Source organism: Artemia sp. Qi Xiang Cuo, chromosome 14, assembly GCF_049724085.1.
Source record: "Artemia sp. Qi Xiang Cuo chromosome 14, ASM4972408v1, whole genome shotgun sequence".
In the NCBI taxonomy this organism is placed as follows: domain Eukaryota; kingdom Metazoa; phylum Arthropoda; class Branchiopoda; order Anostraca; family Artemiidae; genus Artemia; species Artemia sp. Qi Xiang Cuo.
In genome coordinates this window covers 33,554,466-33,842,823 of record NC_142807.1, presented here as the reverse complement: position 1 = coordinate 33,842,823, position 288,358 = coordinate 33,554,466, and the positions used below count along the sequence as shown (strand labels likewise).

Genomic DNA, 288,358 nt, shown 5'->3' with positions numbered 1-288,358 from the left:
GGACATTAAGAATGGAACTTGCTCTGAAATGCCTTTGAAAGGTGTTTATTGTTTTTGGGGTATCCAAAAAGTTGTAAAGTGAAGTAGTGAGTGAAAAGGATGGGATACTTCAACTTGTAAAATGGATTTAGAAGGGACATTAAGAAAGGAACTTGCTCTGAAATGTCTTTGAAAGGTATTTCTTGGTGTTGAGGTATCCAAAAAGCTGTAAAGTATAGTTTTGGTGAAAAGGATGGGTGCTTCAAGTTGGAAAATGGGTTTAGAATGGACATTAAGAAAGGAACTTGTTCTGAAATGCCCTTTGAAAAGTATTGCTTGGTGTTGGAGCATTCAAAAAGCAGTATAGTAAAGTTGTGGGTGAAAAGGATTGGTACTTCAACTTGTAAAATGGGTTAAGGAAGGACATTATGAAAGGAACTTGTTCTGAAAAGATATAATAAAGTGCATAAAAAGTATTAACAAAATGGGGTGGGGACTCTTTGGGGGCCCGGGGAGGGCCTTTGGGGGTCTGGGGGGCCCTTGAGGGCCGGGTGGTCCTTTGGGAGCCTGGTGGACCTTTGGGACCGGGGGAGGGCCTATGGGGGTCTAGAGGGCCCTTGAAGGCCGATTGGTCTTTTGAGTGCCCGACGGACCTTTGGGGACCGGGGGAGGGCCTTTGGGGATCCGGGGGCCCTTTGGGAGCCTGGGGGACCTTTGAGGCCCGGGGGCTTCCTTCGGGGTTGGGGTGGGGTATGAGGACCCTTTGGGGTTGGGGTAGAGGACCTCACAACACTGTTCAAATGGAACTTGTGTAGTATAACGACCACAGAGTTTCACCATCAAATCCTCTTCTAAAATCTTCTTTTAAAATCATCTTTTAAAATGTTTCTAACTGTTCTCGCCGAAACAATTCCCTAAAATGTCTAAAACGGTTTCGCCCAAATAACCCCTAATCGTAATTTCATCGTGTTCCTTTTGTTTTTTGGCATCTCTTTGCTGTCACATTTGAAATTACTAAGAAACCTGATTCCCGTGTTAATCTATTCATCGCTAAGATGTTTCTTGGAGAATTGTTTCCATGGTAATGTTTATTAATATCTTTTGGAGTTCGACCAGTAGAATTGTTTCCGAGGCAAAAACATTAATGACTTGGATCTATTCCTAGAGAATTGTTTCTAGGCGAAAATTTTTAATGTCTGACAGATGATGTTATTGGTTGATTGATCTGTCAAGAAAGGGGAATTAATTTGTTGTTTCTAAGGGGAATTAATGATTCACGAAAGGGGAATTGAGGTTGACAGCACAGGTGTTCCAAATTCCCAATCGATTACGCAATCAAGTTCTCGGAAACTGTCAGCATTCGACTAATTGGGACTGACAGCACAGGTGTTCTCCCTAGGGAGGCTATGGCCATATATGGTGTGGGCGTGGGACTATAAGATAGCTTTCTACTTCTTTACGCTAAAGCTTTTACTTTTTGTCCTAATTCTTCAAGAACGATTCCTGAACCACAATTTTCGTTTAATAGAATAATAAAATTTGTTTTTAGTTTCTAAAAAAAAAACTTTAGCGTAAAGAGCGAGGTCCTGAAGTGGAGGCAACCCCTTTCATATACGTATTAATTTTATTTTGTTTTAAGTTTTGATGTTGCTCCTTACTTTCAGTTGAATTTGTTTTTTAAATTTAATTCCTGATCGTTTTTAAATAATACCGAGCAATCTGGCTCTCTTTCTCCATGAAAAATTCCGGTACTTATGTATTACGCACAACTCACTCAAGTTTACGATGTGTAAAACTCGAGAACAAACCGGTTTCTTCGTTACTTTAGAAACAATTTGGACTGTATATTTGCACATTAGGAGGGGAGGGGTGGGGGGTTCGTTAAATTATAGCGGGTCTGCATGCAAAACTTGTTTTCTGTTTTCTGACTTCAAACTGTCCAAACACTACCCCCCACCCCTTTATATGAAAATATATACGCCTAAAACCATAAGGGTTCTCCGATACGGGCTCCAATCCCGTATTTTGGCTTTAAAACCTACTCTGTGTAAAAGCTTTGATTCAATACGCGGATCCAAGCCCTACTGCAGCCTGAAAACGAAGCTAAAACGAATTTTCGCTCCCACGTTCTCTCAACGAAATTCAATTTTGTTTTTCCCCGAAATTTCCCCGAATCTTGAAGAATTGAAGGCACGTCCGCCTATGGTCTTAAGAAGGTTGACCAAGAATTTAGAATTGACATAGGACCATAAATTTGCTTGAAATAACAGGCAAACGTTTAAACTTTTCCCCACCCCCCTAATGTACAAATATATACCCTGAATTGGTATATATAGGGGTGGGGGTAAATTCATTCCCAACAAAAATTATTAATATATTTGGAAAGAGCATAAAAAAGGCATGGGGTGGTATGTTTGCTTTATTCATAAGTCAATAATATGAATAATGAAAAATTTACCTAGGTTTCAAGCAATTGATTCATTCTCTTGGATTAATCAAGAAACATTTTGTGGTAACTTTTTGCAGTTTATATTATTGACTTACAAATAAAGTAAACATACTGCTTGATGCCTTTTTTTATCCTCTTTCCATATATAAAAATCATTTTTGTCAGAAATGAATTTTACCCCCACCCCTATATACACCAATTCAAGGTATATATTTGCTTATTAGGTGGGGGGGGGGTGAGGGTAGATTTTATTTCTGATGTAAATGAGAGGTAAGTTTAAACTTAACCCCCCCCCCCCAATCTGCAAATATATAGCCTACCCTGAATTGGTACTGTATATATAGGGGTGGGGGTAAAATTCATTTCCAACAAAAATGACTAGTATATTTGGAAAAAAGCATAAAATAAAGATATCAAGTGGTATGTTTACTGCATTTGTAAGTCAATAATATGAACTGCAAAAATTTACCAATTTTCCAAGTTTCAGTATACAATGGGTGCTGTTGAAAAAGAAACACTTTAAAATTCTGAAAAATCCTAAAAAAAATACACTTCACTCTATTTTACCCCTCTGTAATGTGCATATATATAGCCCTAATTATAAATTTCCCATTCATTTTCTGTTTCTGGATTTTTTCAGTATTAAATCAGTTTACAGGTATTAAGTTGAAAGAACAGAGTGACATATGTCAAAATCCAAAGGAAATATATACTTTAGGCTACATATTTGCACATTAGAGGGGTTGAAGTAAATTGAAGTGCTTTTAAGAATAATACAAGTGTATGATTTAGCATTTTTTAGATTTTTCAAGAATTTTATAGTGTTCTCTTTGCAACAGCCACACCTTTTCCTAAATTTTTTGAACCTTGTAAGTCAGGATTCAGCCAAATTGTAAGGATCAAGACAGACTACTTCCTCTGGGCATTGTTTTTGATGCAGGTCTATTTCTAGAGTCCCCAGACATCCTCCTTTCAGAGGACATGTCCTTCTTTTTAACCTGTGTCTTCCTGTCCTCTCCTTTCACAAAATTTTTGAATTTGTCCTTCTTTTTGTGTCTAACTAATACAAAACACTTTTACATTCATGACTTCCCAATAAAACACTAAATATTAGGAAAATTATACACTTTTAAATAAGATACATAATAGCCTAACATTTGACTCATTAGAACAGGGAATTTTTGCTCTGAAAAATTCAGAATGGGTATCTTTGGTCACACTATTGCTCATTGTCATCATAAGTAACTAGTCTGTATATCATTAAGCATTTTTTTACTCATCAAAATGCTAAGATCTTGCTGCTCATTGCCAAATAGAACATTTAAGAGAGAACTATGATGACAACCTCATCAACGTCTGAAATGAATTCAGTTATCCAGGGGTTTTCTTGTAATTGTCCAGTTCTCAATTTGTCTACGACAGATTTTATGGTTTTGGGAGATCTAAGCAAGGAGTTGCCAAAGTTGGGATTGATGAGTTAGTTGTTTCTGGGTGTAAAATTAGGCAGGTTAAGACATGTAGATATTTGGGGATTATTCTTGATAAGCTTTTATGTTTCTGTAGTCATTCTGATAATCTCTGTATAAAATTAGCCCAAAATTTAGGATGTTTACATCGATTAAAGGATGTTTTTCCTTTTTCAATTATTAAAATTCTTTATCATTCTTTAATAGAATCATACCTAAGATATTGTCCCATTATTTACCTAAATTCATTTCTTAATCATTTTAAACCCCTCCAGACATTGCAAAATAAAGCTGTAAGAATCCTTGGTACTTTCTTTCATTGTCTTGCATGACTTAAAAATCTTTCTGAAACAAAAACTTTATTTTTATTTCTTCATATATTAAACCTTAATCAACTTAGGGATTTGCAATTACTGCTCTGGCATTATGATATTCAGTCTCCAGCAAGTTATTTTTATGAATCACCAATTCTTGTTACCCCTATTTGCTCACTTGCTTCTTTGTTGGCTTGTTTTGGAGCATATAGAATCCCTTTGGTTAATTGTGAAAGAGATAAATTTTGAATGAGATACCAAATCCCTTTTATAGCAAATAGGCTAAAATTAAATAGTAAATTTAAAAATCTTAATAGCCAATCACTTTTAAAGACTAAATTAGTAGAATATATTATTAACATTTGATGACAGGGTGATTCTTTTTGATAATTTGTTTCTTAATATTATTTTAGATTTTGCCGTGCTGGGGTAGCCTCCTTTGTCCTTCCCCTTCTATATGTTAGGATATTTTTTGGTTTATCTTCTTTATCTTTATTTTTGGTGTACTTGAACTCATTGTAATAGTTGTTAGCCTTCCTTTTTGAGCTTAGCTCCCTGTTGGCTTTATTTGATTATTTGTGTTGTTTATATTTGTTTTGAAATAAAATCTATCTATCTATCTATCAATGTCCTTAAGATAATATAAGATATTTATTTTAAAAAAATTTCTATCACAAGCCCACAAAGGGCTGAATTCGGGCTTTGGAGTCGAGAATGGTTGCACTAAAACTGGCAAAAATGCAAAAAAAATGACAAGAAAAAAGAAAAATCATGAACAACCATTTAAAAGTCAATAATTACACTGTAAGAAGTCAATTAAAAAAGTTTAAAAGATAAAAACCTGTCAAACTAAACTTGCACAAATACAAATTAGAAAAAGAATTAAAAGGGAAATAAAAAAGGGGGGGTGGCAAAATAAGAAAGTAAATACAAACAAGAACAGGACATAAATACATATAAATTAAAAGGGGCACTAAAAAGTGTCAATAATTCAACTACACAAAGTCAATAAAAGAGTTGAAAAGATAAAAACTGGTCAAGAAAGAGGGGGAGGGAGGGGACAAAAATAAATGAATAAGCAACAAAAAAAGAGAACAAAATATAAAATATATAAGAATTACAGGGGGAACTAAAACAAAAAAAAAAAGAGAAGGGACAGGCAAATGATTGCAAGAACCTGGGCGGCACCAAAAAAGAAACTAGTGGGACATTTTATTCATTTTTTTCTGTAATGGGGGGGGGGGACAAAATTTCTTTCGCATCTGGTAGTAATGCAGCAAATGGGGGACAAAACAGGGATGGGCTCAGAAACAGCTCAAGGTGGCCGTAATCTAGATGGGGAGTGACGTTCGGGGAAAATACTTGCCGTCCAAGGGTTTGTTATGGCATTTTTTGCTAAACAGAGGCACAATGAAACCCTCCTTTGCTCCAGGGTTTCCATACTAGCTCTTTTTAGGAGCAGAGAGTATGGCACCTTGCCTTATTTGAAAATTATTTGCAAGGCTCTCTTTTGAATTGATTCGATTTTTTCTGATTCTTTGCAAGAGATACCAGGGTGCCAAACTGGACAAGCATATTCTAGATGTAGGTGGGCAAAAGATGTGTAAATCCTTAAGTAGTGGGAAGGGGGGGGGGCGCTTAATTTATTTAGGAGCTTAAGGAGGGCAATATACACATTAGTTCTATGGATGATGTCTTTAACGTGGATATCCCACTTTGAATTTGAAGAAATGGTGATGGCAAGTAGTTTAAATGAGGACACAGAAATTTCAGGAGGGATAGGATTAAGAAAACAGGGCAAGGATTTGAGGAAACAAATCGGCATTATCATAGACTTAGAGGGGTTTGCTGTTATGTCTAAGTCCAAAGCCTTGTCTCCAATTTCATTGAGGATACTCATAGGGTTGCTTATTAAATTTCTGAAGCAAGTTTCAACAACCATTAGGTCATCAACAAATTTCCATCAATCAGGCAATTCCATTGCAAGGCTGTTGATCATGACTGAAAAACGTAGGGGACCTAGGAGATTACCTTGGGGTATGACATTTTGGAAAGGGAGAGGATTTGAATAATGATTCTGGTATTTGACAACCTGCAATCTATATGTTAAGAAGGAGGCAACCAATTTCACCAGTAAGGGATCAATATTGAACTTGCTGACAAGTTTCTCATTTAAAATATTATGGTTAACAAGGTCAAATGCTTTCTGAAGGTCGATGGAAACTAAATTTAGCCAGGAATTAGGCTTTTCAAGGATTTTCCCGGTATGGTCAATAAGAGAAACGAGGTAGTGGGAAGTAGAGGTGGATTTTAGGTTCCCAAATTGCTTCAAGTCAGAAAGAGGTAGAATTTTTTCCTTTAGCCAATCTGCAAGGAATTCTTCATAAAGTTTAGAGAAAATAGGAGTAAGAGTAATAGGACTAACGCCTTCAAAACCAAGCTTTCCTTTTTTCTTTTTGAAAGAGGTTATGAAACCCTGTTTCCAAATTTTGGAATTCGTTCAGACTCGGTAATCTCGTTAAACAGGAAAGACAAGGGATTAGAAAGGAAATCACCAAAGGCACTAATAAGAGGAAAGGAGATATCCAAAGGACATACTTGTCTTTCTTAGTTTTTGAATTCTTCTTTCTATTTCAGGCAGGGAAAAAGTGGGTAAAGAAGTGGAAAGGGCTCCTGTTGGTAATTGGTTGGATAACGCTGGAAGGTTCTGGACAATGGAAGCAAGGAATTTATTTAGATTATTGGCAGTATTATCAGGGGACTCAGTTAGATTGAAGTTAAGCTGTTCAAGCCTCCTGCCACATAGCTTTTTAACCTCAGAATACCAGTTTTTTGGTTTATTAGTGAACAATTCTTCGACCTTGTTTTTGTAGTATGATTGTGCCAATTTACAAATGTCTCTTTTAATTGATTTTCTTAGTTTATTGATTTTCTTAGTACCATGTTTGAAAAGCTTCAATTTGGTTCTAATTAGCGTTTTTATAGATTGGTTAATAAAGGGTTTGTCACTGGATCATTTTCTAAATTTTTTTTTTCAGGGAAATAAATTTGATATTTATCAATTAGCTTTTTGTGGAACATAGCCATTTTCTGATCAAGATTTTTTAAACTATAAACATCTGACCAATCTTCAGTACTCAGCCACATACCAAAAGAAAGAAGAACAGAATTTTGAAGAGGGGGATAAGTGCCATAAGTTATTGAGAAAGAATGCTTAAAATTTGAGGAGGGGGATAAAATAATCGAAAGATGATAACTCCCACGTAATGGAGGCAAAGCTGAGGGAGGGCTGCAAAATTTATACATATGAGTTAAAATTACATCAAGAGAGGTATTTCCCCGAGTCGTTGGTATTTTAAAAAATTGCTTTAATTTAAGTGATGAGCAAAAATAATACAATTTAAGGTCGTTGGCATCGCCAACTAAAAAAAAGACCAGCATTGGGGTACTTAGAAATAACAAAATCAGCACATGTCTGCAATTGCTTCATGAATTTACGTTTTGACTCGATATTTTGATTTGGGGAATAATAGAAAACAGCTATTGCAATAATATTAAATGGACAAGGGAGAAATTTTGGTCTAATACTTAGCCAGAGAATTTCATCATACACAGATAAACTAGGGACTCAAATAACTTTTGGGTAAAGGTTACTCTTAGTAAAGAACAAAACACCGCCGCCTTTTTTTCCAAGTGGGTGGTCTAAAGGACAGAGTTTAATAAACTCTGAATAATTTGTCAGGCGCAGGGACCGTGGGTCACGGGACTGTACTTCAGTAATAGCTATAATATCTATTAGATTTGATTCTGAAAGCACCTCAAGTTCAGTAAGCTTTTCAAAATTAAGACTTTCCGCATTAGTAACTAAAAGTTTAGGAAAAACAAACCAATTGGGGAATCTTGACAGGGAGACTTGATGAGTTTGAGAATTTCCTGGGTGGGGTTCTAAATTTATATTACGATGCTGTGGAGAAGAAGGGTAATTGAAGGATTTACCTTGGGGATTTGGAGGAAGGGGAACAGGCAAGGATTCAGACGAAGCATGATGATGAAGGTGCGACTTGTTTCCATTTGGTGGGAAGTAAGAACAATTAGGATTTATTACAAGACCATTATTAAATACAAAAGGTCTCAGGCCTGAGTCACGTTGACGGGGTGGGCATGAGGGATAAAACAAATGGGTTGGAGGTGGGGTTTCGTGGAGATAGGGTAAGAAGGAGGAAAATTGGGGGGACTTTTGATAGGGAGGAAACGGGTAGATGGGAAGGTAAGATGGGAGGTAGGAGAAGGAGGGATGGGTACTGACGTTTCTAAGAGGCTGGGTATGATATTGGAACGAGGATTTTTCTTGTTCAAGAGTTTGGAACGTGAGCTGGTTAAAAGAGGAGGGGGAGTAGGTAATTGAAAGCGGTTTGTTAATTGTTGAGCTGTGTTTGACGAACTTTGGTGGGAGATTTTTGCTTGGGTGCGGTGTACTAAAAAGGATGGCCAAAGGGGGATGAGTGACTCTTACAAATTATATCTTTTACAGATTGGTGCAATTTTCTTCCTGGGGGTAGATAAAAAGAAGGAGGAACCTTAACGTGAGCTTTAGTGCAACCAAAGCGATGACCACTAGAAAAAACGGTACAGATATTAGTTAGATACTTGACGGTGGCATGGGACCGATGGGGCGATGAGGACGTAGCCTGGCCCACGGCCAGGGTAGCTTTTCTGTTTTATGACAAATTTAAATTCTTAAGTGTGATTGATGACCTAGAAGCATGGGCCAAATTACAAGCACTGTCGACACATGATAAGAGATCACTTAGATCACTTAGATCGCTAGTGAGAAGAGATTGAAGAAACAGTTAGCAAAAAAAGTTAAAGAGGTAAGATCAGAGTCCCCAGACTTTTGTTAAAATTATTTTCCATTGAAAGACATTAGATGTTAGCACATTGATTCAGGGGTGCAGCTTGGGTTTTAGGTTTGGGAGGGGGGAGATATAAATAATGTGCTGACAAAATTGTCCAGTGTGCTAACAAATGCTGACACATAAGCTTAATTAAACTAAAAACATAAGCTAAATTCCAAAGAGCCCCCCTCCTTTCCCAAAAACATTTAACTTGAACTTTGTTTTCAGTAAAGTGCAAATTATGTTTTGGGCTTTAAAAAGCATAGGGTGTGTTGGCCCTACTCCTGCTTAGGGTTGTTAATGTTTCTTTTAAGGTTAGCTTGATCATTTGTTGTATATTAAATCTATTTTATATATTGATAGTGAAAAGTGGATATGAAAACAAATTTATGGGTATTTCGGGAAATAGCCTTAAACCCCTCATAAATAGTATTGGCTCAAAATAACAAGTTCAGCATTAGATTTGCCATTGCTGAAAACCATTTACAGAAAACTTACAGTTCCCAGGCTTTAACAGCAAGGATAATCTCTTTTTTGCATTGGTAGGACTGATGTGTCTTCTTTATACCCCCTTTTCCTTTTCAATTCTAGCAGGGCACTAGAACATCCTTGAAAACTGTTTAAGAAGAGCTCATTTAAATGAAAATTACTATATCTACATGCTTTTGTAAGTACCAAGTACAATGTTAAAAACATAACACATTTTTGTAAAAAAAGAACTGCATTTCCATGTACAAGATGACAAATGACATCATAATTGTAGCTTGCAACCATAAATGATGCTATAGTAAAACTATATAATGATGTCAGTTGCGATGACAACATGTACCAATATAAAAGGATGACAGGTTAAGTTTCCTTAACTGTTAAAGTTGGTAATTAGTAAAAGCAATCATTATGATTTCAGTGGTAGCCTCATTGTGGTTGCTGCAATAGCTGTAACTAGTAAAGAACCACCAACAGCCCATAATAACGAAAATTAAAAACACATTTTAAAACAAAATTGCTAGTGAGAAAGAACTGTTATTTGGTGCTAATTCAGGAATTTAAACTATTATCTAGTCTTAATAGTAAAAGTTTACTTCAATAACAAATTTATGGGAATTTCAGAAACTGGCCTGAAACCCCTCAAAGATTGTGGTGGATCTAAAAAAAAGGTACACCATTAGAATAGCTATTGCCAAAACCCTATACAGGAAACATACAACCCCCTGGCTTTAAAAATAAGCAAAATCACCTTTTGCATGTGTAGCACTAATGTGTACTCTATTTAATTTCCTTCCTCATTGCTAGCAGGGCACTAGAACATTGTAGAAAACTATTTAAGGGAAAGAACTGTTATTTGGTGCTAATTCATGAAATTAAACTATTATCTAGTCTTAATAGTAAAAGTTTACTTCAAAAACAAATTTATGGGAATTTCAGAAGCTGGCCTGAAACTCCTCAAAGATTGTGTTGGATCTAAACGAAGTACACCATTAGAATAGCTATTGCCAAAACCCAATACAGGAAACTTACAGCCCCCTGGCTTTAAAAATAAGCAAAATTACCTTTTCCATGTATAGCACTAATGTGTACTCTTTTTAATCTCCTTCCTCATTGCTAGCAGGGCACTAGAACATTGTAGAAAGCTATTTAAGGGAAAACTTGTCTGTCTGGACTGCAAATCATTAGATGAAATAGTCAGGATTTATTAAAATCCTTTAAGGATACATCCAACAGATCATGATGTTGATAGATTAAATTTGTATTCAAACCAATAAAATGATAGAAAATGGCCTTAATGTTTTGAAGTCAGAAAAAGAATGCTTGAGTCAATAGTTCAATGTGATCAGAAATCCCATGATTGAAACTGTATATGATTGAACAGAAATTATGACCATCTAAGCTAAAATAAACATTTTATCAGCTATATATAATGTATCAAAGTGCCCAAAAACAAAAAGGAAAGTGACTTGGTGATAGTTGAATAATAAACTAATTGAAGTTTTGGAAAGAAAAACTGAAAAAATTCTTAGAACTTGATTACTATTTAAGGAATGGCTAATCAACTAGCCAAATATAAATTGTGTCTGAGATCAAATTTGGTCCAGAAATAAGAAAAAATAAGCAAAATAAGTAATTTATGGCAAGAAAAGGGGGCCAAGATTAAGCTATGATACAGTTACTAAAAATTTGCCAATACTGCATACCATTTTTTTCTTCAACAACTTATAAATAAGGGATCTTGGGCCTAACACTTTTCAATATTTACATTAATGATGCTCCACGGGCTGTAAGAAATAAGATGAGCTTCTATGCTGATGATGCAAAGCTTATTGGGCCCTCGGAGTCGTCAGCGACTAGAGCCACCATACAGGAAGACCTGGATGCACTTTCCCTTTGGGCCTGCCAATGGAAGCTTGAGTTTAACATCCAGAAGTGCAAGGTGGTATATTTCGGGAAAAAGAATGAGAAGTGGCAGTACCATATGAGTGGGGGGGGATGGCTCTAGACAATTAATTGGGTTCTTAGTAGCTGAAAGAGATTTGGGAATAGTCATCGATGAAGAAATATAATTCAACAAACACACACAAACAGTGGTTGCCAAAGCATCTCAGACCCTCAGACTAATTAAGCATACAGTAAATAGCAGATCATCTAAAGTTATGACGAAGCTGCACAAGGGTCTCGTACAACCATTACTGGAGTTTGGGATATGTGTTGCCACGCCTCTGAATAAGAGTGACCAACAGAAAATAGAGTCTGTTCAAAGGCGTACAACCAAAGCTATTGATGGATGCAAGAACCTTGACTATCCATCCCGCCTGAACAAACTACAGCTCCCAACACTCGTCTACAGACGGCGGAGGGGCGATGTTATTATGGCTTACAAGCTACTGCATGCTGATTCCTCTTCTCAGAGTCCTTTACAACTTGACGAATCATTCAGGACAAGAGGGCATAGTAAGAAGCTGCCCAGGAAGAGAGCTCACAGCAGACTCCGCAACCACTACTTCTTGAATAGAGTGGTGGGCCCCTGGAACAGTCTTCCCAATGCAGCTGTCACTGCTCCCTCTGTCACTACACTCAAGAGCGCCATTGATAATATATGGTTCACCAAACCATGGAAAACAGAGTGGGACGCCGCCTAATCAGTGACTCCTCATTATCACTGATCAGTGACTTTCCAGGATCTTTCCTTATTTCGCTGGACAGTGTGATTTAAGGTAATTTAAGGTATGTTGTCTTTGCCTATTATTGTATTTATGCCTTCTTTTATTGACGGAAGCAATTAGAATTAGCACAAATAGAATTGAACCAAACACACTAAAATTAGACACTAATTTCTTAAACACTGAAGTTGGACATAATTACTCAAGTCTGAATTATATCTGGACTAAATTTCAATTCTAATTAATAAGATTGGATACCATTAGTTTGAAATAATATGTTGCATGCTGAGCTTTAGTGACAATTTTGTCCAAAAATAAATTATTGAGGACATCTGTGGCCCTTTTATGCTTTTAAATTCAAGTCATAATAGTCCTATTGGCTTGCACTATTAATAATAATTTAGCCCTAGTACAGCTATGTAAAATTGCTAAAAATCAGGCTCTGCACTATTTCCCATTTCTTTTGATCCACTTAAATCTGTTAAGCTTAAATCTATTAAGCTTAGAAGGATATGCGTAAAAAACAAAATTTTTTAATTCCTTGGAGTGACAAAGTGGTACTTGAAGAACCAAATCTTCAGGAATATTGAAGAAATGCCCCTATCCATTACCAGCCTGAAATATAAGGGACAAAATATCTAACAAGTATCAGCTTTATCCAGAAAAATCTGTGAAAATATTAGAAATTAATAAACATTGCTACTGAAAGTGAACAGAAACTATTCCGTATATGAGGCGGCTGCCCCTTCCTTATCCCTTGCCCTTTATGCTAAAGTTGGACTTTTTGATGCAATTCTTTAAGAAAGACTGCTCAAACACCAGGGCCTTTCAATTTGAATGATAAGTATTTTTAAAGAACATTAAGACTTTAGTGTAAAGAGTGAGAAATAAGGAAGGGGCAGCCCCGCTCCTATATGTAATACTTTCTGTTTGTTCTAAGTTTCAATGTTGCTGCTTACTTTCAGTTTAAAAACCTTGTCCTATTTTTATTTAATCACACAAATATACAACCAATCTTTGAAACATTTTTATTTTTTCTCATATCGATCTGTACCTGTCTAACACGGTTTTCCCAGTCGCTTCTCAGGTATTAAAGATACCCTATTTTGATAGCTTGGTTGTCTTGGTTGAATATACTGTCTTTTGATTTTCCCCACTTGTTTACCATGAATAGATTCAAAGTTCGACCTAGGCCAAAAGTTTCAAAATTGGAAAATTTTTGTAAATTTTCAAGGATATGGGTGATAAAATACCCCTTGAGTTCTTTAGTGAAACAGTTCATGGTAAAATGTAAGTAAGGAGCAACTCGGCCCAATAGCAAGCGAAACTACAAAAAGGAATCCTGATAACAATTAATACATCAGACGAATTGACTTTTTATGGATATTCCAATTATGTAAAATTCATTAATTTTAATTTTACCCATCAGGAGCTGTGAACCTGAGGAAATTTGCCTGATTTTTTAAAAACAGGGAAACACCCCCAAACAGTTGTGATCTTAATGAAAAGCCCATAATCAGATTCATCATATCAGCGAGCCCTACTATGGAGATTTCAACAAGCTCCTATCTAAAAAAATGTGTAATTTTGCATTTTTTGCCAGAAGAAAAATCTTGGATGCATATTTGTTTGTTTTCGTTTTTTCCCCCAGGGGCGGTCATATCGAAACAATGGTCCTAGAAGATCGGGAATCGGCTTATTAAAACAGAAATTAAAAGATCTAGTAAAGTTTTTAAGTGACCAAAAAGATTGTGCCACGGGAAAGTGGTGTTTTCTGCCATTTTATGGCACCAACTATGATTTTACCCCAAAGAGGAACAAGATGCTATCAATTGAAATTCTGATAGCCAATTGATTCAAAAGTATCAAAAAACTATACATTGAGTTTCCCAGTTGCAGAGGAAGTAATGCCATATGAAAACACTTTTTTTCCTGAAAAGTCATGTAGTCTGTACAAGATAAATGGTTAATATAAACATTTGTCTAAATGCTTAATTTAACTAAGTTGGTTCTATTGATTTTTCATGTATATGTTTAGTGACGTTAAACTGTGCATCAGATATTAAGAAGGTGGTTCATTGTGCAGGGGGGGGGGGGTGTTGTCAGTTGCATAAAAGAGCACATTTCAATACCAAAATTGTCTAACTCTCCATGAGCCTTCAGATAAATATAGAAATGGGCGTGGGGGTGTTGGAATTAATCTCTCATCTCCTTTCATTTACATTAAGCCTGAATAAGGGTGCTGCGGGGTGATACCTTCTTGGTGAAAACAAATTCTGACATTTATATAAAGAAAGAAAAACGAGCAAAAATGGGGTTTTTATAGGCCAAATGAAGATACTGAAAAAACAAAGCGAATATTTCGAGAGGACAAACGCCTCTCTTCTTCAGCGCGAAACGAAACGATGTATCAATAAAAGCCATCGTTTCGTTTTGTACTGAAGAAGAGAGGCGTCTGTCCTTTCGAAATATTCGCTTTGTTTTTTTTCAGTATTGTCATTTGGCCTATAAAAACCCCATTTTTGCTCGTTTTTCTTTATTTACGTGATGTCAGGCCTATGTGGTTTAAGAAGTTATCTTTTGACATTTATTTTCAAGTTTTATTTAACTAAACTGATTTGCTTCATGTTTCATAATTAAAATTATACACAGTGATCAATAAGTGTGCATCAGCTATTATGAACGAGGGGCAGTGAGTCACTGTGTAGGCGGAGGGGGACAGATGCTTCATAGAGTGCAGTTTCAGAACCTTCAGAACCTTCAACCTTCAGATAATTATAGAATGAGTTTTGTGAAGGGGGGAGGGGTTTAGAAAATTGATATCTAATATCCCTTGAATCTCGAAACAATTTTGGCATATGCCTTTGTTGTTGGTGTTAGTGGGGGTAAGGGTAATAGTGCCTCTCCCATTGCGATAATTTTTATCTATGTAGCATAACATAATATTTGCATACATAACAGCACAAAGGTGGAAAAGGTGAGGTGGGGCATCATGAGCCTCGCCAAGAAATATCTTGGGGAGGGGCAGACTAGTGCTACCAGGAGCTTTGTTCTCAGAGATTTGAAATGGTAACATTTCTCTTTTCCTATATATTAATTAAAACAACTTTCCACAAAATAAGTTTTTTCAAAGAAAAGTAAAGACCTCCATTTAATAAAAAATTGAGACAAAATAAAATCAAATAATCTACCAAGAGTGAAACTACCACAAATCAGCATCGATAAATAAATGAAACCCAAAACGAACAGAAATTACAATAAATAACCGAGTCAAATTCAAAACGAGCAGAAATTAACATAAGTTGGGCTCAAAACCCCCTATGCCTTCCCAAGGCCAGAACATATTTTGCATTTATTTTTTGGAAAAAGTTTTTTTTAATTAATTTCTGCTCGTTTTATATTGACATAGTCTTTTCAGAGAAAAAGAAATAATACTTTAAGTCTTTTCGTTTTTTTAAGAATTTATAGTTTGGCCTGCTATTTGTATGCTGGAGAAAAATTTTCAGCAATTTTTAACAGCATACACCCTCTTAAAAATCTGGACACAACTAGTACTGTTTATTTTAGTTTCACACCTCCTATAGTTGACCTGAAATGAAAAACTTGATACCATTCGCAAAAAAATCTGTTTACTTTCTTTGATAGCTTGGATACACTTACGCTATTTTGATTTGGTTAAATTTTAAGAGCAGAAGCAGCCCCAAAAGTTTGAACATAATACCCTCAGTCGTTCTTGGGATACTGCTGATATGCCTTATTGGGAATTAGCATTAACACAGTGCATTTTGATTTAATCTTATGGCAACATTTAGTTTTTAAACATAAACTCAAATGGGAGGGTGGGCGTGGGAGGGGGATTAGTTTCCCTCCAGTCACTTTCGACTTACTCCTTCGATAAAAAGTGGCCTGGTCTAAACAACAACAACAACAACAAAATAATACATTATACCACGTCGATCTTTACTATAAAAATGTCAAGCCTTCCAATTACTTTTGACTATTAAAAAGGGCACTAGGCCTTTCGATTTCCAATCGAATGAGCCCTTTTTGAGTTTCTACGACAACACTTTCTATAAATACCTTATATGCCCCCAGGGCATAAATAAAACTCACCCTAAGGGCTGTGAGGGTGGTTGTCATTCTCCAAAATCTAATTTCCAGAACTTTCAACTACGTTACACAAAATGGCTATCTCAAAATTTTGATTGGATGTGTCTGGGAAAATGGTGGGCGTGAAAGGGGCGTTAGTCTTTCTCCAATCGCTTTCCACTGTTAAAAAAGGCACTAGCCCTTTCAATTTCCAATCAAATGAGCCCATTTGAAGTTTCTACGACAGCGCTTTACAATAAAAACTTTATATGCACCCAGGGGATAACTTACAACCCTCGCCCTGAGGGCTGGGGGGGGGGGTGTCATCCTCACAGACCTAGTTTCCAGAACTTTCTACTACGTTGAACAAAATGGCTATTTGAAAATTTTGATTGGATGTGTATGGGGGAATGGTGGGCGTGAGAGAGGGGTTAGTTACCGTCCAATAACTTTCAACTATTAAAAAGGGCACTATCCCTCTCAATTTCCAATCGAATGAGCCCCTTTTGAAGTTTCTACGACAACTCTATCATTAAAACCTTATATACCCCAGGGCATAACTTACAACCTTTGCCCTGGGGACTCTGGGGGTTTGTCATCCTTAAATACATAGTTTCCAGAACTTTCAACTACGCTGAACAAAATGGCTATCTCTAAACTTTTATTGAATGTGTTTTTTGGAAATGGAGGGCGTGAGAGGGGGGTTAATTACTCTCCACTCACTTTCGACTATTAAAAAGGGCAATTTCAATTTCCAATCAAGCGAGCCCCTTTTGAAATTTTTACAACAACTTTCTATATAAACCTTATATGCCCCCAGGACATAACTTACAACCCTTGCACTGAAAGTTCTGATTGGGCTATTATTCTAAAATACGCAATTTCCAGAACTTTCGACTACGTTAAACAAAATGGATATCTCAAAATTTTGATTGGATGTGTTTGAGGAAATGGTGGGCGTGACAGGGGGTTAGTTGCTCTTCAATTACTTTCGACTATTAAAAGGGCACTAGCCCTTTCAATTTTCAATTGAATGAGCCCTTTTGGATGTTTTTACAACATCGTTTCAATAAAAAGCTTACATGGCATGGCTCCCAGGGCATAACTTAAAACCCTTGCCCTGAGGGTTGTCGGGGGGGGGATGGTTTGTCATCCTTAAAGACCTAATTTCCAAAACTTTCAACTGCGTTGAATAAAATGACTATCTAAAAATTTTTATTGGATGTGTCTGGGAAAAGGTGGGCGAGAGAGGGGGGTTAGTTGCCCCCAAATCATTTTCGACTATCAAAAGGGCACTAGCCGTTTGAATTTCCAATCGAATGAGCCCTTTTTCAAGTTTATACGACAAACATTTCAATACAAACCTTATATCCCCCCAGGGTATAACATACTTTCCTTGCCCTGAAGACTCTGGGGGGAGTGTCCTGCTCAAAGGTATAATTTCCTGAACTTTAAACTTCGTGGAACAATATGGCTATCAACAAATTTTGATTGGATATGTTTGGGGAAATGGTGGGCGTGGAAGAGGTCTTAGTTGCCTTTCAATCACTTTCGACTATTTAAAAGGACACTAGCCATTTCAATTTCTAATCGAATGAGCCCCTTTTTAAGTTTCTACGACGACGCGTTCAGTAAAAACCTACAACCAACCTAATAACTTACAACCCTTGCCCTGAGGGCTGTGGGGGAGTGTCCTCCTCAAAAACATAATTTCTATCTGGAAATCCGAAACACTGAACAAAATAGCTATCTAAAAATTTTGATTGGATGTCTTTGGGGAAAAGGTGGGCGAGACAGGGGGGCTAGTTGCCCTCAAATCACTTTCGACTATTAAAAAGGGCACTAGACCTTTGAATTTCCAATCGAATAAGCCCTTTTTCAACTTTCTACGACAGATTTCAATAAGAACTTATATGCCCCCAGGGCATAACTTATAACCCTTGCTCTGAAGACTGGGGGGGGAGTGTCCTACTCAAAGGTATAATTTCCTAAACTTTAACTGCGTGGAACAAAATGGCTGTCTCAAAATTTTGATTGGATGTGTTTGGGGAAATGGTGGGTGTGGAAGGGGTGTTAGTTGGCTTCCAATTACTTTCGACTATTAAAAAGGACACAAGCCATTTCAGTTTCTAATCGAATGAGCCCTTTTTGAAGTTTCTACGACAACGCGTTCTATAAAAACCTTATATGTCCCAGGGCATAACTTAAAACCCTTGCCCCGAGGGTTGTAGGGGAAAACCTTATATGACCCCAGGGCATAACTTACAACCCTTGCCCCGAGGGTTGTGGGGGAGTGTCCTCCTCAAAAACATATTTTCTATCTGGAAATCAACTACCCTGAACAAAATGGCTCTCAAAATTTTGACTGGATGTGTTTGGGGTAATGATGGGCGTGGGGGGGCTAGTTGCCCTCCAATCACTTTCGATTATTAAAAAGGGCACTAGCCCTTTGAATTTCCAATCGAATGAGTCTGTCTTGAAGTTTCTACGACAACGCGTTCTATAAAAACCTTATATGCCCCCAGGGCATAGCTTAAAACCCTTGCCCTGAGGGTTGTAGGGGAGAGTCCTCCTCATAAATATTTTTTCTATCTGGAAATCAACTACGCTGAACAAAATGGCTCTCAAAATTTTGACTGGATGTGTTTGGGGTAATGATGGGCGTGGGGGGGCTAGTTGCCCTCCAATCACTTTCGATTATTAAAAAGGGCACTAGCCCTTTGAATTTCCAATCGAATGAGTCTGTCTTGCAGTTTCTACGACAACGCCTTCTATAAAAACCTTATATGCCCCCAGGGCATAACTTAAAACCCTTGGCCTGAGGGTTGTAGGGGAGTGTCCTCCTCATAAATATTTTTTCTATCTGGAAATCAACTACGCTGAAAAAAATGGCTATCTCAAAATTTTGATTGGATGTGTTTGGGGAAATGATGGGCGTTGGGGGGGAGGCTAATTGCCCTCCAATCACTTTCAACTATTGAAAAGTGCACTAGCCCTTTGAATTTCCAATCGAAAGAGCCTTTTTTGAAGTTTCTACTACAACGCCTTCTATACAAACCTTATATGTCCCCAGGGCATATCTGAAAACCCTTGCCCTGAGGGTTGTGGGGGAGTTTCCTCCTCAAAAAGATATTTTCTATCTGGAAATCAACTACGCTGAACAAAATGAAAATCTCAAAATTTTGATTGGATTGATTTGGGGATTGATTGATTGGATGTGTTTGGGGAAATGATGGGCGTGGGGGGAGGTAGTTGCCCTCCAATCACGTTCGACTATTGAAAAGGTCACTAGTCCTTTGAGATTCAAATTGAATGGGCTTTTCTTGAAGTTTCTGCGACAATGCATTCTATAAAAACCTTATATGCACCTAGGGCATAACTAACAACCCTTGTCCTGAGAGTGGTGGGGGAGGTTCCTCCTCAAAAAGATATTTTTTGACTGGAAATCAACTACGCTGAACAAAATGACTATCTCAAAATTTTGATTGGATGTGTTTGGAGGAATGATGGGCTTGGCGGGAGGAGCTAGTTGCCCTCCAATCACTTTCGACTATTAAAAAGGGTTCTAGCTCTTTCAATTTCCAATCGACTGAGCCCTTTTTGAAATTATTACGACGACTCTTTCTATAAAAAACTTCATATGCCCCCAGGGCATAAATTACAACCCTTGCCCTGAGGGCTGTGGAGGAGGGTCCTCCTCAAAACCATATTTTCTATCTGGAAATCAACTACGCTGAACAAAATGGCTCACAAAATTTTGATTGGATGTTTGGAGGAATGATGGGTTGGGAGGGGGGGGGGCTAGTTGCCGTCCAATCACTTTCGACTATTAAAAAGGGCACTAGCCCTTTGAATTTCCAATCGAATGAGTCTTTCTTGAAGTTTTTACTACAAAGCCTTCTATAAAAACCTAATATGCCCCCAGGGCATAACTTAAAACCCTTGCCCCGAGGGTTGTGAGGGAATGTCCTCAACAAAAACATATTTTCTATGGTGAAATAACACATACTTAGCCAATAGCCTGTCGAAAAATTTTGATGGCATGCGATTTGAGGAATGATGAGCGTGGAGGGGGGCTAGTTGCACTCCGATCACTGATGACCATTGAAAAGAGCACTAGTTCTTTGAATTTTGAATCGAGTGAGCCTGTTTTGAGGTTCATATGACAATTCTTTCTATAAAAAAAAACCTTATTTGACTCGAGGGCATAACTTAAAACCCTCGCCCCGAGTGTTGTGGGGGAGTGTCCTCCTCAAAAAGATATTTTCTATCTGGAAATCAACTACGCTGAACAAAATGGCTATCTCAAAATTTTGATTGGATGTGTTTGGGGGAAATTATGTTCGTTGTGGGGGCTTAGTATCCCTCCAATCTCTTTCGACAATTAAAAAGGGCACTAGCCACTCCAATATTCAATCGAATGAGCCCTTTTCGAAGTTTCTACGACAACTCCTTCGATACGAAGCGCCCAGGTATGGAAAAAAAAAAAAAACATTGTGCCAACATCGTTCTTTGCTTAGGCAGCGCTAGCGCGCTGCCTATGATAATATTTCAGTATATCTAAACACATGAATACAGGGTATTTAAACATCAGAGAACCCCATTTTAGTGGTGGTGATTTCTTCAGCCGTGTAAGAGATTATAAGTCCCGCAGAATTTCCATCCATATGAACATTAAAACCCCTTTCTGTCCAACTGAGATTCTGGAGTGGCAATATTATCAAGGACTTTTTCAATAAATTTATTTTCATCGAAAATTTTGACTAACTATTCAAAATTTATATTATAATTCTTAAGCAGAAAACTGAAGAAAAAAAAAACAGAACACCACCAATAAATGTACAATTTACGATACATACGATTTAACAGCAAGAAGTGGGGATGGGGTCTGTGGGGCCTGTGTGGCCGATAGCCCACTTCATATCTTGGTTTGACCTGGGCAGGATTTAAAAAACGATCAGGAATTAAGTAAAAAAAAGTAAGTTTTTCTTACTGAAAGTAAGGAGCAAAATTGAAACTTAAAACGAAAAGAAATTATTCAGTATATGAGAGGCTACCTGTCCTCAATCTCTCGCTCCTTACGCTAAATTTGACTTTTTTATCTCCATTCTTTAAGAACGACAATAAGAAGCTCAAGACAGTAAAAAACTTAGGCTCTCGTTAGCTTTTAAACTAAAGAGAGTGAGGGATAGAGGAGGGCGAGAACCCCCTTAATTGTGTGACCAAGTTTCACAGATCTTGTGAAAAATTTTAAGGGGAGTTGGAAGTGAAACCTAGATTCAATGCAGTGTGAAAACAAAAGGAATATAAAGAAAGTGGACAAAGCATTAAAATATGACCTAAGGAGGTGTGAAGCGGAGGCCATGGATAAAATTGCTGAAGATCTGGAAGATGAAGCCAGACGGCAAAACAGTAAAATATTGTTATGGCATGTTAATAAATTGAGGGGGAATAGTCAATTCGGACTTTGCCCAGTTAAAGACAGGAATGGGGCCGCAATTAGCGATAAGGAAAGAACTAAAGAGAGATTGGCCGAACATTTTGAGAATTTGCTTAACCGAGATAGAGTTGAAGGAAGAGATATAGAGGAAAATTAAAAAGTTTGTGACACATTGGATGGGGAGGAAGATTTGTTTTGTGAGGAGGAATTAGCGACAGTACTAAAAGGACTAAAAAATAATAAGGCTCCAGGTGCTGATAGGGTGGTAAATGAGTTTGACCAAAGGTAACACCTTTGGTCCTCAGATTTATCCATTATAAGCAAGTGTTCGATTACGTTGATAGAAGAGCATTAGCGAAGGTTTTATCCTTGTATGGTACACCAGATAAATACATAAAAGTGATTAGTGCTATGTGCGAGAATAACACTGCTGTGGTTAAAGTAGGACATGAGGTAAGTTGCTGGTTTTTTATTAAATCAGGAGTTAAGAAGGGTTGTGTTCTATCCCCCTTTATATTGATTATTTTGATGGACTTTTTCTTAAGGAGCACAGGAAAGGCAATGGGAGACCACGGAATCAAATTGGGAGGAAAATGTCTCCTTGACTTAGATTATGCTGATGATTTAAGCATCCTAGATGAAAGTGTGAGCAAAATGAATGAAGTTTTAGAGGTTTTGCGAGTTCAGGGTGCTAGAATAGGTTTGAAAATTAATGTTAAAAAGACTAAGTCACCAAGGCTAGGAATAAGTGAAGATGAAAAGGTGAAGTTGGGTAATGAAAAGATTGATCAGGGCGACAGCTTCACTTACCTTGGTAGTATTATTAGTAAAGAAGGTGGGAGCAGGGAAGATGTTAAAAGTAGAATAGCCAAGGCTCAGGGTGATTTTTTTTCACAGCTAAAAGAAGTTTTAAAGAGTAGGAAGATAAGTGCAAACCAAGATTAGGTTGTTGTAAGCTAAAGAGGTGACAGTGGTCAATTATGGCTCGGAAGCATGGGCGCTCTATAAAGTAGATGAAAATTTGCAAGATATTTTTAAGAGAAATTGCTTAAGAATTGTTCTGGGTACCCGGCTGACTGACCGTATTTCAAACAATAGGCTATAAGAAAAATATGGTTCAATATCGCTCTCTAGGGGTGTAATGAAAGAAAGGTTGAGGTGGCTAGGGCACATTGTGCGGATGGAGGATGACAGATTGCCGAAGATTGTTCTTTTCGGCCAACCGTCTATGGCTAAACGGAAACCAGGTCGTCCTCGTCTGGGGTGGGAAGACGTCATAAAGAAAGATTTAAAGGAAATGTGAACTTCATGGGCGGGTGTAAAAAGGGAGGCTTTGAATAGATTGGGACGGAGGAGGAACGTGCGTAGCTGTGTGGCCTCAAGCGGCTTGGTGCTGCGGTGAGTTGTTAGTAGTAGTAGTATTGACTCGTTTAGTTTCGTTGCCTAAACTAAAAGAAGATCTTTTTCTAAGCTTTATTGTGTACGTTTAAAACAAAAAAAAATATGACAACGAACAAATATTGACTTTTTCTTGTGGAAGTAAAGAGCGAAGTTGAAATTCCAACGAACAAAAATGTTTGCTTCACAGATTACGCAAGATATATTTACAAAATTAGCTTAATTAAATTGATTTATGACATTATTCTATATGTAAAATTCTAAAAACTCGTGCTTTTCTGAAAACTGAGCTGGCTTGAATTTTTTTAGAGAATTAGAATTGCACACGAAAATTTATCGGTATTACGTGTCACGGCTGGGGAAAAACCTTTGGGAGACTTCTATTTTCTGCAAACTACTCGTGCAATTTTCACTCTTTCGCGGTGCTTCACTCTTTACCAAGAAATTGCAATTGGGCTAATTGTTTCCACCAAAATTATCCTCTTACGTATGTTATTGAAAATATGGAATCTGAATCTTTTATTGCATTAGATCAGAGAAATATTGAGCGCGATTCCTTTTAATAGTTAAGAAGGCCCATACATCCTTAATAATACGAATAATTCATTTCCGGTCACGAAATTATTTTGTTTCTAAGTTTTGTTGCTATGGTTTTATTGAAAGATTTAAAGACTGTAGTTTAGAATCATGCGAGGGGTTGCCCAATTAAAAAAAAATCATGTGAACCAGGTTGCACGTTCCATGTATGGCGGAAATGTCCAAAGCGTGGCGGAAGTATGCCACACGTGGTGGAACTGTGCCACTTGTGCTGGAACTACCAGACGTATTGGAACTGTTCCATGTTTGCTGGCATAGGTCGCGCTCTGAGATATACAACAGGTTGTGGGATGTTGGCAACCCCAAGGTTAAGTCCACTTTAAAAATCATGTACGTCAGGTGGTGCGTTCCACGCATGGTAGAAGCATGCCATGCGGAGTGGAAGTGGGCCATGCGTTGCAAATGTGCGATGCGAAGAGGTAGAACGTGGCTCAAGTTTGCAATGCATGTCAGAGGAGTGTGATGTGGTGCTGAGAAGGGTGTGCTAACGGAAGTGTGCCAAGCATGAGGCGAAAAGGTCCAGTTAATTATCATAGCGAGTTATCCATGCATATTTCGGTGGCTGGCGTTTACTCCTCCCCCCTGGTGATTACCCCCGGGAAATACTATTAAAAAAAAACTGAAAAACACTTAATTGAAACATTACATTTCCCTATACTGGATTTTTTTTTTATTATTTTTTTTTATTTTTTTTTATTTTTAGTTCACAAAATTTCCAGATACCTCATTATTCTTCTGTAATTTTGTGTTGCCATACCTAGAAAGGATTGTTTCCCGACTTCAAACTGTCCAAATACTTTACCACCCCCCCCCCCCCCCTATAAAATCCTAGCCCAAATTATATATTTCCCATATATTCTGTCACTTGTCTTTGCCTTGTCTCGCGCTAAGCGGAAAAAAATTAACGAAGAAACCCGGTTTGTTCTCGTGTTTTACACAGCGTAAACTTGAGTGAATTGCCCATAATGCACAAGTACCAAAACTCCTTTCCCCTATGGAAATTAAAAAAATAAAACTCAAATAAAATTCTCAAATTTGGAGTGTTCTTTTTCACGAGGGAGGGAGGTGATATTTTCCGGGGGGGGGGGGGGTATTTATCGGAGGAGTAAAGTATCCGGACAGTTTGAAGTCAGAAGTAAATTTTGCTAGTTTGAAAAAGAAAATCCCAGCATAAAGTAAATGTAATGTTTCATTTCAGTGTCTTTTCCAAGTGTTAAGTGTTTTTTTTTCAATGACTGTTTTTCCAAATATTAAGTAGCCTACTATTATAATGTTAATGTAATGTTTCATTTGAGTGTTTTATGATAATTGCTGATCAAAGTTTATGTTATTTGTTCCTTTCATTTATGTTATTTTACTATATTCATGGATCATGGCTGTATATTTGGCTTTAAAATACACTTCTCTGTGTATGTATCTATGTAATATGCAGAATATTTGTACCAAACACATTTTGTATGCAGACCTTCTATACTTTACCCCCCTCTTAATATGAAGATCTATAGCCCAAATTTATTTCTAAAGTAACGAAGAAACTGGTGTGTTTTCTAATTTTACACAGAGTAAACTTAAGTGAGCTGCGCATAATACGCAAGAACCAACATTCCTTCCCCCCAACGGAAAAAAACTCAAATAAAATTCTAAAATTTGGAAAGCTTTATTTTCCACGGGGGGGGGGGTATTTTCCGCGGGGGGTATTTTCTGCGGGGGTATGGTCCGAGGAGGGGGGGGGGGTAAACGCCTAGAACCGCATATTGCACAGTTATTGCGTCAAATAATATTAATACTGTTAAAGACAGGAACAAATTCATTATTTTGTCAAATGTCACAATAGCAATTGGCGAACCAGCTCCCTCTCGTGCGCTCTTTTTCTGAAAAAAAAAACTCTTTGCTTCAAACGACTTGAAAATTAAATACATAAGTTCTTGGGTCAAAAGAACCCTCATCCACAAAAATATTTTATTTTGGGAATAGGTCTAAAAAACTGAGGCTAGGAATTTTTTTGGTGCTTGTTTAGGTTCCGGGCCACACGCGAGAAGTGAAGTTTAGCTAATGCTAATGAAATAAAACAAAGTATGATAAAAATATAATAGTTCAGAAACAAATTTGGGCTATATGTTTGCACATTATGGGGGCGGTGGTAAAGCTTAGCATATATTAAATACGTAACCTAACCTAGGTACCTTTTCTTGGCCCCTTAACCCCAAAAAACTGAAGTTTAAATCTTTGTCACCGAGGGAGCAATACCTCACTAGGCATTGCAAACCTGTTTTTCATATAGCATCCTTGAGATATCGATGCGGTCTTTCTCGCTTGTTGCCCGGATTCTAAACAAGTACCATTTTTTTAATAGACTTAAAACTTATATTTGAAAGCCCATGGGCAAGGGGACCCCAATTTACAAACTCAAATTTTTTGATTTTGATTGACAAAAAGGAAAAAATTTTCTTTTGGGATAATTTAGACTCAGGTCCTACTTCCAACTCAGATCCGATCCAATTGAACCTTAATATGAAAAGGACGTTTTGAGGTACAAATCCTGAAGGAATGGTACCCCTGAATTAGCTTCAAATGGCGATTCTTCCTCACTCCACAGTTTTCTTTCAAAACACGTTTTTAAATTTTTGGTTGCTAAGGGTCAGAGTTTAGTCTAGCCCATGCCCTAATCAGGACAAAAGAGATCATGTCACAGCAAATTACGTGTTCTACCATAGCACATTTTTGGTTCAAAGAGGGTCAAATGCCAGGAAGTGCAAATATTCTGGGATTACCTGTCGGTTTTTCAGGCCTATTAAACCCGAAAAAGGAGGTTTCCCCCTAACTAATCGCTCTGAACCAGGCTGTCCCAACCTCATGGGTGCAGGTGGAGCCCACCCCAGGGTCTCTCATTGCCCAGGATTTCCCTAGTGTCAATCAGAACCCAGGCCTAGGGACGGTTGGGCTTGCGACACTCCTCTTGAAAACAATTCCAATGAAAAGAAACGTTACTCAAGCCTCGGATCCTATTCGTTTTAACTCCTTACGACCTCGGCACGTCCCCAGACATCTATTGAACCTTGCTGACCAAGGTGGGTTTAGAAGAGCCACCTGGAATGTTTTAACCATGAATAACCCCGGATCCAAAGACCTTCTAGGGCTTGAGATGTTGCGATGTGGGATTGACATACTTGGAATGACAGAAACCCACTTGATAGGATCAGGTGATGAAGAAATTACCAGTTCTGATCGCAGGATGATATGGTCAGGCCAAACTTCTAGTAGAAGTAGTGGCGTAAGCCTGCTTCTAAACAAGAAGGAGAAGAAATACCTCATATCCCACAACCCAATATCAGATAGACTACTCACTTCCCGCTTCCACCACGAACATGGGAAAATGACGATTGTTGTGTGCTACGCACCAGCGAACGTCTCTCCAATGGATGAGAAAGACAAATTCTACTTGGTTCTGACAGCTGCTCTCTCTCTCGGATTTCCCCTCATGATGTTTTGGTCGTGGTACGCAACATCAATGCAACTGTATATGACCCCAGCGGAGCTTTTAAATATGCAATTGTTCCAGTTACCCCTGATTCTTTGAACGAAAATGGGACCCGACTCCTCCAGCTGTGCGCCATGCACGAACTGGTCATTACAAACACCCTGTTTAACAGGAAAGACATTCATAAGTCAACATGGTATAGCAATGACGGGCGCACGCGAAAGATGATCGACTATGGGCTGAAAAACCTCTTCCTAGCTAATTTATCTATTATGGGTTGCCTCCCCGTAATAGCATAATATTTTTAGGCATGAATATATAATGAGTCGGAGGTAAGAGGCTTGAGACTGTCTTTGCAGGATTTTCGACTCTTGTTGATAGAAGAGCATCGCCAAGGGCTGAAAACCATGTTGTGACCAAGATGGGCCCAGGATTGCACAAAGCCTCCATTCATGGAAGTCCAGGGACTTCTTGCTGTCCGGTTCTAAGCCGGCTTAAGCACTTCGGTGTAGACTTGAGAAGATATGTGATCCCCGACCTGCACTGGTATCCGGGATCATTGCTTTTCCTGAGGCGAAAATAATTTCAATGATTTAGAGAATATGAAAATTGGAACTTGGAATGTTACGACGTTAAAAAATAGCAATCGTATCGACATTTTGACTGACAAGTTCAGACGCTTCAAACTGGACTTGTTAGGAATTTCAGAAACTCATCCCAGGGGTAGGAAACATGAAATTAGGTGATATAGAATATGTTTACTCAGGCAGGAAGGATGGGGTACATAGATAGGGAGTAGGGCTCATGATGAATAAGGAAGCTGCTAAGTCTTGTTTAGGCTGGGAAGCTATTTATAATAAAATACGAGTTACTCATTTTATGACTAGAAAGATCGGGGTATCAGCTTTAGTAGCATACGCCCCTGTAGAACCGACTGACGGAGTTACTAATGACTCAGAAGAATTTTACATACAGTTACAGGAGCAAATAAACAGGGTCCCAGGTAGAAATATGATGTTATTGCTGGGAGATTTTAACGCCCAGGTCGGTAGAAATAGGGATAGATGGTATCCTAGCCTATGTAAATATGGTGTAGGAAAAGATACCAGTAATGGCTACAGACTTTTGCTATTTTGTAGGTATAACAATTTAATTATAACCAATACGGTGTTTGGTCATAAAATGACCCATAAGTTAACATGGTATTCACGTGATGGTAAGACAGCTGTTATTGATGTTAAAAGTAAAGATCACCATCTAGTAGTGTCAAGGGTTAATTTAAAGTGAAATATCGGAAGGGTAACTACCTCCCGGGAAGTTATGATGTTGGTAGACTCCAGGATGAGAATTTGAGAGAAACTTTCCAGGAACAGTTGAATACTAAACTTCAGAGTTTAAAATTTGATAATAAGGAAGATGGTTGGAATAATTTTAGAAAAATAATTTGTGAAGTTGCTGAATGTGTATTAGTGAAGAAAGCTATTACTGTAACTAAGAATATTAGTGGATAAGGTTTATGTTTAATAAAAAGGAGAACGGACTTGTGCAAGAATTACCTGAATGATAGATTGTATGAAAGTAAAATAAATGTAAAGAAAGTGGAGAAAGCATTAAAATATGAACTAAGGAGGTGTGAAGTGGAGGCCATGGATAAAATTGCCGAGGATCTGGAAGATGCAGCTAGACGGCATAATAGTAAAATATTGTACTGGCACGTTAACAAATTGAGAAGGAGTAGTCAACCCGGAATTGGCCCAAGTAAAGATAGGAATGGGGTCCCAATTAGCGATAAGGAAAAAACTAAAGAGAGATGGGCCGAACATTTTGAGAATTTTCTTAACCGAGATAGAGTTGTAGGAAAAAAACCTAGAGGAAAATGAAAAAGTTTGTGATACCTTGGATGTGAAGGAAGATTTGTTTTGTGAGGAGGAATTAGCAACAGTACTAAAAGGATTAAAGAATAATAAGGCTCCAAGTGCTGATAGGACGGTAAATGAGTTTCTTAAATATGGTGGCTCGGAGGTTAGAAATAAGTTACTGAAGATTATGAATATGGTTTTTGAAAAAGGGGAAGTATTAAGCCACTTTATAAGAAAGGTGATAAGTGAGTGTGGTAATTATCGAGGCATTAGTCTGGTCTCTGTAGGTAGTAAATTATTTAGTAATATGATACTTTTTAGACTGAGAGATGCCGTAGACAAAGTTTTAAGAGAAGAGCAGTGCGGTTTTAGAAAAGGTAGAGAATGTGTCGACCAAATTTTCACTCTTAGGCTAATAATTGAGAAGTGCCTGAGTTTTCAAACACCTTTGGTCCTCAGATTTATAGATTATGAGCAAGCGTTCGATTCCGTTGATAGAAGAGCTTTAGTAAAGGTTTTATCCTTGTATGGTGTACCAGACAAATACATTAAAGTGATTAGTGCTATGTACGAGAATAACACTGCTGCGGTTCAGGTAGGAAATAAGGTTTAGTTGCTGGTTTTGTAATAAATCAGGAGTTAAGCAGGGTTGTGTTCTATCCCGCTTTATATTGATTATTTTGATGGACTTTTTCTTAAGGAGCACAGGAAAGGCAATGGGAGACCACGGAATCAAATGGGGAGGAAAATGTCTCCTTGACTTAGATTATGCTGATGATTTAACCATCCTAGATGAAAGTGTGAGCAAAATGAATGAATTTTTAGAGGTTATTCGAGTTCAGGGTGCTAGAATAGGTCTGAAAATTAATGTTAAGAAGACTAAGTCCCTAAGGTTAGGAGTAAGTGAGGATGAAAAGGTGACGTTGGGTGACGAAAACATTGATCAAGTGGGCAGCTTCACTTACCTTGGTAGTATTATTAGTAAAGATGGTGGGAGCAGTGAAGATGTTAAAAATAGAATAGCCAAGACTCAGGGTATTTTTTCACAGTTAAAAAAAAGTCTGGAAGAATTGGAAGATAAGTCTGCAAACCAAGATTAGAATATTAGAAGCTACAGTGATTACAATGGTCAAATATGGCTCTGAAGCATGGACGCTCCGAAAAGCGGATGAAGATTTGCTACTTGTTTTCCAGAGAAATTGCTTAAGGATTGTTCTGGGTACCCGGCTGACTTACCGTACTTCAAACAATAGGTTATTCGAAAAATGTGGTTCAATGCTGCTCTCTAGGGCTATAATGAAAGAAAGGTTGAGGTGGCTAGGGCACGTTGTGCGGATGAAGGATGACAGATTGCCGAAGATTGTTCTTTTCGGTCAACCATCTAGGGCTAAACGGAAAGCAGGTCGTCCCCGTCTGGGGTGGGAGGACGTCATAAAGAAAGATTTAAAGGAAATGGGAACTTCGTGGACGGTGTAAAAAGGGAGGCTTTGAATAGATTAGGGTGGAGGAAGAGCTTGCGTAGCTGTGTTGGCGGCTTGGCCTCAGGCTCTGTGTAGCTGGGCCTCAGGCGGCTTGGTGCTGCGGTGAGTTGTTAGCAGTAGTTGTAGTAGTAGTAAAACATCCTCTAAACGTTCCTTAAAAGTTTCACTTGAATACTCTTAGCGTTATTAGTTACAGTAATCGTAGTAGTAATATTAGTAGCATGTACACGGAGCCTTCTGGCTAGTTTGAAGTCCCCGACCCACAACTTATCCTGAAAGGTCTAACTTGTTAATGGAAGCCGTTCTTGAGATATTTCTATGTAATCCTTTTGAGAATGTGCATAATCATAGTCAATTTGATTCAGTTCAATATCCGCCGAAATATTCCTTGACAGCTTCACCTTAATACCCTTAGCATGCGTATTAGCAGTAGTAGAATTAGTAGCAGTATGCACATAGCACCTATTATTTTCTTCAATACACCAAACTGTCCCTAGGGTATTGCTTATGCGCCCTTTGGCAACCTGTATACAGATGGCCCGATATGATTCAGTTCACCTTCCGCCTTCAATATTCCCTGAAAATTTCACCTTTGCACCGTTCATTACCGTTAGGTACAGCTGTAATGGTAGTCCCAGTAATAGTATTAGTAGTAGTATTAATAGTAAAAGCACTAGTGCTAGTAGCAGCAGTAGTATTAACATATTCTCTTTTGGTCAGTTGAACATCCCTCTTAACAAGTTCTTGAAGTTTCAACTTAATACAATTAGCTGTTGCTATCCCATTGCCGATATATCCTTTTGATAACCTATATGTTCATGTAGTTGCTTAATTTTCATCTTAATACTTTTAGCTTACAAGTGGTTGCAACAGAAGTAGCAGTTGAACTAGTAGTAGTAGTAGTTGTCTTAGCAGCAGTAGTAGTAAATGTAATTGAAATAGTAATAGCATTAGCAGTAGCATGCACAGGGCCGGATTTAAAGCTTTGACCTTAAGAACCAAGCGTTTTTGCCGCTCCGTTTTTGCAAGATTTTCGGAGTTATTCCCAAAATTTTGGGGCTCATAGAAGCAATTAACAGAACACAACTGATGGGCGAAAAGTGATGAAAGAGAGGGGTAATACTGAACTCTCAGCTACCATTCTTGGGAGACATCTGACAGTTTATAACTGACCATGGAATTCCTGTGTTGTTTTAAAGTCACTTTTCTGTGAATAGGCAGCGTGGCGGCAGAGTGCACCTGGCGACGCTAAATCACACCTGTCCAGTTTTTGTCAGGAAAAAATTACTCAGTGATAATTTATTGCTCCCACTGACATTATTTGCCCCTAAGTCCGGACCTAGGGATCTAGTGGTAAATCTAGGCCTGAGCGTGCACATATTTCCTTTTGGTGAATTGACTTTCCCTTTAAGCACTCTCTAAAAGCTCCAACTTAATACACAAATCCCTTTTTGAGCTACGCCATTTTAAAAATCTGCATGCACATAGTGTCGTTTGATTTAGTTCAAGTTCCACCTCAAATACCCCATTCTGTCAAATTTTAAACTTGATTAGCGTATCCTTAATAGTGCTAGTTTAATAGTATCAGAGGTCGTAGTAGGAGCAGTAGTAGTAATAATAGTGTTGAATTAGTATTAGTAGCAACAGTAGTAGCAGCAGTATTAATAGCAGTAGTAGCAGGTAAATGCCCCAGAAGTTACATCTTGATACGCTAAGCTGTTCAAAAAAAAATTGCTGATACACCTGTATCAGCAATCTGTATGTTATTGCAAGTTACCAATTGTTAAAATTTAAGGTTTTTATAGAAGGGATGGTCATAAAAACTTTGAAAGAGGCTCATTCGATTGGAAATTTAAAGTTCAATTTCGAAGAACCAAAGGTAATCACAGGACAATCAGCCTTTCCCTCTTAACCGACATACCCCCCCCCCCCCCCAAATACCTCCGATCAAAATAAAAATAAACATTTTGTTCAAAATAGTCTGAAGATCAGATAACCATGCCTTTTGGGTTAACAACCCCACCAGCAGCAACTGGGGCAAGACCCGTAAGTTAAGCTAGTTGCTCATTACTAACACATAAGGTTTTTGTAGAAAAAATTTTGTATGAACTTTGGGGGGGGGGCCATTCGATTGAAAATCAAAATTTCCAGTGCACTTTTTCAGAGTTAAAAAAGACCGGAGGGTTTCCACCCCACTCTATTTTCCCCCCAAATACATCCGATCTAAATTTTGGGACGGCCCTTTTATTTAAAATAGTTTGAAGTTTAAATAACAATACCATAGTTAAATAACTATGGTTCATAACCCTATTGTATTTTACCCGATGTAAGTACGGTGGCCCAGTTCCACGAGGGTTCAATTATGCGAGGGCTCGGTTGCACGGTGGTTCAGATACACGGGAGTTCAGTCGCACGGTAGTTCAGTTGCACGGTGGTTCAGTTGCACGGGGGTTCAGTTACACGGGGGTTCTGTTACAGGGGGGTTTAGTTACATGGGGGTTGAGTTGCACGGGGGTTTAGTTACACGAGGGTTTAGTTAAATGGGGTTCAGTTGCCCGGTGGTTTAGTTACACGAGGGTTCAGTTGCACGGGGGTTCAGTTGCACGGCGGTTCAGTTACACGGTGGTAGTTACACGGTGATTTAGTTACAGGGGTTCAGTAGGTTGGGGTTCAGTTACACGGTGGTTCAGTTACACGCACACCGTTTGTTTAATTGGAACAATGAGAAGCTTTTTTCAAAAGTGCTAAAAAAAAAACTCTAGCGTAAAGAGCGAGGTTTTGAGGTGGAGACAACCCTCTTCATATACGGAATAACTTCTGTTCGTTTTAAGTTTTAATGCCGCTCCTTACTTTCTGTTTAAAAAAAACTTGTTTTTTATATTTATTCACGTCAGAATCGGCAACAAAAAACGCAATTTTGGGTGCCATATGCGTTCTCCGATGAAGTTATTAAGATATTTTTTTTTAAGATGCTCGTTGAGAGATACGGTAACTTTTAAATGAGCTAATCGGAGGTTAAAATGCTATTATTTTTTCCTTTTAATTATTTTGTTACTGCTCTAATTCTTAGGGCTATTGTTCGAATTGTTAATGAAAAAATCTCAGTATGTATTTGTGCAGTTTTTTGGTAGTAGCGTGTGGGAAATTTAAAAGGAAGAAACTTGGTTGAAAAGTCAGAAAAAAAACAGCTAAAAACATTTGGCACCAAAAGACTAAAGGGGTACCTTCATGGGCGTAGGCAGCATCTTGTGTAGAGGGAGGCAGCCGCTTCTGTGATGGAGGGGGGAGGGGTCTTACTGATACTTCCCGAGGTCCTTTGAATATAGGTCTTTAGAAACTAGTCATTCTATATTTCGCTAAAACTCGGCCTTTAATATTTTCCATGTTCTACTTTTCCTGCAACAGTATAATATAAGAGACCCACTATCCTACTTCCAATTTCCAGATAACATAAACACCACAAAAGCGATTTGATACAAATCACATTATGGTTAGATAACAGCTTCTTCTAAGAGTTCAATTCAAAAGTTTACAGTTGGGCAAAATTAAATATCAAAATTGGTATAGGGGAGACCGGCCCACATTTAGCCAAAGCAAACAGTTTCAATATAAAAACCTATGGGGCTTCTGGTGGATTATAAAAGCTCTGACAGATGGCAGTGTATGTTTTTAAAATGTCTGACCTTAATTAATACTTTCACCACAAATGTCAGATTGGATCAGGTTTTATGGTGATTAACTCTGGAATTTTGTTCAATTTTGTCTAAAAGCCTAAACCTAATTACGCTTACTAGAAAACTCGCGTTGTAAACTCACATTGTATTCTCTTATTATTTGCCTGTTTTTGGAAGCTTCCGAGACGTGCCATCTTCACCAGTTTGCTGTTAGTATTTTTTCATCCTGTGGGATAGTGAACTCCCATGTTCGGCCACAATACCCAGGGTAAATTTGGCATGTCTTACCAAGGTGTCCAAAAGTGGGCTATGCTTGTAAAAGCTGTGTAAACAGCATATTTTAAGGTTGAAGGTAAGCTTAAAACCCAAAACTGTGTTAATTCTGGCATTGATTAATCCTGTCAGAACAGTAGGTAAACTGAAGTTCTATTCTTTCCTGTTAAATTTCATTCAAGATAAAAGTAAAACAGAAGAGAAAAGAAAGAAAGGTGGCTGGGATCCAGAAGAAAATAAAATATCAGTTTTTTCTGTCTTATTCTACAAGAAGTCAGTTGGGTTCTCTGGAAATACCATGGGTGCTCCAATAGTAATGCTGAAATACTACATAAAAAAAAAGTTGAGGAGCTGAATATCTCTCTTAAAGGTTTTGACGTAAGATTCCCTATAACTTATTACAAAATATGTCAAATATTTACACAGGAACAAGAAAAAAGACTAAAAACCTACTTGAAAATAATAGCTGATATGATTTCGACTGTATTCCCCTAGAAGCGTGTAAATTTGCTTACACTTATGCCATTATTAAGAGCATAAAAGTACCAGATAACGGAACTGCAAAGGCAGTGGAGACAGTGGAGGAATTACAGGTAAAGATTGGTACCGTGGTTTTATGGATTGCCTTAAAACTCTATCAGTAAGAACGCCAAAAAGTACAAGCCTATGACGGACAACTGCTTTCAACTGTCAGTGTAGGAGCTTTCTTTAATGACCTGGAGCGAGGCCTATATAAACACATGTTCAGACCACAAAACATTTGAAATTTTGACGAATCAGGTCTGAAAAAATCCACAGGCCTGGTAAAATCATTGCACAGCAAGGCCAGAAGTAAGTAGGGAAGGTCACGTCAGCAGAAACAGGTCAGTTGACCACGATTTGTGCTGGTGTTAATGTGTTGTGAACACAGTCCCTCCTCTACTTATTTCCCCACAAAAATAAGTGTCTGGAAATTTTACTCAGGGGAGCTTTACTAGGAACCATCACGATCAGCTCAGAAAATACTTCTGGCTGGATGACTGCCTCTCACTCTTTGCTTTACTTGCAGCATTTTATCAATCAAGTCAAACCCAAAAAATCAACAGGAAAAAAATATGAAAAATTCAGAAGTGCTCACTGACACCCCCACGAAAGAATGTATTACTGCTAGGATAAAAGCTGTATCTGCCAAAAAGCCTTAGTCCTGGAACGGAAGAAAGTCAGACAAGTGAAAAGACTAAAAAGCAAAAGGCGTGTCTCTCGCAACAAGAGTTACAGTTAGAGTGACGATTTTGAAGTAGACGATCCTGTATACAACAACTCTTCAGACCCCAGCATAGACATTGAAGACAAGCCTCCTACCAGCAACTTCTAATTTGACACTGAGAAAGTCAAGGCTGGTGATAGCATTCTGATTGAGCTGAAGAGCAAGAAAGGGAATTCTGTTCACAATATTATCGTTATGAAAAAGTAGCAACTGAAGAACTTAAGGTCCAAATTTGGAAAACCAAGATTAGCGGAGCGGCTTACTTTTGGTGTTGATCAGTCAATGTATAATTTGAAATTAATACTCTTTAGTTTTTTTTAAACCTTAATGAAATTCATTTTGTAATTTTTTATGCTGACCATATTCTTTCTTAATTTTATAGCTGAAAAACAAGCTTTAATGTTCCCCTGGTCACTTTTCTTTTTCTTTTGTCCGGTGGCCAAACGTAAGCCACAGACGGCCGAACCAGTGCCGAGGTGGCCCAGGTTTGGCACTCTTGACCACTTGGATAGAGAGGCATCCAGGTCGAAAAATGGTGGAGTGTTTCTAATTGTCTTTTTCAAGGATGGTATTGAATGAGTTACTTTTGCTTTGGCATGCTCAGCAAATTCTTATCGTTTGAATCAATTCATGGAGAATTAAACAAGTCAAAATCAGCCGATCGTGGGCCAGTCTCCTATCTATATATCGGACCAAAAATCAATATTGAAGATCGAAACGTAAATGTTGATATCGCAAACGATATGTGGAAATTTCTGTATGTCCAGCTTTTTTAACCATCTACCAGGTAACATCCAACAAAAAATTCCAACAAACAAAGAGTTCTCCCTAATATCTATCGTAAATTTGAAGTTCTAGGGGGGGCAGCGGCCCTCCCCTGCCCCCCCCCCCTTCCCTACGCCCATGGGTACCTTTCCTTTGAAGGTTTAAATGTCTTTCAAAATCAAAACATTATTAATGTTAGGGTTTTTTTTTGGAGGAATAAAAGCGTTGTCAGATTCAACTAATTTGCTTTGCATTTTTGTTTTCACGGTTCAACTCAGCAACACTGTAAAAAAAGAGGTACTGCCCTAAAAACTTCTTTATTTAGGATTAAACCAATTTTTTTTTTTAGAAAGTTGCGGTTTTCAGGTATGAACAGACCTAAGATGGGTCTAGGGGCTAAAAATGTTTTTATTTGATGTCTTTGGTACTTTAAGTAAAGAATTTAATCATCAAGGTCTTATATTTCTTTTGCAGATATTATGATCCTTGTTTTAGCCAATGTTTATTACATTTTGCTTTAAAATTTCACCAATTTAATCGTAAATTTGCTTATAGAATTTGCACATTTAGACGTTTTAGCTTACTGAAACATTATTATAATTATTATACTACTTTTTCTAATTTCAAAGCCATATCAAGGTTAGAAATAATGTAATTCCGCACGTGTTTCTTATGTTGCTAAGTTGTCTGAGGTGCTTCCTAGTAGTACGGTTTCACGTTCAAGGTCTTAAACTTTTAAATAAAGAAGTTTTTTAATCGTATTATAGATTAACAAAAAATTGAAGCCATATTCAACAGTCCAATGTTCCCAAATTTTAAAATTATGCACAAGCTTTTTTGTACTGAGATTCGGCTATCAAAAGGTTATGCTGTATAAAAAAAATCCTATTAATCGTAACTTTTTACCTCTAGGAATAATCCTGTTGAGAAACCACAAAACTCGAAAAAAAAAGAAAGAACATTTAATACGGTCCGTGAAGTCAAAGCAAACAGTTGGCATAAAAGACTACAACTAAGATTTTCATAAAAACAACAACAGCTAAAGCAACGGAGAATGTCAAGAAGACAGTAAAATTTTTTAAACCTTAAAAGAATATTTAGGTTTTCTCAGTAAAGCACATGTATAAATAGAATAAGATTTTTTTTTATAAGATAAGATTTATTCTTCATTAGATACACATACAATATTACATGTTATTTTATTCCCCCAAAGGCTCTTTGGCCTGTACAAAGGGGGACGACAAATGAGTTGCTTACTCAGAGATGAAAAACAAAAGAAAATTTAAAAAGATCACTTACTCACATACGAAGGAGAAGAAAAGAAAATATAGATTAAATGAAAACTGTAGAAAAAATAGAATAAATAAACTAAATTAATTAATTAGATAAAATAGACTAAAAAAAATTAATAAAATAAAATAAAAACATAAATAAAAATAACTTCTACGAAGCCAAAGAATTTTTAACAATTTTTTTGAACAAACCGAAGGAGTGGCACCCTCGAGCTGATTCAGGCAACTTATTCCAAACAATATGACTCGCCATTAGAGGATTAAAATCTGACCTTAGCAAGGAGTAAATGGAACTTGAACATGTTTATAATTTTTTGATCAGAGGTAAAAGATAGTGGAACACTTAGGGGCCGGGGGAGGTCACCATGAAGCTGAGCAAAAGTAAAACATGCACGTGAAAGAATGTATAGTGACTCAAGATCAAGTAATGGTATAACTAATGAACGATTAGTTTCCTGAATGAGGTTTCTAGCTTTATTGTAAACCTTAGAAAGTGGTTTTAACTGTGAAGGAAAAGTTGACATCCACACAATTGGACAGTAAGAAAGGTAAGATTGGGTCAAGCAGTAAAAAAGGATTTTCAAAATTGATCCAGGAAATGTATGTTTAAGCTTCCTTAAAATACCGAGACTCCTGCATGTCTTCATTTTAATCAAATAAATGTGACGCTTGAAAGATAGGTTTTTGTCAATAAGAATGCCCAGACAACGAACATATCGATCTTTAGATCTATGAATTATCTTATTTGGCGGGTGAATTTCAGGTAAATGGGGGTAAACCTGAGAAACAAGCGAAAAAATCTAAAAACTGGACTTAGAAAAATTTAGGGTAAGATAATTAGCATCAAGCCACAAAATCGCCCTCTCAAACAAATTTTACAAATTCAATCGAAGCTCAGATTCGCAGTTTCCCAAAGTGCCAAGTGTGTTATCATCAGCAAAACAAACAAGGGCATCAGAAGAAGGCGAACTATAGTTGCCACTATGGGCAAGGGAAGGCTTAGGATGACAAAGTCTACAGCAATTAATAAGTTTTTGTATTTTTACTACATAATGAATGTCATATACATAAATCAAAAATAATACAGGCCCTAAAACTGATCCCTGGGGGACACCAAAATTCACTTGCGAGGGTGACTGGAAAAGTGGATCAACAGAAATTAACCTATCCTTCAAATAAGACTGGAACCAAAAAAAATCATTTTCCCTTATGCCAAAATGAGACATCTTTGATAAAAGAATTGCATGGGTTAAGGAATCAAAAGCCTTACGAATATCCAGGAATACAGCAGCCGGAATCAATTCCGAATCTAACGCAGAATGAATAAAATTCAAAAGGGTCATACAGGCATGTTCAGTGGAGTGCTTCATTCGGAAACCAAATTGAAAATCATTAAGAAAATTTTTAGATTTTAGGAAAGTAAGGAGACGAGAAAGCATAGCCTTTTCAAAAATTTTAGTAAATATTGATAAAATGGAAATTGGTCGATAATTTGCCGGATCATTTCTTGGTCCACCATACAAAACATTAATCCGAGCACGCTTGAGAGCATCCGGAAAAACATCACATTCAAATGAAAGATTAACAAGTTTTGTTAGAGGCAATACTATTGAAGGAAGAATAGATTTAACTACCTTAGTAGGGATAGAATCTGGCCCAGATGAGGACGAGTTTTTCAAGCCATTAACAATTTTAGTAATTTCACTTACTGTCAATGTCTCTTGAAATATAGACTTACAAGATGGCCCGAGGTAAGATCTAAAGTCCGGCTTAGGCCGAGACAAAGTAACTGTAGAAGTAATATTCTTACCAATATTAGCGAAAAATGAGGTGAATGCCTCTTGGACATTAATTTCACCCTCCACAGCTCCATCACCAATGACCAGACTCATAGGTAAAGAGCTAGATTGAGAACCGGGTTTAAGTACAAAATTTATTACCTTCCAGGTTTTACGAATATCATTGCCACAAGCAGTAAAATTATTTAGATAATACAGAGACTTGGCTTTCCTACACAAAGAATTATATATATTCCGGTAGATCTTGAATTGACAAAGACGAATAGCATCTGCTGAATGTGTAGCGCATTTATAAGCTCTCCAGAGATTATTCTTCCTTCTCCAGCTTTTGAGAAGTCCGGATGTCATCCATGGGTTTAGAGGAACAATCCTTTTAGACCTATGATTAGAAGGTGGTACTTTACAAATGCTAAGAATAGCCTCTTTTATGGTTCCATAAAAGGACTCAAATAAACAAGAAAAATCCCTATCATTACCAAACAAGCTCCACTAGTTTTCCGCTAATTTGGACCCAAGAAGAAATAACTCTTTCTCACCAAACCTAACAGAATGGGAATCAAACACATTAGCCCGGTTACACTTCCCCTGTTTAAAGCAGAATCGAGAATATATTTGAAAATGATCGGAGATATCACTAACTAAAATTGTGTTTTCCTTCAAACTAAGCGTTGAAAAGATATTGTCAATAAAAGAAGCTGTAACATTAGTTACTAGTGTGCGGATGAATGTAGATGGTAGAGTTCCTGGGGCAAGTATGGTTGAAATAAAATCAGTTAAAGCCGAAGAGTTTGAATTAATCAAATTTACATTAAAGTCACCCATTATGATTAACTGACCCGGCCGTTTCAGTATTATGTCAAGTATTTCCTCAATATTCCGAAGAAACAACGGAACAGCACCACTAGGAGAATGATAAATATTGCCTATGATTAGATCTATACCATTAGATCTAATTTCTATAAATTTTTACTCGAAAATACCTTCAAAATTCCTTGATAAGTCATCACGCAAGCAATAAGGCAAATTGCAAGATATATACATGGCAAGACCTCCTTTAGCCATCTTGCAGCTGTTTATACGTTCCATTTTATAACCATGGATATCCAATAGCACTTCATTGCCAGAATCCAAAAACGTCTCACATAAACCCACAACCTCAGGCTGTCCATCCGAAACAATTTGTCTCAAATTATCTATTGACGAAGAGAGACCCTGAATATTAAGCTGAAATGCTGTCAGAGAATAATTTCCTTTGGTAACCTCCTCCCCCCCCCAAATCCAAAACATATTTACTATTACAAATAGGGTTTATATTAATCGGATTTTGATTAGCCTGACCCACTGAACTATTTACTATACTAATTAGATCAAACGGATTATTTCAAGCTCGCAAAGGCGACTCTCATGGCTTAAAATATTCAAAAAAGCAGGTTTTACTTGGAGTCCATTTTAGTCACCAGAGGAGCCAAAAAGAAATCTTTACTTAAATTAATTACAGAAGAAAAACCTGTCAAAGGATTAGAAACATATAAATAACTAATAGCACAGCAGGTATTATTGGAAGGAACTATTAGCACGGAAGGAGAAACAAAAATGGAAAAATAAACAAAATAAATATAAAGTGCGATCACTAAAACTAAAATTAAAAAATTAAAACAGTCTCAGAATCCTTACTTCAAGGAAGTTCAGCCAGGAATGTATTTTGTTTTTTGTCTTCGTTGTTTTTTTTACAAACATTTTTTTGTCACCAAATCTCCTTTGACGCGTTTCTATCCCGAAAGAAGTCTCGAAAAAAAAATGATGACAGCAAAGAATTTAGAAATTTATAAGGAAAATCTAGCAAGGGAGCACATACAGGTTCTCAAGTGACAATAACGAGTTAACTTCTTTGATTGGATCTAATGCTTCCTTGCTCAGTTTATCAACATTGGCTCTATTAGTTTTAAACGTTGAAACCCAAACCATCGAACGGCGCCGTATGTGCAATTGAACAAGTGGGAAATGCCAAAGTCGATGAATTTTGATAGGAAACTAATGCTTTAGCTTTTTCAACATTCCAAGGTTTCCTCAAATTTTTAGGCCAATGGTTGCTGCATGATGTTTAAACGATAAATTTCATCAGCATGAACATCCAAGTACATGCACTGACCCGTTTTCTGGTCTCAATATAGTTCCTCTCGGATTCCCAATTCTAAAAAAAATTCTACCTAATTATCCAGTTCTAGAAAATACTAAAAAACATAAAATTTTTGTTTTACGTCAATTGATAGTTTTTTAACATCTATACAATCATAAATTCGCTCCATTGTCATTTGAGGGCGCTCTACTAAGTAATCCATTCTACCATCTGCTTGAGCAATTGGTGCATCATCTACAAATCCTTGAACTAGTCCATCATCACTTATCAAACAGTTCGTGGTAACGAACTGTAAGTAAAGAGTGACCCGGCTCAATAGTTACCGAAAATTTAAAAAACGGAATTTTGATACCAATAGATATATCAAAAGAATTGGCTTTTCATGCTGATTTCAAATGTACAAATTTCATTAACTTTAATCCTACCCATCAAAGGTTACGTGCTTGAGAAAATTTTCCTGAATTTCGAAAAAAGGGGGGAACAACCCTTAAAAGTCAAGTGATCTCAATGAAAATCACACCATCAGATTCAGCGTATCAGAGAACCCTATTAAATAGGTTTCTAGCTCCTATCTGCAAAAATGTGGAATGTCGTATTTTTTGCCAGAAGAAAGATCACGGATGCGTGTTTATTTTTTTTTTTTTCAGGGGTGATCGTATCGATTCAGTGGGCCTAGAATATCAGGAGAGGTCTCATTTGAACGAAAATTAAAAGTTCTAGAGCCCTTTTTAAGTGACCAAAAAAATTGGATGGCAACCAGGCCCCCTCCCCTGCCCTTTTTCTCAAAATCGTCCGATCAAAATTTTGAGATAGCCATTTAGTTCACATAGTTAAAGACCTAATAACTATGCCCCTGGATATAACGTGACCCCCCCCCCCCCACAGCCCCCGGGGAAAGGTCTTTTAGTTATAAAATTTGCCCATTGTTTGCGCATAGTATTTGTTATTGGGATGTAGTCATACATTTTCGGGTGGGGGGGGGCAAATTTTCTGCTGTTTTTTTCCACGGAAGAATTTTCCATGGGAAGGGAAGTTAACAGGGAGTGAACTTGTCAGGGGAAATTATACACTGGGGGAATATGCCAGAATTCTTATACAAATTTTTTTTATATGTCTTGCTTTCTCTTTTCCGTCTCAATTTTACGCGCAGAGTGGTTAAGAGTAATTGTCCACGGTAAATTTTCACCGGGATTGAATTGTCTAGAGGATATATCCTTGAAGAGGGGGGTTTCTCCATGGAGGGGGTGCCAGATTTCCTGGCATTATTTAAAAAACGATCAGAAATTAAATAAAAAAACAAGTTTTTCAACTTAAAGTAAGGGGCAACTTAAAACAAACAGAAATTGTTGCTTATATAAGGGGGATTGCTCCATCCTCAACACCTCGCTCTTTACGCCGAAGTTTGAATTTTGTCCTAATTCTTTAAGAACGGCTCCTGAAAGACAAAGCCAGTTTAATTAGAACAATAAGACGCTTTTTTAAAAGTACTAATAAACTTTAGCGTGATGAGCGAGGTGTTGAGGAGGGGAAATCCCCTTTATATACGTAATAATTTCTGTTCGTTTTAAGTTTTAATCTTGATCGTTACTTTCAATTGAAAAAACTTGTTTTATTTGTTTAATTACCAAATCAGACTCTGTCAGTAGATGTCCAGATCATAGATTGCAGCATCTCCACAATGGTTCTTTAGGATAAACTGGATATCATTAACGTGTATGTGGTTGTCTAATGCTGTGATTAGGAATCAAAGTGATTCCAGAATAGAACTCTGCAGGACATCACATTTCGTCTTTGTAGCATTTGAATCATCTTCCCTAACTACTAATTGTATTACAACAAGATAGCTTTTAAAGCATGAAGAAACATTATTTCTTATACCAATTAAATAAAAAGAACAAGTTTTTTTTTAACTGAAAGTAAGGAGCGACATTAAAACTTAAAACGAGCAGAAATTATTCCGTATATGAAAGGGGTTGTCCCCTCCTAAACGCCTCCCTCTTTACGCTAAAGTTTTTTATTGTTTTAAAAAATAAAGTTGTGAGACAGAGTCAAACTTTAGCGGAAGACTATGATGAGTAAGACTAAGCGTGATGAATCTTATATATTTGAAATCAGCATAAAAATCTGATTCTTTTGACGTATCTATTGGTATCAAAATTTTGTTTTTTAGAGTTTCGATTGCTATTGAGCTGGGTCGCTCCTTACTTACAGTTCGTTGCCACGAACTGTTTGATAGGATCAGATTTACCAAACAAAATATCATGGGCCCTGCAATCGAATGCTTCTTAATTTTCAAAAGAATTACCAAAGGACATTTTCCTTGATTTTCCATGCTCTCTTTTCAAAATATTTTTGTTCGTTTTAAGCTGGATTTTCACATTCAATTTAAACTTTACTCGTTTTAAGATTTGTTTATTCACTTATATTAGTGCCTGTTGTATGTTTTTTTTTGCTATGATTGTTTATTTAACTTATGTTCGTTTTAGGCTTTAGTTATTCTTTAATAGTAATTTCTGGCCGTTTTGAGTTTTAGTAATTATATGTTTCTGTTTCTTCTGATCTTAAGTTTACTATTAAGTTATATTAAGTTAAACTCAAAACGGCCAGAAATTACTATTAAAAAATAAATGAAGCCTAAAACGAACATAAGTTAAATAAACAATCAAAGCAAAAAAACATACAACAGGTACTAATATAAATGAATATATACACCTTAAAACGAGTAAAGTTTAAATTCAATGTGTAAATCAAGCTTAGAACGAACAAAAATATTTGCTATTGAAGTATAAATGAAACCCAAAACGAACAGAAATTAAATAAACATTCATAGCAAACAAATATACAATAGGTACTAACATAAATGAATAAACAAGTCCTAAAATGAGTGAAACTCAAATTGAATATGCAAATCAAGCTTGAAACGAATAAAAATCATGACAAACAGGAGTTTGGGTTTTGCCCCCTTCTGTCATTGTAAAAATCTAAAACCTGCTGCGTCATTGGCGCTCCACTGAAAACTATGTGTTTTGAATAGTCTGGGAAATAACTACAAACTGAATGTTTGATATAATGCTAATATTTGTTGAAATATCATCAGTTCAAGATTTTATTTCGCTTTAACTTTATTTCCAATTTCAATGCTGTAATATCTGGAAAAGAAAAATTTGTATTTTGTAAGAACCGTTTGTCATAGGATATATTTTCGTTTTGTAAGAATTATTTTTGCTTCATAAGGAAAATTTGTGATTTCTCAGGATGTATTTTTGTTTTGCAAGAATTATTTTTATTTTGTAAGAAGTATTTTGTAAGAAGGATTGTGATATTTGGGGTGTATTTTTGTTTTGTAAGAAGAATTGTGGTATTTTTGGGGAGTATTTTTGTTTTGCAAGTTTTTTTTTAAGAAGTATTTTGTAGGATACAAGAAGAATTTGTGATTTCTTTGGATGCATTTTTGTTTTATATGAATTATATTTGCTTTGTACTTTCTAAGAAGTATTTTGTATAATGTAAGAAGAATTTTTGATTTCTTAGGAAATATTTTCGTTTTCTATGAGTTATTTTTGCTTCTTGAGAAGATTTTGTGATTTCGTTGGATGTATTTTTGTTTTGTAAGAAGTATTTGTATTTTGTAAGAAAAATTTGTGATCTTTTGGGATGTATTTTTGCTTTGTAAGAAGTATTTTTTTTGTTTTGTAATTAGTGCTTTGTATGTTCTAAGAACACTGTCTGATTTTTTAGGATGTCTTTGTATTTCGTAAGAACTGCTTGTGATTGTTTTGTATGTATTTCGTTTTGTGAGAATTTTTTTGCCTTCGTAAGAAAAATTTGTGATTTCTTAGGATATATTTTGTTTTGTAATAATTATTTTTATTTTGTTAGAAGTATTTACGTATTTTTGTTTTGTAAGATATGAGAGGGGTATATTGTCACTGAGGGGTTAGTCAATGGGGTTAATTTTGGCTTCTGTAGTTCAATGGTTGGTTTCCAGGTCCATTTTTCAGAAATTATCTTGTAACATTTATGGGATAACAGAAATATGAACTTTTCACATAGAGGGGCTAGGATGAATTCTGAGAGATGGTCGAAAGGGATTCGACGTGTGAATCTGCGTCATATTAATAATTTTTGGGGTCATCAAATATCATAACTAAACAGTCAAATGGTTCATGGGTCCATAAGGATTATCATGGGTGATATTTAGGTACTTATATCTTATACTGGTCGATGGGGCTCTCAGGATTTATGAGATTATATAGTTCGATAATGTACTGGATACTGAGATTCAAATAAAGTGTTACCTGATACGTAATATGGTTCGTGTCGAGGAAACAACGATCAAAGGTAACAATTGTTATCGTAGACAAAGCTTGGATGAAAATTGCCAGGAATTTATGGTGAGTACTCTTCGTTGGTTGAGATATGATGAAAATAGATGCTACTAGGCTGTTTCTGCACTGGACTGAGCATTGTAATAATCGATTTCCAATATGTCGATCCACTTCCTGTAATAAAAACAACGAGGCAGAATCACACGCTCTTTAAAACAAATAGTCATAATATATAATAAACAATACGATTAGGTGCATTTTAGAATGAAGATTACCCTACAAGACAATATAAATAGACGCACTGATATTGCTACTTAACATTGGTTTTAATTAAACGACATTATTATTATGTTGGTTTCAGATACATATAATTCCCACTGGGAAATCTAAAACAGAGATGTCTTCAAATTTCTTTTGAGAAAGGAAATAACGATACAAGGCTTATTTATTTCTTCAACACTTATTTAATTCTCCCTTAGGTTTAAAACAATTCTTTAAATATAATTCACGCTACATCATTATGTTTGAGGTCTAATTTTACAACATATTTCATGCCTTCATTGTTCACGCACGTCCGTGCTGTTTAAGAAATGCATGTTGCAGCGTCATAGCCACACGGTTTTACGTAAACAACCTTACCATGAGGGAACAAGACATAGCAAGGACGAGTTGAGACCTCTATACCAAGTCGTTTTCTAATGTCTTCCATTTTTCTTGGCTTAGATGTTCTCATGGCGTTCCGGGTTTAACTCCTGCATTTCAGCCGTTTCCCCCTGTTCTTCTCTTGGTTTTCGCCTTCGTGGTCTCAGTATCTTTCCGTAATTAAAAGTCAATTAGGTTCTGATGGTCAGGGAAGTCGGGAATGCGAAACATACGGTCAGTAGTATGTTCCACTAGCAATTGGTTGAGAATAATCCGTATCTATAGTCCACGTACGTTAGTCTTTGGTCTTCACTTGTAAATGGGGGAATCTGTGAGTCTATGCCTTTCTTATTTTTGTAAGCTTTAATCTCCCTTTATTTTTTTCTATTTTGGACCTTATTGTGGTTTTAACTTACTCATTTTATAAGTTGGGAACAGTGTACGACAGGTTAATTGCCATGACGTTTATTATTTTAGGACTTATTATCTTTGTGTTCGTGGTAATTAACGGCGTTCGAACAGTTGACTCTAGTTACAAGTCGACATCCTTGTTTTATGGTTATCGTACCCACATCTTGTAACAGTAATTCTGTTTTGTAACTCAGGTCTATTCTTTCTGTATTATTGTAACAAGACAAAGTTCCAACAGTTTATCTTGGAACAGAAAATAACCAAAGATCATTTCTAAGGTGTATGAATATTTCTCGCTTAGTACTTCCTATCACGACTTCTTTCAGCTGGACTGGATACATCGTACTGGAATGGTACGGGTAGACTTTTTATATTAAAGGAAATTATTCGAATGAATTATATGCAATGTGACTTTTTAATTAGGATTTGTTTTCGGGAACTGATATATGTTGAACAGACGGTATCAGACGATTTTGATTCATGCGAAGCCTTGAAATATGTTGAACAAGATTTTTCTACAGCATTTTTATAGTTGTATGATTTTTACTTGCGAGTTAAAAGTTTTTTTTAATTATTATTCCTTTATGACGCCTATCCATTAAAATCTTTTAATCCTATACTGATTAAGTGCAATTCCATCTATCGGGTTTTTTAACCGTTCTACCCGATTGTGTCGTTACTTTCTCCTCGACTTCTTGCGGTTCTTTCTTTTTCGGTTTTTCTAGCGAAATAAGATCAAACTTTTTGTATTTTTTTTCAAAAATTCCTCCCCTTTTGATTCTGTCTCTTGTGCGTGGGCGGCTACTAAAGTTGGTCTTTATTTCCCTATTTCTTTACCTACTATATGGTCTGATTCGCCGTCAGACTCTTTGGAACTGGTTTCCGACGAATCCACAATAGAATTTTTAGAGGTGGCAATTTTTGAGTTATCACCTGCCTTTCCTTCGTAAATTTCTACTAATCTGGAAGTAGAAGGTTTATTCTCTAAGTCCTCGGTTTGAGTTTTCAACTCGGGAGATTGGAAAGATTCTTGAGAGCTTTGAGAGGAATCAAGAGTTTTTTCGGGGTTCCTCCATTGTTTAAATGCCATGTCTTCAGGGGGGTGGGGCATTCTTTGCACTAGTGTTTCCCTCCATGAAGTCCATTGTTTAGGTTTGACCTTGGATAAAGTTATATCATGATATTGTCCTTGCTGGTCTTCCTTGGGAGTTTTATCTTAGACAATGTACTTTGACTCGTTTTTATTTGGAAATTTATTAAATCCATAGCTTCTCGCAGATTTGTTTTAGTTGAATCTTTGGGAGGAGTTTTCTTTACAGTAATACCCGGAGTTTCTACGGCTCTGTTCAATTCTTCCTGCAATGACAGGGGCCTTTCTATTGGTGTTGCAGGGGAAACCATATCGTCTGGAAATCTTTTGGGGGGACAAGGGGTGAAAATTCTATCAGGGAAAAATTGGGTTTTTGGAGATATCGTATAATCTAATTTTCCTGCACTTTCCGATGATGAACTTTTTGGATCTTTTATCGTTTTTATTCTTACTGGTATTAGGGATATTTTCTTGGGAATAACTAGATTTTTCATAGCTAAAAATTCTTCAAATTTTTCCTCATCGCTCTCATCCTCGAAATAGTCTTGCTTGAAATTAAAGGGTTTTAGCTCTGCCAATCTTGATTTAGGGGGTTCATTTTCTGCATATGACGCATCGGTTGAGGAGGAACGCGATACCCATCTCTCTTGAAATTTTGCTCTTTTTATTTGACTAGCATGTGCCTTGTAAGTCCTTCCATTATCGGGGTTCACCGTTTTATAAGTTTAATCGTTATCGTACTTTTTGACTATTCTGTAGGGTCCACAATAATTACTGGAAAGTTTCTTGCCTTCCGTCTTTGCCTCGTTCTTTAGGTAGACGCAATCTCCTATTGTGAAATCTATGCTTCCCTTGACTTTGGGTTGGTTTCTTAGCTCTTGGTTTATTTTACAATTTTCCAACTCTTGCTTAACTATTCTATAAGTTTTCCTCATCCTATTTATGAATTTTTGTTTGTAATCCTCACAATTATTTTAATACTGCCGAGATTCAATAATCTCGTCATAGGGAATTCTAAAATCACAACCAAAAAGTAAATAAAACGGATTGTCTTTAGTTGTTTCTGGATGAACAGTATTGATTACGTTGGTTAAATAGGGTAAGAATTGATCCCAATCGTTCCTGCTGTCTTTTGTATAAATGCTTAACACATTCGAAAATATTTTATGCCTATTTTCTATTTTACCATTAGCTTGTGGGTGATATGGGGATGTCACCATTTCCTTATGTTAAGAAAAGTCATTATGTCTTTTGTTGCTTTTGAAACAAAATTGCTTCCGTTGTCACATAAAACCTTATTTGGAATGCCAAATTTTAAAAATAATTTCGCTAACGCTTTACTTGTGGCGTAAGCGCCTTGACTTTTTAATGCTTTTGCAAAGGTAAATCCAGAAAAATGGTCTATAAAGGAAAGAATACAAGTATGACCTCTGTTGGAAACAGCCAAGCCTCCACTTGTTCCATATAAATCAAATGAGACTATATCGAAGGGGAATCTCGCAACCGGAACTCTTCCCATTGGACGATTAGGATAAACTTGGGGTTTTTTCTTAAGTTACACGCTTCGCATTTACTTACAAATCCCTTGAGTTTTGTTACTCACGACGGCACGTAAAAATATTGTTTTAATTTATGGAACGTTTTCGTTACTTCTAAATGTCCACCTATATCTGAATGAAAATATTCGAATGCAGGTGTTAGTAAGTTTTGCAGTAACACAGGTATTATTGATGTTTGGTTTCTATTTGCCTCAGTGTTCACGATTCTACATAGTATTTCTTCATCAAGATCATAATAAAAATTATCTATTTCTTATCTAATAGTTTTGAATTTATCCGGTAACGCATCGTCATTAAAAAAAATAATTAATAAGTGCTACACACATTTAGTCCTTTTTTTTGCTTTCTTTTTATATTTTCTAAAGACAGGGGACAATAGTTAACCTTATATTCTTTTACTGTGTCTTTGACTTTGTTTTTCTTACATTCAACTTGGCTCTTAGTATTGATAGCGTTAACTTCATTTTCCTCATTCTCCGACGGAATATTTTCTGGGTATCTACTCAAAAAGTCGCAAGCTGCATTTTGTTTACCTTTTAAATATTCAAATTCGTAATCTAGGTCTTGGATTTTCATAATCCATCTAGCTAGAATTCCCGTGGGGTTTTTAAATGTGCACAGGTACTGCAAGCTTTTATGGTCTGATCGTAGTATAAATTTTCTACCAATTAAATAGTGTCTAAATTTGTCCAAGGGGTGGATTATAGATAATAATTCTAAGTTTGTGGCGGAATAATTACTTTTGCCTTTTGATAAAGTTTTACTCGAATAGCATATAACTTTTTCTATCTTTTTTGTTTAGGCGTTCCCTCTGGAGGATTAGGGTTTTCTACCGGGAGTACTTGCGGAAGAATAACGCCTATGCCCTTTGAACTAGCATCGGTTGTGACCACAAATTGTCCGTTTTCAAAATCAGGAAGTGATAGTATTGGTTCAGAAGTGAGTGCCTTTTTGAGACGGTCTAGGGAAGTTTGAGCTTCCTGGGATCAGGTAACATTTTGGGAGTTCCCTTTAGTTAACTCTGTGAGGGGTTTCGCAATTTGGGCATAATTGCACATGAATTCTCTAAAGTAGCCAGTAAGACCTAAAATTCCTCTTAATTCTTTCATAGTTCTTGGAGGTTTGAGGTTTTCAACACATTTTATTTTATCTGGGTCTGGGGATATCTCTCCTTGTGTTACTACTACTCATAAAAATTTAATTTTAGGTTTAAATAATTTACTTTTTCAGGCCGGCATTTTAAATTACCCTGTCTGAATTTCTCGAACACCTTAGCTAATGGTGCTAAGTGTTGTTCAGTGTTTTCTCCCACACATATGACATCAGCAACAAAATGAATTATATTTTTTAATCCTCTTAATAGATGTAATCAGGGTCTACATAGCGCGCTTGAACTTGTTTTAAGTCCAAAAGGTACTCTTAAGTATTCATATAAACCACATTTAGCCGTTGAAAATGCAGTTTTATGGACATCTTTTTTGGCTATTTTCACTTGGTGGTGGCCTTGGGTAAGATCCAAAGAAGTAAAAATTTAGTTTTTGCTTGAAATGGGGTCAAGAAATTCATCTACTCTTGGTAAAGGAAATTTATCGCTAACTACTTGTTTGTTAAGGGCTCTATAATCTACTACAAGTCTAAGATCACCATTCTTTTTTGGTACCAAGATCACTGGTGCACTATACGGACTTATACTTGGACGTATAATTTCATTTTTTCTAATTCATGGATCTTGTTTTTTAACCATTCTTTGTGATTATACGGCACACGATATGGTTGTTTCGCTACAGGATTCCCAGTCGTAAAAAATTGAATGTTCATACAATGGTATCAGTCCGATGTCATCTTCAGATGCGGAAAATACATCTTCAAAATTCCATAGTAATTCGCATAATTTTTTCTTAAGATCTAAGTCCGTAATATGATCCATATTTAATTTGTTTAAGAATTCCGATTTAGTTAGAGAGTATTTGTTAATTGAGGTTTTAATGCCATTAACAAGGTTTCTTTTGGAATTCTCCCATCTATTTAAATCATTCACGATAAAACTTGGATTTGAACTAAACACGTCCCCTTTTTATTGTAATTGTATCATTTTCGTGGTTATTAGTTACCCAAATAAAACCTTCTCCTTTGTCGTAAGATATAATCTGTTCTTCGCATAGCAGATTTTTGGGAATTTCATTTGATGGGGTCGCAAACCATATTTCAGATTTGCTATCCACTGGTTCCGTGATATTTGAATTCTTTTCATCGTTTGGAGAGGGATTTTCGTTTTCCTTATCGCGAATCCGTAATATTTCTCTTTATTTTCATTGTTTATTAGATTCATACTGGCGCTATGTTGCACCATTGCGGAATCTTGCGGCGTAACGTTGGGTTTTACTATGTTTTTCCATAATTCCACTATTTTCTTAATTTCGTTTGATCTATACAGTCACATATCTCCTATTTTTATTTTTGCGTATTCAATAAACTTATTATTTAAATTTACTTTGTGTCTGCGATGTCTCTCATAATAATTGAAAAAATTTGTGACTATTCCTTGTCCTACTTGAGAAACATGAGGGTCCTAAGACTATGACATTAAACCATAAGAAATTTTTTTTTCTGTTACGTTGTCTTCTTAACTTCTGTTAAAATTTATTAAGGTAAAAATTCATTTCCCTAACTTAGCCAGGTCGACAAGCCTTTCTTTAGCCACATCTAATAGTACTCTATTAGGCCTAAAGAAAATTGTGCCGATAATGGCTTCGTACGGGAGCTTATCGCATATTATAAAATTTGTCGGAAAAATTCTATTATCCCTTTTTACCTCTAGGTGGATTGAATCTCTTGCATCCAATTTATGCCCTGTCACGCTAGTTAAATTGGGATTATTAAAAATTTCTTTGTTGCCTAATATGCGGAGGCAACATATTAAATACGCATGAGCTTATTATATTAAGCGTGGCACCACTGTCAATTAAAGCCTTAAAGTAAACGTTTGCTACACAAAAATCATTAAATATAGGTAACTTGTTAATACTATCACTACAAGACGGTACTACTATCAGTTTGGACCTATAAGATGTTTTAGGCGCCCTCTGGGTCCAATTTATTCTTCTGAGGGGCCTGAAACGTTTCCCTGAGGGTATACTTCTTGCATCGTTATCTGCAATGTAGATTCAATAATTTGAAAGTTTTAGGGGGTATGTGACTGATTTAAGTTTGCCTGCCCTTACTATTTATTATCATAGACCTGTATGCCTTGTGCTAATGCCACTTGCTGGCGCTGACTGCCAATGCCGTTGGCTTGCAAAATTTTCATTTCCCGTCTGCAAATTTTCGTGATTTCTATATACCATTCTCGCATTATATTGGCTTTGGCGATTATTTGGATTTTCAAATCGGTAATTAATTTGTCTATTGGGGGAAGGATTGTACAAATTTGGTTGGTACTCGTTGTAAGGTACTGATTGCCGCAATCTTCTCTGGCTATAGCCTAGTGCACCGCTGGCGCTAAAATTTGCTCTGCCGAACAAACGGTTGCCATAAATTTGCATACTGCTGACAGCAATTCTTGGTGTGTTGTTGGGGACATAACGGCACTCTCTCACAGTATGTCCAGGTTGATTGAAAGTAAGGCATCTTCTTATTAAATGATTCTTTTCATGATTAAATTTTTTGACGGGGTAAAAACGTTCTATTTTCTGCGTGGTGGGATCTAGTATTGCATAACATTGTGACACTAGGGAGTTATCCCTTGAAAAGAAATTGGGATACGCCTGATTGCCCTTGAAGGTTAGGCTTACGTTTGAATCGCCTAGGCTATTTATTTTTGCTTTACTGTGATTAGCCACCATCGTATCAACTTCGATCAATCGATCTACCTCCTGAACTGCAAGATTCAACGTCTGCATATTTTTGGATATTACCATTCTATATAGTTTGGGGGGTAGCCCCTGCAAAAAGGTATTTAGTATGACTTTTTCATACAGTTCTCCTGAACCTTTTCCGTATTTAGCTTCTACTGAAATTCGTATATTATCAAGATATTCTCTTATATTTTGTGAATTTGTAGAACTGGTTTCGATAAATCTATCTTTAAATGCCGTTAACAATTTGTCCACCGTGTTTACTGGCAATTTGGCGTCGTCACCTATAGGAAGTTCAATCTTTTTTAGAAAGATTAAGGCCTGATCTTTTAATCTTAACATAATCATGCCGACTAATGTTTCTAGCTCTGTTTTTGGTATTTCTTCAAATTGGGCCATTTTGATATTAAATTCTTCAATATCTGATTTTCCATTGTAGTGTGGGATAGACTTTGCTATTTCTATATTTTTCGCAACCAACTTTTGCGCCTTTAATTGTTCCTTTAATTCTTCTGGCATTTTTTTTGCGTTTGAATAATTCAAAGTAAATTTATTTTTTCACTTAACCTATTTTGGGGGAGGCTAATATCTCCTATGAGATATTTTAAAGGGTTTTCCTGTAATAGCTTAGCGGTTATAGGCCTAATCACTTTTCATATATGTCTGTATCTCTCCAATAATTAAATTTAAATTACAAAGTTTATAGCCTAATTAGTTCGCATGATTTTCTCCAATTTCCGACCGTGCCATTTGCAGCGATAAAAAAAAATTATTGTAGTAATAAATATTGACCGTGTCAAATGTAATTTTATGCTTTAAAGTTGTGAACTTACACCTTATAAGTTCTCCGATAGCGCCACTTCTAGCGCTAAAGAAAGCGCCATATGTAATATTATGATTAAAAGCGGTGTACCGATCGCGCCACTCGCAGAAAGTGAGAAAATAAAATATGTAATTATAAATGTAACCTCCTTTCCTTGGGTTATCTCGAAATCAATTACTTGTTATAGTATGTAGAAATCAGATCCCTGGGAGCGCTACCTTGGAAGTATGCGAACTATTTATCTGTCGTGCGACTAGATACAGACATATAAAATAAAATAAACACGAATAGAAAGGCAATAGATTTATTGTGACTTACATTTTAGTTGTGCAACAATGCTCACTTCAATTAATGACTAACACGAGCAGAGATAATAATAATGACTGAATCACCATGCCTGAATGCTGCAATAATTCTGCTCTTAATAATCTTGAATCTGATTTATGAATCCTCCAAAAAAACACTTTTACAACACTATACAACATAGTTTTTGTTCTGTGCTCTAAGAGCTGACTCAAAATTGGCCCAAGTCCTGAGGCGGGCCAAACTCCTCGTCCAATAGTTTGTTCTAAATATTTCTGATGATTCAAACGTTCACACCGCTCTTATAATTTAAACTTCCTGCGAAACATTGTATCTATCATTTTTCTTATTAGCAAAGATCTTAGCGAAATTCAAAACCGTCTAGCGTCATTGTTTCACTGAAGCTTAATTGCAATTTCTCTTTTTGCTGATGAATGGTATTTGAACTCAATTAGGGGACGTTTAATTTCTGTCAGAATTATCTTTAGAAAAAGGAATTTTATTTTTTGTATTGCAAATATATCACATTTTACTCACGGTTCACAATGGTGCTCCAATCATTCCGATTGAAAATCTTTGCGTGACTCTGGCTCAAACAAAGTACAGCATGCCTACCACCCTGCTAAAAAGATTATGTTGTGATGAGAATTTTATGCTCAGAAATCTCAACTTGTGAAATAGAAAATATAAATAAATAATGATAATAAATAAATGAAATCGGGAAACTATAATGAGATTGGAAGTCATCTTATCTCCTCACAAAATCAAAGACTTGGTAGGTCAGGCCAGTGCGCAATTGACCCGGCTACAAAGAACTAGTGAGCTAGTTTGAATTAATTTGTTTGAAGTCTCAACATAGATATTCATTGGCAACGCAATAGTGCTGCCTAATTAAAGAGTTTTATGGCTTCAATCTATTAACTTTTTTTCACCAGGCCTTGTTCTATGGAAGGATCTGTCGTACAAACTTCGGAGAGGGCCCATACGATTGGAAACTAAAAGTTCTAGTGCTCTTTTTAAGAGTCAAAAGAGATTGGAGGGCATCCAGTCCTCCTTTAGGCCCATTTTAGATTCTCTCCCCCCAAAGACGTCCGACCAAAATTTTGAATTACCTATCTCGTCCAAAATGGCCGAAAGATCTAAGAACGATCCCTCCAGGGCTGATACACCACCCAATTGACCCCGGGACATGGGCTGCAAGTTATACAAGTTGCCTATTGTTTACACATATGTTTTGTTTTAGGAAAGATGGGTATATTTCATCTTGGATATCCAAAAAGGGTCAGGGTATTAAGATGAAATTTTCAGGACATGTTGATGGAGACACTGAACTAACCAGAAGACACTATGTGTATCCAGGTTATAAAAAGGCATATGTGCAATATCTCAGGAATGGCTAAGGATTTTAAGCTGAAATTTTAAGGGCAGATTGAGGGGGATTTATAACTAATTCAAAAGATACTAGACACCTACATAGCTTAATATAAGACACCTTATCCCCCTCAACATATCTTAGGAACGGCTGAGGGTATTAAGTCGAAGGTATAACTCAATATGACACACCTGCAATATCTCAGGAATTGCTAGGGAAATGAAGTAGGGACTTTCAGAGTATGTTAAAGAGGATGTAAAACAAGATGACAAGATATTTTGTTCACCCAAGTTGTCAAAGGGTGTATCTGCAATATCTTAGGAAAGGCTAAGGGTATTAAGTTGAAGCTTTCAGGGGATGTTGACGGCGATGTTGAACTAAATCAAAAGGTACAAATCCAGGTTCTCAAAAGGATCTAACTCTAATATTCAACGAATGGATAAGGGCATTAAGTTGAAACTTCCATTTCTTGTTGGGGGGGGGAATGTTGAATTATATAATAAGACGCTATATGCATCCATACTCTCAAAACGCATTATCTGTAATATCGCCGAAACATCTAAAGGATTAAGAGAATTTAAGAGATAAAGAGTGGGAATTGAGCAGCCAAAGGGGAAAGGTAAGATGAGCAATAAAGGTAAAGGAAATGAATTGAAGGGATAATGAGACATTCTACCTATTAGTATTTTTTTTGTAAAGGTAGAGTTTTTCATTTTTATCTCTTTTTTTTTTTTTTTTCTTTTTTTTTATTGTTATTTTGGGGGATGGGGGTAAAAGTAAATTATATATCGGGGGAAATAAAGGTTGATTAAAAAGGATTTGAAAAGTGTAATTTAAGGTCACGATGGAAGGGGTGCCCTAAGGGGGAAGGGCAGCCTGAGATATCGGATGAACCTAAAAGGTATATGAAAATTGAAATGTAGTATACCTCTATTTTTATAACCTGATATATTTTGGAATGCTCAATGTTATATAAACTTAATATATAGATTTTTTTTGAAGATGTTTTTTTTTTAAGAAAAGAGTAGGTGACATTAAATAAATTATGAGATATTGTTAAAGAAAATTTGAAAGTCACCGAGAGGAGAGGAGGTGGGAATTAAAAAAAAAAACAAAAAAAAAAAAAAAAAAAGAGTGGGTATAATTTAAAAAAAACAGTGGAAGCAATGCTTTTCCACTGTTTATTTAAATTATGCCTGTTTTTGGCAGCCTGTTCTAAGGAATCATTCCAGGTATTAAGTGGAAACTTTTAGGTGAATATTCCTTTTTCAGCGGAAATTTTGAACTTCAGGGGAAATTTCAAATTTTAATCATAAGATACAATGCGCATCCATGTTGACAAAAGGGTGTATATCCAGTATCTAAGAAATTGCTAGGGGTATTAAATTGAAACTATCAGTGCATGTTGGGGAAGGAGGGTGGTAAGCTAAATCAAAAGACATTATATGCATCAATGATTTTAAAAAAATCGTGTCTGCAATATCAGATACGCCTACGATTTGCATTCATACTTTCAAATAGACGTATCTGCAATATCGCAGTAACAGGTACGGATACGAAGTAGACAATAAAGCAGAAACTTTCAGAGTATGGTGAACTATATCAAAGGACACTATATGCATCTAAGTTACCAAAAGGGCATATCTGCAATATCTTCGGAACGGCTAAAGGTATTAAGTTGGAACTTTCAGTGAATGTTGAGGGGATGTAAAACTAAATCAAAAGAGGTTATGCGGATTCAGTTTGTCAAACGGGTGCCTGTACAATATCTCAGGATCAGCAAAGGGTAACTCGATTTGAAATACGGTAGTGCCCGTTGGGCACTTCCTTCACACCACCCTCACGTACATAGACTGTCTGATATGGTTTTCATTTTGTTTTCTCTACTCTAACTCTGTAGTTCTTAAATTGTAAAGAGCGAATCGTCATGACTTTCGCTTTTGGTACTAATTAAACTACTTTCCACACTGTTTCTATAAACACTCATATTGAAATTATTTTTTACATATTGTATAGACACTCCCTTGCAGACTTGTTTGATATCCTTATTGTGCGTTTCCACACAGTACACCTTCGGACCTGGAAACCCATCATTAAATATCAAGTCGCTCCTCGTCTCCGACTTTAACATTAGCAACTTATTTCGGGCTTGGTGCTTCACTCTACCCCGGATAAATGAACTCGTGCCAATTGGTAAAATCCATTACAGAGCTATGTGCTTATAATCATTTAGTAAATTGTCAGTTTTAACTTTTAACAGGAGTGAATCAGTGTCTCCATAGTACACTTGAACTTCTCCCGTCCCCGGCCATTACGCCTTACATAAATTGTAATAGAAAGACAACATGAGTTTTTTGGAGATTTCCGCAATTGAATTGCCACCAGCAATATTTTTATTTATTATGACCCTTAATTTTTTCTATGTAGGAGGACCATATCGGAGTCTTTGATAGTGAATGATGTGAAGTTGGGGTCGGCAATGATATATATATATATATATATATATATATATATATATATATATATATATATATATATATATATATATATATATATATATATATATATATATATATATATATATATATATATATATATATATATATGCTACTGAGTGACTTTTCATCGACTAGCAACCCTGCACTGTATAAACAGTTAATATTTTTTATCCTCTTAATGTAATATACCTGTATATAACTTATTAAAAGAAAGAAAACAATTATAATTCCATAACTGTATATAACTTATTAAAAGAAAGAAAAAAATTCTGTTATATAAATAATCTAGTGATCTAGTGATTTTTCATCGACTTTTTAGTGGAAAAGCTTGGAAGTATCAAACGGTACCGTTGTAATAGCTATGGTTCAAAACCCTTAACTGGAGATTTACAAGAACCCCGCCCGTATACTCCCGCTCCCAGCCCCTTAGTCAGTCTCATTAGTCCGTTGGGAGAATCTACTATGTACTCTTTAACACGGTCAGCTGGCATTGAGGCTCGTAAAATGATTTTTAAAATATCGAATGTTTTTAAGAAGAAATTCTAAACTACTATTCCTTGACGTACCCCTCCCTTCCTCCTGTTCGCAAAAGTTCACCTTCACCAAATATAGTTTACTCTCACTCTTTACAATAGACACTTTTATTAACTCAATGTTTTATAATAGCCAATTACAAATGTATTTGCTGGATAAGGTCCAATAACTATGCTTTTGGTGATGACAGAACTTCCCATTGTCCTTGGGAAAAGGGCTGTAAGTTACAAAACTTGGTCCTACAAGAACAAATAGATTGAATTCGATCATCAGCCGCCGTATTTCAGTTACTAGCGCGTTAGACTTTGAATAGCGCGTTAGACTTTGGTAAGGGTTCAGTTCCTTAATCAGACATTTTTATTTCAATCATGGTTTTGTACCTTATATATGATTATTTTTCAGCTAATTCACTATTTTGTTAATTTTTTATTGAATTGTGAAATGTTTCATTCACTAATTTTGGAACAAATTACGTCCCGAACCCCAACCCCTTGCCACCTAGTGGTCGGTAAAGTGTAGGTATATAGTTCTGGAACCACTCAAAGTTGTATCTTCAAAGAAGGATTACTTATTGTTATATTAATTTATTCACATTATTTCCTTTTTTACTATTTTAATTCCTTCCTTTATTTCCTTTTTTACTATTTAATACACAGATTAAAACTATTTGTAATGTATATAAAAAAAAGTCATAGCACTATGAACCTATTGGCATTTTTTTCTGTGATATTTTTCTAGTTGTCAGGTTAATTTCCAACTTTTTCTTGTTTATTGCTATTCCACAACTGTATGTCTAGTGTTTTTTTGGCGTTTATCAGGGGGGAGATGTGTGTAGCATGGATTTATCTGCACTATTTGAAAAACAGTCAGAAATAAAACAATTTTGTAACTGAAAGTAAGGAGCGACATTAAAACTTAAAACGAATAGAAATTATTCCGTATGTGAGGATGCTGCCCCTTGAAAAAAAAAATTAAAAGATCATTGCAGTGTTGCTTCTGCATTGATTTTAAAAAATAAAGTTTTTTGAGGGAAGTAAAGAGCGAAATTGAAACTTATAACGAACAAAAATTATTGCTTCACAGTCTATCTAACATATCAATAAAACTAGTACAAATAAACCAACTAATTATATTTCCCTAACTTTGTAGGATAGAAAACTAGCACTTTACTGAAAACAGAAAATAGTATAGGAGTTTTGGTACAGATAAAAGTAAATCGACCATGGCCACTTTTTACAGTACAATAAGTAAGACGACATACAGTACCATTGGAATTACCTTTTGCAGTAGACGACAAGCTTGATAAAGCTTGCCGTATTTAGGTATTAATAAATACATAAATAAAAATAAAGGACTTTTTGGAGTAATACTAAAGTGTATTTCTTACAACTTAAGATTGTTTATTACTCACTATTGGTATTATAGCTGCTGAGACCAAAATATTACCTCATAAATCAGTCCAATATTTCTGTATGCTGTTCAGTGACTTGGCGGTTATTGAAAAAACTATTTATTTTTATGATTATGTTTTTAAGATAATTTTAATTGTATACTGAAAGTTACTGATATCACAGCTGGTGTAAAACTATCAAAAGCTATATAGATTAGTTTGTTGTTGTCAGGCTACGTACTCATGTTTCACTAATAAATCAACATTCTTGTTTTTTATACTTGGTTTCTGTGTTTTCAGTAAAGCGCTAGTTTTCTATAATAATACAAACTTGTATGATTATAATGATTATATGAATATAATGTTCATTAATCCAAAATTGCTGAGATTCTCTTGAATGAATATCCATATTAAACTGTTAGTTTGAATTCATTAGTACTTTTCTGTAATCTAGGCTTTTATGGTGAATTTGTTCTTTTTTTGTTTTATTATTTGAAAAAACTACGTTTTCTAAAGAGTTAAAGAGGCTGAGTTACAAGATAGAACCTTAAAACGTACCGGGATTAGGAGGCACAGTTGAGGGGCTGCCGCCCCCAAACCCCGCTTTCGCAGCCTTTAAATAAAAAAAGTTTTTTAAACTGAAAGTAAGGAGCGACATTACATCTTAAAACGAACAGAAATTATTCCGTATATGAAAGGGGCTGTGCCCTCCTCAACGCCTCGCTCTTTACGCTAAAGTTTTTATTGTTTAAAAAAGAGTTGTGAGAAAGTCAAACTTTAGCGTAAAGAGTGGGGCGTTGAGGAGGGCACAGCCCCTTTCATATACGGAATAATTTCTGTTCGTTTTAAGATTTAATGTCGCTCCTTACTTTCAGTTTAAAAAACTTTTCTTTTTATTTAAAGGCTGCGAAAGCGGGGGGTTTGGGGGGCGGCAGCCCACAACTGTGCCTCCTAATCCCTGTACGTTTTAAGGTTCTACCTTGTAACTCAGCCTCTTTAACCCTTTAGAAAACGTAGTTTTTTTCAAATAATTTCTGCTCGTTTTTTTACAGTTTATTACGCTGATCGTGTCAGGGGTTAAAGTTGGGGGGCTGCCGCCCCCCAAACCCCCGCTCTTGAACATTCTTGTGTTAAGGCTTTTAATTCCTGAATACTCAAATCACGTCGTACAGGGTGCCTCCTAATCCCTAAACGTTTTAAGGGTCGACCTTGTAACTCAGCCTCTTTAACTCTTTAGAAAACGTAATTTTTTTCAAATAATTTAAAAAAGAAACTGAGTTTCTTTTTTAAACTTTAAATTCAGTATATAAAAAATTTCCTCTGACAGTGAATCGAACCCAGGTTTTCCGCCTGACAGTCAGGAGTCTCGACCGCTGCACTAAAGAGACACAATTGTAATTTTTTTTAGTAAGGGGAATCCATTTTTGACGCAAGCAAATCCCCAAAAAACTTGATATTTGGTTTTTGGAAAACAGGTAAGGAGTGATCAGATTGAGCTGAAATTTCGAGGATAAGCTCCCAGGCCTCAGGAAAGCTTTTCCTCTAATTTTCAGCCCGATCAGACAACGTTAAAGGGGGGTTGTGGTGGGAAAAATTAAAATGGGCTATTATAGGAAAACGAGGTTTTTCGTAAATGTAAATTCGGGAGATAATTTTTTCGGTCTTAAAATATCAAAAGCCCCTAACAGGTCATATTCTACTTCGAATGAGTTCTTATTCATCCGGATCAATTGCAAACTGTAGCCTCTAGGCGTGGCTAAGAAAAAAAAGAGAAATGAATGTTAAGTGGATATATTTGGTTTTTTCAAAACAGGGAAGAACTAATCCGATTGAGCTAAAATTTTGAGTACAAGCTCCCGGGCCCTGGGAAAGCTTAGCCTCTAAATTTAAGCCGAATCGAACAACGTTAACAGGAGAATTTGGTGGCAGGGTCCAAACTTCCGGCCCAGTTTACCCCATGAAAGTTGGAGGAGGATGAAATTTCGCACGTTTCTTAGTTTGAGCTTGGGCTACAAAATGCGATCACCGCCGTCTCTCTGCGACCTCTAGGACCTGAAATCGCTTAACATTGTGGTGGGTCGCCTCTTTATAGAGGCACAAGTGTGCCTCCTTGATGTTATGACAAAATCATACGGGTTGAAATAAGACAAATTTCTGTAAAGTGGAAGTTCCGTTCTGGTCATTTGGGGGGCGTTGGGGGCATTACCCCTACTCCTGTTTGTGCTAGTTTCTGTTCGTTATAAGTTTGAATTGATTGTTTATTGTAATTTCTGTTCCTTCTGAGTTCATTATGATTTATGTTCATTTTAAGCTTGAATTAATATTTGGCTTTATTTCTGCTAGTGTTTGGTTTATTGTAGATCTTTATTTTTCTTTGAAAAACTTCTCTGTGATGAGAAAAGTTTCTTAAATTAATTAGGATAATAAAATGAAAGACGATTTTTCAGATAATCTATCTTTCGACGCTATCGAATTTCAGATCCTCCATTTGAGAAAGGTGGTCGAAGCCAAGTTTTTTTTAGACTGATTTAAAAATCCAGGTGCAACATGCCCAAAAATAAGCTGTACCCAATCCAGAGAGATTGCAACCTCCTTAAATCGCCACTAGTGGTACTACACGGTGGTGTGGTGTTTCAAATTTCGCCACAGTTATGTATCAGAGGCAACGCTATAGCTTTGCCTATAGTAAAGGCCACACGGTTCCTATGTTTTATTATTACCATTTTTTTTTCAGAGGCACTTCATATGGAAGTAGTCGTCATATAAACTTCAAAGGCGGCTCATTTGATTGGAAATCAAGAGTTCTAGTGCCCTTTTTAAGAGTTAGAAGTGATCGAAGGGTAACTAGCCCCCTCTCCCCGCCCTTTTTTCCCAAATGCATCCGATAAAAATTTCAGATAGCCATTTTGTTAAAAATAGTTTAATGATCACATAACAAAAACTCCGGTGTCGACAAAACCCCGAAGGGCCCAGGGGCAGGCGTTGTAAGTCAAGCCCTGAAGTCATGTATAGTTCTTATGAAAAGGATGCTCATGTAGACTTCAGAGAGGGCTCATTTGACTGGAAATTTAAAGTTCTAGTTCACTTTTTAAGAGCCAAAAGATATCCGAGGGTAACTAGCCCCCCCCCCCACACACCATTTTTTCCCAAATGCATCAGATAAAAATTTTGAGATAGCCATTTCGTAAAAAAGTTCAAAGGTCAGATAAGATAAACTCCTGTGTCGACACAACCCCCCAAGCCCTTGGGCAGGCGTTGTAAGTAATGCTCTGCGGGCATATATGGTTTTTATGGAAGGGATGCTCGTACAAACCTCGGAGAGGGCTCGTTTGGTTGGAAATTGAAAGTTCTTGTTCCCTTTTTAAGATTCAAAAGGGATTGGAGGGCAAATAGTCCCCCTCCCTCCACGCCCTATTTTCCTCAAACCCATCCCATAAGAAGTTTGTGAGAGCCATTTTTTCAAAATGGTTCAAAGATCGTATAACGAAAAATTCGGGGACCAGAACAATCCTTCAGGGCTTAGGGTAGGCGTTATAAGTTATGCCCAGAGGGCGTATATAGCTGTTATGGAAGGGATGCTCGTATAAACTTCAGAGAGGGCTCATTTGATTGGAAATTGAAAGTTCTAGTTCAGTTTTTAAGAGTCCAAAGAGATCGGAGGGCAACTATCCCCCCCATGGCCCTTTTCCCCTAAATGCGTCCGATAAAAATTTTGAGATAGCCATTTTGTTGAAAATAGTTCAAAGGTCAGATAATAAAACTTTGTTGTCGACACAACACCCCAGGGCCCGAGTGGTAGGAATTGTAAGTTATTTCCTGGGCCGTATATGGTTCTTATGAAAGGGATGCTCATATAAACTTTAGAGAGGGCTTGTTCGATTGGAAATTAAAAGTTCTAGATTACTTTCTCAGAGCCAAAAAAGATCGGAGGGCTACTAGCCTCTTCCCTCTCCACGCCTTTTTCTTCTCCAAACCCATCCTATAAAAATTTTGAGGCGGTCATTTTGTTAAAAAATAGTTTCAAACATCAGACATTAAAAACTCCGGGGTCGACAGAGCCCCTCAGGGCCCGGGGACAGCCTTTGTAAGTTATGCCCTGGGCCCATATATGGCTGTTATAGAAGGGATGCTCGTATAAACTTCAGAGAGGGCTCATTTGATTTCAAATGGAAAGTTCTAGTTCACTTTTAGAGAGTCAAAAGAGATCTAAGGGCAATTAGCCCCCCCACGCCCTTTTTTCCCCACGCCCATCCGATAAAAATTTTCAGATAACCATTTTGTTAAACATAGTTCAAACATCAGATAATAAAAACTCCGAGGTGGACGCATACCCATTTTTTTACTTTGACATTGTTACTTTGATAATAGCTTTGATACTTTGATGAACATTTGATTTTGAAAAAAAAAATGTTTGATTTTGAAATAAGGTATTTTTAAAGACTTGAAACTTCTTGCATTTAACAACGACCAAAAATCAATTGAAAAAAAATTCAAAAAATAAGTTTTTCAAAGAAAAGTAAAGGTCATTTTAAACTTAAGATCAGCAGATACAAATACCTGTTAAAATTCAAACTTAAAACGACCAGAAATCACTATTGAAGAATATTTGAAACCCAAAACGAACAAAAATTAAATAAACAATCATAGCAAAAAAAACTTGCAACAAGTAGTAATATAAATGAATAAATAAATCGTGAAGCAAGCAATGCTCAAATCGAATATACAAATCAAGATTAAAACGAAAAAAAAAATGTTTTGCTCAATATTTTTTAGAATCAATTTAAAATTTTTTCAGAATCAATTCAAACAAACATACAATTTTCACTAACGTAAATGAATAAATAAATCATAAAACGAGTGAAACTTAAATTGAACATGCAAATGAATGAAACAAAAAGAAAAATCACTATAAACAAGTGTTTGGGTATCACCTCCTTCTCTCACTATAAAAGTGTAAAATTTACTGCGTCATGGCACTTTACTGAAAACTATAATGTGTCTTGAAGTCATGGAAAGCATAAACAAAATCAAATTGAATTTTTGAAATGTAATTATATTAATTGTTTAAAGATCCATCAGTTCAAGATTTTATTTCACTGCAATTTAATTTTTCTTTTTAACGCTTTAAGAACTGGAAAAGAAAACACTTGTAATATAATTCGCTTTCAGTGAGGCTCCAATGATGCAGTAGGCCTTAGGTTTTTACAGTTAAGGAAGGGGACAATTTTAGGGGTCTTGAACAATTTTAGAAAGAACTAATAACAATTTTAGAAAGAACAATTTTAGTTCACACCTTAAAATAAAAAGTACATTTCACGGATTAATTTTTTACTTGTGGATAAACCTAGGCACGGAGCCAATTGATTTTGCGTAAAAGGAAATTATCAAACAGTTCGTGGTAACGAACTGTTTGATAATACTGTTGTAAGTAAGGAGCGACCTGGCTCAATGGTAACCGAAATTCTAGAAAACGGGTTTTTGATACCAATAGATATATCAAAAGAATCAGATTTCAATGCTGATTTCAAATATATAACTTTCATCAAGTTTAGTGCTACCCATCAAAAGTTACCCATCTGAGAAAACTTGGCCGATTTTTGGAAAAAGGCGGAAAGACCCCCTAAAAGTTATAGAACCTTAATGAAAATCACGCCATCATATTCAGCGTATCAGAGAACCCTACTGTAGAGGTTTCAAGCTCCTATCTACAAAAATGTGGAATTTTCCATTTTTTGCCAGAAGAAAGATCACGGAGGCGTGTTTATTTTTTATTTTTTTTTATTTTTTTTTTTCCCCCAGGGGAGATCATATCGACCCAGTGGTCCTAGAATATCGCGGGAGGGCTCATTGGAACGGAAATTAAAAGTTCTAGTGCCCTTTTTAAGTGACCATAAAAAATGGAGGGCAACTAGGCCCCCTACCACGCTCATTTTTTTCCCAGAGTTACCCGATCAAAATTTTGAGATAACCATTTTGTTCAGCATGGTCGAAAATATTATAAAAATGTCTTTTAGGATGACTTGATCCCCCAAAGTCCCCAGGGGTAGGGCTGAAAGTTATGAACTTTACTCAATGTTAACATATAGTATTGGTTATTGGGAAGTATACAGACTTTTTCAGAGGAGATTTTTTCTGGTAGGTGGGGGAAGGAGAGGGTCGGGGGCTATATGGAAGGATCTTTCCAGGAAGGAAGTTATCATGGGGGAAGGGAAATTGCCATGAAGGGGGTGCCGGACTTGCCAGCATTATTTATTGGTTATTGGGAAGTATACAACCATTTTCAGGAAGGATTTTTTCTGGAGGGGGGGGGCTAGAGGAGGGGATTACTCTGGAGAATATTTCCATGGAGGATGTTTCTTTGGGGTAAGGGACATTTCTATGAAGGGAGCGCCGGATTTCCAAGCATTATTTAAGAAACGATCAGAAGTTAAATAAAAAAAAACAAGTTTTTTCAACTGAAATGTAAGAAGGAATATTAGAACTTAAAACGAACAGAAATTATAACGCATATGAGGGGGTTTTCCCCCAAGTCAAAACCGCGCTCTTTAAGCTACAGTTTTTTTTTTGTGCTTTCAAAAGAGCTCTCTATTCTAATTAAACGGCGTTTTTTATTCAGGGTTTTTTTAATAGAATTTTTTTTTAACTTTTATCTTAATGAGGGTGTTATTGACTAAGGGGAGAACCCCTTCATATTAGTAATAACATATACGTAATAAAAAAAAAAACAAAAAAAAAAACAAGCGATACGGCTCAATAGTAATCGAAACTTTTAAAAACGAAATTTTGATGTCAATAAATGTATCAAAAGAATGTGTTTATAATGCTGATCCTAAATATATAAATTTTATTAAGTTTAGTATTACTCATCAAAGGCTACGAGCCTGAGAAAATTTACTCGATTTTTTAAAGAGGGGGAAACATCCCCTAAAAGTGAAAGAATTTTAATGAAAATCACACCGTCAGATTCAGCGTATCAGAAAACCCTATTACATAGGTTTCAAGCTCATATCTGCAAAAATCTGCAACTTTGTATTTTTTGCCAGAAGAAAAATATACGAATATAAGTAGAAGTGACCCTATTACTCGTGACGGGGCTCCTTATATGGGCATAGAATACTGACGGGGCACCAAATATGGGCATAGAGTCATTAGGGAGACCACGTGGTTAATGGGGTCAATGACCTCTTTTTCCAAGGTCGAGTTATTTGATGTTTCTGTGTGTAATAGCTCCGGAACGAAGGTTGCACATGCGCATTGAATTCTAACAGGAACAATGTTATTGATCTAGAACTCGAGGGGGAAGTGAATTTCCGAGAACTTGAGTGCGTAATCGATCGTGAATGTCATGGCGTCCAGAACTAGTATTTGTTGTTGTTGCTCGAACCAAATGTTACGAGTTTCCCGGAAACAGTTAGATCACATGTTTCCTTTTCAGCCAATCAGAGGGCTTTGTTTACATATTACCGGTGGAGGGATTATAAGAAAAGGATTTTTGTTAGAGTTTTATTAGTCTGTGAATAGAATTCAAAGGAGTGAGAAGAAGAAGAACAGTTTGACAATACACATTTGGATATATATTTGTGACGGCGATGAGTGGAATGTTTACCCTATTAGAAGTTGATAGTGGAGTTGATGATAATGGTACAAGAGCACCAAACATTGCTGTGGAAATCACGAAAGGATCACGTCTTTGTCTGGAATGGGATGCAGTTTATGCAAGATATGTGATATCCTTGAGCAAATTTAAAATGGAGGATCAATTATGTTTCGCCGCAAAAGTTGATATAGCACATGTGAATAGACTTCAATGTGCTTTAAGTGCATTAATGAAACATATTGAAGACAATAAACAGTATCGCTAATTGTACATGCTCTATATTATTGTTGTTGTTATAATTATTCAATAAAATTGTTCAGAAATCGAAAATGTTCTCTTTCTTTTCTGGGTAGGGCTAACGAATCAGGGTCAGTCTAGAGTCAGCAGTCGGAGTGAAAGGATTGAAAAATGAATAAATTTGAGAAAGAGATAATTAGATCAAATCTAGTGTTTATGGAAAAACATTTGATTTTGGATGATAATTTTCTCAAGTTATCTCTTAAACGCAGGATATTCTCTACCTCTAAAACAATGGAGACCTTAATTGAATCCCTACCTCCCCACAATTGAATTTGATTCTCCAGAAGTGCACGAATTTTATCTACATATACATGCACAATTTCTACAGGGTCAAAAACAAATTTTCCCCCCATTAGTGAATTAAAGGGATCCCCAAACGTTGCAGTGAAAACAACTATTGCATTTAAAATTCTGTTGGTTAATTGAAAATCGGGGAGAGTTGTACCCCCTCCCCCTCTTGTATATTACCACCTCCCCCAAGTTGTTCAACAATAACTGGCGAATGTACCACTTCAGTTGTTTGAAGTGGAGTCATGTTGGTATCGAAGGCTGGAGGGTTCCCTGGTAAATCCCGGGTAGAATAATAGAAAAGCTGCAGAGTGTTCGGACTCAGCAAAAGTAAGTCCCCCAGCTCAACTGCGCTATTACCTAAATTAAAAAGAAAATCATCTAAAAACTCGTCAATATTAAAAGGTACTTCAATGCTATCGTCCCATGTTAAATTGTTCGGGGACTCCACGTGTGCCTCCTCTCCTTCTCCAACTGACGAGCAGGGGGGAGATGGCGAGTATGGAACCAAGACAACCAATAAATGAAAAATAGCTTATTTTCAAAGTGTTCAAATCATCCCCTACTGTTTAAAATTTGGATTATTATTTACGTATTTTTTAAAACGTACTTAGTAGTAGTAGTAGTAGTAGCAGTATGCACATAGTAGCATTTGGTTAATTCACTGTTCCCCACAACTATCGATATTCTGAAAGTTCCAATTTCCAACTTAATATAAGATATTTACAATATAAAACGCCGCTTTACATAGAATTGACAATTTGATTCTGTTCAAACAACTCCACCCCTTCCCAATTTCCACTATTAAACCCCCCCCCCCCCCCGAGCCAGTCATCGTGGCGCGTCCCCCAACGCTTCCCTGACTCGTGGTGCATCCCTGTGGCACTTCCCTGACCCGTGGCGCATCCCTCGGCACGTCCCTAACCATGCCACCACAGCACGTCCGGGACCCAGCGGCTCCACGGCTCCCGACCATTTACATAATGCCCCATGGGATGCGCCGCAGGGATGCGCCGCAGGGGATGCGCCGCCGGGATGCACCGCAGGAATGTGCCATAGGATGTGCCACAGGATGTGATGCAAAAAAAAAGTAAACTAAAAAGTAAAAATTTTGAAATGTTATCCCCCAAACGCACGCCTCTGCCCCCCCCCGGCCCTCCACCCGTCCCCCCAGGTCCCCCCCCGCTCTTCAACGAACACCGGCCCACCAGGGACCCACAGACCCTCAAAGGCTCTCCCCGAGCACCCGTCTTTCGTTGATGTGTGTTGTCTGAAACCTATGATTTGGGATGTGTAGTTTGCTACTTCAGGCGTTTCTGAGCTAAGGTTTCCTAGTATTTCATAGGTGAATGTTGTCTGAAACCAATAGTTTGGGATGAGTAGTTTGCTATTTCAGGCTTTTATGAGCTAGGTTTCTTAGCCTTTCGTTGGTGTGTGTTGACTGAAACCTATGATTTGGGATATGTAGTTTGCTATTTTTGACTTTTCTGAGTTGGATTTCTTAGTCTTTCATTGGTGTGTGGTGTCTGAAACCTATGATTTGGGATGTGTAGTTTGCTATTTTCGACTTTTCTGAGCTGGATTTCTTAGCCTTTCATAGGTATGCGTTGTCAGAAAATTATGATTTGGGATGTATAGTTTGCTATTTCATGCTTTTCTGAGCTAATGTTTTCTAGTATTTCGTAGGTGAATGTTGTCTGAAACCAATAGTTTGGGATGATTAGTTTGCTATTTTTGACTTTTCTGAGCTAGGTTTCTTAGTCTTTCGTTGGTGTGTGTTGACTCAAACCGATGATTTGGGATATGTAGTTTGCTATTTTTGACTTTTCTGAGCTGGATTTCTTAGTCTTTCATAGGTGTGTGTTGTCTGAAACCTATGATTTGGGATGGGTGGATTGCTACTTTTGACTTTTCTGAGCTGGATTTCTTAGCCTTTCATAGGTGTTTGTTGTCTAAAACCTATAGTTTGGGATGACTAGTTTGCTATTTTTGACTTTTCTGAGCTAGGTTTCTTAGCCGTTCATAGGTGAGTGTTGTCTGAAACCTATGATTTGGGATATGTAATTTGCTATTTCCGACTTTTCATAACCGGATTTCTTAGTCTTTCGTAGGTGTGTGGTGTCTGAAACCTATGATTTGGGATGTGTGGGATGCTATTTTTTTTACTTTTCTGAGCTGGATTTCTTAGCCATTCGTAGGTGTGTGTTGACTGAAACCTATGATTTGGGATGGTTAATTTGCACACACACACACAAAAACTTACACCCACACGCAAAAACTTACATGCACACAAAAACTTACATGCACACAAAAACTTACACACACAAAAACTTACACACACGCACAAAAACTTACACACACACACAAAAACTTACACACACACACACGAAAACTTACGCACACACACGAAAACTTACACACACACACGCCAAAACTTACATACACACAAAAACTTACACACACTTACCATATCACAGTTACATTGTCTTAATTTTTCAAATTTCATTTTGAATATCTGTCGTGAAATGCAAGAGTTGGAATATTTCAGTAGTGACTTGTTGTGCTTTACCTTCTCACAGTTACATTCTCTTGATTTTTCGAAGTTCATTTTGAATTTCTGTCATGAAATGCAAGAGTTGGAAAATTGGGGTCTTAGTCCACCAACCCGAATGGTGGAAATCCACTAGCTCAGTCTTGGGGTCCCAGTCCACCAGCCTGAACGGTGGAAATTCACTAGCTCAGAATTGGGGTCTTAGTCCACCAGCCTGAATGGTGGAAATCCACTAGCTCAATTTTGGGGTCTCAGCCCACCAGTCTTAATGATGGAAATTCTCTGTTTAAGTTAGGTTAGTTTAACTTATCTTGTGAGAGCATGTTTAGTTAAACTAAACTTTTGCGGCGAGTATGGTTAGGTTAGGCTAGATTAAGTTGGGTTAGGTTAAGTTAGGTTAGGTTAGCCCTTGTACGCTTCACTTAGGTTAGCTTAGGATCGGTGCGAGACAGGCAAAACGTTAGGTGTCTGTTGTGGGTAGGTTCGTTTATTTGAACTTAGGTGCGGTTAAGTGAGGATAGGCTAGGTTAGCCTCCGTACGCGCGCGTACGGCGGCTAACCTAGCCTAACCTAACTTAACCTTATCCTAACACACACACACACTTACACATGCACACGAAAACTTACATGCACACAAAAACTTACACACACACACAAACACACACACAAGAACTAACACATACACACGACAAAACGCACACACACAAAAGCAAACACACACACAAACTTACACACACACACACACACAAAAACTAACAGACACACTCAAAAACTTACATGCACACAAAAAATTAAATGCACACAAAAACTTACACACACAAAAACTTACAAACACTCACAAAAAATAACACACACACACAAAAACTTACAAACACTCACACTAAAACTGACGAACACACACGATAAATTTCACACACACACGCCAAAACTTACACACACACAAAAACTTACACACACTTACCATATCACAGTTACATTGTCTTAATTTTTCAAATTTCATTTTGAATTTTTGTCGTGAAATGCAAGAGTTGTAATATTTCAGTAGTGAGTTGTTGTGCTTTACCTTCTCACAGTTACATTCTCTTGATTTTTCGAAGTTCATTTTGAATTTCTGTCATGAAATGCAAGAGTTGGAAAATTGGGGTCTTAGTCCACCAACCCGAATGGTGGAAATCCACTAGCTCAATCCACTGGAAATCCACAAGATTTTGTGTGTGTGTGTAAGTTTTTGTGTGCATGTAAGTTTTTATGTGCATGTAAGTTTTCGTGTGCATGTGTAAGTTTTTTGTTTTTATGTGTGTGTGTGTGTATGTGTGCGTAAGTTTTCGTGTGTGTGTAAGTTTTTGTGTACATGTAAGTTTTTGTGTGCATGTAAGTTTTTGCGTGTGGGTGTAAGTTTTTGCGTGTGGGTGTAAGTTTTTTTGTGTGTGTGTGTGCGTAAGTTTTGTGTGTCTAAGCTTTTGTGTGTGTAAGTTTTGACGTGTGTGTGTGTAAGTTTTCGTGTGTGGAAAAATTTAGAAGTGTCCAACTCAGAAAAGCCCGAAAACATAATTTACATATCCCAAATCATAAGTTTCAGACAACACACTCCTATGAGCGGCTAAGAAATCTAGCTCAGAAAAGTGTGAAATAGCAAACTAGTCATCCCAAACTATTGGTTTCAGACAACAAACATCTATGATGGACTAAGAATCCTAGCTCTGAAAAGTTCAAATGGCAAACTACACATCCCAAATCGTAATTTTCTGACAACATACACCTATGAAAGGCTATGAAACCTAGCTAATAAAAGCCGGAAATAGCAAATTAACCATCCCAAATCATAAGTTTCAGACAGCACTCACCTATGAACGGCTATGAAATACAGTTCTGAAAAGTAAAAAAATAGCAACCCAGAAACCCCAAATCACAGGTTTCAGACACCAAATACCTATAAAAGACTAAGAAATCAAACTCAGAAGAGCCCAAAAAAGTACTTTACATATCCCAAATCATAATTTTCTGAAAGGACACACCTATGAAAGGTTAGGAAATCTAGCTCAGAAAAGTCAAAAATAGCAAACTAGTCATCCCAAACTATAGGTTTCAGACAACAAACACCTATGAAAGGCTAAGAAATCCAGCTCAGAAAAGTCAAAAGTAGCAGTCCATCCATCACAAATCATAGGTTTCAGACAACACAGACCTACGAAAGACTAAGAAATCTATCTTAGAAAAGCCCGAAATAGTAATTTACATATCCCAAATCATAGGTTTCAGACAACATTCACCTATGAACGACTAAGAAACCTAGCTCAGAAAAGTCAAAAATAGCAAACTAGTCATCCCAAACTATAGGTTTCAGATAACAAACACCTATGAAAGGCTAAGAAATTCAGCTCAGAAAAGTCAAAAGTAGCAATCCACCCATCCCAAATCATAGGTTTCAGACAACACACACCTATGAAAGACTAAGAAATCCCACTCAGAAAAGCCCGAAATAGTAATTTACATATCCCAAATCATAGGTTTCAGACATCATTCACCAATGAAAGACTAAGAAACCTTAGCTCAGAAAAGCCTGAAATATCGAAACTACTCATCCCAAACTAGAAGTTTCAGACAAAAAATGCCTATGACGGACTAAGAATCATAGCTCTGAAAAGTTCAAATAGCAAACTAGACATCCCAAATCATAAGTTTCAGACAACACACACCTATGAACGGCTAAGAAATCTAGCTCAGAAAAGACAAAAATAGCAAAACATTCATCCTAATCACAGGTTTCAGTCAACAGCTACCTATGAAGTATTAATAAATGCATCTCAAAAAATTCAAAAATAGAAAACTACATATCTTAAATCATGGTTTTCAGTCAACAAATACCAATGAAAGACTCAGAAGCATTTCTCAGAACAGTCAAAAATTGCAAACTACTCATTCCGAAATATTGGTTTCAGACAACATTCACCAACGAAATACTAGAAAATCTTAGCTCAGAAAAGCCTGAAATAGCAAACTACACATCCCAAATCATAATTTTCTGACAACACATACCTAAGAAAGGCTAAGAAACCTAGCTCAGAAAAGTCGAAAATAGCAAACTACACATCCCAAATCATAGGTTTCAGACATCACACACCTATGAAAGACTAAGAAATCCAACTCAGAAAAGCCCTAAATAGTAATTTACATATCCCATATCATAAGTTTCAGACAGCATTCACCTACGAAATACTATATCCCAAATCATAAGTTTCAGACAGCATTCACCTACGAAATACTAAGAAACCTTAGCTCAGAAAAGTCTGAAATAGCCAACTACTCATCCCAAACTCGAAGTTTCAGACAAAAAACACCTATGAGTGACTAAGAATCCTAGCTCTGAAAAGTCCAAAAAGCAAACTATACCTCCCAAATCATAATTTTCTGAAAGGACACACCTATGAAAGGCTAAGAAATCTAGCTCAGAAAAGTCAAAAATAGCAAATTAACCATCCCAAATCATAGGTTTCAGTCAACACACACCTACGAATGGCTATGAAATCCTGCTCAGAAAAGTCAAAAAATATCAACCCACACACCCCCAAATCATAGGTTTCAGACATCACACACCTACGAAAGACTAAGAAATCCGGGTCTGAAAAGTCAGAAATAGCAAAGTACAAATCCCAAATCATAGGTTTCAGACAACACTCACCTATGAACGGCTAAGAAACCTAGCTCAGAAAAGTCAAAAATAGCAAACTAGTCATCCCAAACTATAGGTTTCAGACAACAAACACCTATGAAAGGCTAAGAAATCCAGCTCAGAAAAGTCAAAAGTTGCAATCCACACATCCCAAATCATAGGTTTCAGACAACACACACCTATGAAAGGCTAAGAAATCCAGCTCAGAAAAGTCAAAAATAGCAAACTACATATCCCAAATCATAGGTTTCAGTCAACACACACCAAAGAAAGACTAATAAAACAATCTCAGAAAAGACAAAAATATCAAAATAATCATCCCAAACTATAGGTTTCAGACAACATTCAACTAAGAAATACTAGGACAACTTAGCTCAGAATAGCCTGAAATACCAAACGACACCTCCCAAATCATATTGTTTTGACAGCACATACCTATGAAAGGCTAAGAAACCTAGCTCAGAAAAGTCGAAAATAGCAAACTACAAATCCCAAATCATAGGTTTCAGACACTACACACCTATGAAAGACTAAGAAATCCAACTCAGAAAAGCCCGAAATAGTAATTTACATATCCCAAATCATAAGTTTCAGACAGCATTCACCTACGAAATACTAAGAAACCTTAGCTCAGAAAAGTCTGAAATAGCCAACTACTCATCCCAAACTCGAAGTTTCAGACAACAAACACCTATGAGTGACTAAGAATCCTAGCTCTGAAAAGTCCAAAAAGCAAACTACACCTCCCAAATCATAATTTTCTGAAAGGACACACATATGATAGGCTAAGAAATCTAGCTCAAAAAAGTCAAAAATAGCAAATTAACCACCCCAAATCAGAGGTTTCAGTCAACACACACCTACGAATGGCTAAGAAATCCAGCTCAGAAAAGTAAAAAAAATAGCAACCCACACATCCCAAATCATAGGTTTCAGACACCACACACCGACGAAAGACTAAGAAATCCGGTTATGAAAAGTCGGAAATAGTAATTTACATATCCCAAATCATAGGTTTCAGACAGCACTCACCTATGAACGGCTAAGAAACCTAGCTCAGAAAAGTCAAAAATAGCAAATTAACCATCCCAAACTATAGGTTTCAGACAACAAACACCTACGAATGGCTATGAAATCCAGCTCAGAAAAGTCAAAAGTAGCAATCCACCCACCGCAAATCATAGGTTTCAGACACCACACACCTATGAAAGACTAAGAAATCCAGCTCAGAAAAGTCAAAAATAGCAAACTATATATTCCAAATCATCGGTTTCAGTCAACACACGCCAACGAAAGACTAAGAAACCTAGCTCAGAAAAGTCAAAAATAGTAAACTACTCATCCCAAACTATTGGTTTCAGACAACATTCACCTACGAAATACTAGAAAACCTTAGCTCAGACAAGCCTGAAAGAGCAAACTCGACATCCCAAATCAAAAGTTTCTGACAACGCAGACCTATGAACGGCTCAGAAATCCAGCTCAGAAAGGGCGAAAATAGCAAACTACACCTCCCAAATCATAGGTTTCAGACACCCCACACCTATGAAAGACTCATAAATCCAACTCAGAAAAGTCAAAAATAGCAAACTACATATCCCAAATAATAAGTTTAAGTCAACACACACCAATGAAAGTCTAAGAAACATAGCTCATAAAAGACTTAAATAGCAAACTACTCATCCCAAACTATTGGTTTCAGACAACATTCACCTAGGAAATACTAGGAAACCTTAGCTCAGAAAAGACTGAAGTAGCAAACTACACATCCCAAATCATAGGTTTCAGACAACACACCTCACCGAAAGACGGGTTCTCGGGGAGAGCCTTTGTGGGTCTGTGGGCCCCTTGTGGGCGGGTGGTCCTTGGGGAGCTGGGGGGGACCTGTGGGGACCGGGGGAGGGCCTTGGGGGGTCTGAGGCGGGCGTTTGGGGGATAACATTTCGAAATTTTTACTTTTTAGTTTACTTTTTTTTTTGCGGCGCATCCCTGCGGCGCATCCTGTGGCGCTTTCCTGCGGTGCCTCCCTGCGGCGCATCCCCTGCGGCGCATCCCTGCGGCGCATCCCATGGGGCATTATGTAAATGGCCGGGAGCCGTGGAGCCGCTGGGTCCGGGAAGTGCTGTGGTGGCAAGGTTAGGGAAGCGCCGGGGGATGCGCCACGGGTCAGGGAAGTGCCACAGGGATGCGCCACGAGTCAGGGAAGCGTGGGGGGAAGCGCCGCGAGGCCTGGCGCGGGGGGGGGGTTTAAGCGGGGAATTTGGGAAGGGGTGGAGTTGTTTGAACAAAATCAAATTGTCAATTCTATGTAAAGCGGCGATTTAGATTGTAAATATCATATATTAAGTTGGAAATTGGAACTTTCAGAATATCGATAGTTGTGGGGAACAGTGAAGTAACTAAATGCTACGGGGTACATACTGCTACTACTACTACTACTACTAAGTACGTTTTTCAAAATACGTCAATAATAATCCAAATTTTAAATAGTAGGGATTATGTAAACACATTGAAAATAAGCCATTTTTTCATTTACAGATTGTCCGGGTCCCTTACTCACAATCTCCCCCCTGCTCGTCAGTTGGAGAAGGAGAGGAGGCCCAAATGGAATCCCCGAAAAATTTAACATGTGATGATAGCATTGCAGTACCTTTTAATATTGACAAGTTTTTAGATTATTTTCTTTTTAATTTATGTAATAGTACAGTTGAACTGGGGGACTTACCTGTGCTGAGTCCGAACACTCTGCTGCTTTTCTATGATTCTACCCGGGACTTAACAGGGAACCCTCCAACCGCCGATACCCTCACGACTCCACTTCGAACAACTGAAGTGGAGCATTTGCCAGATATTGTTGAACACCTGGGGGGTGGGGTTAATAACCAAGCGGGGGAGGGGGGTACAACTCTCCCCGATTTTCAATTAACCAACAGAATTTTAAATGCAATAGTTGTTTTCACTGCAATGTTTGGGGATCCCTTTAATTCACTAATGGCGGGAAAATTTGTTTTTGACCCTGTAGAAATTGTGCATGCATATGTAGAAAAAATTCGTGCACTTCTGGAGAATCAAATTCAGTTGTGGGGAGGTAGGGATTCAATTAAGGTCTCCATTGTTTTAGAGGTAGAGAATATCCTGCGTTTAAGAGATAACTCGAGAAAATCATCATCCAAAATCAAATGTTTTTCCATAAACACTAGATTTGATCTAATTCTCGCTTTCTCAAATTTATTCATTTTTCAGTCCTTTCACTCCGACTGCTGACTCTAGACTGACCCTGATTCGTTAGCCCTAACCAGAAAAGAAAGAGAACATTTTTGATTTCGAAACAATTTTATTGAATAATTACAACAACAACATCAATAATACAGAGTATGTACAATTACTAATACTGTTTATTGTCTTCAATATGTTTCAACAATGCACTTAAAGCACATTGAAGTCTATTCACATGTGCTATATCAACTTTTGCGGCGAAACATAATTGATCCTCCATTTTAAATTTGCTCAAGGATATCACATATCTTGCATAAACTGCATCCCATTCCAGACAAAGACGGGATCCTTTCGTGATTTCCACAGCAATGTTTGGTGCTCTTGTACCATTATCATCAACTCCACTATCAACTTCTAATAGGGTAAACATTCCACTCATCGTCGTCACAAATATATATCCAAATGTGTATTGTCAAACTGTTCTTCTTCTTCTCACTCCTTTGAATTCTATTCACAGACTAATAAAATTCTAAAAAAAATCCCTTCCTTATAATCCCCCCACCGCTAATATGTAAACAAAGCCCTCTGATTGGCTGAAAAGGACACACGTGATCTAACTGTTTCCGGGAAAGTCGTAACATTTGCTTAGAGCAACAACAACAAATACTATTTCTGGACGCCATAACATTCACGATCGATTACGCAATCAATCTCTCGGATATCCACTTCCCCTTCGAGTCCTAGATCAATAACATTGTTCCTGTTAGAATTCAATGCGCATGTACAACCTTCGTTCCGGAGTTATTACACATGGAAACATCAAATAAATCGACCTTGGAAAAAGAGGTCATTGACCCCATTAACCACGTGTTCTTCCTAATGACTCTATGCCCATATATGGAGCCCCGTCAGTATTCTATGCCCATATAAGGAGCCCCGTCACGAGTAATAGGGTCACTTCTACTTATATTCGTATATTTTTCTTCTGGCAAAAAATACAAAGTTGCAGATTTTTGTAGATATGAGCCTGACACCTCTTTAATAGGGTTTTCTGATACGCTGAATTTGACGGCGTGATTTTCATTAAAATTCTTTCACTTGTAGGGGATGTTTCCCCCCTCTTTAAAAGATCGAGTACATTTTCCCAGGCTTATAGCCTTTGATGAGTAATACTAAACTTAATTCGAAATTAATTTGTCTAATTCGAAATTACTTTCGGATAACCCTAGTGCTCGCAAAAGAACGGAAAAAGATGTTGGTAAAGCATTTACCGAATTAGATTCGTTTCCAGATATTTATAAATCGTCGTCACCTTCTTATCTAGCATTAAACCCAGCGAGTGTTATTGCAGGAGTCTCAATGGCACCTAAACCAATCCTGCAAAAAATAGCTTTTATTCAGGAAGAATTAACTTGCACGCAAATGAATCTTACAGATGATGTCTCCCGTCAAGTTAAAGCTTAATTAAAAGACCTTGATACAGTAAATCAAGCAATTGATCCTTTAGTAAAAAAAAATTCATGATGCTCTTTCCATTCATTACAACCCTTGGAAAGTAGGATTTTGTCATTGGAATCGAAAGTGGATGATTTTGAACAAGAAAAGATGTTGGATTGCTTAGTGATGAATGGAGTAAGGCAGAGGCCTGGAAATGATCTAAAGAAAGAAGTATCGGTTATCATTAAAGACAAGATGCTGGTCCCTGGTTTTGAAGTTAATAATATTGTAAATGTTTATCGATTTAGTTTGAATGACTCTAATGATCAATCTAAAGTGTCTCCAGTGCTAATACGCTTCAAAAATGTGGAATTAGCTCGAGTTGTTTTCAAAGAAAAGACTAAACTAGCAAAGAGTGGAATATTTTTATCAGAATCGCTAACAAAAAAGCGTCGTGAAATTTTAAATGCGGCAAGAGATTGCTTCGGTAAATTTAATGTATGGACTGACCGCGGGCAAATTTTGGCCAAACCACCTGGTCAATCAATGATACGAAAGATTCTATCATTCGCGGTTTTTGCTTATATTTTTTTTTTTTTTTTTTTTTTTTTGTGCATGTATATTTTATGTTTTAATTCCAAATGTAAAATCGATTTTGTTTTTTTTTAATGGGAAATTAGTAAAGCCCCCAGTTGTAGGACGACTTTTTGAGCTTGAAAATAACCCATTAGATGTTTTAAGCATTATCAATAATTCTATCGGACATATTAACAGTGATTTGACCACAGTGAACCACACAGTAATAAGTAAATATGTTTCTAGTCTGAGGGAGGCTGTCAAGCGGGATGGATATTTTTCAGTGCTCCAGTTGAATATCCAGGGTCTTTGTTCTTCAATTGACCATCTAAAACAGATTGTTTGTGATGGGCTACCTGACGTTGTTGGTTTATGCGAGAATTTTTTAGATTCTAAAAATGATATGCTTTTGGATTTGCAAGGTTATAAAATGGAACGACTGAATCGACAAAAGATGGCCAAGGGTGGTCTTGCTTTGTATATTTCTAATAATCTCCCCTATTCTCTTAGAATGGATTTATCCAGAAATATCGAAGGTGTCTTTGAGTCACTTTTCGTAGATATTAAATGTGGAGGTAAGGATTTAATTGTTGGTATTATTTATCGATCTCCTAGTGGCTCTATTCCACTGTTTCTACACACTCTTAATGATCAACTGGATACCATCCTAAAACAGTGGACTGAATTAATTATTATGGGAGATTTTAATATAAACTTGATGGATATAAAGTCTTCTGTATCTTTGGATTTTCTGTCGTCCATGCTTGCCGCAGGTACTTTACCTTCTGTATGTATCCCATCTCGCATAACAGAGAGTACGTCATCTCTGATTGACAATTAAATAAAAAAAACAAGTTTTTTAAACTGAAAGTAAGGAGCGACATTAAAACTTAAAACGAACAGAAATTATTCCGTATATGAAAGGGGCTGTCCCCTCCTCAACGCCTCGCTCTTTACGCTAAAGTTTGACTCTGTCTCACAACTTTATTTCTTAAAACAATAAAAAGTTTGACTTTCTCACAACTCTATTTTTTAAAACAATAAAAAACTTTAGCGTAAAGAGCGAGGCGTTGAGGAGGGGACATCCCCTTTCATATACGGAATAATTTCTGTTCTTTTAAAGTTTTAATGTCACTCCTTACTTTCAGTTTAAAAAACTTGTTTGTTTTATTTAATTTCTGATCGTTTTTTAGTTAATGCAGCTTTTATTTGTATAAAAATTTTACTTTTCTTTTGATAAATGGAGGTCTTTACAAATTAACTTACGTGACTAACTTCTATATTCGTATATTTTTCTTCTGGCAAAAAATACAAAGTTGCAGATTTTTGCAGATATGAGCTTGAAACCTATGTAATAGGGTTTTCTGATACGCGGAATCCGACGGTGTGATTTTTATTAAAATTCTTTCCCTTGTAGGGGATGTTTCCCCCCTCTTTAAAAAATCGAGTAAATTTTCTCAGGCTCGTAGCCTTTGATGAGTAATACTAAACTTAATAAAATTTATATATTTAGGATCAGCATTATAAACACATTATTTTGTTACATTTATTGACATCAAAATTTCGTTTTTAAAAGTTTAGATTACTATTGATCCGTATCGCTTGTTTTTTTATTATTTTTTTTTATTACGTATATGTTATTAATTATATGAAGGGGTTCACCCCTTAGTCAATACCACGCTCTTTACGTTAAAAGTTAAAAAAAAATTTTGATTCACAAACCCCTGAATCACAAAGGCCGTTTAATTAGAATAGATAGCTCTTTTGAAAGCACTAAAAAAAAACTGTAGCGTAAAGAGTGAGGTACTGACTTGGGGGAGAACCCCCTCACATACGTTATAATTTCTGTTCGTTTTAAGTTCTAATATTCCTTCTTACATTTCAGTTGAAAAAACTTGTTTTTTTTTATTTAGCTTCTGATCGTTTCTTAAATAATGCTTGGAAATTCGGCGCCCCCTTCATAGAAATGTCCCTTACCCCAAAGAAACATCCTCCACGGAAATATTCTCCAGAGTAATCCCCTCCTCTCGCCCCCCCCCTCCAGAAAAAATCCTTCCTGAAAATGGTTGTATACTTCCCAATAACCAATAAATAATGCTGGCAAGTCCGGCGCCCCCTTCAAGGCAATTTGCCTTCCCCCATGACAACTTCCTGCATGGAAAGATCCTTCCATATAGCCCCCGCCCCGCTCCTTCCCCCACATACCAGAAAAAAACTCCGCTGAAAAAGTCTGTATAGATCCCAATAACCAATGCTATATGTTAACATTGAGTAAAGTTCATAACTTTAAGCCCTCCCCCTGGGGACTTTGGGGGATCAAGTCATCCTAAAAGACATATTTATAATAGTTTCATCCATGTTGATCAAAATGGCTATCTAAAGATTTTGATCGGGCGACTTTGGGAAAAAAAATGAGCGTGGGTGGAGGCCTGGTTGCCCTTGATTTTTTTGGGTTACTTTAAAAGAGCACTATGACTTTTAATTTCCGTTCCAATGAGCCCTTTCACGATATTATCGGACAACTGGGTCGATACGATAACCTCTGGGGAAAAAAAAAACAAAAAAACAAATAAACACGTATCTGTGATCTTTCTTCTGGCAAAAAAAGCAAAATTCCACATTTTTGTAGATAGGAGCTTGAAACCTCTACAGTAAGGTTCTCTGATACGCTGAATATGATGGTGTGATTTTCATTAAGGTTCTATAACTTTTAGGGGATCTTTCCCCCTTTTTTCGAAAATCAGCCAAATTTTCTCAGGCGCGTAACTTTTGATGGGTAGCATTAAACTTGATGAAAGTTATATATTTGAAATCAGCATTGAAATCTGATTCTTTTGATATATCTATTGGTATCAAAAACCCGTTTTCTAGAGTTTCGGTTACCATTGAGCCGGGTCGCTCCTTACTTACAGTTCGTTACCACGAACTGTTTGATATTGTCTGTACGGCCACCTTGATCCAAAATTATGTTTTAGTGAGCGACATTTCCGATCATTTCCCTGTTTACTCTAGATACTGTTTTGATAAACTGACTATTGAGAGGACTAGTGAGTCTGGTATCTTACCAGACTCACTACCAAACCTTTTAGGTTTGGTGAAGTGGAATTGATGCTTCTTTGGTCAAGATTGGCAGAAATTTCTTGGGGTGGTTTTGAGAGTGATTCTGATTTTTGTAATTTATTTGATGCTTTTTATGAGTCTATTAAAGACGCTGTTCTTGATATTTGTTCTGTTTCACCTTCTAATCGAAAGTCTAAGAATGCTTTTACTCTAAATCCTTGGATGACCCCTGGTCTCCTTAGGAGTTGTAGGAGAAAAATAATCTCTGGAGGGCCTTTAAGTCTGCTAGCCCTTCAATGGAAGCTATTTGCTTTAAGCGATTTAAAATTTATAGGAATATTTATAATTCTGTGTGTCGAAAGGCCAAGTCCCAGTATTGTTTTTCAGATTGTGGTAAAGATGTACGAAAAACATGGCAGGTTATAAATTCTGTGCTTAGGCCCTCTTTTCAGTCTCCATCAGCCCCTTCTTTTTTGGATCTCGATGGCAAAATCATCGAAGGTGAACTGAATGTTCAAGATGCATTTCCTTCATATTTTGCGAATATTGGTAAAAGGGCCGCTTCGGCTGTTGGTTCTTCTCCTACAGGATCCAACTTCAGGTCTTATCTTGGGCCACCTTGTATGAAGTCAATGTTTTTGGAACCAGCGACGGAGAAAGAAATAGCTAAAATTGTTATGGGATTGAAAAATTGTTCGTCGTCTGGCCCAGATAATATTCTTACTAAAGTAATTAAGTTCATACTTCCTTCCATTATTTATTCCTTAACAAAACTTATTAACCTCTCCTTTCAGCATGGTATTTTCCCGAGTAGTCTCAAGCGTGCTCGAGTCATCATATTATATAAGGGGGGGGGGGGGGGACACGAAATGATCCAGCCAAAAATCGGCCAATTTCTTTGTTGTCTGTGTTTAGCAAAATATTTGAGAAGGCGATGCTTTCTCGTCTTAATAATTTTCTTACTTATAACGATTTTTTTCACAATTTTCAATTTGGTTTTCGAGCAAATCATTCGACTGAGCATGGTTGTGCAGTTTTACTGAATCATCTTCACTCTGCCATAGATTCCCATTTGATTCCTGCTGCTTTGTTTCTGGATGTTCGTAAAGCCTTTGATTCTTTAACCCACAGTGTTCTTCTATTTAAACTTTCTCATTTTGGTGTAAGAGGTAGTGCGTTTTATTGGTTCAAGTCTTTCTTGTCTGGTAGAATAATTTCTGTTGATCCACTTTTTCGCTCACCATCAAGTGTTGACCAGGGGGTCCCTCAAGGGTCAGTTTTAGGGCCGGCATTGTTTTTAATTTATATAAATGACCTAATTTTTGCAGTTAGAAATAAAATTCCTCTTTATTGCTGTCGTCTATGTCATCCAACAGTCTCCCTTACCCACAACTATAGTTTGCATACCTCGGAGTCTCTTGTTACTTTTGCCGACGATACCACCCTTATTACTTCTAGGAGAACAGAAGATGAGGTTCGTACAAAGTTAGTGGACCTCTTTGAGAGAGTTTCAATTTGGTTTGATGCTAACTCTCTTGCCTTAAATGTTTCTAAAACTAGTTTTTTAGTTTTTTCTCGTATATCTCAGGCTTGTTCTCAATTATCTGAAGTTCATATATCCAAAGGCTTTATTAGTAGACCAAAGGATGGCCATGTCCGTTTCCTAGGTATCCTCCTAGATGAAAATTTATCTTTTAAACACCATATTGATTTTATTAAAATGAAGGTATGCAGAAACCTCGGTATTCTAAAAAAACTAAAACATATCTTTCCAGGGCCAATTCTAAGAATCCTATTTCATAGCTTAATTCATTCTTATGTTTACTATTGTTCAGTCATATGGATGTCTACTTTCCCTTCTTTTCTCAAACCGCTTTCGAATACTTATGATAAAGCTATAAATCTTATCCAGGGTGTAAATAGTTCGGCAACTAAACGATTAATTGATATAGAAAAACTTTATATTCTTTCCTGTGCGTCTTTCGCTTTTCTCCAATTCCATGGTTATCCTCATAGGTTCTTTAGATTTACGTCTTTTTTTTGTATCTGACCGGTCAAATCATCAGCTCCGTATTTCTCTAAATATACAAATTCCGCACACACCAACAATAAGATCCGATTTTAATCCTCTTGTTGCGTGTCATTTGACATGGAACACCCTTCCCGATTCGGTTCGAGAATGCCACTCGTTTGGCACCTTCAAAAGACTAGTAAAAAATATTTGTTTTCATGTGATTAATTTTCTTTACTTTTGCCTGCTGCCAATAGTTTTTTTCATTTATTTCTTTTTTTTTTTATTTTTATTATTTTTTTTTTTTTTTTTTTATTTATTTTTTATTTATTTTTTTTTATAGATGTTGTGATTCACTGTAGTTTGATAAAGCTTATTTAGTGAACTCTCCTTTTTTATAGATGTTGTGATTCACTGTAGTTTGATAAAGCTTAGTTAGTGAACTCTCCTTATTTTTTTTTTTTTTTTTCGTTTTATTAAGCAAATTCTTTACATGTTAAAAGTTCAAATTATTATGTTTATATGTTTAATTATTAATGTTATGTTTATATTGTTTAAATCTTAAGTGTTTAAATGTTTAATATTTATTTGATCTTTTCATAATCCCCCTCCTTCAGGCCATGGAGCCTTTGTGGGGATTTGTAGATTGTTATGTAATTATTTTACCGGTATATGGAAAATAAATCTATCTATCTATCTATCTATCTATTTATTTTAATAAATTTAAATGAATATTTGATGTATAGAATATTACTTGCTAAAAGCTCATCAGTTCAAAATTTTAATGTTTATTTTCAATATTAAGTACAAAAGAAAATATTTGTAATATAATTCGTTTTCACGCTCCTTACTTACAATCCGTTATTACGAATTGTTAATAAAATCACTTTCATCACTTTCCCTGTAGACATCGCTATAGGTGATGATGACATTATAAATAAATAAACTTAACGCAAGATTGGCTAAAAAAAAAATGTCCATAATGAGCATTGGCGAATTGAACAATGTTCTCTAGACACAGAGGTTCGCCCCTTTAAGGTAACTCCGTAATCATTAAATGTATATAATCTTAAGAAGCTGCTTAAAAAGAGTTTAATTCTCATTGGTAACCCTTTTTTAGGAACGGATGCTAACCTAACGAGATCCTACTACCCCATCCCCCCAAAGTAGTTCGTAGATACCCATCTCTTCCAAGTCCTGACTCAGTGAAAGTTGCCAAAGAATCAAGGCTAATTCTTCTTCGGGGTGATATCCATATTGATATCTGGCTTTTGGCCAAGCCAGAACCAGTTGATGCCTGGACTATGTAATTTATTGTCTCATGTGTCTATAATGTAAAAACTATCTATAATGTGTCATCTATAATGGTTTATTGTAACTGTCGCCATTTTCAAGTGGTTTCGGACTCCTTTCGAATTTCTCCAAAAAATTTCTTATAGTTACAAACTATTATCGAGTCCAAGCTGAATAATTGCTAGGCTACTATTTGCTACCATTTATGGATCGCTAAATGGTTTCTTTTGACACATGTTTTAGCTTACTTTTTAGCTTACTAGTTTTATGGGTATCTAAGAACTACTTTGGGGGAATTACTATTTTCAGCTTACTATGGACGGAGGTTTGTTCTTTACAAGGTTCCAGCTCGACTGCTATTAACCGTTTTTGACAATTATGACGGAAATGCAATCTTTCAAATGTCAAAATATATTGTTTTGATCTTTCAAATGTCAAAATATATACCGGGCTCAAATTTTATTGAAGCGATTGATGCGTCTGAATGTTTTTTGGTGTAACTGTAATGGCAGCTCATTATAGACGATGCTTACAGTCGTTGTTATATCTCCGATTTCTTGTCAAAACAAAAATAAGTTGTTGTTGTTGGAGGCAAACTTTTTCCTGATTTATTGTGTCTTTAGTGCTGGTTTTCCGAATGAAGTTTCAATTCTTTAACGTCTGTGTTCAAGATTGTAACAGGATGGGGGTCAAGATCATTACAATTTATTCCGAGCTGTGTTTTCTCTTTTGTCATAAAATCAACAGCAACAACAAAAATTAAATCTCAAGGTTATCTCAAGGAGTCGTGCCGCCTGTCCCCTTCCCTTCCTCACAAAACCACTAAAAAGCTTGAGTGTCACTTGCATTTCATTGAAAACCATGTATATTTCGAACATCAGTTTTTATCATGGTTGCAGTGGTAGCTGCAACCTAGTATAGAGCGAACCACAGCCCATAGTAATCAAAAGTTGAAAAACGCGTTCAAAAAAACTGCCTAGTGAGAAAAAATTGTCATCTGGCACTTAACCAGAAGTGGTAATTGTTGTTTCGGTTAATCTTAAAAGTAAAAGTTTATTAAGAAAAGAAATTTATGGTGGATTTGAAAAAGAGCCTGAAACCCCTTGCAAATGGCGTCATATCGAAATAAAAAGTGCACCATTGGAATCAGCATGGTCCAAAATCTTTTGTAGGATAATTAAAATCCCCCACCTTGAACACCAAGGAAAATGGCGTTTTTGCATTGGTAGCACTTGATGTCTCCTTTTTTTCTTTTTTTTTTTCACCGGGGCTAGCGAATGACCAGAACATCATAGAGAGATGTTTTATGGCTAATTCGAATGGAAATTAAATTTGATAGTGCCCTTTTTAAGTGACCAAAAAGATTGGAGGGCAAATAGACCCCCTCCCCCAAAACTAGCCCTCTAAAAATTTTGAGAAGCCATTTTGTTTAACATAGTTCAAAGGTATCGGTATCGGGCGTATTGGTATCGCATGTATCGTATCAGGAACATCGATATCGGTACCCGGTGTTTTTTTTTTCAGCCATTTTTTATGCTCATTTTTGAAAGTATGTTCCGGCAAGGTATCATGGTTGCAGCGGTAGCTGCAACCTAGTAAAGAGCGAACTACAAACCATAGTAATCAAAAGTTACAAAATGTGATTTGAAAAAAAAACTCCTTAGTGAAAAAAATGGCCATGGGACCCTTCCTCAGGAATGTTGACTAATATTTCGGTTCGTCTTAAAAGTAAAAGTTAATTGCGAAAAGAAATTTATGGTGATTTCGAAAAAAAACCTCAAACCCCTCAGAAATGGCGCCAGATCAAAATGAAAAGTGTTACCATTGGAATCAGCAACCTTTGCTTGAGATTGAAAACTTTTGCAGGTAAATTAAAGTCCCCCTCCCTTAACAACAAGGAAAATCACTTTTCTGCATCATTAGCACTGATATGTATTTTTTTTTTTTTTTAAACAGGCCTAGCGGCTACCAGAACACCATAGAGAGATGCTTAATGGCTCATTCAAAAGCTATTTTTCATATCTACGTGATTTTTATAAATTCCACCATCTGCAAGTGTCACATGGCACTAAAATGGCACTTTTTGTGCCATTTCTCAAAGAGAGCACTAGCATCGTAGACAGATCTTATGTACCTCATATAAAAGATGTTGCTCATATCTATGTCTGTCATATAAATTCCACCATCAGAAAGTTCCAAACGGCACTAAAAGCGGCACTTTTGGTGCCGTGTCTCAAGTGGAAAAGCTGGGGCTATTGGGTTAGAAGAACTTATAAGAGTTATGTTTAATGACTCATTTGAGAGCTGATTGCTCTTATATGCGTGCTTTTTTTCAATTTTACCATTCGTAAGTGCGATATAGCACTGAAAACAATACTTTTGGTGCCACTTCTTAAATGTGAAAGCTCTGAAATACAAAACAGGAATTATTGTAATGGTTATGTTCCAGAACCCTTAACCGGAGGTTCACGAGAACCCCTCCCGTACACTCCCCCTCCCAGTGCCCTTAGTAAGTTTCTTAAGTTGTCTGCTCATCAATAAGCTACTGAAACATTAGCAGGCTACCACACCGTCGTAGAAAAATGTTTAATAGCTCAATTAAAAGCTATTGCTTATATTTAACAGGTTTTAAAAAATTCTACCATCTAGTAGATTTCACAGATTTTAATGTTAACTAAATTCTGGGAAGAATTTGCAATGAACCCTTTGTTGCAGCATTAGCTGCAACCTAGTAAATAGCGAACCACAGCGCACAGTAACTAAAAGTTCAAAATGTTAAAACTATCGTTTTTTCTTCTCTTTTTCGGACCTAGCACTCAGAACATCAGTTTACTAGAACATCATAGAGAGAGGCTTAAGAGCTCATTCAAAAGTTATTTCTCATATGTACATGGTTTGTATAAATTCCGCCGTGTGAAAGTGACCTATGGCACGAAAAGAGGCACTTTTTATGCCGTTTCTCGAGGGATTGGGCTAGCAGCTTACCAGAACATCTTAGATAGATTTTTGATAGCTCATATAAAAAATATTTCTCATAATTATGTTCTTCTTATAAATTCCACCATCTGCAAGTTTCAAATAGCACTGAAAACGGCACTTTTTGTGCCATGTCTCGAGTGGAAAAGCTGGGGCTAGTGGGCTACCAGAACTTTTTAGAGTGATGTTTAATGGCTCATTTGAAAACTTCTGCTCATATCTACGTGCTTTTTATCAATTCTACCATTCGTAAGTGAGATATAGCACTATAAACAACATTTGTGGTGCCGCTTCTTAAGTGGAAAATCTTTGAAGGATAAAACGGTATCATTGTAATAATTGTGATCCAAAACCCTTAACTGGATGTTTGCAAGAACACCTCCTGCAACTTCCCTCTCCAGACCCCCTTAATAAGCTACACAATTAAAGTCCTACAAACACCAGTATATTAAATTACATTATTAGAGGCGTGGTTCTGTCAGTACAGCGCTGGACTTATTATCATGCGTTTGATTCCATCTTGGATTTTTATTCCCAATCATGGTTTGTCCCTCTTTGTGATTACTTTTCAGATAATCCACTATTTTTGCAAACGTGACGCCCTGGTTTTTTTAGGCATATCCCGGGAAGGCTGATTTTAAACCTATTACTCATCTCTACGTGCTTTTTATCAATTTTACCATCCAAAAGTGCCGTATAGTACTAAAAACGGTACTTTTGGTACAACCTCAAGTGGAAAAGTTCGGAAGTATAAAACCGTGCCATTGCAATAATTATGGTCCAAAGCCCTTAACTGGAGGTTTATAAGAACCCCTCACATATACTCCCCCTCCAGACCTTCTTAGTAAGCTCATAAATCGCCTACTCATCTTAAAAGTAACAGATTATTGCGAAAACAAATTAGTAGGGATCTAGGTATTACTCCAGGGGGGAGTATACCCTATTACCAGATAAGAAAGGTACTATGTACCTGTCAATGTTTTGATATGCGCATACGCACTGAGAATACTAACGGGGCAATGTTATTGATCCAGGAAGGGGACAGTATTTCTGGGAAATTGATTACATAATCAACTGGGACAAGAGGGGACAGGATTTCTGGGAAATTGATTGCATACTCGACTGAGACAAGAGGGGACAGGATTTCTGGGAAATCTATTTGCATAATCGACGGAGATTTATCGATTCTAGAGGATTTCATTTTTAAATATGGCTTCTCTGGTCTTTAGGTCTGACAGATAAATATTAATACTCTATCGAAGCCATAATAGTGTAACTAGGAACACCTTAGATTTGTTCAAAAATTCATACGAGATCAAGACAGATTTAATATATTTTACGAGGGAAATGGTTTCCTGGGAATTTCAAATGTAACAGCGCAAAAGGATGCCGAAACAAAGGAACACGCAGAAATTACTTTTAGAGGATTATTTGGGCGAAAACAAATTAATCAACATTTTAGGGATTATTTGGGCGAAACAGTTTGAGATATTTTACAGGAAGATTTGGGGTGAAACTCTGTGGTAATATAATACACAATACACAAGTTCCATTTGAACAGTGTTGTAAGGTCCCCTACCCCAACCCCAAGGCCCCTCCCTCCGCACAACTTTTTGCCCCCCCCCCTCCCCCATTTTTTTAATATTTTTATGTGTGCTTGAGACACAAAAGGGCTCCCCCCAACTTTTTTGCCCCCCCCACATTTTTTCTAATACTTTTTTGCGGACTTGAGACACAGAAGGCCCCCCTCCACCCAACTTTTTGGCTCCCCCCCCCGAATATATCCTTTCAGATCAAGTTCTCTTCTTAATATTCCTCCTAAACTTATTTTATATGTTGAAGTACTCATCTTTTTCACTCCCAACGATATTTTACGACTGTTTTACATACCCCAACATCAAGCAATACTTTTTAAAAGGCTTTATTATATCTTTTCAGAACAAGTTCTTTTCTTAATACCCTCCTAAACCAATTTTACAAATTGAAGTATTCATCCTTTTCACCCACAACTTTACTTTACAGCTTTTTGAACACCCCAGCACCAAGCAATACTTTTCAAAAGGCTTTATTATATCTTTTTAGAACATTTTCCTCTCTTAATATTCTTCCTAAACCAATTTTACAAGTTGAAGTACTCATCCCAACACCAAGCAATACTTTTCAAAAGGCTTTATTATATCTTTTCAGAACAATTTCTTTACGTAATGTCCCTCCTAAACCAATTTTGAAACTTGGAATACTCATCCTTTTCACCCACAGCTTTACTTAACAGCTTTTTGAACACTCCAACACCAAGCAATACTTTTCAAAATGCTTTATTGTATCATTTGAGAACAAGTTCTTTACGTAAAGTCCCTCCGAAACCAATTTTACAACTTGAAGCACTCATCATTTTCACCCACTACCCTACTTTACTACTTTTTGAATACCCCAACACCAAGCAATACTTTTCAAAAAGATTTATTATATCTTTTCAGAACGGGTTCTTTACGTAATGTCCCTCCTAGACCAGTTTTACAACTTGAAATACTTATCCTTGTTCACCCACAGCTTTACAGTTTTTGAACACCCCAACACCAAGGACTACTTTTCAAAAGGCTGTATTATAACTTTTCAGAACAAGTTCCTTACTTAATATCCCTCCTAAACCAATTTTACAAGTTGAAGTACTCATGCTTTTTCACCCACAAATTTACTTTACTGCTTTTTGAACACCCCAACACCAAGCAATACTTTTCAAAAGGCTTTATTATAGCTTTTCAGAACAAGTTCTTTACGTAATATCCCTCTTAAACCAATTTTACAACTTGAAGTACTCATCCTTTTCACGCAAAAATTTACTTTACAACCTTTTGAACCCCCAACACCAAGCAATACTTTTCAAAAGGCTTTATTATATCTTTTCAGAACAAGTTTCTTTCTTAATATCCCTCTTAAACCAATTTTACAAGTTGAAGTACTCATGCTTTTTCACCCACAACTTTACTTTACAGCTTTTTGAACACCCCAACACCAAGCAATACTTTTCAAAAGGCTTTATTATAGCTTTTCAGAACAAGTTCTTTACGTAATGTCCCTCCTAAACCAATTATACAACTTGAAGTACTCATCCTTTTCACACACAACTGTACTTTACAGCCTTTTGGCTACCCCAACACCAAGCAATACTTTTCAAAGGCTTTATTATATCTTTTCAGAACAAGTTCTTTTCGTAATGTCCCTCTTAAACTTATTTTATGACTTAAAGTTTGTCCTTTCCACTCCCAACACTACTTTATGACTTTTTGAATACCCCACCAAGCACTACTTTTCAAAAGACTATATTATTTTTTCAGAACAATTTCTTTACGCAATGTCCCTCTTAAACCAATTTTACAACTTGAAGTACTGATCCTTTTCACCCAAAACTTTACTTTATGGCCTTTTGAACACCTCAACACCAAGCAATACTTTTCAAAGGCTTTTTTATATTTTTTCAGAACATGTTCTTTATGTAATGTCCCTCCTAAACCAATTTTACAAATTGAAGTCTTCATTCTTTTCACCCACAACTTTACTTTACAGCTTTTTGAAGACCCCAGCACCAGGCAATACTTTCAAACTGGTTTAATATATCTTTTCATAACAAGTTGTTTAGGTAATGTCCCTCCTAAACCTATTTTACAACTTTAAGTACTCATCTTTTTCACACACAACTTTACTTTACAGATTTTTGAACACCCCAACACCAAGCAATACTTTTCAAAAGGCTTTATTATATCTTTTCAGAACAGGTTCTTTACGTAATGTCCCTCCTAAACCAATTTTACAATTTAAAGTACTCATCCGTTTCACCCATAACTTTACTTTACAGCTTTTTGAACAACCAAACACCATGCAATACTTTTCAAAAGGCTTTATTATATCTTTTCAGAACAAGTTACTGTCTTAATATCCCTCCTAAACCAATTTTACAACTTGAAGTACTAATCCTTTTCACCCATAACTTACTTTACAGCTTTTTGAACGCCCCAACACAAAGCAATACTTTTCAAAAGGCTTTATTATATCTTTTCAGAACAAGTTCTTTACGTAATGTCCCTCCTAAACCAATTTTACAACTTGAAGTACTCATCCTTTTCACCCAGAACTTTACTTCACAGCTTTTTGAACACCCCAACCCCATGCAATACTTTTCAAAAGGCTTTATTATATCTTTTCAGAACAAGTTCCTTTCTTGATATCCCTCCTAAACCAATTTTACAAGTTGAAGTACTCATCCTTTTTCACCCACAACTTTACTTTACAGATTTTTGAACACCCCAACGCAAAGCAATACTTTTTATAAGTCTTTTTTATATATTTTTTTAGAACAAGTTCTTTACGTAATGTCCCTCCTAAACCAATGTTACAACTTGAAGTACTCATTTTTCACACACAATTTTACATTATGGCTTTTTGAATACCCCAACACCAAGCAATACTTTTCAAAGGATTTTTTATATTTTTTCAGAACAAGTTCTTTACGTAATGTCCATCCTAAACCAATTTTACACTTTGAAGTACTCATCCTTTTCACCCACAACTTTACTTTACAGCTTTTTGAACACCCCAACACCAAGCAATACTTTTCAAAAGGCTTTATTATATCTTTTCAGAACAAGTTCTTTACGTAATGTCCCTCCTAACCAATTTTACAACTTGAAGTACTCATCCTTTTAACCCACAACTTTACTTTACAGCTTTTTGAACACCCCAACACCATGCAATACTTTCAAAAGGCTTTATTATATCTTTTCAGAACAAGTTCTTTACGTAATGTCCCTCCTAACCAATTTTGCAACTTGAAGTACTCATCCTTTTCACCCACAACTTTACTTTACAGCTTTTTGAACACCCCAACACCAAGCAATTCTTTTCAAAAGTCTTTATTATATCTTTTCAGAACAGGTTCTTTGCGTAATGTACCTCTTAAGCCAATGCTAAAAGTTTAAATGCTGCTCATTTTCCTCCGCGGATTTATTTCACAACTTTTTGAATACCCCAGAACCAAGCAACACTTTCCCAAGGATCCACTATATCTTTTCAGACCAACTTCTTTTTTTAATGTCCTTCTTAAACTAATTTGACAGGTTGAAGTACGCATCCTTTTCACCCACAAATTTACTTTACAGCTTTTTGAACACTCCAACACCAAGCAATACTTTTCAAAAGGCTTTATTATGTCTTTTCAGAATAAGTTCTTTACGTAATGTCCCTTCTAAACCAGTTTTACAACTTGAAGTAATCATCCTTTTTCACCCAAAGGTTTACTTTACGAGTTTTTGCATACCCCAAAACCAAGCAATACTTTTCAAAAGGTTTTATTATATATTTTCAGAACATGTTCTTTACGCAATGTCCCTCCTAAAACAATTATGCAACTTGATGAACTTATCCTTTTCACTCGAAACTTTACTTTATTGATTTTTGAATACCCCACGACCAAGCAATACTTTTAAAAGGGCTTTATTATATTTTTTCAGAACAAGTTCTTTCCTAAACCAATTTTACAAGTTGAAGTGCTCACCCTTTTCACCCAAAACTTTACTTTATGGCTTTTCGCATACCCCAACACCAAGGAATACTTTTCAAAGGCTTTTTTATATTTTTCAGAACAAGTTCTTTTCTTAATGTCCCTCCTAAACTAATTTTACAACTTGAAGTACTCATCCTTTTCACCCACGACTTTACTTTACGATTTTTGCATACCCTAACACCAAGCAATACTTTTCAACAGGCTTTATTGTATTTTTTCAGAACAAGTTCTTTTCTTAATATCCCTCCTAAACCAATCTTACAAGTTGAAGTACTCATCATTTTCACCCACAACTTTACTTTAGAGCTTTTTGCACACCCCAACACAAGAAATACTTTTAAAAAGGCTTTATTATGTATTTTCGGAACAAGTTCTTTTCTTTATATCCCTCCTAAACCTACCTTACGGCTTTTTGCATACCCCAACACTAAGCAATACTTTTCAAAAGGCTTTTTTATATTATTTCAGAACAAGTTCTTTTCTTAATGTCCCTCCTAAACCAATTTTACAACTTTAAGTACTCATCCTTTTCACCCTCAACTTTACTTTATGACTTTTTGAATACCCCAACAGCAAGCAATACTTTTCAAAAGACTTTATTTTATTATTTCAGAACAAGTTCTTTCTTAATATCCCTTGTAAACCAATTTTACAAGTTGAAGTACTCATCCTTTTCACCCACAACTTTACTTTATGGCTTTTTGAATACCATAACACCAAGCAACACTTTCAAAAGGCTTTATTATATTTTTTCAGAAGAAGTTCTTTTCTTAATATCACTCTTAAACCCATTTTACAACTTGAAGTACTCATCCATTTCATCCACAACTTTACGTTACAACTTTTGCATACCCCAACACCAACAATACTTTTCAAAAGGCTTTATTATATCTTTTCAGAACAAGTTCTTTTCTTAATATCCCTCCTAACCCTATTTTACAAGTTGAAATACTCATCCTTTTCACCCACAACTTTACTTTACAGCTTTTTGAACACCTCAACACAAGCAATACTTTTCAGAAGACTTTATTATATCTTTTCGGAACAAGTTCTTTTCTTTATATCCCTCCTAAACCTATTTTACAAGTTGAAGTACTCATCCTTTTCGCCCACAACTTTACTTTATGACTTTTTGAATACCCAACACCAAGCAATAGTTTTCAAAACGCTTCACTACATCATTTCAGAACAAGCTCTTTCTTAATATACCGTTTAAACCAATTTTTACATGTTGAAGTGCTTTTCCTTTTCACCCACAGATTTACTTCACAACTTCTTGCCCACCCAAACATCTAGCAAGGTTCAACTGCAGATTTTAATTCCACAAAGACATACAAATTTAAAGTTCTATTCTAAATTTTCCCATAGAAGATAGAAAAAGTTATACCATAGTTGTGAATATTTTCCATGAAGATAAAAAGTTCCACTTTAATTTCGGACTTTCTCAATGAAAAAGAAATTAATTACAGATAAATTCTATTTTTTTTCCAAAGAATATAAAAAGGTTCAAAAAGCTGTAAAGTAAAGTTTTGGGTGAAAAGGATGAATATTTCAAGTTGTAAAATTAGTTTAGTAGGGACATTACGTAAAGAACTTGTTCTGAAAAAGTATAAAAAGCCTTTTAAAAGTATTGCTTGGTGTTGGTTATGCAAAAAGCCATAAAGTAAAGTTGTGCGTAAAAAAGATGAGTACTTCAAATTGTAAAATTGGTTTAGGACGGACATTACGCAAAGACTTGTTCTGAAAAAATATAAGAAAGCCTTTTGAAAAGTATTGCTTGGTGTTGGGGTGTTCAAAAAGCTGTAAAGTAAAGTTGTGGGTGATAAAGGATGAGTACTTCAACTTTTAAAATTGGTTTAGGAGGGACATTAAGAAAGGAATTGTTCTGAAAAGATATAATAAAGTCTTTTAAAATGTATTGCATGGTGTTGGGGTGTTCAAAAAGCTGTAAAGTAAAGCTGTGGGTGAAAAGGATGAGAACTTCAAGTTTTAAATTTAGTTTAGGAGGGACATTACGTAAAGAACTTGTTCTGAAAAGATATAAAGCCTTTTGAAAAGTATTGCTTGGTGTTGGGGTGTTCAAAAAGCTGTAAATTAAAGTTGTGGGTGAAAAAGGATGAGTACTTCAACTTGTAAAATTGGTTTAGGAGGGATATTAAGAAAGGAACTTGTTCTGAAAAGATATAATAAAGCCTTTTGAAAAGTATTGCATGGTGTTGGGGTGTTCAAAAAGCTGTAAAGTAAAGCTGTGGGTGAAAAGGATGACTACTTTAAGTTCTAAAATAGGTTTAGGAGTCACATTACGTAAAGAACTTGTTCTGAAAAGATATAATAAAGTTTTTTGAAAAGTATTGCTTGGTGTTGTGGTGTTCAAAAGGCTAAAAGGTTAAGTTTTGGTTGAAAAGGATGAGTACTTCAACTTGTAAAATAGGTTTAGGAAGGATATTAAGAAAAGAACTTGTTCTGAAAGGATATAATAAAGCCTTTTGAAAATTATTGCTTAGTGTTGGGATATGCAAAAGTCGTACAGTAAAGTTGTGGGTGAAAAGGATGAGTACTTCTAGTTGTAAAATTGGTTTAGGAGGGACATTAAGAAAAGAAATTGTTCTTAAAAATATAATAAAGTCTTTGAAAAGTATTGCTTGGTGTTAGGGTATGCAAAAAGCCAGAAAGTAAAGTTGTGGGTAAAAGGATGAGTACTTCAACTTGTAAAATTGGTTTAGGAGGGACATTAAGAAAAGAACTTGTAATGAAAAATATAATAAAGCCTTTTGAAAAGTATTGCTTGGTGTTTGGGTATTCAAAAAGCCATAAAATAAAGTTGTATGTGAAAAGGATGAGTACTTAAAGTTGTAAAATTGCTTTAGGAGGGACGTTACGTAGAGAACTTGTTCTGAAAACATATAATAAAGCCTTTTGAAAAGTATTGCTTGGTATTGGGACACGCAAAAAGTCGTGAAGTAAAGTTGTGGGTTAAAATGATGAGTGCTTCAAGTTGCATAATTGGTTTAAGAGGGACATTACGTAAAGAAATTGTTCTGAAAAGATATAATAAAGCCTTTTGAAAAGTATTGCCTGGTTTTGGAGTGTTCAAAAAACTGTAAAGTAAAGTCAGGGGTGAAAAGGGTGAGTACTTCAAGTTGTAAAATTGGTTTGGTTTAGGAGGGACATTACGTAAAGAATTTGTTCTGAAAAGATATAAAAAAGCCTTTTGAAAAGTATTGCTTGGTGTTGGGTGTTCAAAAAGCTGTAAAGTAAAGTTGTGGGTGAAAAGGATGAGTACTTCAAATTGTTAAATTGGTTTACGAGGGACATTACGTAAAGAACTTGTTCTTAAAAGATATAAGAAAGTCTTTTGAAAAGTATTGCTTCGTGTTGGGGTGTTCAAAAAGCTATAAAGTAAAGTTGTGGGTGAAAAGGATGAGTACATCAAGTTGTAAAATTGGTTTAGGAGGGACGTTACGCAAAGAACTTGTTCTAAAAAAATATAATAAAGCCCTTTGAAAAGTTTTGCTTGGTGTTGGGGTATGCAAAAAGCTGTAAAGTAAAGTTGTGGGTGAAAAGGATGAGTACTTCAACTTTTACAATTAGTTTAGTAGGGAAATTACGTAAAGAACTTGTTCTGGAAAGATATAATAAACCCTTTTGAAAAGTATTTTTTGGTGTTGGGGTGTTCAAAAAGCTGTAAAGTAAAGATGTGGGTGAAAAAGGATGACTACTTCAACTTGTAAAATTGGTTTAGGAGGGATTTTAAGAAAGGAACTTGTTTTGAAAAGATATAATAAAGCCTTTTGAAAAGTATTGCATGGTGTTGGGGTGTTCAAAAAGCTGTAAAGTAAAGCTGTGGGTGAAAAGGATGAGTACTTCAAGTTGTAAAATTGGTTTAGGAGTGACATTACGTAAAGAACTTGTTCTGAAAAGATACAATAAATGCTTTTGAAAAGTATTGCTTGGTGTTGGGGGGTTCAAAAAGCTGTAAAGTAAAGTTGTGGGTGAAAAGGATGAGCACTTCAACTTGTAAAATTGGGATAGTAGGGATATTAAAAAAAGAACTTGTTCTGGAAAGATATAATAAAGCCTTTTGAAAGTATTGATTGGTGTTGGGGTATGCAAAAGTTGTACAGTAAAGTTGTGGGTGAAACGAATGAGTACTTCAACTTGTAAAATTGGTTTAGGAGGGACATTAAGAAAAGAACTTGTTCTAAAACAATATAATAAAGCCTTTTGAAAAGTATTGCTTGGTGTTTGGGTATTCAAAAAGCCATAATATAAAGTTTTGTGTGAAAAGGATGAGTACTTCAAGTTGTAAAATTGGTTTAGGAGGGACATTACGTAAAGAACTCGTTCTGAAAAGATATAATAAAGCCATTTGAAAAGTATTGCTTGGTGTTGGGGTATGCAAAAAGTCGTAAAGTAAAGTTGTGGGTTAAAAAGATGAGTGCTTCAAGTTGTAAAATTGGTAGGAGGGACATTACGTAAACAACTTGTTCTGGAAAGATATAATCAAGCCTTTTGAAAAGTATTGCTTGGTGTTGGGCTGTTCAAAAAGCTGTAAAGTAAAGTTGTGGGTGAAAAGGATGAGTACTTCAAGTTGTAAAATTGGTTTAGGAGGGACATTAAATAAAGAACTTGTTCTGAAAAGATATAATAAAGCCTTTTGAAAAGTATTGCTTGGTGTTGGGGTGTTCAAAAAGCTGTAAAGTAAACTTGTGGGTGAAAAAGATGAGTCCTTCAAATTGTAAAATTGGTTTAGGACTGACGTTACGTAAAGAACCTGTTCTGAAAAAAATATAATAAAGCCTTTTGAAAAGTATTGCTTGGTGTTGGGGTGTTCAAAAAGCTGTGATGTAAAGCTCTGGATGAAAAGGATGAGTACTTCAAATTTTAAATTTAGTTTAGGAGGGACATTACGTAAAGAATTTGTCTTGAAAATATATAAAAACTCTTTTTGAAAGTATTGATTGGTGTTGGGGTGTTCAAAAAGCTGTAAAGTAAAATTGTGGGTGAAAAGGATGAGTACTTCAAGTTTTAAAATTTGTTTAGGAGGGACATTACGTAAAGAACTTGTTCTGAAAAAGTATAAAGAAAGCCTTTGAAAAGTATTCCTTGGTGTTGGGGTATGCAAAAAGCCATAAAGTAAAGTTGTGCGTGAAAAAGATGAGTACTTCAAGTTGTAAAATGGGTTTAGGATGGACATTAAGAAAAGAATTATTTCTGAAAAATATAACAAAGCCTTTTGAAAAGTATTGCTTGGTGTTGGGGTGTTCAAAAAGCTGTAAATTAAAGTTGTGGGTGAAAAAGGATGAGTACTTCAACTTGTAAAATTGGTTTAGGAGGGATATTAAGAAAGGAACTTGTTCTGAAAAGATATAATAAAGCCTTTTGAAAAGTATTGCATGGTGTTGGGGTGTTCAAAAAGCTCTAAAGTACAGTTGTGGGTGAAAAGGATGAGTACTTCAAGTTTTAAAATTTGTTTAGGAGGGACATTACGTAAAGAACTTGTTCTGAAAAGATCTAATAAAGCCTTTTGAAAATTATTGCATGGTGTTTGGGTGTTCAAAAATCTGTAAAGTAAAGTTATGTGTGAAAAGGATGAGTACTTCAATTTGTAAAATAGGTTTAAGAGGGACATTAAAAAAGGAACTTCTTCTGAAAAAATATAAAAAAAAGCCTTTGAAAAGTATTGCTTCAAAAAGCCATAAAGTAAAGTTGTATGTGAAAAGGATGAGTACTTCAAGTTGTAAAATTGGTTTAGGAGGGACATTACGTAAAGAACTTGTTCTGAACAAATATAAAAAAGCCTTTTGAAAAGTATTGCTTGGTGGGGTGTTCAAAAAGTCATGAAGTATTGTTGGGAGTGAAAAGGATAAACTTCAAGTTATAAAATAAGTTTAAGAGGAACATTACGTAAACAACTTATTCTGAAAAGATATAATAAAGCCTTTTGAAAAGTATTGCCTGGTGTTGGGGTGTTCAAAAAGCTGTGAAGTAAAGTTGTGTGTGAAAAGGATGAGTACTTCAAGTTGTAAAATTGGTTTAGGAGGGACATTACGTAAAGAACTTGTTCTGAAAAGATATAATAAAGCCTTTTGAAAAGTATTGCTTGGTGTTGAGATGTTCAAAAAGCTTTAAAGCTGTGGGTGAACAAGGATGAGTACTTCAAGTTGTAAAATGGGTTTAGGAGGTACATTACGTAAAGAACTTGTTCTGAAAAGATATAATAAAGCCTTTTGAAAAGTATTGCTTGGTGTTGGGGTATGCAAAAAGTCGTAAAGTAAAGTTGTGGGTTAAAAAGATGAGTGCTTCAAGTTGTAAAATTGGTTTAGGAGGGACATTATGTAAAGAACTTGTTCTGAAAAGATATAATAAAGCCTTTTGAAAAGTATTGCTTGGTGTTGGAGTTTCCAAAAAGCTTTAAAGTAAATTTGTGGGTGAAAAGGATACGCACTTCAAGTTGTAAAATTGGTTTACGAGGGACATTAGAAAAGAACTTGTTCTGGAAAGATATAACAAAGCCTTTTAAAAGTATTGCTTGGTGTTAGAGTGTTCAAAAAGCTGTTATGTAAAGCTGTGGGTGAAAAAGATGAGTATTTCAAGTTTTAAAATTGGTTTAGGAGGGACATTACGTAAAAAACTTGTTCTGAAAAGATATAATAAAGCCTTTTTAAAAGTATTTCTTGGTGTTGGGGTGTTCAAAAAGCTGTAAAGTAAAGTTGTGGGTGAAAATGGATGAGTACTTCAACTTGTAAAATAGGCATAGGAGGGATATTAAGAGAGGAACTTGTTCCGAAAAGATATAATAAAGCCTTTTGAAAAGTATTGCATGGTGTTGGGGTGTGCAAAAATCTATAAAGAAAAGTTTTGGGTGAAAAGGATGAGTACTTCAAGTTGTAAAATTGGTTTAGGAGGGATATTGAGAAAGGAACTTGTTCTGAAAAGATATAATAAAGCCTTTTGAAAAGTATTGCTTAGTGTTGGAGTGTTCAAAAAGCCATAAAGTAAAGTTGTGTGTGAAAAGGATGAGTACTTCAAGTTGTAAAATTGGTTTAGGAGGGACATTATGTAAAGAACTTGTTTTGAAAAAATATAAAAAAGTCTTGTGAAAAGTAGTGCTTGGTGGGGTATTCAAAAAGACGTAAAGTATTGTTGGGAGTGGAAAGGATGAGTACTTCAAGTTATAAAATAAGTTTAGGAGGGACATTACGTAAAGAACTTGTTCTGAAAAGATATAATAAAGCCTTTTATAAGTATTGCTTGATGTTGGATTATGCGAAAAAGTCGTAAAGTATTGTTGGGAGTGAAAAAGATGTGTACTTCAACTTATAAAATAAGTTTATGATGGATATGAAGGAGAGAACTTGATCTGAAATGATATATTCGGGGGGAGCCAAAAAGTTGGATGGGGGGAGGCTTTCTGTGTCTCAAGCCCGCAAAAAAAAGTATTAGAAAAAAACGTGGGGGGGGGCAAAAAAGTTGGGGGAGCCCTTCTGTGTCTCAAGCACACATAGAAATATTACAAAAAATGGGGGGGGGGGGAATTTGTGTGGAGGGGGGCCCTTGGGGTTGGGGTTGGAGACCTTGCAACACTATTCAAATAGATTTTGTGTATTATAACGACCACAGAGTTTCACCCCAAATTATCCTCTAAAATATCTCAAACTGTTTCGCCCAAATAATATTGATTAATTTGTTTTCGCCCAAATAATCCCCTAAAAATAATCTCTGCGTGTTCCTTTGTTTTGGCATCCTTTTGCGATGTCAAATTTGAAATTCCCAGGAAACCATTTCCCGCTTAAAATATATTCAATCTGTCTTGATCTCGTATGAAATTCTGAAAAAATATCTAAGGTGTTCCTAGTTACACTATTATGGCTTCGATAGAATATTAATATTTATCTCTCGGACCTAAAGACCAGAGAAGCCATATTTAAAAATAGAATATTAATTTATATCTCAGACCTAAAGACCAGAGAAGCCATATTTAAAAATGAAATCCCCTAGAATCGATAGTTCCCCCGTTAGTATTCAGTGCGCACGCACATTTCACAACATTCACAGATAAGAAAGGTATTTTTAAAGTACCAAATAGTACCTTTCTTATCTGGCAATAGGGTATATTTTGTCCCGCGCTGGTGCTGTCATTCCTACTCAAGTTAACTAAAAAACTAAAAACTTTTCAACTAAAAATATACCGAAAATTTAGCTTGAATGATCAACAGTTTTGAATTAAACCTTCAGACTTCACTCTGCACTGAAACTTGTGTGGTAGTTCTAATGGCGGTAATTGAGGGGAAGGGACGTCCTTGCCCCCTTAGTTTTTTGCTCTTGCTTAGGTTTTGAAAAACACCTTTTTTGGTCATTTCATTGGAAACGGCACTTGTTTCATTTAAAAAAGTGGGGGAAACAACCGAAAGTGCACTCTGTGGGAATGTGTTATCAAGTCAAATTTATAAAAAGCGATTAGGTAATAAATATAAGCTTTTAATGAGCCCTTAAACAGCTCTCTTTTGTTACAGTAGGCTTGTGGTTTCTGCTAGTCAGTAGGTGATGTATAAAGCCCTGTCTTCATTATGGCTTTTTCAGGCGAAGTCGGCCGAGTAAAAACTGCTTTTTGCTCATCGAGAAACAAACGTTCCATAAAAACATGTTTTGTGAACATGTATTGTTTTGTGAAGTATGGATAATGAACTTGGTTTTATAGACTTTCATATTGTTTTATATTGCTTTCAAGGCTTAAAACGAAAATACATTATTTCGCATAAATAAAAAAGATCCTGGCAGCGTTGTTTCTACATTAAGTTTCAATAAAAAACAAACAAAGATTAATTTAAAAAAACAAAGTTTGTCTCGAGAGAAGTAAAGAGCGAAGTTGAAACTTAAAACGGACCAAAATTATTACTTCACGGCCTATTTAATGTATATCAATAAAACTAGTACAAATTAACCAACCAATAATGTTTCCCTATGCTTTTAGGATTATACAAAACCAGCGCTTTACTGAAAACAAAAAATAATATAAGAGTTTTTGTACAATAAAAGCAAACCCATTAAGGACACTTTTTACAGAATAAGAATATCATCAATCCCTTTTAGGATCAATCCCCTTTAAGATAAAGCAACAATCTATTTTAGGATGTCGCTTTGTTTTTTTTACGTTTAATTTTATATTACTTCTGCACAATGGCTGAGTCCAATGACTGGCTGACTGGCTCTCGTTTTGGTTCTGAAAAGGATATGTCATGATTAGTTTGTACACAAGTTCGAAGTAAAGCCATCTTGATAATTATTAGTATTAGGATTAGCATTAGGACTAGGACTATAGACTAGCTTTAGAATTTGTATCATAGCTTGAAATTTTACAATTAATTATTATTAATTATATGGAATTAAACTTATTTTCTCGATAATTTACCATAAGGTATTTCTCGCTATGTATCATGTTAATGTGTGTTTCGTGATTTGTTCTGTTGTGATTTCTTTATTTTTCATAAATTTTTGTGTGTATAAGCTCTTGGGCTTTTGAAATACACGATCTATCTATCTATCTATATCTATCTATCTATAATGTTTTTTTTATTGAAAGTGTTGTCGTAAAAACTTTAAAAACGGCTCTTTTGATTGGAAATTGAGTGGGTTATTGCCCTTTTTAATAGTCGAAATCATTCCGAGGGAGACTCCCCCCCGCCCCATGCCCATCATTTCCCCAAACATGTCCAATCACAATTTTGATACGGTTATTTGTTCAACGTGGTTGAAAGGTCTGGAAAGTATGTATTTCAGGATGACAATCCTCCACCCATAGCCCTCATGACAAGCCCATAGTCCTCAGGTAGTAAGTTATGCCCTTGGGGTATATAAGGTTTTTAGAAAGTATTGTCGCAGAAGCTTCAAAAAGGGTTCATTCGATTGGAAATTGAGAAGACTAATGCCTTTTTTACTAATCGAAAGTGATCAGAGGGCAAATGCCCCCCCCATGCACATCATTTCCCCAAACATTTCCAATCAAAATTTTGATTTAGCCGTTTTGTTCAGCCTATCAGAAAGGTCTGGAAATTATGTCGTTGAGGATAACAAATTCCCCCAGCCCTCAGGGAAGGGTTGTGAGTTATGCCTACTGCTTACCCTATGCTTTCTAAAATCAAGAATATAATTTGTACTTTACTGAAAAAAATCCTTTTAAATGTTTTCACTTTTATAACTTCAAGAAATCAAACATTAATTCAGATTTTAAGGAATTATTATCAGCATATGTATATTAAACTAACAATGCACATTTTTTTTCAGTAAACTCATTTGATTTTTTTCAGTAAAGTACAAATTATATTCCGCTTTTAGAAAGCATAGGGTTTAGAAGCCTACTCGGATTAATTTCTGCTCGTTTTGGGTTTGACTTTATTAATTTCTGTTTGTTTTGGGTTTCATTTTTTTTTTGTTGATACTGACTTGTGGTATTTTTATGCTTGGCAGGGCGCGTCCCGAGGGGGGTAGGCGATATTTTTTTAGGGGGGGGGGCGAAATTTTTTGGCATTTGGTAAAATTTTCGCCGAAGGTGAAAATTTCGACAAAAATTTTGCAAAATCAGCCGAAATTTGGCAAAATTTTTTTATTTATGCAGGAAATTTGGCATAAATCAGGTAGCGATTCGGTAAAATTTACGAAGAACCCCCCCCCCCCCACAAAATGAGCCTCAGGACGCCACTGATACTTGGTGGATTATTTGATTCTATTTATGTTCATTTTTGGTTTAATGAAGTTCTTTACTTTTTTTGTAAAAATTATTTTGTGCAAAAAGTTTTTTTGATTAATTAACGTTATAAGATAATACGTTTGAAATATATTTTTGCTTTGGGATTAGATACGATTAATTCATGATGGAAAATGAATTTATACATGATATATAGATTTATATATATATATATATATATATATATATATATATATATATATATATATATATATATATATATATATATATATATATATATATATATATATATATATATATATATATATATATATATATATATATATATATATATATATATATATATATATATATATATATATATATATAATGTTTTAAAGGTAATTACTTAAAAAAAAGGAGAGAGAGAGAAGAAAGAAGAAGAAAAGGACTGTCATCCTAATCCAGTAAAGGAGATAAATGTGTACTTGAACGAGGTTTTAACCTTACTCATCTATTCAGGGGATGGGGAACAAGTCTATTTTATAGTATAGAAAGAAAAGTGAAACGTTACAATATACAGTTTCCGACTGCGGTTGTTAGTGTGGTTCATTTATACTATGTAAATTTTTACTTATGCAAGTAGTGTGTAATGTTTGTATAATGTAATTATTTACTAGTTCATGCCGTAGAATGTTAGTAGGCGAGAAGTGAATGATTTGGGAAGGGGATGTTTTGAATCTAATTGAAGTGGGGGGGTTTATTGAGAAGGGGATAAGCCAAATTTGGAAAATTTAACTAAAAACAGGGGGGAGAATCTGTAAAGTATTTAACATCAATACGAGAAGCTTTTCCGGGTATCTCATTTCGTAATTATGTAGGCATTTATGTGTCAACGATAGCGGTCCGGGGGGAGCTCTTGGGACTAAAGCTAGTCGTGGGAAAGGGGTCGTTCCCAGGCCTGGAACTTCCGTTCCAGGAAAGTTATATTCTTGGTTCATTTCTAAAGGCAGTCCATATTTCGCCTTCGTCGTAGCTAGTTGTTCTTGTGTTACCTTATTTTCTCTATGTGTATTCTCACGTTATTTAATAAAGACCATGTACCAACGTTTATCGTCTATCTTTGGAATTTAGGTAAACCATTACATCTGCCAATATAAAAGGCATACAAATAAAGAACTAAAGAGAGGCTTACAGAGTGGTGACAAAAGAGATTTACAGAGTGGTGGCAAGCGGTTAAAACTAGTGGAACATATATCACTAGTGGAAAACCTCCAAGTGACATTTGAGTGACCGTTATAAGTATTTACGACATCTTACGCTAAATACTGGCAACATATTGAAGAGTATTTCGCCCGCTACCAGACTGTGATATTGATCTGCAAATACTACAAAAGACTGATTAATAAGACATCGATACGTTACGAGCTAATGAACTCTCTTCTATTCAAAGCGCCTTCTTGAGAAATACTTTCTTTTAAATGAACATTTTGAAAAAGGCTGTTACACAATGCCTAATATGGATTTCCTCGCGATAGCTTCTACCTACTAATTCAAATTTCTACAACTGAGAGTCTCCGGTTGATTTCTATCTTCACTTAGCCATTCTACGTTTGGTGTTTGTTTTTTTTTTTGCCTGATTTTATACAGTCAAAGTGTGATCTACATTTGACAGCTTCCAACCACTGTTTAACATTTTTGAATTCGATAATCGAAAGTTAATTATCAACTGTGGCTCCATTTGATGCTTATGTTTTAATTGGGACCACCTGCAATTGGATTTGAGACATATTATCTTTCGTAAGTGATTTAATACAGCTAAACAACCCAGTAAATTTTATTAGACCCTTGTTGTTAAAAGTGAAGTTTATTGCCCAAAATCTAGCGTCCGTAAATTAAAAAAAAAAAAAAAAAAAAAAAAAAAGGTGTTTAAGACCAATATTTAAATTTTTAGAGTAATTGCTTTTTCAAATTTTGATATCAATATGTCAGTTATTATTTCTATATTTGATCCGGCGGAATCTGGATATAAACAAAAGGTTGCTTTTGATTTTGTAAAATAGTGGAGGATAAATGGCATTTTTCCATTCCCTTTATTTGACTCCCCTCGATTATAAATTTGTCAATTTTAAAACGTGGATTACTTGTAGCATATGCCCCAGTCACAAGTGTAGGAACTATTGTTGCAGTGTTTGTAGGAGTGGATCAAGTTCAGTATTAAATGGAATATCTCTTCTCTATAATGATTCGAAAATTAGGAAGGTCATGCAGGGTGTCCTCAGATTTAATGGAGGTTGGTGTCGTCCTTGGAATATTTGCTCTTATTTCATTCAAGGACTGGATCAGACCGTTCTACAAACGGTATTTTTTAGATACTAGTGCAGAATTTTTTTTTTGTTTAGGTGATTCGTATAAGGCTGCAATATAATATGAACAGATAGAAAAGATTGTGGGGAAAGAAGACACGTCTTCTTTTTCCGATGAATTTCTTTCTGCGCTGACGAGGGTGAAATTTGGACTCAATGATAATGAGAAGGCACTGCGAGATGGCACTGAGTCCTCGCAGGGCGGTTTGGCTACCCAGGACAAGGGAGCGGGGTCTGAGGTCCCGTGTGATGGTCCTGATGACTCACGGGATGGGTTTTTTGTTGCACTGCGAGATGGTACTGATTCCTCGCAGGGCGGTTTGGCTACCCAGGAAAAGGGAGCTGGTTTTAAGGTCCCGTGGGATGGTACTGATTTCTCACGGGATGGTTTTTTTTGTTGCGCTGCGAGATGATACTGATTCCTCGCAGGGCGGTTTGGCTACCCAGGAAAAGGGAGCTGGTTTTGAGGTCCCGTGGGATGGTACTGATGCCCCACGGGATGGTTTTTTTTGTTGCACTGCGAGATGGTACTGATGCCTCGCAGGGCGGTTTGGCTACCCAGGAAAAGGGAGCTGGTTTTGAGGTTCCGTGGGATGAGAAAAAAAAGGTGGAAAGGGGGCTGGTTTTGAGGTCTAGTGGGATGAGGTTGATGCCTCACGGGATGGTTTTAATACGTAGCGCTAATAGTTATGTAGAGATATCAACAGTAGTACTGCCATTTGTCGAACCACAAGTTAGTAGAAAAAAACCAAATAGGACTAAACCGAGGCGTTCCGCAGCAATAAAACCCCGAGGATTTTATTGGGAATAATATCTTAACGTCATTGCAGCATGGTATGCTTTTTAAAGTTTCTGCAATTTGATTTATTTGTCGCTGGTATTTTCAGGATTAATTAGCCTTTCCCGATCATTCCTTTTGCCCTAATTCAAAGTTTATACATAGGTCTAACCCCAACTTTCCTTGTCCTCATCAAATTCAGGGGATGGGGAACAAGTCTATTTTATAGTATAGAAAGAAGAATGAAGTGTTAAAATATCCAGTTTCCGACTACTGTTGTTAGTTTGGTTCGTTTATACTATGTAAATTTTTACTTATGCACGTATTGTGTAGTGTTTGTATTATGTAATTGTTTACTAGTTCATGCCGTAGAATGTTAGTAGGCGAGAAGTGAATAATTTGGGAAGGGAATGTTTTGAATCCAATAAAAGTTTGGGGGTTTAATGAGAAGGTGATAAGCCAAATTTGAGAAATTTAACTTAAAACAGGGGGGAGAATCTGTAAAGTATTTAACATCAATTCTAGAAGCTTTTCCGGGTCTCTCATTTCTTAGTTAGTTGGGCATTTATGTGTCAACGATAGTGGTCCAGGGGGGAGCTCTTGGGACTACAGCCAGTCGTGGGAAAGGGGTCGTTCCCAGGCCTGGAACTTCCGTTCCAGGAAAGTTATATCCTTGGTTCATTTCTAAAGGCAGTTCATATTTCGCCTTCGTCGTAGCTAGTTGTTCTTGTGTTACCTTATTTTCTCTATGTGTATTCTCACGTTATTTAATAAAGACCATGTACCAACGTTTATCGTCTATCTTTGGAATTTACGTAAACCACTACATCTGCCAATATAAAAGGCATACAAATAAAGAACTAAAGAGAGGTTTACATATATATATATATATATATATATATATATATATATATATATATATATATATATATATATATATATATATATATATATATATATATATATATATATATATATATATATATATATACAAGGCCGTATCCAGGGGGGGGTTACCCGATTTGAACCCCCCCCCCTGAAATTTTCGACCGACTCGAAAATAAGTCGAAAATTAGTAAAACCTAGGTAAAAATCAGTAAAATTAGTCGAAAACTGAGTCAAAAATTAGTAACCCCCCCCCCCCCAAAAAAGAAGTCAAAAATTAGTAAACCCCCCCCCCTGAACAAAAATACTGGATACGGCCCTGTATATATATATATATATATATATATATATATATATATATATATATATATATATATATATATATATATATATATATATATATATATATATATATATATATATATATATATATATATATACATAATATATATATGTTACTTGTTTAGAATCCGGGCAACACGCGAGAAGAAACACATATAGAATCTCAAAGATGGTATATGAAAAACAGGTTTCGCTGCCTAGTTCGATATTGCTCACTCCTTGAAAAACATTTAAACTTTGGTTTTTTGAGGTTAAAGGGGCAAAAAAAGATACATAGGTACAATATATATAACAAAGAAATGAATATAAACACGACAAATGGTTCTATGTCCAGTAAATGAAAACGAAGAGAAACAACAAATATCCGACGAATATTTCGACCGTATATAATATTAGAAACTACCAGTAATATGTAGTTTACTACCAGTAATCCAATATATATACTACCAGTAGATTACTAACCAGTAATCTAATTTATATATTAGAAACTGAAATCATCGTCTATAGGTCCACTCCGGCCGTTAAAAAGACATCTAGTACTTAAACTGAGTTGAGCAATAGTTCTTGTCAACGAAAACTATTCTAACGCTTTGAATTACGAAAGGAAATAAATCCCCATAATAAAACTACCAGTAAACCATTATGCTATAAATCATGAATAAATCATTTGTCAATGCAGTAAAGTTTGTCGCGTGTCAAATAGCTCGAGTAGAATTTCACTGACCCTTGTATTCCAATTGGGCTAAAGGTATCGTTTTACAATGTCATATTCTATTTATTTCCCAAAGGAACTATTTATTCATACTCCGAAACAATTAGAATATGATTTGAGTATATTCTCTTGGGAGATTTTCTTTTTTATGAATTCACTTTAGCAATAGTCACTCCAAATGTGTCTGCGAGGGGGAGGAGTGCTTAACCCTTATCTTTGTTTACGATTGGCCTCTTTTTTCCTATTAAATAAAAAAACAAGTTTTTTCAACTGAAAGTATGGAGCAACTAAGGAGGAACGTAAGGAGTTTCTGTTCTTTTTAAGTTTTTATGTCGCTCCTTACTTTCAATTGAAGAAAATTGTTTGTTTTTTCATTTATTTTCTGATCGTTCAGAGTTGTCGTAATGAATGTGCATTGTCAGTTTAATATACATATACTGATATTTAGTAATCAAAATGTTAATATTATTAGATTTATTAGAGTTTTAAAAGGAAAAACATTATGTTTTTTTTTCAGTAAAGTGCAAATTATGTCCTGGCCTTGGGAAGGCATAGGGGTTTTTGAGCCCAACTTATGTTAATTTCTGCTCATTTTGAGTTTGACTCGGTTATTTATTGTAATTTCTGTTTGTTTTGGGTTTCATTTATTTATTGATGCTGATTTGTGGTAGTTTCACGCTTGGTAGATTATTTGATTTTATTTTTGCTCATTTTTTGTTTAATGAAGTTCTTTAATTTTCTTTGAAAACTTATTTTGTGAAAAAGTTTTTTTAAATTAATTTTAAAGTAAGAATTATTTTCTTAACAAGTCTCCTTCACAATAGATCCTATTCTTGGCTAATACCATTGGGTCTCACTTTAAAATTAGGCCAATTCAGAAAAAAAGAAAATGTTGACATTTAGACATTACATGGATTTCCAGGGAAGTGAAAATTATATTTTAAAATAATGCTGAATCGGGAATCAAATAAAGTTACCCTTTTGTTACCACACTGCTTATTTCATATTTGTGATCTTGGTTCAAGGTCACCCTGTTATATAAGATACAGCTGCATTTTTGAACAGTAGCCTATGCCTGGCATGGGCGCCCATAAGCTGAATTCCAGGGGGGGGCAAACCTCATCTAATTGGCACATTTAATCCTATATAATAGAAATCTCAGAACAAAAATATAAAAATAAGGCAGCATCATTCAGCCAGGGGGGAGCCCCCCCCCTGTGCCCCCCCCCATATGGGCGCCCATGATGCCGTGTTATTTATAGGACATAAATTAGATACAAAATACAGAAATATACCATTTAAGTCCCTGCTTAAATTTCTTTTCAAAGATAATAGGCGTAATTACTGTCTCTAGCCTGATCTCTGTATACTTATTATTTTTTATATTGAGGGGGTCGCCCCCTCCTCAATACCTCGCTCTTGACGCTAAATTTCTTTAGTACTTTTCTTTATTTCTTTAGTACTTTAAAAGCTTCTTATTCTAATTAAACGGTCGTTGTGTTTCAGGAGCGTAAAGGGCAAGGTTTTGAGGAGGAGGCAACCTCTCTAATATACGAAACATATTTTGTTGGTTTTACGTTTTAATTCTGCTCGTTCATTTCAGTTGAATTGTTTTTCCTTTAGTTTCTTATCTTTTTTAAAATAATACCGGAAAATCAAGCTTCCATCCATGGAAAGTTCCCCCTCTCACAGAAAATTCCTCAAAGTAAAGCTGTTCTCACGAAAAATACCAAACCTGGAGAATACCCCCCGCCCTCCCAGCGGGAGAATATCCCCCGGACAGGTCCTTCCGCGCTGAAAATCTTCTAGGGAACTTTCTCTCGGGAAGATTTCAAAACATGTCGGAAATCCTCCTTCTTGGAAAAATTTTCCCAAAAATACCACCACCCCAGTGTATTATTTTATGTCAAAATTCAAGTCATAGCTCTTCATTTTTTTCCCCAAAAATAAACATGCAACTAATGGCTTTGAACTTCTAACCTCTCCAAGTTCAGGTGAACGCTACATCGCAAGACTATGAGCTATACACAGGAATAACAAATACTGTATATGGACGATATACACAAATTTCAGAACTTACGGCCCTTTCCCAGGGGTTGTAGGGCGGGGGGGTCATGTTATCCGCAAAGGCAGATTTACTGGACCAAACAGCTAGTGTGAATAAAATGGCTATCTCGAAATTTTGATCCGACGACTTGAGAGGGGGGATCGGGTGGCTAGCTGTCCTCAATCTTTTAGTCACTTGAAAGAGGCAATAGAACTTTTAATTTCCGTTGGAACAAGTCCTCTGCCGATCTTCTAGGACCATTGGTTCGATACGATTCCCCTTATATCACCATAATTGCGTAACTTAAAGCCCTTTCCCCAGGGACAATCAAGGACTATATCATCACCAAAAGCATAGTTATTAAACATTTGAACTATGCTGAAAAAATGGCTATTTCAGAATTTTGATCGGACAACAATAGGGGGTGGGGCTGGCTGCCCACAATCTTCTTGGTCACTTAAAAAGGGCACGATACGATCGTGCCCTTTTTGGTTCGATACGATCAATTGGTTCGATATGGTCAACCCTGGAAAAAAAAATAAATAAACACGCATCCGTCATCCACAAAATACAAATTCCACATTTTTGTAGATAGAAGCTTGAAACCACTACAGCCGCATTCTCTGCTACGTTGAATCTTCTGATGTGATTTTTGTTACGATTTCTTGACTTTTAGGGCGTGTTCCCCCTTTTTTCGATAATGAGATTCTCAGGCCACAATATTCTCAGGCTCGTATCTTTTGTTGGGTCACTAAACTTAATGAATTCTTAACTATTTGGAATCAGCATAAAAAGTCAATTCTTTTGATGTATCTATTGAAATAAAATTCCGTTTTTTAGAGATTCAGTTACTATTGAGCCGCGTCACTCTTTACTACAGTTCGTTACTATGAACTGTTTGATAACTGTCATATAAGTCACCTATTTAAGGGGCCGTGATAAGAAATCCCTCGCGGTACCCCTGAGAAAATTGGGAATAAATTAGGATCTAGTACTCTCGGTTGGTTTTAGAAGTTCAGTGCCGTACACAAAAATCATTTTGAATTTTCTAAAGTGTAAGGTCTTTAGTCTTAGAATATCCTTTTTTTTTTAATGGCGGTACTAGATGACTCGAGGCTTTTTACATTATATCTAGAGTTTTTCTATTCAATTTTTTCGATAGAAATACGACAGATTAGTCTGACCTGATCCTTCCAGAAGCTAAATCAATGATAGCTAAGCATGACAAAGAAGATAGACTGGGCGTTTTGAATAGAAGAGATCAACTATCAAATTCAAAATGTTCGGATTTTTTTCTGTTTCCGTTATGTGTTTTGAGTATAAAAGACAAGTTGCTGTACAGTTGTTACGAATTTGTTCAAATTGGCTTCTAAAACAATAATTAATGTTCCATTTGAATCAATTCTAATTTTGGAATTTTCTTCTTTATTTTTAAAGAATTTCATTATAAAAGCGCCAAATCGAAAGTCGGCGAAGGGACGTGATTCTTCTCTTTCATTTGTAGCCAAAAACCTCGATACAGTAGCTTATAGCTGAAACTAAAAGGCCGTGAATTTCCTTCGGGTTCCATTCACAATATGTATTGTTTGCTAAGCTTCCAATTCACAAGAAAAACTTATCTATTGATCGTTTCGAAATGCATTCAGAATTGTTCCTTTAATGTTTTTTTCTATCATTTCAAAAAAGTCCTTTAGCAATACGAAGGTCATAAATCTGTGACGGCACCGTAAAGGAATCTAAGCTATAGAATACTTAGTACCTGTTACCTGTTTTAGAAAAGAGTAGATCACTACGTCAGAAAGCGTCAACAATTCATGATGCGCGCAGGATATTTTCTAAGGTGAAAATTGCTAGCATTGGTCCAAGTTTAAGTCGTCATAAAGAACGTCACGGTTCCCAGATAAGAGATTATATTCAAGATGTTTCGGATTGTAAATTGTCAGTTCATCTGTGGGCCAGCTAGGTTTCTGTGTGCCAAGGGGTCCTAGTAGAAGAATTTACATGTTTTGGCAATGCCATGCAAATATGAAAACGTGCTAGGTAGCTGCTGGTGGCAGAATAGCGAACTTGTAGATTCAAGTCGGCATCAGTACTTTAGTGACTTTGAATTTCAATTTTATTCTGACAAAAGTGTACAACCTTACGAAGATACAATTAGAGACTTTGACTGGATTACCCTGGATTCAACGTGGACATCCTACCCTTGCCCAGGTATTAGTTTCAAGAAAAAATCTTTATATTTACAAATATGCCATTCTTGGTATGGAAGGGAATCAAGGTCTTCCTTTTGTTTATAAGGTTTGAAAGGTCTTTTTTAACAAACTTGGGGCGATATCAACCAGAACAGTCGTCCTGGGTCTTTGACCAAGCTTTAAGAAAACCACCCCTCCGCAAAATACGGCTGTTATACTTCTGGGAATGGAATGAGGCCTTCATGTGTTCTACTTCGACAGTTTACCTGGGACAAAAGAGAACAGGAGGAGTCCATAAAACTTTTTTCAGTATTGTCTCTCCTTTGAAATCCATCAGAAGATAGTAAAAGATTAATTAATATAGTCATATTATTATAATTAAAAAATGCATCTCAACTCGTGAACCATCTTAAGCGTTTCCTGGACTGCTTAAACTGGGTTCCATAGTATGCTAGCCTACAATTGGAGCTATTGAGAAAGAAAAGCATGTCAAGAAAGCAATTCTTACTTCATTTTGTTTTGAAGGCTCTTCCACCATAGCTTTACTACAAAACCCATCCCATATTTTGCAAATATATAGCCCAAATTATGTATTTCCCTAAATACACATTAATTCACTAAATTATGTATTTCCCAAATTATGTGTTGTTTTTTGATTTCATCAGAGTATATTCAATTTGCAAGTAAACGGGTTGAAACAGGAGCGAAGGGTGGCAAAATGAATGGAAAATATATAATTTGGACTACAATTCACATTGGGGGCGGGAGGAAATACAGTTGAAGCGCCTTCACAGTGTGTTAAATACAATTTTTCTGCGTGTTATGAAGTAAAAACTTTTTTTTACATATTTCCTTCTCAGTAGCCCCAATTGTAGGCTAATACCCTTATTGCAATACATTGTTTTCTTATTGTACTTGATAGTGCATTTAAACTAAACATAAAAATCAAATGAAGTTACATAGCCAAGGTCTAACTTAGAACATTATCTATACATATAAGGGTGCCCACCTCCACCCCTCCCCCATTATACGCTAAAGTTGGTGCTTTGTTTCAACGATTCGGGAACGAATTCTCCAACTTAAGACCAATTTAATGCAAATTCAAATTTTATATTACAATGCCTTGAGAATGGAATGATTCAGTTATATTTATTTGCTTTTAAAATTGTTTACTCCCTGCAGGCTTGTCTTGAATAAGTAGGGTGCTTCGAGTTGAAAGTTCACTTTAACTTTTTTTTGTCTCACTACTTCAAGAACGGATACTCCTGCCTAAAATCAATGAGATACAATTTACAATTCTCTATTACCAATGCTTTGCAAATCAAAGGCTTCCATTAGTTCTATTTTTTTTTTTTTTTTTTTTTTTTTTTTTAATACTACAAACCTTCCATGGTTCTGCTGAATATGTTGGGCGTTGCTGACCCTTCTAAAAACACCACTTTTTATACTAAGGTTTAAATTTGGGTTATGGTATACAATGCTTCGAGAATAGTGATTCAATTCGGTGCATTTGTTTTCTGCAATAAAGTAGGGTTTTTTTAAAAAATGAGGGAACCAGCCACCCGCATCAAACTTTGCTCTTCAGTCTAGAGTTTGACATGTATCACTATAGATTGGACATTTAATAACTACTTTTTTTTTAAACTGCCAACTGTTTCTGAAATAAGTGGACAGCCGTGGCTCCTCAATTTGGCGCTGTTATTTTGGGCACGATCTTCTGACTATCTTTCCAAAGAAAAGTACGATATTCTTTCTCTTTGGGGGTAGGGGGCTAAGGCTTTGATCCTAGAGATCCCGAATAAGTTGAATTTGATGTTGTGATTCTCATCAAAATAGTTTTCTTTTTTAGAGGGGGGGGGCTCTATATTTTTCTATATTTAAGCAAACGGTCATAGAGTTAAAACATTAGATGGGCAACCTTAAACTTAAGGAATTTTACATGTTAAGAATCAGCATAAATGGTTTAATAATGAGGTTTTTTGTATTATTTTTTTTTTCTGCGGAAGGTATTAAATTTTGGACAGCATTCCTTAGTCGGGTTTAAATAGTATTTTTGTTGCATTATAAGAGGAACTGCTGAAGAAGCTCCGCCTGTAATCAGCTTCATTGACGTGACAGCCTGTCTCAAGCCATGTTAATTGAGGAGGGTTGGGGGACAGGCTTACTGTCTGCCCCTGTAAAAAAGAAGCACTGTTTCAGGACGAGTGGAGTGGCTTTGTCGACGTCCTATGCGCCACCAATGGCTACGGAGGAAATATGGTTTAAGGTCTACAGAAGAAGCTATCTCTCAGTTGAGATAGATATAGGGAAGTCCCCATAAAAACAGCGTTGTGGCCTTTTAATTTTGAAACATGAAACAAAGCTGGGCATCTCAATTTTGGAGGGAATTTAACTCTTATCTAGTTTAGTATCTAAATAAGAAGCGTAAAGTACCGTTTGCTACCGTCAGTGTATCCTTTTCCATGGCGAATAAATAGACAAATTCTTGGCTGATCTCTTCATTTAAAACGTCCGACAAACTGTATTGGAAGAAAGGCTTATTCAGCTTGGAAATACGAAAGTTGTTAAGTCACATTTTCCAAAATGTTCAGGAGAAGCAAAAAAACTGTTTTGGAAAATATGCTTCCATATCTCTCTCGAGCTCCAATCATACCTTTTTGGCCATCTCATGATGGGACTTACTTGACAATCCTCGCGGCTTTAAAAGAGTCATGGTCTTGACGCTTTTTGGTCTGCATAACTGATCAATATTTGGTGATAACGCGTTTTGAATGGATTATAAAATTTAGGATATCTTGAAGACTAAATGGGATTCTGCATTCTGATTACACCAATCGATCAGGCGTTCCTGATTTTAGTAGAATCCATGTATAACCCATTTTTGACTGATATGTCACATAACGCCTTCACATTTCCACAGCCGTATTGTATTAGTGATTTTGGAATCACTGTTCGGCCTTTGGTTTACTTCCAGGAAAGCCAATGAACAAAGGGGGAGAGGGGTGAATATATCTACCCTACACAAAATGTATAGTTTCTAACGTTTCGTCCAGATTCGCCTATATTTGTTTTTGTTCATTTCACTCTTGGGGAAAGTTGGGCTAAAGATCGCAGACTATCTCCATCCCAAATATGAGCTCTCTCAAAATAAGCTGTCGCTTACGTCCCCAATTCCTTTGAATTAGGAAGCTAGCTGTCTCCATTTCACTTATTTTCGGTCACACTTATATGTTTTGGTGATCACAAAGAAAATGTTTTCTTTTTTTCTTGCTTCTGATTTAAATGCTCTTGTTGGATTATTTGTCATTCAGTTGATTAATGGTGATTTTTAAATAGGATAAATGTTTCCTATTTTTTTCTGTAACATAATAGCTGTTAATTAAAATTACTTAGAACTCTGATTTTACTTTTAATACTTACTTAGGTTTTTGAGGCCTACTCATATGTTATAGCACCTATGTTAAGTTCTTCATCTAAGTAGAACCTGTGTCTCTAACTAATTAAATATCACAAAACATGATGAAAATGTTCTACTTTAGAAACAAATTTGGGCTATATATTTGCGCATTAGGGGGGGTGGTGGTAAAGTATAGTGGGTCTGCACGCAAAATGTGTTAGGTACAATTATTCTGCATATTATGAAATAAGAATCGTTTTCTAACTTCACACTGTCAAAATACTTTACCCTCCCTCCCTAATGCGCGAATATATAGCCCAGACTGTATATTTCCCATATATTCTATCACTTGTCTTTGTTTGTCTCACGCTAAGCTGAAAGAAACTAATGAAGAAACCGGTTCTAAAGTACGTCAATGGATGAAGAAAATAACATAGGCACTATAATTAAGTGTCCTTATTGATTCTAAATGGTCGATTTATCTCTGAATAATTTAGGTTTATCAAAGTACAAAGTGGATCATTGTAATCTTATATGAACGCAATTTTCCATTCTGTCGACTGTTAAGCTGCATCTGCCTCTTCTTTCTTGGACTTTTATCATTGCTTTTTGGAGGCTCGGGTGTGGTTTCCATTAGCTAATTGACTACTTGATTATATATTCCCAATAATGAGAAACAGTAGTAGAAATAAAATTAAAGTTTTTTGCAATTGGGGCGTTGCTTGGGCTCAATCAAATCACACTTTTACAGTCGAATGTATGTTACTATCCTTATATGCATGTTCGCACATGCGTGAAAAGATGGTTTTCTTCCTAAGGAATGTCGAAAGCCCCCTCCACCCAAAAGGATGAACAGTTGGTCCGAAACTTTTCATGAATTAATGTAATAAACTCTTGCCACAAAAGAAATTTTTCAAAGAAAAGTGAAAAGCCACATAAAACCATAAGAAGTAGAAATAAAGTCAAATAATAATTTAAGTTTAAAACGAACAAAAATCACTATCGATAAACAAATAAGACCCAAGACGAACAGAAATTACAATGAATGATCAAAGCAAGCTTAAAACGAACAAAAATACAACAAACAGGAGTAGGGTTAACCCCCCCCCCCCAGCTTTCTAAAGACTAGTGTCCTTCGGGTTTTACTGAAAACAATTTTTATTCTGGACTCTGTGTTTTGTTTGTCATAGTACAAGAAAAAACAGCAAGAAAATAACCATAGCAACCACGACCACTCAATAGAACAGGTTAATGTAGATTGAAGGTAAAAAAACAAGAAGGAGACACATCGGTGCTTCACATGCACAAAGGGGATTTTCCTTGTTTTTTAAAGTGGGGGGGGAATGTATCCTGGATTAAATTTTTTACTTTGTTGAATCAAATGGTGCACTTTTCAGTATGATCTGATACCATTTTTGGGGGATTTCAGGCTCAGGAGGTTCCAGGAAATCTTCATAAATTTATTTTTGCAATAAACTTTTGCTATTAAGACTAACCGAAATAATGGTTACCCTTCTTGAGTCAGCTTTAAAAGAAAATTCATTCTCACTATCTGCTATGTTAAACCCCATATTAAATTTCAGGCTACTATTGGCCGTGGTTTGCTTTTTTACTAGGTTGCAGCTTTCGCTGCAACCATAATGCACGACTTACCAGGTATATTTTAATTTACACTTATGGTAAATATGCACGTGTTCATGAATAAATGCGTTAACGCAGGTTCAAGGCCGTACCCGGGGGTACGGGGGGTTTGAACCTCCCTTGAAATGTTTGTTTGACTCGTAAGAACGTAACAAAAATGGATATAAACACATTTTTTATGCGCTTTTTTAGTTTTTTTTTTGTAACCCCCCCCCCGGAAAAAATCCTGGGTACGGCCTTGCGCGGGTTAGTTATACCTCTGAAGCAAGGAGTCTAAATAAATATGTTTCCTAATTTCTTAAATCGATTGGCTATCTTAGAATGTTTGTTAGATTTTAGTTTGACAGCTTTCGAGCCAAATTGTTTTCTTGTGGTGCATAATTTCAGGAATTGGAGCCTTTCTGAATAATGATACCTTTTTGCTGCTTAAAAAAAACAAACAAACAAATATTTAAATTTTTGTCAGAATAATTCAGCTCGATATTCTACCACCAATAGGTCGGTATAATCATCCCTGGTTATCTGACATTGTGAATTTAGTAATGCGACTTTAATCTAGATTGCATCCTTCAGGTTGCAACTTCTACAAAGGGATGTTCTGCAATAAAATGATCATCATTAATAAAGGCAATGAGAAGGAGAAACCCTGTTCAGAGTTTTGGGCATTATCAAACTAAATGCTATTTAATGCGTCAGTTCATTAGCTCCAACTGTCAAAAATGTGATTTCTTAAGCAATGTCTGGCTACAGCCTGAGAACACGTATCCAAACCTTTGTTATATTTCATAACCACAGAAAAAAAAACTGTCACGCCGTATCTTTAACGTCATTTCATTTTTCACGAGATACAATTTGATTCAGACAAATAAACAAAAGATTCTTGGCCGTATTTCTAACTTTTCTTATGACATCTTCTCTGACATTGATTACCAAAGTTGTTTGCGTCATGGAATAGGTCAGCTGAACTATTAACCATGTGATACGAGTTTGACGTCAAAGCTTTATCACTGACTCTATCTAAGCTATTCCGTATCTAAGGAAATTAACGGAAAAAAGCCGGTGATGTAAATTTTGACGATGGTGTTTTTTTTTATCACGGTTTCATCCATGTTTGCCATTTGTGATAGGGAAAAGGGTAATATATAACTTATAACAGAGCAAAGAATCACGTGGCATGTATTAGTGGCTCCTGTGTTAAATATTTTGATTCTATTAGTATAAAGATTGAAGGAAAGAATAGACAAAGAATTAATTAGACAAGAATAGACAAAGAAAAAGTTTTCTAATCAGATTATAGAGATAGCTGCAAGTCGTTTAAGTAAAAAGTTTTTGAAACAACTGAAATATTAGGTTTACAGAGAGAAGGTTTCCCCCCAAAAATGATACCAATGTTACAAATATCTTCAAATGCAATCGTAGCTACATCTTGATTCGGCAGCAGAACAAGACGTCTTTTTCTGCCTCACCTGGTATCTCAAATTCATATGTTCAGAATTTTTTAAGCGTAAGTACTCCAGACTCACGGTAGCTCCAGGGTTGCCATCCCTAGTGATTCATCACTATTTCTAGTGATTTTTTATACTGCATAAATAAAGAATCACTAAATCAACCAAATGTCACTAAAATCTAGTGGTTTTGTTCTCACCGCGTGATAACCCTGGGTAGCTCTCCAGACGCACATTGGCATGCATAAAAAAGTATTCTAAAAGTATATAGCTTTTCGAGAGTAGAATGTTTAAAAAACATGGGGCTAAGTCTTGAAAAAAAAGACTCGTTTGAGGCATAATCACAAAGTTTTGATGCGTTCTAAAGGGTTTTTCTCTCGTTTTTTTTTTAAATGGGTTGGGAGCGGGCTCTTTTTTGGGGTGATATTCACTCTATTTACACTGCTGCACGTATCTTTTTAATCCTTTGCTCGTATAATCGCGAACTCGAGTACATTGCTGGCTTTACTGGCTTTGGTTATGATATATTAAAAAAAAGTTTTCTGATAAAAATAAAGAGGTAAATACCGGTGAAGACCACATTGTCTTTCCATCATAACCAACAATATGTTTATATAGGCTACTGCCTTATAGAAAAAAAATTCCCTATTGTTCTTCCCCTATTTTGTTGTTTATGAGAAGTAAGAAGTCAAGTTGAAACTACAAATGAACAAAAATAATTGCTTCGCAACGTTTGCAACATGTCTTCAAAACTGGTGCAAATAAACCGACCAAAGATAATTTTTTATACTTACACGATTATGCAAAATTAGCCCCTTGTTGAAAAGTTTTTCACGATGGGAATTTCAAAATTGTACTTTTTGTTTTGATTTAACATCACGCTATGTTTGAAGGGTTTCAGGCTCTTTTCAAAATTCTCAGACTTTTTTTTCCCGTATAATAATTAATATAGCCATATTAGCTTCAATTATAACGTTTTATTCATAAGACAGTTTCTTTGAAAACGTATTTTTTTGGTTTGCATGAACCGTGCATCGCACTTTACTTGGCTGCAACAATTACTCCAACCATAATGGACAGTAAGCCCAGCGATGGTTTTTCAGCGAAAGTGATTTCAATGAAGTATTTTTCATGTTTCTTTGCCTGTTTACAACGCTAGAAATGGCACCAAAAGGTGATATTTTTGGTGCCATAGGGCATTTCACTCTGGTGCTTTAAGGACAAATTTACAAGAATCACGTATATTGAACACTATCTTTCAAATGAGCCACTAAACACCTGTCTACAATCTTCAAACGAGTACTTAGACAATTTAGCTATCCTTAGATAATTCCTCCAGAGAATATCTGCCTGTTTTCTCCAACCCTTTGAAGGGCCCACGCTGCAGAACCATATTCGATCACAGTAATTACCAGTTCGCAGTCACGGTACTTGCTAAGCGAGCTCTTTAAAGGTCGACGCCAATGATGCTATGAGGCCATGGATGCAAAAACTATTATAAGATTGGGGGAGCCCCCAAAATTATGTCCTAGTGCCTGGGAAAAGTGTATAAAAACCAGGATGTGTCACAAAGTAAACACGCAATTTTAGATCTATCAAAAAATCTCCTATCCCCCCCCCCTCCTTGGGTTTTGGCTGTGTATAGTCTCTGCCACCCAAATAGCGTCACTGCAAAAAAAGAGAACTTGTGCACTCAAGGGTTTTTCTTATTTTTTAATCTCGGTTTAATATTAAGCCATATATCTCGGTTGCTAGAATTTTCTTCTATCTAGGGAAATTTAATACCTGTGGATATTAATTTTTTGAGCGTATTTTCTAACTTGGACTCTCATGGGGAAAATTCATAGCCGATGGTCTTTTAAATGTCACTGATTTCAATATTGTTCCCTTCCTTCCCATGGGAGAATTTTTGTAGCTAACAGAACTGAGGTTAGACTGATAGTTAGTTTAGAAATAGCAGAGCATGTATAAACTGATTAAATTTAGGGATGAAGAAGGAGAAACGTCGAAAAGGTAAAATTTGATGGTAATTAAAATTCAGTTCTAACCATCATTCTATTCCATCATCATGGTTTGTTAAAATCTGTTACAATGGTAAAAATAAAATAATATATAACCAAAACACACCCAGGAGGATTGAGCTATACCAAGTTCCTAATAAAAGAGAAGTGTCAGAACTGGTTTATTTCAGTTGTAAAATGAGTTGTAATTCTAAGATGTAATTCTAAATTATGTGTATCGTATATATTGTAAAACTGGTTGATTTCAGTTGTAAAATACATTAATTAATATTGATTCTAAATTTTGTGTATCATATAATACATAAGTATGCACATAATTGTATAATCAGTCAGCTATCGAAGAGGAATTTGGCAGAGAATGTGAATTCAAAATGTTTGGTATTTATTTGCATCCTAGTTCCATCCCTCTGTGCAGCTAGTATCTTGGATTTTGAAGCTAGTACATACAATTTTATTAGATGTGCCTTAATGACGTGATACAATCAGTTATGTTTTCTTAAGTCCATAATGTTTGTCATTGACTTGACCAGATCACTCATTTATCATATCACTTTGACATATTTAACAATAAGAGTAATTGTAGCACGGAAAACTAAAGGGGAAAAAAATACTAAGTATAAGGGAAACAAATTTATTTTCCTGCGGAATCAGATTGAAAAAACTTAGCTTTTAATTTTTGGAGATTAATACAGAACACAAATTAATGTCATCTGCGTTTCTATTGCGTCATTATGTTTCTATATATATATTATATTTCTGTATCTAAGTTTCTAGATTCATGAGGAAAAATTGCGAAGCAAAAAATACATGACTCTTTCTTTTTACAGCCACCAGCAACCCCATTTCAGCCACGGCGTTGAACCCCAAGGAGCAGACGGTAGAAAACGCCACCCAATCCAACCCACCGCCTGAAAGTGTCTTAGAAAGTAACTGCGCTCAATCCCTTCCGGAATTTTTTACACCTTCATGGTATGGGAGCTTTGACGACACGGCAGAATCAGGTGCAAATTCACCAGCTCAAGCTGCTTCACCATCCCTCAGATCAGTCACATCAGGTCATGCTTCCTCTCTTGGAAATCTCCAGAGCAGCTTTGATGATTCGGAAAGTAATGGATTTCAAGATTTTGGGTCTGATTTTGCGTTGGACAATGTCAACACGGAAGATTTGATTTATCAGGTAATATATTAATAATAGTTCTTATTCTTCAGCAGAACATTATCGTCACATATTATTACAATGCTTTTGCACTTTGAATCTTACGTTTTTATTTCCCAGTGCCATGAATACTGTACTTTTGTGAATCTCTCCAACATCTCTCTGGAAAGACACTTTTGTCGAACAGTTAGTGGCAAAGAGATGTTTGTGCGGCTAATATATTTCAAACTCTATTAGTGATTACAGTTTGGGCTAATAGCAACCGGAACACTAAAAAAGGAAGTTTTGATGACAATTGAAAACACAAAAAAAAATCTTTTTTTTATGCTGATTCCAAAAATATCATTTTGTTAGATTTAAAGTTACCTTTCAAAAGCTAGGAGCCTAAAAAATTTGCCTGGTTTTCGATCAAAGAGGAAAACATCCACAAAAAGGAACGCGATCTTGATGGAAATTGCACCATCAAATTCAGGATATCACTCCTACCCACAAAAATGTGGAATTTTGCATTATTTTTTTCCGAGAAGAAAGATCACAGCTGCGTGTTTATTTGTTCGTCTCTTTGTCGTTTTTTTTTCCTCAAGGGTGATCGCATCAAACCAATGGTACTATACCATTGGGTAACGCCAATTCGGGAATGCGCCTGATACCTCAAAAAACACATTTTTAAACCCAATATTTATAACTTGCCATGGTACTTGAGATAAATACAGAAAAGGGCCGGGGGGAGGGGGAGAAATTAGTCTCTAATCTCCCTTAACTTGGACTAAGCCTGAATATGGGTGCTTTAGATTATGCAACAAACATTATGAACACTAGAAAAGCCGTCCCGTTTTCTATAAAGGAGGAAACACCAAAAAAACGAGTAATTTTGATGAAAATTATACCGTCAAATTCAGCATCAGCATATAAGACCTCTATTTTAGGGGTTTTAAGCCATTATCTACAAAGGTGAAAGTCCGTATTTTTTCAGAGAAAGATGGTCAGATATGAGTGTTTTTGTTAGTCCCCCCTTCCTCCTCAGTGGTGATAGTATCCAACCAATAATCATAGAATATCGTGAAAAGGTTCACTAGAAAGAAAATTGAACGCTCCACTGACGTTTTCCATTAGTATAAAATATTGTGCTGAGACAAAGTATTAATTTATGCCCTTTTGTGCTATAAAACGACAATTTTAGCCCAAATGATGTAAAACAAACTCGAGTGAAAATTCTGAGATGGCCAATTGATTTAATTGGTTAAAAGACCATATACTGAACCATACAATTATTTTTCCATACAACTGTCCTTGCACAGAGGCCTTCGAGAAGGGGAGGACTTACATTATCTTTTCTGGTTTCAGCTTCTTCTGTATCTATAATTAATTTTGTTATCGTAGATTGTGGGTGATTTAGATGTGTGCTAGTTGTGCTTCATGTGTCTAAGTCATTAGTCACCTGATATTTATGTTGTGTTGCTCTTATCTCTTATTCTATTTTCTACTGAATGCCAAGATGCGAGCTTACATTCTAAGAGAAATATAAAAGAGCCCAGATCCTCCTCTTCTAGCCCAGCTTTGAGGCATGTATATTGTAAACAGTTTTCTTTTCTTCACCATGTTCTCTGAGATTTATCCCCCCCCCCCTCCTTGCGATGCTAATTACCCATTTAGTAGTTGAAAAAATGCATTTTTTTTTAAGTTTGAGTAAATTTTTGAATTACCGAGATTGAATAGTGTTTTTCAATAATGTTATTTTGCAGAATGCGTCGCAGTTACCCAGCTTTCAAGATACTTATTCGCCTCATTATAAAACAGGAAGAAGTTTAAGCTTCAAGTCAGAGTCGCAAACTCCTCTATGTGGCCAATCCAAATTTAGACGTCAAGCATCATTTCAATACCAACACAATCATAGTACACTTCAGCAGTTCACACCATTTACCAGTTCGGGCAGCACAAACAGCTTGCCCGGAATAAGCTGCTCTTTCAAAGTAGAAGACGGTTCTTTCGATATTCTCAAAAGAAGAACAACAGAGAGGTAAATCTTGTATTTTCAATTTCATGACAAATTGTTTCGTACAAGGCGCATTTGATCGACTCTGTATTGGCCTCCTGCACAGTTTTAAATTGGGCAATTTCGATTAGAGTTTTGTAGTCAAATTATTACAACTACAGTTGTTTTCTTAACTTTTTGTCTTAATGGTGGTCTCCCTGGCCCTGCCTACATACCTTGGAATTGTCAGCGGAGGATCAGGAAAAAATAAAAACGAATTTTTGCATTAAGGGAACCGTTAATATTCCCTTAGTCTAGTCTGCGTTCATCGAAAGTCTCATGCCAATCGGAGAAAAAATAATTTGAGAAGTCATGAATCGATTAAACGCATTCATTTTCGAAGTATTATCACCTTCTGTTTGTTTTCTTTAGCTATTTCCGGGCCCCGTAACATCCCCTCCCCTACCAACAAAAGTGTGTGGCCTTCTTACCCCAATAATAATCCTTGAAAGTTTCAAGCCAATCGTAAAAGTTGTTGCTTGACCCTATTTGGGGACTAATTTTTGAAGGGAGGTCTGTGCCCCAAAACTAAATTTAGCTTGTAAAATAAGGTTCACTTAATTCTTTTCAAAAGAAGAGTTAGAAAAAGAGTGGCCTTTTAGGACTCCATTTTCGCGAGCCAATATTTTTTTAATTTTTTTATGAATTGGTGTTTCCTTTGACCCAAAGACTTTCAAATATAAGTTTCAAGCCCCCCCCCTAAAAAAATCCAGTCCTAGTTTTACCTGCAACATATTTTTGTTTTTTGTTTTGTGCATAAAGGTTCCATTGTCCCAGGAACTTACCGGTGTAAGTGTCAAGCCATATGAAAAAGAACAGTTTCTTGGCCTTTTTTTCGGGGGAGCCAATGTTCTTTATTTTTTTGTGCACTAGGATCCTCTTGACCCAAGGTTCTTAAGATGTAAGTATTGATCCGATCAGAATAAGTTCTTTTGGCCCGTTTTAGACCTCACCTTTGGGAGGATTCTATCATAGATTAATTTTTGTTGTACATTAGGCTCCCCTTGCCCCAAAGACTGACGGAAGTAAGTTTCAAACTGATCAGGGACAACAAGTTTTTTATTCATATCAGGGCTCCCGAGCAACCCTCTTCCTCCCAAGATAAAGTTTGGTCCCCTAAGTCGTGGTTACGATTCTTGGAAGCTTAAGGACAATTGTAAATAAGGTTTATTGGATTATTTCGGGGGCCATGCCCTAACTAAAAAACATTGTTTCGGGAAGTCAAATTTTCTGTGCGATTTTTTCTTGTGGATTGGGGTCCCCACGGCCGAAAGATTTCGCCCAAGATCAAACCGGTATTTTCCCACTAGATTGCCTATATGTGCATAATCGGCAATATCCATAATATATGGCTTTTATCCCAGGGCATGTTGTTCCTAGAGGCATATTTATTCTACCTTTCAACTATATTGAGCAAAAGATCGTCATAATTTTGGTCCGAAAGCATTGGGGATGTAGAGAAAACGGTACGGGAGGGAGCTAGTTGCTCTCCAATGACTTCCAACTTTAGAAAGTACACTAGAGCTTCCAATTTCCAATTTATTAAGCCCCTCTAAGTTTGTGCAGCCAAAAAAAGAGAAAAATAAATTTACGGCACATGTCTCTTTGCTAAGGCAACGCTAGAACGTTGGCTCTGATTACTCCTTGGTGTGTTGTACCTTTTTTGACTTTTTGTGGGTCACTAAGCAAGTAAGATTAGTCAACCCTATGCTAATAATGGTGGTTGTTTTTTCAGGAAAGATTCACTTTCAATATCTGAAAATTCTTGCGGCTCTGAAACCCAATCTACTTCACAGTTATGTGCGGTTTGTGGAGACAACGCGGCTTGTCAGCATTATGGCGTTCGAACATGTGAAGGCTGTAAAGGATTTTTCAAGGTAAATAATGGAAGGAAATCAGTTACAGATTTATGATACATTTTACTTGAAGCGGTTGTGTGACTTTTATCATGGCGAAGCAGGTTGTTCTCCAATGCATGCACATCTTTTTGGCTTGTCATGGTTGCAGGAGTAGCTGCAATCTAACTCTTTGTCAGTAAACAGCCCGGATCAGTTACATGTAAAGTTGATTCGGGAATGATAACTATTTTATAGGTTTATCTTAATAAAAAAAATTTTTTGCGCGAACAAATATTGTGAAATTTATAAAATGAGCTTGAAATCCCTCAAAAATGGTGGCGAATAGAAATGAAAAATGTACTATGGAAATCGCCATGGTGGAAAACTCTTGACTAGAGTTTTTGAGCCCATCACCTTCAAAAACAATGAAAATTGCTTTAGTTTTGTTGTAGCAGTGATGCATCTCCTTTTTTTCTACCACGGCAAGGCTAACAGGCTACCGCAAGATCGTTGCGAAATGTTACGAATTCTTCTCGATAGCTCAATCTTACAGGGCCATATGATGCAACAAATACCCCTTTTCGGTGACATTTCTCGAGAAAGGTTAGGAACCATAATTAGGGTTCTGTCAGAATTTCCACCGTCAAAATCCTTAACTGAAGGATGAAAATATCCTCACTTGTATACTCGCCCTACCAGCTTCCCTAGTAAATGAAAACAAAAACATAGATTTTGACAAAAAATCTGCCCAATGAAAAAAAGGACATTTAAATTTGATCCAGGAATAACAAATGCTACTTATGTTTGTTTTAACATAAAAGTTTAATTATAAAGCCAATCTTTTAAGAATTCAAGAAACGCTGATATGCAAAAAAGATGTTTTAATATTCTATTTTTACAGCACTATTGGGGCTAGGAACCTCTGCGACATGTAAGAGTTCATTTGAAATCTAATACTTGTATCTGCGTTTTCTGTTTAAATTCGTCTTGAGAGCAAGATTTTAAACTGGAACATGGGCCCAAAAAATAGACTTTTCGTGGCATTTTGGAGTGGATAGCCATAAACGGTTTATTATTAAATATCTTTATTAGTGAATCCCTAAACATATGCTTACAATCCATCCCTTGAATACACCCTCTAAGTCCTCATTGGCAAGCGGAAATTACAAAATGAGGTTGGAAAAAACTACCTTATGATAAAGTATTTTCACTCAAATTCAAAGGTAATTCAGAAATGGTAAATGATATTGTATTTATCTTCGTAAAAGTTAGAAATTACTTTAGAATTTCGTTAAAATTATGTTAGAGAAAGAATTAGAAGACGCTTATAAATTACGAAAACACATTACAAAATAAACAGTACTAGCGAGGCACTGGAAAATCGTAGGGGCATGGAAATAGGCAACCAAGAATTTTTTTGCAATTAGGGTTTTACTTCCCTACCCCGTCAAGGCGTGCATGAATTGGTCGAAGGTTTTGATTGTCTTTTAGAATTCCCTTGTTTTAACCTTATATTCTTTATAAGAATAAAGTTTAAATGATCAATTCTCCTAAAATGTTTAGATCCGAGAAGCAAAAGTAACGAAAGTATATTTTCTTATGAGAAATTACAAATTATTTGCATCATAGGGAGAGAAAAATTGCAGTAATAGTAGTAAATGAAAGTTTAAAAGGCGTTTTGATAAACTGTCTAGTTACAAAAACTTCGTCATTTTAAGGTAATTCAGGAATGTCGGTTTAACTTAATAGTAAAATTTTATTGCGAAAATTCGTATATGAGAATTTCAAAAAAGAGTCTGAAACCCAGCATAAATTGCATTGGATCGAAATTAAAAGCGTTCTGTTATAACTACCGCGGTTGAAAACCTTTTATAGGATGATTGAAGTCCCTCGTCTTGAAAAACAAGGAAAATCCCTTTTGTAGGGATCATCACTGATGTGTTTTTTTTTCATCGGTGATTGTATCGAACCAGTTGTTTTAGAATTTTGGAAGAGGGCTCATTTGATCGAAAATCGCAATATCTAGGGTCCTTTTTAAGCAACAGAAGAGATCAGATGCAACAGATGCATACACAAAGTGGTGTTTTCTGCCATTTTGTGCCACAGAATAACTGTTTTGCACAAATAGGATCAAATGTGGCGGAAATAAAGTTTTAAAATAGCTAATCGATTTTCCTCAACTGTAGTTTTTGAATCTCACTCATTGTGAAAAACGAGGAAAACCCCAGTTTTTGCATGGTTAGCATGTATCTCCTTATCTCTTTTTTTGCCAGGACTTACAAACTACTGCAATATCACAGAGATAAATTTAAGGGTTCATTTAGAAACTACTGTCTCTGTTTACGAGCCTCTTATAAATTCTCTTAATAGCTCCATCGTAAAGTACCACATGGCACCAAAAATTAAACTAATTGGTGCCATTTCTAGAGTGGAAAGGCTGGGAAGCATAACAACTGTACTATTGTTGTCTCCATAGTCCAAACCCCTAATTGGAGATATAGAATCCCATTCTTGTAAGCTCCACCTCCAAGTGCATTAAGTAAGTGAAAACAATAAAAAACTGCGTTTGGATATAAGCTACCTACTGAAAAAATGTCATTTAGTAATCTTTATTTCCATTCAAGGAATTGAACTTTTATCTACAAACTCTTAAAGATATAGGTGATAACATACCCGTCGCACTCTTTGGTTATGTGACAAAGTTGCACCTATTTTTCGTTAAAGTTTAAGGGAAGTTGGAAGTGCAACCGAATCGGACATTTGAAAATCGTACATTTAATGTCTGATTTTTAACAAAGAAACATATTGACTTCTTTAGTTTCTTAACCTAAATTAAACAAAGATATTTCTTGAAAATTTATTGTGTATATTTAAAACAGCCTAATCGAGTGAACTACAGTCAGCTATCATTGTTCAAGGTCCGAACCCACTCAAGGTAAGCTAAAGGCATTATAGACCAAGTTTTTTGCCGAATCCTTAAAAGGTGATAGGATTCCTATAATGTCATCCTGATTGGGTGGGAGGATTTTCAAGTTGAATTTTTGGTTAATTATACTGAATTTTCTCAATTTATGTTAATTAGTTTGAATTACATTTTGAAATTAGGCAATTAATTATAAATTTAGGTATAGAATTTTGGTAATTTAGTTGAATTACAAGGTTATGATTTTTCAACTTTGTGAAAAGAATACTTTATATTCCTTGAACAATAATTAAATAAAAAAAAGTTTTTCTTACAGAAGTAAAGAGCATAACCTCTATAAGAGTGATTTTTTTTTGCATTTCTCTATGCAAGTGTAACGGTATACTGTATTCTCGCTCAATCGTAAAAAGCGAACATTGATAGACTAGTGATTAACTGGCTAATTTTCACTGAAAAGAATGAATATGTTAGCTTTCGAGAGGAAATAAATTTGTAATGATTAGTCTTGAAGGCTAAAAGTAAAATTATCATGTATTGAAATTATGGAAATCCAACTGTTTGGCAAAATCAAATCAAGCTATCACGGTGTCAGCAATAGCTGCAGCCTAGTAAAGAGCGAGTTGCGACCCATTCTAATCGAAATTCCTATAACGTGTTTTCAAGGAAACCGTCGTGAAGCAAATTCCCCAGTTGAGACAATTTTGAAATGTATTTAGCAGAACAGAGTTTTGAATCATAAAAAGACGCTTTTGGAATTTCGATAAGAGCCTGAAACCCTTCACAAATGACGCGACGTTGAATCACAAACCTTGAGAAACAGAGCCAATCAGTAGTGTGACGTGAAACAACCCCTAGCAGATAGGTCTACCTTGTATTTGGATTGTTATTAGTAAATCTTAGGGGTCCGCCTAAATGATTTTTAGTGACTAGAAATGCATCCTATTTATTGTGACGTAGTTTACTTGGAAACAGGGGGTCTAATATTTTGGCCCTCCTATATTTTAAAATAGCTTTTTCGAGGAATTTCTGTCGCAAAATATTTTTTTGGTGTTTTCATTCAAAATATGAAACAAAATTGCCCTCTTCAAGGATTTAAAAAACACATTTTGCCCTTCTCCTCTACATTTTTGTAAATTGACACCGCTGTTGGGAAGTAAACTTTTATATAGTATTAGTGTGTATTTAGTAATTTTTTGATCAAATATTTTAAGTGTTCATATTTTATTTAGAGAACAGTTCAAAAAGGAGCAAAATATGTGTGTTTAGCGGAGAAAAGCTGTCCTGTAGATAAAAGACGACGAAATCGTTGTCAGTTTTGCCGATTCCAGAAATGTTTGACAGTCGGGATGGTCAAGGAGGTCGTGAGAACTGACTCCTTAAAAGGAAGAAGAGGAAGATTACCTTCGAAGTCAAAATCCCCACAGCAGTGCCCGCCCTCCCCACCAGTTTCTCTAATTACATCATTGGTTCGTGCATATGTGGAAACTTCACCTGTTCTGAATGATGTAAGCTCATTAGTTTTTTTATTAACTATATATGATCAATAGTATAGAATACATAATGGTACTTCGTAAAATAAATGTTTGTGAACTTGGAAAGTTGTCAAAAAAAAGAGACTCTGGGACTATTTTTACACCGCACATTCCGGTAAGATTAATTAAAAAAAAAACTTTTTTCCACATAATAAGTTTTTTAAAGAAAAGTAAAGAACTCCATAAAACAAAAAATGAGCAAAAATAAAATCAAATAATCTACCAAGCGTGAAACTACCACAAATCAGCATTGATAAATAAATAAAAGCCGAAAAGAACAGAAATTACAATAAATAACCGAGTCAAACTCAAAACGAGCAGAAATTAACATAAGTTGGGCTCAAAACCCCTATGCCTTCCCAATGCCAGAACATAATTTGCACTTTAGGGAAAAAAATATAAATGTTTTTACTTTTATAACTTTAATAAATCAATTAATATTAACATTTGATTACTAAATATCAGTATATGTAAAACTGACAATGCACATTCATTTGTATTTTTTCAGTAATGTACAAATTATGTTCTGGCCTTGGGAAGGCATAATACCCTCAGTCGTTCTTGGGATACTGCTGAGATGCCTTAGATACTGCTGAGATAATGAGATACTGCTGAAGAAGACCAGCGTCCAGCCAGCGACTCGCAAAGTTTCTACCTCATGAATAGGTAGAATATCTTGTAAATAAAAATTGGATTTGAGGAAGACTTAAATCTATTCTATAAATTATATACAACAACTTTCCATATAACCTTATATGCCCCCAGGGCATAACTTACAACCCTTGCACTGAGGGCTTTGAGGGGATTATCATCCTAAAAGACCTAATTTCCAGAACTTTCAACCAAGTTGAACAAAATGGATATCTAAAATTTTTTATTGGATGTGTTTGGGAAAATGGTGGGTGTCAGAGGGGCGTTAGTTACTATCCAATCACTTTCAACTATTAAAAAAGGCACTAGCCCTTTCAATTTCCTATTGAATGAGCCCTTTTGAAGTTTCTACGAAAATGATTTCAATAAAAACTTTATATGCCCCCAGGGCATAACTTACAACCCTTGCACTGAGGGCTCTGAGGGGGTTATCATCCTAAAAGACAAAATTTCCAGAACTTTCAACTACGTTCAACAAAATGGATATCTCAAAATTTTAATTCGATGGGTTTGGGAAAATGGTGGGCATGAGGGGGGCGTCAGTCGCTATCCAATCACTTTCAACTATAAAAAAGGCACTAGCCCTTTCAATTTCCAATTGAATGGGCCGTTTTGAAGTTTCTACAACAACGCTTTCAATAAAAACTTTATATGCCCCAAGGGCATAACTTACAACCCTTGCCCTGAGGGCTTTGGTGGGAGGAGTTTTCGTCCTTAAAGACCTAATTTCCAAAACTTTCAACTTCGTTGAATAAAATAGCTATCTAAAAATTTTGATTGGATGTGTTTGGGGGAATGATGGGCGTGGGGGGGACTACTTGCCCTCCAATCACTTTCGACTATTAAAAACGACACTAGCCCTTTGAATTTCTAATCGAATGAGCCACTTTTGAAGTTTCTACGACAACGCCTTCTATAAAAACCTTATATGCCCCCAGGTCATAACTTAAAACCCTTGCCCTGAGGGTTGTGGGGGGTGTCCTCCTAAAAAATATATTTTCTATCTGGAAATCAACTACGTTTAACAAAATAGCTATCTAAAAAAAAATTTTGATGTGTTTAGGGGAATGATGGGCGTCGGGGGGGGGGGGGGCTGGTAGCCATCCAATCACTTTTGACTATTAAAAAGGGCACTAGACCTTTGCATTTCCAATCGAATGAGCCCTTTTTCAAGTTTCTACGACAAGATTTCAATAAAAACTTATATGCCCCCAGAGGCATAACTTAAAACCCTTGCTCTGAAGACTGTGGGGGGGGGGGAGTCTCCCGCTCAAACGTATAATTTCCTGATCTTTAACTGCGTGGAACAAAATGGTTATTCAAAAATTTTGATTGGATGTGATTGGGGAGATGATGGGCATGGAAGGGGTTCTAGTTGCCTCCAATTACTTTAGACTATTAAAAAGGCACAAGTCATTTCGATTTCTAATCGAATGAACTCTTTTTGAAGTTTCTACGACAACGGGCTCTTTAAAAACTTTTTATGCCCCCAGGGCATAACTTACAACCCTTGTCCTGAGGGCTCTGAGGGGGTTGTCGTCCTCAAAGACCTAATTTCCAGAACTTTAAACTACGTTGAACAAAATGGCTATCTCAAAATTTTGATTGGATGTGTTTGGGCAAAAGGTGGGCGCGAGAGGGGGGTTAGATACCGTCCAATCACTTTCAACTATTAAAAAGGGCACTAGCCCTTCGAATTTCCAATCGAATGAGCCTTTTTTTAAGTTTATACAACAATGCCTTCTATAAAAACCTTATATGCCCCCAGGGCATAACTTACAACCCTTGCCCCGATGGTTGTGGGGGAGTGTCCTCCTCAAAAACATATTTTCTATCCGGAAATCAACTACGCTGAACAAAATGGCTTTCTCAAAATTTTGATTGCATTTTTTGGGGGGAATGATGGGCGTGGGGGGGGGGCTTGTTTACCTCCAATCACTTTCGACTATTAAAAAGGGGACTAGCCCTTTGAATTTACAATCGAATGAGCCTTTCTTGAAGTTTCTATGACAAGGTCTTCTATAAAAACCTTATATGCCTCCAGGACATAACTTAAAACCCTTACCCCGAGGGTTGTAGGGGAGTGTCCTAGTCAAAAACATATTTTCTATCTGGAAATTAACTACGCTGAACAAAATGGCTATCTCAAAATTTTGATTGGATGTGTTTGGGGGAATGTTGGGCGTGGGGGGGGGGGCTAGTTGCCCACTAATCACTTTCGACTATTAAAAAGGGCACTAGCCCTTTGATTTCCAATCGAATGAGCCTTTTTTGAATTTTCTACGACAACGCCTTCTATAAAAACCTTATATGCCCCCCCAGGGCATAACTTAAAACCCTTGCCCCGAAGGTTGTGGGGGAGTGTCCTCCTCAAAAAAATATTTTCTATTCACAAATCAACTACGCTGAACAAAATGGCTATCTCAAAATTTTTATTAGATGTTTTTGGGGGAATGATGGGCGTGGGGGGGGGGGTAGTTGCCCTCCAATCACTTTCGACTATTAAAAAGGGCCCTAGCCCTTTGAATTTTCAATCGAATGAGCCTTTTTTGAAGTTTCTACGACAACGCCTTCTACAAAAACCTTATATGCCCCCAGGGCATAACTTAAATCCCTTGCCCCGAGGGTTGTGGGGGAATGTCCTCCTCAAAAACATATTTTCTATCTGAAAATCAACTATGCTGAACAAAATGGATGTCTCAAATTTTGATTGGATGTGTTTGGGGGAATGATGTTCGTGGGGGGGGGCTTAGTTGCCCTAAAATCGCTTTCGACTATTAAAAAAGACACTAGCCACTTCAGTTTTACATCGAATGAGCTATTTCCGAAGTTTCTACGACAACTCCTTCGATGCGAAGTGCCCGTCGGAGAAAAAAAAACACATTGTGACCACATCGTTCTTTACTTAGGCAGCGGTAGCGCGCTGCCTATGATCTGCACTCTTTTAACACTTTTCTGCAACCCGAGTGGGAAGGTGTACTGGCGGTAGCACGATACCAGGAAGACTATAGACTCCTTGTCGATGCCTTAGGTGCCTCTGGAGGCAGAGTTTTTAACACAAACACTAGCTCTCGAAGATTAGAGCCTTATGATGAATACTTAACACGAGTGTTCACAAATATTGGGGGGAATGAACAAACGGTTTCACTCGGTATATAGAACTTAGGCCGACGTTTCTGCAAGTAAGCATTATAATCGCTAGGCTGTGGCAGCTACATAAGTTTTCAAGTGATTAAAAAATGTATTTGACTTTATTTTGAATAATGACCACACCTAAATGAGCCATTTCTGCATTTGTTTGCACAAGTCAAACTTTATCGTAAAGAGTTGGGATCGAGAGGGAGGGGTAGCCTACCTCAAATTAGAACAGCCCTGGAGAGGGTTTTAGAATGAAAAGGAATTAAATCTGAAAAACATGTTTCTTTAGTAAAAGTAAAGAGTGGCATTAAAACAAACAGAAATCATCCTGAATATGAGGGTGGCTGTGCGTCCTTCAACGTCCTTCTTGTCTAACTATTTATATTGTTTTTTGTTTTTTTTTGTCTTTTTATTTCATTGATATTTAAAAGTCCGGAATATTTTGGAAAACTAAAAAGATATTGCTGAATGTTGCATGTTACTTTCGCCTGTTGCTTAGACTTTTCACATCCCCATTCAGTACTTAAATAAAAAAAAAAACAAAAAAAAAACATGTGTATATTTTAGTATGTAAGCGTCTAGACTGTATCTTGTAATTAGTATAAGCGACTAGACTACAACTACTCTCACTTAGAGGCGTCTTTTCTCTTTTACAACGAAATCAGGAAGAAGTTTTATTTTAAAACTGTATAGGGGATTCTTGACGCTTAGAAACGGGTGACGTCAATCTTTAATTGACGTCAGGAGAAAGTCGTTACTTGGAGGAATTTCGGTCAGTAATTTTCCTCACAGATACAATCCTCAAAGCTTGAATAGGATACGAAGGTTTTTGTTTTAACCTTGGAAGAAATAGGCATTAAGAACTCTTGATGTAAATTGGGAACAAAACGAGACATGAAAACACGTGTAAAGAATATCAGTTGATAGTTCTTTTTTTTCTGTAAACTTTCTTTGTTCATATAATTAGTGGTTAGTCCTACAATCCCATAAGTTTTTTAAAGGTAGTTCAACTAAAAGAAAAATTAACGTTCAAATGAAATTAAATAACCTGGAAGGAGAGAAGTTCTGGAAGCTTGATTCTGCATGCATGAAACTCTTTCCTTGTTTATTGAAATAAAGAAAATAAACAATCAATTCCCTTAAAAACTATAGTTCAATCCCTTTTAACTAATTTGTATCTGTATGTTACTTTTCAAGCCTGAGGTACATGGCCTAAGCTTTTGGTTGTCTAAATTGACTGAGAAAGACGTCAATTAATCTTATTCCCAAATAGAAAAGGAAAGACTTGTAGCAGAAGGGACTCGATGCCTGCTCCGCCCCATTCATGTAAAAGCTCCAGATTTTCACTATTCACACAATAATTTATTACATTTTACTAAACCAGGTGTCAATTCATGAAAATGAGGGGGCTGGGGCTAAATATATTTTTCGGAGTCTGCGGGGGGGGGGGTAATTTTGTTGTTTTTTCTTCGTTTTTCAGTGAAAATACCGAAAAAGGTATATTCAAAGAAAATAACAAAAACGTCATTATTCAAAGCCTAGGGGAGAAATCAATGGATAAATTGCCCCCCTGGCCCACTCCCTAATTTACGCGCCTGTTTATAGCTATTTTTCTTTTATCGAATTCAACCCACTCCCATCCTACATCCCAAAATAAATTTTGGCGTACGTGTCTCCCTCAGGAATGAGCTTTTCCTTTTTCTTTCAGACTTTTAACCCCACATAACCCCAGTACACTATTTTTCGGTTCTCCCTTTATCTCAAAGTCTGACGTCTTGCATTTGTTTTAAAAAAAAGACTTGTACTGTCTAAATATAGTTTTGTTACTACTCGCTTATCTGTTACATTAGCAATGTGACGTCGTTGAGACATTGCAATATGCAACGCAGTCAAAGGACAATCTCCTAAATTCAGTGACGTTAGCGAGGATTTCCCACGAATCAGGAGCCATCTTATAACTGAAGATCGATGCTTGAAATTTGACGATACATTTTATGTGTTGTAACAATTGATAAAGCGACTAAAAATAACAGGTTATTGCTTGTCAGCTAGGCTGGATTCTAGTGTATAGGTAACAAGGAAATTGATGCATGCAAGGTATAAAGAATTTTGTTCGGTAATGGTAAAATATATACCAGTATTAATTTGGGGGAAATGGCTGCTTTTTTTGCGTTTTTCCCCGCTTAATATGATTAAGTGGGAAATGCTGGGTTCTTTTCTTGTTGTTCTGGCCTTAAAAGACCTGCCATTTCTTTAGAAAAAAAAACACCCCGTGCTCAAATGGACTTTTATTCTGAATTGCTGAAATTATGATACGGAATAGATACTGGTGGTTATTTAGGCTGTATGTGGAATTCATTGATACCCTTTACCACTAAAAAGGTCACGTAAATGAGAATTTTAGAAGCTTCACCAAATCCAGTGTTTCCCCTTTGTTTTCGTCTTTAAGCGAATTTTCTCTTCTTTTCTATAGTTAATCGTTTTTTGAATGTTTAGCTATATATCAGTTTTGCTTCAGTATTTCTTTTTTTTCCTACGTTAATTTTTTTTCGAATTTGTCTCTAACTCTTTTTTCTTATTTTGTAATTTCTCAAATTTTACAATAAAACTGTTTTATCGGTCCGCTCGTCAGAAGGAGCAATCAGGCTTTTCATACATATTATGTGTTTAGGGCTTATACTAATCAGTGTTGCAGTTCTGGGCCAACACAAGAATTCTCTGGAAATATAAAAGCCATTGACTTAACCATTTCTGTTACAATCAAACAAATAAATTACTAAGTTCCTATTAATCTATTTTCCCTTAAATATTAATTCATTCTCCACCAACATTATTGTTAAAATCAGTTCAGGAGATTTTGAGCTAGGAGATTTTATGGTGGAAAATGTGACATGATTTTTATTTCCAGAAAGCACGTTGACATTAGTTCTTTTTGGGTTTCAAATGAGCTTTAACAAATTCCGGGTGTGTTTTGAGTTTATAAGGCTTTAATTTTAAAATTAATAAATTGGTATCAGTTGCTTTTTTAATAACTTTTTTTTTTTTTTTTTTTTAATTATATAGAGATGAAGCTTCAAAATACAGAAGTATGCTAGAAGCCACGCCTTTGAGAGGTTTATGTTCAAAGACCGCAAAAATAGAAGGCGTAAATCGTGGTGACATCAAAGATTTCAAATGGAATGCTAAGAATTTTATATCTAAGAATGATAGAATTTTTCGCATAATTTTATGCTTAGATGTACAATTCTTATCTTTATAGGTTTTCTGTTTACTTGTCAGTGTCATTTTTACAAAGTTGAACCTTATTAGGGCCACTGGGGTGACCTATTATTGACCTTTAGTTTGTTATTTATTTCTAGTCTGCTATAGGATGGAATCAAAATTATTACTATGAAAAGATAAACCATCAGTGACTTTATGGAAATTTGAGGAGGAAAATGTAAAATCTCGACATTCAAGGAGATAATTGGCTGAAAGGATTACCCCTTCCCCTCTAAGTAGATATGCTGGAGTCCAATAGCTAAGAGTGCTCATTGGGAGGGGAGATATACATGGGCGTAGGGAGGGGGGCAGGGAGGGGCCGCGGCCCCCCCCCTAGACCTTCAAATTGACATTAGATAAGGCTGAAAAAGCAGATGGTTTGGAAAAAGCAGTTGATAAAACTCCATCACACTATCGACGGCCCCCCCCCCTAGACAATATGCTGCCTAATGCTGCCTACGCCCATGGAGATATGCTGGAGTCCAATAGCTAAGAGTGCTCATTGGTAGGGGAGATCCTCAAAGGAGACTAGTTTTGAATTTTCCCTATTTTAGTATATAGTTTTCTTGATTTTTCAGTCTAAGATAGGTGTATATCAAGTCCCAAGTATATCAAGAAATAAAAGTAATTTTGCTGTTTAGAACGTAATTTTATAACGTGTACGACTATAGACTATAGTCTATAGTCCATATGTATAACATATAAGTAATTTTATAACGTGTCCTCTCTCTTCTGATTGATCATGACCAGAGCCCGAATCAATAGCTAATAATCAATGATCCCTTGCAGTAAAAAAAAAAAGAGAAAAAAAGAAGACAATAAATAGAAGTTCTCGGAAATTTATCTTGCTACAACTATAATATTAGCCTTGAACCTATTGGATCGAAAAAACGATACGAACCCAGAAGAGTAAATGCGAGTGTTTGTGGCTTAGTGTTAGTGTTTTCCAAAATTGTTTGACATAATTGTATAATTTGTTTTCTTTTAGAGTGAAATTTGCGACATGGAACCACATGCTTTATCCGACTCCGGAGTAATAAGTCGCTTTTTTCAACTGATTACTTTATCGATTGGTGTGATAAGGACGTGGGCTGAGCGTATACCTGGTTTTTTAGACCTCTGTCAAGAAGACCAAGAATTACTCTTTCAATCGGCATGTCTAGAACTTTTTGTCCTTAGACTCGCATACAGGTAAGGACTATAGCATAGCTATATTTCATTCTTATCCCTCGTATTCTGGCCTTACCTAATACCTCCTGTCAAGGAAAACATCAAATAAAAAAAAATATTACCATACAGAACTTAAATTTCAAGAAATATGACATTTTTAATGACTACAAAAGCTTCTTGGCTACAAAAATCCTTGTGAATGATAGTTGTGTTTTCAGTAAAAAACAAATCAAGCTCTACAATTTGCCAAGGGATTTTTGGGGCGCCAAAACCCAGTGACAATACAGGTTAGTTTCTTCTCGGTTTAAGCTTTGACGCCATTTCTGAAAAGCTAAGAAGACGATAGACACATTTGCTACTTCCTATTACTGTCCTATTACAGTTTAAACTGCTAGTTATCATGTGAGTCGTGGGTGCTTTCTGAATCTTTTCCCTTGTGGAACAGGAGGGGGAGGGGGTATTGCTTAAAATTAGGTTCTTTTTTTCATTAAAGTGTTACATTGATTTTAACGTCAGGGGTGATTATCCCCTGGTGTTCTGTTCACCGCTTTTTCCCTTGAGTGTAGCACAATCAATCCTTGGGACACATTGCAGGGATCTGAATCCTACCAACGAATATGTCTGAACGGACTGGAACTTTAAATCCTTTATTAAGAGAAAGCCTTTATTTGGGTAGGAAACAAAATTCAAAAAAAAAACTCACACTACACAATGTATAACTACAGGTTTATTTACAATAAAACCCGGATGATAAACCACTCAGTTGGAAAGTCCAAACAGTTTATTCAAATCGATATGTCAGGTCATGCCTACGACTTAAAAGGGAATTCCAGTTGAGTTCCCATAATTTATTAGTCAGTAATTATTATTATTATCTATTTTTTTATTGTTCTTTATTTGTGTTTATTTCAGTGATGATTTGGTTAGTTTTATAATTTAGTAAATGTGTACTGGTTGCGTTTTTCAAGCATATATGTGCTTTATTTGTAACCGGTCGTAAAGCCGGCATGAATCATTTTTAGTAAAGTTGTTGAATCTTGAATCTTGAAAAAAAAAGTTGTTTTAATGCATAATCGTATTGTGAGCAATTGTGTCCAAGTATAATTTTTACAGCTCTTTTTTGTTACATCTCAAATCTGTCTTATTTAATTCCCAATAAGTGGATTAGACACACTAAGTGAACAACTTAAAAAAAAAAAAATCAATTTAGAGTAAATTTTTATTCAGTTCAAAATATTGTTGCACAATTTTATGTGGCACTTTTTGTTTTTAGAACACGGGCGTTGGACGAAAGACTCATTTTCTGCAATGGGATTTCAGTTACTCGTCAAGAGGCAATTCGGGCTTTCGGTGATTGGCTTCCAAGTATTCTTGAATTCTCGAAAAATTTACGAACCTTAGATGTTGACATATCAGCAGCATCTTGCTTAGCAGCCCTTGCTCTGGTCACAGGTTAGTCCTCTTTTTGTTTTAGGGAGTCATGGAAATTTTTCTTTAGAGTTTGCCAAAGGGATACTTCAGCGTGGTATCTAAAATATTTTTAACTTCAAGTATATAGTATCATTTATGAGTATATCAGCACGGAAATTGAACTGGTTTTGTTGGGGATTGTAGTGCAAAAAGCGCTGTGTTTGTTATAGTTATTGTAGTGCAATAAAGCAAAATAGATGTTTTTGAGATTTCATCCAGATAATACTCAAATTAGTAAGATTAATGAACTACTGCAGCAATTTTCAATTTGCAAAAGAGGTTTTATTCTGCTGCTGATTACTTTCCTTTGAAAAAATGGAACAAGTTTGTAAAATAAATTTAGATATTTAAGCATAAAGTGTATATGTGTATTAAAGTGTATATGGGACGATTAAAGTGTATATGGGACGTTAGTCTCATAAACTGGAATGCTCATTAATAGTAACCGAAACTCTAAAAAACGAAGTTTTTATACAAATAAATAGATCAAAAGAATCGGATTTTTATGCTGATTTCAAATCTATAAGTTTCATCAGGTTTAGTCTTATTTTTATTTTATTTTTCGAAACTTTTTTTTACGGTTTTATAAAGCAGAGTTGTGAGAGAGAGTCAAACTTTAGCGTAAAGAGCAGGGCGTTGAGGAGGGGACAGCCCCTTTCATACACGGAATAATTTATGTTCGTTTTAAGTTTTAATGTCGCTCCTTACTTTCAGTTATCAGAGTCAAAGAAGAGTTGTGAGAGAGAGTCAAACTTTAGCGTAAAGAGCGGGGCGTTGAGGAGGGGACAGCCCCTTTCATACACGGAATAATTTATGTTCGTTTTAAGTTTTAATGTCGCTCCTTACTTTCAGTTAAGAGAACTTGATTTTTTTATTTAATTTAATGTATAAACTGAGGCGGTGCAAGCTCATTTTCTACTGTATTTGTTTCAAATAGAATCAAATTTTTGACTGTATTTGTTTCAAAGAGAATATTTGTTTCAAATAGATTTGTTTGTTTCAAACAAAGCTAACAAAAATTGACTTCTTCTGGGAACTTTCGCTATTCAGGAAATATGAAATGTATATTCATGATACTCTTTATGTTAGCCTTCGTTTCCAATAGGATTTCCATAGCATATTCAGAAGATTTAGTAAGTGCAATATTGCTATGAATTCGTATGAGCTTCACTGTTTGAAAACTAACGATAAACTAATTGAGGGGCCTTTAAATCAAATCTATTGACCAAATTCGCTGTGACAAGAGCTGGAGTTGGCTTCTTGATTTTGACTGTTTGATGTGATAAATAGATATTGTTTGTATAATGGATGTTAAATCGGTTATGCCACAAACATTAAAGTGCACATTATAAATCAGCGTCCTCTAATAAATTAGTTCTTCCTCTCTCTCTCTCTCTCCTATCAAGAAGTGAAAATGACATCATTTTTATACAGTCCTGAAAAGGCTTATGCCAGCTTTGCCTTTCACTCAGACTATCTCTCTTGGCTTTTTCTCCAATTAGCCATGGCTTGATGGTAACTTGATTTTAATTCAAAAATAAACTGACTTCTCCCCTCTCTCACGTTCTATATTTCTCTCTCTCTCTCTCTCTCTCTATCTCTCTATATATATATCTCTATCTATCTCTCTATCTCTGTTTTTCTCTCCCTCTCTCTATCTCTGTCTCTAATGATAAGAGAATCGAAACTCAAGAAAGAGCCACGTAGCAGCAAGCCACACTACTTTAAAAAATGACTTGGAGTTCAGATGAGGCTCCTTTGGGCTTAAAGTGGCAGCTGATTTTCACCATCTATTATTTTCTTCATTGCTATCTCATTCTCTTTTTAATTACATGAGGCATTTTCCTCGTCTTCATGATTTCGTTTGTCATTTAATTTGTCAAATATTGTCAGGTATGTGTACAGTGTGATATACAATCATCGGTCATGAATGAAACATATAAATTTACCAATGATAATTTTGAAAATTCAAAAGCAAAACATCCTGTGCAATTTTTCCTTGTTAAGAGCATCAATTGATAGTAATGTATTCTATTGTAAAACAGCCAAATAAGCTGGTTCATGGGTCTTAAGGCTAGTAATTATGAATGTTTTACAGTTCGGGAAAAGCGCTAATGATCGTAGCGAAAAATCACCAACTCCATATAATTCCAATCTTTAAAACTAAAGGAAATTGTACTTTTGCATTGGTAGCAGTGGCCTGTTGTTTTTTTATTTTATTTTATTTTGCTAGCATTAGTCAATCCTAGAAGATCGTATCAATGGCAGCTGGAAGGTTTTTTGTCCTTTATAGAAGATAGTGAAGAATTTGTAAAATTCAGAATAATTCAACCAAATTATAATCAAATTACCTTTCTTAAAAATGTGGCATTAAGTGTCATAAATGACGGTCCGAGGGGGAACCTCTTTCTTCCTGTTTTGGGCAAATTTATTTCATTTCCAGTTTTAACCACTGTTTTTACTTGTATTTGAAAAAAAATTGTCTAAAGAAAAATTGATAAACGAACTGTGGTGATGTTTGGCACACGTAATTTTAGAAATATTATCTTCACGTCCAAATCCCGAAATACAGTGTGTTGTGTGTTTTGTCCTGAACTTTAGCTATAGATACATGACGTTGGAGACACGAGGGACCGTGTTCTATTTTTACCAGAATAACAAAATCATAATTTACAGCCTGAAAACCTTAACACTAAAGTCGTTTTTTAAATTTTTTTAGAGCGTCATGGCTTGCGAGAACCTGCCCGAGTTGAACAGCTTCAAACACGAATCATTGGGTCCTTAAGAGACCATGCCACGTATAATCCTGAAGCTCAGAAAAAGTCTAATTATTTTTCAAGACTTCTTGTAAAACTGCCAGAGCTACGGAGTCTATCTGTCCAGGGACTTCAGCGAATTTTCTATCTCAAACTTGAAGAAATTGTGCCAACACCACCACTCCTTGAAAATATGTTTGCATCAAGTTTGCCTTTTTAACCACTTTTAATGATCAGTCACATTTTGGAGACAATTAATCTTATAATTTCTTTAGTTTTGACTCTAGTAGTTTTTTCGCTTTTTCTTTAAAACCAGTTTGGGCCTTTCCACTCACTGCTATAAAGTTTCACGCAGAAATAACAATGACCAAATTTTTATCGCATTTTCTGATGAGTGACGTATGTAATTAAAGAATAGAGATTACCCTCTATAAGAATGTATTCAACTCTATCTACATACAATTACCACCAGCGGAACACTTGTAGCAATGAGTCGTTTCTGGACGGACGTGTACCCTCTCTAGGATGTCGCTTTAAGCGCTAATATTGTATTAAATAGGGGACTTAATGGAAATGCTGCTTTTTAGATTTTAATATCTCGGGCTTGTGTAAAATTTCGTATGTTTATGCGTAGTATAATAACCCTCAGTTTAGACAGTAGGATTTCGTTCAAAACAATCCCGGTTATAACTGATTTGTATATTTTAGCCAAGTATTTAAAATGTGAAGTTTCTATCCCTAGTATATTTTTTCTGCGATATATACAAACGTAGCTGTCATGTAAATATGTAAATAAGCATAGTTACTTTGTTTTTTCAAATACGTGATTCTAGCTAGAACTTCTGATTAGTAGGTTTGTAATTTTTGTATTTAATATTTCGGTTAGATGAGTCAATAGAAATTTCTGGCCAGTATTTAAAGTTTATCCAAATATTGCTGTTTCCATCATTGTTATTTATTATTAATAGTGTTGCTCTTTTTACTGCGGCCACTGTTTTGTTCTTATTATTGCCTTGAACGCGAATGAAAATAGAAGAAGATAATTCTAATTCTTACCTTTAACATTTGTCTTATCAGAGGAAAGCGAAAAAATCGTTTCTGAAAGGAAATTTGTATCGAATTGGCAGCCAAACATGAATAAAGTAAACTAAATTAGGTTTGGATTTTATTCAATATCTGCCAATAAATATTTTCTCCGAAATTCATATCGGGGCTATGTAGGACTGTGCTATTGTTCATTAATAAAAGCGCATATTTGATAGCAAAATTCGAAGGGATAGGTTTAAGCTCAATTAGATGTTTATATGATGTAAAAAGAGATATTTTTTTACATGAATTTACCGGCATCTTGAATGCTGAAAAGAATTTTTTACTCTTGTACTCAATTTACTTTTCGGTTTATATTAAAGTAGAAATAATTCTTAATTTGATTTAGAACATTTTAAAAATTTTCCAGTCGTATTCCTTTATATCCACGTCTTTACAGTGCAGTTTGTAAATTAGTCTTAAAATTTTGATTCCATCATAGATAAAACCTTAAACATTTTTTTTTTCAATACTGGATGCTTATACTTCTGGATTGCGTATTTAGAATGACTTTTTTTTTACCAGCCTTAAGTGCTTAAATTGTGCTTGAGTTTGGTTGTGGAGACTAGACTCGCCTATTTTTGAAATTTCTGGGACTAAGGCTTTCTGATAATTGTGGACTAAATCAAAACAGTGCTTACAGCTTTCAGTATCCTGTTTGTAATTTTTCAAGGTGAAGATCAGTCAACTTCCTAGCATAAAATCTATTATTAACCAATCAAAGTAAAGACTTAAAGCATGATTTCTGAAATTAATAAAGTGGAATCCAGAAATAGCAGTTTTTCTACATTTAAGACGAATATGGCAAAATGCAAAGACGTAGTATTAGTTGGCAATAGTTAGGAACAAATTTGTGTTTATTAAAGCTTTTCAAACCGACTTCTTGCCATTTCAATGTTCGCTCAGTAGCACAACTGTGGCGTAAAACTCAAGGTAACACACATATCATTCATAATTATCGGGCAAAATTCTCACTTAAATAATTGTGCTTCGAAAAAAAACAAACTTTATAACACCCTCATCGCATTTATCATGGTTAACTGGATGTTTTTTTAATTATCTTTATACTTTTCTACGTAGTTGATGTATTACTCAATTATATACATCATTGAGTTTATATTCTACTATATTTGAAATTTAGTATGCTGTCTTTCATATAGTTTGCTGTGAAAATATTATATTGTCATAACTGGAAATCAATTAAAATATTATCTGTAATGATGTGTAAATTAGAGTTTGCATAATGTTTTATGGACTGTAACTGTCCCTTGACGTAACTAGTTCGAGTAATGACACCAGACAGGGGTGTCACGTAACTGAAATCTTTATGGGGCTTGAAAATTGACAAAACGTTCCTCATAACAAAACGTTTGGTGCTACAAAGGATAATAGAACAGTTAAAAATTTCTTACTTGATGCTGCCGGTAAATATAGCTTTGATGGAGCAAGTTGTCCAGTCCAGGTTTTATGAGGCTATCTTCCTGTGTTTGCTTATCATGTTGTCCCCTTATCATAGGCAGCGCAATCGCGCTGCCAAAGTAAAGAACGATGTTGGCACAATGTATTCTTTATTTTTATTTTATTGACCAGGGCACTTCGTATCGAACGAGTTGTCGTAGAAACTTCAAAAAAGGGTGATTCGAATAGAAATTGGAGCGGCTTGTGCCCTTTTTAATAGTCGAAAGTGATTGGAAGGCAACTGACACCCCTTCCACGCCCACCATTTCCCCAAACACATCCAATCAAAATTTTGAGATAGCCATTTTGTTCAGCGTAGTTGATTTCCAGATAGAAATTATGTTTCTGAGGAGGACACTCCCCCACAGCCCTCAGGGCAAGAGTTGTAAGTAATGCCCTGGGGGCATATAAGGTTTTTATAGAAAATGTTGTGGTAGAAACTTCAAAAAAACCTTATTCGATTGCAAATTCGAAAGGACTGGTGACCTTTTTATTGTCGAAAGTGATTGGAGGGCAACTAATCCCCCTCTCACGTCCACCATTTCCCCAAACACATACAATCAAAAAATTTTGAGATAGCCAGTTTGTTAAACGTAGTTCAAAGTTCTGGAAATTAGGTCTTTGAGGAAAACACCCTTCCCCCACAGCCTTCAGGGCAATGATTGTAAGTTATGCCCTGAGGGCATATAAGGTTTTTATAGAAAGCGTTGTCGCAGAAACTTTAGAAGGGGCTGATAAGATTGGTATTTGAAGTGGCTAGTGCCTTTTTTCATAGTCGAAAGTAATTGGAGGACAACTAACACCCCTTCCACGCCCACCGTTTATCCAAACACATCCAATCAAAATTTTGAGATAACCATTTTGTTCAAAGTAGTTGAAAGGTCCGGAAATAATATCTTTGAGGATGACACTCCCTCCACAGCCCTCAGAGTAAGTGTTGTAAGTTTTGCCATGGGGGCATATAAGGTTTTTATAGAAAATGTTGTGGTAGAAACTTCAAAAAAGCCTCATTCGATTGGAAATTCGAAGGGCTAGTGCACTTTTAATTGTCGAAAGGTATTGGAGGAGGCCTAACCCCCCTCTCACGCCCACCATTTCCCCAAACAAAACTAGTCAACATTTTAAGATAGCCATTTTGTTCAACGTAGGTGAAAATTCCGAAAATTATGTCTTTTAGGATAACAACCCTCCCCCTCACAGCCCTCGGGGAAAGGATTATAAGTTATGCCCTGGGGGCATATAAGGTTTTTATAGAAAGCGTTGTCGTAGAAACTTCAAAAAGGGCTCATTCGATTGGAAATTGAAGTGGCTAGTACCTTTTTTAATAGTTGAGAGTAATTGGAGTACATCTAACACCCCTTCCAGGCCCACCATTTATCCAGAGAAATCCAATCTAAATTTCAAGATAGCCATTTTGTTCAAAGTAGTTGAAAGGTCCAGAAATATTATTTTTGAGGATGACACTCCCCCCATAGCTCTCATGGTAAGTGTCGTAAGTTTTGCCCTAGGGGCATATAATGTTTTTATTGAAAGATTTGTTGTAGAAACTTGAAAAAGGGCTCATTCGTTTGGAAATTCGATAGGCCAGTCCATTTTTAATAGTCGAAAGTGATTGGAGAGCAACTAACCGCCCTCTCATGCCCTTTTTTCCCCCACACAAATCCAATCAAAACCTTTAGATAACCGGTTTGTTCAACGTAGTTAAAAGTTTTAGAAATTAGGTCTTTGAGAATGATAACCCCCTCAGAGCCCTCGGGGCAAGGGTTGTAAGTTATACCCGGGGGGTATATACAGTTTTTATAGATAGTGATATTGTAGAAAATTAGAAAAGCGTTTATTTGGTCCAGGACCGGAAGAGTTCGTGCTCCTTAACATAGACAAAAGTAAGCTAAGGGTAACTAACACTCCTCTCGTATCTAGCGGTTCCCCAAACACATCCGGTCAAAATTTTGAGATAGCCATTTTGTTCGACGTAGTTAAAAAGTCCGGGCATTGTGTTTTTGAGGATGACACTCCCCCCACAGCCCTCAAGACAAAAGTTGTAAGTTATGCCCCGGGGACATATCAGGTTTTTTTTATAGAAAGCGTTGTCGTAGAAAATTCAAAAACGAGTCATTCGATTGGAAATTGAAAGGGCTAGTGCCCTTTTTATTAGCCGAAAGTTATTGGAGGGCAAGTAAGCCTCCTCTCACACCCACCATTTCTCCAAACACATCCAATAAGAATTTGAGATAAAAATTTTGTTCTACGCAATTTAAAGCGTTTGAAATTATATCTTAGAGAGTGACGCCCTCCTCACAAGCCTCTGAGTAAGAATTGTAATTTATGCTTTGGGGCACTTACGGTGTTTATAGACGATGCCGTTGTAAAAGCTTCAAAAAGGGCTCATTCCATTGAAAATTGAAATGGCTAGTGCCCTTTAATAGTTGGAAGTGATTAGAGGGTAACTAACCCCCCTCTCACGCCCACCATTTCCCCAAACACATCCAACCAAAATTTGGAGATAGCAATTTTCTTCAACGTAGTTTGAATGTTCTGGAAATTAGGTCTTTGAGGATGACACCCCCCCCCCAGCCTTCAGGGCACGGGTGGTAAATGATGCCCGGGGGGCAGCTAAGGTTTTTATTGAAAGCATTGTCGCAGTAACTTCAAAAGGGCTGATTCGATTGGAAATTGAAAGAGCTAGTGCCTTTTTGAATAGTTGAAAGTGATCGGAGAGCAGCTAATGCACCTCTCACGCACGCCATTTTCCCAAACACATCCAATCAAAATTTTGAGATGGCCGTTTTATTTAACGTAGTTGAAAGTTCTGGAAATTAGGTGTTTGAGGATGACAACAGCCCTCAGGTCAAGTGTTGTGAGTTATACCCTGGGGGCATATAAAGTGTTCATAGAAAGCGTTTTCGCAGAAACTCAAAAACTGCTCAATCGATTGGAAATTGAAAGGGCTAGTAACCTTTTTAATAATCGAAAGTGATTGGACGGTTATGACTTTTTTATAGTAAGCATCGGTGTGGGTACAATGTATTTTTTTTTTTTTTTTTTTTTAGAACAGTGCACTTTTTATCGAAGGAGTTGTTGTAGGAACTTCGAAAAGGGCTCATTCGATTGAAATAGAAAGGACTAATGACCTTTTTAATAGTCGAAAGTGATTCCCATTTGCCCATTATGTTGAAAAACTAAATGTTACCTTAGGATTAAATCAAAATGCACTGTGTTAATGCTAATTTCTAATAAGGCATCTCAGAAGTATCCCAAGAATGACTGAGGGTATTATGTTCAAACTTTCGGGGCTACTTCTGCTCTTAAAATTTAACCGAATCAAAATAGCGTAAGTGTATCCAAGCTATCAAAGAAAGTAAACAGTTGTTAAAAATTGCTGAAAAGTTTCCTCCAGCATACAAATAGCAGGTCACAAACTATAAAGTCTTAAAAAAACGAAAAGATTTAAAGTCTTATTTTCTTTTTCCTCGAAAAGACAATGTCAATATAAAACGAACAGAAATTAATTAAAAAAAGCTTTTCCAGAAAATAAGTTTTTCAAAGAAAACGAAAGAACTCTATTAAACCAAAACTGAGCAAAAATAAAATCAAATAATCTACCAAGCGTGAAACTACCACAAATCAGCATCGATAAATAAATGAAACCCAAAACGAACAGAAATTACAATAAATAAGCGAGTCAAACTCAAAACGAGCAAAATTAACATGAATAGGGCTCAAAACCCCTTTGCTTTCCCAAGGCCAGAACATAATTTGCACTTTACTGAAAAAAAATACAAATGAATGTGAATTGTCAGTTTAATATACATATACTGATATTTAGATGTATTAAAGTTATAAAAGTAAAAATATTTATATTTTTTCAGTAAAGTGCAAATTATGTTCTGGCCTTGGAAAGGCATAGGGGTTTTGAGCCCTGCTCATGTTAATTTCTGGTCGTTTTGAGTTTGTCTTGGTTATTTATTTTAATTTATATTTGTTTTGGGTTTTATATATATATCAATTCTGATTTTTGGTGGCTTTACGCTTGGTAGATTATTTGATTTTATTTTGGCTCATTTTCGGTCTTATGGAGCTCTTTACTTTTCTTTGAAAAACATATCTTGTGGAAAAAGTTTTTTTTTAATTAATCTTAATAAAGAGCAAACCCTAATTCATAGCAACCAAAAATTTAATAACTTGTTTTGAAAATAACTGTTGACTGAGGCTGACCATTTGAAGTTGATCCAGGAATGGTAACTATTATTTCGATTAATCTCCATGATAAAACTTTGTTGCGAAAATATACTTCTTTTACTTTCAAAAAATAGTCTGAAACCCCCCAAAAATGGTGTCGTATCGAAATGAAAACTGTCTATTAGAGTCATCCTAGTCATAAACCCTATTAAGGAGAATTAAAGCCCCATCTTGGTCAAAAACGAAAGTCACTTTCAAATGGGATGCAGTGATGTGTCCTTTTTTCTTTCCTTTTGTTTCTTCGTCACCGCTAGTGGGGCGCTGAAACACCATGGAGCGGTATTTAATGGCGCATTTGAAAGGAAATTTCTATATCTAGTGCCTTTTGTAATTAACAATAGATAATATAAAAAGACGTGCAATTTTTGACAAAACTGCATCTTTATATACAAGATGATCCAACGCAGCTGTATTCGACAAGATAATATAACACGTGTATCTTTTGAAAGTTTCTCCTTTTGGGTATATTGTCATTTTGGAACAACTGCCTGATTCCCTTTGATTTGTTCTTTACTATTTAACATGTAAGGTTCACAAAACAGCTAATACATTGGAATGCAAAGAATATTTGTAATTTTTACCGTAAATCAAAACGGAGCTGGGGCTCTCAATAGAAATTTCGATGTGATTTGTGTAACACTCGCTCATTAGTCAAACCTTCAATGGTCAGTTGATATGGGTTTGATGGAAGAAAGAATATACGTCTCCATAAGTTCCAAAATACTTTCTGAATAGGTAGGGTATGATAAAAGCTACTAGATTTATATCCGACGTTTCCCGTATTGTCCCCTAGATTCTCCTGGATATCCATTTGAATTTAGGTGAATTTGCTTGTCTTACAGGGGAACGCCAATGGCCCTCGTCGCAGTCCAAACAACAGGCTTCTTGAACCAGCAACCCTTCACTCGTGATTTCAGCATGCTAACCCTTAGTCCAGGAAAGACTGAAGCTGAAGGGATGATAAGATGATGTAGTCGCCACAGTTGGGTTTGAAGTAGAACTTCAAACCCAAGTTTTATAATAGAAATTTTATAGTTTTATAGTTGAAGTTTTATAATAGAAAAAAGGGAACATGTTTGATATTGGGTGTCCGATTGGCTCGAAACGTACGGGGATCGTTACCTTTTTAAGGGGATATAACATTTTTGTTGGGAAAAAAAGGGGGTTTAGAAAATCCAGAAATGGGCCTGAAAATTGTTTCCTGGATCATTTTGAAACATACAGCCGTAAGTCCTGGGGCTAAGTGGAACCTAATGTAAGCAAAAGCGTGTTGAGCTAAAAAACTTCTTTTTTTTTCAAGCCCTGGTTTCAAAACCGCAGATAACTTTTCCCGTTTGGCTTTAAAGTTACGTTTAGATCAGGACTAAAGATACTTATTGGAAACGCAAATATTGGTTATAAAACGTGCAAATACGCAAATAAACGCGTATTGCTTCGTGACGTTAGAAAATAGGCGCAAAATTTTTCTGCGTCTTCCTTTTAGTCTACAATCAGACATAGGATATCGCGTAAATGTTCATCTGTGACTTGTCCTTAAATTTGCTCCAGGTTTGCTTTGCTTAAGTGAAAGCTAACAAGTGATTGCCGGCATGGGCACTCATAAGGGTCTTAGGGGGGGGGGGGGGGGGGTCAGCCATCCCCCCTTCGGGCTGAATGACTTTGCCTTATATTTTTATATTTTTGTTGAGATTTTTTTATACAGCATTGGAAGTGCCGATTAGACCAGGTAAGCCCCCCCCCCTGAAATTCAGCCTTTGGGCACCCATGATTGCCGATACCAGTGCTTCCACTATACCAAAATTTTGGGGGTATTCCCAAAATGTCTAGATTTATCCGAAAGAAAATTTGTTCCCTCAGGTTGTATGGAAAGTGATCGCATCTCCCTTTAAATTCCCGAAAATCAAACTTCTTCCTCGAAGCAAACATTCTGCAAGTACCTGCAAAACCCTTTGCAATTTTGTAACGATTTTCTTTAATTAATCCTGGTCTAAATAACCGAGAAAATCACAATTAACCAAACAGTAAACAAACACCTTTGCACATTTTTTTTTTTATCAACGCAATCACTTCCGGCTTCCCAAAGTCAGATAAAATAAAGGTTAGACAGATAAACAGAGAACTTTTGAATGAGACTACAGTAAAAATTCCAAAAGGATTCAAGAGAAAAGGCAAGCAAACAAGAAATAGTGTGAGCGGGGTTACCATGGGTAGTACGAAAGCACTACCTTTTGTTGGAAGTAGTAGATTTTGAATATTTTCTGTGAAAGTAGGGCTTTTTTTAATACTATTTCATAAAAGAAATGCTACTTTGTCCAAAAATAGCACTTTTCTAATACTTCTTCAAATCAACTCTAGAACTATTTTGTGTGGTCTTCAATTTTTTTTTCATTTTCTTTCCGCGATTAGCGACTTTAGAATCGTACAGTCTACTTTACAATGCCAGGCCTGACAGCAATTTTGAAAGTAGCGTACTTTTAGATGTGATGTGACCAACTAGGTAAATGTTTTCAAACAATTGAGTTAATGGCACATTTTGAAGCAAAGTCAAAAACCTTAGGAAATGCAGATAGCTGCGGCGAAAGAACATTGCCTTGCATTTTATATCAAGTTGTGCTAAAAAAAAAAAAAAAAGAAGAATGAACAGTGAAGGCCCAACGTTTCGGAAGTTTGACCGAACATCGCTGCAAGCTGCTTTGCCCGGTTTATTTTTCTATAATCTCTTATTTCCGCATATTCAGGGACTATTCAGTAAGATGGACGTCGAGGTCCTAAAAAAAAGTGGGGTTATCACTGTTGAAGAATGAGCTGTGCGTAGAAAAATTGTAGTTCTAGAACTCAGTGACGAATTTCAAGGAAGAGAAACTGTTTCGTGGTGTGCACAGGTTCTAAAGGGTTTAAAATCTGTTTATAAGGTGTGTCAAGGATAGTAGCATTGTGTGATATTGGTTACAGATTTAAGATAGGTTATTTTTATTTAGAACAAAATCATTCTGGTTGTGCTAGGAAAACAAAACTTGCTTATAATCAAAAATAACCAAGATGCATTACGTAACTTTAATGTCCTTGTAGATAGCACGAGTATCTTGTGGCAACACACCCAACAATCTCATGAGGTCTAATCTTTACTTGACTTGACTGTACTTGCATGCATCTAATGAGTTCCTACATGAAGCGGAAGAATTTAAAGTTTCGGTTCTTTCACAGCCCGTTTTGGCAGAATGTTCCATTCGGCCCTATGCCTGACCTTGCAATAAACAGATTTATCGAGACTGTATGTCCTTCTCCCGGATACTTCTCCATTCCTGTAAATCCATGTATAATAAAAAAATTGACAAGTTCATTAGAAAGAGTTCCGTTCCTGTTCCGATATGAACATCCTTCGCTATATATACTTACTGTCTCAGCGTTTGGGTTTGACCGTAGCAGGTGCTCTAACCTTAAATAGCACACGAAAAAAAAATTCAGATGCATTCAACTGCCCTTCAGTCTTGTGCTATACTATATTCAATGCGTCACAACTCACAAGATCTTAAGAAGTCTTAATATATTCTATTTGTAGTGGAGAGACGACACTTGTGTTCCGACGAAGCAAAGTAGAGTCGAGGTCATGAGTTGTCACCATGAAGTACTCCAGGTTGACTTGAAAATCCAATGTATTTCTCTTTCCAAAGTTGTGTAAAAAAGTCACAGTTAAGAATATCCCCTGTTCTTTACTTTTCTTCATTCGTATTGTTTCTCTTTGAATCTAACAAAATAATTTTTCAAATGGTTTTCCTTTGCTTTGATCTGCCTTTGTTCCTGTTTTTTCTAGATGATGCAGTACTGTTTATCAGTTTATATTTTAACGTCCTAAATATTTTCTGGAAAATCTCCTCGAATTATGCCGTGGATTGATAGGTTCCCACTTTCGTTGGCAGGTATATTTGGTGAGAGCACTAACATCCACCGATTCAGCCGGAGGACTTTCTCCAGAAAAATTTTTGTTTTGATCCATTTGCTATCCCTGTTCATTTTTTGAGTTCACACCAGTATATAAAACGGACTGTCAATTCATTCAGTATTTACTTACTCTGATGCATTAAAAGCTTCGTCAATTTGGTTTGGCAGCCAAGAATTTACTCAGACTTCTGTAATTGAAGCACTGTATTATATGATATCTGGAGGAACGGGTACAAGCAAGACAAAGACCAAAGATTCATATGCTTTATCCTCACTCTTACTTCCTTCTACCCTGGCGTCTGCTCATTTCTATTTGGCTTCGTCATGTGATAATCCAACTGAAAGCACGAGGGGTACAGAATCGTCATATTGTTCCTGAACTGGAAATATTTTCATTTGAGAGTTTGCAACTCATTCTGCCACTCTGCCGGACTATTCTGTAGTAATCCAACGTGACATTTGGTTAGAGCGTTCTGACCTTTTTTAAGTTCTTGCTTAAATGCTTCCTTTTTTCACTGGTCCAAAAAAAAAAAATACTGTAATAGAACACCACTTTAACCATCAAACAATCCATACATACTGAGATCCTTTCATTGATAAATGTAGCATATTAAATTCAAGGGTCTGAGCTCTTTTTCAAACGAAGCTGTCAGATTTTCTCATTATCTGTAGAGGGGTAGCCTAATATTAGCAAATTCGATATTGTAAAACAGACGAATCCTAGTACCCTAGCAACTGGGTAATGTAATCTTCATTGGTCTTCAACCAGTGGGCCGTGATATGGCTACAGTGTGCATAGTTGTAATCAAAAGTGATCTTTCATCAAACAATATGGTACATAGATTGAACTAACAGGTGCTACTCTATCCTGAAATGGCGTGACTATAGTAAGGCATTATCTGCTAAGTGAAAACCTTCACATAAGAAATGGAGCCCAAAGTGCAGTAATAAATTATGCACAATCTAAACGACACTGCACCTTCTGAGGGATTATTAGAAGGATTGCATGTTAGTGAAACCGTTGAGTGATGGAATCACTAAGAGACTGTGATGTCAGACTGCAGAATCGGATTGTTCTCGGTGGTTAGAAAACAAAAGTCAACCGTCAAAAGCGTACTTTGACAAAAAGAGCACGCTTTATTTCCATTGAACAGACACCAGCGCTGGAGCTGTTTCCTTCTCTCTAGTCCAGTATGAGAGCTTATGCAGTCAAAAATTAACTATCCGGACAAACAACTGGTGGTAACAAGTGTCAATCTAGCCTTCAAATTACAGCTTAAATATATAAAGTGGCAAAAGGAGATTTAAAATTCCACGATAGAGCTTAACTAATGGATTGAAAGCTTGATTGATACAGGTGTTGGAAGTAACTTGGATCACAGGCTAATTTGGATCTCTTGCAATTATTTTAGACCTTAGTTCCTCGAGTGCCTCCAGAGGTACAAAGTGCGTCAGTAAATAGCCTCCAATCTTCCCTCAAGTGAGCCGCTGCGTAGATGCCCTCCCACTTTTGGATGAGACTCGTCTATATGAGCACCAAAGCAGAATACTTGTTCAGTATCTGTGTACCCTGGAGAATCTTGCTTGCGTGTTAGACATTCTTGCACCATGATTAGAAGACAGGGCTTGGCACACGAACGTCTAGCACATAACTCATATGGTGACTCACCATGAAAGAAAACAGCTAGTGTGCTAGACTACTTAAACCAGTGGTTTCCAAACTTTATTTTACCACGGCTCGCTTAAAAATATTTGATCATATGGAGCCTCCCTTCCATTTATAAAATAATGTAGGCACGAAAATTTTCAGTACTACAAAATTTATTAAGATAAACTCTTACAAACAAAGAAACGAATAACAACTTTAAATTATTGTCTTTTAATGAGATGGATGTGCTTGCCTATAGATAATGTGCTTGTGCTAGCACAAAGTCTGTCAAATGTCGGTGTCAATGATGAGATAGCTACACAAAGCTTATCTGCTACAACCAAACGAACACAATATTTCAATTTCATTTCAACTATAGCTGATAATCCTTTTTCGTACAAATAAGATTTTGTGAACGGCAGCAATACTTTTAAAGATTTATTTGACAAAATATCATATTTACTCTTAATATCTAGCCAAAATTGAATTAGCAATGCATTCTGAAAATTTTGTTATAAAGAAGCATCACAAGATAATTCAATCAAGTTTTCTTTCTTGTTACTTGTTAATTCAAATTTATCATTTTATCCGTCAATAAAAGGATTCTGTACCCACACATATTTGTTTACATCGAATTCACTAAAGTAATTCAAGAAATGAATTAACAAAGTATCCAAGCGTTCAACAAATGGAGTTACGTTTTTTCTATGGAATCATGAGCGCACAAATTTAAAAGTAAAAATACATCAATTTTTTTCTAATTTTGTCTTCCATAGCTCTATTTTTCTTATGAATGCTTTCACATTAAATTTTTAATCAATAGATCCATTTGAGGCCGTTACATCGATTTCTTCAAAATACTTAATTTTCCTGAATTTGCAACATACGGGTCAGTTTAGTAATTAAATTACCCTCCCTAAACATATTTGTGTCCTCATTTTGATTTTATTCGATAAAAATTGCATTTTCCACTTTTACTGCATGTATTCGCTGAATCACTTTGGCACGAGATAGCCATTGTGCTTCAATATAGTAAAAACGTGAGGCGTTTAACTATCTCCTATAACATCACACAGCTTTGTAAATAATCTAACTTATAACAGACTGTGTTTATGTAGTTTATAAATTTCGTTACTTTTGTAAACAACGTCTTTAGTTACTCATATTTTCAAACAGTTCGTTGTAATGAACTGTAAGTAAGCAGCGATGCGGCTCAGTAGTAACCAAGACTCTAAGAAACAGATTTGATAAAAATTGATGTGTCAATGAATCAAATTTGAGGCTTATCCGAAATATTTAAAATTCCTCAAATTTAATCTTACCCATCAAAAGTTACGAGCCTGAGATAATTTACTCAATTTTTGAAAAAAATAAGGGAACACTCCCAAAACATTAAGTGATCTTAATGAAAATGACACCATCAGATTCAAATGAAAATGACACTATCAAATTCAGCATACCAGAAAACTCTACTGCAAAGGTTTCAAGCTTCTATTTACAAAAATGTGTAATTTTGGAATTTTTTTTTTATTTTTTTTTTGCCGGAAGGAAGATCACGGATGCGTGTTTTTTTTTCATGGGTGATCGTATAGAAACAGTAATCGCAGAAGCTCGGGAGAGGGCTGATTTGAACGGAAATTAAAATTTCTAGTGCTCTTTTTAAGTGATCAAAAATATTAAAGGTTAGCTAGCCACCCTCTCACGCTCATTTTTCCCCAAAGTCGTCCTATTAAAATTTTGAGCTAGCCACTTTTTTCAGCATAATCGAAAAATCTAATAACTATGTCTCTGAGGATGACTTGACCCCACACAGTCCCCGGGGAAGTGCTGCAAATTATAAACAAAAAGTAGAACAATAGGTTTTTTTTTATGTAAGACAGTGGAACGCAACTTTAAATGAATATTTCAACCCTATATCCAAGGGCCGTCCTCAGCAAAACCAATGAAGAAAAAACGAATATAAAAGAACTCACATTAAAACTTAATCTTTAAAACTAAAATATTTTCAAAACAGCCCTAGCATCATTATTTCAAGAAAGTTCAACCAGGACTGATACATCAAGCGAAGAGAAGAAAGACAATTCCTTCAAATGAGATAAAAAACATTTACAAACAAGCTATTAAAGCTAATCTTGCCTTCTTAGCAGCCAGCCTAGAAGGTCTATCTGTAACAGGTCGAGTGGAATTGTTTACTGGTTTTTTAATATATTTAGTTAAATCATTTTTAATTAAATTCCTATATAAGCCACTAATTGAATATTCCCCCAAATCCCTATTTAAAGAAGTATTACTATTTATTTTGATTCTAATGTCCATTGCCTCTTGAACAACCTGTTTTATGCCTAAATCATTGCTAATAAGGGAAGATTCTTCAAAAAGTACATTATGGCTAGGATTATCATAGATATGACTGCTTAAAGCCAAACTCAAAAGAAATGTTTGTACTATTAGAACTTAAAGCTTTAGTTTAATTCTGTTTGTTTTTATTTTCATTTGTTTGTTGATACTTATTTGGGGTAGTTGTATACTTTGCATAGTACTTGATTCTATCTTTGTTCATTTTTGGTTTAATGTAACTGTGAACTTTTTTTGACAAACTTATTTTGTGGATTTTTTTTTTTTTAATTAATATTATATAAGAGTTGCTTTAGACCATGCAGTGAGTTCAGAGAACATGGGGTGTTTTCATTTTAATTAATGATAGAAGGTGAGTTTTGTCTCCTGACATTGACTTTGCATTGCATGTATTAGTCCACAATATGCCTTTCTCATTAAAAAAAAAATTGCCAATTACTTTAAAATTTCACTGCCGTGACTTTGCAAGGAATGAGTTTGCAAAAAAAATATATATTTTCAGTTAAATTAAACGTATTGAACGTTTAATTTTACTCTTCAACGTATTGAAAATATCCAATTAAATATGTGGTTTTAGCTACATCAATTCCTTCTTCAACTTGTAAGGTGAAAGTGCGTATTTGAGAAACTAATTGATTGCCAAGATCGCCCCTGATGATCCTCCCTTTTAAAGGACTATCCACCACCATCTATAAAATCTTGCCAATTTTACCTTGAAGGGGGAGCCGGACCTAGCTTTTGTTCAGCCTGGGCCAGTAAACTCGGTCAGTCTCGAAGGAGTTCGGAAATTTTGCGTGACTGAGTAGTTTTAACTTCATTTGATATTTTTTTTTCAATCTTGTCCAACATTTGCGCTTCCACATAGACGAGTCAATGCCTCCCTATGGAGGCATTCCTCCCAATTTGGAAAACGCTGGCTTAAACAGAGGGATTAGTAAATATCCACAGTTTTTTTTTAACTGTACTATAATTGGCAATTCAGTATGAGTTTTTTTTTAACCTGCAAATCTATTATCAATACTAGGCGCAGTTTTGAACATTTTTTCACCATCACATGAAGATCGTCTCTTCTTCACAGTAAAATCAGAATATCTTCTAGTAAACGATAATGGTGCTGATGAAATTACATGAAAAAATTGCCGGACCACTCGTATCCCTGCCACAGAGAAGACCTGACCTGAGAGCACACCATGTATAAAATAAAGCGGCCAGATAGGACAAAGTGCACATCTTGTATAAATAAAGGCTTATGGAGTCTATCAGCCCACAAATTGGATTTACGGATTAAAATTATCAAATCTATTACGAGGTGGGTTTTTCTTTATTGGGCAAAAAAAATTTTAAGGCGGAATTTTTAATTGCCACCAGACAAAGCGGCTGGAAAAACCGCATCGAAAGCATGTAGAAAGTGGTTTTCAGTAAAAATCGATTATTCGAAGTGTGCACGCAGCAGCCGCCATAAAAGTAATATTATAGCCAGTACTGCTCTCTCATAGCTATTAATATCATTGAAGCTTTTGAAGGAGTTAAATCGATTAGAAACTTAAAGTTCTACAGCTCTTTTTAGGAGTCCAAAGTGACTGGAGGGTCGGCAACCCTCCTCGTAAGAAAATAATTTTCCAAAAACGTTCAATCCAAATTTTGAGACAGCAATTTTGTTCAGCATAGTTGAACAGTCCGTTAACTATGTCTCTAGAGATATAAGTTATGTTAACACCCCCTCAGTCATACAATTTGTCCATTGCAATTTTAAAACCAAATGTCACTTTAAAATTAAAACAAAAGGCATTGTTTACAGCAATATCCCAAGAACGATTGAGGGTATTTAGTTGAACCTTTCTGGGTTACTACTATTAATACTTCTGTTCTTACAATGCAACTAAATCAAGAGAGTGTAAGCGGATCCTTGTTGTCAAAGAGCATAGATATAATTTTTGGGAATGGTTTAACTTGGTTAGTTGTTGTAATTTCTGTTCGTTTTGGGTTTCATTTATTTATTGATGGTGATTTGTGGTAGTTTTACCCTTGTAAGATTATTTGATTTTATTTTTGCTCTTTTTGGCTTAATGTAGCTATTAACTTTTCTTTGAAAACTTATTTTATGGAAAAAGTTTTCGGGAAAAAGCCGAACGAAAGCCTGCTTTTACTTGAGAACAGTGTGGCCAGATTGGCTTATTTTACGCCAAACTGGCTTATTTTGTTGGCGACTGGCGTGAAAATTTTTGGAACGGGCTTGTGGCTTAAAACTTGGCTATTTTTATTTTGAACTGGCTTATTTCTTGGCGTGATTTACTTTTTCGGGAAGAATTTATATTTTTTGGCAATTCATCCGATTTTCGAACGAACGAACGAACGAATGCTCACGAAAGTTCAAAATCACGTTTTAACTCTATGGTCAAAATACGAATCTAACCGCGGCAGTGCGGTGAAGTTTTCAAATCCAAAGAGACACGTGGTTTCGTAACAACAGCATAAAAAGTATTAGCCATTAAGTCGTGGGGTTGAACTACAGCTGAAGGTACAGTATATTAGCTGTTACTTGTTAGTATAGAATAACGCCAGGAATCAAACTCATAACAGGCATGTCTGTAACATCTACAGATCCTGTTTAACTGTTTAGTTCATGTGAGTCGTCCAAGAGTCGTCATTTACACTCTAGCTATTTTCTGTGGTTTGTATCTCTGTACAAACAGATTGGGTAGACAGCCTAGCCGTCCGGGTACACACCCCAATGCATTGGGTACTGCCCCCAATATATTGGGTAGGCCTACCCCCATACCCGTTTTCACTTTTTGTCTAGGCCTAGGCCTATTCTGAGAAAATACATTTATTTATATTTTAGGTTTTCTTTGCATCACTTCAGTTTAAATATGCTCAAAGGAAGAAGCAAATTGGTCATTGATTTTCTCAGAATACATGCAAAAGTGAAAATCATTATGGGGCAGTTGGGGATAGCCTATTAATTGTTTTGTAGGCCTACTACCATCAACATAATGTACTACTTCACCCCTGCAGTAGTACACCACAGGATCTGTACCTAAGAATTTGAGTGCTACACCCCTCCAATCAGTACTACATTAAACATGGCATAGGTCCTACTACGCTATATATGGAGTAGGTCCTGCCACTTGGTTAGATGTAGGTATCAAATTATGAGGTACAGATCCTGTGGTATACTACTACAGTGGTGAAGGAGTACATTATATGTTGATGGTTGTACATGAAACCCTAACTGGTATGGGGGGTACCCAATGCATTGAGGTGTGTACCTCGATGCATTGGCTACCAGCATATTGTGTAAATACCACAGAAAAATAGCTGGTGTACATGCCCGGTTTGCACCTCCATTTTCAGCAGTGATGAGCATCAGCTTATGACAAGCAAATCTGAAGCAATCAATCTTGTTTCAGACTCACTTTTATTCATTTTTCCCAATGTGTTAGCCTATAGTTAAATACTAGAGAAATTAGTTATATATAATATAGGCTAATAGCTAATATGTAATAAAGTACCATATAATACTAATGTAAATATCAGAAAGAGATATATAAGTACAGGAGCAGGATAAGTAGAAGAGTTACCCTTGCTTTTGATGTCTGATTTCTTTGTTACTGTTGCTGTAGCTTGGGCCTAGATGGTAAGACTCCTAGTGATTAGCCAGTGCCTAATCTGAGCTGTATCTCTGATTAGAAAGCAGTTCGTCCTTTACCTGGTAGCTGAGACTTTATTATTAACCACTACTAATCTTCAGAATTATCAATCTTGGCCAATGGTCTACAAATCTTGACCACCACATTGATAATTAAACATGAGACATTACCTTTAACAGACAGCAACTATGGCAGTTATCCTATAGTTTTGTTATTTAGAAAAAAACCTTTCAGATTTTGAAATAAATAAGGTTCATTGTTATATTAAATTTAATGAATCAACTGTAGACAATCAAGGCAAGTGTCCTGAAAATCAGATCATTGACCCTTCTTCTTTCTGGGCTGGGTTGACAATAGATCCAAATCTTTAATTTGTTCTTTTTTTCTCATGATAAGTTCATACACTTCTTCTTGGGAGAATTCAATTTTTACTGAATGAGATAATCCCTTACTACATAGTTTCTGTTGTAAACACTGCTTATTAATATTCAAAATGTGGATAAATATGGAAAGATGTAAATCAGCTATTAGCTAATAATGTGAGGTAACATCATAGTAGGGTTTATCTAATTCAATATAGTCAGCGTATTTTGACCTACTATATATGGTGTTGTAGGTTTAGATCCATTAACAGTTTTCTTTCAAGTATTTTACAGGTCAATAGTATATGCTGTGTGTTTTCTTCTGTGTTTTTACAGTACATGCCACATTGACTATTGGCAACTTCTCCGTTTGTCTGCTTTATTTTGTATGAAGGAGAGTGGTGGTTGAAGTTAGCTGTATTTGAACACAGGCAATTGAACCAGACTGATTGTATACTGGTTGGAAAGGGGGATAAATTTGGTGGCTTTAATTCAAGCAATGTTTTTAGTCATAATCTAGTTGTATTCCTTATAGTTAGAGATTTCACTGGTTCCATTTGGCTTTTTGCTTCTTGCTTTTCTATCTTGTCTGCTTTTTCATTTCCTTCTTTACCTAGATGACAACTAGGTATATATTGAAATTTAGTAACAAAGCCTAATCTTCCAAGGCTGCTTAGGTTTTCTTTGGTTTGATGTAGGCCTATGCCCGGTGTTTTAAAGTTAGTGTTTCATAGGATATAGAGAGCAGATTTAGAGTCAGAGAATATTACTATATGTTAATTGCTCTGTTTCAGTTTAATTAGGGTCTCTAAGCACAAATTGATTGCAGCTACTCCAGCTGTTAGTGTGCTGGTCCCTGCCTTGTGTTTTTTCACAATGCATAGGCTGAGCTCTTTTAAAAAGCATCCACTTCCACATCCCTCTTCACTTAAAGATAGATCAACATATACTTGGGCATATCCATTAAATTCCTTTTTTAAGAGCTGTTTGAAATCATGGATTGCAGTTTGGGATTCAATTTGTTCCTATATTGAGGGGAGGAATTCTTTTTTAACCCTGGGGTGATTGATCCCCAATTAAATTTGAATTCAACTCCTCCATACTCTCCTCCAGACTGCTCATGCTGGGTGGGCTTATAATAAAAATTAACCAGGAAAATATTAATTTTTAAAAGATTTAATCAGTCGGAATAACATAACTACAAGTGTAACTTGACCCCACAAAACCCCTGGAGAAAGGTATTTAAGTTATGACATTTGTCCATTGTTTATATAAAGTATTTGCTATTGAGAAAGATGTATGAGTTTTTTCCATGGGGGGGGGGAGGTTTTGGGCATTAGGCCTAATGGAATGAAGACTCATATAAACTTCAGAGAGGGCTCATTTGATTGGAAATTGAAAGTTCTAGTTCACTTTTTAAGCATCACAAGATATTGGAGGGTAGCCAGCTCCCCCCCCAAACCTCTTTTTTTCCTGATGCATCCAATACAAATTTGAAATGTTTCCAATAAAATTGTTCAAAGATCATATAACAAAAATTCTGGTGCCAACACAACCACCCAGGGCCCAGGGCAGGCATTGTAAGTTGTGTCCTGGGGGCATATATGAGTCTTATGGAAGGGATGCTCATATTCACTTCAAAAAGGGCTCATTTATTTGGGAATTGAAAGTTCTAGTTCAGTTTTAAGAGTCAAAAGGGATTGGAGGGCACCTAGCCCCCCTCCCCTCCATTCCCTTTTTTCCTCAAACCCATCCGATAAGAACTTTGAGATAGCTTTTTTTAAAATAGTTCAAAGATCATATAACAAAAACTCCAGGGTCAACACAGCCCCCCAGGGCCCAGGGGCAGGTGTTGTAAGTTACGCCCTGGGGAATATGTGGCTCTTATTGAAGGGATGCTTGTAAAAACTTCAGAGATGGCTCATTTGATTGGAAATTGAATTTTCTAGTTCAGTTTTTTAGAGTAAAAAGAGATTGGTGGGCACCTAGCCCCCCCCCCAGGCTCCGTTTCCCCAAATACATCCAATAACAATTTTGAGATAGCCCTTAAGTTAAAAATTGCTCAACAGTCAGATAGCAAAAATTCAGGTGTCCTCACTGCCCCCCAGGGCCTGGGGCAGGCATTGTAAGTTGTGCTGCATTGGGTCACAGAGTATAATTATAGTAATCGGAGGTCCGACTCAGTGAAATTATGGGATACAGAAATTGCAGCGCACACACGGACAGTGCTCAAACTAACACAGGAGAAATTGAGCCGGTGGGCGTCCTTGTCAATAATTTTCCCCGAACTGTTGGACAGGAAAGTAAGCATGGTCGAGCATTTTCTGAACATAGCGCACGGGAATTTCTGTAAAGTCTCGAGAGTTCCACATGGGGTAGCGGTTTATCGCAATTCTACTAAATGCAGCCTCAAAATAATCTCTACACTGGAACTGAACTTCCGCAAACCAGGGAACGAATTGAAAGGTGGATAATGCCAGTAGGATCAAAGGACCTGAATAGTGGTGAGTATTTCTATAAAACGGCCGTCAAAACTTGGACACCATTAAAAGTAAAGTTAGATTTTGGGCAAAAAATTGTCTGGCTTATTTTTGGCTTGTTTTTCAAAGGCTGTGGCTTACTTTTTTGTTCACAATCTGGCCACACTGCTTGAGAAACTGCGGCTGAAAAAGCGATAAGAACATGGCTTTTAATCGAGAAGAAAGAGCAGGACATCAGACGAGACGACGGTTACTCATAGGTATAGGTTTTTTAGGGTATAAGTTTTTTTTGTTTTTTAATTAGATGTTTTTTAGAGTGCCATAGTTGAGATATAGTAGGTTAATAAAACTTGCAGGAATGGATTCTGAGCCTAAATTATGGTGTGGGACATATCACTAGTTTATTGCCTAAGTAAGTTGTTCAAGAGCAATGTATTCCAAAAATACTGATTTATAACAATTAAAACTTTATTTATTAGGTAACTCAAATATAAACCATTTTCCCACTGTTTAAAGTTTTTCAAATACTGCTGACAAAAATAGCACTGAATTTTGCAATTTGAAACTTTGCTGTCAACAATTCAGGGTGTACATTTGCATATTAGGGGGGTGGGTAAATTTCATGGTAACTTTGCAGTGGGTTATATAAGGGTTTTTCTTTTACTCATCTTCATTCTAAGATCTTTTGACAAAGAATGCTTAAAAGTGAAATTTTTTGTGCTAAGATCTTACATCTTATAGCATTCTTTTGCAAACGTCTTTCATCATTCTGCTCTGGTCAGGAATCTAAGAACAATGATGAGTATATCATCAAAGTTCTCTCATCATTTTTCTATATAGCAGAAAGATGGCGTCCTTCACACTTTTTGCTAACATCAGTGAGCTTTAAGATCTTGGAACAAAGATGAGTTAAAAGAACAGAAATCTTTGCAGAAAGATGTGAGATCTTAGATGTAAGATCTTAGTGCAAAAGAATGGGTCTGTAGTTTAGCTAGGACAAAAGTGAAGACCTTATTTGATGCTTTTTTGCTCTTTCATAATTTATATAGAATACCTTTGGGGCCCCTTTAAGGGTTCAAGATGCAGCTAGCCTCAGAAGCAATTATTGAATTATGAAAGAGCATAAAAAAGACATCAAATGACGCTTTTATTTTCATCTTAGCTAAATTATAGTGCCCCCTAGAAATTTATCAAAATAACAAGCAGTTTTAATTTCATAATCTGCACAACAATTGTACTCAGCAGATTCTATAGCCATAAATCACTTTAATTCACTTTTTTTTATAAATAAATTTGACAATGAATTTTCCATTGGCCAAATCAAACATCTAAATAGCCTACCATCAGGTTTTATCAGAAATAAAATTGGTAAAATTCTAGTTTAGCCTAGCTACTTTTTGATGTCTTAAAAAGGGATAAGGTTAGGAAAATGAAACTTTTAAGGATGGGTCTGCAGACTTAAGTATGTCCTAGGAAGGTATTTTGAAGTACCTACCTCCTCTTGAACTTCCTCTAAAGGGCAGTGACCTTTGAAGATCTTTTAAAAATCTTTGTGTTATAAAATTGAAATCTTGTAAAATAGATCTTCTGCTTAAATCAAGTACAACAAAACTGTTTTCAGCTTCACAACTTTACTCAATCCAAATATATTAGGCTCCCAAAGTTCTATGAATACATTGATAAAATTCTACTTTAGCTATCTTGGAAAGGGGTTAGGTTAGGAAAATGAAACTTTCAGGGATGGGTCTACATGCTAAAGTATGTCCCTGGAAGGTATTTTGAAGTACCTATCTCCACTCCTCTCTCTAGTGGGTCCTGAAATTTACCTACATGACAGGTCTATACCTATTGAAATTTTGACAAAACAATATTTTACCTTAATTTTCAGTTATCAGTTGTGGTACTTATGCTTTATGTATAACACAACACTATAGACTTTACAAGGAAATACAAATGGAAACTCCTTACAAGAGCAAATGGACTGCAAAGCATAATTTCTTATTGCATTTACAATATTTAAATTTTTTGGGGGGTTTAGGAAGGGGGGAAGGTACCTAGGTTAGGTTACATATTTAATATGTGCTGTTTACCCCCCACTCCCCCTAATTTGCAAATATATTGTCCAAATGTGTTTCTAAACTATTATATTTTCATCCTATTTTATTTTATTTCATTAGCATTAACCAAACTTGACTTCTTTTGTGTGTTATATATAAAGCATAAGCCTCAGTTTCTTTTCCTCTGGCTTTTGTTCTGAAAATTCAATTCCTGTTATTTGAGTAGAATTTTAAGCCATATCGATGTTTTTTTTGCACTCCTAGTCTTTGGCTAGGAGTGCAATGCATGGTTGGGGGCAAATCATCTGACGCTTCCCGTTTTTTTCCCCAGATTTCTCCAGGTACCTATTTAGAGCTGGGTTGACTCTGGCTGAGCTTACAGGGTCACACTATTAACCCCTGTTCCAAACCAAATAACCAGCAACACCAGGACTCAAACCCCTGACACCCCTGTTCTGGCAAGGGACATGACATTTCAAAATTTAGCAAAATTGACCATTTTTTGTTTTTATTGTCACCGCACTTTGCAGTAGTGTGCAAAAGTGCACCTATGTCTGGTTAATTACTATGCAAAATTTTATGCCCCATGGACAATGTTCTGGTAAGGAGCCTGAAATTCCCATAAAATTGACATTATACTGTTTTTTTTATTATTTAACTAACATTTATTGAACATAAACCAGCATTGTCATGCGCTTGTGTACTATTATATAAAAGAAATAACTATTGAAAATTAAAAGTACAAAAATGTGTGTTTTGCTAGGTCTTTAGGTTTTGTACTGTCTCTTGCACTTAAATTCAGGCATGGTCTTTCTCAGTTTCAGAGTGGAGCAAATAAATTCACCTGTTTTTTATGACCACACACTTTCTTTTAGGCCTCTTTAACAAATTATACTGTTCTTTTTCCACAGCTTGTGTATGGCATGGGAACTTTGTAAAAGTCCAGTCAATTGGTATTGGTTCTTTCAGCATACTTTTTAAATCTTCTGTAGTTACATCATTCTGTATTGGCAGTGGCATTATTTTGCAGGACAACCAGTCAATTAGTTTGATGTAGTCATTTTCTTTGAAGTTTATTTTTGGAATATCAAACTTTCTAATCCCAGTGTGTCCAACTGTCTCACCTGATCATTGTGCTTTTATGACTATTCTAATTCCAAGGGCTCTGATATGTGCTCTCTTGTCAGTCAGCATTGCAAGCAGAATATTTTCTGGAGATGCAAAGTAAGCATTCTGAGAAATCACTAGGTTGATGAAGTTGAGGTTAACTTGATCCAAGTATCTGGATGACTGAATGAAATGGTAAAAATGCTGAGCTCCATCCTTAATTGAATGATGTGTTTTGATGCAGAACCAAGATGGCACATATACCCTGATAAAAAACTATCATGGTATGTAAGTTGTCTGATGGTTCTGCAGTGGAAACATTTACAGTCTTAATATTCTGTTTGGTGTTGTCACCCAGTAGGACATGTTTATTGATCAAAACCTAGTGGCTAACTTTTATGTCCTTAAATGCTAATGTTATTCCTATTGTACCATCAATTGAAGTTGAAATAAAAAAAAATTAAGAATTAAAAATCTTACAGCTCCATAGTGCTGTTTAAGAAAGGTTCTAACAGGAAGAGTTTTAATTTATCCAAATAGACTATACACAAAGAATTTTTTTATCTAAAGAAAAACAAATTGCAGCTTATTGAGCTCTAGCACATAAAAAGCTATTAATTTAATGAGTTTAATAAGTGCTATTGAATGTAATTCAATAATTGCCCATTGAATGACAAAAATTAATTGCAATAAACTTATTGAATACAGGGTAGATATAGCACAGGTAGTCTTCTTCTCTTTTGTCAATATAATTTTTTCTTTTAAGTTTATATTTTTTATCCACTTGTTTGATTTTTTTTTTAGTCTGTTTATTTTAATTTTATTCTTCTTCATTTTGTTTTCAATCTTCAATATCTTGTTTGTTTCTGAAGTTATCCTCCTTTTTTTTTTCATCTTTGTTAATTTAAATTTGATGATGGAGGTATTTAGGGAATGGACAGACAAAACATGTATGGGCTTTTTTCTATTTTGATGGATTATGTCCCCATTTCAACTCCATTTTTACTTATCATATGTGAACAAATAGATTCTACCTACTAGGCAAGAGCTGCTTAACAGACATGATTATTAATATTAATTTTCTCTTGTAGTTTTCATTTCTCCTATGAGCCACTTAACCTTAAAAGTACTTTAAGGTATCTTAAAAAGTATGATAAAAGAACTATGAGCCACTTGACCTTAGAGTGTTGTATATCTACATTAAGATAAGCAGAAAACACAGCTATGAATAATAAGGAATATTGATTTTCAACAAAATATTGCCTCTTGAAATTTTGTCCAGGGGTACTAAGAATATTCTGGTTAAAAAGATTTATCATTTGTTTCCCATTTTGTTGTTCATGAATATATCAGTGTTGTTCCTAGTTATTCTTTGCTATCATTGGGGCCATTTGGTAGCAAAAATACATGTGGACTGGTTGCTCTCCAACTACTTATGAGCCTTAACATGGGCTCTAGAAATTTGAATTTTCAATTGAATGAACTCCCTTTGAAGTTTCTACAACCACCTCTTTCATGCCAAGTGGCCAGGAAAGAAACACATGGGAGGTACATGGCTCTTTACTTAGGTAATGCTAGAGCATCTTTGAGGCTCCAATTTAATCAAAAAGTAAAAAACATGTTTTTAAATAACTTTTTAAGTGCAAAAGAATCCCCATTTGACACTGATTCAGAAATGACAAATATTATCCATACTAAACTTACAAGTAAAGATGAAATAAAATTGTTAGAATTCTGAAAAACAGCTTGAAAACCCTAAAAAACGGTGGTGAACCAAAAGAAAAAGTATATCATTGAAATTCCTTTTCCAAAAACCCTTGACTGTAGGTTTTTCGCCACTATTTGGGAACCTAAAAAATCATATTTTGGCCTGTCTGTTGTTGATGTCCAGCAGGGCAGCAGTGTGCCAGCTCCATGTAAGCAAATTTTTTCTGGTGCCAGCAGGGCACTGGAACATCATGGAGAGCTGTTTAAGGGCTCATTTGCATTACAAAATGAAGTTCTTCAAAATCTTCGAAAATGGCAGCAGATTGATATGAACAGTCAGAAACATGCAACATGGTTGAAAATTCTTCACCAGTTTTTAATCCCCTCCAGTTAGGATATGCTCTGACCCCCCCCCCCCCCCTTGGCTATGTATAAAGCTTGGAAATTTGCATCTATATGATCTTATGTAATTTTTATTTTTTTAATCTTTATTAATTGCATGTTTTATTATTGTATTCTTTTTTAGCTATTGAATGATGGGTAGTCCTGCTGATTATTCACTTCTATGGCATTTCAATACTTCAGGTCTATCTACTATTTTTTAAAGTTAATTTTCCCTGTGAGTGTCTCTTAAAGCATGGAGTTATCTAACAGTTTTCAAGGTATTTAACCCAATATTCTTTTATTTTTTACTTGTTCCTGCCAAGTCAGTGAGCTGTTGCATTATGAGAAATCAGAGCGTTTGTCTTGCATGCTAATTCTAACTTTGTTTCATTGGCGCCCATAAGCTGAATTTTAGGGGGGGGGGAGACTTAGCTGATCTAATCAACACTTCCAATGCTGTATAATAGAAATCTCAAAAGAAAAATATAAAATATAAGGCAGTATTATTCGGCCAGGGGGGCTGGAGCCCCCCCCCCCCATATGGGCGCCCATGCTTTGTTTGTTAGTTCTAATCTTCTTTTTCATATGTGATTTTGTTTCATCAGTTCTACTGAGTGCACGAATTTTAAGCTTAAAATAATGTAGATTCCAGTGAAGTGTTCAGCATTAGCAAACCCATTCAAAGTAAACAACTTTTGATACAAAGCTATATAGGACCCCAAAGTTCCAGCAAAAATTTGATTCTTTTGTTTAACGTTTCTTAAAATCAGTAAAATATTATATAATTTTGAAGTGAGGAATGTAATACAATGCTGTTTATATCTGAGAATAGTGGACAGAAACAAAACCAAGGGTTTTGGTTTACCATATCCTGAAAAGAAACTAAATATTTTCACTGTTTCTGTTGAAATACCTAGGTCACTAGATGAACTACAACTTTTCATGTGTCTGCAGAAGAATAATAAATTTCAAAATGTTTTTCACATAGACACTTAGAACTTAGCTAAAATGACCGGATTTACTTAAGTATGTAATACCTGAAATAAAAAATTCATCAACAGAGAATTTGAACAAAGTTGCTCCAAAAACTTCTATTGATGGCAATGGTAATTGTGACAATTCTAAAAACTTCTTTAATGACTGCTGTCAGGTTGACTTTTGAGTTAAATTGAAAGTCAAAATGAGTGATTGGAAAACAAAAGAGGTATACAGTGAAGGAAATCTTCTAATTTCTCTGCATTTAAAAAAGCTAGCCTTTATGGCTGCTTAAAATATAACTACGAATTTGAAAGAGGCCCTATGAAAGTAGGTTCTTGTTTGTGCAATGCAATTTCCAGTGCTGATACAAGTAATGTATTGTTCATTGTGTTTCTCTTTTTATGTTTTTTTTGTGTTTCTATTGTTTTTGTGTCTTAAATACTATCTGCGCTTTTTTTGTCATCAAATCTGAGTACTTCAATCACTGACACCACAAAAAACGATTATTCTAGACCCTTTGGCGTATCCCATCTTTTTTGTATGCTCAATGCTAAAAAAAAATAGCAAAATTTTCTTTTTTGGGTGCCTTGGTTTCATGGAGTAGATATGAATTACCGTGAAAACACTTGTTCAAGCCAAAAAGGTGCAGCTTGTTTGTATATGTAAGCTCCTCAAACTTTGGAAGAAAAAGGCTACAAGCCTGTAAGTAAGGAGTGACCTGGCCCAATAGTAACCAAAACTGTAAATAATGGAATTGAAAACAATATATAGGCCTACATCAAAAGAATTGAATTTTTGTACTGATTCCAAATATATAAATTCATTAAGTTAAATGTTACCCATCAAAACTACAAGCCAGAGAAAATTTGCCTGATTGTTTAAAGGGGAAAGCACTCCCTTTGTTTTGTTCTTACCTGCTATGAACCGACAAACGAGGCCCAAGATGAAGATAAGGACAACTTCTATGCGGTACTGTCCTCCAAGCTCTCCTTCGTACCTCCACACGACTACCTCCTAGTCCTAGGAGATTTTAACGCTGTTGTGGCTAACAGCTCTAGTCTGTACGATGCTGCTGTTGGGCCTGTGACAGTTGACGCTCTGAATGATATTGGTGAGCGGCTGCTTAATTGCTGACTCACCCAAGGACTATCAGTCACAAATACCTGGTTTGTGACAAAAGACATTGCGAAGTACATGTGGTACAGCAATTATGGCAGGACAAAAGAAAATGCTTGATTACATCATTGTTCGAAGACGCTGGCTTTCGTCTGTCCAGAACTGCCGCTCATACAGGGATGCCGAGATCAACAATGCCGACCATCGTCTCTTCTCTGCAAGGATACAGCTCTGGCTGAGGGCCAATAAGAGCAACTCCTCATCCACCAAGAAGGTAGACACCTCTTGACTGAAGCAAGATCCCTCGGTTCGCGAGCGGTATATGGTTGAAGTCTCTAACTGCTTCGAGGCTCTCCAGCTGTGCTCAGAAAGCGAGTCAGCATGGACCACTTTCAAAGACAATGTTCTCAGAGCAGCTACTGAAGTTGTGGGCTCGAAGCAGCGAAAGAAGAAAGAGTGGATTAGCAACGAGACGTTTGAAGTAATTGAGCAGAGACGGCGAGCGAAATTACAAAAAGATATGACACTCTACAGACAGCTCAACAAACAACGCAACTCCTTGCTTCACAAGGACAAGAAAGACTTCATTGTGGGTAAAGCGGCTGAGCTCCATCAAGCTGCCCGAAAGAAAGACAAAGACGCATCATTTAAGATCCTGCTCGAGTTTAATGGCCAACATGCTTTGACGTCCACAAGCCTGAAAGCAGCGAATGGAAAAACTATATACAATCAGTCTCAATGTGTTGGTCTCGGGGTGAAACACTTTAATAAGCTGCTAAACTCAGATCCACGGGACTGCATTGACCCAGGGCTTGTTGCCGCTGCTGCACGAGCTACCCCTGCCACAGATGGCACCGAATTTTCTCCTGAGGAGATTAAATCGGCAGTGAGGAAACTAAAAAACAATAGAGCACCTGGCACCTGTGGCATCGCTCCAGAGCTACTTACTACGGGCGACTCAGCAATGGTACTTTGGCTGGAGATGGTGTTCAGCGTAATCTGGCGCACTGAAGTTATACCGTCAGACTGGAAGAAAGGAATTATCGCGCCAGTGTTTAAGCGCAAGGGCAGCAAGACGGATTGAAGCAACTACCGTGGTATCATCCTACTCTATGTTCCTGGAAAGCTGTTTGCAATGCTCCTGTTGAAACGTGCAATAAGTTTCTGAAAAGATTCTGAATAACTGAACAGATTCATACGGTCAGACAGATCGTTGAGAAGACACTGGAATTCAACAGGAAAGCTTGGATAGCTTTCATTGACTTTCGTTCTGCCTTTGACAATGTTGACAGGCAGTCCCTTTGGCTAATCTTGAAAGCTGCGGGCCTACCAGCCAAGATATTCAGCCTCTTTAAAGAACTATACAGCAGCACAGAAAGCGCCGTCCTTGTTAACGGTAAGCTTTCTTCTTCCTTCTCGATCAAAAATGGTGTACGGCAAGGTTGCGGTGCTGCACCTGAGCTGTTTAACTGCGTCATCGACCACATCCTGAATGAGACACACCTTGTACACCATTTTGGCATAAGTTCTTCTGGAGGAAATTTGTCTGATGTTGATTTTTCCGACGATTTAGTCGTTCTTAGCGAAAATCTCGACCAGCTTAAATCTGCACTCAAGACGATCTCCTCCCCTGCCTTCAGAGTTGGGCTGCAAATCAACTGGAAGAAAACGAAGATCATGCCCATAGAAAAAATCACCCTTATCTGTTGCAATCAACGGCCAAGCTGTTGACGTGGTAAGGCAGTTCGCTTATCTCGGATCAATTATATCATCAAATGGCACAATTGACGCCGAAATCTCAGCCATATCAGCTAAGGCGAACTCTGTATTCGGACGGCTCCTGAGAGCAGTCTTCCACTAACCCAAATTAGTCGCCTTACAAAACCCGTATCTAGAACGCCACAGTCTCAAGCATCATGCTGAACTCTTCTGAGACATGGCCGATAACCCAGACACAGCTAAGAAGGTCGATGCCATCCAAACTAGACACCTGCGTCGAGTTGAAGGCTTCAAATGGTATGACAAAATCTGCAATATTGACATCCTGAGGACATTCAAGTTAGTGAATCTCTCCACCCATATAGAAGCTCGTTCTCTAAGATGGTATGGCCACTTACTCCACCTCCCGACAACTACCCCTGCAAGGATCATATCGGACTTCAATCCTTCGATTGTCTGGAAACGTCCTCGAGGGAGGCCGCGCACCAGATAGGCTGATGTTATAAATCCACGCCTCTTTAACCGCAACGTCGTCCCAAATGAGGCCCCATCCCTAGCCCTGGACAGGGCTGCTTGGAGAAAACTGAGAGCGCTGTCGACCAGTTCCCTCTACGTTTGCGACCCTGCTGAGCAAGAGCTTTAATTAAGTAATTAAGTAAAACACCCCCCCCCCCCCCGCCCAAGACGAGGGATCCTGATGAAAACCGCACCATTAGATTCAGTGTATCCGAGAAACATACTGTAGAGGTTTCAATCTCTTATCTGCAAAAGCGTGGAATTTTGTATTTATTTAGTTTTTTTGCCAGAAGAAAGATCAGAGGTGCATGTTTATTTAGTTTTTTCCTATGGATGATTGTAGCATCAATGGCCCTAGAAGATCGGGAGAGAGTTCGTTCAAACTAAAATGAAAAGTTCCAGTACCCTTTTTAAGTCACCAAAAACACTGCAGGGTAACTAGCCCCCCTCCCACGCCCTTTTTCCCATAACTATGCCTCAAGGAATTTCATGACCCCCAGCCCCTGGGGAAAGGGTGGTAAGTATTGAAATTTGCTTATTATTTACGTTTAGTATTTGCTATTGGCTAGTATACAGGCATTTTTCGGGGGGGGGGGGGGGGAGGGCTCTGCGTGGAAGGATTTCCTACGGGGAGAATTTTCCGTGGTGAGGGAAGTTTCCAGGTGGTGGATATTCCAGAGGAGGTTTTACACAGCAAAATTTTTTTCATAATTCTTGTACGAAATTGTTATATTTGTCTTTCTTTCTCTTTGGGAACTCAATTTTTAATGTAGAGATGCTTTGGGGGAAACTTACAGCATTGTTAGAATTTTGTGGGGAATTTTTCCAGGGGGAAATTATTCCGTATGCGAGAGGGGCTGCCCCCTTCCTAATGTATTGTTCTTTACGCTAGAGTTTACTTTTTGTCCCAGTTTTTTAAGAACAACTCCTGAAACCCTGGGGCAGTTTAATTGGAATTAGAAGCTTTTTAAAGTACTAAAAAACTTACACAGAGTAACTTCTATTTGTTTTAAGTTCCAATGTTGCTGCTTACTTTAAGTTGAAAAAAACCTTCTTTTTTATTTAATTAGCTAAAAGGTGTGGGTTGCTGCATTAATGTATAATAAATAGAAACTTACTGCCAGTAATGGACAGTTCAGCTGTAGTATATTTTTCATTTTATTATTGCCCTTCCTACAAATTCAGCTTTGCTGCTTGATTCTTGGTAATATCTTGGTAATTTTTTTAAGGGCACGAGTTCAGTGGTTTTGAGCTTCCATTAAATGACGATTTCAGTGGCAAAAGCCTAGATTTTGATATTGGTTCCCGTGTGGAGGTCTGTACCACTAGTGAAAACAGAGCTGGCATTGTTCGCTGGATTGGTTACTTAGGAACTACTGGACAACGTTTAACCGTCGGTATTGAAATGGTAAGCTCCTCCATTCACATTATCTCTCGAAAGTAATAATGCTTGACCACTGGTAATGTTTCTTGTTCACTGCATTTTGACTTTGAACTATCTGTGCCTGGTAAAAGTTTGTCACAAAAACATAGTGGAACAATGAGCCATCATTAAATTTTGTTTTAAATTTGGTAAAACTGCCACTGAAATTCTCGTATTGTTTCAAACTGCTTGCGGCAGTGAGGCTCTGAGTCTTAAGAGTTTTTAAGTGGTTCAGAAAATATTGCAACGGCCCCGACAATATGAAAGATGATCTGCAGCCGGGCCCACAGAAAAGAATCTAAAAACAGGGAATTGTGCGCGAAAAGTAGTTGAAATCTTTCGAAAGATCTCTGTGCATCCATGAGACTGATTGAGCAGGTTAGTCGTATCCCTGATACCACTATGCTTTGTAGTTAACAGCAGATTTGAAACAGCGAAAGGTCTGTGCGTGTTTATTCCTCACTTGCCGACGATTGAACAGAAATACTTCAGAATGGATCACTCGAAAAATTTGCAAAGAACTATAGCCAGAGATCCAAGAATAAGTCTCAAACCACGGCATGGAGTTCTTCAAGAGAAGCTAAACCCAAATTTTTGGCCAGCACTTAACAAAAGGAGCTACTGAACTTAAAGTATATCCGATCAGCGTATGCCAAAGGAATGACCATATTTTTTTTCATAATCTGCCCAGAGCGAAAGGAGTTACTAGGCTTGGAATTTTATCAATCAGCCCAGAAGGAAAGAAGCTACTGAATTTGGTGTATCTTCGACCGGCTCAGGCCATAAGTAATTACCAGACTTGGGCCATGGGGACCTGAGGGCGCAAATAATGCTTGCCAAAAGGGTGTTGGTGTACAACGCGTTTTGATATTTGGCTGGCTGAAAACTTACGGATAATATGTCCTCAACCAATGGAACAAACCAAATTTTGCCAAAAGGATCCAATATACCAGAAATAATTTTTTGTTGCCTCGTTAAAAACTGTTAAATTGGCTATCTTTATTATAATTGTAGCCAGCCGTTGGATTACTGTGATGTGGGCTATCATTCGATTAAAAATTGAATGAAAGTGAGGTTGGTTAAATATTGACAGTGCTAGCTATTCGAAAAAAGGGACGACATTTTTTGGAAAAATCCCATCAATGGTTTTCAACCCGCTCTGGGTTTCCAGTAGATCTATGTTGATGCTGCATAATCTCAGTAACGTGGTGCGAAAACGATTCAAGTTCAGGTTTATTGCAAAAACGAGACAAGTCCAAGTCCTGGACTAACTCGATGAGTATGAGAATGGGCATGTTGCTCCTTGTTTGAACTTGAATCATGCAAATCATTTTTAGTGTTTGTGATTGGACAACTAAAGTGAGCCTTTGGCTCCTCCAAGACTGCCTCCATACCACGACCAATTTCTTAGAAAAAGGCAGGCCTCAAAAATTAATGTTTCTACCAGTTTTAAACAAATTTCCATATAATTAGCACAAGATCTACAAGGGGAAGCGCAGGATACGACCTGAGATGAAGTACCCCCAGTTGTGGGAATCAAGTGAGAATAATTTGGTCCCTATGTACTCTTTTTTTTCCTTGGCCACTTTGTATAGAGGGCTGGTCATAAAAGCTTAGGATAGGGCTTATTCGATTAGAAATTGAAAGTTCTAGTGTTGATTGGATTAAAGTAAGATACTGTTTTTGAAAACAGTCTTGGTTGAAGCTGTGGCTGCTGCTTAGTAAGGAGCGAACGATGGCCTATAGTAACTGGAACTTTAAAAAGGCTTTTTGAAAAAAAAACTGTCAAGTTTGAAAGAATTGCTATTTTAAGCTGATTCAGGAATGGTAACTATTATTTCGGCTAAGTAGATGTAAGCAAATTATTTAATATTTGCAGTTAATTTGTTAAATCTCGTCAGAAAAAAGGCCAAGTATGACGTTCAGTAAAAACTGCGTGGGTGTACGTATTGGCGCTCCTATTTCAACTCTTAAGTACTTGTGGACCATTTCCAGATCTCAAAATGGACTTGAAGCTCCGAGTTATAAAAAAAAAAGCCCTAGGATGACGAGGGCCTACTAAATTGAGCTAATGTACTATCACAGGGCCTGAAATTGCATAGAGAGTGTGCATTGGAGTCGAAAAATAATCAAACAAGAAAAAGAGAAAGAGATGTAATGGTCGTGAAATAGAGATACAGTCTATGATAGCCTTGAAACATTTTTATAGAGAATCCCCGTTTTTGTGCCAAGTTGTTCAACTCGCACTGCTCAAATCCCCTACGGACGAAATTTCATTAACTTCAGTTACCTTCGCTGTTGGCTTCGATCTTCACTATGCTCGAATCACCATATTTCCAAAGCATGTTATGCTTTGAAAAATGACTCTGGAATCTTAGTTGAATGAGGCAATTGGCCATAAGTTCTAATTATCAATTTTAACTTCAAAATAAGTAAGCCTGCCTCTCTCAAGCATCTGACAACTCTCCCCACCGAATACCTCTTCCGATGTTTGTTTTTCTTCTTCCTCTTTCTGTTTTTTTTGTTCTTTTTTTATCATCTCCAAGGCCTCCCTCCAATAATGACTCTAGTGTCTGTTTTTTCCTCATGTAATAATACGCTGTTCTTACTGTATTTCCTCTTGTTCTTAGTTAGTTCCTTAGTCACGTAGAATGAGCAAGAGACGTTTTTATTAGTATATTGTGCCTCAAAGAACGGTCAGTTCGCCCGCTAAGTAATAAACAAAGTGTAGGTCACGTCAAAGTTAAATTTTGTGTTGTTCTTATTTTTGTATTGTTGTCAGTGAGAGGAGTTTACAAGTGGTTTACAAGAAAAAATCTAAAAAAGAGATGAGCTCATATTCTTTGAACGAACGTGGAGTTCATCAAACACAGGCAAATGAAAATTCAAAAGCACCTAAGTAGCACTAGCAGAGTGAGGGGATTTATTTAAAAACCGTAAGGAATCTTTGTAAGCTACTTTTAAGGGGGTATATACCATGAAAAAGATGATTACAACAAAGGGACAACAGAAAATTTTGGTATATTGGTAAAATTAGAATGAAAGAGAAAATTTTTAGAATCATTTGAGGAATGGATTATGGAGCTTTTCGAGAATAAGAATAGCGAGGTGGAGAAGTCTGGGATACCAATGAAAAATGACTTAAAACTGCACGGTTTTCGTTTCAGCAAATCATGCAAAAAAGACTCAGACATTGGACTGGAAGGAAAGTTTCAGTTAACTACTAGCAGCTACCAGTTACGTATCTTACCAGAAACTACCGATTTCCCAACGAACTGAACACATGGATATACATTGCATGCCCATTCTCTAGTATTTCAAATATTTCTCGCCTAAAAAGTTTTTGAAAAGTTTTGAGTCATTGTTTTATAGATTCTCCTTGAATAAAAAAGAACCACCCCGTTTGAGGATACCAGATGTGTAGACACTAAAAATTGAAGGTGGCCTACAGGTGATTGACATGCGCAGCAAAATCCTTGAACGCTTTGTCCAGACAGTATGCGCATAGTGAAATCGAGAAAAATGCGTACTAAACGCATGGATAAATAGGAACAATGAAGATAAAATGAGTACCCAGCGAGTCTAGACAAAGAATTGGATCTATTGCTGTCATTTCATTAAGTATGGTTCGTAAAAATGCATAAAAGAAAGATAAACAAAAAGTAGTTAAATCTCAATTTCAAGACATGACTCAATATATATATATATATATATATATATATATATATATATATATATATATATATATATATATATATATATATATATATATATATATATATATATATATATATATATATATATATATATATATATATATATATATATATATTTTTAATGCCGAATATGAAAGACCGTATGTTTGATCAAACACGATACAGAGATGGTGAGTCAAGGCTTTACCCCTTGTTGGGATCAATTTAACGATGTTTACCATTTTTTATTGGATTTAGACAGAAGGTAGGGAAAGACCAGGTTTTAGGAATAAGACAGTTTTAAATTTCAGTAATTGGAGAATAGGCTGGCATATAGTTTTGGCAGATAAAGGTAAGAAGAAAGTCGTTCAAAGGAAAGAACTGCAGTAATAATGATAACATTGTATTGTTATTGTCGTTATAAGGAGAAAAATTCAGAGGTGCAAGGTAATGTTCTAGTAGACATGGATGGCATGGGAATGAATTGAGTATACGGGTGACTGGAGAGCCATGGAAACATTATCTTGTGAATTATTATGTTATAATTGTGGATTAGTAAAAATCGTATTCAGTCTTAGAAATAGATACAATAAATAGTCCTTGTGGCCTCTTGTGTTTCCTTCGGTATATGACACTTTGTTGCTGCTTTAGGTATTCAAATGTTGAGGGTTTTGCTCACTATTTGGTGAGAAGCTCTACGAGCTTTTTAAGACTGGCTAAGGCACTTGTACGGGCCTTTTCTCCTTTTCCTTTTTATTATGTTTGTTGGTTGTATGGAATGAAATTTTGCCTTTTATCCCAACTGAACTAATTTCATAGGCCTTTTAAAGCTTATTTTAACTTGTTTTTGAGCTGTGCTTTTTATGACGTAGCCTAATGTTTTAATCTAGCATCTTTTTATGACTTTTCTTCTTTCAAAGTGCCCTAGTCTTTGGGAGAGACTTTTAGCAAAGAACGAATTGTCTTCCGTATTTTCAAATTTTTTATACCCGGCCATTTTGTATAAAAGGGTTGGTTGCGGAAACAAAGGAGGAAATTCTTTCAATTGAAAATTAAAACTTCTAGTTTTCTTTTTATTTCGAAAGAAAAAAGTGGTTCATGTTCCTGTTTTTGTTCTTCCTTACTATTTTTCTAGCTTTTCTTCGATCTTTCTCGTGTCATGGTTGTTTTTTAAACTTGTAAATTTCATTGTTTTAAATTTTCTATTATTATTGGTTTGTTCGGCTTGCTCTTATTTTCTATTTCTCTTTTTCTTTTGTTTTTGTTCGTTTTTTATCTTTCCTTTTTTACAACAAAGGGCTTAACTTTGTTTTTAAATTTTCTTTCATATAAGGTGTAGAAAAAAGAAAGACTTGGCGGGTTCAAAGAAAACTAGCTGTTGCTCTGAAATCAGTATGTAGCATGGGTATTTTACTTTATTATTGCCCAAAAGTCGAATCCAGCAGAAACCGTTTTAAAAATCGTCCTATGAAATCCATAAATTACTCCACCATAATTGTCGTTGATTCGATGCTATTGTAATTTTAGGACCAACATTTCCCAGGAGGAACGGATGGGATGCTCAATGGTCGTCGCTATTTTTCATGTCCACTTGGTAGAGGTCATTTTGTTGACGCCGCCTTATGTCTACCGTATATCATAAGGCCGCCGCCACTCCCGCCTCCAGTGAGCTCCGGAGACTGGCAATATCCATTTTCTGTTCCACCCGGCTCTCCAAACAGCATGTTATCAAAGTCAAGCTTGAGAAAAAGTTTGTATTGTAATTTGTCTCACTCTTCTCATTCCGCCTATCTCTTTTTCTCTCTCTCTCCTTCCCTCCCTTTCTTCCTCTCTCGCTGTCTATTCTTTACTCTTGATTGTGTTATAGTAAGCTTAGAATGGCAAGCTGATTTTAAAATCCTTGTAGTGTCAATGTTGCTAAGATTTGTAAATATTCTTCAGTTCTTTCATAAACTAAATTCTAATTAGTCAATGCTGCTTTGAAAGTATGCGATATCCTTTAAGAGTAGTAGTAGCCTTCACAGGAATGGGTCATAATTCTTATATGAATTACTTTTGTAAATATTTGCTTTTCTTTGCATAATTAAACCTAAAAATAAGAGATTTGGCGCTGAACTCCAAGAAGCTATAGCTCAAAAACTTTTTTTTTTTCCTGAACTTAATTCATTTTTTTTATTCTGATTTTATTACATGTCTGTCTTTTTTCAATGTCCTATCCAACAATATGTACAGATTGAATTTTACTTCTGGTGAAGAAATTTCGACTATCGACAAAAAGTTTCCGGGGAACGCTTACTGCTATTTCTACTACAGACAACTCATCGCGACGCAAAACCCCCTAAAGACGAAGGACAAAGATATGGCAGGTTCTTGGCTATATGCAGCATGCTCTGGAACCTAGTAAATAACGAACTCTAGACGATAGTAATCGAAAATTTAAAAGCCCATTTTGGAAAAACTCAAGGGGGGAAGACTTACCTTAAGGGTTGCCACTCCTCTTAGTAACACTTAGGTTGTAAATGAAAGTAAGAAGATTCATAAAACGATCGAACATTTGTTGCCGAGATAATAAACTTCAGTTAATCCCTAATTTCTGTTTTAGCTTTTGGCAACAAAGAATGTAATGCTGTTATTGGAACTGTTCCTCCCATATCAAGCGATGATGTCATTAAGATTTGTGGCAAATTTAAGGGAATTCAAGGTCACCATAATTCTTGCTACTTGGATGCCACGTTGTTCTGCATGTTCACGTTTACAAGGTTTGGTTTTCTATATTGATATAACAGTGCTTGACTATGTGATACAAAAGCTCTCTGTGTAACCTTTTCTCTTCTCATGGTTGGGTCAAGTAATTTGCTTGGCCGTTTTCCCTTTATTTCTTTTCTTTGGGAATCTCGTAGTGAAATTGAGCTTGGGGATGTGTTTCATGATATTTAATGCATTTACTCTTCAATTAGTGTTGGCTTAATAAGAAAGGTGTTAGGGCACATTTATCAGTGTTGCGGCTCCAAAGCTAAATTGGTTGCAAGCAGCCCAACTCTTCGATCCAAAGGTCACTTATCAATCTTACTCTGCTCAGTAAGAAATGCTGTCCTAGCCTACGATATCTCGGGCATCCAGAGCCGTCCTAGCCAAGTGGTGAGCACGCTAGACTAGATATTATTTTTTTTCGTGGGGACAGGGGCTTGAGTCCTGGTGTCGCTGGTTATTTGGTTTGAAACGGGGGTCAGTGGCGTGACTCAATAAGCTTAGCCAGATTCGAACCAGCTCTAAATGGGTACCTGGTCAAACATCTTCATTCACACACTAAATCTGATAGTAAACAATAATTTAATTATAATTCAACGAGATTCAAATAAATGTTGTAATCAGTTTTGGTTTTTCATACTACTTACTAAAGCGAAATTATTTGCGAAGCATTGCTTAATTAAACAGTGGCATAATTTATTAAAAATATTTGGGTGAAAATTATGCTGTTTCAGTGAATATTAGGCTATATAAGCTACAAAGTGGATATTAGGCTTGAATGATAGAGCTATATATTTAGGCCGTATGATTAAGGGGTATGTAAGTTTATTTTTTATTTTTACCTTTAATAGCGGGGGTATGTAAGTAATTTGTTTTCCAAATCCTTTACTAAAAATCATTTCAAATTAGATAAACATAACATTTTAAAGTAACTATCAAATTTCTAATCCTTTTTTCAATCTTCATTTCCTGTTCCTTTTCTAAAGCTCAATATAAACTAGACAATTAAAATTCAATATTAAATGGATAATTATAAAATTTGAGCTTAATCATAAAGTTTAAAACTTATTTTTGAAAGCGTTTCAAAAAAAACTACTGTAGTACTCTCTGCGAGGAATTCATGGTTGTAAAACACATATCTACTGAATCTCCTTTGTTACAAAATCTCTTATGCAGTGAGTACAAAATATTCAAACATTAACTATTTGTTATCATTCAGCTTTTGCAAATCCTGTGATCAATTTTGTTTCATTCTTCAAATAACAGCTCTTGTTTACTTATGAAGAGAAGCTGAATGTGTATAGTTCATGGCAGCTGCTTGGAGAAACAGGTTTTCTTAGATGCTATGTTTCCAAGATGGAAAATCAGTTCCATCTGGATATGCCAAAAACAGCACAATTCATTCATCTCGACGACGTCTGTGACACTATTATTTAAGTGTAGCAAGACTTTAGAGCCTTGTTTACCTTTTTGCAATTCTATGTGCCCAATACATCGCCTCTTTTGAAACATCATTGTCATCTTCTCTGGAGATCTTACATTTTACATTACAGCCTTTTTATATAGTATTGCTAGTGCAAAACACGAATTGTATGTGTTACTATGTATATTCTGTGCATTATTATGCATATTTTTCCCAGTGCGGTTGTATAGAACCTATATGGTGACGCCATGACATCAATAAGAGGCTCACATTGTATGCGGTTAGAAGACAAACGGTAATGAGAATCCGTATATAGAAGTCTGCCGCTTAGTCGTGCCAAGGTCCGGTAGTGAAGCCGCCGGTCTCCCGGTACTTGTATATTGTATGTATCAATAGCGTGTGTTTTGTATTATAAATATGTTTATTTTTCTTTCAGTGTATTTGATTCTTTGATATACCGTCCCCAAGAGGCAGAGGATATTCCACAGTATAATGAAGTACAGCGTGTCTTGAGAGAGGATATTGTGAACCCTCTTCGAACAAATTTATTCGTCCGTGCAGACAGAGTTATGAAACTGAGAACCCTTTTGGAAAATTTGGGGGACGTATCTGGTCTAACTTCGGAGGAAAAAGGCTAGTATAGGCTACCATACTTTTAATTTTTATATGTACTCTTTGTGCGTAATCTTTCGAATGTTTAATGTAATGTTTATGTGTGGCATTTTAGTGGCATCTTTGGCCTTCTTCTTATTAATTACTAATTAAGCAGAAATACTAATGGAACTAGGGCAAGTATGGTGAACAACTCACCAGATTACTAAAAAGTTGATCCGCTCCTTTTTCTTCTTCTAAATTCAGGCGTTCAAAAATTTTCCGACATTAACATCTTCTAGATTCAGAAATCTTAATTCAGAAAACCAATAGGGAAGGCTCGCCATCTATAAACTAGAGTCTTGTTTAAATGTGTTCTGGAACAACATGCTGATTTTGTTTTATTTCATTTAATTTTTCCCTGTAATCGGTGGCATGTAGCTTTGTAATAGGAAAAGTTGGAAATTATAAATTTGTTTTCGGTATGTAGGTCGTAAAACGAGAAAAAGAATCTCCCGTGAAGTTTAAAAAAAAAAAATCCAGCAATTTTCTAGAAACACTTTTTTAAGTCTATTAAAACTATAAACAAGAATCGAAACGAAACTGTTTAACTCCGATATTAAAATTCTTTGGGATCTTGTAATCTCAGACTGGTAAATTATTTTCGGGATGAAAAACTATCTATTATCTAGATTTCTTGGCGGTGATTATTTCTTGTTTAGGAAACAAGAGTCATATCTTTTTCCTTTCTCTTTCTGCCACTTGATTTGTATGAATTTGGTTCTTGAGACTTCAAGGCGGGCTCCAATGATCGCAAGTTCTGTTTTGCCCTTTATGAAGGGGTGAGCATGATTGATGGGCTCCTTAACCCTCCTCTTATGCCAAGTGGGCCAAAGGGCGCTCTAATATACCCAATGGTATATACTAGAATTTTTAAATGTCGCTTTTGATCAGAATACTCGAAAGGTCTTTTAAGGATGACTCCAGGGTGAACTCGAGAACAGCTTGAACTATCGTGTCGGAACTTTCAGGGAGTGTTTACAGACCAGAGAGTTTTCTAAATTTCGGGTTTTGGGGAGGGGGCCAAAATATTTAGCTCTTTGGTCTGAATATTTTGTTTTATGCTATGAGCCTTGTGGGACTTTCACGGTGAAGTAGTGACGTAAATAGAAAGGCACTGTGTATACCCTGGGTATCTAAATTGCATATCTACGATATATCGGGAATGGTTTGGGAGATCGAGTTGAAACTGTTAGTGAAAGTTGGGACAGCAAGGGAGCTTAAATTTTTATCGGGGATATGGGATGAGGGTTCAAAACATTTTGTTTCTGATCTATCTAAAAATTTGTGTTCTATCTAAAAAGTCCCTGTGATACTTAAAATCTATGCTGATGAATTAGCACGGTAAACCCAAAGGGAATAGGGCATCTGCAATATCTCATGAACGGCTTGGATGGACTGCGTTGAAATTTTCTAAGAATGTTGGTAAGATTAGAGGACTTTAAATTTGCGTTGGGGATAGATTTTGAAGCTTGCGTCCCCAAGTCTGTGGGCTAAGAGGGCCTGAGTACATAAAAAAAGGTTGTAGCTCCACTCCTGTCCCCTCCTGAAAATAGAGCCAATGACTTGTTTTGCCAAGGATCAAACAACTTGGTTTCTCCAAGGAGCTGCCAAGAACTGTGCACATTCGGTTTCTCTTCATAAGTAAACAAGAGCTGTTATTTGAAGAATGAAACAAATTTGATCACAGGATTTATAAAAGGTGAGTAATATCGAATAGTTAATGTCTGCATATTTTGTAATCACTGCATAAGACACTTTGTAACAATGAGGATTCAGTAGATACGTGTTTTGTAACCATGAATTCCTCGCAGATCGTACTATAATAGTTTTTTTTAAACGGCTTTTTTAAAAACAAGCTTTAACCTTTATGATTAATTTCAAATTTTATAATTATTCGTTTAATACTGAATTTTAATTATCTAGTTTATGTTGAGCTTTAGAAAAGGAACGGGAATTGAAGTTTGAAAAAAGGGCTTGAAATGTTATAGTTATTTTTAGATTTTATGTTTATCTAGTTTGAGATGATTTTTAGTAAAGGAATGGGAAAACATACTACTCACATACCCTGCTATTAAAGATACAAAAAAAACAACTTACATACCCCTTTCCAATTGGTTTGAAAATTGTTTCCGGAAACAGTGTCGTGGTTTTTCTATTATTTCTTTCTTTCCCTTTTATCTCTCTCTCTCTCTCTCTGTCTGTCTCTTCTCTCTCTTTTATCTCTGTCTGTCTGTCTGTCTCTCTCTCTCTCTCTCTCTCTCTCTCTCTCTCTCTCTCTCTCTCTCTCTCTCTCTCTCTCTCTCTCTCTCTCTCTCTCTCTCTCTCTCTCTCTCTCTCTCTCTCTCTCTCTCTCTCTCTCTCTCTCTTTCTACTACTAATAACAACTCACCACAGCACCAAGCCGCCTGAGGCCAACACAGCTAAACAAGCTCCTTTTCCGCCCCAATGTGTACAGAGCCTCCGTCTTTACACCTACCCACTAAGGTCCCATTGCCTTTAAATCTTTCTTTATGGTGTCCTCTCACCCCAGACGGGGACGACCTGCTTTCCGTTTAGCCCTAGACGGTTGGCCGAAAAGAACAATCTTCGGCAATTTGTCATCCTTCATCCGCACAACATCCCCTAGCCACCTCAACCTTTTTTTTCATTATAGCCCTAGAGAGCAGTATTGAACCACATTTTTTCGTATAGCCTATTGTTTGAAACACGGTCAGTCAGCTGGGTACCCAGAGCAATCCGTAGGCAATTTCTCTGGAAAACATCTAGCAAATCTTCATACGCTTTTTGGAGCGTCCATGCTTCCGAGTCACATTTAACCACTGTCTTCACTGTTGCTTCCAATATTCTAATCTTAGGTTGCAGACTTATCTTCCTATTCTTACAAATTTTTTTAACTGTGAAAAATCACCCTGAGCTTTGACTATTCTACTTTTAACATGTTTACTGCTACCACCGTCTTCACCGACACTACTACCAAGATAGGTGAAGCTGCCCACCTGATCAATGTTTCCGTTACCCAACGTCACCTTTTCATCTTCACTTATTCCTAGCCTTAGTGACTTAGTCTTCCTAACATTAATTTTCAAACCAATTCTAGCACCCTGAACTCGCAAAACCTCTAAAAGTTCATTTATTTTGCTGACACTTTCATCTAGGATGCTTAAACCATCAGCATAATCCAAGTCCAGGAGACTTTTTCCTCCCCATTTGATTCTGTGTTCTCCTATTGCCTTTCCTGTACTCCTTAAGACAAAGTCCATCAAAATAATCCATATAAAGGGGGATAGAACACAACCCTGCTTAACTCCTGATTTAATACAAAACCAGCTGCTAACCTCATTTCCTACCTTAACCGCAGCAGTTCTATTCTCGTACATTGCACTAATCACTTTAATGTATTTGTCTGGTATACCATACAAGGATAAAACATCTACTAAAGCTATTCTATCAACAGAATCGAACGCTTGCTCATAATCTATAAAACTGAGGACCAAAGGTGTTTGAAAACTCAGGCACTTCTTAATTATTAGCCTAAGAGTGAAAATGTGGTCGACACATCTTATATCTTTTCTAAAACCGCACTGTTCTTCTCTTAGAACTTTGTCTACGGCATCTCTCAGTCTAAAAAGTATCATATTACTAAGTAATTTACTACCTACATAGACCAGACTAATGCCTCGATAATTACCACAGTCACTCTTATCAGCTTTCTTATTAAGAGGCTTAATAAAGGTTTTCTTAAAATCGCTAGGTACTTCCCCTTTTTTAAAAATGATATTCATAATTTTCAGTAACTTATTTCTAACCTCAGAGCCACCATATCTAAGAAGTTCATTTACCACACTATCGGCACCTGGAGCCTTAATATTTTTTAACCCTTTTAGTACTATCGCTAATTCTTCCTCACAAAACAAATCTTCATTCATATCCACGGTATCTCAAACTTTTTCATTTTCCTATACATCTTTTCCTGCAACTAAATCTCGGTTAAGCAAATGCTCAAAATATCCGGTTCGTTTCTCTCTAGTTTTTTCATTGTCAATAATTGTGGCCTAATTCCTGTCTTTAACTGGGCTCAGCTCGCATTGAATACTCCCTCTCAATTTGCTGATATATCAGTACAATATTTTACTATTATGCCGTCTAGATGCATCTCCCAGATCCTCGGCAATTTTATCCAGGGCCTCCGCTTCACATCTCCTTAGTTCATATTTTAATGCTTTCTCCACTTTCTTTACATTCCTTTTGTTTTCGTATGATCTATCACTCAGATAATTCTTGTACAAGTACTTTCTCCTTTCTATTAAACATAAAGCTTTTTCACTAATATTCTTAGCTGCAGTTCTAGCTTTCTTCCCTAATACACCTTCAGCAACTTCACTTTATTTTTCTAAAATTATTATAACCATCTTTCACATTATCAAATTTTAAACTCTCAAGTTTAGCATTCAACTGTCCCTGGAAAAATTTTCTCAAATTCTCATCCTGGAGTCTACCAACATCATAACTACCCGGGAGGTAGTTACCCTTCCAATATTTCAGCTTTAAATTAACCCTTGACACTACTAGATGGTGATCTTTACTTTTAACATCAATAAAGGCACTCCTATATACCCTAGTATCTTGTATTTATCCTGCCAGTCTTCGGTTTACTATAACATAATCAATAAGGTTTGCTGTCTTACCATCACGTGAATACCATGTTAACTTATGAGCCATTTTATGACCAAACACCGTATTGGTTATAACTAGATTGTTATACCTACAAAATTGCAAAAGTCTGTTTCCATTACTGTTTTCTTTTCCTACACCAAAGTTACCCAGGATAGGGTACCATCTATCCCTATTTCTAACAACATGGGCGTTAAAATCTCCCAGTAATAACATCATATTTCTACCTGGGACCCGGTCTATTTGCTCCTGTAAGTGTAAGTAAAATTCATCTGAGTCACTAGTATCTCCGTCAATCGATTCTACAGGGGCGTATACTACTTTAACTGATACCCTGAACTTTTTAGTCATAAAATGAGCAATTAGTATTCTATTATTAATACCTTCCCAGCCTAAACAAGACTTAGCAGCTTCCTTATTCATCATGAGCCCTACTTCCTGTCTATGTACCCCATCCTTCCTGCCTGCCTGAGTAAAAAAATTCTATATCATCAATTTCATGCTTCCTACCCCTGGGATATGAGTTTCTGAAACTGCTAATAAATCCAGTTCGAATCGTCTGAATTCATCAGTCAAAATGTCGATACGATAGTCATTTTTTAACGTCGTAACATTCCAAGTTCCAATTTTCATGGTCTTCAAATCATTGAAATTATTTTCGCCTTAGGTAAAGCAATGATCCCGGATTCCAGTGCAGGACGGGGATCACATATCTCCTCAAGTCTACACCGAAGTGATTAAGCCGGCTTAGAATCGGACAGCAAGAAGTGCCTGGGACCTCCATGAATGGAGGCCTTGTGCAATCCTGGGCCCATCTTGGTCACAACATGGTTTTCAGCACTTGGCGATGCTCTTCTATGAACGAGAGTCGAAATCCTTCACGGACAATTTCGAGCCTATCACCTCCGACTCATTATATATTCATGCCTACAAATATTATGCCACTACGGGGAGGCAGTCCATAATAGATAAATTAGCTAGGAAGAGGTTTTTCAGCCCGAAGACGCCCGTCAAAACATACCAAGCCCAGAAGAATAACTCTCTCTGTTTGTTATCCACAAAAACTTCCCCACAGAGTCTTTTGAAATGGGAAATTTAAGATGTTATGTAAAGGTATTTTATCTCCATGTCCTCTATGAAAATTTCGGCTCTTTTCCCTATCCCTGAGTAAAATTCTGTATGGGTCTATTCATAGTAAATACTCAAGAAAGATTTGAAAAATATTGATTTCTTTCCTTATTTTTCTTTTCACTCCCTCCTTCTTCTTTCATATCTGTTTTTCCGCCGCAGTTTGAAGCTCTTTTACCTCTATCTCCTCTAAGCAAATTTTGGCTCCTCCCCCCCCCCATCCCTGAGCTAAATTCTGTATTGGCTTATCCATAGTTAGCAGTAAGTAATCGGACTAACGACGCTTCTAACGACTAACGACGCTGAAAAAATGCAGCAAAAAAAGATACATGAGCTCTAAGGGAAATAAATTTCTATGGTGAAAGACTTTAGTATTTTTTGTATTTTTAATGAAGTTTGGTATGGATTTCAATTGCTCTCTGTCTTCATAGAAAAAAATGTAATAATTATTATAGTGAAACGGTCTTAAGCAATTACTAACTGATCTTTCAAAATTATGACATAGAGCAGTAGATTTACTCTTAGTTACCGAATTGTGGGAGCCTGTAAATAGAAAGTTTTACTGTTTTATTGATTCGATCCACATTAATACTAATATATTCACATATTACACATGGCTGAACCCAGATATATTAAGGTGAAACTCAAATTCTTGCATTGGTAACGGGGAGGGACTCTTACTTGCTACTGTATTGTTTTCACTGGATTTCCTATGAGTTTTTCTTTTAAAAAATAACAGTGGTTAGTAGAAATCAATAGTTTGTTAGTATTTTTGTTCTTGTAAAGCAAAAAGCGTGAACAGAACTCCTAATTACACAGGTAAACTGGAAGGGTGTTTTGGAATATTACACCATAATATTGCAGCTATACTAAAAGCCAACAAATAAATATAGAATACATTTATTCACTACAATAGCTGGAGCTAAGATGAGCATGTCAATGTTAAAAAAAAAAAAAAATAAAACCAGCTACATCAAAAATTTAAAGTAGTAAGTGCTGCTTCAAGGTCAAGAGATTAAAATGAACCATCAATAAAATTAACCATCATGGTTCATGAACCATGAATATTTATCGAAGTCCAGTGTCTGTTGCTTCAATAGGAGGCTTTCAACGTCGGGTAATAAACCAAGATGAGTTGGAGAGTTTAAACAATTTAATCCAAATCGATATGTGAACTCATGTCTACAACTACCAAGTGAATTCAGGTTGAGTTGAGTAGTTGTGTCCAAGCATAATTTGAGCATTTATATTTTATTGTGTTTTAGCATTTTATATTCAATAAATGCTACGGAAGATGATATTTGTAAATTAAATGTACATGAGGTCTTTGCATAGTGGGCTGATTCCCGAAAAAACCTCTTTTTTATTATTATTGGGGTACTAAAGTATGACATTATTAAGAAGTATTTAGCCTGAACGGGTTGCCGGTGAACATCTTAGTCCAAAAAGCTATCATTATGTACCATAATCGGATAAATCATTTGACCTTAAGCTATGGTCAATTATTTAATCTCAACTAAAGGCAGTCAGTGGTATTGTTAATAATATAGGATGATAATATTGCCCGGGTACTCCAGATGTCGCAATATTATTTCCAATATTTATTTACAGTTAATCCACATTGATCAGAGGCATTCGTTATAAAGAAAAGAAAAATAATTGAAACAGATAATTTATTGTATATGTATATACATATATTTATTATAGACCCTGAAGAGTTTCTGAATTGTCTTCTATCGCAAGTGTTAAAGGTGGAGCCTTTGTTGAGACTGAGTTCTGGACAAGATGCCTATTTCTATCAGCTGTTTGTTGAAAAGGAAGAAGGGTTGATCCTCCCAACAGTTCAACACCTTTTTGAACACAGTTTCCTTACTAGTGGAATCAAACTGAAAGAAGTGAGTATATAGAATGAACACAGCTCAGGCATGTTGATTTGCATAGCTTACTCATTGTCTTTTTCTTGTACTAATGGTTTAATTATTATTTGTTGTAGTATTGAAAAACGGAACAATAAAGAACCTTAGCAGGTAAATTATGAGCTTATCTCACTTATAACCTGCCATGGATTACAAGCCTTCTTTTCCTTTTTGGAGGGGTTAGGGTTTAAGGCTCCGAAAGATGCGCTTTATGCTCAAATATTCTTTTGTATTCTTTGGAGGATGAGGACTTCTTTAGATTATTTTAATTCCTCCTATAGCCTACTATAGCCTACTTGTGTGCTAGTATGATAAGGATCAACAGAAACCAACAAATGTGAAAAAAAAGATAGCACTAGTCAAAAGTATTCAACAATTTTTTCAGTCTTAGGCTCTTTATTCTTTACATTAGCCCCAAGCTAATAATTGTATTCTTTTAGTATTGATGTTTTGGTTTATATTCTTGTATAAGACTGAAATACAACGCAATTAAAGCAAAAACATGACGACCGGAGAAAAGATGGGAAAGAAGTTTTTTGGTATCTATGATGACATGCGAAATTACACATGATTTTTGAATGAATCCGAACAGTTAAGGTAAAAAGTATTTAAGAAAGTTGGAGATAATGATACACGAAAATGAAGTGGAAGGGAGATCTGCGGCTAGAAGACATTTGACAAAAATTTGCGTTCCAACAATTTCCGGTGCTAGGAAACGATCTAGATAGATCAAGATTTTCAGAAAATTTTTCTTCCCCTCCCATCGCTCTTAATGTTTTTCCGTCTGCTAACTGAAATTAGAGACCCAGTAAGCTGGAAAACTGTCTAACAAGTGGAAAAACTAGTTCAGGGGCATCTTTAACGGAAAAAAAAAATGAAATGAATTTCAATACAAGTAAATCCAGAAAAATTACACAAAAAGGTTTTTCCTTGTGTGAGTTACTGTATGGGGGAATCGCATTTCCATGGGGAGAATTTTTCGTAGAGGGGAATACCCTGGACACCGTTTTTATGTCTAATGTCCGCTTCGTCGAGCGAAGCTGGGTCCCCTGGTATGTATAATATACATACTACAATCATTAATTTTCCTTTTAGGTATTGATTATTTCTGATTTTTCTATAGAAAAGAAAATTTCGGTGCAATTTTGTGCTACATTATATCAGCTTGACAACTTTGACAATTGGTCCTTTGTGAATTAATTGATAAATTAACAATGTACTGGTAATCTAGCGTATTTGAACACAGGTTGAACGCTTTTTAGGGGTGGGCTTCAGCCTCTTGCTTGTCCTCCCTTCCTCTCATTTTCTAAAATACAATTCTTGTAGATAGAATGATTTACCCTGTTTTTGTTGGACATAGCCATGGACAATATTTAAGGGAGTGCTGGGTAAGCTTACTCAGTTTTTTTTTATTATTATTTTATTTGTTTTTTTTTGAATTAGTGAGAGAACTTCTGATCAGGACTCATAAAAAGGAACTTGCCATGTTTGAATATACGCTACAATTTCCCTTAATATGGATTCATTGCTTCTCCATTAGCGGTTTCGGGCCTCATAATCTGAAGGAGGGGGGGGGGTAAGTTATACCTTACGAGTTTAAAAGTATAAAATAAATGGAATCTAATGTCAGATGTCAGAAAAACTCGGGGGAGGCAGCTGTCCCTCGTGCCAAGGCCTTGAACCGCCACTGCGCTTCTCCTCTTCTGGATTAGGACTGCAAGTATGGTTCTGTTCCCAGCCTTTAGCTTATTGGGCAATGGCTTTCCTGAACCTGAATGAATGAATGAATTTATTGTAAAAAACAAGAAAGAACAAGAAATGTATAAGTGTTTAACAAGTTTCACAGTGTTTTACATGCAGCAACAACAAAAACAACAAACACTTCAATTAGCAGTTAGGATTTTAGTGGCATTTGAGTTTCTTATTTCCATTTCCGTAATTATCTTGTCAATCTTCCTCTTTGGTATAGGAATCACAAAAAAAAAAAAATACCTTCCAAATATTACTGAGAAGCTGACTGGTTTACAGGAAACGCTTTCAGAAACAGCGTATCAGCGTTTGTCGCTTCACCATGGTTTGATCCGTTTGTTTTATTAATTGTATTTATTTTATGTTATTGTTGTTTAATTGTTATTGGTATTTTATGTAATGTTATTGTTGATTTTTGTTTTTGAATAATTTTTGCTCTGTGTGTTTACTCCAACATTTATCTTGTGATTTGAGTGGGTTATAAATAATAATTATTATTATTATTATTAGTCCCCCACCCCCCACCACAGTAGGCTCTGTGGCCAGAAAAATCCGGGGAGAAACCAACCAAAAAAATTAAACATTTTTTTTACCCGAAGTATTACATTAAGCTAAGCAAATTAACTTTATTACATTAAGAAAAATAAATAAAAGATGTTTTTCCACGAGCGGGAAGAGTAATTTTTTTTCATGAAATATTTACTTTTGTTAGAGTAGCAATCTACTAACATAATTTTTTGCTATGTGCTTTGTTTTCGATCCAATCCGTCCTTTCACTTTTTTTTATTATTTGTTACCCTTCCCCTTGTGTCTATTTTTGTTGTATTTGTATTCACCTTAGATATAAAAATGGGTTGTTTATTGATGACCGTGGGAAGGGTAGTTCCATGAAATTCATAAAGTGCACTCAGTCTGATCTTGAGGACGTACTGGAAAAAATAAAGTCGAATTCAGCAGAAATAGACGGTCTTAGCCTTAAGGCATTTAAGGATCTCGCAGCTTACCTTTTGCCTTGTTTTCTATACTTGGTGAACCTATCTATGTTAAAAGGTCAGTTCCCAGATGCTTTAAAACAAGCAAAAATTGTACTTTTACATAAAGGTGGTGACAAAAGAGAAATGTCAAACTGGAGACCTATATCGATTCTGCCACTTTTCTCAAAAATATTTGAAAAGGTTATTTATAAGAAACTATTCCTACCTTAAATTCTCTTGGGTTTTTATGTGACACGCAAATTGGATTCCGGAAATCTCATTCTAATAGTCATGCAGTGCACCATCTTCTTAATGTTTTAAACAATGTATTCGAGAGCGGCTCTACTCCTTTAACTATTTTTATTGATTTTAAGAAAGCTTTTGATACTGTTGATTTTGAGCTGTTGTTAGATGGGATGCCACATTTAGGGATAAAAGGAAATTGGATTGATTGGTTTCGTTCGTATTTGTATGGTAGATCAATGCGTGTAGTAGTGGGGGATATTGTCAGTTCACCTCTTCCTGTACTATGTGGAGTACCACAAGGTTCTGTGTTAAGTCCGCTTTTATATTTAATTTATGTTGACACATTACAGTTCTACATTCCTGATGCCGCCATAACATCCTTTGCGGATGACACAGCTATAGGGATTGCTGGAAAGGCTTTGAGTGAGCTTGTTTCAAAAGCAAATAAAGTGCTACTTGACCTGCATATTTTTACTAGTCTTAGTTGCTTAGCAGTGAATGCGAGTAAAACTAATTACATGATTTTTAGTCGTACTGGAGTTATTGATAATGTTTTCGGTTTGGTTAATTTTAATGGCACGGTGATTAAGCAGATATTTGATACAAGGTATCTTGGTTTTCAGATTGATTGTAATTTAAATTGGAAAAAACATAGGGAAATTGTATCGGTGAAAGTTGCGCGGGGCTTAGGGGTGATTCGTAGATTTAAACATGTTTTTCTTGTTGCAGTTTTGAAAATTTTATATAATTCACTTATTCATCCTTACATTGTATACGGTTGTTCTGTGTGGGCTAGTAATTTTGTTGTAAATTTTAAACGGGTACAAATTGTGCAGAATAAAACGCTGCGCCTGCTCGGTGATTTTGAAAAATGTGAAAGTACAATGGATTGTTCTCGCCATTTTAATGTTTTAAATGTTGGGCAGTTGAGGGAATATCAGACCGGTATTTTTGTGTGTCAGTGTTTAAATAAATTAGCACCTAATTATTTTTGTGATCTTTTATCGTCGAATTCTGCGTACCATTCTTATGATGCAAGGAATTTTGCGGACCTAGTACATGAGAGACGACACACTGCTAGGTCTAGTTTTGTATTTAGGCATTTGTGTTTTGTGGTATGGAATAGTCTTCCAGAAAGCACTAAGATGGCTGAGAGTGTGTCATCTTTTAAAAATAGGTTAAAGAATTTCTTAATGAATCAGGATGGCTGAGGGGGGGGGGGGCTGTATTCTGTCTTCTGTCTTGTGTAAGGATTGGTTCGCGGTTCACATGAGGTTTATTTCTTGTTTATTTATATGATTGCATTGTTTTTTTTTTCAATATATATGTGAGTAAGTTTTTTTTTCAATATATATATGAGTGAGTAAAATAGTGAGTCCTGCCACAAACAAATCTGTATAGATTTTCACGTGGTAGGTCTGTTTGTTATGTTTTTTTTTTGTGAATATTGTTATTTAATAAAAATGAATTTTCTCTCTCAAATTAGGGAAAACAAAATTAATAGACTTTTGTTCGATAGGTACCTTCATGTTTAATTGTTCAGATGCCTCGATTTGGGAAGTCCTATAAAATGTACGAGTATGTCATGCCATCTTTATTATTGGACGTTACTGATATTATTGAAGATTGTAAGTATATCATGTTATAACTTAATCTAAAATTGCATTTAGAAAAGTAATAACATTTGTAAAAAAAAATTGATAATTTCCAGCCAAGTACATAAGGGGAAGAGATTTCTTGACTCTGGGCCTGGTACAATCCTACGGTTTGTATCATTTTTCCATAATCTCTATAATCATCACAATGTGTTTTTGGTATTTTGACCAATTTGTCCTTCCCCTTCAAATTCCTCCGAAAAAATTCCTGCTTGCTTGTAGTATTACACTCATAAAGCCTTTCAGATTTATGGTATTATACCTCGAAACCTTTGAGCGTTTGTCGACTGTAACCAGTGCAACAAATGCTTTAGAATATATTTTACCCATATTAAAGTCTTATAGTGAAATAGTTTCTGCCCCTCTTAGTTGTCCCATAAAATTCTCAAAGGATCCTTTAATATCCTTATCCTTTAAAGTTATCGGTTACCAATATTATATGAATACAATGTTTAAGTTAAACCAGATTTGTGTTGCTCGGGCAGCGTAAAGTGTTGCAGAGACCTTTGCATAGTGGAAGCAGCACTTTGTTTATTCTTCGCCATTGATTAGTCCCTGGAGTCAGTAATGCGATGGGTGTTCCAGCACATTTTTCTCTGGCCTGTACATCTATGTAACTTTTTGTTAATTCTGAAATTCTGGACAATTTTGCTGAAATACTCCGGAATATTTTTCGATAGCCAAAATTCCCATGTTCACCGATCATTGCTGTATAAATGCTGAAGGCTCATGGCTCTTATCTCTTCTTTTGTGACTTTGAAGTGATTTTACAAGTCACATTTGTGTGAATATACGTGCAAAATCCTAAAACGCGTGCCTTTGGATTTAATCATTAAGGCACACCTCTTAAAGTATACAAAAGTTTGGACCCGCTGGTAAAACTTTTGCAGTGGTATACTCAGCACTATTTGTATGTTGCTTTGATCAGGTCAGGAATATGTCCAAGGTATGGGAAACATGGCAACTATGGCTATGCACCCTTTACCAGTTCATGCCAGTTTTTGACAGTTCATATAACAATTTGTCAAGACAGATTGGTTTGTTTAGTCATTCGACCAAAGCCTGTTTTCCACGTAGACAAAGAAAGTTGAAAATTCTATATTAGAGCTTAAATTATGATTTAATAGATAGATTGCTATTTTCAATCATCAGTCTATCATTAGTACGCAAGACTGTACGACAGTTAGACTGTCATACTCTGGTTTTATGCTCGTCTAGCACCTTTAGCGAGGTTCCCCTTGAATTTGACTAACTCTATGCTCATTTTATAATTATATTGAGTGTATTCAGGTTTCACACATAGCATCACAGCTTAGACATAGTTTTAAAGGATGAAGAACTCGCAAAATCAGAGATTTTTCGAAGTTTTTGGTGTCCATTGAGTCCGTAGCTCTTCCTATTTTAGAGCAGAGCAGTAAAAAATTGTATTCACGAGAGATTCAATGCCACAATGCCGCCATCTGCGGAAAGCCCCTGAAAATGATAGAAAATGTCTATACCAAATTGTAGTTGCCTTTTTTGGCTTCATTTTGCCATAAGTCAGCAGGTTGAATGCTTTGTTTCAAGCAAAGAGGGTTTGGCTGCACGTCCTTGGTGGAGATATCTCTACATTGTTTTAGACCATCCCTAGGAATTTCACAATGCAGTAGCAAAAGTGTATTTCTGCCCAAACAGTATGTGGGTTTAAGATTGTCTTTCTATAGCTCCATGGGGAGTTAGAAGGGGTTTTTAAATTCGCTTCTGTTGCAATTCAAACTTTAATATTTGCAGAAAATAAAAGCGGCTGAACCGGTTTGGTCGTCTCTGGTGAAGAAGACTTTCCATCAGTACTAATAATGTTTACTAACATAGTCGAAAAACAATCCATAGAATTGGGCTGTCAATGGTGGTCAATCTATTCTGAATCTAAGTCACCTCAGTACTTTTAAGAGACCAGCGCTTTCCTGGGGGGGGGGGGGGGCTGAAGACGCTTTAAAACAGTTTTATCTGTGCGAAGTATTTAGAGTTTTGTAGATTTATTTTCTCTATCAAGTCCCTTCTACACTCACCCGCTTGTGTTGAAGGCATCGTTGGTACTGTCTCAGTTGTCAAAACAAAGAGAAGAAACCACTTTGCACTTAAAACGGTTTATTAATTGACTTATAATAGGGGTCATTGTCGCAACCTCAGCACTTGTGTTCTGGAATCCCCAAGAAAAAAAGAAAAGGGAAGAAGAACAAGTGCTTCACAAAATACAATATGCAGATGTGGCTGAAATTGAGTCTTTGCTAAGCGGTCTTGATGATTTGAGACTATGCAATTTTTCGGTTCTTAACCACTGATTTGATTTATGTTCACAAGAAAATCCTGATCTCTTATATTTTTAAATAAACTCAGTGTCTTGTTTTGTTAATTCTTAATTATTACATCTGCCGACCCAATACAACCAAGCTGGGCATCTTGAAGTACTGCACTAAAATTCAGCTTGGCTCAGTGGCGCAATTAGGATTTCCGTTCGGGGGGGGGGGGGGACTAATAGCCGCGGGAAGTTCAGGAAGTTTCCAGTAACTTGGTATATTACTGTCATTTGAGCTTATTTATTACTATGCCATTAAAATAATCAGTTCAAATAACCAAAGTGAAGAGCTCTAATCTTGCTAATCCTTGAATCAGATACAAAAGGGCATAATCGTTGTAAATACTTCTTATATTTTAATCCGTCTTAATTTCCTCCCAGAGTCGCTTAAAACATTTGTTAATATCCACCCTGAAATCACAATTGATAGACATGGGTATGAGACCATTGAACCTGTCTTCTCCTGTCTGTTTTTGAAGGTATGTTTTAAGCTGCTTTAGTGTGTTAATTGAATGATCTGCAGATGCCGTGATAGCAGGTGGAGGATACAATAAAGAGTGAACGCACGGCTGGAAAAAAGTGGCTGTTGCTCATATTAAGAGTTCCAGAAACTTTGTCAGGGCGATGAGGCTTGTCTATAGACTTCCATTTGGTTTTCCAGACAGTCAGCTCAGGAAGGAGACTAATCTCAGAGAAACATAATAGCTTATAGTTTTGCAGCTTCGTCACAACCTCGGCTAATACATCATCAACAATAAAACGGGGGAGCAGAAGTTGGATTTGAAATGCTGTAGCTCGGTGGTTAAGAAATCTCATTTCGAGTTCGTCACATAACCGCTAGATGTATGGGGAAAAGACAAAGTCCTTAAAAAGAGAAGTGTCTGAAGAGGAGAATGACCGATGATGGCTTCTTGGCATTGAAGTGAATGTTCCAACACCTTCACCCGCCTGGACTGTTTTTCCATAAATAAAAGGAAAATCTTCCTCTGCTAGCTCTTTTAATACAGAGTTGAAAAGATCAATTTCTTTCCAGCAGGCAAGCAGATCTAAATTCTCCTTCTGCATAGAAATGGAAGTTGAAACCAGAATTGAACATACTTTTCTAACAAGAATTAGAGAGAAAAATGAAGCTGAACTTGGTTATGGCTGCTACTAAGGAGTTGGCTTTCGCCACTAGACCTGAATAGGATTGGTTGTCAGCGAAGCCCTCCAATGTTCCAAAAACAGCAGAAAAATACTCCAGAAGAGTGATAACATTATCATGCCTTTCAACCCACTGTGTATCGCAAAAGCAAAGAGCTTTTGCTTTTCTGTATGCGGCAGAACGGATTGCAGTGAAGAAGCTAATAATTGAGTTGGTTTGAGGGAAGAGGAAAAAACGACTTCTGCCAGTTTCCATACAGGATTTGAAGTGAGTTCAATCGGGAGGCCCGTACCAAGACAAGGTTTAAACAATGCAAAGCACAATGCGTGTAAATGGCAAGTGGATACCACTTTCGTATCTCTGCTTGAGTGCCCTTGTACAAACCGGACATGTAACCACCTCTATCAAAACCAATTCCTACTAACTTATTCGTGTCTAATCCAAACTCTAAGTGCAGTCTAATAATCTGCTTTTTAAGACCTACGCCAGTCACGTCCTTTGCAGTGTTTAAGCACAAAAACTCTTTTCTCATTTGATGATTGTCATAGAAACAGGTGATAAGAACAAGCAGTTCTTCTGAAGTTACATCAATCATCTCATCAGCCCATATCGAAAAACATTTCACATTTTGTTCTATTTTAGATTGTGTTCCAAATGACGTTCCCTACACTATCGTTGATACTGTTCTGCACTAGTGCACTTTCGCATTTTTAGTAGATGATTCGAAATGCTCCTGCAATCTATTTTAGATTGTGTTCCAAATGACGTTCCCTACACTATCGTTGATACTGTTCTGCACTAGTGCACTTTCGCATTTTTAGTAGATGATTCGAAATGCTCCTGCAATTTTGACCTTCACAGATGCATAATTGTCAGCCATGATTCATATTTTATGTGATTCTTACACTAATTCCAAGAGTAGATAGGTAAACTGACCTCAGAGTCCCCGTTCTCCTTTCTTTGCAGGCCTTAGGAGAAAAAGCTTGGTTTAAAAAACGGGAAAATAAATTAAGGCCTCAGAAGATATGGGATAAAAACGCAACTGTTGTTATTCAGCGGTCCGCTCTTGCGTGCCTTGGCTCATCGACAATCCTCTTCCCTTGTTTAACAAAGATTTGATGGCACATGGATTGTTGGTAAAATTGTGCAACAAATGTACGAGCTTTTTTTCAGTTTTGAGTAGTCATAAGGTTAGAAATTTGGTAGTTATAAAGCAGCCACCGTAATCCTAGTTCTTGTATCTGTCTTCATTTCATTCCATCTTTCCCGAGAAATTAAACAATTCTCCCTTTTCTAAGTATTTTCAGTTTGTGGAAAAAACATCAGTTAAACAACCAATATTTCCTAGAACTACTGACTTAGTAAAAATTCAGTATTAAAGAAACTACTCTGATATGCAGTATAGCTTGTCCAGTAGAGTTACAGACTTACAGCAGCTGCTTCATAGCTACAAAAAGTTTTAAGAATTTCTGAAATTCTCTAAGGTATTAAAGAAAGCTATTGTATGACTAAGGTTATGATTTACAAGTAAACTATTCAATTAGAATCCGAAGTGAAATAAGGTATTTAGACCGTTCTTGAGGCTTACAAGCTGGCTAACAATAATTGTTGATCTACACCCAATAGTAAACTTATCTGGGATGATTAGTGTCAATGCAATGCTGTTATAGGGGTAATCTGTTTCATTATTAATGTCCAATCCCTCTCAATCATTTAAAAACGTGAAAAAAGGGAAATGATGTATCAAGCTGCAAAAAAAAGTCATTGATTAATATTCCCTTTGAGTGGAATGGTTTTGCCAGGAATTATATTAGACGAGCACCTTCTATCCTTGCCTCAATTACTGGAACAGTAGGAGTCAAAGCACTATCTTCATCAACTATACACACTCTTTTTGAAGAAAAAAAAATACCAATAGAGAGATAGTTTCGTTTTGTAATCATGATATCTGTCAATATATTTTCTTTTTTTAAACATCAACGAATCACTTTCTTTCTTTCATATTCCTTTTAGATATCACTGAGTCAAGTCGAGTCAAATACTAACAAGGAAGCTTATGCAGCTTTCAACCTGATCAAACGTAATCACAATAACCATGAACTAAGAGTTCCTGTAGATTCGAGCAAAGTAATGGAATGACTGAGGGAACTGACAACTTTCAGCGACTGCTATGGATGTGAGAGAGATCTTAAAAGTGTAGGATCTAGACAGATATAAAAGCAAAAGAAGGGCATCACTTCCAATATATTGTCGAAGTATACTGGGGCAGGGACTCCTACACCCCACCTCCCTAAATACGCCACTGGCTGTAGCTCTTCCTCAAATTATCGAGTCGATTTTTGTTGCTATTCAATAATCGCTTTTGATTTGCGACCGATACCCACCACGCCACCCCTCGCCAAGGCAACAGAATCTTTCATCTTGAAAGAAATGCTAAAACAAACTAAAGAAAAAATAGACCCTTTCCAGTAGGGTGGTCCAAAGGGATGTAGCACTGCAGTTTACCCAGTCCGCTTAGTGGATATAGTCTTCAAATGGCTTGATAATGGTAGTACATACGTCAACCTTGTACTTGCTGACTTTTAAGAAAGCATTGCGGCTGCGAATATAAATACTATTGGTACCCACAAACGTACTCTAGGTTTTATTCCAAGTTTTCTGAAAGAACAAACACAATGCTTACTCTCACTGTTTGAAGAGTGCACTACCTCATAAAGGAAAAACATCACGTGCAAAGCCCCAGAAGGGGCTAAATTTGCCGACTTTATCTTCATGTACCTGATAAACTTTATGCTAGCCAATTTGATGAACGATTCAAATTTGTAGATGATCTCTCTTTTATTCTCAGATATTTAGTATCCAACCAAGTGAAAGAGCCGCAGTTATGTGATAACATCCTAAGCTGCTTCTTCGATGTTGGCAAAGAATATAAACTGACCCTCAACCATTCCAAATTGAATATCATCGGGTTTTGCCCCCTATAGCGTGACCTCGAGTTCCCTCCAGTGCCATTCTAGAATTTTTTCTCGTCAAGAATCCTCGGAGTTGCTCTTTCGTCTGATTGTAATTTACCCAGCGTTGATGAGCTAGTAAAACCGGAAACATATCAATCCAAATTCTTGATGCAATGTGCCGACTTGGATGCAATAGCGACAGAGTCAAAACTGCCTATGTTACTTATGCAAGATCGCGATTCGAATATTCTGCGCCTGTTTTGTGCCTATTTTTCTAGAATACCAGCTACTTATGCAATGAAATTGAAGCTATTCAGCACTTCCAGCAGCAATCATAACCGGAAGTAAAGTAATAAATTATGTCCAAACGCCAGAAAATCTGAAGTTTGAATCATAACGAGATAGGCGTCTTAATAATGTCTTCACTTAATAATGTCTTTTGGGAAAATGTTGCTTGTCTCTCCTCAGTTCCGCCACATTTTACCACCAGATTCTGTTGTGAATACCCCAACCACTCGAAGCTGAAATTAGACCGCGTGAAATCAAAGACGATTCAGTATCGAAACTCTTTGTGTCCCTTATTTTTTGGAACTGTATAATAAGTAGTAGCTATTGAATGTGAGTACATTTGTTTTTTTTTTCTTTCTTTTCTAATGCTACATAAATTCACCTTATTCTAGAGCGTATGTCCAAATACACCTAAGTCGAAATGTAAGTCTGTTGTTACGTAATCACATGGATGAAGACAAATTTCCCTGCCCTTTAATGTATCAGAAACGCATGAAATTGGCGGATTTACTTTCCCTTTCAGCTTCAGAGTGATTTTAGCACTAGTTCTTGCTCTATTGGTCGGATACTTGGTCCATTAATCTGAAGCCGATCGCTACAGCTTCAGAGTGATTTTAGCACTAGTTCTTGCTCTATTGGTCGGATACTTGGTCCATTAATCTGAAGCCGATCGCTACAGCTTCAGAGTGATTTTAGCACTAGTTCTTGCTCTATTGGTCGGATACTTGGTCCATTAATCTGAAGCCGATCGCTACAGCTTCAGAGTGATTTTAGCACTAGTTCTTGCTCTATTGGTCAGATACTTGGTCCATTAATCTGAAGCCGATCGGTACAAAACATTTAATGAACTGAAAAAACATTTGAAAACAAAATGATATTTCGATGGTAAAGGAATATGCCTAAAGTCACAGTCCTCAATCTGTTTATTGTCCTGTTCTTAGTTTACGTGCATTGAGTTTCGGTATGCTTACCAAATATGTAACTCTGGGTTCTGGTTGTATATTTCTTCAAATTATTTTTCCTTTTTCAGCTCCCAGACAGTGTATAGTTTGCGGCAAGTTGGCGAGAGTGGAATGCATTGAATGTATGGGTCAGTGTGGAACTGGCCTTGAAAGTACTGCCTTTTGCGAGCCTTGCATCAAAACCGTGAGTCTGTTCTGTCTTCATCTTTGTTTGAGCTACTATTCTGTTTAATTAAACAAAGCAAGAGGCTAAGCCTCATTTAGGCGAGTTTACGCCAGAAGTAGAATTCATAATGAAGCAGTTGACTATAAAACTCCTATTTTGTTCACCTGGAGATTAGCACACGTTTCATTATATTTATCAGAGTCCACAAAAAGTGAAATGCTAGTCGTAATTAGTATTTCTTTCCAACTTCTTTTTATATATGTTTTCATTACGACTTTTATGTTTTGTATTTGTAGTTATCTGATTTGAATTGGCTTCTCGAAATTATTGCTGCATATTCATTATTACAATAACTAACAACTCACCACAGCACCAAGCCGCATGAGGTCAACACAGCTCCGCACGCTCCTCCTCCATCCTAATCTATTCAAAGCCTCCCTCTTTACGCCCTCCCAGGAAGTCTCATTTCCCTTAAATCTTTCTTTACCTCATCCTACCACCCCAACCGCGGACGACCTGCTCTCTGTTTAGCCCCAGACGGTTGGCCAAAACGGACAATCTTTGGCAATCTGTCATCCTTCATCCGCAGAACATCCCCTAGCCATCTCAACCTTTCTTTCATTATAGCCCTAGAAAGCGGGATTTTATCACACTTTTCGTACAGCCTACTGTTTGAAATACGGTCAGTCAGTCGGGTGCCCAAAATTGCCCTTAGGCAATTTCTCTGGATTTGCAATTCCTCTGGATATCTAGTAAATCTTTCCCCGTTTTCGGAGCGCCCATGCTTCAGAAACCATATTTGACAACTGTCATCACTGTAGCTTTCAATACTCTAATTTTGGTTTTATAGATAACATCTTCACTGCTCCCACCATCTTTACTAATAATTAATTTAAAAAAACTTTTTCCACAAAATAAGTTTTTCAAAGAAAAGTAAAAAACTCCATTAAACAAAAAATGAGCAAAAATCAAATCAAATAATGTACCAAGCTTGAAACTACCACAAATCAGCATCAATAAATAAATGAAACCCAAAACGAACAGAAATTACAGTAAATAACCGAGTCAAACTCAAAACGAGCAGAAATTAACCTAAGCTAGGCTCAAAACCCCTATGCCCTCCCAAGGCCAGAACAAAATTTGCACTTTACTGAAAAAAATATAAATGTTTTTACTTTCATAACTTTAATAAATCAAATAACATTAACATTTCGATTACTAAATATTAGTATATGTATATTAAACTGACAATGCACATTCATTTGTATTTTTTTCAGTAAAGTACAAATTTTGCAAATTTTAATTGCACATTTTTATGAATCGAAGAATTATTTCTCTTGCAATTTGTTCCCGGTCAAACCGTTCCCTTCCTCGACTATACTGCTAACAACTCAGTGCAGTACCAAGCCGCCCAAACTTAACACAGTTAAGCACGATCCTTCTCCGTCCCAATCTACTCAAAGGTTCCCTCTTTAGACCCTCCCAAGCAGCTCCCGTTTCCCTTAAATCCTCCCAACCGATTAGGGGTCGACCTGCATTTCGTTGGCCCGATACGGGTATCCGACAAGGATAATCTTTGGTAATCCGTCATACTTAATCCGCAGAAGGTGGCCTAGTCATCTCATCCTTTCTGTCATTATACCCTTAAAAAGCGGGATTGAACCATATTATTCGTATAGCTTACTATTTAGGATACAGTCAGTCAGTCGGGTATTTAAAACAAACCGTAGACAATTTCTCTGGAAAACATCTAGCAACTTCTTTTCGGAGCGCCCATGCTTGTGAACCATACTTGACCACTCCAATCATTATAGTGCCATTTACCATTTTATGAGCCATTTTATGACCAAACACCGTATTGGTTATAACTAGATTGTTATACCTACAAAATTGCAAAAGTCTGTAGCCATTACTGTTTTCTTTTCCTACACCAAATTTACCTAGGATACCATCTATCCCTATTTCTACCGTCCTGGGCGTTAAAATTTCCTAATAAAATTACAATATTTCTATCTGGGATCCTGTCTATTTGTTCCTGTAACTGTAAGTAAAATTCATCTGAGTCACTATTTTTAACGTCGTAACTTTCTAAGTTGCAACTTTTATATTCTTTAAATCATTGAAATTATTTCGGCCTCAGAAAAAGCAATGGTCCCGGAAACCAGGGCAGGATTGGAACCTACACATTTCTCTGGTCTACACCGAAGCGCTTAAGCCAGCTTAGAACCGGACAGCAAGAAGTCCCTGGGACCTCCAGTATGAATGGAGGCTCTGTGCAATCCTGGGCCCATCTTGGTCACACTATGGTACTCAGCACCTGGCGATTCTATTCTATCAGCAAGAGTCGAAATTCTGCACAGACAATCTCAAGCCTATTACCTCTGACTCAATATATTCTCATGCCTACAAATCTTATGCTAATACGGGGAATCACATTGTGAACTCAAAAACTATTTAACGAGGAAATATTGTGTAATATTGTCTGAATTGTGTGATGAAAAAGAGAAAGAGCTGGAGATAGTACGGCCTTTTAGATAGCCTTTTAGATAGTACGGCTTAGATTTTAATTTGAAGAAATAACTCGGCTTTTTATGCATTGGGATTCCTATCTGTAAAAATTTTTGTTGGTTAATTAAAAAGAAAAGGGCTTCAAAAATTCAATGTTAGTATGGGAGTTGAGCCCAAGATTCCCCGTTGACTAACCAGAGCTTCTAGCCATGAACCAACTAACATAACTGGCGATCCTTGCATAGCATTCTATTGCACGCTTTCTCGTTCCCTACAACGCAAATAACTTTACACAACAACGATTTTTCAAGCAATCTTCTTTATATAGTAAATTAGAATCGCGGGCTCTTATGCGTCCCGAATGTGCAGCGCTGGTGGGCAGTATATTCTGGAGATATTTATTGTTTACCATATGAAAAATATACCCATGTTAAATGGTTACCATGGGTACCATTTTTTTGCCATTCTAAGTGACATGAAGAATTACGACGAAGCTATTTGATCTTTTTTAGCTAAAATTGAAAATTATAACGAAAAATTTGGCCCTCTTGAAAGTTACTGCCCTGAAAGTATTTCTTTCCGTCCCTAATATTTTCCCCCCTTGGTCGCTATCAGGTTTGTTTCTACAATTAATTAAAAAGAAATTTTCCACAAAATATGTTTTTCAAAGAAAATTAAAGAACTCCATTAAACAAAAAATGAGCAAAAATAAAATCAAATAATCTACCAAGCGTGAAATTATCACATACCCGTAATGATAAATAAATGGAATCCAAAACGAAAATGTAATTCGACAATCAACCAAGTTATCCTCATAACGAGCAGAATATAATATAAGCTGTGTGCAAAACCCCTACGCCTTACAAATGCCTAGACATCATTTACACGTTATTGGTTAAATGAAAATGAAAGTGATTTGTTAGTTTAATATACATATACTGATATTTAGTAATCAAAATGTTAATATTATTTGATTTATTAAAGTGAAAGTAAAAACATTTATATTTTTTCAGTAAAGTGCAAATTTTGTTCTGGCTTTGGGAAGGCACAGGGGTTTCGCGCCCAACTTATGTTAATTTCTGCTCATTTTGAGTTTGAATCGGTTAATCATTGAAATTTCTGTTCGTTTTGGGTTTCAGTTATTTATCGATGCTGATTTGTGGTAATTTTACGCTTGGTAGATTATTTGATTTTATTTTTGCTCATTTTTTGATTAATGGAGTTCTTTACTTTTCTTTGAAAAACTTATTTTGTGGAAAAAGTTTTTTAAATTAATTTCTGTTCGTTTTGTATTGACACAGTCTTCTCAGGGAAAAAAAAAATAATACTTAAAATCTTTTCGGTTTTTAAGACTTTATAGTTTGGCCTGCTATTTGTATGCTGGAGAAAAATTTTCAGCAATTTTTAACAACATACACCCTTTTAAAAAATCTTGACACAAATAGTACTGTATAATTTAGTTTCATACCTCCTCTAGTTGACCTGAAATGGAAAACTTGATACCATTCGCAAAAAAAATCAAAAAAATCTCTAAGACCGAATTTACAGAACTTTCAACTACGTTAAACAATATGGCTATCTCAAAATTTTGATTGGATGTGTTTGGGGAAATGGTGGAAATGAGAGGGGTGTTAGTCGCCTTCCAATCACTTTCGACTATTAAAAAGGGCACAAGCCACTCCAATTTCCAATTGAATGAGCGCTTTTCGAAGTTTTTACGACAACATCTTCGTTGCGAAGTGCCCTGCTCTAAAGGAAAAAAATTAAATAAATAATACATTTTGCCAACATCGTTCTTATATGCCCCCAGGGCATAACTTCAAACCCTTGCCCAGAGGATTGTGGGGGAGTTGCCCTTAGTCCCCGTTTCTTGTCTCGTTCTCGATTGTCCCCGTTCTTTACTAAGGCAGCGCGATCCTGTTGCCTATGATTTATACAACAACTTTCTATATAAACCTTATATGCCCACAGGGTGTAACTTACAACCCTTGCACTGAGGGGGTTATCATCCTAAAAGACATAATTTCCACAACGTTCAACTGCGTTGAACAAAATGGATAGATCAAAATTTTGATTGGATGTGTTTGGGGAAATGGTGGGCGTGAGAGGGATATTAGTCGCCTTTCAATCACTTTCGACTATTAAAAAGGGCAAAAGCCACTCCAATTTCCAATTGAATGAGCGCTTTTCGAAGTTTCTACGACAACATCTTCGATACGAAGTGCCCTGCTCTAAAGGAAAAATATTAAATAAATAATACATTGTGCCAACATTGTTCTTATATGCCCCCAGGGCATAACTTAAAACCCTTCCCCAGAGGATTGTGGGGAAGTGTCCTTCTCTTTACTTAGTCCCCGTTTCTTGTCTCGTTCTCGAGTGTCCCCGTTCTTTACTTAGGCAGCGTGATCCTGCTGCCTATGATTTATGCAACAACTTTCTATACAAACCTTATATGCTCCCAGGATATAACTTACAACCCTTGCACTGAGGGCTCTGAGGGGGTTATCATCCTAAAAGACATAATTTCCAGAACGTTCAACTGCGTTGAACAAAATGGATAGCTCAAAATTTTGATTGGATGTGTTTTGGAAAATGATGGGCGTGAGAGGGGCGCTAGTCGCTATCCAATCACTTTAAACTATTAAAAAAGGCACTAGCCCTTTCAATTTCCAATTGAATGAGCCCTTTTGAAGTTCTTACGACAACGCTTTCAAACTTTATATGCCCCCCAGGGCATAACTTACAACCCTTGCCCTGAGGGCTGTGGGGGGAGGGGTTGTCATCCTTAAAGACCTAATTTCTGAAACTTTCAAATATGTTGAATAAAACGGCTATCTAAAAATTTTGATTGGATGTGTTTGGGGGAAAGGTGGGCGTGAGACGGGGGTTAGTTGCCCTCAAATCACTTTCGACTATTAAAATGGGTACTATCTCTATGAATTTCAAATCGAATGAGCCCTCTTTTCAAGTTTCTATGACAAAGATTTCAATAAAAACCTTATATGCCCCCAGGGCATAACTTAAAACCCTTGCCCTGAAGGTTTTGGGGGAGTGTTCTCCTCAAAAATATATTTTCTGTCTGGAAATCAACTACGCTCAACAAAATGGCTATCTCGAAATTTTGATTGGATGTGCTTGGGGGAATGATGGGCGCGGGGGGGGGGGGGCTAGTTGCCCTGCAATCACTTTCGACTATTAAAAAGGGTACTAGCCCTTCAAATTTCCAATCGAATGAACCTGTTTTGAAGTTTCTATGACAACGTCTTCTATAAAAACCCTATATTCCCCGGGCCATAACTTAAAACCCTTGCCCTGGGGGTTTTGGGGGAGTGCCCTCCTTAAAAACGTAGTTTTTATCTTGAAATCAACTACGCTGAACAAAATGGCTATCTCAAAATTTTGATTGTATGTGTTTGGGGGAATGATGGGCGTGGCGGGGGGGGGGTGCTAGTTGCCCTCCAATCACTTTTGGCTATTAAAAAGGGCTCTAGCCCTTTGAATTTCCAATCAAATGAGCCTTTTTTGAAGTTTCTACGACAAAGCCTTCTATAAAAACCTTATATGCCCCCAGGGCATAACTTAAAACCCTTGCCCTGAGGGTTGTGGGGGAGTGTCCTCAAAAATATATTTTCTATCTGGAAATCAACTACGCTGAACAAAATGGCTATCTCAAAATTTTTATGGATGTGTTTGGGGAAATGATAGGCGTCGGAGGGGGGCTAGTTGCCCTCCAATCACTTTCGACTGTTAAAAAGGGTACTAGCCCTTCAAATTTCCAATAGAATGAGCCTGTTTTGAAGTTTCTACGACAACGCCCTCTATAAAAACCTTATATGCCACCAGGGCATAACTTAAAACCCTTGCCCTGAAAGTTGGAGAGGAGTGTCCTCCTCAAAAACATATTTTCTATCTGGAAATCAACTACGCTGGACAAAATGGCCATCTCAAATTTGATGTTTGGGGGAATGATGGGCGTGGGGGGTGGGCTAGTTGCCCTCCAATCACTTTCGACTATTAAAAAGGGCACTAGAACTCTCAATTTCCAATCGAATGAGCCTCTTTTGAAGTTTCTACGACGACCCCTTCTATAAATACCTTATTTGCCCACAGGGCATAACCTAAAATTCTTGCCCTGAGGGTTGTGGGGGAGTGTCCTCCTCAAAAATATATTTTCTATCGGGAAATCAACTACGCTGAACAAAATGGCTATCTCAAAATGTTGATTGGATGTGTTTGGGGGACTGATGGGCGAGGGGGGGGAGGGTAGTTGCCCTCCAATCACGTTGGACTATTGAAAAGGGCACTAGCCCTTTGAATTTCCAATCGAATGAGCATTTTTTGAAGTTTCTACGACAACGCCTACTATAAAAACCTGATATGCCCCCCGGGGCATAACTTAAAACCTTGCCCTGAGGGTTCTGGGGGAGTGTCCTCCTCAAAAACATATTTTCTATCCGGAAATCAACTACGCTGAACAAAATGGCTATCTCAAAATTTTAATTGGATGTCTTTGGGGGAATGATGGGTGGGGGGGGGGGATTTTTGCCCTCAAATCACTTTCGACCATTAAAAAGGGCACTAGCCCTTTGAATTTCCAATCGAATGAGCTTTTTTTGAAGTTTCTACGACAGCGTCTTCTATAAAACCTTATATGCCCCCAGGGCATAACTTACAACCCTTGCCCCGAGGATTGGGGGGGAGCGTCCTCCTCAAAAACATATTTTCTATCTGGAAATCAACTACGCTGAACAAAATGGCTATCTCAAAATTTTGATTGGATGTGTTCGGGGAAATGATTGGCGTGGGGGGGCCTTTTGCCCTCCAATCACTTTTGACTATTAAAAAGGGCACTAGCCCTTTGAATCTCCAATCGAATGAGCCTTTTTTTAAGTTTCTACGACAACACCTTCTGTAAAAACCTTATATGCCCCCAGGGCATAACTTAAAACCCTTGCCCTGAGGGTTTTGGGGGAGTGACCTCCTCAAAAACATATTTTCTATCTGGAAATAAACTACGCTGAACAAAATGGCTGTCTCGAAATTTTGATCGGATTTGTTTGGAGGAATGATTGGCGTGGGGGGCTAGTTGCCCTCCAATCACTTTCGACTATTAAAAAAGGCACTAGCCCTTTCAATTTATAATCGAATGAACATTTTTTAAAGTTTCTACGATAGCACATTCTTTAAAAACCTCATATGCCCCCAGGGCTTAACTTAAAACCTTTGCCCTGAGGGTTGTGGGGGAGAGTCCTCCTCAAACATATATTTTCTATCTGGAAATCAACTACGCTGAACAAAATGGCTATCTCGAAATTTTGATTGGATGTGTTTGGGGGAATGATGGGCGTGGGGGGGGGGCTTGTTGCCCTCCAATCACTTTTGACTATTCAAAAGGGTACTAGAACTCTCAATTTCCAATCGAATTAGCCCCTTTTGAAGTTTCAAAGACAACCCCTTCTATAAAAACCTTATATGCCCACAGGGCATAACCTAAAACCCTTGCCCTGAGGGTTGTGGGGAAGCGTCTTCCTCAAAAACATATTTTCTATTAGGATATCAACTACGCTAAACAAAATGGCTATCTCAAAATTTTGATTGGATGTGTTTGGGGGAATTATGGGCGTGGGAGGGCTAGTTGCCCTCTAATCACTTTCGACTATTAAAAAGGGCACTAGCCCTTTGAATTCCCAATCGAATGACCATTTTTAGAAGTTTCCACGACAACGCCTTCTATAAAAACGTTATATGCCCCAGGGCATAACTTAAAACCCTCGCCCTCAATGTTGTGGGGGAGTGGCCTCCTCAAAAACATATTTTCTATCTGGAAATCAACTACGCTGAACAAAATGGCTATCTCAAAATTTTAATAGGATGTGTTTGGGGGAATGATGGGCGGGGGGGGGGGCGAGTTGCCCTCCAATCACTTTCAAATATTAAAAAGGGCACTAGAACTCTCAATTTCCAATCTAATGAGCCTCTTTTGAAGTTTCTACGACAACTACTTCTAAAAGAACCTTATATGCCCCCAGGGCTAAACTTAAATCCCTTGCCCTGAGGGTTGTGGGGGAGTGTCCTCCACAAAAACATATTTTATATCTGAAAATCAATTACGCTGAACAAAATGGCTATCTCGAAATTTTGATTGGATGTGCTTAGTTGCCCTCCAATCACTTTCGACTATTAAAAAGGGAACTAGCCCTTCGATTTTCCAATCGAATGAACCTGTTTTGAAGTTTCTACGACAAAGCTTTCTCTAAATACCTTATATGCCCCCAGGGCATATAAGGATGTGTTTGGAGGAATGATGGGCGTGGGGGGGATAGTTGCCCTCCAATCACTTTCGACTATTAAAAAGGACACTACAACTCTCAATTTCCAATCAAATGAGCCTCTTTTGAAGTTTCTACAACGAGCCCTTCTATAAATACCTTATATGCCCACAGGGCATAACCTAAAACCCTTGCCCTGAGGGTTGTGGGGGGGTGTCTTCCTAAAAAACATTTACTACTAGGAAATCAACTACGCTGAACAAAATGGCTGTCTCAAAATTTTGATTGGATGTGTTTGGGGGCATGATGGGCGTGGGGGGGGCTAGTTGCCCTCCAATCACTTTCCACTATTCAAAAGGGCACTAGCCCTTCTAGGGCTAGTGCCCTTTTTGAGGAAAGGGCACTAGCCTTTCTTGGAGGGCTAGTTGCCCTCCAATCACTTTCGACTATTAAAAAGGGCACTAGCCCTTTGAATTTCCAATCGAATGAGCATTTTTTGAAGTTTCTACGACAACGCCTTCTATAAAAATCGTTATATGCCCCCAGGGCATAACTTATATCCTTGCCCTGAGGGTTGTGGGGGAGCGTCCTCCTCAAAAACATATATTCTGTCAAATCAACTAAGCTGAACAAGATGGCTATCTCAAAATTTTAATTGGATGTGTTTGGGGGAATGTTGGGCGTGGGGGGGGGGGGGCTAGTTACCCGCCAAACACTTTTGACTATTAAAAAGGGCAAAAGCCCTTTTAATTTCCAAACGAATGAGCATTTTTTGAAGTTTCAACGACAACACCTTCTATAAAAACCTTATATGCCCCCAGGGCATAACTTCAAACCCTTGCCCCGAGGGTTTTGGGGGAGTGGGCTCCTCAAAAAATATATTTTCTATCTGGAAATCAACTACGCTCAACAAAATGGCTATCTCAAACTTTTGATTGGATGGGTTTGGGGAAATGATGGGCGTGGGGGGGGGGGCTTTTTGCCCTCCAATCACTTTCGACTATTAAAAAGGGCACTAGCCCTTTGAATTTCCAATCGAATGAGCCTTTTTTGAAGTTTCTACGACAACACCTTCTATAAAAACCTCATATGCCCCCAGGGCTTAACTTAAAACCCTTGCCAAGAGGGTTGTGGGGGAGAGTCCTCCTCAAGAACATATTTTCTATCTGAAAATCTACTACGCTGAACAAAATGGCTATCTTGAAATTTTGATTGGATGGGTTTGGGGGAATGATGGGCGTGGGGGGGGGGGCTAATTGTCCTCTTATCACTTTCGAATGTTAAAAAGTGCACTAGAACTCTCAATTTCCAATCGAATGAGCCCCTTTAGAAGTTTTTGGGACTAAGTCTTCCGTAAATACCTTCTTTGCACACAGGGCATAGCCTAAAACCCTTGCCCTGAGGGTTGTGGGGGAGTGTCTTCCTCAAAAACATATTTTCTATCTGGAAATAAACTACGCTGAACAAAATGGCTATCTAAAAATTTTGATTGGATGTGTTAGCCCTTTTGAAATTCCAATCGAATGAGCCTTTTTTGAAGTTTCTACAACAACGCCTTCTATAAAAAACTAATATGCCCCCAGGGCATAACTTAAAACCCTCGCCCTGAGGGTTGTGGGGGAGTGTCCTCCTCAAACATATTTTCTATCTGGAAATCAACCACGCTTAACAAAAAGGCTATCTCAAAATTTTGATTGGATGTGTTTGGGGGAATGGTGGGCGTGGGGGGGGGCTAATTGTCCTCCAATCACTTTCGACTATTAAAAAGGGCACTAGAACTCTCAATTTCCAATCGAATGAGCCCCCTTTGAAGTTTTTACGTCAACCCCTTCTGTAAAAACCTTATATGCCCCCAGGGCATAACCTCAAAGCCTTGCCCTGAGGGTTGTGGGGGATTGTCTTCCTGAAAAACATATTTACTATCAGGAAATACACTACGCTGAACAAAATTGCTATATCAAAATTTTGATTGGATGTGTTTGGGGAAATGACGGGCGTGGGGGGGGGGGGCTAGTTGCCCTCCAATCACTTTAGACTATTTAAAAGGGCACTAGAACTCTCAATTTCCAATCGACTGAGCCCCTTTTGAAGTTTCTACGACGACCCCTTCTATAAAAACCTTATATGCCCACAGGGCATAGCCTAAAACCCTTGCCCTGAGGGTTGTGGGGGAGTGTCTTCCTCAAAAACATATTTTCTATCTGGAAATCAACTACGCTGAACAAAATGGCTATCTCAAAATTTTGATTGGATGTTTTTGGGGGAATGATGGGCCGGGGGGGGCTAGTTGCTCTCCAATCACTCTTGATTATTAAAAAGTGTACTAGCCCTTCGAATTTCCAATCGATTGAGCCTGTTTTGAAGTTTCTACGACAACGCCTTCTATAAAAACCTTATATGCCCCCAGGGCATAACTTAAAACCTTTGCCCTGAGGGTTGTGAAGGAGTGTCCTCCTCAAAAACATATTTTCTATCTGGAAATCAACTACGCTGAACAAAATGGCGATCTCAAAATTTTGATGGGAGTTGTTTAGGGGAATGATGGGCGTGGGGGCTAGTTGCCCTCCAGTCACTTTCGACTATTAAAAGGGGCACTAGAACTCTCAATTTCCAATTGAACGAGCCTCTTTTGAAGTTTCTACGACGACCCCTTCTATAAAAACCTTATATGCCCACAGGGCATAACCTAAAACTCTTGCCCTGAGGGTTGTGGGGGAGTGTCCTCCTCAAAACATATTTTCTGTCCCGAAATCAACTACGCTGAACAAAATGGCAATCTCAAAATTTTGATTGGATGTGTTAGGGGGAATGATGGGCGTGGGGGGTGGGCTAGTTGCCTTTCAATTACTTTTGACTATTAAAAAGGGTACTAGCCCTTCGAATTTCCAATCGAATGAACCTGTTTTGAAGTTTCTACGACAACGCCTTCTATAAAAACCTTATATCTCCCCAGGGCATAACCTAAAACCCTTGTGGGGGAATGTCTTCCTCAAAATCATTTACTATTAGGAAATCAACTACGCTGAACAAAATGGCTATATCAAGGGTTGTGGTTGTGGGTTGTGGGGGAGTGTCCTCCTCGAAAACATATTTACCATTAGGAAATCAACTACGCTGAACAATATGGCTATCTCAGAATTGGGATTGGATGTGTTTGGGGGAATGATGGGCGTGGGGGGGATAGTTGTTCTCCAATCACTTTCGACTACTAAAAAGGGCACTAGAACTCTCAATTTCCAATTGAATGAGCCTCTTTTGAAGTTTCTAGGACGACCCCTTCTATAAAAACCTTATATGCCCACAGGGCATAACCTAAAACCCTTGCCCTGAGGGTTATGGGGGAGTGTCTTCCTAAAAAACGTTTACTACTAGGAAATCAACTACGCTCAACGTGAGGTTTCTACGACAACGCCTTCTATAAAAACCCTATATGCCCCCAGGGCATAACTTAAAACCTTTACCCTCAGGGTCGGGGGGGAGTTTGCTCCTCAAAACATATTTTCTGTCCGGAAAGCAACTACGCTGAACAAAATGGCAATCTCAAAATTTTGATTTGATGTGTTAGGGGGAATGATGGGCGTGGGGGGGGGGGGGGCTAGTCGCCTTTCAATTACTTTTGACTATTAAAAAGGGTACTAGCCCTTCGAATTTCCAATCGAATGAACCTGTTTTGAAGTTTCTACGACAACGCCTTCTATAAAAACCTTATATGTCCCCAGGGCATAACCTAAAACCCTTGTGAGGGAATGTCTTCCTCAAAATCATTTACTATTAGGAAATCAACTACGCTGAACAAAATGGCTATATCAAGGGTTGTGGTTGTGGGTTGTGGGGGAGTGTCCTCCTCAAAAACATATTTTCTATTTGGAAATCAATTATGCTGAACAAAATGGCTATCTCAAAATTGTGATTGGATGTGTTTGGAGGAATGATGGGAATGTGTTTGGAGGAATGGTGGGGGGGACAGTTACCCTCCAATCACTTTTGACTACTAAAAAGGGCACTAGAACTCTCAATTTCCAATTGAATGAGCCTCTTTTGAAGTTTCTACGACGACCCCTTCTATAAAAACCTTATATGCCCACAGGGCATAACCTAAAACCCTTGCCCTGAGGGTTGTGGGGGAGTGTCTTCCTAAAAAACGTTTACTACTAGGAAATCAACTACGCTCAACGTGATGTTTCTACGACAACGCCTTCTACAAAAACCTTATATGCCCCCAGGGCATAACTTAAAACCTTTACCCTCAGGGTTGGGGGGAGTTTGCTCCTCAAAACATATTTTCTGTCCGGAAAACAACTACGCTGAACAAATTGGCTATCTCAAAATTTTATTTGGATGTGTTTGGGGTGGTGTGGGGCGTGGGGGGGGGGGCTACTTGCCCTCTAAACACTTTTGACTATTAAAAAGGGCACTAGCCCTTTGAATTTCCAATCGAATGAGCCTTTTTTGAAGTTTCTACGACAACGCCTTCTATAAAATCCTTATATGCCCTCAGGGCATAACTTAAAACCGTTGCCCCGAGGGTTTTGGGGGAGTGTCCTCCTCAAAAACATGTTTTCTACCTGGAAATCAACTACGATGAACAAAATGGGTCTTTCAACATTTTTCTTGGATGTGTTTGCGGATATGATGGGCGTGGGGGGCCTTTTTGCCCTCTAAACACTTTTGACTATTAAAAAGGGCACTAGCTCTTTGAATTTCCAATCGAATGAGCCTTTTTTGAAGTTTCTACGACAACACCTTCTATAAAAACCTCGTATGCCCCCAGGGCATAACTTAAAACCCTTGCCCTGACGGTTGTGGGGGAGTGTCCTCCTCAAAAATATATTTTCTATCTGGAAATCAACTACGCTGAACAAAATGGCTATCTCGAAATTTTGATTAGATGTATTTGGGGGAATGATGGGCGTGGGGGGCAGTTGCCCTCCAATCACTTTCGACTATTAAAAAGGGCGCTAGAACTCTCAATTTCGAATCGAATGAGCCTCTTTTGAAGTTTCTACGACGATCCTTTCTATAAAAACCTTATATGCCCACAGGGCATAACCTAAAACCCTTGCCCTGAGGGTTGTGGGGGAGTGTGTTCCTCAAAAACATATTTTCTATTAGGAAACCAACTACGCTAAACAAAATGGCTCTCAAAATTTTTATTGGATGTGTTTGGGGGACTGCTGGGCGTGGGGGGGGGGGGAAGTTGCCCTCTAATCACTTTTGACTATTAAAAAGGGCACTAGCCCTTTGAATTTCTAATCGAATGAGCCTTTTTTGAAGTTTCTACGACAACGCCTTCTATAAAAACGTTATATACCCCAGGGCATAACTTAAAACCTTCGCCCTGAGGGTTGTGGGGAGTGTCCTCCTCAAAAACATATTTTCTATCTGGAAATCAAATAAATCGAAAAAAACGGTTATTTTAAAATTCTGATTGGATCTGTTTTGGGGAACGAGGGGCGTGGGGGGGGGCTAGTTGCCCTCCAATCACTTTCAAATATTAAAAAGGGCACTAGAACTCTCAATTTCCAATCTAATGAGCCTCTTTTGAAGTTTCTACGACAACTTCTATAAAAACCTTATATGCCCCCAGGGCTAAACTTAAAACCCTTGCCCTGAGGGTTGTGGGGGAGTGTCCTCCTCAAAAACATATTTTCTATCTGGAAATCAACTACGCTGAACAAAATGGCTATCTCAAAATTTTGATTGGATGGGCTGGGGGGAATGGTGGGCGTGGGGGAGGGGGGCTAGTTGCCCTCCAACCACTTTCGACTATTAAAAAGGGTACTAGCCCTTTGAATTTCCAATCGAATGATCCTGTTTTGAAGTTTCTACAATAACGCCTTCTATAAAAAACTTATATGCCCCCAGGGCATAACCTAAAACCCTTGCCCTGAGGGTTGTGGGGGAGTTTCTTCCTCAAAAACATTTACTATTAGGGAATCAACTACGCTGAACAAAATGGCTATCTCAAGGGTTGTGGGGGAGTGTCCTCCTCAAAAACATATTTTCAATTTGGAAATCAACTACGCTGAACAAAATGGCTATCTCAAAATTTTGATTGGATGTGTTTTGAGGAATGATGGGCGTGGGGGGGATAGTTGCCCTCCAATCACTTTCGACTATTAAAAAGGGCACTAGAACTCTCAATTTCTAATCGAATGAGCCTCTTTTGTAGTTTTCTACGACGACCCCTTCTATAAAAACCTTATATTCTCACAGGGCATATCCTAAAACCCTTGCCCTGAGGGTTGTGGGGGAATGTCTTCCTAAAAAACATTTACTATTAGGAAATCAACTACGCTGAACAAAATGGATATCTCAAGATTTTGATTGGATTTGTTTGGGGGAATGATGGGCGTTGGGGCTAGTTGCCCTCCAATCACTTTTGACTATTAAAAGGGCACTAGCCCTTTGAATTTCCAATCGAATGAGCCTTTTTTGAAGTTTCTACGACAACGCCTTCTATAAAAACCTTATATGCCCCCAGGGCATAACTTAAAACCTTTGCCCTGAGGGTTGGGGGGGAGTGTCCTCCTCAAAACATATTTTCTGTCCGGAAAGTAACTACGCTGAACAAAATGGCTATCTCAGAATTTTAATTGGATGTGTTTCGGGGAATGATGGGCTTGGGGGGGGGGCGGCTAGTTGCCCTCCAATCACATTCGACTATTAAAAAGGGCACTAGCCCTATGAATTTCCAATCGAATGAGCATTTTTGAAGTTTCTACGACAACGCCTTCTATTAAAACCGTTATATGCCCCCAGGGCATAACTTAAAACCTTGCCCTGAGGGTTGTGGGGGAGTGTCCTCCTCAAAAACATATTTTCTATCCGGAAATCAACTACGCTGAACAAAATGGCTATCTCAAAATTTTTATTGGATGTGCTTGGGGGAATGATGGGCGTAGGGGAGGGGGCTGCTAGTTGCCCTCCAATCACTTTCGACTATTAAAAAGGGTACTAGCCCTTCGAATATCCAATCGAATGAACCTGTTTTGAATTTTCTACAACAACGCCTTCTATAAAAATCTTATATGCACCCAGGGTATAACTTAAAACCCTTGCCCTGAGGGTTGTGGGGGAGTGTCCTCCTCAAAAACATTTACTATTAGGGAATCAACTACGCTGAACAAAATGGCTATCTCAAGGGCTGTGGTTGTGGGTTGTGGGGGAGTGTCCTCCTCAAAAACATATTTCTATTTGGAAATCAATTACGCTGAACAAAATGGCTATCTCAAAATTTTGATTGGTTGGGTTTGGGGGAATGAAGGGCGTGGGGGGGGGGGCTAGTTGCACTCTAATCATTTTTGACAATGGAAAAGGGCACTAGCCTTTAGAATTTCTAATTGAATGACCCTGTTATGAAGTTTTTACGACAACGCCTTCTATAAAAACGTTATATGGCCCCAGGGTATAACTTAAATCCTTCGCCCTGAGGTTTGTGGGGAGTGTCCTCCTCAAAAACATATATTCTATCTGGAAATCAACTACGCTGGACAAAATGTTTATTTAAACTTTTGTATCGTATTTGTTTTGACAAATGCGGGGCGTGGGGGGGACTAGTTGCACTCCAATCATTTTCGACTATTAAAAAGGGTACTAGACCTTTGAATTTCCAATCGAATGAACCTGTTTTGAAGTTTCTACAATAACGCCTTCTATAAAAAATTTATATGCCCCCAGGGCATAACCTAAAACCCTTGCCCTGAGGGTTGTGGGGGAGTTTCTTCCTCAAAAACATTTACTATTAGGGAATCAACTACGCTGAACAAAATGGCTATCTCAAGGGCTGTGGTTGTGGGTTGTGGGGGAGTGTCCTCCTCAAAAACATATTTTCTATCCGGAAATCAACTACGCTGAACAAAATGGCTATCTCAAATTTTTAATTGGATGTGTTTGGGGAAGTGATGGGCATGGGGGGGGGGCGCTAGTTGCCCTCCAATCGCTTTCGACTATTAAAAAGGGCACGAGCCCTTTGAATTTCCAATCGAATGATCATTTTTTGAAGTTTCTACGACAACGCCTTCTATAAAAACCTTATATGCCCCCAGGGCATAACGAGGGTTTTGGGGGAGTGGACTCCTCAAAAACATATTTTCTCTCTGGAAATCAACTACGCTGAACAAAATGGCTATCTCAAAATTTTTTTGGATGTGTTTGGGGAAATGTTGGGCGTGGGGGGGGCTTTTTGCCCTCTAATCACTTTCGACTATTAAAAAGGGCACTTGCCCTTTAAATTTCCAATCGAATGAGCCTTTTTTGAAGTTTTTACGACAACACCTTCTATAAAAACATCATATGCCCCCAGGGCTTAACTTGAAACCCTTGCCCTGAGGGTTGTGGGGGAGAGTCCTCCTCAAAAATATATGTTCTATCTGAAAATCAACTACGCTGAACAAAATGGCTATCACTTTCGACTGTTAAAAAGGGCACTAGAACTCTCAATTTCCAATCGAATGAGCCTCTTTTGAAGTTTCTACGACTACCCCTTCTATAAAAACATTATATGCCCACAGGGCTTAACCTAAAACCCTTGCCCTGAGGGTTGTGGGGGAGTGTCTTCCTCAAAAATATATTTTCTATAAGGAAATCAACTACGCTAAACAAAATGGCTATCTCAAAATTTTGATTGCATGTGTTTGGGAGAATGAGGGGCGTGGATTGGCTAGTTGCCCTCCAATCACTTTCGACTATTAAAAAAGGCACTAGCCCTTAGAATTTCCAATCGAATAAGCATGTTGTGAAGTTTTTACGACAACTCCTTCTATAAAAACCTTATATGTCCCCAGGTCATAACTTAAAACCCTCGCCCTGAGGGTTTTGGGGGAATGTCCTTCTCAAAAATATATTTTATATCTGGAAATCAACTACGCTGAACAAAATGGCTATCTCAAAATTTTGATTGGATGTGTTTGGGGGAATGCTGGGCTGGGGGGGGGGCTAGTTGTCCTCCAATCACTTTCGACTATTAAAAAAGGTTCTAGCCCTTCGAATTTCCAATCGAATGAGCCTGTTTTGAAGTTTCTACGACAACACTTCCTATAAAAACCTTATATGCCCCCAGGGCATAACTTAAAACCCTTGTCTCGAGGGCTGTGGGGGAGTGACCACCACAAAAACATATGTTTTATCTGGAAATCAATTACACTGAACAAAATGGCTATCTCAAAATTTTTATTGGATGTGTTTGGAGAACTGATGGGCATGGGAAAGGTGGGAGGCGTGGGGGAATGAGCCTGTTCTGAAGTTTCTAAAACAACGCCTTCTATAAAAACTTTATATGCTCCCAGGGCATAAATCAAAACCCTTGTCCCGAAGGTTGTGGGAGAGTGTCCACCTCAAAAACATTTTCCGTCTGGAAATCAACTATGCTGAACAAAATGGCTATCTAAAAATTTTGATTAGATTTGTTTGGGGGAATGATGGGCGTGGGGGGGGGACTGGCCCCCCAATCACTTTCGACTATTAAAAAGTGCACTAGAACTCTCAATTTCCAATCGAATGAGCCTCTTTTGAAGTTTCTACGACGACCCCTTCTATAAAAACCTTATATGCCCACAGGGCATAACCTAAAACCCTTGCCCTGAGGATTGTGGGGGATTGTCTTCCTCAAAAACATATTTACTATCAGGAAATCAACCACGCTGAACAAAATGGCTATCTCAAAATGTTGATTGGCTGTATTTGGGGGGAATGATGGGCGTGGGGGGCTAGTTGCCCTCCAATAACTTTCGACGATTAAAAAGGACACTAGCCCTTTGAATTTCCAATCGAATGAGCTTTTTTTGAAGCTTCTACGACAACGCCTTCTATAAAAACCTTATATGCCCCCAGGGCATAACTTAAAACCTTCGCCCTGAGGGTTTTGGGGGAGTGTCCTCCTCAAAAACATATTTTCTATCTGGAAATCATCTACGCTGAACAAAATGGCTATCTCAAAATTTTGATTGGATGTGTTTGGGGGAATGATGGGCGTGGGGGGGGGGGGGGCTAGTTGCCCTCCAATCACTTTCGACCATTAAAAAGGGTATTAGCCCTTCGAATTTCCAATCGAATGAGCCTGTTTTGAAGTTTCTACGACAACTTCTTCTATTAAAACCTTATATGCCCTCAGGGCATAACTTAACATTTGCCCTGAGGGTTGGGGGGAGTGTCCTCCTCAAAACATATTTTCTGTCCGGAAAGTAACTACGCTGAACAAAATGGCTATCTCAGAATTTTAATTGGTTGTGTTTCGGGGATTGATGGGCTTGGGGGGGGGCTAGTTGCCCTCCAATCACATTCGACTATTAAAAAGGGCACTAGCCCATTGAATTTACAATCGAATGAGCATTGTTGAAGTTTCTATGACAACGCCTTCTATAAAAACCTTATATGCCCCCAGGGCATAACTTAAAACCCTTGCCCCGAGAGTTGTGGCGGAGTGGACTCCTCAAAAACGTATTTTCCATCTAGAAATCAACTACGCTGAACAAAATGGCTATCTCAAAATTTTTTTGGATGTGTTTGGGGAACTGTTGGGCGTGGGGGGGCTTTTTGCCCTCTAATCACTTTCGACTATTAAAAAGGGCACTTGCCCTTTAAATTTCCAATCGAATGAGCCTTTTTTGAAGTTTCTACGACAACACCTTCTATAAAAACATCATATGCCCCCAGGGCATAACTTAAAACCCTTGCCCTGAGGGTTGTGGGGGAGAGTCCTCCTCAAAAATATATGTTCTATCTGAAAATCAACTACGCTGAACAAAATGGCTATCACTTTCGACTGTTAAAAAGGGCACTAGAACTCTCAATTTCCAATCGAATGAGCCTCTTTTGAAGTTTCTACGACGACCCCTTCTATAAAAACCTTATATGCCCACAGGGCATAACATAAAACCCTTGCCCTGAGGGTTGTGGGGGAGTGTCTTCCTCAAAAACATATTTTCTATAAGGAAATCAACTACGCTAAACAAAATGGCTATCTCAAAATTTTGATTGCATGTGTTTGGGAGAATGACGGGCGTGGATTGGCTAGTTGCCCTCCAATCACTTTCGACTATTAAAAAGGGCACTAGCCCTTTGAATTTCCAATCGAATAAGTAGTTTGTGAAGTTTTTACGACAACGCCTTCTATAAAAACCTTATATGCCCCCAGGACATAACATAAAACCCTCGCCCTGAGGGTTTTGGGGGAGTGTCCTCCTCAAAAGCATATTTTCTATCTGGAAATCAACCACGCTGAACAAAATGGCTATCTCAAAATTTTGATTGGATGTGTTTGCGGGAATGATGGGCTGGGGGGGGCTAGTTGTCCTCCAATCACTTTCGACTATTAAAAAAGGTTCTAGCCCTTAGAATTTGCAATCGAATGAGCCTGTTCTGAAGTTTCTAAAACAACACCTTCTATAAAAACCTTATATGCCCCCAGGTCATAACTTAAAACCCTTGCCCCGAGGGTTTTGGGGGATTGTCCTCCTCAAAAACACATTTTATTTCCGGAAATCAACTACGCTGAATAAAATGGCTATCTCAAATTTTTCATTGGGTGTATTTGGGGCAATGATGGATATGGGGGGGGGGCTGGCGTGGGGGAATGAGCCTGTTCTGAAGTTTCTAAAACAACGCCTTCTATAAAAACCTTATATGCCCCCAGGGCATAACTTAAAACCCTCGCCCTGAGGGTTGTGGGGGAGTGTCCTCCTCAAAAACATATTTTCGATCTGGAAATCAACCACGCTGAACAAAATGGCTATCTCAAAATTTTGATTGCATGTGTTTGGGAGAATGAGGGGTGTGGATTGGCTAGTTGCCCTCCAATCACTTTCGACTATTAAAAAGGGCACTAGCCCTTTGAATTTCCAATCGAATAAGCATGTTGTGAAGTTTTTACGACAACGCCTTCTATAAAAACCATATATACCCCCAGGACATAACTTAAAACCCTCGCCCTGAGGGTTTTGGGGGAGTGTCCTCCTCAAAAACGTATTTTTTATCTGGAAATCAACTACGCTGAACAAAATGGCTATCTCAGAATTTTGATTGGATGTGTTTGGGGGAATGATGGGCGGGGGGGGGGCTAGTTGTCCTCCAATCACTTTCGACTATTAAAAAAGGTTCTAGCCCTTCGAATTTGCAATCGAATGAGCCTGTTCTGAAGTTTCTAAAACAACGCCTTCTATAAAAAACCTTATATGCCCCCAGGGCATAACTTAAAACCCTCGCCCTGAGGGTTGTGGGGGAGAGTCCTCCTCAAAAATATATGTTCTATCTGAAAATCAACTACGCTGAACAAAATGGCTATCACTTTCGACTGTTAAAAAGGGCACTAGAACTTTCAATTTCCAATCGAATGAGCCTCTTTTGAAGTTTCTACGACGACCCCTTCTATAAAAACCTTATATGCCCTCAGGGCATAACCTAAAACCCTTGCCCTGAGGGTTGTGGGGGAGTGTCTTCCTCAAAAATATATTTTCTATAAGGAAATCAACTACGCTAAACAAAATGGCTATCTCAAAATTTTGAGTGCATGTGTTTGGGAGAATGACGGGCGTGGATTGGCTAGTTGCCCTCCAATCACTTTCGACTATTAAAAAGGGCACTAGCCCTTTGAATTTCCAATCGAATAAGCATTTTGTGAAGTTTTTACGACAACGCCTTCTATAAAAACCTTATATGCCCCCAGGGCATAACTTAAAACCCTTGCCCTGAGGGTTGTGGGGGAGTGTCCTCCTCAAAAATATATTTTCTATCTGGAAATCAACTACGCTTAAAAAAATGGCTATCTCAAAATTTTGATTGGATGTTTTTGGGGGAATCATGGGCTGGGGGGGGGGGGCTAGTTGTCCTCCAATCACTTTCGACTATTAAAAAAGGTTCTAGCCCTTCGAATTTGCAATCGAATGAGCCTGTTCTGAAGTTTCTAAAACAACGCCGTCTATAAAAACCTTATATGCCCCCAGGTCATAACTTAAAACCCTCACCTTGAGGGTTGTGGGGGATTGTTCTTCTCAAAAATGTATTTTCTATCCGGAAATAAACTACGCTGAACAAAATAGCTATCTCAAAATTTTTATTGGATTTGTTTTGGGGAATGATGGACGTGGGGGGGGGGCTGGCGTGGGGGAATGAGCCTGTTCTGAAGTTTCTCAAACAACGCCTTCTATAAAAACCTTATATGCCCCCAGGGCATAACTTAAAACCCTCGCCCTGAGGGTTATGGGGGAGTGTCCTCCTCAAAAATATATTTTCAATCTGGAAATTAACCACGCTGAACAAAATGGCTATCTTAAAATTTTGATTGGATATGTTTGGGGGAATGATGGGCGTGGGGGGGGGGGGAGTGTCTTCCTCAAAAACATATTTTCTATAAGGAATTCAACTACGCTAAACAAAATGGCTATCTCAAAATTTTGATTGCATGTGTTTGGGAGAATGAGGGGTGTGGATTGGCTAGTTGCCCTCCAATCACTTTCGACTATTAAAAAGGGCACTAGCCCTTTGAATTTCCAATCGAATAAGCATTTTGTGAAGTTTTTACGACAACGCCTTCTATAAAAACCTTAAATGCCCCCAGGACATAACTTAAAACCCTTGCCCTGAGGGTTTTGGGGGAGTGTCCTCCTCAAAAACATATTCTTTATGTAGAAAACAACTACGCCGAACAAAATGGCTATATAAAAATTTTGAGTAGATGTGTTTGGGGGAATGCGGGGCTGGGGGGGGGGCTAGTTGCCCTCCAATCACTTTCGACTATTAAAAAAGGTTCTAACCCTTCGAATTTGCAATCGAATGAGCCTGTTCTGAAGTTTCTAAAACAACGCCTTCTATAAAAAACCTTATATGCCCCCAGGGCGTAACTTAAAACCCTTGCCTTGAGGGTTGTGGGGGAGTGTCCTCCTCAAAAACATATTTTCTATCCGGAAATCAACCACGCTGAACAAAATGGCTATCTCAAAATTTTGATTGGATGTGTTTGGGGGAATGATGGACGTGGGGGGGGGGGGGGGCTGGCCCCCCAAACACTTTCGACTATTAAAAAGTGCACAAGAACTCTCAATTTCCAAACGAATGAGCCTCTTTTGAAGTTTATACGACGACCCCTTCTATAAAAACCTTATATGCCCACAGGGCATAACATAAAATCCTTGCCCTGAGGATTGTGGGGGATTGTCTTCCTCAAAAACATATTTACTATCTGGAAATCAACCACGCTGAACAAAACGGCTATCTCAAAATTTTAATTGGATGTGTTTGGGGGGAAGGCGGGGTGTGGGGGGGCTAGTTGCCCTCCAATTACTATCGACAATTAAAAAGGACACTAGCCCTTAGAATTTCCAATCGAATGAGCCTTTTTGATGCTTCTACAACAACGCCTTCTATGAAAACCTTATATGCCCCCAGGGTATAACTTAAAACCCTTGCCCGGAGGGTTGTAGGGGAGTGTCCTCCTCAAAAACATATTTTCTATTTGGAAATCAACTACGCTGAACAAAATGGCTCTCTACAAATTTTGATTGGATGTGTTTGGGGTAATGATAGGCGTGGGGGGGGGGGGGTGCTAGTTGCCCTCCAATCACTTTCGACCATTAAAAAGGGTATTAGCCCTTCGAATTTCCAATCGAATGAGCCTGTTTTGAAGTTTCTACGACAACGCCTTCTATTAAAACCTCATATGCCCCCAGGGCATAACTTAACATTTGCCCTGAGGGTTGGGGGGAGTGTCCTCCTCAAAACATATTTTCTGTCCGGAAAGTAACTACGCTGAACAAAATGGCTATCTCAGAATTTTAATTGGATGTGTTTCGGGGATTGATGGGCTTGGGGGGGGGCTAGGTGCCCTCCAATCACATTCGACTATTAAAAAGGGCACTAGCCCTTTGAATTTCCAATCCAATGAGCATTTTTGAAGTTTCTACGACAACGCCTTCTATAAAAACCGTTATATGCCCCCAGGGCATAACTTAAAACCTTGCCCTGTGGGTTGTGGGGGAGTGTCCTCCTCAAAAACATATTTTCTATCCGGAAATCAACTACGCTGAACAAAATGGCTATCTCAAATTTTTAATTGGATGTGTTTGGGGAAGTGATGGGCATGGGGGGGGGGGCTAGTTGCCCTCCAATCGCTTTCGACTATTAAAAAGGGCACTAGCCCTTTGAATTTCCAATCGAATGAGCATTTTTTTAAGTTTCTACGACAACGCCTTCTATAAAAACCTAATATGCCCCCAGGGCAGAACTTAAAACCCTTGCCCCGTGGGTTTTGGGGGAGTGGACTCCTCAAAAACATATTTTCTATCTGGAAATCAACTACGCTTAACAAAATGGCTATCTCCAAATTTTTGTGGTTGTGTTTGGGCAAATGTTGGGCGTGGGGGGGGGCTTTGTGCCCTCTAATCACTTTCGACTATTAAAAAGGGCACTTGCCCTTTAAATATCCAATCGAATGAGACTTTTTTGAAGTTTTTACGACAACACCTTCTATAAAAACATCATATGCCCCCAGGGCATAACTTAAAACCCTTGCCCTGAGGGTTGTGGGGGAGAGTCTTCCTCAAAAACATATTTTCTATCTGAAAATCAACTACGCTGAACAAAATGGCTATCACTTTCGACTGTTAAAAAGGGCACTAGAACTCTCAATTTCCAATCGAATGAGCCTCTTTTGAAGTTTCTACGACGACCCCTTCTATAAAAACATTATATGCCCCCAGGGCATAACATAAAACCCTTGCCCTGAGGGTTGTGGGGGAGTGTCTTCCTCAAAAATATATTTTCTATAAGGAAATCAACTACGCTAAACAAAATGGCTATCTCAAAATTTTGATTGCATGTGTTTGGGAGAATGAGGGGCGTAGGATTGGCTAGTTGCCCTCCAATCACTTTCGACTATTAAAAAGGGCACTAGCCCTTTGAATTTCCAATCGAATAAGTATTTTGTGAAGTTTTTACGACAACGGCTTCTATAAAAACCTTATATGTCCCAAGGACATAACTTAAAACCCTCGCCCTGAGGGTTGTGGGGGATTGTTCTCCTCAAAAACATATTTTCTATCTGGAACTCAATCACGCTGAACAAAATGGCTCTCTCAGACTTTTTATTGGATGGGTGTGGGGGACTGAGAGGCTGGGGGGGGGCTAGTTGACCACCCATCACTTTCGACTATGAAAAAAGGTTCTAACCCTTTGAATTTGCAATCGAATGAGCCTGTTCTGAAGTTTCTAAAACAACGCCTTCTATAAAAAACCTTATATGCCCCCAGGGCATAACTTAAAACCCTCGCCCTGAGGGTTATGGGGGAGTGTCCTCCTCAAAAACATATTTTCTATGTGGAAATCAACTACGCTGAACAAAATGGGTATCTAAAAATTTTGTTTGTTTGTTTTTGGGGGAATGATGGGCGTGGGGGGGGGGGCTGGCCCCCCAATCACTTTCGACTATTAAAAAGTGCACTAGAACTCTCAATTTCCAATCGAATGAGCCTCTTTTGAAGTTTCTACGACGACCCCTTCTATAAAAACCTTATATGCCCACAGGGCATAACCTAAAATCCTTGCCCTGAGGATTGTGGGGGATTGTCATCCTCAAAAACATATTTACTATCAGGAAATCAACTACGCTGAACAAAATGGCTATCTCAAAATTTTGATTGGATGTATTTGGGGGGACTGATGGGCGTGGGGGGGCTAGTGGCCCTCCAATCACTTTCGACTCTTAAAAAGGGCACTATCCATTTTAATTTCTAATTGAATGAGTTTTTTTTGAAGTTTCTACAACTACACCTTCTATAAAAACCTTATATTCCTCCAGTGCATAACTTACAACCTTTGCCCTGAATGTTGTGGGGGTATGTTCTCCTCAAAAAGATGTTTGAGATCTGAAAATCATCTACACTGAACAAAATGGCTATCTCAAAATTTTGATTGGATGTGTTTGGGGGAATGATGGGCGGGGGAAGGGGGGGGGGCTAGTTGCCCTCCAATCGCTTTCGACCATTAAAAAGGGTATTAGCCCTTCGAATTTCCAATCGAATGAGCCTGTTTTGAAGTTTCTTCGACAACGACTTCTATTAAAACCTCATATGCCCCCAGGGCATAACTTAACATTTGCCCTGAGGGTTGGGGGGAGTGTCCTCCTCAAAACATATTTTCTGTCCGGAAAGTAACTACGCTGAACAAAATGGCTCTCTCAGAATTTTAATTGGAGGTGTTTGGGGGCTTGATGGGCTTGGGGGGGGGGGGCAATTTTCCCACCAAAAACATTCGACAATTAAAAATGGCACAAGCCCTTTGAATTTCCAATCGAATGAGCATTTTTGAAGTTTCTACGACAACGCCTTCTATTAAAACCGTTATATGCCCCCAGGGCATAACTTAAAACCTTGCCCTGAGGGTTGTGGGGGAGTGTCCTCCTCAAAAACATATTTTCTATCAGGAAATCAACTACGCTCAACAAAATGGCTCTCTCGAATTTTTGATTGGATGTGTTTGGGGAAATGATGGGCATGGGGGGGGGGGCTAGGGATTATCAATTCACATTTAAAAATATAACAGTGCGCGATTCTATCCAATTTCCTGTCGAATTGACCTGGTGCATAGCTTCCATGACAACACCGTCTACCTCAACCTTATGTGCCCTCAGGGCATCAATTACAACCCTTGCTCTATGGGATGCATGGGATTGTTCTCCACATAAACAAATTTTCTATCTGGAAATCAACTACGCTGAACAAAATGGCTATCACAAAATTTTTGTGGATGTGTTGGGGGAAATGGTGGGCGTGGGGGGGCTTTTTGCCCTCTAATCACTTTCGACTATTAAAAAGGGCACTAGCCCTTTAAATTTCCAGTCGAATGAGCCTTTTTTGAAGTTTTTACGACAACACCTTCTATAAAAACATCATATGCCCCCAGGGCTTAACTTAAAACCCTTGCCCTGAGGGTTGTGGGGGAGAGTCATCCTCAAAAATATATTTTCTATCTGAAAATCAACTACGCTGAACAAAATGGCTATCACTTTCGACTGTTAAAAAGGGCACTAGAACTCTCAATTTCCAATCGAATGAGCCTCTTTTGAAGTTTCTACGACGACCCCTTCTATAAAAACCTTATATGCCCACAGGGCATAACTTAAAACCCTTGCCCTGAGGTTTGTGGGGGAGTGTCTTCCTCAAAAATATATTTTCTATAAGGAAATCAACTACGCTAAACAAAATGGCTATCTCAAAATTTTGATTGCATGTGTTTGGGAGAATGAGGGGCGTGGATTGGCTAGTTGCCCTCCAATCACTTTCGACTATTAAAAAGGGCACTAGCCCTTTGAATTTCCAATCGAATAAGCATTTTGTGAAGTTTTTACGACAACGCCTTCTATAAAAAACCTTATATGCCCCCAGGACATAACTTAAAACCCTCGCCCTGAGGGTTTTGGGGGAGTGTCCTCCTCAAAAACATATTTTCTATCTGGAAATCAACAACGCTGAACAAAATGGCTTTCTCAAAATTTTGATTGGATGTGGTTGGGGTACTGATGGGCTGGGGGGGGGGGGGCTAGTTGTCCTCCAATCACTTTCGACTATTAAAAAGGTTCTAGCCCTTCGAATTTGCAATCGAATGAGCCTGTTCTGAAGTTTCTACAACAACGCCTTCTTTAAGAACCTCATATGCCCCAAGGGCATAACTTACAACACTTTCCTTGATGGCTGTGCGAGAGTGATCTCCTCAAGAATGTATTTTCTCTCGGGAAGACAACTAAGCTGGATAAAATGATTCTATCAAAATTTCTAGGCGATGTGTTCGGCGAATGAGGGACATGGGGGGGGGGGCTGGCCCCCCAATAACTTTCGACTATTAAAAAGTGCACTAGAACTCTCAATTTCCAATCGAATGAGCCTCTTTTGAAGTTTCTACGACGACCCCTTCTATAAAAACCTTATATGCCCACAGGGCATAACCTAAAATCCTTGCCCTGAGGATTGTGGGGGATTGTCTTCCTCAAAAACATATTTACTATCAGGAAATCAACTACGCTGAACAAAATGGCTATCTCAAAATTTTGATTGGATGTGTTTGGGGGGACTGCTGGGCGCGGGGGGCTAGTGGCCCTCCAATCACTTTCGACTATTAAAAAGGACACTAGCCCTTTGAATTTCCAATCGAATGAGCCTTTTTTGAAGCTTCTACGACAACGCCTTCTATAAAAACCTTATTTGCCCCCAGGGCATAACTTAAAACCCTTGCCCTGAGGGTTGTGGGGAGTGTCCTCCTCAAAAACATATTTTCTATCTGGAAATAATCTACGCTGAACAAAATGGCTATTTCAAAATTTTTATTGGATGTGTGTGGGGGACTACTGGGCGTGGGGGGGGGGGTTCTAGGTGCCCTCCAATCACTTTCGACCATTAAAAAGGGTATTAGCCCTTCGAATTTCCAATCGAATGAGCCTGTTTTGAAGTTTCTACGACAACGACTTCTATTAAAACCTTATCTGCCCTCAGGGCATAACTTAACATTTGCCCTGAGGGTTGGGGGGAGGGTCCTCCTCAAAACATATTTTCTTTCCGGAAAGTAACTACGCTGAACAAAATGGCTATCTCCGAATTTTAAGTGGAGGTGTTTCGGGGAATGTTGGGCTTGGGGGGGGGGGGCTATGGGCCATTAAGTACCTGGTGAATGCTGACAAGGACACTGTCCCAGTACTGGATCCCTAGTAGATGCTTGTTTTTAGGTTGCTACAACAACAGCTATTATACGAACAGTTAATACTCCATAGCCAGTGCCTTCACATCTTTCTCTGCGGGTTGTGGCGGATTTTTCTCCTCAAGAACATATTTTCTATCTTGAAATCAACTACGCTGAACAAAATGGCTATCTCAAAATTTTTTTGGATGTGTTTGGGGAAATGTTGGGCGTGGGGGGGGCTTTTTGCCCTCTAATCACTTTCGACTATTAAAAAGGGCACTTGCCCTTTAAATTTCCAGTCGAATGAGCCTTTTTGAAGTTTTTACGACAACACCTTCTATAAAAACATCATATGCCCCCAGGGCTTAACTTAAAACCCTTGCCCTGAGGTTTGTGGGGGAGAGTCCTCCTCAAAAATATATGTTCTATCTGAAAATCAACTACGCTGAACAAAATGGCTATCACTTTCGACTGTTAAAAAGGGCACTAGAACTCTCAATTTCCAATCTAATGAGCCTCTTTTGAAGTTTCTACGACGACCCCTTCTATAAAAACCTTATATGCCCACAGGGCATAACCTAAAACCCTTGCCCTGAGGATTGTGGGGGATTGTCTTCCTCAAAAACATATTTACTATCTGAAAATCAACTACGCTAAACAAAATGGCTGTCTCAAAATATTAATTGGATGTCTTTGGGGGGAATGAGGAGCGTGGGGGGTAGTTGCCCTCCAATTACTTTCGACAATTAAAATGGCAACTAGCCCTTTGAATTTCCAATCGAATGAGCCTTTTTTGAAGTTTCTACGACAACGCCTTCTATAAAAACCTTATATGCCCTCAGGGCATAAATTAAAACCTTCGCTCTGAGGTTAGTGTGGGGAGTGTCCTACTCAAAAATAAATTTTCTTTCTGTAAATCAACTACGCTTAAGAAAATAGCTATCTCAAAATTTTGTTTTGAGGTGTTTGGGGACACGATCGGCGTGGGGGGGGGGGTGCTAGTTGCCCTCCAATCACTTTTGACCATTGACATGGGTATTAGCCCTTTGAATTTCCAATCAAATGAGCCTGTTTTGAATTTTCTACGACAACACCTTCTATAAGAACCTTATATGCCCCCAGGGCATAACTTAACATTTGCCCTGAGGGTTGGGGGGAGTGTCCTCCTCAAAATATAATTTCTGTCCGGAAAGTAACTACGCTGAACAAAATGGCTATCTCAGAATTTTAATTGGATGTGTTTCGGGGATTGATGGGCTTGGGGGGGGGCTAGTGGCCCTCCAATCACTTTCGACTATTAAAAAGGGCACTAGCCCTTTGAATTTCCAATCGAATGATCCTTTTTTGAAGTTTCTACAACAAAGCCTTCTATAAAAAACCTTATATGCCCCCAGGGCATAACTTAAAACCCTTGCCCTGAGGGTTTTGGGGGAGTGGACTCCTCAAAAACATATTTTCTATCTGGAAATCAACTACGCTGAACAAAATGGCTATCCCAAAATTTTTTGGGATGTGTTGGGGGAAAGGGTGGGCGTGGGGGGGGGCTTTGTGCCCTCTAATCACTTTCGACTATTAACAAGGGCACTTGCCCTTTAAATTTCCAGTCGAATGAGCCTTTTTTGAAGTTTTTACGACAACTCCTTCTATAAAAACATAATATGCCCCCAGGGCTTAACTTAAAACCCTTGCCCTGAGGGTTGTGGGGGAGTGTCATCCTCAAAAAAATATGTTCTATCTGAAAATCAACTACGCTGAACAAAATGGCTATCACTTTCGACTGTTAAAAAGGGCACTAGAACTCTCAATTTCCAATCGAATGAGCCTCTTTTGAAGTTTCTACGACGACCCCTTCTATAAAAACCTTATATACCCACAGGGCATAACCTAAAACCCTTGCCCTGAGTGTTGTGGGGGAGTGTCTTCCTCAAAAACATATTTTCTATAAGGAAATCAACTACGCTAAACAAAATGGCTATCTCAAAATTTTGATTGCATGTGTTTGGGAGAATGAGGGGCGTGGATTGGCTAGTTGCCCTCCAATCACTTTCGACTATTAAAAAGGGCACTAGCCCTTTGAATTTCCAATCGAATAAGCATTTTGTGAAGTTTTTACGACAACGCCTTCTAGAAAAAACCTTATATGCCCCCAGGTCATAACTTAAAACCCTCGCCCTGAGGGTTTTGGGGGAGTGTCCTCCTCAAAAACATATTTTCTATCTGGAAATCAACCACGCTAAACAAAATGGCTATCTCAAAATTTTGATTGGATGTGTTTGGGGGAATGTTGGGCTGGGGGGGGGGGCTAGTTGCCCTCCAATCACTTTCGACTATTAAAAAAGGCTCTAGCCCTTCGAATTTGCAATCGAATGAGCCTGTTCTGAAGTTTCTAAAACAACGCCTTCTATAAAAACCTTATATGCCTCCAGGGCATAACTTAAAACCCTCGCCCTGAGGGTTGTGGGGGAGTGTCCTCCTCAAAAACAAATTTTCTATCTGGAAATCAACCACGCTGAACAAAATGGCTATCTCACACTTTTGTTTGGATGTATGTGGGGGGACTGAGGGGCGGGGGGGGCTAGTTGCCCTCCAATAACTTTCGACTATGAAAAAGGACACTAGCCCTTTGAATTTCCAATCGAATGAGCCTTTTTTGAAGCTTCTAAGACAACGCCTTCTATAAAAACCTTATATGCCCCCAGGGCATAACTTAAAACCTTCGCCCTGAGGGTTTTGGGGGAGTGTCCTCCTCAAAACATATTTTCTATTTGGAAATCAACTACACTGAACAAAATGGCTATCTAATAATTTTGATTGGACGTGTTAGGGGAAATGAGAGGCGTGGGGGGGGGTGCTAGTTTCCCTCCAATCACTTTCAACTATAAAAAAGGTTACTAGCCCTTTGAATTTTCAATAAAATTGGCTTTTTTTGAAGTTTATTAGACAACACCTTCTTTACGACCCAGATATAACCCTAGGGCATAAGTTAAAACCCATGCCATGAGGGTTGTGGAGGAGTTTCCTTCTCAGAAACATATTTTCTATCGGGAAATCAACTACGCGGAACAAAATGGCCATCTCAAAATTTTGATTGGAGCTGTTTGGGGGAATGATGGGTGTGGGGGGACTAGTTGCCCTCCAATCACTTTTGACTATTAAAAAGGGCACTAGAACTCTCAATTTCCAATCGAATGAGCCCCTTTTGAAGTTTTTACGACGACCCCTTCTATAAAAACCTTACATGCCCCCAGGGCATAACCTAAAACCCTTGCCCTGAGGGTTGTGGGGGAGTGTCCTCAAAACATATTTCTGTCCCGAAATCAACTACGCTGAACAAAATGGCAATCTCAAAATTTTGATTGGATGTGTTAGGGGGATTGATTTGCGTGGGGGGGGGGGCTAATTGCCCTCCAATCACTTTCGACTATTAAAAAGGGTACTAGCCCTTCGAATTTCCAATCGAATGAACCTGTTCTGAAGTTTCTACGACAACGCCTTCTATAAAACCTTATATGCCCCCAGGGCATAACATAGAACCCTTGCCCTGAGGGTTGTGGGGGAATGTCTTCCTCAAAATCATTTACTGTTAGGAAATCAACTACGCTGAACAATATTGCTATCTCAGAATTTAGATTGGATGTATTCGGGGGACTGATGGGCGTGGGGGGGGATAGTTGCCCTCCAATCACTTTCGACTATTAAAAAGGGCACTAGCCCTTTGAATTTCCAATTGAATAAGTATTTTGTGAAGTTTCTACGACAACGCCTTCTATAAAAACCTTATATGCCCCAAGGGCATAACTTAAAAACCTTGCCCTGAGGGTATTGGGGGAGTGTCCTCCTCAAAAACATATTTTCTATCTGGAAATCAACCACGCTCAACAAAATAGCTATCTCACAATTTTTATTGGATGTGTTTGGGGGAATAATGGGCGGGGGGGGGGGCCTAGTTGCCCTCCAATCACTTTCGACTATTAAAAAAGGTTCTAGCCCTTCGAATTTGCAATCGAATGAGCCTGTTCTGCAGTTTCTAAGACAACACCTCAATTAAAAAACCTTATAGGCCCCCAGGCTATAACTTATCCCCCTTGCTCTGTGTGCTGTAGCGTTTTGTTCTTGTCAAAGCCGCAAGTTCTGTCTGCAACTAAATTCCGATAAACAAGCTAACTACCTAAAAAGGGTTAGTGTATGTGTGTTGGTAAAGAAGGGATGGGGGAAGGGCTAGCCCCCCAATCACTTTCGACCATTAAAAAGGGCACTAGAACTCTCAATTTCCAATCGAATGAGCCCCTTTTGAAGTTTCTACGACGACCCCTTCTATAAAAACCTTATATGCTCACAGGGCATAACTTAAAATCCTTGCCCTGAGGATTGTGGGGGATTGTCTTCCTCAAAAACATTTACTATCAGGAAATCAACTACGCTGAACAAAACGGCTATCTCAAAATTTTAATTGGATGTATTTGGGGGGACTGATGGGCGTGGGGGGGCTAGTTGCCCTCCAATCACTTTCGACTATTAAAAAGGTCACTAGCCCTTTGAATTTCCAATCGAATGAGCCTGTTTTGAAGTTTCTACGACAACGCCTTCTATAAAAACCTTATTTGCCCCCAGGGCATAACTTAAAACCTTTGCCCGAAGGGTTTTGGCGGAGTGTCCTCCTCAAAAACATATTTTCTATCAGAAAATCTTCTACGCTGAACAAAATGGCTATCTCAAAATTTTGATTGGATGTGTTTGGGGGAATGATGGGCGTGGGGGGGGGGGTGCGAGTGTCCCTCCAAACACTTTCAACTATTAAAAAGGTTACTAGCCCTTTGAATTTCCGATTGATTGGACCCTTTTCGAATCTTCTATGGGTACACCTAATTTAAAAACCTCCTAGGCCCCCAGGTGATAACTTACTCCCAACGCCTTAAGGGCTGTGGGGGTGTGCTCTTTTCAAAAACATATTTTCTAACAGTTAATACGCTATACTAAGCAAAATGGCTATCTCAAAATTTTGATTGGAGGTGTTTGGGGGAATGATGGGCGTGGGGCTAGTTGCCCTCCAATCACTTTTGACTACTAAAAAGGGCACTAGAACTCTCAATTTCCAATTGAATGAGCCTCTTTTGAAGTTTCTACGACGACCCCTTCTATAAAAACCTTATATGCCCACAGGGCATAACCTAAAACCCTTGCCCTGAGGGTTGTGGGGGAGTGTCCTCAAAATATATTTCTGTCCCGAAATCAACTACGCTGAACAAAATGGCAATCTCAAAATTTTGATGGGATGTGTTGGGGGGATTGATGGGCGTGGGGGGGGCTAGTTGCCCTCCAATCACTTTCGACTATTAAAAAGTGTACTAGCCCTTCGAATTTCCAATAGAATGAACCTGTTCTGAAGTTTCTACGACAACGCCTTCTATAAAACCTTATATGCCCCCAGGGCATAACATAGAACCCTTGCCCTGAGGGTTGTGGGGGAATGTCTTCCTCAAAATCATTTAATGTTAGGAAATCAACTACGCTGAACAAAATGGCTATCTCAAAATTTTGATTGGATGTGTTTGGTGGACTGATGGGCGTGGGGGGGGGGGATAGTTGCCCTCCAATCACTTTCGACTATTAAAAAGGGCACTAGCCCTTTGAATTTCCAATCGAATAAGCATTTTGTGAAGTTTTTACGACAACGCCTTCTATAAAAAACCTTATATGCCCCCAGGGCATAACTTAAAACCCTCGCCCTGAGGGTTTTGGGGGAGTGTCCTCCTCAAACACATATTTTTTATCTGGAAATCAACCACGCTGAACAAAATGGATATCTCAAAATTTTGATTGGATGTGTTTGGGGGAATGATGGGCTGGGGGGGGGGCTAGTTGTCCTCCAATCACTTTCGACTATTAAAAAAGGTTCTGGCCCTTTGAATTTCCAATCGAATGGGCCTGTTTTGAAGTTTCTACGACAACACCTTCTATAAAAACCATATATGCCCCCAGGGCTTAAGTTAAAAGCCATGTCCTGAGGGTTCTGAGGGAGTGTCTTTCTCAAAAACATATTTTCTATCTGGAAATCAACTACGCTGAACAAAATGGATATCTCAAAATTTTGATGGGAGTTGTTTGGGGGAATGATGGGCGTGGGGCTAGTTGCCCTCCAATCACTTTTGACTATTAAAAAGGGCACTAGAACTCTCAATTTCCATTTGATTGAGCCTCTTTTGAAGTTTCTACGACGACCCCTTCTATAAAAACCTTATATGCCCACAGGGCATAACCTAAAACCCTTGCCCTGAGGGTTGTGGGGGAGTGTCCTCAAAATATATTTCTGTCCCGAAATCAACTACGCTGAACAAAATGGCAATCTCCAAATTTTGATGGGATGTGTGAGGGGGATTGATGGGCGTGGGGGGGGCTAATTGCCCTCCAATCACTTTCGACTATTAAAAAGGGTACTAGCCCTTCGAATTTCCAATCGAATGAACCTGTTCTGAAGTTTCTACGACAACGCCTTCTATAAAACCTTATATGCCCCCAGGGCATAACCTAAAACCCTTGCCCTGAGGGTTGTGGGGGAATGTCTTCCTCAAAATCATTTACTATGAGGAAATCAACTACGCTGAACAATATGGCTATCTCAGATTTTTGATTGGATGGGTTCGGTGGACTAAGGGTCAGGTGGGGGGATAGTTGCCCTCCAATCACTTTCGAATATTAAAAAGTGCACTAGAACTCTCAATTTCCAGTCAAATGAGCCTCTTTTGAAGTTTCTAGGACGACCCCTTCTATAAAAACCTTATATGCCCACAGGGCATAACCTACAACCCTTGCCCTGAGGGTTATGGGGGAGTGTCTTCCTAAAAAACATTTACTACTTGGAAATCTACTACATTATACAGTATGGTAACCTCACAATTTTGATGGGATGTTGTTGGGGGAATAAGGGATACGGGGGGGGGGTTAGTGGCCTTGACAAAACTTTCAACTATTAAAGAGAGCACTGGTATTACGGATTTCAAATCGAATTCTCAATTTCCAATCTAATGAGCCTCTTGAAGTTTTTACGACAACTACTTCTTATTGGAGTGTAAGTACCGCTGGCACCACTTATTGGACGTTTAACGTGCGGGGGTCACCACTTTTAAAGGCAAAAATGGCGCAAAGAGTTGCTATGCCACTTACTGGAGGGGGAGATCCCTCGTCGGCCCCAAATTAGTGGGATTTCCGTGGTTACTCGAATGGTTCTGTATATACTAACGGGACTGGATGGTCTATGGTTACATTTAAAGCCAAAGTTTACCGATAAGATTTCTAACTATCTCTCTTAGACTCGACCTAAGCTGAAAAGTTAAAAGAGTACATAGTAAAAAAAAGCTTACTGTAATCACTACACGTTGTATAAAAGAACTGATTTAAAAAGGACTCTTTCTCCCAGCCCGCTAGCCGCGTGCTGCGACAGGGGTTACGAAGGTGGTAAATGAATCTTCCCAGCTAATCATAGGACTTACTAATTTACTGGTCAACCTCCCTAACTGCGCAATTTCTTACCTCGTGGTCTATTAAACACGTACGCAATTAAGAAAACCCAAAATAGTGTCACAAAATAAAAGGAAAATTAATATTTATTACTCGGGGAAGGAAAATAATTAAGTGGCCAAAAGAAATGAATCTGGGAGGGACATTTATCTGAACAAACTGGGACCAAGGGTTCCAACACCTCCCTCCTAATATAAATGGCCCGCATATCCGGTGGATTGGCTGGAAACTCAAACATAAAATAAGTAACATCGAACTAAATATCCATAAACTTGTTTATCTTTTCTTCTATCGCTGCCTCGACTTCTACCGATTGGCACAATATTAATTATCTTTAACAAGGCTCTACTGTAGGACCAACATTGTCTAGATCATCTGGCATCTACATTTGGTTTTCAAAGCTGAAGTCCCCAATATTCGTAGAAGTTCATTGCGCACAGCACAATCAAAAACTAAAATTTTCTTGCTCTCACGAATTTACATTTGAGAGGAGCAGAGAATCAGTTCCTGGCACTTCCGATGATGCCAGCCATCGTGAAAGATTTGGCTGCACTAGCCTCTTAATTTCCATCTGTGGAAACAACCCCACATCTCAATAAAAAAGTAAATTGCCCCTTGGCATAATTTCAAATAATATAAGGCCTAAAATACACTGGCCTGTGAAAATGATAGGAGTTCAGGAAACTGAAGTAAAAATCTGAACGAACCTTGAATCGCTTTTTTCTGGTTCCCATCCCCTAAAATAATCGAATGAATAATACTCGGCGATGAGGGATGAAGATAATATTGAAGACTGGAAAGACAATGCTTCAGTAAAGATAACACAACAGGTCCGCCAGTTTTGCATCGAGAAAAATGGCTATCTTTCACGTCTTCCCGCAGGGGATCTTACCCAAGAGATTCGTCCCCCTCATACAGAAATAAACCCTTTTTTGAGTTGATCCGACAAATATTAGATTTCTTTCCAAGTTTTTTCAATCCGACTCGACATGCAATATTTCCCAACTTTTCCCCCCCTGGTGTAGGTCATTCATTTCTCTTTTGTAACCATCTTGTTTTATTCCCCATGGGTTTTTGACCTCTTTTCCCCCCATATTATCCATGTTTTCAAGGCACAGCCCATCCAAAATTTTTTAGTTTTTCGCCACTGCAGGCTCAATCTCCAAATTTTGTCTCTTCTTTGCATTCCTCTTTTCGTCTCTATTTTTCTCAATTCTGTCATTCGCAAAATAATAAATCACTGTTATATCTAATTTGGACTCCAGTGTCCACTATCTTTGACTGAATAATTTCATTGTAGCTCCGTTTAATATCTCTTTTCTCTCTCTTGGTTTTCTTTTCTTTTGTAGTAGTATTAAATAAATCGTCATGAAATCTGAATTGGACTCTAGTGTCCATCTTCGACTGTCTTTCTTTATTGTAGTTCCGCTTAATATCTCCCTTCTCTCTTTTAGTTTTTTTTATTTTTACCGCAGAAACAAACATTTCGTCATCAAATGGGAAGTGAATTCCGACATTTGGTTTTTCATATTCTACTAAAATTTCTCGAACTTTCCGAGGAAAAGCGCGTACAATAAATTTCGTCTCATTTTTCTTTGGTACAATCATAGTTTCATTTTGGCAAATTTTTTTCGGCGTCTCGCATTCGTTAAAGGTGTTCTCAATTTTTCCATTATCTGCAAATTTTCCTGAAAAATCATTTTCGCGCGTCTTAATTTCAATATTATGTTGTCTTATTACTTCCGCATCCCATTTTTGTGGATTATCAACATTTTGGACACGCCTATTAAGTATTTCGTTTTTCCGACAGGGTGGCACAGCCTCCCAATTTGTTTTATGGGCCGGTCCACCTCCCCGCCTTGTCAACCAAGTAGCATATTTTCCCGTAAAAGTGTTTAATGTCTGGTAATTTTCTTTTTCTAGCGATTGATTCTTAGACAAATTATCATGGCTATCTGACAGCCTAGAAGTTAGTTGTGATAAAATCTCCCTTTCTAGAATTCCCCAGCGGGCTTCTATTAGGCCTATCATGGTTCTTTTAAACTCCTGGTGATATCTTTCTTCTTTCTCTCTAGCTATTTTATCAGCCTCTTCCTTTTTTTCTCTCGCTATTCTTTCTTCCTTCTCTCTTTGTTCCCTTTCTTTTCTATCTCTTTCGTCTTCTCGTTCTCTGGCTATTCTCACTTCCTTCATGAAATTTAATATTTGTTGTGTCATACCTATTTGGGTGCTTTTTCGCGAGCTCCTGCTGGATTTCGATTTAACACTGCTCCTTCTACTCGGACTACTTTGATTCTGTCTGTCATTATTTCTTTTTAATTCATTTTCTGAATCTGTTCGTTCTCTATCCCGCAACTCCCCTTCATTTGGCACAGCCTCTGAGGGATGAGTTCGTCTTGTTTTTTCACATATTATTTCTTCCTTGTTTATTTCGTACCCCCTCATTTTACCGCGTATACTTCTTTCCGATTATATTATCTCTTATTCAATTAGTCAATCTTAGCAAGTTCAACAATTTTTCAAATAACTGGACTCTCTAGACTTCATTTGAGAATAACGACTTCTTTCATAACAAGCACTTTTACGTGAGTGAAATATATCTCCGAAAAACGAATTAAAAGGGGTTGGACGAGAAAATAAACATAAAAACCTCGGGAATATTCCACTAGTGAATTAGCTGGACTAAACTCAAACAGGGGAACTACCCTGTAAAACAAATCACGTATCCTCCCTGGATACTCGTATGCCAAATATAATCTCCTCGTGGGCAGATTACTCAATAGGACAGGTGCCTCCCACCTTCCTTGTCCAATGTGCGCACAAACTGACAAATTCTCCTAATTTGCCGTCCTCAATACTCTTATAACCTTCGTCACTGAAGATTATATCTAAGTCTGCCAATTCACTCAAATAATAACCCAACTTTCAACGTTTTCTTATCTGTCCTTAAACCCTGTAATACTTTTAACTACGGAGATTCCCCCACTATAGACTCAACTCATTAATTTCACGTTAATCTTTTTTTATATTTGTCTAACAAGGCACACAGCCCATTATAGACCTTCTTATTAATTAATTCCGTATTTTTTTTCTCTATATATAATGATATAGGCCACTCTCTAGGCCAAATTCACCCGTCTCTTCGAAAACGCATAATTCTTTTGCTATCAGTGCTGTTGATAGGTCCTTTTCTAGCTGCCACCACTTATTGGAGTGTAAGTACCGCTGGCCCCACTTATTGGAGGATTCACGTACGGGGTCACACTTTTAAAGGCAAAAATGGCGCAAAGAGTTGCTATGCCACTTGCTGGAGGGGGAGATCCCTCATCGGCCCCAAAATAGTGGGATTTCCGCGGTTACTCCAACGGTTCCGTACATACTAACGTGATCGGATGGTCTATGGCCACATTTAAAGCCAAAGTTTACCGATAAGATTTCTAACTATCTCTTTTAGACTCGACCTAAGCTGAAAAGTTGAAAGAGTACATAGTAAAAAAAGCTTACTGTAATCACTACATGTTGTATAAAAGAACTGATTTCAGAAAGGACTCTTTCTCCCAGCCCGCTAGTCGCGAGCTGCGACAGGGGTTACGAGGGTGGTAAATGAGTAGAATGGGGGGTGTTACTCCGAACAGGGCTCCTTATATGGGCATAGAATACTGACAGGGCTCCATATATGGGCATGGAATCCCTAGGGAGAATGATTGCGTAATCGGTCAATGACCTCTTTTTCCAAGGTCGATTTATTTGATGTTTCTATGTGTAATAACTCCGGGACGAAGGTTGCACATGCGCATTGAATTCTAACGGGAACAATGTTATTGATCTAGGACTCGAGGGGGAAGTGAATTCCCGAGAACTTGATTGCGTAATCGATCGTGAATGTTATGATCCAGAAATAGTATTTGTTGTTGTTGCTCTCGAGCCAAATGTTATGAGTTCCCCGGAAACAGTTAGATCACGTGTTTCCTTCTCAGCCAATCAGCGGGCTTTGTTTACATAGTAGCGGCGGAGGGAATATAAAGAAAGGGTTTTTTGCTATAGTTTTATTAGTCTGTGAATAGAATTCAAGGAGTGAGAAGAAGAACAGTTTTGACTTTACACATTTGGATATATATTTGTGATGTCGATGAGTGGAATGTTTACCCTATTAGAATTTGACAGTGGGGTTGATGATAATGGTACAAGAGCACCAAGCATTGTGGTGGAAATCAAGAAAGGATCGCGGCTTTGTCTGGACTGGAATGTAGTATATGCAAAACATATGATATTCTTGAGCAAATTTAAAATGGAGGATCAATTATGTTTTGCCGCTCAAGTTGATATAGCACATGTAAATAGACTTCAATATGTTTTAAGTGCAATGGTGAAACATATTGAAGACAATAAACAGTATCGTTAATTGTATATGCTCTCTATTATTGATGTTGTTGTAATTATTTTAATAAAATTGTTTCGAAATCAAAAATGTTCTCTTTCTTTTCTGGTTAGGGCTAACGAACCAGGGTCAGTCTAGAGTCAGCAGTCGGAGTGAAAGGACTGAAAAATGAATAAATTTGAGAAAGAGAGAATTAGATCAAATCTAGTGTTTATGGAAAAACACTTGATTTTGGATGATGATTTTCTCGAGTTATCTCTTAAACGCAGGATATTCTCTTGTCAGGGAACACTTGACAATATAATGAGGAGTGATTCTCCCCCATTGGACTATTGTATGAAACTTTTAAAATGTGACTCAAATGCTTATACTCAATTTATTGATATATTAATTAAAACAAGGCAGAATCATATAGTGGATATACTTTTGGAAACATTGCCAATTGATTCAATGTAGATGGCTGAGCCATGGCTCCCCCCATCATTCAAAAATGGTACCATCACAGAGATCCTCCTCTCCCTCCCATTTCCATCTAAATGAATTTATAGAACTGATACGATCAGTTTCGTTTTAGCTGTGAGTGACTTGAAATCTGAAACCAAAAAATGTTCTATATATGCCCATTTTGCATGTACACTCTTGGCAGGTGGAATCAATGTGAGAATTGTACAATTATTGATGACTATCGTGAAAAGTGTAAATTGTGTAATCCCTGTAAATTAAATAGAGGCTATGCAGTACCAATTAAGGGATTTAATTCTTGTCTTGAAGAGGTGTGTGACTCTGACCATAGAAGGCACCTGTGCTCCAATTGTCACTATGATAAATGTGATGAGTGGGAGAATACTTACCCCGCTATGATTGGAAAGAATCCCAAACGTGATTTTAGTTTATTGCTACGAGATTGCTATCGTCGTGAATTTAAATTATTCTGACAAGAGGAATCTGGTCTACGATTCAACTGTTGGGGTAACAAGACAATCTGGTTTCTATGTCATCGTTGTGATGATACCACCTACTATGACTATAAACCAAGTGATTTTTATTTGGCAGTTACCGAATGTGATTCACCATTTTAAAACATTGTATGTGATATTGCCTCAAATAGACAGATTGAAACTCGTGAATTTCATAATATGAATGCAAATAGTATCATTGACTATACAAAGAGATATGACAAGAGTGAAGTTACATTGTACTGTAGAAAAAGTGACCCTGAATTTGCAGTCAATCAAGATCAATATACAGTGAATCCAGATGATTTACCAGCATTAGTGGTTCACGACAGTTGCCTATACATCGAAGAAGAAGAAATCTAAAGTGAAGATTTAAAGACATTATTGTATATATATGCATTTTATTAATAAACAAATTCACAAACATTTTTTAAGCACTATACTCTTAGGACACTGAAATCAATACTGTATAGGTCTGAGAGGATATTTTCCACTAGACAGTTATTCAGACGTGGATTGTCACCGTAAAGGTGGAGAAACTGCTTGTAAGTATAGCCACGACATCGGAACACAAAATATAGTAGTGCATGGAAGCCACAGCTTTTAGTTGTTAGATCCTGCAACCTCTTCCGATTTTGAATAATAGTTTTCCCACTGCTCTCAATATAGTTGCTGATGTGGGGTGTGTAGAATGTATAGGGTAGACCAAAAGGATCAAAAAATTCAATCGTCTTCATTGTTTGAAAGATGCACAGCCAATGACCTGTCAGCACAGTCGACGGACTGCTATTAACAATAATCAAGGTGTTGTTGACACTTTGAATTTTTCCAAGATCGTCCAAGGGCAGACAATAGGATTTGTACTGGGACATATAGGGGTCAATATTAAATACATTGATTATTTGACTGGTGTTCATGGCGCTAAGTCTAGTAGAACACTGCCTTCGGGAGTGATTTCCCAATCGGTTTCAAATTGGTTTAGTGAGATTATTGCTATACTCTCAGTCAATGAGTCGGCAAATGTACACTCTAAACACACACTCACTGTACGTACTATACTCATATCCTGCGTGCCCGACAAATCCAATATAATGATACCATGTATTTTAGCAAACATATATTCGGTTATACCATTTTCAATTAGTTGTGAGTCATGATCTAGGGTTCGCATGGTCAACTCATACAATGTTCTATAGGATTTATCAAAAGATAGATTGTAGAGTGGGATGCCGTTTACTTTACATACAGGAGATGAAAGTCCAAACATCTCGATGTTATGTGGGCATTCAGTCAATGAGCCTATTGCACTGGCGCTTTTTACGAATGCCAACGCAAATTTTGACGAGATTTCGCCCTTGATAAAGGATGAATCGGTGAAGGTGCGTGAGCCCATTGCAATATGACGCTGATCGGTGACTGTATGAGGAACAAGTAGTTTAATATTAGTACCATTGGCTCTCAGTTTTTCTACGGCCAAAGTAACAGAACTCTTAACCTGCTGTTTGCGTACGTGTATTATTGTCGAGGTGAGGGGAGACTTGCATCAGGATTGGCAGCAATTTCTTTCCTCAATATAAAATTGGATGGTGCAAGCGACAGTTTTATATCTACTTTAACATTGGGCGGCAGCCATTGGGGTATATTAAATATTTCATGATATATTTTTCCAACTAGATGTAATTCACTAGTTGTAGCATTTTTAAGTGCATCTGTACTATCATTATTATTAATATATTTATATACATTGGAAGTGCCTCTTAATACATTTTATGACTTGGGTGTCATCAGCATGAATTGCATATAGATCGTATAATTTGAGAGATTGTTGCTTGTGCTCACCAGCGTGCCATTGATTTAGACACTAATTTGACGAAATAAATTATGTAATATACAATTTTCATAGGATATTCCATCGGCCCGAATTAGCATTGTATTATTGGATTTCCGAACTTTCATTTGCAAATCTATAAATGTTGAAGACATGTCCATAAAGTAGTCTTCATTAGAATAAATTTGAAAGTGGATATTGTCGGGGAGGGGTTGTTATGGATAAAATTGTTCATAGTATCCATGCTTGACACTCACATCAACATTTTCAGCATTGAATAGATTCAATGAGGCGGTGATTGAAGGTTGAGAATCCTTATGTAATATGTAGGAAAGTTTATGAGAAGTAATTTAGTTTTGATCTGACAATTTTCTTTCTGGGACTTCTGTTTACAGCACGTGTCCGCTTTTTCCTTTTTTTCTTTTACAAAAGTGGTGTCTGACGCTTCCGTCCTGAGTCGAAACTGATAAGTGATGCAATGTTTCTTGACCTTTTTAAGCCTTTACCATTCTGTTTTAATCTCTCGCCAAGGGTTCGCGCACTGGACCTAAGATTTTCCGAAGCACTTTTTTTAAAATCCTTGCCAGAGCTCCAATCGTATACTGTAGAGAAGGCAAAATCTGTCGCAGCCGGTACAAGATATTTTCTGGCCAGTGGTAGTAAAGATCGAAACACCTTAGTAAACCAACTGCCAAGACCATAGCCAGACATTGACGAGTGACCCGTGTAGTAGTCCATTCCATTGCCCTGTTGTCTCGGGCCAAGAGTATTAACATAGCAGTCAATATCAGGACATGTGAATACCACTTTTTTATTAGACATCTTGCTGTTGAACGATGGGTCGAAAATGGCATGTAATCACAGCCAAACCTTTTGAAATTGCTATTGGATCACCCAAGTCGGTTCTTAGTGTTAACTGACAGAGTTCCAAATAGGAAGTGTTTACGGGAATATACTGTAGATGCTTTATATTGTAGTGATGAATATGTTCTTGATTGGTTTTTCGTTCAAGAACTCGTAGGAGGGGAACATTTGAATTACCAGTCCGAGATGTTTCCACAAATGAAGCATAGAGAAATATACAGGTGTCCGTGGAGAAGGCAGGTGGATAGTCAGCAAAAATGAAATTAGTGTTTCCGGCACTTTTACCATTGATTATTTTCAGCTTAAAGCCAAGAACATCCTTTAGATTATCGTTGAGAATAACATTTTCACTGGCAATAGATGAACTAATGTAGATCTTGCCCTCCTCCTTTGAATAGTTGAAATGAATATCCCCCTTTTTACGAGCTGACATTCTTTTATTAATAGAACGACATAAATCGTTCATACAGGTGAGTTCCTCGTAGGGTAATTCAATATATGGTTAATCCATCCAATTGATTTTTTGAATTTGTTCTTGATCACCAGTCGGTGGTGGCGGCGAATCATATGGTCTAATTTTTATTTCATATTTACGATCCTTTCTCAGAATGTCATAGGTATTTTTGAGAATACAGTTGACAAGAGCCACTTCATACTTTCCGTTGTCGTCGAATTTGCTGGCGGGGGAGATCTGCTTCCAAAAATCACTTGTTCTATTCGAGTCACTGTAGAAAGTATCAGAAATACTGGACATGAAAGTTACATAGAAATCATTGGAAACTGTTAATATTTTAAGCACTCACTCAAAAGTCAAAAAATGAGTTGTATCCTATCCAGCGAACAAGCAACTGTCTCGTGCCATGGCGTGTACGACTCTTTAATATCTTTTCAATTTGATAAATTTCACTAGTGTTTCTAACTTTTTGCAGTTCATATTCATAAAAAACCACCAAGAATCTCGTCATCTTAGGTATCTTGCGGTCAATAGATTGTGGTTTCAGTTTCTAAAATTTTGGACACTCTAAATAGTTCGATACTCCATAAATAATTTCCTTTTTCAAAAAGATTGGTTGTTCGATTTAATTTAACTGTATCCACAACTTTGACTTTCTTCTTTTTTTCTCTTTTTCACCCTTGGAGTATTGCTTTAGGAAAGCATCAAATGTATTTCCATTGTAGTGAACATCCGTTGGTGTAGAGTTGGACAGAGATCGATGGGGTCGTTGATTATAAATCAACATGATTTTATCTAAATCATGAATAACAGCCGGTGTATTTTTAAATGTGCAATATCTTGAAAATAATAGACAAATAGTTCTTATTAATCGTTCAGCTAATGCAGCCTTTATCGGGCTGTGACTCTGATAAAGTATTTTATTATATTTCAAAAGAACGTTTTGCACATATGGATTAGCAAATTCACTACCACAATCCGATCTAATTTTTCCATATGAATCCTGTTCTAGAATACTTTCAATGTCTCGAGCAACTTCAACACCTCTCTTTGATCGCAGTGGAATGGCATAGGCATAGTGACTAAAGATACTGATTGTAGGGCACATTGTAGGGCAGATTGTAGGGATATTTGTAGGGCACATTGTGACGTTGTTGAAGTGCGTCTAGAGTTAAAAGATCCATTTGCATTATATGCAGAGGGAAAAAGGCTTTAGTTTGTCGATACTGTTTACTGCGAAGCCTGTGATTTCGATGCAGTGTGTAACTCGGTTCATTTTCTAGACACTCTTTTGCATTTTTCAATGTGGTGCCGGAGACTTTGGAAAGCGTTTTGGGGGAACTTAAACTTCCCGCTTCACCAATATTTTCATAGAAACCTTTCAGAACTTCATCTATTTTGAACGTAAACTCTTAGTGTAATTTCCACTCCCCTTTTGCACAATGGAGGGCGAATCAATTCGTCTTCGCTTTTGACTAGCAGCCACTGGTGTTGTAAAATCAGCGACGCTGCTAGTATCTTCATATATTGAATCTTCTTCTTTTTTAAATGATGGTGTTGTAGGACTATATTCTCTTTGCTTATTTAGAATTTGCTTATTGCCAATAAGACTTTTGGGAAAGTTTGATACACACAGAAAGGTGTATAGATTATCGTCAAAGGATATGAGTCCTCTACGATTCGTCACCATATCACAAATTAAATCAACTAGATTATAACTTTTTCCCTGAATTGTAATTCGTTTCCCTGTGCTCTCGACTTGAACCTGATCGCCAGTTTCCAACATGAGATAAGATAATACTCTTTTACTCTGTTCTCGATAGGACAACGGCAATAGGTTTCCAATTTTCAATACAACCGAAATCAATTCCTTCTCCTTTGACGCTGCAGCAGAATCTTAAGGAGATGTTTCCTGTTTAGAGGGATCGGCGACGAGTCTCTCACGATATGGTTTATGTTTGTCCACACGTCGCAGTGCATCTTGAAGTAAAAGCAGTTTTTTGTCATCGGCAATATTCTCATTGTTAATGAATTTGCTTAGATTGTCTTCAAAATGTTAGATGGGCGAGAGGACAAGTTCAAATGGTGTCAATTTATAAGGTTTTGCCTTTCTCACTAGAGAAAACTGTCTACAAGTCCTGCAATTATCGGTAGTAAAGGTGTGAAAAAGCTACCGCCTGCTTGAAGGAGCCGTGTTCTTTTGAATTTTTTTACCTTGTTTTTAAAAGCCCACGCGTGTACAGTGGAACGATGTTGCGTTTTCTGTTGTCTAACACCTTCTGGCAGTTTAACATTGCCCTCAGTTAAATTTAAACAAAGTTCAGATATTAGATTAATGAAATCATTGTCAACCCCATGTTTGAGTATGGCCTTCCTAAGCAATGGTTTTGAAGTGCTTAAAACGGAAAACAGATGCTGTTGTTCGTGTAGTTTCTTCAGTGTCATAATGGCGACTAATAGTCTTTTCTACTGTTCACCGGAAGATATACTGTAATTTTATTTTTGAAAATTTCGGTGACTGCACGTAGATCCTCGGGCGTGCTCTGATTAAGATCCAGCAAAATGTAACCGTAGGGCTTGCTAGTCGCCTGAGTGTACGCTGACAACAGAAATTTTGGGGCGCCGGGGTATATCTGCTTATTGAGAGTTATGAGCGAGCGAGAATCACGAACAACTCGATAGATAATATAGACGGTGCAATTCAAAGCAAGGGTTTGCATACATTTACTCTGATGAAACAGATTGTGTAGAACCAGGGTAACGGAAATGTGTTAATAATGGGAGTGAACAGTGAACAGTGTTAGCATTTCCTGCGAGAACTTTTCAATGGATTCAGCCAAATCATCATTAATCAGCATCGAGCTCAATTCAATACTATTGAAAACATCAAGTCCCCGTATGAATTGTATTGGTATGGATGTGGCAATAGCTTTTATTTTATCATAGCACTCCTGCCAAATACTATAGCAATAGTAGATTTTTTTCGGTTTTTCCAAAAACATTTTATCGCAATTTTGAATTATTCTAGCTAAAAGTGTTGTTTTCCCCGATATTGAGGGACCACACAGAAACGATCTGAAGGGCGTTTTAAATTAATACATAATGCTATTGGGGGCAAAAGTTGGACTGCAACTAACTGTAAATTATTTGTGCTAAATTAATAATATGTAATTTCCAAATATATATATCTATTCAAGAACAACAAAAAAAAACCAATATTTAACTGCAGTTTTTATTTCGGCACTGCATGAACAAAAATATTTGCCGTCAACATGAAAAGCACACCTATAAAAATAACACTTGTTCAACAAGAACAATTTACAAAATTTCAAGGTAAACATGAAAACTCTATTTGTTCAACATGAACAACGATAACACTTTATAAAAAAAACACTTTTTTGTCCATCAGCAGCACTTATTGTCTTTAAACACTTTTCTGTACAGCACTTTTCTGTCCATCTTTTAAAGCACTTATTGACAACTTAAACACATTTCTGTACAATAACACTTTCTATACAACACTTTTTGTACAACAAAATACACACACTTGGAAATTGCTAGCACAGTTAAGTAACAATGGGTTTATTTAAAAAAAAAAATATATATACATCATCGATTCCCTGAAGCAATGCTTGTGCGGGAGAAAACCCACCTAATAAATCAAAAAACCAAGAAACCAAAAAAGAAAAAAAAAAGAAAAAAAACAAATAGAAAAAAAAAAAAAAAAAAAAAAAAAATTAGAGCTCAACTTACCGGACCCGAAAACCAACGAACCTCCAAACAACACCCAACAAAATTATAATAATTATAATTGAATTATTATAATTAATAATTATAATTAATAATTAAATTATTAATAATTATAATTATAAATATAATTATAATTATGAACTTGATTACGGTGAATTTAAAGGTGGTACCCCCCACCCCGGGGGCCGCGGGGCCGAAGGCCGGCCGGCTGCAGGCGGGACCCCCCCCCCACCCCCACCCCTGGGTGGCCGCGGGAAGGGTCCCCCCTCCCCCGGGAGCGGCGGTGGAAAAATAATAGTTGTCGTCACTGCTACTGCGGGTTAGTGGATGGGTTAGTGGTGGTGGTTAGTGCTTGGGTTAGATTAGCTGGTTAGGTTAATTTATGAAATGCTGAGGGGTGGTTAGTTGGTTAGTTAAGGCTAGGTTAATTTATCCAGGCCAAGTTGAGTGCGAGAGTCAATGCATTCAACTCGGTCCGAAATACGACAGTTGCCACGGGGTAGAACACTCACACCATTCTCGAGCACATAGACTTTGTCGGATATACACAACATTGCATTCTTTTCCACTGTCACAGTAATATTTCTATATTGTAGAGAGCGAATTGCACGCACTTGTGCTCTTGGCACTTGGCTACTTTCTACACAGTCTCTGTACACGCTCATGTTAAACTTGCTCTTTACAAAATGTGTATGCACCCCTTTACACGCCTTCTTTTCATCCCCACTATGAGTTTCCACGCAATAAACTTTGGGGCCCGGGAACACCCCCTGGATATCAAATCACTCCCCGTCTCTGATTTTAACATTAATAATTGGTTGGGGGCTTGATGTTTCACCAACTCGGGGTAGAGTGATGGATTCCAGTTGGTGAAATCCATCCGCGAGCTGATATGCACCTCCTTTTGCAAATCACCAAATAAATACAATTCAGCCCCATTTACCTTTAATAGCAACAAATCTGTATCCACCCTATAAACTGGAAGCTCCCCCTCCTTTGGTAATTGCACAGTACACACATTCTAAAAGAACGACAGCATGAGCTTTTTTGAAATTTCCAGTACTGAAGTACCGCCTGCAATATTATTGTTCAGAACTAAATTTTACTTTCGCCTGTATCGAAGAACCATGCCAGTCTCTATACTCGTGAACGATGTAAAATTGGGGTCGGCAATAATTCGTGCACTACTCTAGAGGGTCAGTCACGACGTCGCAGCGAGATCTATTACGTACACCTTCACACATTTTGCCAAACGCTGAATTTAGAATGAGCTTGTACATTTCCTTCTCCACCTTTGAATGTGCTTTAGAGCGTTTATCGACAAAGGTGTCGATATACGTTTTCAAGTAGGGTCAATGATTGAACTGCAGGACCCTGTGTATTTTGGTGATCTTGAAACCGATGCTCACCATACAGTGCAAAAGCATATGGTGAACAACGATATTCTCCTTAGGGTCCAAATCAGCAATCAGTTTCTGTTTGGAGGGAGTCCAGTACATCCCCATATCCTCAACCACTGAACTATTTTAGGGGCTCAGTGAGCCCCTGCTCAAGGGCCGATTGATACAGGGATAGACAAAATCTTTGACTGAGTCGTGAAGTGCCAGCGGAATGTGACCGTCAACTTCAAAGAACCATCCTTGTGGCCCATTGTCCTCGACGGTGGTAATTTCGGGGAACTCACCAGGATTCTCAAGCCTTTGATAGTTCCCACACGGCAAAGAGTAGTGTGACATTGCCGAGGGGTACAACGAGTTCATGTCCAAGAACACTGCATTTGACTTTGCACCGGTGCTTTGTCCGCTCGGATCGGTTGATAAGACGCGGTCCCCATGAAAAACATAACCACCCCACATTGAACGCTCTACAAAAATGTGCTTATCTATGTCAGTGATTAGGCCTATTTCCTCCCAGCTAATTTTTAAAATTAAATCCATCACTATATGGGGTGGGGAATAATAATAGCCTATATATAACCCGAACTCTGAATAGATTTGGTCTGTGTTCTTACAGATTATATCCAACAGAGTTAGAACGTCACTGGCCAAGTACATTCTACAATAATCCCACCCAGTTTTACAATCCCCCTTGGACCATACCTTCTTGGCAAACTCATACTCCGCGGCTGTGCATTCACTGTTGGTCAGTGAATTGTAAAAAGCTTCAATTGGAGGTAGTTTCTCCTCACTTAAGCGTGCGCCAGAACAGTAATGGTCTTATGTGTATATACCTTTGCAGGTCAACAGGTCATACATTTCACCGTCTGGAAAGTGCTGTTTAAGCAAGGGAAAGCTATCAAAATTGTCGCTTTTTTGCACTTGAATCAATTGACTCAATGCCTTTGGGAAAAAACTAAAGGAATCTAAAAACATTATTTTATTCCAGCACATATGCCCATTATCCACTGCCTGCCATTTCAGTTCGAGAAGCAGCAACTTCTCAGCCGATTTTGGAATTATGTTGTAGATAAATGAACTATTTACCCATGGACAATATACTCCCCCTCCCTCCCTATGCATACGTGCCAGTGCTGGTACAATAAATTTTAAGTCAAAATTTGAGTTGTGGATAAAACAGGTATGAAAAACTGTTTGAGAACATGTAAATGACAAGAGGGATGTGCAACCCCTATAACCTTACTCCCTCTCGTTGATATTTCCTGCCTCAAGTGATTATGCTCTCTATCTTTCGCCGGCCCCCCTAGTTTCCCGTTAGTCTCCGTATCCTCCTCTGCAAACTCCCCCATACAAACCCAACATATTTTTTTATTTTTAATAGCGAGACGATCCTCTGCGGACAACACCATTGGATAATGCGTATTTCTCAAACGAGAAATAGCACCATTAGCCGTGCCAATCAGTTTAGTCAGTGCCTTGTCCATGCACTCATCCTCATCCAATGTTTCAACTATTTCTAACAACTGCATGGTGTTAGAATTATCTCTTTGCGCATGTGCGTAGGATACTGCAATAGCCTGATGTTCTTTGACTCAGTTTGGAAATTGGGGGTCGTTCACCTCCACCAGCTTAGCTTCAAAGCCTAAAGATATTTTGTCACACTGAAGAAGGGTGTTTTGGAAATTTTTTAATCGTAAAATTGTCCTATCCCCTGAAACCGTTTCCACTGTCTGGTAGCCGTGCCGGCTACAATGCTTCATGTGACCCCGTAGTTTCATATCACCAGGGAATTGTGAAAGACATATTCGACAGTATAAACGTTCCCCCGTATGCCTACCACCCCCCAGTACTCCACAGCTGTCAGTGATAGGGTTAAAATGACCAATTGTGTTCGGTTGACTAGGTGATATGTAAAGCAACTAAACCCAGTGTTTAACCAAATCAACTGACAGAAACCTTATGGGGGAGACCACCCCCTTATTTTTCAAACGAACCCCATCTTCAAATTCTGTTTCATACTGTACCACAGTAACACCTATATTTAAGTGGGCATTAGCCCTTTCAAACATGTCAATGGATCTTAGCGTTACTAGGTATTTCCCCTCTAAATATGCAAAATCTGCAACTGGGAAATCGGACCCTTCCTTTCCATGTACAGCCCAGTGATCTAAATTCTTCTTAGTAGCGTCCCGAGCTAGAGGCTCAAATGCTGATATGAGGAAAGCATACCGGAAACACTTTTGATCTGTTTCAAAACAAATCTGCTGGACACCTTGACAACCTTCTAGATCTGGATTATATTTTAAAACTGTACCCGTGCCCCAATGCCCCCCTCTTAAAATAAAATCTTTCTTAAATTTACAAATATTAACACTTAAATTTTCAACAAAAAGAACTACTGAGCCACTCCCATTTTCATTAAAGTTCTCAAGATGCGTTATAATTTGATCGACCCAATCCGTGAAAGCACCCCCAAAATTTTACAAATTTGAATAAACCAACCGCATCTCGGACTTTACATAATGATAGTAAACTTCACTTTTCCCTACATTTAAATAAAACACTTTTAGAACAATAGAAGCCTTAATTGAATCCCTCCCCCACAATTGAATATGATTCTCCAGAAGTTCACGAATTTTATATATATTTGCAAGCACAATTTCTACAGGGTCATAAACAAATTTTCCCCCCATAAGTGTATTAAAAGGATCACCAAACGTTGCAGTGAAAACAACTATATTATTTAAAATTGTATTCGACAATTGAAAGTCTAGGAGAGTTGTACCCCCCGCCCCCTCTTGGTTATTAACCCCTCCCCCAACTTGGTCAAAAAAATCTGAGGTAAGCTCCAATTCAGTTATTCGAAGTGGAGTCGTGAGGGTATAGGAAGTCGGAGGAGGAGGGTTACTAGTTAATTAGTTTGTAAAATAGTCTAAAAATTTCAAGGTATTTTTGCTCAAGTCCCCCAGTTCAACTGTGCTATTATCTAAATTAAAAAGAAAATCATCTAAAAACTCGTCAATATTAAAAGGTACTTCAATGCTATCTTCACATGTTAAATAGTTGGGGGACTCCACGTGTGCATCCTCTCCTTCTCCTACTGACAAGCAGGGGTGAGATGGCGAGTATGGAACCAGGACAACCTACAAATGAAAAAATGGCTTATTTTTAATGTGTTCAAATCATCCCTACAGTTAAAATTTGGATTATTATTTAAAGTCAGCGCTTAGTAGTAGTAGCAGTATGCACATAATAGCATTTGGTTAATTCACTGTTCCCCCCACAACTATCGATAGTCTGAAAGCAGTCAATTTACAACTTAATATAAGATATTTACGAACTAAAACGTCGCTTTTATATGGAAGGTGGTAATTTGATTTTGTTAAAAAAATAGCTCATATTCAAAGTGTTCAAATCAACCATGCTGTTTTTTTTTTATGATTAGAGACCATTGAAGTGCTTCCCACGACGTTTCCCAAAGTGCTTTTTGGGCCCAGTGGCGCTGCCCGATCCCCACCGTGGCTCTCAGCCGTTTAAAAAATGTCCGCAAAAAGTTGAAATATTCGTTTAGACGGCATAAGTCCAAGTTTCTATCTAAGTCCGTTCTACAGGTTCGGTGGACTCCTCATTAGCTCACAATTATTGTAAGCCACCACGCCAGTTTTCCGATTTCCAAGACTGAACTTCAGACGAGAAAACAGTACACTTAAATGCTGTAAACCGTTAACTCAGTATATTGTCAACAATGTTTCCCCATCACTAAAATATTGGCAAGGGTTTGTAAGATTGAAAGTTATTTTAAAAATATCCTTGCGCAAATTACGGGATCCATATGTGACAGATAGATAAATGGGAATAATCTCTCAGTTCCTTCTCTTAAAACTTTGTGATATTCAATTGTGAAAAATAGGAGATTTTGAGTTTCAAATGGTGAGCATTAATTGACTAGAAATTACCCATGAAAAATATTTGCTTATGAGATAGCGGCAAAGAGATAGGGGGAATGCATAGAAAATAGCAAAGATTAGAAAAAATAGCATTTTGAGTTTCAAAGGCAGTGATTATTAATAGAAATTACCTAAAAATATTCGCTTATGAGATATCGAAGCGATAGCAATGATTAGAAAAGAGCGGTTTCTTTGCAAAAAAATTACATTATATTTAGATATCTCCGAGGGAGGGGGGAGCAGAGAAAACAGTGGTTTCATTGTAAAAAATTACATTTAGATATTTAATAGTGGGGGTGTGGGGTTAATATCTCACTGAGATAAGTTTATTATGGGATTGAAAAGGACTGAAAAATGAATAAATAGATAGCTAGGAAAAAATGCTCACATTTGCATAATCCGTCTTGGCTTGGGTGCCGGATGGTCCAGGTAGTGCGTGTTGGAGGGTGGACGGGGCGGCGTCGCAATGTTCTTGTGCAAATTGGACTGCGATGTTATGGGATTGCATAGATGAGCCGGCAGGGTTTACCATATTATAAGAAGCCGCCCATTCTCTTTTCGGTTTTTGATCGGACTGTATGGGGGCTGGCAGTGATGGCTGCACTTGGGCCGACAACCCTTGGTTTGGGGTTGGGCCAGCATACTTAATAATTGATGGTCTTGACTCATCCAATCTCGCTTTCTTAGCGGGTGGCGGCGAAAACCATTCTTCACAATTGGCCTTAAAAAGAAGTGAAAAAAGTTAGTATCGAAATAATATGTCCCCTTTTTTTACAGAAATAAAGTTAGTACCCTCATCCAAGTAATTTTGTTTGGAAAAGCATTTATCACTAAGAAAGCACCCCTACGCCAAAAGCACAGCAATAGGTAAAATTTGAAAGAAATGCCCCTATTTTTACCATGCTGAGAAAATGTTTTAAATATTTCCGTCTATAAATCTTTAAAATAGAAAAAAGATTGTTAGCCTAGCAGCTTATAGGCCTAAATTACAATCTTGGATGTAAATGTACACATATTAAAGCTATCTTTTTTTCTTAGAAACCCTCAGTTCTCTTACTGCCCAAACGCAAAGAAACAGGTTTGTTTTTCATTTTAAAATGAAGGCGATAGAATTGAGGCATGGCCCCCACCCCCGTTCGCCAATGTCCTAAATATATTGTTAGATCTTAATTTGAAAATAACGTGATTTTACCAGTTCTCCAAAAAGAGATTGTATATGCCTGCGCTTAATAAATTGCAATTGTCTGCATGAAACCGTTTTAATTTTACAGGAGAAAAATTTCCCATTTTGATCTGAGAAACCTTTTGCAGGAAGTGCTTTAAAAAGGGTGACAGCTAATTTTAGGCCTCGCGCTGGAGCATTATGTCAAAACCAGAGCGACATTTTCATTAAAAATTGACAGAAATCAGTGATCGCTTTAGCTGGAAATATAGAAGGAAGGAATTTAACGAAATGGTATTTCTTTTTGCGAGAATTTGATTCTAAAACAATGGTGGGGGGGGGGATTTAGCTGGAAATATAGAAGGAAGGAATTTATCGAAATGGTATTTCTTTTTGCGAGAGTTTTGTTGTAAAACAGTGCGGGGGGGGGGTTAGGTTTTGATGGTAAAAGAAAATATTTTATGTATTTAATTTTGACGGAGAAACAATTCCTTTTGACTTTGGCTGCCGCGCTCGTAAACACATAGGAAAAGGGGTGACAGCTAATTTTAACCTCGCGTAGAGCATTATGTCAAAACCAGAGCGGCATTTTCATTAAAAATTGACAGAAATCAGTGATCGCTTTAGCTGGAAATATATAAGGAAGAAATATAACGAAATGCTATTTCTTTTTGTGAGAATTTGATTATAAAACAATGGTGGGGGGGGGATTTAGCTGGAAATATAGAGGGAAGGAATTTATCGAAATGGTATTTCGTTTTGCGAGAATTTGGGATTGTAAAACACTGGTTTGGGGGGGGGCGGGGTTTGGGGTAAAGGAATATTTTTACGTTTTAGCTGAATATACTGGAGGATGTCCAAGGAAAATTCGTTTTGAAAATAAAAATGCACTTACATTGCTAATTGCGGCTGCCAATGCCTCAAGCTCATCAATTATGTCCATTGTTCTATCCATTGTCTCACAATACTTTCTGATAATTGAATCACATTGCATGCCCGTTATATACGAAATCTCAAGGTCAAATTGTTATGTAAACAAAGCCCTCTGATTGGCTGAGAAGGAAACACGTGATCTAACTGTTTCCGGGAAAACTCATAACATTTGGCGAGAGCAACAACAACAAATACTATTTCTGGATCATAACATTCACGATCGATTACGCAATCAAGTTCTCGGAAATTCACTTCCCCCTCGAGTCCTAGATCAATAGCATTGTTCCCGTTAGAATTCAATGCGCATGTGCAACCTTCGTCCCGGAGTTATTACACATAGAAACATCAAATAAATCGACCTTGGAAAAAGAGGTCATTGACCGATTACGCAATCATTCTCCCTAGGGATTCCATGCCCATATATGGAGCCCTGTCAGTATTCTATGCCCATATAAGGAGCCCTGTTCGGAGTAACACCCCCCATTCTACTTAAATGAATCTTTCCAGCTAATCCTAGGACTTACTAATTTACTGGTCAACCTCCCTAACTGCGCAATTTCTTACCTCGTGGTCTATTAAACACGTACGCAATTAAGAAGACCCAAAATGGCGTCACAAAATAAAAGGAAAATTAATATTTATTGCTAGGGGAAGGAAAATAATTAAGGGGCCAAAAGAAATGAATCTGGGAGGGACATTTATCTGAACAAACTGGGACCAAGGGTTCCAACACTTCTATAAAAACCTTATATGCCCCCAGGGCTAAACTTAAAACCCTTGCCCTGAGGGTTGTGGGGGAGTTTCCTCCTCAAAAACATATTTTCTATCTGAAAATCAACTTTCCCCCAGGGCATAACTTAAACTCCTTGCCCTGAGGGTTGGGGGGGGGTGTCCTCCTCAAAACATATTTTCTGTCCGGAAATCAACTACGCTGAACAAAATGGATATCTCAAAATTTTAATTGGATGTATTTGGGGGAAGGACGGGATTGGGGGGGGACTAATTGCCCTCCAATCACTTTCGACTATTAAAAAGGGTACTAGCCCTTTGAATTTCCATTCGACTGAGCCTTTTTTGAAGTTTCTACGACAACACCTTCTATAAAAACCTTATATGCCCCCAGGGCATAAATTAAAACCCTTGCCCCGAGGGTTGTGGGGGAGTGGCCTCCTAAAAAACATATTTTCTATTTGGAAATCAACTACGCTGAACAAAATTGCCAATTAAAAATTTTGATTGGATGTGTTTGGGGAAATGATGGGCGGGGGGGGGGGGTTGCCCTCCAATCACTTTCGACTATTAACAGGGCACTGGCCCTTTGAATTTCCATTCGACTGAGCATTTTTTGAAGTTTCTACGACAACGCCTTCCATTCGATTGATGGGCGTGGGGGCGGGGGGTTGTCCTCCAATCACTTTCGACTATTAAAAGGGCACTAGCCCTTTGAATTTCCATTCGAATAAGCATTTTTTGAAGTTTCTACGACAACGCCTTCTATAAAAACCTTATATGACCCCGGGGCATAACTTAAAACCCTTGCCCTGAGGGTTGTGGGGGAGTATCCTCCTCAAAAACATATTTTCTATCCGGAAATCCACTACGCTGAACAAAATGGCTATCACAAAATTTTGATTGGATGTATTTGGGGAATGATGGGCGTGGGGGGAGGGGGCTAGTTCCCATTCAATTACTTTTGACTATTAGAAAGGGCACTAGAACTCTGAATTTCCAATCGAAAGAGCCCCTTTTCAATTTTCTACGACAACCCCTTCTACAAAAACCTTATATGCCCACAGGGCAAAACCTAAAACCTTGCCCTGAGGGTTTTGGGGGAGTGTCTACCTCAGAAACATATTTTATATCTGGAATTCAACTACGCTGAACAAAATGATTATTTCAAATTTTGATTGGATGTGTTTGGGGAAATGATGGGCGGGGGGGGGGCTAGTTGCCCTTCAATCACTTTCGACTATTAAAAAGGGCACTAGCCCTTTGAATTTCCAATCGAATGAACATTTTTTGAAGTTTCTACGACAACGCCGTCTATAAAAACCTTATATGCCCCCAGGGCATAACTTAAAATCCTTGCCCTGAGGGTTGTTGGGAGTGTCCTCCTCAGAAGTATATTTTCTATCTGGAAATCAACTACGCTGAACAAAATGGCTATCTGAAAATTTTTATTGGATGTGTTTGGGGGAATGATGGGCGTGGGGGGGCTAGTTGCCCTCTAATCCCTTTCGACTATTAATAAAAGTACTAGCCCTTTCAATTTCCAATCGAGTGAACCATTTTTGAAGTCTCTAAGAAAAACACTTTCTATATGAAAATCTTATATACCCCCAGGGCATAACTTAAAATCCTTGCCTTGACGGTTGTGGAGGAGTTTCCTCCTCGAAAACATAATTTCTATTTGGAAATCAACTACGCTGAACAAAATAGCTATCTCAAAATTTGGAGTGGATGTGTTTGGGGGAAGGATGGGCGTGGGGGGACTAATTGCCCTCCAATTACTTTCGACTATTAAAAAGAGTACTAGCCCTTTGAATTTCCAATCGAATGAGCCTGTTTTGAAGTTTCTACGACAACGCCTTCTATAAAAGCCTTATATGCCCCCAGGGCATAACTTAAAACCCTTGCCCTGAAGGTTGTGGGGGAGTGGCCTCCTAAAAAACATATTTTCTATTTGGAAATCAACTACGCTGAACAAAATTGCCATCTCAAAATTTTGATTGGAGGTGTTTGGGGAAATGATGGGCGGGGGGGGGGGGCTTTTTGCCCTCCAATCACTTTCGACTATTAAAAGGGCACTGGCCCTTTGAATTTCCATTCGACTGAGCATTTTTTGAAGTTTCTACGACAACGTCTTCTATAAAAGCCTTGTATGCCCCCAGGGTATAACTTAAAACCCTTGCCTTGGAGGTTGTGGGGGAATATTCTCCTCGAAAACGAATTTTAGCGCAGGAAATCAACTACGCTGACTAAAATGAATGTTTCAACATTTTGATTGGCTGTTTTTTTGGAACGAATGGTTATGGGGGGGGCTAGTTGCCCTCCAATCTCTTTCGACTATTAAAACGGGCACTAGAACTCTCAATTCCCAATCGAATGATCCCCTTTTGAAGTTTCTACGACGACCCCTTCCATATGAAGAGCGCTGCTCTAAAGGAAAAAAAAATAATACATAATACATTGTGCCAACATCGTTCTTATATGCCCCCAGGGCATATCTCAAAATTTTGATTGAATGTGTTTGGGGGAATGATGGGCGTGGGGGGGGGGCTAGGTGCCCTACAATCACTTTCGACTATTAAAAAGGGCACTAGCCCTTTGAATTTCCAATCGAATGAGCAATTTTTGAAGAGTCTACGACAACGCCTTCTATAAAAACCTTATATGCCTCCAGGGCATAATTTAAAATCCTTGCCCTGAGGGTTGTTAGGGAGTGTCCTCCTCAAAAACATATTTTCTATCTGTAATTCAACTACGCTGAACAAAATGGCTATCTCAAAATTTTGATTGGATGTGTTTGGGGGAATGATGGGCGGGGGGGGGCTAGTTGCCCTCCAATCACTTTCGACTATTAAAAAGAGAACTAGCCCTTTGAATTTCCAATCGAATGAGCATTTTTTGAAGTTTATACGACAACGCCTTCTATAAAAAACTTATATGCCCCCAGGGCATAATTTAATATCCTTGCCCTGAGGGTTATGAGGGAGTGTCCTCCTCAAAAATATATTTTCTATCAGGAAATCAACTACGCTGAACAGAATGTCTATCTCAAAATTTTCATTGGTTGTGTTTGGGAGAATGATTGGCGTGGGGGGGGGGGGGGCTAGTTGCCCTCTAATAACTTTCGACTATTAAAAAGGGTACTAGCCCTTTGAATTTCCAATCGAATGAGCCTTTTTTGAAGTTTCTACGACAACGCCTTCTTTAAAAACCTTATATGCACCCAGTAAAACCCTTGCCCTGAGGGTTTTGGGGGAGAGTCCTCTTCACAAATATATTTTCTATCTGGAAATCAACTACGCTGAACAAATGGCTATCTCCATATTTTATTGGATGAGTTTGGGGGAATGATGGGCGTATGTGGGGGGAGGGGCTTGTTGCCCTCCAATCACTTTTGTCTATTGAATTTCCAATCGAATGAGCCTTTTTTGAAGTTTCTACGACAATGCCTTCTATAAAAACCTTATATCCCCCCAGGGCATAAGTTTAAACCCTGGCCCCAAGGGTTGTGGGGGAGTGGCCTCTTAAAAAACATATTTTCTATTTGGAAATCAACTACGCTGAACAAAATCGCCATCTCAAAATTTTGATTGGATGTGTTTGGGGAAATGATGGGCGTGGGGGGGGGTTGCCCTCCAATCACTTTCGACTATTAAAAGGGCACTAGCCCTTTGAATTTCCACTCGAATGAGCCTTTTTTGAAGTTTCTACGACAACGCCTTCTCTAAAAACCTTATATGCCCCCAGGGCATAACTTAAAACCCTTGCCCTGAGGGTTATGGGGGAGTGTCCTCCTCAAAGATATATGTTCTATCCGGAAATCCATTATGCTGAACGAAATGGCTATCTCAAAATTTTGATTGGATGTGTTTGGGGGAATGATGGGCGTGGGGGGGGGCTTGTTACCCTCCGATCACTTTCGACTATTAAAAAGGGCACTAGAACTCTCAATTACCAATTGAATGAGCCCCTTTTCAAGTTTCTACGACGACCCCTTCTACAAAAACCTTATATGCCCACAGGGCAAAACCTAAAACCTTGCCCTGAGGGTTTTGGGGGAGTGTCTACCTCAGAAACATATTTTATATCTGGAATTCAACTACGCTGAACAAAATGACTATTTCAAATTTTGATTGGATGTGTTTGGGGAAATGATGGGCGGGGGGGGGGGGGCTAGTTGCCCTTCAATCACTTTCGACTGTTAAAAAGGGCAGTAGCCCTTTGAATTTCCAATCGAATGAGTATTTATTGAAGTTTCTACGACAACGCCTTCTATAAAAACCTTATATGCCCCCAGGGCATAACTTAAAATCCTTGCCCTGAGGGTTGTTGGGAGTGTCCTCCTCAGAAGTATATTTTCTATCTGGAAATCAACTACGCTGAACAAAATGGCTATCTGAAAATTTTTTTTGGATGGGTTTGGGTGAATGTTGGGCGTGGGGGGGGCTAGTTGCCCTCCCATCCCTTTCGACTATTAAAAAGAGCACTAGCCCTTTGAATCTCCAATCGAATGAACATTTTTTGAAGTTTCTACGACATCACCTTCTATAAAAACGTTATATGCCCCCAGGGCATAACTTAAAACCCTTGCCCTGAGGGTTGTGGGGGAGTGTCCTACTCAAAACATCTTTTCTATCAGGAAATCAACTACGCTGAACCAAATCGGTATCTCACAATTTTGATTGGTTGTGTTTGGGGGAATGATGGGCGTGGGGGGACTAATTGCCCTCCAATCACTTTCGACTATTAAAAAGAGTACTAGCCCTTTGAATTTCCAATCGAATGAGCCTGTTTTGAAGTTTCTACGACAACGCCTTCTATAAGAACCTTATATGCCCCCAGGGCATAAATTAAAACCCTTGCCCCGAAGGTTGTGGGGGAGTGGCCTCCTAAAAAACATATTTTCTATTAGGAAATCAACTACGCTGAACAAAATTGCCATCTCAAAATTATGATTGGATGTGTTTGGGGAAATGATGGGCGTGGGGGGGGGGGGGGGGCTTTTTGCCCTCCAAGCACTGTCGACTATTAAAAGGGCACTGGCCCTTTGAATTTCCATTCGACTGAGCATTTTTTGAAGTTTCTACGACAACGTCTTCTATAAAAGCCTTGTATGCCCCCAGGGCATAACTTAAAACCCTTGCCCCGAGGGTTTTGGGGGAGTGTCCTCCTCAAAAAGATATTTTCTATCCGGAAATCAACTACGCTGAATAAAATGGCTATCTCAAATTTTGATTTGATGTATTTGGGGGAATGATTGGCGTGGGGGGGGGGCTAGTTGCCCTCCAATATCTTTCGACTATCAAAATGGGCACTAGAACTCTCAATTCCCAATCGAATGAACCCCTTTTGAAGTTTCTACGACGACCCCTTCCATATGAAGAGCGCTGCTCTAAAGGAAAAAAAAATAATACCTAATACATTGTGCCAACATCGTTCTTATATGCCCCCCGGGCATATCTCAAAATTTTTATGGAATATGTTGTGGAAAATGGCGGGCATGGGGGGGGGGGCTAGGTGACCTCCAATCACAATTGACTATTAAAACAGACACTAGCCCTTTGAATTTCAAATCAAATTAGCCTTTTTTGAAATTTCCAAGACAACGCCTTCTATAAAAGCCTTATATGCCTCCAGGGCATAATTTAAAATCCTTGCCCTGAGGGTTGTTAGGGAGTGTCCTCCTCAAAAACATATTTTCTATCTGGAAATCAACTACGATTAACAAAATGTCTGTCTCAAATTTTTTATTGGATGTATTTGGGGAAGGATGGGCGTGGGGGGGGCTAGTTGCCCTCCAATCACTCTTGACCATTAAAAAGAGCACTAGCCCTTTGAATTTACAACCGCATGAGCATTTATTGAAGTTTTTACGACAACTCCTTCTATAAAAACCTTATATGCCCCCAGGGCATAACTTAATATCCTTGCCCTGAGGGTTATGAGGGAGTGTCCTCCTCAAAAATATATTTTCTATCAGGAAATCAACTACGCTGAACAGAATGTCTATCTCAAAATTTTCATTGGTTGTGTTTGGGAGAATGATTGGCGTGGGGGGGCGGGGGGGGGCTAGTTGCCCTCGAATCACGTTCGACCATTGAAAAGGTCACTAGTCCTTTGAATTTCCAATCGAATGAGCCTTTTTTGAAGTTTCTACGACAAAACTTTCTTTAAAAACCTTAGATGCACCCAGGGCATAACTTACAACCCTTACCTTGAGGGGTTTTGGGGGAGTGTCCTCGTCAAAAAAATATTTTCTATCTGGAAATCAACTACGCTGAACAAAATGGCTATCTCAAAATTTTGATTGGATGTGTTTGGGGAAATGATGGGCGTATGTGGGGGGAGGGGCTTGTTGCCCTCCAATCACTTTTGTCTATTGAATTTCCAATCGAATGAGCCTTTTTTGAAGTTTCTACGACAATGCCTTCTATAAAAACCTTATATCCCCCCAGGGCATAAGTTTAAACCCTTGCCCCAAGGGTTGTGGGGGAGTGGCCTCTTAAAAAACATATTTTCTATCTGGAAATCAACTACGCTGAACAAAATGGCCATCTCAAAATTTTGATTGGATGTGTGTGGGGAAATGATGGGCGTGGGGGGGGGGGGGGGGGTTGCCCTCCAATCACTTTTGACTATTAAAAAGGCACTAGCCCTTTGAATTTCCAATCGAATGAGCCTTTTTTGAAATTTGTACGACAACGCCTTCTATAAAAACCTTATAAGCCCTAAGGGCATAATCTAAAACCCTTGCCCTGTGGGTTTCGGGAGAATGTTCTCCTCAAAAACACATTTTCTACCCGGAAATCAACTATACTGAACAAAATTGTTGTCTCAAAATTTTGATTGGATGTGTTTGGGGGATTGATGGGCTGGGGGGGGGGGGGCTAGTTGCCCTCCAATCACTTTTGACTATTAAAATGGGCACTAGAACTCTCAATTCCCAATCGAATGAGAAGTTTCTACGACGAAGTTTTCCTTTTGAAGTTTGTACGACGACCCCTTCCATAGGAAGTGCCCTGCTCTAAAGGAAAAAAAAATAATACATAGTACATTGTGCCAACATCGTTCTTATATGTCCCCAGGGCATATCTCAAAATTTTTATTGGATATGTTTGGGGGAATGATGGGCGGGGGGGGGGGAGTTGCCCTCCAATCACTTTCGACTATTAAAAAGGGCACTAGAACTCTCAATTTCCAATTGAATGAGCCCCTTTTCAAGTTTCTACGACGACCCCTTCTACAAAAACCTTACATGCCCACAGGGCAAAACCTAAAACCCTTGCCCTGAAGGTTGGGGGGGAGTGTCTACCTCAGAAACATATTTTATATCTGGAAATCAACTACGCTGAACAAATTGACTATTTCAAATTTTGATTGGATGTGTTTGGGGCAATGATGGGCGGGGGGGGGGCTAGTTGCCCTTCAAATCACTTTCAACTATTAAAAAGGGCACTAGCCCTTTGAATTTCCAAACGCATGAGCATTTTTTGAAGTTTCTACGACAACGCCTTCTATAAAAACCTTATATGCCCCCAGAGCATAACTTAAAATCCTTGCCCTGGGGGTTGTTGGGGAGTTTCCTCCTCAGAAATATATTTTCTATCTGGAAATCAACTACGCAGAACCAAATGGCTATCTCAAAATTTTTATAGGATGTGTTTGGGGGAATGAGGGGCGGGGGGGGGGCTAGTTGCCCTCCAATCACTTTCGACTATTAAAAAGAGCACTAGCCCTTTGAGTTTCCAATCAAATGAACATTTTTTGAAGTTTCTACGACAACGCTTTCTATAAAAACCTTATATGCCCCCAGGGCATAACTTACAACCCTTGCCCTGAGGGTTGTGGGAGAGCGTCCTCCTCGAAAACATTTTTTTTATTTGGAAATCAACTACGCTGAACAGAATGGCTATCTCAAAGTTTTGATTGGTTGTGTTTTGGGGAATGATGGGCGGGGGGGGGGGCTATTGCCCTCCAGTCACTTTTGACTGTTAAAAAGGATACTAGCCCTTTGAATTTCCAATCGAATGAGCCTGTTTTGAAGTTTCTACGACAACACCTTCTTTAAGAATCTTATATGCCCCCAGGGCATAACTTAAAACCCTTGCGCTGAGGGTTGTTGGGGAGTGTCCTCATCAAAAACATATTTTCTGGCTGGAAATAAACTACGCTGAACAAAAGGGCTATCTCAAAATTTTGGTTGGATGTGTTTGGGGGAAGTAGGGGGGTGGGGGGGGGGGCTAGTTGCCCTCCAATCACTTTCTACTATTAAAAAGGGCACTAGAACTCTCAATTTCCAATCGAATGAGCCCCTTTTGAAGTTTCTACGATGACCTCCTTCATATGAAGTGCCCTGCTCTAAAGGAAAAAAAATAATACATAGTACATTGTGCCAACATCGTTCTTATATGCCCCCAGTGAATAACCTAACACCCTTAGCCTGAGGGTTGTGGGGGAGTGTCCTCCTTAAAAACATATTTTATATCTGGAAATCAACTATGCTGAACAAAATGGCTATCTCAAAGTTTTGATTGGATGTGTGTGGGGTAATGATGGGCTTGGGGGGGGGGGGCGGCTAGTTGCCCATTAAACATTTTTGACTACTAAAAAAGGGCACAAGCCACTCCAGTTTCCAAACGAATGAGCGATTTTTAAAGTTTCTACGACAACTCACTCGATACGAAGGGCCCGGCTGAAAAAAAACACATTGTGCCCACATCGTTCTTTACTTAGGCAGCGCTAGTGCGCTGCCTATGATAGCGTTGGCATTGGTTTGGAGGATGTAATTTCATAGCATATCCCTGTCTTATAAATTGTGTATTGTTTTCAAAACAAAAGGGGAAATAATTAGAATATCAGTTAGCCGGGTTTTTATACATCCGGAAAAGGAGAAAATGCGGACACATTGTGGACACATAAATTCACACCTCTTATATGTACTGCGTTGAATTAAATAGAGCCTATCCCAAAGCTTAAAAGCTTTTGTCTTACGATTTTAGGTCTAGTCCCAAGATCTGGGTAAACTGACAAACGTGGAAAATTTTAGGTTTATTTTAATTCATTCTAAATAGGGTTTCGTCATGAGGATCTAAGTTAATTTGGATCCAACCTAGAATTTTTTAGAAGTAGGCAGAAAGTTTTTTCGAATATTTTTTATTCAGTACAAAATAGTTTGGGCTGTGCAAGCATGTCAAACATAGACAAAGCATAATAAACGCGTACAGATATTTGAAAATAACCACTGTTTCACTTAAATTTTAATAATTAGAATCATGATTAGATAAATGATCAGGCTTGAAAATTAAACAAACTCATGAAGCTAAAAGCAGCATTTCCACATTTTTAACAGTTTTTTATCTTTGATTTAGACGCGTCATCCCTGACAAAATTCAATTTCTTTTATATCCATTTTTCACGCTACTTATTACTATATTTAGTTTTTTTTTTTTTTTCAATATTAGATCTTTTTAAATATGACCGTCATTTAATTGTTTCAGGTTCACACACATCGCACTCGAGCTAATCACAAAATAAAGCAGCTCTCTGTCCCATCAGACTTTGTCATGGTTCAGGAACATTGTCAGCTACCAAGACTATATATGGAATTATTTGCTGTTGTCTGTATCGCAACATCCCATTATGTTGCGTTTTCTAAATGTGGCAACGGTCCTGATGCGCCCTGGTGTTTCTTTGATTCTATGGCTGATAGAAAAGGTAGTCTCTTCCCCCAATATTTCGCAATTGTTGCACTTGTTGTGTCACTACAAGTGTAGAGTAGCCTCTCTTTAGTATAAAGCCCCTTCTGTATAAAGTAGCGGGCGGAAAAAAACAGTAGCCTACAGGGGATATATACCTCTCTTTACTAAGTCACCGCAGTTGAATCAAGGTCCTATAAAGGAGACTCATCTTTGAGTTTAGAAAAAAAGAAAAAGAGAGTTAAACAGATTAAACTGAATTTCATCATAATGTTATTAATAGTTCTAAATACCAAACTTGCCTAATTAGGTAATAAGTGTTACCTTATTAGACATACTTGTAGTTTCAGGTTTTTGATCAGTTTCAAACTCTAATATAAATGATCAAAGTCTCCTTCATCTGCGCAAAAACAAAAAAAACAAAAAATTTAATCTTTAAAAAAGAAAAAAAAAATTTTTTTTTTTAAAAAGAAAACTGAATCTTAGTACCCAAAGAATACGCTCGATTAGTCGATTATTGTATAATTGTGCAAGCAATTCTATTTTTTTTTTTTTTCAGTTCAATTTTAATAATTTTTCTCAAATAGAGATAGTCGCAATGGTGTGTTTATTACAATTAATTTGTCAATGGCGCTAGGTGAAAACACTTAACCATAAGATGCTGTTGTAGACTCGGATTTGATTAGATCGCTTTAATACTGGTGTCCCTCTAACCTTAATTAACTTTAAGAGTATGTACACCTCCCCCCCCCCCCCGAGAGAAGCCGCAAAGAGTGCATTTGGACGCCTAAATATCCAAACTCATTGATTCGTCAAATAACTACAGAATGAGTTTTAGGGAAAGAAAGGTGATTGAAATTCATATGTAATCCCTCTTGATTCCTGGGAATATTTTTTTTCTAAGCCTTTATTATTAGCGCTACGGGGGTGGTGGTGGTAATATTACCCCTCTCATAGGGACAATCTTCATCCATGTAGCATAAAGTATTACATTTACCTGTCAACCAGAACAGGAGCGGAAAAGGCGAGTTGGGGAATAATGACCTGGAAATTTCTTTGGGGGGAAAGAGTTAAGTGCTACCTGGAGTTTTGTTTTCAGCGATTTTCAACGGTAATATTGATCTTTTTCCTGTCTATATATACTGTCTCAATGTATTCAAACATATATGTATAATGTATTCAAATATCAGAGAACTCTATTGTAGAGGTCGGGATGATTTCAGCCCAATGGAAGATGAAAAGTCTCGCTGAATTCCCATCCATACGAACAATAATACCCCTTTTCGTCGACCAGAAGTTATTTAGTAAAATCATAGGCAGCGCAATACCGCTGCCTAAGTAGAGAACGATGTGGGCACAATATGTTTTTTTTTTTCTCCATACCCGGGCACTTCGTATCGAAGGAGTTGTGGTAGAAACTTCGAAGAGGGCTCATTCAATTGAAAATTGGAGTGGCTAGTGCCCTTTTTAATAGTCGAAAGTGATTGGAGGGCCACTCGCCCCCCCCCCTCCCCACGACCCTCATTCCCCCAAACACATCCAATCAAAATTTTCAGAGAGCCATTTTGTTCATCGTAGTTGATTTCCAGATAGAAAATATGTTGTTGAGGAGGACATTCCCCCACAACCCTTGGGGCAAGGGTTTTAAGTTATGCCCTGAGGGCATATAAGAACGATGTTGGCACAATGTATTATTTATTATTTTTTTCCGTTAGAACAGGGCACTCCGCATCGAAAAATTTGTTGTAGAAACTTCGAAAAAGGCTCATTCAATTGGAAATTGGAGTGGCTTGTGCCCTTTTTAAAACTCGAAAGTGATTGGAAGGCAACTAACACCCCTTCCACGCCCACCTTTTCTTGAAACACATCCAATCCAAATTTTGGGATAGCCATTTTGTTCAGCGTAATTGATTTTCAGATATAAATTATGTTTCTGAGGAGGACACTCCCCCACAGCCTTCAGGGTAAACGTTGTAAGTTATGCCCTTGGTGCATATAAGGTTTTTTATAGAAGGCGTTTTCGTAGAAACTTCAAAAAAGGCTCATTCGATTGGAAATTCAAAGGGCTAGTGCCCTTTTTAACAGTCGAAAGTGATTGGATGGCAACTAGCCCCCCCCCCGCCCATCATTCCCCAAACACATCCAACCAAAATTTTGAGATAGCCATCTTGTTCAGCGTAGTTGATTTCCAGATAGAAAATATGTTTTTGAAGAGGATACTCCCCCACAACCCTCGAGGCAAGGGTTTTAAGTTATGTCCTGAGGGCATATAAGAAGATGTTGGCAAAATGTATTATTTTTTTTCCTTTAGAGCAGGGCACCTCGTATCGAAGAAGTTGCCGTAGAAACTTCGAAAAGGGCTCATTCAATTGGAAATTGGAAGGCAACTAACACCCCTTTCACGCCCACCATGTCCCGACCCCATCCAATCAAAAAATTTTTATAGCCATTTTGTTCAGCGTAGTTGATTTTCACATAGAAATTATGTTTTTGAGGAGGACACTCTCCCACGGCCCTCAGGGCAAGTGTTTTAAGTTATGCTTTGGGGTTATATGATGTTTTATAGAAAATATTGTCGTAAAAATTTCAAAAAAGGCTCGTTCGACTGGGAATTGGATAGACTAGTCCTATTCTGAGCAATTGAGAGTGATATGAAGGTAACTAACCCCCCTCTCACACCCACCGTATCCCCAAGCACATCTAAAAAACATTTTATGCTAGCCATTTTATTCAACATAGTTTTAAGTTCTGTAAATTAGGTCTTTGAGGATGACAACCCCCCCCCTCACAGCCCTCAGGACAAGTGTTGTAAATTATGCCCTGGGGGCATATAAAGTTTTTATAGAACGCGTTGTCGTAGAAACTTTAAAAACGGCTCATTCAATAAGAAATTGAAATTACTAGTACCCTTTATAATAGTCGAAAATAATTGGAAGGCAACTAACACCCCTTCCACGCCCACCATTTCCCCAAACCCATCCAATCAAAATTTTGAAATAGCCATTTTGTTCCACGTATTTTAAAGTTCAGGAAATTATACCTTTGAGCATGACACTCCCCCCACAGTCTTCAGGGCAAGGCTTATAATTTATACCCTGGGGGCATATAAGTTTTAATTGAAATCTTTGTCGTAGAAACTTCAAAAAGGGCTCATTCGATTGGAAATTCAAAGGTCTAGCGCCTTTTAATAGTCGAAAGTGATTTGAGGGCAACTAACCCCCCTCTCTCGCCCACCTTTTCCCCAAACACATCCAATCAAAGTTTTTAGATAGCCATTTTGTTCAGCGTTGTTGATTTCCAGATTACGTAAGTTGTAAGATTGTAAGTTATGCCCTTGGGGCATATAAGGTTTTACAGAACGCGTTATCGTAGAAACTTCAAAAAGGGCTCATTCGATTGGAAATTGAAATGGCTAGTGCTCTTTTTAATAGTCGAAAGTGATTGGAAGGCAACTAACACCTTTTCCACGCCCACCATTTCCCCAAACATATCCAATCAAAATTTTGAGATAGGGTCATTTTGTTCCACCCAGTTTGAAGTTCAGGAAATTATACCTTTGAGCAGGACACTCCCCCCACATTCTTCAGGACAAGGGTTATAAGTTATGACCTGGGGGCATATAAGGTTTTCATTGAAATCTTTGTCGTAGAAACTTGAAAAAGGGCTCATTCGATTGGAAATTCAAAGGGCTGGTGCTCTTTTTAATAGTCGAAAGTGATTTGAGGGCAACTAACCACCCTCTCATGCCAACCTTTTCCCCAAACACATTCAATCAAAATTTTTAGATAGCCATTTTATTCAACGTAGTTTAAAGTTTTGGAAATTAGGTCTTTAAGGATGACAACCCATCCCCCCCCACAACCCTCATGGCAAGAGTTGTAAGTTATACCCTGGGAGCATGTAAGGCTTTTATAGAAAGCGATGTTGTAAAAACATCAAAAAGGGCTCGTGTGGGTATAATGTATTATTTTTGTTGTTGTTGTTGTTGTTGTTGTTGTTGTTTAGACCAGGGCACTTCGTATCGAAGAAGTTGTCGTGGGAACTTCGAAAAGGGTTCATTCGATTGAAAATAGAAAGGGCTGATGCCCTTTTTAATAGTCGAAAGTGATTGGAGGGCAACTAATCCTCCTCCCAAGCCCACCCTCCCATTTGCCCATTATGTTAAAAAACTAAATGTCGCCTTAAGATTGAATCAAAATTCCCAGTGTTAATGCTAATTCCCAATAAGGCATCTCAGCAGTATCCCTAGAACGACTAAGGGTAGTATGTTCATACTTTCGGGGCTACTTTTGCTCTTAAAATTTAAACAAATCAAAATAGCGTGAGTGTATCCAAGCTATCAAAGAAAGTATACAGATTTTTTTTGCGAATGATATCAAGTTTTCCATTTCAGGCCAACTAGAGGAGGGATGAAACTAAATTAAACACTACTATTTGTGTCCAGATTTTTAAAAGTGTGTATGTTGTTAAAATTTGCTGAAAATTTTCCTCCAGAAAACAAATAGCAGGCCCAACTATAAAGTCTTAAAAAAACAAAAAGATTTAAACTATGATTTTCTTTTTCCCTGAAAAGACTATGTCAATATAAAAAGAACAGAAATTAATTAAGAAAACTTTTTCCACAAAATAAGTTTTTCAAAGAAAAGTAAAGAAGTCTGTTAAACCAAAAATGAGCAAAAATAAAATTAAAATAATCCACCAAGCGTGAAACTACCACAAATCAGCATCAATTAATAAATGAAACCCAAAACGAACGGAAATTACAATAAATAACCGAATCAAACTCAAAACGAGCAGAAATTATCAAAACGAGCAGAAATTAACATAAGTTGGGCTCAAAACCCCTATGCCTTCTCAAGGCCAGAACATAATTTGCACTTTACTGTAAAAAATACAAATGAATGTGTATTGTCAGTTTAATATACATATACTGATGTTTAGTAATCAAAATGTTCATAGTATTTGATTTATTAAAGTTAAAAAAGTAAACACATTTATATTTTTTCAGTAAAGTGCAAATTTTGTTCTGGCCTTGGGAAGGCATAAGGGTTCTGAGCCCAACTTATGTTAATTTCTGCTCGTTTTGAGTTTGACTCGGTTATTTATTGTAATTTCTGTTCGTTTTGGGTTTCATTTATTTATCGATGCTGATTTGTGGTAGTTTCACGCTTGGTAGATTATTTGATTTTATTTTTGCTCATGTTTTGTTTAATGGAGTTCTTTACTTTTCTTTGAAAAACTTATTTTGTGGAAAGAGTTTTTTTTAATTAATATTATTAAGAACTTATTTAACAAAACTACTGATCATCGAAAGTTTTCACTAAATGTTCCAATTTTGTCCAAAATTCTAATTACAATCCAAAATTCTAATTCTTAAGCAGAAAAACTGAAAAAGCGGGATGCTACCAATGTATTTACAATTATTAATATATACAATTATATATATACAATTTACATTATCGTATGTATTTACACAATGTACAATTTATCCTATCTTTATTAAACCTGTACATGATTTGTAAAACGATCAGCAATTAAACAAGAAAAGAAACTTGTTTCAACCGAAAGTAAGGAACAACATTAAAACTTTGAACCGAAATCATTCCGTATATGAAGGGTGCTGCTCCTCAAAAGCTCTTAGGAATATTGCAAAATCCAGGTTAAGCTGAAACGTTTCGTGTGTGGATAAGCCAAAAGAAATCAGACAAAAATTTGTCCTTTATCGTTACCCATTATGCCCGTTATACATATAGCAAAGGACAAAATAAAAGCCGAAATCGAGTGTATATGAACATCTTGCTCTATGAGTCAATACTAATCAACCTATAAAATGGATGTAACTTACAGTTGACTGCATCCACTCTCCGTCGAGCGTGCACATTGTTTGAATATACATTGAATTTACTAAGCTATCTTCTAAAGCTAAATGAATAGTGGTCTTTTACGATGTTATATAACAAAAACCAAGCGTTTACAAAAGATAGTTAAGAGCAACGGTAAAACTTGGAACGATCAGAAAATACCCTAAATATTAGTCTGGCAACCATCGTAATCCGCTTAGGTTAGGCTCTTTACGCTTAGGTTATATTTCTGCATACAGGATTTACTCCACACTAATGAACTGAACAATAGAAAGTGTGAAATGTGTTTTTAGAGAACACAGCGATAGGTTTTGTACATTATCATTGTGTTTTTTTTTCACTTTTGATTAAAACATATCTGTAATGAAACTTTCAGGGTATATTAAGGGGGATGTTCAAAATTGATCAAATGGCGACCAGCCCTCTCCCAGACCTTTTACTCCCTCCATCCCCCCCCCCCCCACGCTTCAACACTAATCAAAATTTTGAGATGATCATTTTCTTAAAAATAGTGAAAAGGTCCAATAACTATGCATCTGAGGAAAACCTGAAATCCACACAGCCCCCGGAGCAAGGGTTGTAAATTATGAATTTGACCATTGTTTACATAGAGGACTTGCTATTGGAAAAGAGAGGGAAGTTTAATCCTGGGTATATCCAAGAAGGCTGAGGGTATTAAGGTGAAACTTAAGGCAATGTTTAACTAAATCAAAAGACACTTCATACATACAGGTTATCTATCAAAAGGGCGTGTCTGCAATATCAAAATTCCTAACTAGTTGAAATTGAATAGGTTTCTTTTTTTTCTTATTTGTATTCAGTCCACTTTTCAGGTACTGCTAGAGCCAAAAAGCTTGTCTATGTGGCAAAGCTTATTACAAAGCTTATGGTCAGATATCTGTAATGAAACTAAAAAAAACTCCGTAGGCAAATTGTAATTACTTTAAAAAATACCGAATCAATAATTGAACTGTTTTTTCGGACAATTAAAGTTTAATCACTGAGTCGACCAATTCAAGTAATTACGTAATCGCACATCCCCTGTTGTGGACGTTGCTGTTTACGGAGCTGAGAGACCTAGTAATGGGTATATTTGTATAATATGTGGTTACTGAACTGTTTGTCAGGGGGCATGGGCTATATAATATTTTTTTCTCCAAATTTTTCTAAATAACGCCAATTTGTCCTACAAACTATTTGGGGGGGTGGGGGCAACTGACCATGTCCGGATATACCGACATCTGTGAAGCTCGGGTCCAGTGACCGTATTTTCAGGTTGAAGTCAATTTTAATTGATGTTCAAATTGAGACGTTTAATCAAAATATATGACAAAATTAACGTAATAATTGAAACTTTGGAGGTGGCTCATTCGATTGGAAATTGAGAATTCTAGCGCCCTTTTTAAGAATTAAAAGTGATCGGAGGATAATAACCCACTTCCCACGCCCTTTTTAGCTGCTATCTCCCCAAAGACGTCAATTTTATATTACAAATTTTAGAGCCATTTTGTTAAAATAGTCTAAAGATCAAATAACTATGCTTACGGGGATGACACGACCCCCCCAGTCCCTAGGCCCAGGGCTGTAAGTTATCCAAGTTGTTCATTGCTAGCATATAGGGTTTTTTATTGGGGAAAGAGGGGCATGTTCGACCCCGGGTCTCAAAAAGGCTTAGGGCAATAGGGTGGAACCTCCAGGAAAACCAAGGGGAATATCGAACACAACCAAAACACACTATATTCTTGCTGGTTGCCCAAAGGGAGTATTAGCAATATCTCAGGAACGACTGAGGATATTTAGTTGAAACTTTCAGGGTATATTAAGGGGGATGTTCAAAAGTGATCAAATGGCGACCAGCCCTCTCCCAGACCTTTTACTCCCTCCATCTCTCCCCCCCCCCCCCACGCTTCAACACTAATCAGAATTTTGAGATGATCATTTTGTTAAAAATAGTGAAAAGGTCCAATAACTATGCATCTGAGGAAAACCTGAAATCCACACAGCCCCCGGAGCAAGGGTTGTAAATTATGAATTTGACCATTGTTTACATAGAGGACTTGCTATTGGAAAAGAGAGGGAAGCTTAATCCTGGGTGTATCCAAGAAGGCTGAGGGTATTAAGGTGAAACTTAAGGGAATGTTTAACTAAATCAAAAGACACTTCATACATACAGGTTATCTATCAAAAGGGCGTGTCTGCAATATCAAAATTCCTAACTAGTTGAAATTGAATAGGTTTCTTTTTTTTCTTATTTGTATTCAGTCCACTTTTCAGGTACTGCTAGAGCCAAAAAGCTTGTCTAGGTGGCAAAGCTCATTACAAAGCTTATGGTCAGACATCTGTAATGAAACTAAAAAAAACTCCGTAGGCGAATTTTAATTACTTTAAAAAATACCGAATCAATAATTGAACTGTTTTTTCGGACAATTAAAGTTTAATCACTGAGTCGACCAATTCAAGTAATTACGTAATCGCACACCCCCTGTTGTGGACGTTGCTGTTTACGGAGCTGAGAGACCCAGTAATGGGTATATTTGTATAATATGTGGTTACTGAACTGTTTGTCAGTTTGATTCTTTTTTTCTTTCTTTTTTTTCAAAGCCTAAGATTAAGACTGCGAAGGTATTGAGAATTGGAAACTATACACCTGACGGACGTGTTGTTAAGAGGCATTTGTTAGATATATCAGCCACGCAAAGATTTAGCTCCAGCATTTTTATTGGAGTGGGGGGGGGGGTAAGAGGGGTCCACTTCCGGAGAGTCAAGGGGCATGGGCTATATAATATTTTTTTCTCCAAATTTTTCTAAATAACGCCAATTTGTCCTACAAACTATTTGGGGGGTGGGGGCAACTGACCATGTCCGGATATACCGACATCTGTGAAGCTCGGGTCCAGTGACCGTATTTTCAGGTTGAAGTCAATTTTGATTGATGTTCAAATTGAGACGTTTAATCAAAATATATTACAAAATTAACGTAATAATTGTTTTTGTTTTTACATGGTATCAACTCTCTTGCATACATAAAGTAAAATATCTAAAGCTGAACGGGCCTACCATGACAAAACCAAAGAAGTAAACAGTCAAAACAACGAGTCTGTGGCCAGTAGGAAGCAAAAAAAAGAAGAAAAATCAAATAATAATTCAAAATAGGGAGAAATATAAAATTAAAAGACAATAAAAAGGAAAAATCAAACTAAAATTTTAAATATAAAGTTGTTTTACATATTGGTCTGATTTTTGTTCTTTTTACCCTCTTTTTATTTAAGATCAAATCTGAACTGAATCAATTAGATCCATCAGAATTAATTAGAACCAATTAGATCAATTGAACTGAACCCCATCCCCTTCACATTTGCTTAAAAGGCATATCTCAAAGATCGTGTCATTTTAATTAAGCAATCTACCGTACTCAATTAAGAAGATATTGTTCTTACATATTTCATGGAACTTTCAAGTATTTTATGATTGTGACCAATTGAATAAAAACAATCCAATCAAATATATAAATGTGAAATAACTTAATAAACTGTGACGAGCGTTTCAGAATAGCTGGTTCTTTGTTGGCATAAATCTATAAGCTTACATAGGCACGTTTATGAAAAACTCGGTGACCAGTTAAGAGCCCCATACGGGTACAACTAACTCTAAGAGCACCGCTCGGAAATATGAAAAACTATACTTGCTTTTGCAGGAATCCTAGCATATTAGATAATTTACTGTTGGAGACTGCCCCTACCTATTCAACATGAGGTAAACTCGAAAGACCGAAACCCAAACTAAGATTTAATGCTTATGTTTCAGCTAAAATATTTGGCCTTTTGGCTAGGTATTATTATAAACTAAACATTAAAAAAAGGGGGGGGGGCGATTATTCGGATTTTTCTTTCATTATAATTCCTTTTGCTGCGCATGTGGAGACATATTACTAGGCCTATCTGTTATTGCATTCTTTCAGGTGAGCAGCATGGATATAACATCCCTGAAATGCAACCTTGCCCTGAGCTGGGACAATGGCTACGTGAAGAATGGGACCACTCAGTTTTAAATTCACCTGTTGGAAGAGATAGTGTCCCAGAACTAGTCAAAAGGTTGTTTTCTGATGCTTACCTGTGCCTATACCAAAGTACAGATGTGATGATGTATCGATGAAACTAATTTGAGACACAGCCAAAATTACATTTATGATACATACTCATTAGCGTTTCTTCTTTTTTACTTGAGCCTTTCAGTATTAAGAAAAGTTTTAGTTTTGATTGCATGACGTTCTATTGTGAATTTGATTTTATGACCTTTAAATAGAGTATCTTGTCCTTAAATAAATTAATGCAGAATTAGTTCCCAAGTTTATATAGTATTTTCATCTGTTTTTATATCAGCAACGTTATGCTAAACCGTCAAAGTAATCATTCCAGAGAAAGGAGTAATTGACATTATTCGTCTTTAAATATGTAGAAAGATAAATCTCTCTCTCTCTCCTCTCCAAAATGGCGGTTGTAAATCGAATGTAAAACATCACTCTCGGAACTGAAAAGATCAAAAAAGTCAAATTGAATTTGGAAAAGCCCTTTTCGAAAAACCTCAAAAAACTAAATGCCAAAATCGTACCAAGTTCGCAAATTGCCTTTTGAATCTCTGTCTATCAAGCAGAAGGGTTGTGATCGCATAAACAATGGGTGGTAATTAAAAAGAAAAAAGTAAATGGTTAATAGGCACAAAGATTCATTTATTAATAAATTCAATGAAATATATATATTCAACAAACTAACCACGATGAGTTAAGCTCTACTGAAATGAAACTTGGCCAGTACCATCTTGGTTTTAAAAAACACTGGATATTCACTTTTCAATTAAATTCCTGAATTCAATCATTCAACTAACACATATTTCCAAGTTTACTAAAAGTAAGATGTAAAGCCTTGTTTTAAGTACGATTCACATTCTGTTGTTCCTCCAGCGCCGCCCAGTGTTCCCTAATGTGTTTAGCTATTTTAACTCGTCTTCTTTTCTTCTTTGGTTGTTCAACAAGCATCTCGGTATTATTTTTTTGTCCGCACGGTTTTTTCTTTTTCTTTAAACAAGATAGCGGGTTCGGTCCTCCTTTTTTCTTTCTCTTCTTTTTTGAGGGCTTCTCAGTGTCTCCTATTATTTTCTCTTTAAGCTCCTTTAGTCTCTCTTTCTGAAATTCGGATACATCCATTCTAAAAAGAAAATTATCGTTAGTCTACCAGCGTCTTAAATAAAGTAATTTTTATATTTTTGAAATTGTTTACAACAGATAAAAAGTGCAAATCCAAATCTACGTAGTATTAAAGATACGTGCAATACGTAGAAGGAATAAAAACCTTAAAATGGATTCAGAACCGATACTGTTTACCAAACGTTGGGAAATCACTTTGGAGAGAAGATGCGTCAAATGTAGTAAAACAGGCGAATTATATGAAAATTACGGGGAAACTTGAAAAAAAATATAAATTTTGGCGGGGAAGGGGGGGGGGGTCTACCTAGGACAATTTTATATTGGTTTGATTTTTTATTTTGTTAAACAACATAAATTTAAATCTTTAAAAAAATTTCGGATTCAGTTTTGTGTTGATGCTTTCTGCGAAAAACCATTACATTAAGTTTCTCTCCGAACTACAGACACTATAGGTTACTTATCTGAATGATTTTTAATTATCAGACCAGCCCTTTCTCTTACCAACATTTTTACATTTGCACTGTATTTCCCCATTCGCCACACAATTTGCCCATTTTTTTGCTTTTCTCAGCCCCTCCCTCCCCCCCCTGAAACAAATCCTGTGTATGCGCACGCGCCCTCGCTTTGAGTTCCACATTCTGTGAAACTCGTGTCTAAGGTTGCACACTCAGCCAATCAAAAAGCTTTAGTCTCCACCATCTTCATCCCCTGTGTTCATATTTTTTTTTGTTTTTCAAGCAGTGTTCACGTGGATGTCTAACTAAACTTCTACATTTGGAACACAAAACCCGCTTAAAAAATGTCATTACTGGCGTGCTAAGCACAAAAGACGTATCTAAATTTTGGATTCTTTTCAACTTTACAAATGCCAAGAAGTTGGTTATTCTTGGTCATTATTAAATGAAAAAAGCCAAATCTTGCTTGGAAATGAGCTAAAAAGATATAAAGAATTTTATTCGTTGGAATCTTAAGTGAATCAGCCGTATCCAGAAAGCCAATCATTATTAGTGTGTCTTAATGAGGGCAAAAGCTCTATCCCAAGACAAGTACGAGGTTCGGGAAAAAGCAAGTAAAAAAAAAATATATATACCAGCTGTTGCCAAACAACATCTGTTCCCTAAAGTTTTAGGGGGTAAAGGTATGGAAATATAACAACGAAAAACTCGCATTTGTATTGTTCAAGGACTTGACAGATAGTGGTACAAATTTCATTTAGGCAGGTGACAGCCTTCCTCCCACACCTTCCGGTATCCAAGCTCACCCGCCCCTCCTTCCGATAATAACATTGCACCCCCTTCTTCCACCCGCAAATAAAGCTTTCTATTCCATGCCTTCTAACGATGGCCATCTACCCCGGCTGTCCCCACTCTCGAGGACCTTTGGTTAAAGAGCGGTTCCTCGTGACTCACAAAGAATCAGCTTCCCATGGCGCATTTACCCAAGTCTTACGAGGGCTAGCATCCTCCGTGAGCCCCTTCCAAGGGGAAGGTGACAAAATGGGGTAACGTTTACCCCCAGCACCGGTATCTTACCGCCCAAGGATGGCATCAGCTGTCTTCCCTATGTCTTCTCGTCCACTTCCTCAACCCTAAGCTTAATCCTCACACCCTCAAGCCCGTTCAATCCATTATCCTTCCCATTTTAAACCAAGAAACTCTGAAAAGGGTGGGAGTGGTAAATATTATCTACCCTACAATTGACATGCAGGTCTCCTGACCCAAGAGCCAATCTTGACCCTCTAAGCTCCTTTTCTTCGCAGTTTACTGACAAAGCCCTCCCAAGCACTTTTATAAGGCAACTATGTAAGTATGACATGCCCTTTCTTAGCAATGTGGTCTATATTCCCTTGGAAATTCATTTTGTTCATTCTTTGTTAAAAGGGCATGGGGCTATTTCTCCCCCCCCCGATCACATTTGACCCTCAGAAAGGGCATTAAAAGTAGAATTGTTCTTGTACATTCGGGTCCCCTTGACCCAGTGACTTACGGATTTAAGTTTCAAACTGTTCGGGGAAAAAGCTTTTTATGTAGCTAATTTTTTCAATTATTCTACAAATTGTTAATCTTTGACGGTACTTGGAATGCAATTAACTTATGCTTGGAATCAATTAAATTTGCTGAGTGCAAAAAAAGTCATTCATGGATATAGCCAGGAGGCACTAGTACAAGAAGCGAGTAAATACACAAAAAAAACATTTGGATGATACCTGACATAGTATTAAGTTCTGTGTACGTTTTTCGGTTTTAGATTTTAAGCCTGCAATTAAGAAACAGCAAATATAATCAACTGTTGCATCAGAAAACTGTCTAATACCAACTTGGTTTTGTTAATGTGGCTGCCTAAAGTCTTGTGATTGTTATCGATAACGTATAAAAAGAAAAAGATAATTATTCTTCGAATCGAAATCGGGTACCGTATTTGGAATCAAGATATCGACGTGGAATCAGAATTCGAACCGAAATCGACAAAAATATTAGCATCGCCCCATCACTACTTCCAGGAAAGATTCTTAGTCAGTTCAGAGCAGTAGAAAAAAACATTACATTTACTTTATATTGGGATTTTTTTTTTTAGTTAACAAAATTTCCAGATACCTCGCTATTCTTCTGTAATTTTTTAGTGGCCATATCTAGAAGGAACTGGTTTCTGATTTCAAACTGACCAAATACTTTACCGTATTTGGAAACAAGATATCGAGGTGGAATCGGAATTCGAACCGAAATCGACAAAAATATTAGCATCGTCCCATCACTACTTCCAGGAAAGATTCTTAGCAGTAGAAAAAAGAGCATTAGAAAAAAACACTTAAATGAAACATTACATTTACTTTATACTGGAAATTTTTTTTTTTTTTTTTAGTTAACAAAATTTCCAGATACCTCGCTATTCTTCTGTAATTTTTAGTCTTCTTCTATTTTAATGTTTGCTGATGAAAATGTCTTGTTATTGTTATCGATTCCGTATAAAAAGAAAAAGATAATTATTCTTGGAATCGGAATCGGGTACCGTGTTTGGAATCAAGATATCGAGGTGGAATAAGAATTCGAACCGACAAAAGAGTCATGTAATTGTTATCGATACCGTAAAAAAAGAAAAAAAATATTCTTGTAACCGGGAACCGTGTATGAATCAATATATCGAGGTGTAATCGGGATTCCAACCGAAATCGAGATATATTAGCATCATATCATCACTACTTCTAGGACAAACGTGACTTAAAGTCAGTTCAGATCAGTAGAAAAAATTATTTTTACTTTTGAGTAGTCTCTTCGTTAACTTTTTCAGAGCTCATTTCTGACGGACGTTCCATAGTCGGGGTTTTACGATGCAAGTATATTATTGGAGTCCCTGGGATTTGTCTGGCATCTTCTCTCAAAGATCCATCCTGTGTCAGAAGAATATACCTAAAAGAATGTATAGAATTTTCAAGATAAAACTTCCATTTTCGTTTTATTCCTGGATGAAAGTTAAGATGAACCAAAATTTTATTCATTCACTTTATAAGCTATCTTTTATAACAAAGTTACAATTCAGTTTGCTTGTCATCTGCTATCTAACCACGTAAAGACAGGCTATAAATAGCCGTTTCCATAAATACTCATCTTTGTAGATGTTTCTGAAAAGAATATGATTGTGTTAGACGCAGAATCAAATATACCACTGAATCTTCAATCAGCGCCAAATTCAGCCGAAATATCGGTAGTGGGATTCTTTCCCTAACACTGTGTCTGTGTCGTAAAACAAAAAAAAACAGAAACATGTTTCCTATTCTTATTCTCGTAGTTTTTTTCGGTTTCTGACCCCATCCCCCACCCGCCTCAAAGAAAAAGAGAATAGAAACAGTTTATCTATTGCTATTTCAGTTATTTTATTCCTCCTCAGTTATATAATTCCTCAGTTAAAAATCAAAAGAAAAAAAACAGGTATGTGACCTGTATTAACTTAACAAACTGGTTTTTATTATGATTTTGTTTTTCCAAAAGGCAGAATACAGATGCATAATTTTATCAAATCTTATCTCACTTATTTTTATAGCAGTTTCAAAGCTTAAGTTGCAGAAAATATTCTTCTTTTTTTAAATTAATTAAAGAAACATTTTTCCCCAAAATAAGTTTTCAAAGAAACGTAAGAGCTATATTAAGCCAAAAATGAGCAGAAATAAGTCAACTAATTTTCCAAACGTAAAACTACCAAAAATAACCGTCAATAAATAAACAAAACTCAAAAAGAGCAAAAATTTACAATAGATAACCGAGTAAAAATCAAAACGAGCAGTAACTAAGATGGGTAGCGCAAACGCCCCCATGCCTTCTAACAACCAGCACATAATTTGCACTTTACTGAAAAAAAATTTTATTTCGAGCTGAATGTTCTATTTCTCATAATATCTAAGAAGAAAAAAAAAAAAAAACATAACTTCAGATTTCTTGAAGTTAAAAAAGAGAAAACATTTAAAATCCATTGTTTACAGTGAGGTGCAAATTATGTGCTGGTCTTTATTGCGCAGCGTAGCTTTATTGTGCATAGGCAGCGCTATTGCGCTGCCTATGATTCCTTGTCTTTATTCCCGTTCGATGGATCTTCCAGACTCTCGTAATTGCTGACTTGAACCAAACAGTAAACCTGTCTTAAAACATAATGTCAAAGCGATATTGAAAAATTGAATGGCAATCGACAAGTATCGTTGCAGATGTTCTAATTTATAAGTCTATATGGCAAATTAGCATCTATGGGGCGGGAGTTAAGTTTTCACCTCTGCTCCTTT

The 288,358-nt window shown here is 37.3% G+C and overlaps 3 protein-coding genes and 1 long non-coding RNA gene across 9 annotated transcripts; 3 read left to right on the top strand and 1 right to left on the bottom strand.

The window, feature by feature from the left end:
- Positions 1–2,342: 2,342 nt before the first annotated feature.
- Positions 2,343–7,221, top strand: LOC148944392 (uncharacterized). Its single transcript, XR_016142882.1, has 2 exons — positions 2,343–2,698; positions 6,846–7,221. It is a non-coding gene; the product is annotated as an uncharacterized LOC148944392 (long non-coding RNA).
- A 107,685-nt stretch (positions 7,222–114,906) lies between these two features.
- Positions 114,907–153,319, top strand: Hr38 (Hormone receptor-like in 38). Of its 2 annotated transcripts, XM_089100669.1 has the most exons (9): positions 114,907–115,147; positions 124,460–124,809; positions 126,531–126,805; positions 128,556–128,697; positions 132,811–133,086; positions 141,152–141,354; positions 142,607–142,785; positions 145,523–145,754; positions 153,185–153,319. In XM_089100669.1, the coding sequence occupies exons 1-9, from the start codon at positions 114,949–114,951 to the stop codon at positions 153,309–153,311; spliced, it is 1,983 nt and encodes a 660-aa protein (XP_088956795.1). In that variant the 5' UTR covers positions 114,907–114,948; the 3' UTR covers positions 153,312–153,319. The 2 variants fall into 2 exon arrangements, with proteins under 2 accessions (XP_088956795.1, XP_088956796.1); XM_089100670.1 differs by lacking the exon at positions 153,185–153,319 and having other exon boundaries at positions 145,523–147,853.
- A 13,634-nt stretch (positions 153,320–166,953) lies between these two features.
- On the top strand, positions 166,954–282,746 carry CYLD (ubiquitin carboxyl-terminal hydrolase CYLD). 5 transcript variants are annotated; one of them, XM_089100513.1, is made up of 11 exons: positions 166,954–167,036; positions 172,174–172,309; positions 177,590–177,768; positions 183,006–183,228; positions 184,081–184,237; positions 186,086–186,282; positions 193,810–193,997; positions 198,507–198,615; positions 206,394–206,509; positions 272,335–272,551; positions 282,352–282,745. In XM_089100513.1, exons 2-11 carry the CDS (start codon positions 172,285–172,287, stop codon positions 282,543–282,545), a joined length of 1,605 nt encoding a protein of 534 aa, XP_088956639.1. In that variant the 5' UTR covers positions 166,954–167,036; positions 172,174–172,284; the 3' UTR covers positions 282,546–282,745. The 5 variants fall into 5 exon arrangements, with proteins under 5 accessions (XP_088956639.1, XP_088956637.1, XP_088956641.1 ...); XM_089100511.1 differs by having other exon boundaries at positions 166,972–167,036; positions 172,174–172,232; positions 282,352–282,746; XM_089100512.1 differs by having other exon boundaries at positions 167,032–167,052; positions 172,174–172,232; positions 282,352–282,746.
- Positions 282,747–282,993: 247 nt separating this feature from the next.
- On the bottom strand, positions 282,994–287,001 carry LOC148944389 (uncharacterized). Its single transcript, XM_089100395.1, has 2 exons — positions 286,848–287,001; positions 282,994–283,594 (listed from the first exon to the last, which is right to left on the bottom strand). The coding sequence occupies exons 1-2, from the start codon at positions 286,901–286,903 to the stop codon at positions 283,318–283,320; spliced, it is 333 nt and encodes a 110-aa protein (XP_088956521.1). The 5' UTR covers positions 286,904–287,001; the 3' UTR covers positions 282,994–283,317.
- Positions 287,002–288,358: the final 1,357 nt, after the last annotated feature.

Bases quoted from the DNA above. Each gene is read 5' to 3' on its own strand.
- Hr38 (XM_089100669.1), top strand. From the start codon at position 114,949: ATGCCATGCAAATATGAAAACGTGCTAGGTAGCTGCTGGTGGCAGAAT. The intron at 126,806-128,555 runs GTAAATCTTGTA...TTGTTTTTTCAG, and splicing joins AAAAGAAGAACAACAGAGAG to GAAAGATTCACTTTCAATAT. The intron at 142,786-145,522 runs GTTAGTCCTCTT...AAATTTTTTTAG, and splicing joins AGCCCTTGCTCTGGTCACAG to AGCGTCATGGCTTGCGAGAA.
- CYLD (XM_089100511.1), top strand. From the start codon at position 172,181: ATGATGGGTAGTCCTGCTGATTATTCACTTCTATGGCATTTCAATACT. The intron at 184,238-186,085 runs GTTTGGTTTTCT...TTTTTCTTTCAG, and splicing joins TGCATGTTCACGTTTACAAG to TGTATTTGATTCTTTGATAT. The intron at 272,552-282,351 runs GTAGTCTCTTCC...GCATTCTTTCAG, and splicing joins TTCTATGGCTGATAGAAAAG to GTGAGCAGCATGGATATAAC.
- LOC148944389 (XM_089100395.1), bottom strand. From the start codon at position 286,903: ATGGAACGTCCGTCAGAAATGAGCTCTGAAAAAGTTAACGAAGAGACT. The intron at 283,595-286,847 runs GTAAAAATAATT...TTTTCTTTTTAG, and splicing joins AACGAAGAGACTACTCAAAA to AATGGATGTATCCGAATTTC.